The sequence below is a fragment of the Eleutherodactylus coqui genome, chromosome 3 (genome assembly GCF_035609145.1).
Source record: "Eleutherodactylus coqui strain aEleCoq1 chromosome 3, aEleCoq1.hap1, whole genome shotgun sequence".
NCBI classification, from domain to species: domain Eukaryota; kingdom Metazoa; phylum Chordata; class Amphibia; order Anura; family Eleutherodactylidae; genus Eleutherodactylus; species Eleutherodactylus coqui.
This window is the reverse complement of record NC_089839.1, coordinates 253,426,098-253,663,151: the sequence shown is the minus strand read 5'-3', so window position 1 is coordinate 253,663,151 and position 237,054 is coordinate 253,426,098. Positions and strand designations below refer to the sequence as shown.

The following is a 237,054-nucleotide window of genomic DNA, read 5'->3' as shown; positions in this document are numbered from 1 at the left end:
TTCAGGAATTAATTCAATTTAGAGGAGAAAAAATAAAATTTAATATTTTTGCAAATATGTCATTTTAAAGACATATTTTTTTCCTATAGAGCCCATGAAAATGAGGATTTACACACCAAAATGGATATCCCCGTTTCTCCCGTGTTCAGAAACATACCCATTGTGGCCCTAATCTTATGTCTGGATGCACAACGGGACCCAAAATGAAAGGAGTAGTCGGTGTCTTTCAGAACATAAATTTTGCTTGAAGGCGTTTTAGGCCCCATAGCACTTTTGTAGAGCTCTTGAGCGGCCAAAACCAAAGAGAGCCCCCACCAGTGACCCCATTTTGAAAACTAGACCCCTTAACGAATTTATCTAGGGGTGTACTGCCCATTTTGACCCCACAGTTTTTGAAAGAATTGAAGCAAAGCAAAAGGAAAAAATTGTGATTTTCGTTTTTTTGTCAATTCTGTCATTTTAAAAACAGCTTTTTTTGTACAGCACACACATAAATGAAGACTTGCACCCCAAAATAGATACCCCAGTTTGTCCCGTGTTCAGAAACATACCTATTGTGGCCCTAATCTTTTGTCTGGATGCACAACGGGGCCCAAAATGAAAGGAGTAATCGGTGGCTTTCAGAACAGAAATTTAGCATGAAGGTGATTTAGGCCCCATTGCCTACTTGTAGAGCCCTTGAGCGGCCAAAACGACAGAGAGCCCCCACAAATGACCCCATTTTGAAAACTAGACCCCCTAACGAATTTATCTAGGGGTGTACTGTGTATTTTTACACTACAATTTTTGAATAAATCTAAGCAAAGCAGTAGGAGAAAAATTACAATTTTCATTATTTCGGCAGTTGTATCAATTTAAAAACAGTTTTTTTTGTACAGCACACATAGGAATGAAGACTTTCACCCCAAAATGGATACCCCCGTTTGTCCCGTGTTCAGAACCATAACCCTTGTAACCCTAATCTACTTAAAGGACACATGGCTAGGCCTATAATGGATGGAGCACCCGTTGGATTTCAGGGTACAACGGTATAAATTCCAGGCCCCATTGCCCACTTATAGAGCCATTGAGCGTCCAAAACGATAAAACCTCCCCACAAATGACCCCATTTTAAAAACTAGACCCCTTAATGAATTCATCTAGGGGTGTATTACGTATTTTGACCCCACAGTATTTGAATAAATCTAAGCAAAGCAGAAGGAAAAAATTACGATTTTCATTTTTTTGGCAATTTTGTCAATTTAAAAACAGTTTTTTTTGTACAGCACACATAGGAATGAAGACGTTCACCCCAAAATGGATACCCCCGTTTGTGCCGTGTTCAGAAACATACCCATTGTGGCCCTAATCTACTTACAGGAAACATGGCAAGGCCTATAATGGAGGGAACACCCGTTGGATTTCAGGGCACAACTGAATACATTCCAGGCCCCATTGCCCACTTGTACGGAATAAAAATTGACACCTTAAAAAAATTTCCCCCCCACGCCCCACACACACTCCGCACCCTTTTCGGCATTCCCCAAATCTTAGATAAAAGTAATAATGTGAACTGTGTAATATTTCCAAAGACAAGGGTAATTACGGAGGCTGGTTGGGATGGGTACATGGGGCTATTAAACCGTGTATCCCCCCTCCTCTCATGCTTTTTGGGGGTATTTCTTGCCCTCAGTAGCGGGTATGGGGTGTAAAAAGTGGCGTTCCGTGAGTCTCCGTAAGCTTAATGAGATGCGGCGGTCTCACACAGAAGACGCTAAACAAGCTGCTCCTGGAACTGCAGGAAGGCGAGCGTTCCCGGGGCTTCTTGTAAAATACGTATCACAGGTAGCGGTCTGAATAACACCGGGGTCACGCAGCCATAGGTGGAATCTGCTTGCGGAGGTCCACAGCGGATCCCATCTGTGAGCCCGGCTGTGACCCTGCGTACGGCCGCGTAATGTACTGCGCATAACTGCGTACTTACACGGGCGGTCATATGCAGTATATATATATTTTTTTGTTTGTATTTTCCGCACCGTCGCTTAGCGATGACGCGGGTACCCGCCGCCCGTATACAACGTAGTTGCGTATGGGCTGCGGGTATATCCGCGACCATGGAGCACAATGGGCTCTATGCTGCGGATATCCGCGGTAAAATAGAACCTGCTGCGTTCTCTTTTCTGTGAGTGGATTATACAATTCCGACCCACTAATGTGAGCGGAATTGGGTAATCCAATGCGATTGAGCTGCGCATTAGCGCGGATCAGACGCATGCGGAATCCGTAATTCCTATCCGGTCATGTGAGACCAGGCTAAGGTAGATCGCTAACTTTTTAACACGTGACCGGGGACCGCTCAACGAGGCCACCCGTCACTGCTCCAGGCTCTCGGTGACCGTTGGTCGCTGGGAGCAAGGAGATTTTAAATTTCCTGGGCTCCCCGACTCCTGCGCATGTGTCCGATGTTTTGCAGGCGGTCGCATGCGCAGAATCCGGGAACGTTCACGGAAGAAGATTGTGTCGGGGCGCAAATACGGAGGCCTCCGGCAAAAAGTTTCATCTCCTCTCACCGATCGCATCAGTGAGGGGAGATGAACCTTCACCTTTTTTTTACTTTTACGTGACCGCCATTATCCATTGGATAACGGAGAACACGTGATCAGGAACTGCTCACCGTGGCCCCCCGTGAAATCTCCAGGCTCTCGGCTAAGTTTTGTAGCCAGGAGCAGGGAGATTTTAAATTACCACGGCTTTTGCGCATGCGCCTGCCATATTGGCGACGGGCGCGTGCGCAGAAGCTGGGATAAGGTCCGCGGATAAATCCGCGGGCCTTAGGTACGTCATTTCATCCTCCCTCACGGATATGATCCGTGGGGGGAGATGAAACGCAAGTTTTTTAAACTTTTTTAATTTAACTTTTTGCACTTTTTTTTTTAACTTTTTACCCCTTTTTTATTTTTATTTTTTAACTTTTTGCACTTTTTTTTTTACTTTACATGATCACTGTCATCCATTGGATGACAGTGATCATGTCCCCAGTGACATCCCTCTGCTCTTGGCTACACATGGCAGCCAAGAGCAGAGGGATTTTGAATTTCCCGGGGCTTGAGCCCCTCTGTGCACGCGCCCGATGTCAATCATCGGGCGCGCATGCGCAGACCGGGATTTCGGGTCCCGGGACATCGGGACATCGCAGAGGACCGGGGGTGAGTATTTTCACCTCCCCTCATGGATCCGATCCATGAGGGGAGGTGAAACCTTACTTTTTTTTAACTTTTTCAACTTTTTCGCGATCGCCGCTATCTAATCGATAGCGGCGATCGCGGGCCCGGGGACCGCTCACAGCGGTCCCCGGTAACACCTCCTGGCTCCCGGCTACCTTCAGGAGCCGGGAGCCAGGAGATTTTAAATTTGCCGGGGGCTCCTGGGCTTCTGCGCATGCGCGTGACGTCATCGCCTGGCGCGCATGCGCAGAAGGCCGCCGGCGGGTCCGGGAGGACGACATCTCCGTGGGACACCGCCGACAAGCCGGGTAAGTAATTTCAGCTGCCCTGGTGGAGCCGATCCAGCAGGGCAGCTGAAGAACTAACTTTTTTGACAGTTTTCTTTACTTTTTTGCGATCGGCGCTAGCCATTGGCTAGCGCCGATCGCAATGCCGGGGGGGACTGCCCGCATCCTGGGATGACAGCTCCATGCTGTCGGCTACCTGCGGGCACCGACAGCATGGAGCTGTCACGTCCTCAGGCAAGTGGGCATCAATCCAAAGAGGATGCATAAAACTACGTCCTCTAGGATTAAGGCCCACTTTCTGAGGACGTAGTTTCCCGATGGGGCAGTCGTTAAGGGGTTAAACCTTTAGCAAAAGAAGACGCAAATTATAAACACATAAGTATTCTGTGAAATACACTTATCATTCTCTATTTAAAGACATAAACCTGAATTAACCCCCCACATCCCCCCGTTTGAACATAGGGTCCACCATCATGCTAGGTACTACAACAGATTCCTTAGAGTCATGTGGTGGTCCCAAAGTCCATCTGGGTTGAATATTAGCAAAAGACTTTTCACTACAACGTGTGGTACAAGACATGATTAACTTTAAAGCAATATATATATATATGACGAACAAAATCATCACTACTTAAAGCATACTTTGTAATATTCCCGTGAACCACCCTCCTAAACCAGAGAACCAATTGGCAGGGTTCAAAGAACTAAATGTGTTACCCCACCAGCTATCCCTGGTTTCTGAGTTTTCAGTTGTCCATGCAAACAGTTCTTTCGATGGAACAGGAACAGCCAAGAAAGGAAAACTAGTGGCACCAGGTGTGTGTGTACAAGTCCAACAGTCTTTCACCTGTGAGGTGTTCAGTCCATCTACCAGTATTTGGTGGTGTCTAACAAGGTGGTTCTGGGCATTGTCCTTTTGCACCCTCTCACAAGGGCGAAGCATGGAGTGAGGAGTCCAAAAAGTCCATCAATAAACAAAATGTCCTTAGTTTTCCTTCTCATGGGGGGGGCAAAGTAGGGCGTGAAAAGTCTCATTAGTCTCAAGACAAGCAACAGTTCCTTCAACTTTACTGAAGTAGGTGTGATCAGCAGGACTCGATAGGGCCCCTTGAATCAGGGCCCTAGGGATTTCCAGACACGCCTCTTTATGACCACCCAGTCTCCAGGTTGTAGGGAGTGAGATCCCTCTAGGTTGTCTGGGTCTGGAATGGGAGAAAAAGACTAGATTCTGGGTTACCATTAGTTGGTCACACAGGTGCTTTACATATCCGGCTACTATGTCATAGCCCTGCTGTAGGGCCTGTGGATGATACAGCCCTAATCTTGGCATAAAGCCAAACAACACTTCTTTTAACTTAAGTGTACCATTTAGTCTTTTAATTTTGCCTAAACTCTGCAGGTGTGAAGTGTGTACCTTTGTTTGAGTCAATCACTTCCGGTGCCCCATATCTGCAGGTTACCTCATTCATCAGCTCCTGTGCGATTACCTGCTTATTTACTTTGGTAACAGGGTAGGTCTCCGACCTGAAAAGACATCAACAACAACAAGCACGTATTCATACTTCCCAACTAGTGGGAGCTGAGTGTAGTCAATTTGCAATCCCTGAAATGGGTAGAGTGGTCTAGGCAAGTGTTATGTGGCAAATTTACTTCTGCCCTGTTGCTTACGGCAAAGATCATGCAAAACTGGACAAATGATGATGCAGCAGCTACAGAGAACCCAGGAGCCACCCGTCCTCATTCAAGCGTCGACATCATTGCTGCTTTGAGAGGTGCGTCTTTCCGTGCATCAGCTGGGCCATCATGGGGCACAGGGACCGTGGTGGGCAAGTGCTGTTGACTGTTCGCCATACACCGTCCCATTTCTGCTGCTCCCATATTTAGTCCATTTGTCTTTTTCTTTCTTGCTGGCTTGTAACTGTAAAGTCTTTAGCATATCAAAGTCCAAAGTTTTTATCAAAGTCCAAGTTCATATCAAAGTCCAAGGTTCATATCAAAGTCCAAGGTTTAGTCAAAGTCCAAAGTTATTGTTAAATTCTTCTTTTCTTCTTTTCTTCCATGGCTTGAGGGCCGCTGCTTTTGCTGTGTGGTCTGTGATGGCATTGCCTCTTGTTTCTCTGGTGTAGGAATTGGTGTGAGCTTTCCACTTTGTCAGGTAGAAGTAAGTAGGGCCTCCGTGAGACTCTGCACCGCTGCACCATTCTTAATTGGCTGTCCTGCTGAGGTAACAAGCTGTCTGGCCTTCCATGTTAGGCCGTAATCATGAGCTATGCCAAATGCATACCGGGAGTCAGTGTAAATGTTTGCCGTCTTACCTTCTACCACTCTACACGCCTCAGTGAGGGCCTTCAGTACCGCTTCTTGTCCTGAAACATGCGGAGGCAGAGCTTCTGCTTTTTAGGACATCTTGTTGTGTGACCACTGCATATCCAGTGTGGAGTCGTCAATCACCCCTGGTACCATCTATAAAAAACAACTCAAAATATGCATTATTAACAAGGGCTTTCAGTTAACATAAAGAAAAGACAGTGTCTGCAATTGCATCTTCCTGGACATGTGCCAGGGGGTACTGACAGGCCAAGGGGGCTAAGAGCTTGTTCCTCTGCGTGCGTAAGAGTGAGGACAGGGAGAGGTGTCGCTTGGTCTGCTGCCATCCGACAGACATTTGTCACATAATTATCCACAGATTCTGCATGAACTTGCTTTATGTCCCAAAGGAACACAAACTATAAAAGAATTCCCTTTCTCTGATAACTGCCATATTTACACGTGCCTCAATCCATTTATCTAACATACTTTACCCAACCTTTGCTTATCTCTGAATCTTTTTGAAACTTGTTGGTCTAAGATTCCCAAAATTCTAAAACACCTGCTTTTCTCAACAATTCGCTACATTCTCTCCCCACGGCTATCTTGCTTTGTCTGACCTTTGCTATTTCTCTAGCTGTTCCCATATAGGCATACTCCTTGCCTTGAACGTTTCTCATATTTCACGTGAATTTTGAGACAGGATTTGTAGCCCCAGTGTCTATAAGGAAGGGCACTTCCTCACCTCATATGGAAGCAGGCTCAAAGGTCTGAGTGCCTCTGTCCTTTGTTTCCACGGTAGGGATACTGGGGCGGGATCGCCGGGACTTATGAAAGCAATCCCTGGCCAGGTGGCCTACCTTGCCGCAATTATAACACTTGCGTGTTTCTCTGTTGGGTCTGTCCTGGAGCTGCACCTTCCCCTCCTGGTTGCTATAGTATTTAACCGCCACTGCAGGGCGCTTCTCATCCATAGCAAACCCTACTGCCTTTTTATATAAGTCCCTGGGCTCGGCTTGTCGCCAGTCGGGGGTACATGCTTTTATTTTATCTGCCAATGATGGGCCAATGCCTTGCATGAACGCGTCCCTAGCCTTCGATTCCAGCCTACCAAAGTAACAGTCAATGGTTTCATTCTTTTCCCGCCTACACATAGTTAAAGCCATTTGTCTTCGTAAAGGATTTTGTTGTCCGCACCTGGGACAATCCCAGTAAGGTTTCCCTTTTTGGGACTTCTTTGGTGGGACTGTGGCGGTACAACTCTGATAGTCAGGAGGAATGTCGGAGCTGTCCGCGGTTGGTAGGACCGGGTACATCCTAGCCGGGTTTGGCACCGGGGGTGAGTACACAAGTATGCCGTCATCCCTCATTGCGCAATCCCATGGTTCTACATTTACCTTTTTGCTATATCTTATTATGGTTTCTATCCCTCTTCCTAGACCGGCATCTCTGATCTCCTGCATGTGTTTTTCCTCGTACTGTTGCCAGAACTCATAGTTAAAGGTTCCCACCGTTTTACCTGTCTGTTTATATATTTCATAGGCTTGCCTACAGATGTCCTTCCCTTCCCCCAATCTTATTATCTCAATGGGTGTCAGGAAAGTCTGAGACCCCATTCTAGCTATGGACTTACTTCTCGATTTACCACTATTGTCCCTACTGCCGAGTCCGCAACTGGCAGGATACTATAGACTTTTAAGTCCCTTCTGCCTACGTCCGCAACGGGGCAGGATATTTGAGGGCCCTCCTGCCAAGTATTGGCAGGATATTTCTTCTTCTGCAAGTCCGCAACTGTCAGAAATACTTTTGGACTTTTCAGTCCCTTCTGCCACGTCCGCAACGGGCAGGCTATTTATTATCTTCTGCGAGTCCGCAACTGTCAGAAATACTTTTGGACTTTTCAGTCCCTTCTGCCACGTCTGCAACGGGCAGGATATTCGCAATCTATATTACGAATATATTACTACTATACTTACAGGGATAGAGGAAGGACCATGGTTTGCCTTGCTGGGCGGCTTTTAGTAATCTTATTACAAATTACAGCTAACATTATGAGTCCGGCAAAAAGCAATACTTTCTACAGCACACAGCAGACAGCATGGCAATATACACAAGGGTTCTTCCGTCTAGCACGGTTACTAAGAACACCGTAAATAACAGGCAGAAGTGTCCTATAAACATGCAGCAACTACCCGTCTGTCGACAAGTGACTTGAAGTCCGGGGAACCCAGATCTTAGAGTGGTAAGTCAAGGGCTTACCTTACACCGGTGTTTTGTAGATCTGGGGTCCCGTGGCCTCTAGTCCGGCTGGTCGGCAGGCAGGGTCGTCAGGTATCGGCTGCAGGTAAGGAGTTTACTTCTGCCCCAGGTTGGAGCGCCAAGTATTGTAAGGGGGGTCACAAGGGGACCCATCAGCTGATGCTGTCTGCTTCCCAATCAATTGAACATGCGAGTATACTCGAAGGGGATCAATGGACACCACACCGTATGTGCTAACCAAAGAAATGCCTGTTTAATGTACAATGTATTCAATCTTTATACAGTTCTTACGGAGCAAGTGGCTTTATGCCAGATACAATTAAAATTAATAAGCACATATATTGATTTAAAAACATCTCGGCCTCTTATCAGTATGTCCTCCTCAGGTGGGTGTTATCGGGAGGCACATTCTTGTGAGCTTCAGCTAAAATTGCTTACAGATGAGAACAGGACAGGAAGCTAGTGTTTATTCAATTAATATTTCCAGGTGGGTCATTATAATTGGGATCTAACATCTTTCTCAAGTGAAAGTTGAAATTAATACAGATATATATATATATATATATATATATATATATATATATATATATATATATGTATTAAAGCAGAGAAGCGGAAGAGACAAAATGGAGTCTCTGTAGTCTACTTTTAAAGCGTCAGCCCTTACACGTATAAGCTTAAACCTTTAGCAGAAGAAGACGCAAATTATAAACACATAAGTATTCTGTGAAATACACTTATCATTCTCTATTTAAAGACATAAACCTGAATTAACCCCCCACACCTATATTACCAAACCTGGCCATTGCAATGTGGACTGAGCTGTCTTTTTCCAGCTCTGTCCACACTGACAATGGGCGCCATGAACAGTTGAAGGGAACCAGTCATGGGCATCATGAACCCAGGACAGGTAGGTACAATGTACCTATGTATGTCTTATTGTCAAATGCTCGGCATTTCAGAAAAAGTTTCATTTCAAATGGAGCTCTGAGTCATGGGGCAGGGCCACGTTGGTCTATCCCTGCCCATGTCATCTAGCGTGACAGCTCTCTCTCTATTTGAGTACAGTGTCACTGTAGATTTTGTGATTGGGGAGAAGCCAATGTGGCACCACCCATAGGACTCAGAGCCCACTTTGGAATTAATCCTTATAGCATCTTTATTCTGAATCAATGGAGCGTTCCAGAATACATTGTACATGGGTGCGCTATACATACCTATACCAGGTTCATGCTACCCATGGTTTCCATAGATTGAACCTGGTGACAGGTTCACTTTAAGTCCCAGAAAACCATTTTAATCAAATCCAACACTATGTTATTATTAATTGTGATAATTGCTTTTTTTGTACTCTTTTTGCTGGGTTCACAAAGGGTGGATTTGCTGCCGGGTTTCTGCACAGTTTGCACATGTAAATTCTGCAAACGAAATCCGTAACAAAGTTAAAATGTGTATCAATGCGGATATAAACGTATTTTCCACACTGAATTTCTGCAACAGAAATGAGCATTTATATCCACAACTGCATTTATACATTTACTGCATTTTACTACGGTGGATTTTGTACTGGGCAATAAAATAGTACAAAACAGTGAAAAACATAGCACTTCCTCTTGTGATATAATATATCTTTGCCCACTGTGTCTTTTCATGTGGTGCAGAGTGTTAAGGCACCAGAAATGCAGCCCTAAGCTCTCACTCACGACCTGAAGGTTGTGATTTCAATCCCCACGTGGTTCAGCTAGCCGCCTCAAGGTTGACCATCCTTCTGAGGTTGGTAAAACGATTACCTAGCTTGGTGGTGGGGGGTAATAACTAAATTATCTGGAAGCGCTGCAGAATAAGTTGGTGCTATACAAGTAACAAGATTCATTTATCTACAGCAGCCACTTACTTTGAACAAAGAAAACTTCTGCTGTATTTAGGCCAAATGGATACAATTGCGCAGCCAGTGCGTCTTAGAAGACATTATTTTAGAAGAAAATTGGAACTTATTGTATTGTTGGAACGTGAAAGACAGAATCAAGTTTCCGCACAAAATTAGCACACTTGGTTGTTTAGTGCAGGAAACGTTGATTTTTTTTCATTGTTTTCCCTTTTTATCTCATTTTTAACATGGCCTTCTGTATTATAGGTGCTGTGTTATTCACAGCAACCATAGATAACGTTGAAAGCCTTTTTGTAGTAGGCAGCAAACTTACAGCAATGTGCTGGTTCTTGTAAAAGCCCAAAAATACAGATACTGACGTACAAGAATCATCATGTTGAGTATGTAAAAACTGATGAGAGGGGATTGTTACCTAAAGCTAATTTCACACGGGCGAGTGCGATATCAGACAGTGAAACTCGGCCCGATACTGCGCTTAGGAACGTGCGATTCCCCTGTGGATGTGAGGCGTTTTTGTGTCAAAAATGCCTTGCATCACTTCAGGGAAGAAGCTTTTAGCCGTAGCGGAGTATGGCAGAGTGTTTACCATTGTTTTAATGGGAAATCTCGCATCGCACTCGTGTGTACCTCGCATGCCGTGCGATGCTCTGCTGCCAGCTCCATTGAAAACAGTGGGCAAGGCGAAGTAACACCCAAAGATAGGACATGCCGCGATTTTTTTCCTGCACCATGATGAGTGAAAAAAAAAAATCTTGCGCCAGTTTCTCACCCGTGTGAAAGCAACCTAACTTGTTGCATGCAATGTATGCATACGTTTGCTAGCAGATTCAGTATGTTCAATTCTCATATAGAGAACAGTAGAATATAGCGTAGACTATATAGGGTGCATCCGTTGCTGCAGGAAAGATGCAGAAAGGGTCACTTTGCAAGTCTTTACAAAGATTTGAGAAACTAATGTCCCTTTTACACGGGACGACAGTCTGCTAAAGGACTGCAGGAGCACTGATGTGACACCTAGGTTGTTAGCACTCGAGCAGAGCATTTAGACAGTCAGACTTCACGCTGGATCACTAAGTTTTCCTTGGCTTCTCACTCAGCGCTTCTTCTATGTGAAGCACTGAGCGGGGAGTATTTACAAGAAATGAGAACGCAATGATAGATTTTATGTTGACTGGAAGTCAGCGATAACAACTTAGGAAAAAATAGTGAGCGGATTTTTTTTTTTGCATTTATACCGCAAGAGTATCACTCAAATTTGTTCGTTTGACTGAATTTTGAGCGAATCATCCTGTGTAAATGGCCCATAAGTCCTTTTTTTTCTTTTGCATTGGAAATAGTTTTATTAATGTATGTTTACATTCTTCAGGCATCCAGAAAAATTCATTTCCTTTTGCCTTTCCATGAAGGCCTTTGATCACCTACTTGAATTGCTGCGTCTGTATATTACTTTTCAAGATACCATAATGAGGAGGGCCATATTTGCAGAAAAAAGTCTGCTTATCACCCTGCGGTCAGAATTAAAATGAGAAATTGTACATTATTCTTTTTCTTTTGTTCAGATTTGCACTGTTTTTATTATCTTTGTTAGCGGCATGGTCTACCTTGAACGGACTGTCATTTGCATTTTCTGTTTAATATGGAAGCAGGATTGATGTACAGAAATTGGAATGGTGCACATAGATGTTTTGAAAGTCTACTTTTCGGGCCAATATTGTTTTTCCTGTATTGCGTATCAGTAATTGTTGTGCGGCAGATGCTCCAATTAATGGACATAGAGATTATGCATATTGTAGAAGTATTTAGGGAACAGTTGCAAGCAGTATATTTTAGTTGTGCTTTTTCGAACTGCTCTCCAAAAAATTTTGTCTGAAGTAAATCACAAGCCCCCCTCCCCATGTGCCCCTTTGTAGTAGGGATCTTTGCTCACGTTTATGAACTGAATGCAATGTGCTTTCATTTCGACAAATGCACTAACAGTTCCTTTTAATTTTTCCCAGATTTCCTACCACAGGCGAGAGCTATGCATCACTACATCTCCAATTTTGAGTTAGTAAATCCACCATCTCTGAAAGTGTGAGATGTAAATGAAGCATCATGTGGCAGAAGTTGTAGCCCATCGTGATGCCTTCACCCACTAAGGAGACATGGCTACATGTAGCAGCGGGCTTCCAAGAAGTAGCCAAATTCCCCAATTGCCTGGTATGGGTCGATAGCAAACATGTAAGGGTGATTCAGCTACCACATTCAGGATCATACTTCTTCAAATACAAAAAAATTTCCTGATGGACTGATTCACATAACAAATTTGTTTGCATCGATGTTGGCGCTTATGGCAGCATTGGGAACTCTCAGGTGCTGAAAACTTCTGCAATTGGGATGCAAATTCTTCAAGAACATGTTATGATCCCAAGCCCCAGACCTCTTCCAGGAACCACACATCTAGTCTCCTTCATGATGGTATTGTATGAGGCTTTCCCTCTGATGCCCAACCTGCTATGCCCATACCTGCAAAAGGACTCAATGCCCGTAAGAGGATTTTTAATTTTAGGCTGAGGCGGGCATATCGATTGGTTGAGTGTGCCTTTGGAATCATGGTTAATAAGTGGAGGGTCTTGACCACGGCCATCCAGCCCTCCACAATTGATGTCATTGTCAAGGCATGTTGTGTGCTTCTTAACTACCTTTGGGAATATAATCATGAGGTAGATATAGACATACTACATCCTGCCTTTGACACAGCCATCAACTGGGGTCCTAGCCATCCCACCTCTTCGGGTGCCCATTTGAGAGAGCTGTTCCCTGATTATTTCATGAGTTCTGAAGGTGGCGTTCCTTAGTAGTACTCCTATGTCGGTGGTATGTGGCTTTGACTGCAGATTTGATCCTCCTCTTCTGCTTGCCATTCTTCAGTGGAGAATTCTCTAATCACTGCCTGTCATGAAGCCAATGAAGAGCTTATCTTCACAAGAACTGTATTTACTGTATTATTAATGCACAGAAAAAAAATAACAGTGTTTTGCCAAAGATCGTTTGTATTCATTTTACACATATTTTTCTTATTCTTGCTGTAAAAAAAAACATGGCCACTGCACATTACCAGATATGCGACAGCCATAACAACTTTCACACCATTTTACTGATGTTATCGATATTATGGTAAACACTCGTGTTCACTCCAACTAGAACTAACATTTTTAAACTATGCGTGGCCATACAAAACATTGAGTGTTGCATCTACTGCTTCAAGACATGTTGGGTTTTTAAACTGAGCTGGTGCGCCATGTTCCATCAGTTGGTCGCGCCATTATATGTCCTTCCTGTTGTAATTTTAATATGCCTTATATGCTGGTTTCTTTTTTTTCTGACTCTTCTCTATATCTTTTAAGAATTTTCTGAATCTAACTTGAGCAGATCACCATTTGTTCTTCAGGTCCTTTACTTTAAAAGGAAAGGGGAAGGGGGTAAATGAAAGGGACTTATTATTTGTATAGCGCCAACTTATTCCGCAGCGCTTTCAGGCAATTTATTTATTACCCCCCAGCAAGCGGGGTACTCAGTTTACCAACCTCAATAGCATGGAAGGCTGAGTCAACCTTGAGCCGGCTACCTGAACCAGGCATGGATTGAATGTGCAACCTTCAGGTTGTGAGAGAGGACTTAGGACTGCATTGTGCTGCCTTAACGCTCTGTGCCACATGAGGGAAAAAAAGATTAGTTATGTTGCACCACCACAAGGTGTGATACACATTTTCATTATGTTACATTAAAATACTTACAACTATCAGTATGTTCTGCTGCAGTCGCGTCATCCCAGTCTGGATAAAGAGCAATGCATACAGCTAACCATGAATCGGCTTTTTTGTCATGATCACTGTATCTCTCTGCAGCTAGATCCCACAGAATCGGTTTGTGTTCCACCTATTAGTGCAGCCAAAAAAATAACTAATAGAGATGAGCGAGCACCAAAATGCTCGGGTGCTCGTTACTCGGGACGAACTTTTCGCGATGCTCGAGGGTTCGTTTCGAATAACGAACCCCATTGAAGTCAATGGGCGACCCGAGCATTTTTGTATTTCGCCGATGCTCGCTAAGGTTTTCATGTGTGAAAATCTGGGCAATTCAAGAAAGTGATGGGAACGACACAGCAACGGATAGGGCAGGCGAGGGGCTACATGTTGGGCTGCATCTCAAGTTCACAGGTCCCACTATTAAGCCACAATAGCGGCAAGAGTGGGTGCCCCCCCCTCCGAACAACTTTTACTTCTGAAAAGCCCTCATTAGCATGGCATACCTTAGCTAAGCACCACACTACCTCCAACAAAGCACAATCACTGCCTGCATGACACTCCGCTGCCTCTTCTCCTGTGTTACATGCTGCCCAAACCCCCCCCCCACGACCCAGTGTCCACAGCGCACACCAAACTGTCCCTGCCCAGCCTTCAGCTGCCCTCATGCCACGCCACCCTCATGTCTATTTATAAGTGCGTCTGCCACAGGAAAAGCAGGCACACACTGCAGAGGGTTGGCATGGCTAGGCAGCGACCCCCCCATAAAAGGGGCGGGCCGATAGTCCACAATGCTGTACAGAAGCAATGAGAAATCCAATCCTGTGCCACCTCCATCTGGAGCTGCACACGTGGGCATAGCAATGGGGAACCTATGTGCCACACACTATTCATTCTGTCAAGGTGTCTGCACGCCCCAGTCAGACCGCGGTTTTTTATAAATAGTCACAGGCAGGTACAACTCCGCAATGGGAATTCCGTGTGTACCTACAGCATGGGTGGCTCCCTGGAACCCACCGGCGGTACATAAAAATATCCCATTGCATTGCCCAACACAGCTGAGGTAGTAATGTCGTGCTTAATGCAGGTGGGCTTCGGCCCACACTGCATTCCCCAGTCAGACTGGGGTTCTTTAGAAGTGGAAACAGATGCATTTACAACTCCCTGTGGACCCACAGCATGGGTGGGTGCCAGGAAGCCACCGGCGGTACATAAAAATATCCCATTACATTGCCCAACACAGCTGAGGTAGTAATGTCGTGCTTAATGCAGGTGGGCTTCGGCCCACACTGCATGCCCCAGTCAGACTGGGGTTCTTTAGAAGTGGACACATGTAGGTTAAACTCCGTGTGCACCTACAGCATGGGTGGGTGCCAGGAAGCCACCGGCGGTACATAAAAATATCCCATTGCATTGCCCAACACAGCTGAGGTAGTAATGTCGTGCTTAATGCAGGTGGGCTTCGGCCCACACTGCATGCCCCAGTCAGACTGGGGTTCTTTAGAAGTGGACACATGTAGGTTAAACTCCGTGTGCACCTACAGCATGGGTGGGTGCCAGGAAGCCACCGGCGGTACATAAATATATCCCATTGCAGTGCCCTACTCAGCAGAGCTAACGTCAGATACAATACAGGTGGGCTTTGGCCCACACTGCATGCCCCAGTCAGACTGGTAATATGTACCTTAACAGTAACCTCGTTGGTGGTAATGTGGTGGTGACTGCGGACCTAGTAGCGCGGTTTTATGTAGCTGGTTTTCGGAATGTGGCCATGATTAAGTGGGCCGTGGCGGGGTGATGGTGGTGGTGCTCTCTTGTAGTGTCGTTAAAGGTGAAATTCTTGGACTGCCACCAGACGGACCAATGCAAAGGTATTTGCCAAGAATGTTTTCATTGTTGGAGGAGGAGGGGGATGTTTTGGAGGCACTATGTGTCCTCTCCACGTGTCCGTGGTTATATGCACCTTAACAGTAACAGCATTGGTGGGAAATGGCCTCGCCGCCATCATGTCTTTGTGAAGCCTCTGTTTCCACACCCCAGTGACATACCATTAGCTGCGGTATAGGCACAGCCCAGATTTATTAACATTTCAGCGGTAGTATTAGGGACAGGCCCCACTAACATATCACTAGCAGCAGTATAGGGGGAGCGCAGTCTTAGTTCCATTTCAGTAATAGTAGCACTCAAGACAGGCCCCAGTAACAATTCCGAAGCAGCAGTATAGGAGGAGCGCAGTCTTAGTTCCATTTCAGTAATAGTAGCACTCAAGACATGCCCCAGTAACAATTCCCATTGCAGCAGTTTAGGATGATAACAGTCTCTTTCACATTTCAGTAGCTGCAGTATAGACAAGGCCCCAGTTACATTTATGTAGCAAAAGTGTAGGCCAACCCCACACACCTTTCTCTACGATGAGTGCAGGCGAAGAACATAGAAATTCCTATGATTACACTGTAGGTGAGGGCCCCAAAAAATTGGTGTAGCAACAGTACTAATGTACCTCAGAAAAAATTGGCCATGCCCAACCAAGATGGCAGGTGAAACCCATTAATCGCTTTGGTTAATGTGGCTTAAGTGGTAACTAGGCCTGGAGGCAGCCCAGTTCAACGAAAAATTGGTTCAAGTTTAAGTTTCATCGCTTGTAAGAGCATTGAAACGTATAAAAATTGTTTGGAAAAATTATATCAATCGGCGTGATTACGTGAGGTTTCAGGAGGAGGAGGAGGAATATTATACACAGATTGATGAAGCAGAAATGTCACCGTTTTGGATGGTGATAGAGAACGATGCTTCCATCCGCGGGTGCAGCCTACGTATTGCTTAGGTATCGCTGCTGTCCGCTGGTGGAGAAGAGAAGTCTGGGGAAATCCACGCTTTGTTCATCTTGATGAGTGTAAGCCTGTCGGCACTGTCGGTGGACAGGCGTGTACGCTTATCTGTGATGATTCCCCCAGCCGCACTAAACACCCTCTCTGACAAGACGCTAGCCGCAGGACAAGCAAGCACCTCCAGGGCATACAGCGCGAGTTCAGGCCACGTGTCCAGCTTCGACACCCAGTAGTTGTAGGGGGCAGAGGCGTCACGGAGGACGGTCGTGCGATCGGCTATGTACTCCCTCACCATCCTTTTACAGTGCTCCCGCCGACTCAGCCTTGACTGGGGAGCGGTGACACAGTCTTGGTGGGGAGCCATAAAGCTGTCCAGGGCCTTAAAGAGTGTTGCACTGCCTGTGCTGAACATGCTGCTCGATCTCCGCACCTCCCCTGCTACCTGGCCCTCGGAACTGCGCCTTCTGCCACTAGCGCTGTCGGAGGGGAATTTTACCATCAGCTTGTCCGCCAGGGTCCTGTGGTATAGCAACACTCTCGAACCCCTTTCCTCTTCGGGAATGAGAGTCGAAAGGTTCTCCTTATACTGTGGGTCGAGCAGTGTGTACACCCAGTAATCCGTAGTGGCCAGAATGCGTGCAACACGAGGGTCACGAGAAAGGCATCCTAACATGAAGTCAGCCATGTGTGCCAGGGTACCTGTACGCAACACATGGCTGTCTTCACTAGGAAGATCACTTTCAGGATCCTCCTCCTCCTCCGCCTCCTCCTCCTCAGGCCATACACGCTGAAAGGATGACAGGCAAGCAGCATGGGTACCGTCAGCAGTGGGCCAAGCTGTCTCTTCCCCCTCCTCCTCATCCTCCTCATGCTCCTCCTCCTCCTCCTCAACGCGCTGAGATATAGACAGGAGGGTGCTCTGACTATCCAGCGACATACTGTCTTCCCCCGCCTCCGTTTCCGAGCGCAAAGCATTTGCCTTTATGCTTTGCAGGGAAATTCTCAAGAGGCATAGCAGAGGAATGGTGACGCTAATGATTGCAGCATCGCCGCTCACCACCTGGGTAGACTCCTCAAACTTTCCAAGGACCTGGCAGATGTCTGCCAAGCAGGCCCACTCTTCTGAAAATAATTGAGGAGGCTGACTCCCACTGCGCCGCCCATGTTGGAGTTGGTATTCCACTATAGCTCTACGCTGCTCATAGAGCCTGGCCAACATGTGGAGCGTAGAGTTCCACCGTGTGGGCACGTCGCACAGCAGTCGGTGCACTGGCAGATTAAACCGATGTTGCAGTGTCCGCAGGGTGGCAGCGTCCGTGTGGGACTTGCGGAAATGTGCGCAGAGCCGGCGCACCTTTACGAGCTGGTCTGACAAGCGTGGGTAGCTTTTCAGAAAGCGCTGAACCACCAAATTAAAGACGTGGGCCAGGCATGGCACGTGCGTGAGGCTGCCAAGCTGCAGAGCCGCCACCAGGTTACGCCCGTTGTCATACACGACCATGCCCGGTTGGAGGCTCAGCGGCGCAAGCCAACGGTCGGTCTGCTCTGTCAGACCCCGCAGCAGTTCGTGGGCCGTGTGCCTCTTCTCTCCTAAGCTGAGTAGTTTCAGCACGGCCTGCTGACGCTTGCCCACCGCTGTGCTGCCACGCCGCGCGACACCGACTGCTGGCGACGTCCTGCTGCTGCTGACACATCTAGATTGCGAGACAGAGGTTGAGGAGGAGGAGGGTGCTTTAGTGGAGGAAGCATACACCGCCGAACATACCACCACCGAGCTGGGGCCCGCAATTCTGGGGGTGGGTAGGACGTGAGCGGTCCCAGGCTCTGACTCTGTCCCAGCCTCCACTAAATTCACCCAATGTGCCATCAGGGAGATGTAGTGGCCCTGCCCGCCTGTGCTTGTCCACGTGTCCGTTGTTAAGTGGACCTTGCCACTAACCGCATTGGTGAGGGCGCGTACAATGTTTGCGGGAGACGTGGTCGTGCAGGGCTGGGACGGCACATCGGGAAAAGTAGTGGCGACTGGGAACTGAGTAGCGCGGGGCCGCCGCCGCAATCATACTTTTGAAGGACTCTGTTTCCACAACCCTATACGGCAGCATCTCAAGGCTGATAAATTTCGCTATGTGGACGGTTAACGCTTGAGCGTGCGGGTGCGTGGTGGCGTACTTGCGCTTCCGCTCAAAGACTTGCGCTAGCGACGGCTGGACGGTGCGGTGCGAGACACTGCTGGATGGGGCCGAGGACACCGGAGGTGAGGGTGTGGGTGCAGGCCAGGAGACGGTAGTGCATGTGTCCTGAGAGGGGGGTTGGATCTCAGTGGCAGGTTGGGGCACAAGGGGAGAGGCAGCGGTGCAAACCGGAGGCGGTGAACGGCCTTCGTCCCACCTTGTGGGGTGCTTGGCCATCATATGTCTGCGCATGCTGGTGGTGGTGAGGCTGTTGGTGGTGGCTCCCCGGCTGATCTTGGCGCAACACAGGTTGCACACCACTGTTCGTCGGTCGTCAGGCGTCTCAGTGAAAAACTGCCAGACCTTAGAGCACCTCGGCCTCTGCAGGGTGGCATGGCGCGAGGGTGCGCTTTGGGAAACACTTGGTGGATTATTCGGTCTGGCCCTGCCTCTACCCCTGGACACCGCACTGCCTCTTGCAACCTGCCCTGCTGCCCTTGCCTGCCCCCCTGAAGACCTGTCCTGAGTAGGCGTTGCACACCAGGTGGGGTCAGTCACCTCATCGTCCTGCTGCTCTTCCTCCGAATCCTCTGTGCGCTCCTCCCTCGGACTTACTGCCCTTACTACTACCTCACTGCAAGACAACTGTGTCTCATCGTCATCGTCCTCCTCACCCACTGAAAGGTCTTGAGACAGTTGCCGGAAGTCCCCAGCCTCATCCCCCAGACCCCGGGAACTTTCCAATGGTTGGGCATCAGTAACGATAAACTCCTCTGGTGGGAGAGGAACCACTGCTGCCCAATCTGAGCAGGGGCCCGAGAACAGTTCCTGGGAGTGTTCCCGCTCCTGAGCAGGTGTCATTGTAGTGGAGTGAGGAGGCTGGGAGGAAGGAGGAGCAGCAGCCAGAGGATTCGGATTTGCAGCACTGGACGGCGCAGAACTGTGGGTGGATGATAGCTTGCTCGAAGCACTTTCTGCCATCCACGACAGGACCTGCTCACACTGCTCATTTTCTAATAAAGGTCTCCCGCGTGGACCCATTAATTGGGCGATGAATGTGGGGACGCCAGAAACGTGCCTCTCTCCTAATCGCGCAGCAGTCGGCTGCGATACACCTGGATCAGGAGCTCGGCCTGTGCCCACACCCTTACTTGGGCCTACGCATCCTCGGCCACGTCCACGTCCTCTAGGCCTACCCCTACCCCTCAGCATGCTGTATTACCAGTGATTTCCCAGGCAGGAAATAAATTGGCGCAAGCCTGCAGGACAAATAGAATTTTTCCCTTTTTTTTTTAAAGGGAAGGCCGGCCCACTGACTATATTCAATCAGATAAGAAATCTGTTCCACAGAAATGCAGTTATATGAAGTGCAGCAGAGCGGTGATTTTCCCCAGGCAGGCAGGAAATAAATTGGCGCAAGACTGCTGTTAAACGTAGCTGGCTGCGTATGATTTTTTTACTATCTCCACCCACCACACACGTAAACAGAACGCTGAGGACTGACAGAGGCAGGCCACATAGAATTTTTCCCTTTTTTTTTAAAGGGAAGGCCGGCCCACTGACTATATTTAATCAGATAAGAAATCTGTTCCACAGAAATGCAGTTATATGAAGTGCAGCAGAGCGGTGATTTTTCCCAGGCAGGCAGGAAATAAATTGGCGCAAGACTGCTGTTAAACGTAGCTGGCTGCGTATGATTTTTTTACTATCTCCACCCACCACACACATACACAGAACGCTGAGGACTGACAGAGGCAGGCCACATAGAATTTTTCCCTTTTTTTTTAAAGAAAAGGCCCACTGACTATATTCAATCAGATAAGAAATCAGTTCCACAGAAATGCAGTTATATAAAGTGCAGCAGAGCGGTGATTTTTCCCAGGAAGGCAGGAAATAAATTGGCGCAAGACTGCTGTTAAACGTAGCTGGCTGCGTATGATTTTTTTACTATCTCCACCCACCACACACGTACACAGAACCCTGAGGACTGATAGAGGCAGGCCACATAGAATTTTTCCCTTTTTTTTTAAAGAAAAGGCCCACTGACTATATTCAATCAGATAAGAAATCTGTTCCACAGAAATGCAGTTATATGAAGTGCAGCAGAGCGGTGATTTTTCCCAGGAAGGCAGGAAATAAATTGGCGCAAGACTGCTGTTAAACGTAGCTGGCTGCGTATGATTTTTTTACTATCTCCACCCACCACACACGTACACAGAACGCTGAGGACTGACAGAGGCAGGCCACATAGAATTTTTCCCTTTTTTTTTTAAAGAAAAGGCCCACTGACTATATTCAATCAGATAAGAAATCTGTTCCACAGAAATGCAGTTATATGAAGTGCAGCAGAGCGGTGATTTTTCCCAGGAAGGCAGGAAATAAATTGGCGCAACACTGCTGTTAAACGTAGCTGGCTGCGTATGATTTTTTTACTATCTCCACCCACCACACACGTACACAGAACGCTGAGGACTGACAGAGGCAGGCCACATAGAATTTTTCCCTTTTTTTTAAAAGAAAAGGCCCACTGACTATATTCAATCAGATAAGAAATCTGTTCCACAGAAATGCAGTTACATGAAGTGCAGCAGAGCGGTGATTTTTCCCAGGAAGGCAGGAAATAAATTGGCGCAACACTGCTGTTAAACGTAGCTGGCTGCGTATGATTTTTTTACTATCTCCACCCACCACACACGTACACAGAACGCTGAGGACTGACAGAGGCAGGCCAAATAGAATTTTTCACTTTTTTTTTAAAGAAAAGGCCCACTGACTATATTCAATCAATAATATATGTCTTCTGGCCCTGCCTACACAATTCTCTCCCTGTAGTATTACTGCAGGGCGCAATGCTCTGCACAGCCGATTTTGAAAAAAAAAAAAATGCAACACTGCTAACAGCAGCCTGCACAGTACTGCACACGGTTAAATGTGGCCCTAAGAAGGACCGTTGGGGTTCTTGAAGCCTACACTCACTCCTAACACTCTCCCTGCCTAACCACCACTTCTGTCCCTGGACTATTACTGCAGGGCGCAATGCTCTGCAGACAGCCGATTTTGAAAAAAAAAAATTGTGCAACACTGCTAACAGCACCCTCCACACTACTGCACACGGATAGATGTGGCCCTGAGAAGGACCGTTGGGGTTCTTGAAGCCTACACTCACTCCTAACACTCTCCCTACAGCAGCACCAGCAGCAGCACTTTCCCTCAGCTAACTCACAAGGCATCTGAGGCGAGCCGCGGGAGGGGCCGACTTTTATGTTCGGGTGACATCTGATCTCCCCAGCCACTCACAGCAGGGGGGTGGTATAGGGCTTGAACGTCACAGGGGGAAGTTGTAATGCCTTCCCTGTCTTTCAATTGGCCAGAAAAGCGCGCTAACGTCTCACAGAGGAAAGTGAAAGTAACCCGAACACCGCGTGGTGCTCGTTAAGAGTAACGAGCATCCCGAACACCCTAATATTCGCCCGAGCATCAAGCTCGGACGTCGGACGAGTACGTTCGCTCATCACTAATAACTAACTTAAAAGAAAAAAAAAATAAATATGGAGACTGTCACAGAACATTAACCCTTTCCAGTCCACTGTCTGACCTGTGAAGACATTATGGTTTAAGGCTTTACAGCTCCGATGTTGGAAGACATCCGTCGGAGTTCTCTTACTGTGTATTGCCAGCCTCTCTGCTGTTGGAGCCTATCCAATGTGTCACCTCATGCAGTACTGGCTTTAGCCAGCAGATAGCACCATTGTGTAACGGCAGAAAAAGAGTAAGCCCCCTAGGAAAACCAGGATACAAATTAGATTGGAAAGGGTTAATCCCCATACGCTGATACCAGGCCATGTCAAGAAAATTACTGGTGTGTATCCAAAATAATAGTGACCAAGGTTTACTTTGCAAGATGTAACTAGAGAAAATAAAGGGCATGATATCTAGCCAACATAGGTAGAACCCCCAGCGGTCGTGCACCTCTCAGGGCTCAGTTTTCAGTAACTGCACAATGTGCCAGTGAAGAGCAGCTGAAACAAACTTCGCAACACATGCGCCAGAACATGGTCCATCAAAGTCGCACAACACATCCATAACATTAGCATATATTGCAGCAGAAATTGTACACTGTGGTGAAATCTTAACTACAGCCAGGCAACATATTCACACTTTGCTAATTCCGAATGCGAGCATAAGATGCTTACTTAAAAGCATTATGTAGAAAATGGCTTCCGGGATACACAAAGGTCGGAGTGAAAGCATTACTTCACCCCTATGTAGCAGCCAGCACTCGTTACTGGAAGCGCAACTCTCACTTAAAGCAATGGGAGCTGAGCTTGTAATTGTAGGAGCAACTGCCATTGATTTCAATGAGAGATGCACTTGGAATTATGAAAGGTGGCCACTACACAGAGGTCGGAGCAGTTCTTCCACTCCAACCCAGGATAACCCCTTTAATTAACCATCACAAGCATTTAACAACTGCTGTGCACATAGCCTGGAAGCATATACTGGTAGTGCACACAAAATACTTTACCACTATTGAAATTCACCCAAAAAAGAAAACCACATCTACAGCACAGTGTAGCGTATATCACACCAGCAGCATTTATAGCCCAGTAAGGGTGGGACAAACCTATGATGCAACAGCCGCCAGGACGTGGATCCAGTCCCAAAACTTCAGCAGTAGAAATAAGATGGCAGCATCAGATGGTGCATAGAAAATCAAAAGTATTTATTTTCCCATAGCAGAAAAATATTGCAGCGATGTTTCGATCAGCGATCTGGTCTTTATCAACCAGATCGCTGGTCGAAACGTCGCTGCAATATTTTTCTGCTATGGGAAAATAAATACTTGTGATTTTCTATGCACCATTTGATGCTGCCATCTTATTTCTACTTCTACAGCACAGTGTGTTACCTTCTGTGCCCCCAAATATCAAGCAACGGCGAGAACTGTGCGCACACGATGCAAACCCATGAAAATGGCGCCAACCGTCTGTTTCTGGGACTCTCTGTCTTCAAAATGGCCGCATTTCCTTTTCTTGTTTTTCAATAAACTTTATTCTCTTTTCAAGATTAAAATTCTGCTGCAATCCCACTGTTTTTCCTGCATGCAAACACCAACATGTGGATTCAGCTGTAGATTTCGCACTTTCTATTGAGCTCTATGGGCCTAAATAAGCTGTGGAAAGGATACTAAAATTGACATGGTGGAGATCATAAATCCGCACCGTTAGAAAATTTTTGCAAACATTCCGTGCGGATATTTGTGCTACGTGGGAACCACGTTTCAAAAATCACATTCACTTAGCTGATACTCTAAACGGTGCCGAGTTTCTGTGGACAGATCCGTGGGAAAAGTATGTAGCAAATCTGCCCCCTGTGAACCCAGCCTTTTACATACATATTTAAATTATCCACAAGTTTGTGTATATTTATTACCACTACATAAATTAAGGGTTTTGATTACCTATTGTATAAGAAGACCTATTGATCTGCAAAATGGTAAACTCCTTAAAACAATTGATGGGCTCTAGGAGAGAAAAATCAGTTAACTTTTTTCATTTTAGAACAGAACCTCCCATGACCCGGGTATTGTAGAGTTGTGTCTCCCATAACCTATACTATTATGTACACCTACAAACCTCCCACAACTATCCCACCGATAGCTACCCTTCATTTCTCTTAAGACACTGACAAATAAAAAATGTTGGGGATAATTTGGCCACAGTAGCCATGTTATTTACATAACATTAAACAAAATAATGTACTTTGTAAAAAAAACATTACATAAAATCTGGCGCCTAAAATAAAATAAAATACTCACCTAATATAGTCATACATATTACTTTTACCACCAGCCACTATAGATGGCTAATTTTATCAATGCTACCAGATCGGAGGGACTCCACCCTACCAGACCCAACCACTATTACTCAGTAAAAAAAATGGGAAGGGGGAGGCCATACTCCACCTGATTCCCCTCCAACCAATTTAGAACCAACTCCAAGGATCTCCACCAGCTGCCGTTAACTACATCCCAGTTAGGAATAAGAAATTTGGGGGCTGGAAGATGGGACTGCCACTGATCTACTGCATAAAATTGTGATCCCAAACCCTATATAGCAGTTTTATGCCCTAAACTGCACCCTTGTAAACTCTCCCCATAATCCTTAAGCCTATAGTTGCCTATCCTTCCTACAAGTTCCCCGTCATGTGTGGCCTCCACCCAGGCCATGGGCTTGGTTACAGACCTTACTTTTTTATATTAATATTGTAGAATGAATTGGTGAAAGCAGATACAAGAAAAAAAACTTATTGTAGTCCATTCCAGAGTCAAAAACTGCAACTTGGAACAATGAACAACCTGTACTTTACACTTTTCCCCTTACATGTGGACAAATACAATAAATTGGAGGCTCTGAAACAGTTTGTGCCAACAGAATACCATAATTACTATGTCAATGTGCTACAATCAGGCAATGTTCCAGATGATAATGAAGGGAAAGATAAAAACGTTTTCTTTTTATGACATAACTTTTAGACACGTTTCCAGCTATAGAAATGTTCAAAATTCCATTTTACTGTACTCTTCAGGCTCAACAAGAAGTGAGACTTTTAAATTAAAATGATCAATTTGCGGCAAAAGTGGACTTTGATCAGTCTTTCCCCAAGTCCTTCAGTTTATCTAAGATTACACTGCTTCAACAAAGTTTGACCTAAACTAACCACAAATCCCTGAGAATATTCCCCCTAGTATTGGGGAGCACCAGTCCTGGTCACATTTTTTCTTTTAAATGAATTACTATTATTTATTTATGAAAACATTCATGGGAAAGGTGTTTCTTATGTCACCGGTTATTCATAAAGCTGAAGAAAATCTATACTAGTGACATAAAAGCAAGAGATCACAGTACAACAACATATTTCCTGTGCTCTCTTGTATACCGTCCAGGGAGATCGATGCCAGTGGGCTCCCTTATCAAATTGTTCAAGAATAGGGGATAATCGGTCACACATTGTTAGGGCACTTCTCATCCTGCCTTCTTGCCACAGGTGCTAATTAGAGATGAGCGAACGTACTCGTTTAGGACAATTACTCGATCGAGCATCGCTTTTTTCGAATAACTGCCTACTCGGGCGAAAAGATTCGGGGGGCGCCGGGGGTGAGCGGGGGGCTGCGGGGGGAAGTGCTTGTCCTAAACGAGCACGTTCGCTCATCTCTAGTGCTAATCTGAAAAAAAGTTTTGAACATTTCTCTGAAGTACATCTACAGCGCTATTCTTCGCCGCACTTGCATCATGCAGCCTGACAGCTCTCTCCCCTTTTGTGTATACATTAAAGGGGAGAGAGCTTTCAGGCTGCATGATGCAGGCTGGAAGAAGCTGATATGGGACTCCATGACTCAGAACTCAGCTTGCGTCAAATTTCATGAACCTGATGACAGAATCCCTTTAAGCCATAAATTATCCTTACCTTAAAATGAAGCTTCACCACATCCACCATAATCAAATGTAACCTCCTATTAAAACCTTAGCCATTGGTATCACTCCCATTAGAAATTGAGTGAACGAAACAACCCTTGCTTCGCCTCCATTAAAACCTTATCAGCCCTCCTGAGACCTGTCAACCTCGTCAACAAACAATACAATAATGTACTAAATAGCTCAAAGTAAGCAGATGATAATCTAATAGGTGCCTTTGCACAGGGCAATTAGCGCCTGAATTATCGCTGAAACAGCAAATTTGGGTGATAGTTGCCCAGTGTACATGAGGCCGCCCACAGGGCACTGAGCAACAAATTGCTCACTTTAGCAGAACTCAAAATCAATCAACTGTTGGGCCGTGTAAACAGGAGTTGCTTAGTCTTTGAGCGACTGCCTGTTTGCAGTGAATGGAAGTAGCTGAAATGATCTCCAGCCTGTTTTGCCTTCATTCACAGAACGACTATCTCTCCTGTGGAGCCAAGTTTTTGAAACAGCTGAAACCCATCACAAACAGCTATGGTCGGCATTTGCTCGATCATGGTTGATTGACAATTTATATGTACCAGGTGAAGAACTGGAGTGCCCAAGACTTTGCTAACCACAGTGTCCTGCGCAAAGTTCAACTGTGACAGCTGTCTTTGATAAGTAGGCAAATAAATCATAACAGATAAGGAGGGACAAGGGCTCAAATCAAAGGTAGAAAAGATAATAATAGCAGTCGATTAAGAATGATACTAGTAAACTATACCAGCAGTAGCTTGCACTCTTATTGGCACTGACATATCATCACTCCTGGATGTAAAGACCTTTGAACAGAGTATTGCAAAACTAAAGTGGCTGGCAGTACTCACAGACTGCCTTGTCGTTAACTGCTGGAGTGTGAAGACTATATGGCAAAATATAGACCAGAGGAAATGTTTTAGGTGAAGGTATTGTGATGTAGGATTCAGGATATGATGCAGCAGATGGAGTAACCAAAATGTACAATGTTTATTTAAGAACACAGATAAAAAATAAATGTAAAGAATGGAATAATGAGGGTTAAATAATTGAACTAGTACCTTCGATTCACAATGTGCTATACAAATATGTATCTATACCTTCTGTGCAACACCATCATCATTCCATTACTAGCAACACAGTCTCTTAGAAATACAACATACGAAACCCCCTTGCAATGTCTCTATTATCTCAGGCTCACGCACTTCCATCTGCAATAATAATGGAGGCTTGAGAAACAGTGATTTGTTAAAACAAACCATTTTACCCAGTGTAGTGAAGGATTTCCCTCAGCCGTAGTTGAAGGGATTTCTCCAGCTGCTGCTGAAGAGATTTCTCCAGCCGCTGCTAAAGGGGTTTCCCCATCGCTATTGAAGGGATTTACCCAGCTGCCGCTAAAGGGATTTACCCAGCCGCCGCTGAAGGGATTTCCCTGCCTCAGCTGTCACAGCCATTGCAGAGGATCGAGGAGTTCTCCCATTGCTTTCAATGGGGCCGGTGCTGCTGCTGCCAGCCCCATTGAAAGCAATGGGCGATATCGCAAAAAGATGGAACATGCCTCAATTTTTTTCTCGCTATATCGCATGAGTGAAAACATCGCAAGTGTCAAGGAAGCCATTAAAAATCATTGGTTTCATAATTCTGCGTTTTCAGTCACTCTCGCATCGTGCGAAAATCGCAAAATTTTCTCGCCCGTGTGAAGCCAGCCTAAAGAGTCCATAACTGAAGTTCTTGTTTGGAGAGGATAAAAATCCAGATATTTTTGATTTATTAATGGTTGTAGAAAACACATCCACAGGGACAGTGGGCTTATTTTGTAAATTGATGAGAGCTAGAGTAGTTAGTGTTTTTTCAAAGGAATAGCTTGTTGTCCAGTACTATCCCAAGAATTAACTTGATCCAAAGTAATAGGAATAACTGAAGTAGTATTTTCTATAGTAGGAATATTAGAAAAATGTTTAATAGTCGTACAAATTTATTGACATCTTTGATCGGATGATACAGGTTCGTATTACAGGTGGAGGCAAACTTGAGACTCTTTGAGAGAATAGATAGCTATTAGAGATGAGCGAACGTACTCGGTAAGGGCGATTTCGCAATCGAGCACAGCGATTTTCGAGTACTTCACTACTCGGGTGAAAAGTAGGGGGGGAGGGCGCGGTGGAGCGGGGGGTAGCAGCGGGGAACAGGGGGGAGCCCTCTCCCCCCCACTCCCCTCTGCAACCCCCCGCTCACCCCCGGCGCACCCGAGTAGTGAAGTACTCGAAAATCGCAGTGCTCGATTGCGAAATCGCCCTTACCGAGTACGTTCGCTCATCTCTAATAGCTATACAGAATTCAAAATTGTTGCTAGTACATTGACCGCTGGTGAAACCTTGTTCACATGGGATGTTTGTGGTTGCATTTCTGCATGTAGTCGTTGTTTATTTCCAATGTTTTCTACCTGCTTCTTCTATCATAATTTTTTTATGGATTTTTAGCAGTACGCTCGGTGCTTGCAGAGGAAAAATGAGGAATCTGGTGAACTGTATAAGAGCTATTTCACACAAATGTATTTGCGCAGGTTAAAAAGTCGCACATAAATGCAACCAGGCAATACATTTGATTAGCTTCATTCAGGCGAACATTTTTTTTTCACGCAAAATATTTGTACGATAAAACATAGGACCATATTTTTTATACAGGGTCTGAAAAGATAGGTCTTGCCCAATCTTTCGCCATTTTATGCAGGAAGCTGCCATAGACTTCTATAGCAGCTCAAAAAAAGGGAGGGGGAAGAAGTTACCTTGCGTCCAATACTTGGAAAAGAAGACAACTCGCCCTAAGAGCTTATTCAGATGAGCGTATATGTATATAGGTTCGCCTGTATTAATACATTTTTAGCAAGCTTGAGTCCATTTTATTGCCATTCCGAGCATCTATTCTGAACATTCCTTGCCATTGTTTCAGGGTTTGAATGGCTTTAAAAAAAACGCCAATTACAATGGGGACTGGAGCTTGTTAAAAATTCATTCAAGCGAATATACGTTCCGTATAGATGAACATTTATATGCATACGTTCATCTGAATAAGCCCTAGAACGAGCTTTATGTTTATTTGAAGCCAAAAAAAAAATGAAAGAATCATCCGTATCTGAAAAATCAGATTGTACATCAGACAGAGCCGGATCTGAAGAAGGAAAACTCACATTTTGGTTGTGGGTATTAGACTTCTTTAAAATAGATTTTGGCATCCTGATAGGTGTTTTGCGCTGTAAGCACCAAGTATACATGGCTTTAGTCACACGTGTTGCTAGAAGTAATATCCTCTAGTTCAGAGAGGTTATCTTGTAAAGATTTGTGCAATGCCATATAACCTTTATGAGTTTGATATCATTGTAGTGAAAATTGGGTTTCCTGCATGAATAAATCAAGGTCTTTAAATACCTTGTGTTGAAACGAGATGATCAACTGCACCAAATCAAGTGAACATGTGAAAAGGATATCGTTCCACTCAACCAAAAAAGGTTCAGGATATTCAAATGTGGGAGTATTTTTGATTTTTAAAAAACAATACAAAAACATTAGTATATAAACATAAAATAAAATCTAAGGATAAAACCATATGAAATCAGTTTTTAACCATATAATGTAATAAGTCACTCTTGAAAGATGTTTTTTAAACCAATCTTCACCTCTTGCTGCACCCTTTCAATGCCAGTGGCTTTAAGGCCGGCTGCACATAGGCATATTTGCATTGCGGAATCTTTGAAAATTCCTGGAGAACAGGAGAAATCCCAGAAGATTGGAAAAGTGCAAATATTGTCCCTGTCTTCAAAAAAGGGAAGAAGGTGCATGCAGGAAACGACAAGCCTGTGAGCCTGACTTCTATTCTGGGAAAGATCTTTGAACAAATTATTAAACAGCATGTATGCAAGTACTTGGATAAAAATGGAGTAATTAACCAGAGCCAGCATGGGTTTATAACAAACAAGTCATGCCAGGCTAATCTAATTTCCTTCTATGACAGAATCACCGACTGGGTTGATCAGGGAAATGCGGTGGTAGAGTATATCTTGACTTTAGTAAAGCATTTGACAAAGAATCTCATACCATACTTATTGGAAAAATGACCAAAGATGGGATTGACAAGGCAACTGTTAGGTGGATTCACAACTGGCTGAGTGATTGTACTCAAAGAGCGGTCATATATAGCTGCACATCCAACTGGAAGAATATATCAAGTGGGGTACCACAAGGCTCTGTCCTAGGACCAGTGTTGTTCAACATTTTTATAAATGATCTGGAGGAGAGAATCGAGGGGAAACTGATCAAATTTGCAGACGACACAAAGCTAGGAGGGATAGCTAACACTAGGGAAAAGAGGGAGAGTATTCAAAAAGATCTAGGAAAAGCTTGAACACTGGGCGGTGACTAACAGAATGGTATTTAACAAGGAGAAATGCAAAGTCCTACATCTGGGCAAGAAAAATGAGGAAAGCACAGACAGAATGGGAGGAATTGGGCTAAGCAGCAGCACATGTGAAAAAGACTTGGGTATACTAATAGATCACAGAATAAACATGAGTTAACAATGTGATGCAGCAGCCAAAAAGGCAAACACAATTCTGGGATGTATTAAGAGAAGCATAGAGTCTAGCTCACGTAAGGTAATTATCCCCCTCTACTCTTCCTTAGTCAGACCTCATCTGGAATACTGTGTTCAGTTCTGGGCCCCCACTTTAAAAAAGACATAGACAGACTGGAGCAAGTTCAGAGAAGAGTTACCAAGATGGTAAGCGGTCTGCAAATCATGTCCTATGATGAACTGTTAAAGCATCTGGAAATGTTTAGCTTGCAAAAACGAAGGCAGAGGAGAGTTGATAGCTGCCTACAAATATCTGAAGGGCTGTCACAGTGCAGAGGGATCAGCCCTATTCTCATTTGCACAAGGAAAGACTAGAAGCAATGGGATGAAACTGAAAGGGAGGAGACAGATTAGACATTAGAAAAAACTTTCTGACAGTGAGGGTGATGAATGAGTGGAACAGGTTACCACGGGAGGTGGTGAGTTCTCCTTCAATGGAAGTGTTCAAACAAAGGCTGGACAAATATTTCTGTGGGATGATATAGTGAATCCTGCACTGAGCAGGAGGTTTGACCCTGGAGGTCCCTTCCAACTCTACCATTATATGAAATATAATTTCTATTAGTGAAGCATTTCTTATGATAAGCTGTCATCACATAATATCATTGTATTAGTAAAGAATAAGTCCTTGTATTTTATATCAGTAATCCTTATATTGATAAATCCTTTGTCCTTGTATTATCCCAGATGCAGAGGCATTATTCCCAGATTACAAATGTATCTTTCCAAGGTTCAAGTTTTACTATATAAGATGTATTCAATAAATATTATCAGAAGAGAGGCCTGAGACACCAAACCATTTCACGTGTTTCCTTCTCCGATGTTTCGTAATAGTAATTAGGCATACCTGACTGATAAGGCTACGATAACCGTAAAGTATTACCTAAATTAATTGATTACTTTAACAACACATCAGTATTTGTCATCAGTATTTTGTAAGCTAATATCAGGAGTGGAAGGTACAGGGATAAAGTACAATGGAGAGATTTGCATTTCTTCTGTATTTTGGACCTGCTGCTGGTTTTGACTTACTGATGTGTGTATAAGCCCTCACTCCGGATTGTAGCAATATACCTGACGTTGGTCCAATGGTTTTAAAGTCAGTGGTACTTTCCATAATTTCCCAAGTGCTACAAAATTCCACAATCTACAAAAAATTTAATACTGAGATTTTTAAACAAAAAGTATAAATACATATTATTAGAAGAAATCTGTCCGAGAGCAGCTTATAGTAGTGACAGGCACCCTGATTTTTGTAGTGGTATCGTTTTCATAAAGTCACAGTTTATAAGGTGCAGTACAAGCTGAGCACCATGTGAGGCCAGGAGTTCTCATATTCATGAGTGGTGGACACCTCCTACAACTGCTAGACAGCTTTCTTTCTAATTCTGTGCATTGGAAGAAAGCTGTCCATCAGCTATGGGTACGGGTGAGGGCCACATCAGCCTTATGGGTGCCTTCAAAGGGCCGATTGTAATTGTAAGACACTATAGTAATAGTGACCCCCATAGTGGCCACAGTAGTAATAGTGACCACAGTAATAATACGGTCCCCATAGTGGCCCCAGTAGAAAGTGACCCCAGTAATGATAGGGACCTCAATAGTGGCCCCAGTAGTGATAGGGACCTCCATAGTGGCCCCAGCAGTGATAGGGACCTCCATAGTGGCCCCAGCAGTGATAGTAACCCCATAGCAGTTACAGTAGTAACAGTGATCCCTAGAGTGACCCCAGTCATAATAGTGGCCCTAGTAGTAAGTGACTCCAGTAATAAGAGTGACCCCCATAGTGGGCCAAGTAATAACAATGACCCCCATAGTGGCGCTAGTAATAACAATGACCCCCATAGTGGCCCCAGTAGTGATAGTGAACCCCATAGTGAGTTACCCAGTAGTAAGTTACCCCAATAATGATAGTGACTCCAATAATAAGAGTGGCCCCCATAGTAGCTCCAGTAGTAAGGGACCCTCATAGTGACCCCAGTAATAATAGTGACCCCCATAGTGGCCTAAGTAATTACAATGACCCCCCTTAGTGGACTCAGTAGGGATAGTGACCCCCATAGTGGCCTTAGTGGTAACAGTGACCCCCATAGTGAGCCCAGTAATAATAGTGATCCCAGTAGTAAGCGACTCCAGTAACACTGGTCAACAAATTTTTACAAAAGTCATATTACTGAAATAAATGCAAAATTAGCTCTATTTTTATTTTTTTTAAATCTGCAATAATTGTTTACATCACGAAATGCATGCCAATAATAATAGGCTTACGGTTAATACCTGTAAAAACATCAAGTCATAGACTGCGTCTGGGATTTCTTTGCCTGTCTCTTGTACAGTTGTTCGGGAGCATCTCTGTGGAGTGTCCAGCAGTAGTCAGCCAGCATGGTAGTGGACCATTTTCCCTGGGATCTTTGTTCCATTGTTGCGATATATTGATGAGAATGTTCACCATGTTCATCACTAACCATACCACAGTTGTCTGGAAAGAAATCCAGATCAGAATGAAGGAAGTGGATCTTTAAAGACATATTGCAGCCAAGTTTCTGATACTACATCATCATGTCTTGTACTAGTTCCTTGTAGTTTTCTGCCCTAACATTCCCGAGAAAGTTTGTAGACACTAGGCGAAAAGCATTCCATGCTTGCGTCGCATCACCCTATATATGAAATATCTTTAAGTATTTGAAATATCTATATAAATATTGATATGAATATCTATATGAAATATCTTCAAAACGAGAAGGAAGAAAACATTTTCATGGTCATATTCATGTTCAGCACACCAAGATACTACAGATTAGGACCTTTTAAAGTAAGTAACAATTTCAGTGTTGACCAGTGTAATCAGAGTGGCTCCAATAATAAGAATCACTGCCATAGTGGCCCCAGTAGTGATGAGGTCCCCCATGGTGGTCTCAGTAGTGATAGTGACCCCCCCATAGTGGCCCCAGTAGTAACAGTTACTGCCACAGTAGTACCAGTAGTAATTGTGGCCCCAGTAGTAACAGTGACCGCCATAGTGACCCCAGTAGTAATAGTAACCCCCAAAACAGCCTCAGTAGTAATTGGCCCCTGGCCAGCCAGCATTTCTACAGGCATTCTGCTCACTTAGCTGTTGCTGAGCCTGTAACCGCTGGCTACTCCCCTGAGCATCCACGCGGCGTACTGGACGGCACACACAAACACAGCAGGGAAGAACTCAGCGGTCACAGACTCTTCATGTAGTACTTCATGGGCATGTATTTGGAGAACAGCGGGTGGTCTGTTCTCTAAATCCTTTGTTCTCCAGCAGGGCAGTGGCTGTTATCAGCTGTTATCAGCGCTGCCCATGGAGAACTCAGCATGCAGTCTGTCTTATCGTCCTGGGAGCAGGAAGAGTTCATGTGGACCTGAAGTCAGCGATGGATGAAAAGTGCACAGTAAGTGCCCGATGGGCACACATTTACACACAACGCTTATCGCTTAAAATATGGCTTTTGAGTGATAATCATTGTTTATAAAAGGGCCTTTAGGGCCCATTTCAAATCTGCATTAGGGCATATCTACTTCTCAGTTCTGTTTTTGGAACAGAGAAACTGAAGTAAAATAAACTGATCCATTTTTCCCCATGTTTCAAAAGCTTTAAAAAAAATAAATACGGAAGCAAATGGAAAGCTTTCAGTTTATTTCCATTCTGTTTGGTTTCTTGGTTTGGGATATTTTGGTCCTAAGGACGTGCATACTTTTTGTGGATTTTCATCTCCCCTTTTAAAAAGCCATACCTTTTTTATTTTTCAATCAACATGGCCATATTAAGGGCTCATGCCCACAGCTGTCGCGAAATTCCTATGTTAAATGATCACTTCCCGCAGCATAAATCCGCGGGGAAATAGAACATGCTGCGATTTGTTTCCCGCAGCAGAAATACATGGTAAAATTCTGCGTGTCGGCATTGGCAGGTTAGGTTCAATAGAACCTAATTGCTGCGGATTTACGCCACGGGAACCGCTGTAAAAATCCAGTCGTGGACATTAGCTCTAAGGGCGCCCACCCACTGGCGTTTTTTTTTCCCTGCGAAATTCGCAGCATTTTTTTTTCTGCAGGGGTCTATGGGACTTGTAATGTTAAAATCGCGATCGCGCAAAATCGCGATCGCGATTTTAACATTACAAGTCCCATAGACCCCAGGAGAAAAAAAATGCTGCGAATTTCGCAGGGGAAAAAAAACGCCAGTGGGTGGGCGCCCTAAGGCTTGTTTTTTGTGTGGTGAGCTGTAGTTTTTATCCTTTCCATTTTTTGAGTATTATATTTGCTTGGAGGGCAGGGAGAAAGAGCACCACGATTCTTTCATTGTCTTTTTTTACAGTGTTAATCATGAACCATACTGTATCTGACATGATAACTTTTTTCTGCAGGTACAATTCTTATTTTTTTAGAAATTTTTCTTTCTTTATCTCTGCATTCAAAGTCCCAAAACGTTTTTATTTTTCCATGGAGTTCTGTGGGGTCTTGCTTTTTGCATGATAAGGGCGAGCACCCACTGGCGTTTTTTTACCTGCGTTTTGCGTTTTGCGTTTTTCCTGCACAGCCATAGAGATAACATGTGTTCCTGTCCACTGGCGTTTTTTTTGCGTTGCGTTTGCGTTTTTAACATAGGAACTGTCAGTTGCATATGTGTCCTTATTTTTCTCCTAATGCACCCATGAAAGTCAATGGAAATTAATGGAAAAGCCGCGAAAACGCCGCGAAAACGCCGCGAAAAACGCGCGGAAAAATCGCGGGAAACGCAAACGCCAGTGGGTGGGCGCCCTAAGATGTAGTTTTTATTGATACCATTTTGGTGTGCATACTATTTATTTTGATCAATGTTATTGCATTGTTTTGGGAGGCAAAATTAATGAAAAAAGCATTTTGTTTTTTTTTCTTTTTAAACAGCAGGATAAAAAGTGCGTTCAATTTATTGTATGGGTCATTACGGATACTACGATGCCAAAAATGGGTTTTTAAATTTTCTTTTAATCAAAAAGGGGCAAAGTGCGCAAAAAAGGTTTTCTTTTACTCTTTTCTACATGGTTTCTTTTTTACCATTTTTATATTATATATTTTTATAACATTTTTTATGTCCCTGTATCTGACTTGAACATCTGGAGCTATGATAATACATTGCAGTACAGAAGTACTGCAATGCATTAACGCTATTCATAGCAATCAAAGGCCATGGCAGACCTGGTTGCCATTGTCTGGCATCTGGTTGCCATGGCAACTCATCGTCTCTCCGCGATTACATGGTGGAGGGCCAATGATGTCACAAAGAGAGTGCCCTCCCTCTGTGAGCCCTTTTCATGCCGCGATCAACATTCAGCCACAGCCAACCAAAACATCTGACCTCGGTGAGTTCCATCAGTTTCTAAACTCTGTTTATCCGGAACTTCAGTTTACACTAACACATTCAGTTACTGATATGCAGTTCTTGGATGTACTTGTGGTGAAAAAAGGAACAACATTGCAAACAGATTTATACGTTAAGATCACAGATTGCAACAGTCTTTTGCTATACAACAGCAACCACCCGATACCAATGAAAAATTCCTTACCATGGAGCCAAATATTACGGGTGAGACGTTTCTTAGGAGGGAGTATCCAAAACAACTGGTGAGGGATGCTGCGACTAACATCAAATCCCTTACTCAGAATGAACTCTTGACCCCAAAGACAAAACAAAGGAATGCAGAAAGAATACCATTTCTGTCCACATACAGTGCTGTCAGCCGAAAGTTAGCTGATATGATTAGAAAGCATTGGCCATTGTTGAGTACAGGTTGTCCAAGGGTTCCTGAATTTGTCAATGCCCCCTTGATGGCATATAGGAGGGGTGACAGTATTGGGGATAGAATAATACACTCGTTCTACACCAACGATGGGGTTCAGATCTAGTCAACTTTGGCACCTGTCAAGAGAGGCAACTTCCCATGTTTAGGGTGAGACCACTTTTCTCACCCATTTTGAGGCAACAAATACTTCAATAAGGTCAGATATACTTGTGCTTCATCATTCATGATCTACCTTATCACATGTCCGTGTGGTTTAGGATATGCCGGAGAAACCACCATGGAGGTCCAGTCATGAATGGTGAAGCACAAGAGTACAATCAGGACCAAAAAGACGGAGTTGCCAGTCTCCAGACACTGTGTGGAATGCAAACATGCGATCAGTCAGTTCAAGTACAGCGTGATTGACGATGTTCCAATCTTGCCTAGGGCAGGCGATTGGTGCTTGAGAGTTGAAGTGGATCTATGAATTGGACACTATGTCCCCCAAAGGTTTAAACCTGGAATATGCTTATATGCCACATATTTGAGGATTGTTTTGGCATCTCTGTTGGATTAGGATATATGGTCATGTATATAAAAAAATTCTATGTATTTGTGATTTTATATTGATTTGTGATTATTTGTCATTTTAGGTATATATGTATACACCCATATAGGGCGTATATATATATATATATATATATATATATATGTATATGTATACACTCATCTCTCCTTCTCTCTCCAAACTATATAAGGAGAATATCATTATCAATTTCTTCTGTGCATTAAAGTGTTTGTCATAATGCAGAGCATTAAATATATTTGAGTTTTTCTGTGTGTATACATCCCTTTATGTGCTATATATTGCGATAAAAAACATATAATTGTGGGTAGTGGCCCCAAGGCATGCAATTGTTTATGCATGCGTTGTGGTGAAGCTAATGTCTTGATAGGCTACAAAAAAGATTGTTAGGCGACACGCTTCAATAATTAATTTCCTTTAGGTCACGGATCTTGGTCTGCTGGTAAATATATTATCTATGTACTGGTACAGGGATGAATTCTGCACTGATGAGAGGAAATTAATTAGAATACTCATTATATGGGTTGGATATATATGTCCTCTGTGATATAATGAGGGATGACTACACACTTCAGTGTATGATTGTAAATCTTTAGAGGCACGAAAGGTCGTATGGATTTGGCGCATGCGCAGTGGACTGATGCGGTCTGCCTTGAGACTTGGTGGGTGTTGACGCATGCGTAGATCCCTGGTGGGATGCTGGGAATCCGGATGACTGTTGATATCGCAGGATCTCCCTTCGGACCTCGCGCATGCACGATGTGTCCATGTTGACACATGCGCAGAATATCTGTGAGACACCGACGCAATGTAGAAGTAAAGGAGTAGATACGGATGATGGTGGAGCTCTGGTGGATGTAATTATGTCTATGTGTATGACTCTTTGATGCACTTTATTTGTTACACCTGCAATGGGGGTGGGCACTGTGTTTATTGGCTGCTATTGATCACTTGCTCTAATGTTTTATTATATAATAGTGTATGGCTGCAATATGTCTTGAGCTTGAAAAAGGCCTTGTGGTCGAAACGTCGCTACATTTTATTGTGATGATGTAATAAATTCCTTTTATATTTTGCACCTTGATATACTGCCAAAGCCTCTGCTTTGTTACCTGGACTTTCTGAGGGGAACAAAGGTTTGGATTCTCCTCCGTTTGGCAGCTGCATCTTATAGCCCGACCCAGAGTGGGTTCTCTACTGCTGCTGCTGGCACAACTTTCTTCTTCTGTCTACACATACACATACAGCACACACATAACACATACACACTCACAGACACACATATATGGTACTGGTACATTATGTCCCAACTGCAAGTAAGGGTGGAGACATGGGTTGGCGGGGTTGAGCTAGAGGGGACAGCCACAGATGCAGATTGACTGATGCAGACACACATGTACTGACCATCCCTACTGACAGCTCACACATCTCCCTGGCCTCCCCCTGCCATCTTGGTTCTTGGCCACACTGTCACTCTCCCTGCTGGCCTCCCATCTTCCCTGCCAGCTCCACTGTCACTCTTCCCGCCGGCCAACCATCTCTGTTTTTGGACCAGCTGTCATTCTCTTCGCCGGCCTCCCATCTCTGCTCCCGTCCTCTGACACCGCTGAAGCCGGCCCTGCTCTGACATGGATGGATGGAGGCACCACCGCTGAAGCCAACCCCACTGTCAGCTCACCTCTGCTCCCATGGTCTGCCACATGGATGGGTGGATGCACTCTGCTCAGCTCCGCTCCTGTCCCCCGCTGGGTGTCGCTCGCTGTTTTCAGCCACCGCCAAGGTAGCCAATCGCCACAATACATAAACACATATACATACACACGCACACAAATATACACTATGTGAGCAAGTGGGGTTCACTTGCCTGCAGATCCTCCACCTCTCATACCAGAATGGCCACCACACATAGATAAACCACTCAGGAGACTTGCTGTTCTTTAAACCTGGTGCCTGCCAGCATTTATTTCAGCATCACATCAACTCAAATGTATACAGCAAAACATAAAGTCCATTTCATTTGCACCCTACCTGGGTGTGAGTTTAGGGTTGTCCTTCCCTATCAAACTCAAGGCCTTACAATGTCCATAAGCACCCCACCTGGGTGTGAGAATCAAGGGTTGTTGTCCCTGTCTGACTCAAGGCCTTTGCCAGCCCACACTGGACCTCAGCCTGCAGCCCTTTCAGCACTGCTAAGCTGTCACTTCCTCCTGATTCTGGCAGGAACTGGCTGTTATAAATCCCATTTCCTGCCCCACTCAGGTACTAACCCTCTCTATTCCCTTTGCAGGTATCAGAATGCCTGTTTAGCACCCTCTGTAGGCCATTCTGATACTGCACTACAACAACACACACATACATATACATACACACATAATTTTAGTGCAATCCTTCTGAAAAAACACTTGGAGTGGAACGATACAGGACTGAGCTCTGGACATGCACAATGACGTACTTATTTGGGTGTTTCTAAGCTGATCATGGCAATAATAAATACATAGATAAATGTTTCTTATAACTCAATTAATATAGTATAGAACACCTTAGTCACGCATATCATAAAGCTTTATTTCAATATCTGTTTATCCCTCTAGAATAATTATGGTTTCTTCTAAAATATCATCCTGGGATATCTTGTGCAAAAGCAATTCTTCATCTTGACACTCAGAAGTAGATTGTGTTTCTTGTATTGTTTTATCTATTTCCTGCAACTCAATATTGTTTGTAAGGCTCAGTAATTTATACGAGTCGTGTTTCCTCCAAAAGTACAGGCCAGCACCTAATACAAGACATAGAGAAAGTACACAAGCACTAATGGCAATGACAGTTGTTGTATTAAACTTGGCAATAGCTGAAGAATAAGCAAAGTTTATATCTTTTTCTTGGAGCGCATGTCTGGTCACGTGAACCAGATTTGATATTTCTGATTGTTGTGACACTTGATCAGTTGAGCGGATTGCAATGTAAGTGATGACGCCCTTGTCACCAGTCATGTTGTTGAGTTTGAATGAGAAGGTTTCTCTGCTACCAGCAGTCTTTGGTTGTAGAGATGAAGCATTGATGAACACAGCTCCGGAAAATTGCTGTCGTAAATCTAATGGATTGCTGCTCATTCGGATCTCATAACTGGATGCTGAAAGGGAAGATAAACTTGGTAATATTATATAATATTGATGGCTTTATTGCATTTTTTTCACCTAATAAGTTAATTTAATGTAGAACTCCACCCTCAAAAATCACTTAAAAGTGTTAGCAGAATATTGAACATTTCAGGCCCTTATACTTTAACTTGCCTTTGATCTGTCATGGCAGAGATTGGGGTATTTGGTGGCGTCTTGGGTTTTAGCTCTCCATATACTGCCCATCAAAAATGTCACCATCCTCTATAGCCCAAGTAAGGTAAAGTCTTTGAAATCACTAGTTAGGTATTTTGCAGGACCTACACATTGATGGGTTACCCTTATGATAAGGCTATCAATGGGGATCTGACCTCCTGCACCACCACCAGTCCACATAGTGAAAGGGCTACGGCACTCATGTGAACAGTGCATCCCATTCATTGCTTGCACATATGCAGCAGCTCATCTGTAAATGTGGCTGTTCCTGATATGGCAGCTCATTTTGATCAAGTGAATGGGACGAGCTGCAGTACAAGGCAGTGCAGTCTAAACAAATGAGCAACTATGTTTATGGATAGGCCATCAATGTTTAAACCAATGTTCAAACCAACAATGGACATTTGTCACTAATTCACAAGAGAAGTGATAAATGTCTGTTGACTGGAGGCTCAAATGCCAGAATCCAAGCACCCCATTCCTCCTCACTGCACATCCACAGTGAGGAGGAGTTTCAATGGAGTGATGATACGTACGATCGCCGCTCCATTCAAACCGCTCACTGCTTTGATAAAGAACAGGAGGTTTGGGACTCTTACTCTAATGATCATTTGAGGTCTCAGAAATCAGACATTTATCTATTCTGTAGATCGGTGATAAATATACTTTGAGACAAGCCAATTAAGTGCCAAAAAAACCTGAACTCATCCCAAAGTTTAAATAGCTTGAAGTACTATCTGATGATGTTTCATTTGACCTCACCATCTATTATGAGATATAAGTGAAATAAAAAGTTGAAGAATTTTGGAAATACTCTGCTTCCCTCTCTTGAGCTTGTTCTTTTCCTTTATGTTTACATTTATGAAGGCTGTGCAACGACATTATCTCAGTTTTCTACTGCTAATTCACTAAAATTCTTGGCGGTGTAGCCTGCTTTCTCATTCTCAGATCATTTCTAAATCTTCAAAAATGTAAATAAATTAATGTTTATATATAAAATTTGAAAGCAAGATTGACATTTTAAGGAAAACCTACCAGATCCTTGGTCATAGTCGTCTCCTGGTGCTGTCCAGGATAACACTGCATGGTCATTTTCCAGTCTTGCTTCTAGGTCAACTATTTTACATGGAGGGAAAACATCCTTAATCACTGTGTTCTCCGAGACATTAGTGACTTTAAAACTCCCAAGAAAATGGATTCGGCTGAATGATTCATTGGAACTTAATACCCCACTACTGATTAGTGGTTTAGGAGGATTCATATTGATGGTACCTGCAATAGACAAAAATAATCAAATACAACCCATATGCGGAAAGGGTTACAAAACTGGTGCAAGGGAAAAGGGGAGTAACAGTGAGGAACAACCAACCACATTCAATTTTTCATTTTTTAGAGAACCTTTGGAAAATGAAACCAGGAGCCTAATTTGTTTTCATAGGGAACTGATCCTTTTTTGCGCCATCTTGGATTAATCTCCCCCATAGTTTTCTCTGTAACAGACAGAAAGATAGACAAAACAAGTCCTATAGTATTCTGCCCTTACCATTTTCTATGTAGCCAGGAACATACATAGCTCGGTTGTTCAATGCAGGCACTGATAAGGAAGCATTTGTCCATGTGGCAAGAATTTTTAGTGCATATCTGCCATTTGTAGGGAACCAAAACACATATTTGGAATATATGCCATCATTCTTGACAGTGTCAGCACCTAGATTGCATAAAAGTATAAAAGGTCTATATGAACAGAGCAATATTCTCTTCTATTCAGTTACACATTAAAGGAAGCCAGTCAGCACATTCTAAGCTCATAAGCCAATCACATTAGATAGCATGATGACAAATGTTCAAGTACCTCTTTTCTCTTGACCATCACAGAGATATCACCTTCTATGCGCAAAAGAATTAGCGTCCAAATTTTACGTGCGGAATGTAATTTCTTCACTTTCCGGTGTCATAGAAACGGGAAATTTGGCACGAACATTGATTATGTCATAAATAGGAAAAGCTAATGGGTCCCAACTCCATTATTCAATTCTATGCGCAAAAGAATTAGCGTCCAAATTTTACGTGCGGAATGTAATTTTCTCACTTTCCGGTGTCATAGAAATGGGAAATTTGGCACGAGCATTGATTATGTCATAAATAGGAAAAGCTAATGGGTCCCAACTCCATTATTCAATTCTATGCGCAAAAGAATTAGCGTCCAAATTTTACGTACATAATCTAAATCTCTCACTTCCCAATGTCATAGAAACATGAAATTTGGCACAAGCATTGATTGTGTCATAAATATGAAAAGTTAATGGGTCCCAACTCGATTATTCAATTCTAGGCGCAAAATAATTAGTGTCCAAATTTTATGTATGTAATCTAATTCTCTCACTTCCTGATGTCATTTTATATAAAGGAAGCGTCGCATGGTTACCTCCACGTGGTGTTTTCTGGGTAACGCAGAGAACTATGCCAAATGGTGAACATATCTTTTCCCTCAGTATCTCTAAATTAACCACGACTTCATAAGATTTTCCATGTGAACACCAGATAAACACCAGTACCAAATTAACTCGGGCGAAGCCGGGTATATCAGCTAGTATAATATAATTATGACATTTTAATTCAGATATTAAATGTTCATAGTACTCCTGTAACTACGTGTTTTTGCTTTTACAGCTCATTAGTGTTACATAATGGTGAATGGATGGCAGGTAGTGGAGGGGCAAGAAATGTCACTGTGCCTACTACATTGAGTTATATTAATTCGGAGACATAGCTTTGAGCTGCCAAGCCCTAGAGCAAATTCAATACCAGCCAACCCAACCCTCAAACCAACACTTGTAAGGCGTAATGCTATCGCTCTATGCAGCATATGTACACATCATTTATTTAGATTATAAGAGCTATCTAATTGCACTAGATGAACTTTCTATCTGAAGTTATTACATTGCTGTGATTTTATGACACATGATCACACTACTATCCACTTTTATAATATAAATATTCCATATTGTGACCTCCTGAGGTCTAAGTGAATTTCATATCTGCTATATATTGCTTCAGATACTTTAGAGGTTAAAACAGCAGTAAATATGAGGTTTTACCTGCACCACTATCATTTAGTGTTACAATGATAGGCTCTCCTGATTCTGGTTCAATGACCGCCGTCACTGTAGCTCCCAGTACTGCTCTATGACCTTGCTTAAGTTCTGCATAGACAGTCACCGGCTGTGGAGAAGTGATTCCTTCATCAATCCATTCCCCAGTGATGGTCACAGGATGTGTGGTATGTGAAGATGGTCTTGAGATCACTAAAATGCCAAGAACTTGGCTGTTGTTTAACGAATTTGTTATGGTATATGTCCAAAAGCCAACCTGAATAACCAAAAAAATAAGTGCATTGAAAAAGGCCATTATCAAAATTGTAGAGGAGTGACGAAAAAAAAAGACAGATGTAGCAATAGTTAACATGAGTGCCACATTGGCATAACCCGATTTATAGCATTATAGTACATTTCAAAAAAGGTTATCATAATGAATTAAAGGGAACCTGTTAGCAGTCTTTCACCTCTTAAATCCCCAACACCATTTAAACAATGATGTAATTGTGTATTTTCAAAGTTACTTTGTTGGACATCCTGTTAAGTATAGCTTTTTACGTTTCCAACACCGCATTTAAATTGCTGGCAGTCAGTCCCATGAGCAGGCCAGACCGTCTGTGGTGGGCCATATGGACTGTTTCTGGTAGGCTGCGTATCTCCCGAAACATTTCCCAATATAGTGCCAGTGACATTAGACATTCTTCATGTCATCATTGCCATTGTCAAAATCTTACACACCTGAGCTCTGGGACTGGCACTGGCACTTTGTACAGTTCTTCTGTCCCAGTTGTAACCAGATTCATTAAATCCAACTGCACATGTGTCGGGCCTGGAGCCCACGCGAGAGATTTGGACCGCGGCAGTGATGACATCCAGGATGTCTCACATTACTAGAACTGAGACTAGAGGAGGTATGCAGCCCACCATGGACAGTCCAGCCTGCCCACCGGATCAATCGGCGGTAATTTGTATGTGATGTTAAACTTAAAAGCCTTCATTTAGCAGCTATGCTTTATACAGGATATCCAACAAGGTATCTTTGAAAATACCCAGTACATCATTGTTTAAACAGTCTAAGGGTTTAAGAGGTGAAAAACTGGTGACAGGTGCCCTTTAAATGTCAAATAATTTTTTTTCTACACCTTTAGTTGAATTCTTAGAACCTGTTTTTTTCACTTTCTCTTACATGATTTTACCTGCGAAGTTCCAGGAACTTTTAGATAAGATACTTGAGATATTATATCATGGTCAAAGTTTTCATTGGTATAACTGTATCCTAATGGGTCTTGAATAGTAACATTAGGAGGATCATCCGCCTGCCAGGTAATAATGAACACTGTATCATTCCCCACAGTCTTGTCCATAATGACAGAACCAGACAACCGACCGTCTACCTGAATCCGTGTCTGGACACTTGTTATCTACAACCAGAGAAACACAATTATTAATAGAGTTTAAAAAACAAAACACATAATAGAGCAGGTATGATACTTCTGTGGAATCTCACCTTTATGAATGTATCCGTCGTGTCACTGCTTATGGGAAATATTTCTGTAAAAGCTCCAATCAAATTGTCGGAATCATTGTTGGTTGAGGTGAAGAACATTTTTCCTCCTACCATTTAACAAATAGAGAAATTAGTGTTAGAATCCATTCTTCAGGTACATATTACACTTTAAGCCATTGTCCCCTCCCATCCTGTGTGCACTCCCTTTGCTAATAAAAACAGTGATCATGTCAACGGGTTCGGCTGCATAGATTTGCAGCCATAACCCTGATGACACCAAAATGTCTCTCTTTTCCGTCTACTTCCTCCAGTTCTCCCTTAAAAGTTCTTCTTAGGTCCTGTTCATATCAGTGTTGGAGGTTCTGTTTGGAATCTCTGTTGCTGAATTCTTTAAAATACAGGATAAACTAACTCTGCATCTAACACTGTTTCATCCAGTGAAATTCAGTAAAATGCCGGCCAGCCGGCTAGTGACTAAATAAACCATGGGGTCAATAGGGTCTATGCAGTTCCGCCATATGATGAACCCATTCAGCCAGTGAGCTCTGTCATCCTGCAAGAAAACAGGACCCTTTATTGCTGATGTGAACAAGACCTTACTTTCAGTTCCCAGAGCTGTTAATGTGTCAGGTGGGCCATCCCCAGTATTGACAGTCAATCAAGTCTGACATCATTGGTGTGAACCGCCCACCTGGCATGTTAACATTGAAACTAAGAAGAGACCATAAGGGGGAATAGGAGGGAGTAGATGGAAAAGAGAGGCATTGTTAGAGCTAGCGAAGTCTCAACTACAAAGCTATGCAGCCAGCCCCATGACATGAAGACCTTACAGGTCCTTTCTAAGCATTATCCTTTAATTGCTACAAAAACAATTAAAAATCGGTATAAAAAATGAAATACATAAAAGATCAATGGGTTGTGCCAGCTGCTCAACTCCTTCCCTTATTAAAGTATATGGACATAATAGATAGGACCCTCTCTACTAACTAGAATGACGCCTTGCAGCAAAGAGCAGCTTTTCCTCTGAAGGACAGAAGGGTATCAGATATTACATGCTATTTAATACTATTTAAACGGTGTATCCCTTTTAGAGCATATGGACATCATACAAGCAACCCTTCTACTGGGCTACCCACATCATCCTCTGCCTATAACATCTGATCTCTAGGAGGTAACAGCAGTTGATTGCCAGAGCTGATCCATTCTGAAAGTGGGTTGTCCAGTTGGAATAAATTACTGTTATGCTTTTATTTCATTGTCTTATTAATATTAGAATTCTACTCCAAGAAGGGTTCTTCCAACGGTAGATTAGATAGTTCTCCTAGAGCCATTGCATCTTACTGCCTTGCCTGTCTTGGAGCAGATCTGTAGCTTGACCTGCCAGTCTTACAGCTTCTAGTTTTGTTCTGTATACAAGATCTATGTTTTATGAATTATGTACTGAATTATATATTTATTATTGACTCCTACGCCATCTTAATATTATGGGGATTATCTCTCCGCTCATTTATAGTTTAGCACTGGAGGCGGTATTTGAAGGCTTCAGTCTAACCAGCAGCATGTATAATCATATATATCTACAAACACACCTGTACTTGTTGCTAATGATTCCAGTTCAGGGTCAGCGTTAGATCCTATAGCAATGGTATGAACAACTGAGCCACTCTCTGAAACCTTTGATAAACATGTTTGCAGATTCGAGTCCCTTCCACTGACCGCCAGGATAATTTCAGAGCCTTCTGTAATTCCGTCAAGACCTTTGATCACCTGTAAAAATGTCAGCGTATTGGTTAAGGTCCCTCGCTCTTATTTATATATTGAATGTATATTTGTGCTATTTTGCTTCTCATTTCTAGACATGTTTATTGTATACTTGTTATGTTCGTGCAGGGTGCAAGTACAGCATCCTTTACGGGCGTCACCAACACGTCTGACCAAGGCGTAATCAATGTCCACAATGGACTAATATAAGTATATTTAATATGGGGAACAGAAAAAAGGGCAAATAACAGTAACAGAGATACGGAAATGGGAACACTATCCCTAACCAACTTTGGTGTGGCAGACCCTGTCTAGAAACCCAATGGCAGAGGTCCTGGGACATGTGCCCTCTGTGCTCATCCTCATAAGCCATTTCCGGGTACTGGAATTTCCGTCTACACTCTAGAAACATATCGATATGTTACTGGGCCCTACAGTGTGTTCAAGGTCGTCATTGCATCGGCTGAGGCACTTCTGTGTTGCCACTGTCATGCTGTGACCCTTCTGCATCCGGCATGCCTCGACAACTACCATTTTGAGGACACTATCACTTTATCTAGACCAGATTTCTAGTTCCCTCATATAGTGTTATACTGCTGGTCTTCTTTGAGAGAACAACCCCTCTAAAAGAGCTTTTTTCAATGCCTTTTTGGGTGGTTGCCACAAAGACGTTTCACATGGAAGTGACAACGCGTTCTAAACATAATTGATAGAATGTCTGCTTTTTTCATAAGCAGACATATTATTTATTTTAGATATTTACCTGCAAGCCAGCCGAGATGCCTTCACAGATAGACATACCCCCTCCAAATCTTTCTGGAAGGCTTGAGGCAAGAGTCCATCGTACCTCATCGCTAACAATGTGACGTAAGGGACTTTTCACTTCTGTTGTTTCATTGAATGTGACAATGCCAACATGGGAGCCAAGCTCAACCAATTGATGAAGAAATATGGCTGCTGCTTGTCGTAGTCGGTGGAATTGTTGGCCCTACTTATAGAATGGTAAAGCATTTTAGCAGGATTAGTAAAAATACAAATCAGAGTCTAAACACACAAATTAAGTTATTCATTTATGTCTATCAGGCAGTACAGGCTGCCATAAAAAGGCATCATTGAGTTTTCCCAGAGCACGTATCAACATATATTAAAAGGAATAATTCATTAGTACAGCACCAAGTCTCAGTGGAATTATCAAGCCTCAGAACGGTGAGCCCTTTTTAATCCGATTTTTGGACTAGGAATATAATACAAAGCCAAAATTTTGGTCCAGGAGGAAAAAATAACAATGTGCAGACAGCTGTTTTGTGTTTTAATAGGAAGCTAGTAATTACTGTAGACCCAAGGCTCCCAAAGTATAACCCTTTCCAATCCACTGTCTGATGTCTTCCTACATTCTAAATTGAAGCTTGTACAGCTCCAATGTCAGAAGACGTCCAACAGGGTATTCTTACTGTCTATTGCCAGCCACACTGCTGTCGGAGCCTCTCTGGCGTACACACACTGGCTTTAGCCAGCAGATGGCACCGTTGTATAACAGCAAAAAGAGAAAGCATTTTAGGGAACCCTGAATCCAAAATTGGATTAGAAAGGGTTAACCCACACTCACTGTTCTTTGCAGACTACTGAGAGGACTAGTCCTGTTCGTTGTCTGGTTTGTGGGTGAACAGTATATAAAATGACATCTTTGAATGCAGCATCCTTTGGCTATGTAATAACTATGTAGTCATTACTTTAGGTTGCAGGGCTCATCGAAGCTGACATTCCCTTTAACAGAACAATGCTTCCTTTAAAGGGGTTTTCCAGGACTCTAATATTCATGACTTATCCTTTAGATAAGTCTTCAGTATCTGATCAGTGAGCGCCTGAAACTCAGGGCCCCACTGATCAACTGTTTGTAGAGGCCATGGCACATGGGTGAGCCCCAGAGCCTCTTCACAGCATGCCATGAACAACGCCGTACATTTCATAGTAGCGGTACCTGGCATAGCTGCTCAGTCTCATTCACTTGTATGGGACTGAGCTGTTCTCAGGCCACATAACGAATGAACATGACATCACTGGCCTGATAAGAGGCTACAGTGCTCACCCAAGTGTCAGCGTCACTTCGAACAGCTGATCAGCAGCGGTCCCAAGCAACGGACCCATGTTCATCAGATATTGATGTCCTATCCCAAGGACATGGCATCAATATTGGAGTCCAAAAAAAACATTAAAAAAAGTAACTAATGCTCTTTTTTTCCCACATGACATAAAAGGGTAGTAATTACCATGGCCATGTTATCAGAGACATCCAGAACCAGACAAATCACTCTCACTCTGGACTGTAGCAATATGAAAGAGGGAGGTGGTGGAAGTTCGGTGCCTGACATTGGTCCTGTGGTTTTAAAGTCAGTTGAATTTTCAATAACATCCCAAGTGCTACGATAGCTGCATATCTTGTTCTGCATATTTGGCGCTTCCTTGTCATGGTCACGTTCAGAACAAAATTCCACAATCTACAAGAAAATATAACAGATTATTTAAGCCAAAAGGATACATACATATTATTGAAGGAATGTGTCAGCAGAAAATTACTTTTTGTATTAATTTCAATTTTGTGTTAAACAAATTTTTTAGGAATGTTCAATGAGTTTTACATTTCATAGAATCGTAGAATGGTAAGGACCTCCAGGGCCATCAGGTCCAATCCGCTGCTCAGTGCAGGATTTACTAAATCATCCCAGACAGATATTTGTTTGAAGACTTCCATTGAAGGAGAACTCACCACCTCCCGTGATAACCTGTTCCACTCATTGATCACCCTCACTGTCAGAAAGTTTTTTCTAATATCTAGACTGTCTCCTCCCTTTCAGTTTCATCTCATTGCTTCAAGTCTTTCCTTGTGCAAATGAGAATAGGGCTGATTCCTCTGCACTGTGACAGCCCTTCATAGCTGCAGCAGGGGATTCGCTGACTCCTGTCCACTTGTTTTCACCCCACTTGCAGCCAGTTGGGGCTCATCTACAATATGGAGCCACTTTGTAATTTTTTTCCAGGGCCACTTTGATTTCCCGATCCACCCCTGAATACAGGTGTGAAAGAAAAATTTAGTTTGGTTCATAGATCTTGGTTCATCCTGATGAGGCCTTTAAGGCCTTCAGAAAGAACATGATGCCCTGGTCATGAACCATGTGCAGACTTCAAAAGTCCTGTACTTTCCCAACCTGTAAAAACATAATCTTTTGCCAAATTATCTTAGAAATGGTATGAGGATGCTGCTAGAATTGCTGGGTGTGTAGGGGTTATCCTGTAATTGTGCTTTTTATGCGATATCTGCAAATTCCAATGTTTTTACGCTAAATATGATATTTGGAGCCTGAGAAATCATATTTCAGCCAACAATGCATATAATCTTATATCTTGCATACATGTCATTTGTGTAATCCTTCCCATATCTATATGTTAGTTACAGCTTTCCTTTCAATAAAAGTATGGTGTTGGGTGGCTGGACTTCCAGAACCTCATTACCATTAACAGAATTCAGATCTCTTCACTGAGTTTTTGGTTAACGGCTACGTCACTTGTGACTATTATATCAATTTTACCTGATTTAGGTGTACTTCTTTAAAAATTCTTTAACACAGGCAAGATTACAATGAAAAGTAACACCTATATGTAGATAACACATTTACAATAGGTGATGAGCGGTGACTATCTACTCCCCTCCCTTCAACCACTGCACAGGTCACAGTACATGTCTAGAACAGTCTCCCATACAAGTCAATAGGTCTCCTCCTTTCCATCATGTTAATGGCCCATGAAGCTGCTGTAAAGCATATCTCTAAATGCTGTTGTACTGTAGCGTAGGACAGATTGCTACCCCCATAGTCATGAACAGACAGCAAAATAAAAAATTCTACACTCATAAAATGAAAAAAGATTAGAAAATTTGAATATGTTTCATCTGGTTTTAATTAATTAAAAAAATGGTGATATAGTTACTTAAAAGAGAATCTGAGGGCAGCTAAAGTGTATGTTCACGTGTAGCGGAAATGCTCTGAATTTGCCGCAATGGAAAATAATGCAGCAAAATTCATAGCATTCCTGCAAAGCAACAGAGACAAAATCTACATCATCAATGATGATTTTGACCTGAAATTAGCTGTGTATTCACAACTATTGTGCTCCCCCTCACCTTGCAAATCTTCGTGTTGTCATCACAGCCCTTTACCCGGGGGCCTCTAGCCTGCGCAGTGCCGCTGGTCAGGTGATGCGGAAATGGCCTCACCTTACCATCTGTGCTGGCCTCACTAGAGGTCGCTGGGTGTTGAATGAAGGGGTACACTGACAGCACGGAGATTCACAAGGTGAGAGGGGGGCGCACTATAGCTGCTGATATGCAGTTGATTTTGAGTCACAGTCCACACTGCAGATTTTGACTGCGTTTCTTTTGTGGAGATGTTGCTGTAAGACATTTTTGGAAACAGTATTGTGGAGATTTAGAAACAGTGTGGTTTTGTCATTTTTGGTGTTACCAACAAGCCAACAGGGCATATTGAGAAATATATATGATTTATACAGTATAAACTGAAGAATTGGGTAACACACTAATCATTGTTAAAGGGATATTCCCAAGATATCACTGATGGCTCAGTGGGCCAATTCCAAAAAAGTTAGGACACTTTGTAAAATATAAATAAAAATAATTTGGAAATCTCACATAACCATATTTCACTCACGATAGAACATAGAACGCATAGTTGTTATAGTGTCATTTTAAAAAAATTAACTCATTTAGAAATTAGTGGCAGCAACACATCCCAAAAAAGTTGGGACAGTGCTAACCTGATCTAAAAAACATGTAACACAGGCCCTCCCAACACGTTTCGCCGCACAGACTTTATCAAGGGAGCTTAGGTAGGCTGTAGTTCCCTTGATAAAGCCTGTGTATGATCCTACACAGTGGTAGATATTTGTGTGAGACTTTTGTGAGAAGTGTTGCTGCCATCAATTTCTAGATGAGTTAATTTTTTTTAATGAAATTGAAAAATATCTCATTTTCACCTTCTGATATGTGTTCTATGCTCTACTGTAAGTAAAATAACATTAGATGAGATTTCAAAATTTTTGCATTCTTTTTTTCTTTACATTAATATATATTTTACCCAGTGTCCCTATTTTTTTAGAATTGGGGTGGTAATAAAAGTTTTCCAATGCAATCAGTTTTCTAAATTGAATTGTTTCCTAATGCTCACCCCTGAAAATAATGCCAGGCAAGTGGTTGTTGATCTCTTGTTGCTACTGGACACAACCTCCACTAGTTTTGTTCCGGATGGTCAAGTATGCGCTGTTAGGCTCCCGTATTCTTATATTGCAAGTGCCGGCTCTCCCTTTCCCCAACCTCCCTACACATGCGCAGTGAGGACATTTGTGTCACTCATCTCTCACTGTACCAAAATGATTCCTAGCAAGCATCTGAACCACCAGCTTCAGATAAGGTATAGTTCTTATAAGTTCATAGTCAGAAGTAGTTTTTGACTTCAACCCTTTCCTTTTCTGATAAGAATTAGAAGAATTGCACTTATCACACAGAGCTTTGTCTTTGTGGAAAACATTATATTTTTAAAGCAAAGCATCATACATTGTAGTGACTTACTGAAGATAAGGATTGCATGTACATTATGGATGTTTTCGCTTCTTGAGCTCTGTTAACTAAGAACATACAGCCTTCTTCCAAATTCCCAGTTTGAGGATCAATAATACATTGTCCATCAGAACAGGAGCGTTTCTTACAAATATACATGCCCGCCATCTCCGAGGGGCATCTAGAACAAAATACAACAGAAAACTGAAAATGACAAATCAAGTTTCGTGAGATGTTCACGTGAAAAAACACAAGTCACATGACAATGGTTATTGAAGCGATTGCGCAAAAGAGAGTCTGTGTGTTGTCTCAGCCTTGGGTTGTGGTCCAGTATGGTGCTGTTCACGTAAAAAAGGTGGGCTCCAAAAATCAGATTGCAAAGTATCTATTATTATCGAAAACCACACTTAATTTAATAAAGTGTTCCTATTATTTATCACCTCCCCTACATTTATTACCTGTCAGAGTCACTCGGTTTTTATCAGAACTAAAAAAACAAGTGACTGTAAACATTGACTCCTGTTTACTGTGAATAGAGACGAGCGGGCCGGACAATACCCGTCCGCTCTGGGTCAATTCACTTGAACGACTATCGCTCCTTTGTAAAGCCCAGGAGAGATAGTTAGGCAGGTCTGTGGGATGGTTATCGGGCACTTATGCACCCCACAGTTGTAATGGACCTTTTACACGCGCTGAGTATCTAATGATTCTCGTTTTCCCGACGGAACGAGCTTGTGACATCATTACCAGCTTGTTTATGTGCGGGCAGCCCGTTTAGACTGCATGATTCTTGTTGAGAACTGTGCAGTCCTCGGGCACTTATTTTTCAGTGTTTCACATTCCTATGGGAAACACTGAAAAATAAGTGCCAGAGGACAGCACAGCCGCAGCTCCATTGAAGGCAATGTACAGACCTTCATACACACGTGTTTTTGCACATACATGGGTGCGCACATATGTACGCACAAAAACATGCTCGTGTGAAGCCACCCTAAGGCCTCATGTCCATGGGGAAAATCAGGCCCGCTACAGATTCTCCATGGAGAATCCGTAGCGGGTCCCTCCTGCCCCGCGGACATGAGGCATAAAAATAAGAATTAACTCACCTCACACCCGCTCCGGATCTTCCCTTCGCCGCGGCTTCATCTTCTCTCCGTCGCGGCCGGATCTTCTTTCTTCGGCCCGGCGGATGCGCAGGATGACGTCGGTTGCGTGCCCCGCGCATGCGCCGGCCCGAAGAAAAAAGATCCGGCCGCGACAGAGAGAAGATGAAGCCGCGGCGAAGGGAAGATCCGGAGCAGGTGAGTAAATTCCGATTTTGGTCTCCGGCGGATCCGGACGGCTTCCATAGGCTTCAATAGAAGCCTGCGGGAGCCGTCCCCGCAGGAGACCCGCACGAAAATGGAGCATGGTCCAGATTTTTTTATGCTCCATTTTTTTTTAAATCACTTTTATTGACCATCCGTGGGTATTTATCTACCCGCGGGTGGTCAATGCATCCCTATGGGGTGCGGATCCGCGCGGGAGAAGAGTTAAAATCCGCTGCGGATATTAATTCTTCTTTTGCCCGTGGACATGAGGCCTAAGGCATAGAATTTAATTAGAAATATGATAGGTGCAGTCATTTTTTAATATCAGTAACCATTTTCAAGTCATAGATGACAAATTCAATAAAAGAGTTCAAGAGGGGCCTGGATGTCTTTCTTGAGTGATACAATATATTATATGTTATAATCATTAATAACCTCAGAAGGGTCGGTGATCCGGAGATTATTCCGATTGGCAAAAAATTAGCTTCTACCTCAGGGTGCCTTCACACTTGCGATCGCGATATCGCTGCGTTTTTTTAACACGAATGTCAATAGGACTTTCTAATGTTTAAAAAAACGCAACTCACAAAAATCGCAAGTTTGTGCTTTGCGATTTTTGTGCGATACGTTTTCTACATTAGAAAGTCCTATTGACATTCGCGTTACAAAAAAACGAAGCGATATCGTGATCACAAGTGTGCAGGTACCCTCATTGGGGGGTTTTTTTGCCTTCCCATGGGTCAACATTGGGAGAAAATAGGCTGAAGTGGATGGACAAATGTCTTTTTTCGGTCCTCCATACTATGTTACTATGTTAAGATGTTATGACGAATATTAATACAGTTGTTTTGTTGAATTATGTGGTATGGAAAACCATAGTCGCATGTCTTTTCAGGTACCAGAAGATGCTGTTAAAAATCCAAGACAGAATTGAGATCATCCTGATGGTTAGCAGCAAAAGTTCACATTAGGTAGCTGAGACTCTCAACCAAGAACACCCAGGAAGACAGCCTATGTGTGCACAAAGTGTCAGGAAACTGATTCAGCAGTTCAGGAAAACAGGTAGCATCCAGGACAAACCGAGAAATTGACTTACACCATGTTCCAATGCCAATTTCCTGAAGCTTTTCTGTGGATTTTTTTCGTGAAAACAGCTAGCACAACTGTTGACACCTGGGACTGAAAACAGTGCTCAGATGACCAGTGGTGTTCCTGGGTGTTGTTGATTGAAAGCCTTGGCCACCTCACGTGAACCTCTGATACCCACCATCAAGATGATCTCAATTCTGTTTTGGATTGCTAATGGTATCTTCTGGTACCTGAAAAGACATGCAATTAATGTTTTCCATACCATATTGTATACACACACCCCTGTACAAATAAAAATATCTATATGGCACCTTTGGGCAAAGGGCACGGTCTGATAAAGGCGTCAATCTGATGCTGGAACACATAACAAACAAAGTTTATTATTCTCCACCCATCAACATTCCTATCAGCAGCACCATAGTTATCCTGGTTTTTTCAGTTTCAAAATCCAGAAAGATAATAGAAAATAATCATCCATTATTCCCCCAGCAGAGGAAGCAGCTGTGTTACACAATTTGACAATGCTCTGCCTGGCTACGCACAACTCACTCAAGGGATTCTTTGTACTCAGGAGCTCATCCTTGTTTTGGTGATCAGTGACTATGGAGTATTTGTTTTATTCATAACAGACTTGGGGCTTTCATATACCGGTAGGTATAGGGCACACAACTGAAAAGGCAACAATACATGGGTGGCAAACATTGGGAAACGGCATGCTATGAAGAGGAGAAGCTGTCAGCACAGAACAGCTTCTTCTTACACAGTGCCAGGGACAGATGAGAAGAGACAGAAGAGTAATATAAAAGCACTGGGGGGGAGTTACACTTTAAGTGTATTTAATTATACTGTAATATATTTTCACATACAGCCTAAGGGTGCATTCCCACGAACATATATCGGCTCGGTTTTCACGCCGAGCCGATATACGTTGTCCTCGTGTGCAGGGGAGGGAGGATGGAAGAGCCAGGAGCAGGAACTGAGCTCCCGCCCCCTCTCTGCCTCCTCTCCGCCCTCTGCACTATTTGCAATGGGGAGAGGCAGGGCGGGGCTAATTCTCGAAACTTAGCCCCGCCCCCACCCCCCTCTTCCCATTGCAAATAGTGCAGAGGGGCGGAGAGGAGGCAGGAGCTCAGTTCCTGCTCCTGGCTCTTCCATCCTCCCCCCCCCCTGCACACGAGGACAACGTATATCGGCTCGGCGTGAAAACCGAGCTGATATACGTTCGTGGGAATGCACCCTTATGTTGGGTGTCATATGTCTAGCCCAATTTTAATTACTTAACACTTGTTATCTTAATAATTACTTATGATGAGCAAAATCATTCAAAATGTACTTTATCCGCATAATAAAAAAAAAAAACCTCAACAACTTACCGTGTTGCTTTAATTTTATCGTCAACTGAAACAAAGAAGGGCTTCTCATAATTATATTCATCAAATACACCCCACTGAAAATGAGCCCATTCATGGAGAAATACCTTCCCTGAAGAAAGTGAAAAATTGAACCTTCATAAGTGTAAAGTGCAAAAATAAAAAATACAACACAATGTATGCTATATACCAGAACAATGTATGCATTTATACAAAAGACACTTGCAGTTCCTTTCACAGCAGAATATATCCCAACATAATAAAACACTACATGGTAATTTTTGTAGTAAAGTTCTTTTACCTTTTGGTCCATAAACTGGAAGGAGTTCATCATCCAATAAAAATTCTGGTGTAAAATGTATGTAACCTCCTCTGCTTCCACATCCCTTATAATGTAAGGTGTACGGATCATTTCCATAATTTAAGTTGGGGCTGCTGATAATCACACTTGCCTTAAAGGTAATGTTGTATAAATAATTATTAGTAACTCCTAGAAAAAAAACTTATTCTCTATTGAATTGGGAATAGGTTATAGCCTAAAGCATTAATTAACTTATTGATTTATTATTGCTTTCTAATGGCATTAAATAGCGCTGCCGTAATCAGAATGTGAGATCTTGTCATAACTTGTCAGATCTTGCTTTCTGAGACTGTCAGATGCAGATGCCAGTATTCTGCAATCTGAAAGTTCCTGCCCAACTCTCTGCGATTCACAAAATGGTATGGGGCTTTTTTTAATAGGTCCCAGGTAATTAAAGTTTTATTTGGGGGTGTGGCTATTCAATTTCAAGATGAAAAGTGAGAGCAAACTCTGTGATAGGTTCACATTAAAATTAAAACTTGATTTAAACAATAGGTAATTTTCCGTTGACATATTCTTTTTAACCCCTTAAGGGGGTTGTCTCGTGAAAGCAAGTGGGGTTATACACTTCTGTATGGCCATATTAATGCACTTTGTAATATACATCGTGCATTAAATATGAGCCATACAGAAGTTATACACTTACCTCCTCCGGTGCTGGCGTCCCCGTCTCCATGGCGCCGACTAACGCTGTCTTCTCCTTCCATTAGACGCGCTCGCGCTGTGCGGTCTTCTGCTCTGTTGAATGTGGCCACTCCGGCTTGCTCGCGCCGCCGAGGTCTTCTGCGCATGCGCAGACCAGCTCTCCGTGTATAACCCCACTTGCTTTCACGGGATAACCCCTTTAAGGACCAGGCTGTTTTGTACCTTAAGGACCAGGCACTTTTTAGGGATTTTACCCATGTAGCGGTTTTACTGCCCTATTTTGTTTCCTTTAGCTACCAAAATTATTTTTACTGCGTTTTTTCCGTGACATATAGGGCGATTTTGTAAATATCTTTTGCACTGATTTTTTTTCCCGTTTTTTAGTTTTCATGGGGGTAAAATGCTAAAAAAAGGATCTTTTTAAACATTTATAGTTATTTTTTTTTATTTAGTATATTTATGCTAAAATAAAGTATGCAAATGGGTTCTTCTATTTGTTTCGGACGTTTTGATATATAGTATGTATGGTTTTGGTTTACAGGGCGCATACGGCGACGTTTTTTGTTGGCGTCGGCTTTGTGTTATTCTCTTTCTTATGTATGTATTGTTGTTTTATTCTGTCATTTTGTTTTACTGATGTATGGAATTATGTTTTTTACTATCTCTGTCACCCATGATGTCATCTAAGACCTCTGGGGGACATTTTTTTTTTTTTATTTGACACTTTCCCACTGTAGCTGAAGCATCCATAGGAGCCCCAGTTACAGGGAAAACAGACCCTGCAGTGACATTAGTCACTGGCAGAGCAGGCCAGGGTCTAGTATGACCCTCCAGCTCTTCTGTAGCAGGCAACCTCGGCGGTCACATGACCCCCCGAGCTCCCGGAGTGAAAGTTACATTGTACTTTCACTTTCAGTACACAGTGCTCATTGAACACTGTGTACTCGGGGAAGCAGAAGGCAGAAAGGGTTAAAAACTCTTCCTGCCTTCTTCTCCGGGTTATCAGCTGTCACTAACAGCTGACAACCCATTCCTGCTCTGATTGATTGCAGAAGCAGGAGGCTTAAAGCGCAGCCGTAATTTTACTATTGGCGGTGCTTTAAGCCAGGACCAGGCGCCGTAAATTTACCATGCCTGGTCCTTAATGGGTTAAATAAAAAAAGATGACAGTGACACTTATACTTTACTTAACCGCCAGGGTTGTACCCTATAACTACTCTAGATCACTGCAGATTATACCAACACACTCTTATTTTTAGGAGGGCTCACTCTTTGTCCTATTGTGTATCAGAGAAACAAGGTTGGCAGTTGTTTATGGACAGCAGCCTGCTGGCTGCAGCCAATCATAGGCCTCCAGTGTGCACTGTGATTGGGTGTAGCTGCCTGTGACGTTCCGTATATAAACTGACTGTAGCTTGTAAACTGACCTGGCAGGAAGACTAGGAGATGCGGTGTTAGTACTGTGGCGTTCAGTCGAGTTCTTTTATTATTTTGACTGATCGCCTACTATTTTTAAGAGAAACTCTGGCTCTTGTAAAACGGGTCAGTATGTGAATATGCTAGTATGTGACATGGCTGCAACAAGGAAACACTGTAAGGGATGGCGTGCCCATATACAGACTTGAGCTGCAGTGGCAATCAATTCTTGATCAGAATTTTTACGCCCCCTTTCTTAGCAGGCATGGGCAACCTAGATGTTATAGTCTATAGGCAGTCTGGAAGTGACAAAATACAAGAAAAGAGAAAGAAATAAACAGGCAGCAAAATACCTTTTGATGTACTTCATATCGAGGTCTCTGAAAATTGAATGATTTCCATGTATTTGGTATTAGAATCTTTACCTCTCTGTAAAAGAATCTTCTCTTAGTGGCATTGAACAGGTAAAATGATGCTTCAGAAACCATATCCTGAAAACAGAAGCAAATCGTGTAGAATTGGGGACAACTACTATGAACAGCAATTTGTTTTAGGTACAGAATTAGGTGCGTAATTGACTTCATAATATATCTAATGGTCAAAACCTCATTTTTCTGTTAGAGAGCTCCAAATTCCCTCGTTTCCCTTCATAAAGCTTTAGAGTTAAATGATGATATTGTGACAAGTTGCAATTGGCACAGGTGGGAAATTCTTAGAGATTTAGTCTTTAGCTCGCATAGAGACTTTGTAGCATAAATTTCCAATTTTAGCAAAATATAGTTGCAATCCACATGAATACTGTGAGATGCATATAACTGAGTGCACGCTCACCCAATAGTTAAAATTGGAAAGTTGCACTATAAAAACTCTCCATGTAGCCTCAGCTTTAGGGCTCTTTCACACGAGCATATATCGTTTTCACGGTTGGCCATGATATGCTATGATTTGAGGTGTAAAAACTCATGAACGGGCGCACAAATCTAACGTTTGTGCGCCCGTTCAGACAGTATGGGCACCGGCACATATATGCTGAGGCCGCCATGCCATTGCCCCTTCCATCCCCATCGCCAGCTCACCTCCTCTCTCCTCCCCTCCACCCCCATCCCTCCCCCTCCCATTGCAATCAGCTGGTGGGGAGGAGAGAAGAGGGAGGCAGTTTAGCAGTCACGCTGCTAAACTCCCTCCCACCTCCCTTCTCCGGCCGCTGTCTTGGCTCCCATTGCAGCCCATGTAGCAGCTGACGTATTCCAGCCCAAAAGATATTTCCAGGACTAACTTATGGGCCCGGCGCTATATTGACCGGTCAGGTGCTTTTACGTCACATGAATAAGTCCATGTGATCTGATACATTTGAATCCAATCTAATGTAAATCTATGTATCTATTTACTTGGGATTATTATTCATGGCCACTTTATAAAAATGCAGCATGCACTACTTTTATCAGATATAGGTTAAAAAAAATACGCCCATCCTAGCCTATGGAAAGTGATTAAAGGATGGATGCATCAGCATGTCATCAGTGTTTCATCATTATTGGATCTGTATTTGCCTCCGTATTTACATTCATTGGTAATGAGATACTGATGCCAAACGGTTGTAATGTCATCTGTAACATGCCATAATACGGATGTGTTACAATACCCTCTTGTGAAAAGAACTGTTCCTGAATAGTATACAGTAAGGCCTCTCTGACACCTGTGTAAATTGCTGTGCTAGCTATGACATACATACTCGCTGCGTGCTGACAATGCGTATTTCTTGCGCTGTGTGTGAAAGGCACAGTTATAGTCTAAGCAAGATTGGTACTGTGCATTATGTGTGCAAAAACAGTGCACATAATACACAATCACCATACGCTTGTGTGACAGAGACCTAAGCGCCTAAACTACTCTCGTGGTGGCCGCCATCCCACCTACAGAGTAGCTTTCACAATCAGCTCTAGGCTCCGTCCGCACAGCAGGTTACGTCAGAGAGGAGTCCTGCCTTTCAATCCCACAGACCCCTCCTCTTTGACAGTGTGAACACAGTGCTTTGCTGACAGAGGCAGCATGATCCGTGCTCTCAATCTCCTCCGTGATCATACTTTGCGGATGACAAGGAAGCAGCAAGACCCTGCCTGCAATTCTCCTGTGCCGCTGCCAAGATCCTGCCTGCAATCCTCCTGTGCCGCTGCCGTGATCCTGCCTTTCTCCAAAGGCTATATATATCTCCATGGTATGTATGTCTATATGTATGTATGTATATGTTAGTAAGTATGCCTGTGTACCTATGTGGATTGTATGTATGTTTGTAAAAGCTGGTCTATGTGTAAAAGAATGCCTATGAGTTGGTACGGCTGAGTTCACACTGTATTGCAATGTGCACCTAGCTATTCCGTCCCGTGGTTCTATCTGCTCATTGAAAACTGCTTTCAGACTGAATCCTGGAGGAAACCAAATTACTAAGAGACCATTGTGGTCTCCATTTGACTAATGAAATGCCAGCATACTGCTTCGGTCTAAACGCTATTTCCAATGATTTCGGTAGAATCCCGGTACAGAAAAGCTGCAATGCATTGTGAACCCGGCCTAAGATGGGCAGCGTTGGATTAAAAGCTTTCAGTCTTTATTAAACGATCCAGACAGACATGGAGGAACAAAGGACATGTGCCATCTTACATGTTTCAGGCAAGCATGTTGAGACATCAAAGTACATGTGAGTAATACATATATCACAATAGACAGCCAATAGGGTGCTTGAAACAAGAAAACATGACACCAGAGGCAAGATACAATTACAAGAAAACAGAATAAAACTAACTAATAGCGCAATAAAAAGTGAAGTCGGCGGTTCATACCAGCTGACGTGTCGTGGCAGGGTGGGTTCATGTGGATTACAGCTGTACACGGTTATTCCCCATCATTTATTTGATTTGGCATTGCAGTGGTTCTTGGAAATACATAGCTCATACTCCCCTGAGCTCAGATATTACCTGGGTATATTTGCTCAAATATACTATTTTCTCATTTGACTCCAGGTTCTACTTGCAGTATGGGTACCAAATTCTCTCCTTCGATTGCCATTATTTCTTTGGCGTGGTGGGAGCGACACTAACTATTCAATGAGGATTGCCCATTTCAGCAAGATCTGATCTATTATGTCCATTACATTGATGACCTGCTGTTCATATGGTCCGGCGGCCATACCAACCCATGTCAGTTATCTCAATAATGACCCATTTAACCCTTTCCAATCCACTGTCAGACGTCTAAAGACATTCTGATTGAAGGCTATACAGCTCTGATGTCGGAAGATGTCCGACAGGGTACTCTTACTGTAGATTACTGGCCGCTCTGTTGTTGGGGGCCACTCCAGCATGTCTCATACCGCAGTACTGTAATCTTCAATTCCCATTTTCGTATGATCCAATTCACATTTAATTTCTGGATTTGAAGCTGTCAGGCAATGCGATGCGGTCTTTGGTCACGACATCCACTTACTGCAAGCCCACTGCTGGGATCACCACATTATATGCTTCATTGTGCCATCCTATTTGTGTGTTTAAAAGTGTCCCAGTGGAGAATTGCTGCGTGCTAAGCGAAATTGTTCCTATGGTTTGGCCTACCAAATGGAGGAACAAAAAGCTGTGGAGAGATTGCAGCATCGCAATTACCCAACATGGATGTTGTCTGGGGCCCAAAAAAATTCTTCTGAAAAAAATTTGTTGTGACTTGTTGAGTTAAACCATGCCCATGTCGTAATGGGAGGGGCATGTTGATTTTTTCACCCCTATATAGTGTAGAATATCCCTCCATCTGTCAGATTGTTCAGAAATATTTGCCTTTATTGCGTGCTGACAGAGATTTTGACAGAATTCTTGATTCAGTCTGTAAATTTGTTCTTAGAAAAGTCGCACCTTGTGACATTTATTATCACCAAGTATGATGAATTGAATCGCTGTTCTGGCTTCGCTATTCAGGCTGTGTGAAATGTGGACATAACAGATGTATTTGTTGCTCCGTTGTTCACACTACAAAAAACTGTGTGTCACGAAAAGAACTTTCAGCATGGCTCAATATATAAACTGTAATCCTGCTTCTGTGGTTTATCTCATCATATGTCTGCCCTGCCTAGTGCAGTATGTTGGATATACTGTCTGCAGGTTAAAAACTCGGATAAGAAGATGTACACTATATGGACAGAAGTATTTGGACACTGCTGTTTTCTTCAGAAAAAAGTGCTTTTTTTATTCTATTTAGTAACATATCAGCCCTCCTTTTGCTGTATTACCATGGCAAAACGTTGAGGCATACTTCCCACAAGTTCACTGTAAGTTGGGCAGGAATAGCTCGCCATTCCTAATGCAAGGCTGTGAGAAGAGATCGTTGTGAAGATGGGCGTGGGTGGCAATGTCGTACCCATCGCTCCAGTTCATCCCACAAGCGCTTCATCGGATGAACAAATAGTTATTACAAAATGAACAGCTTTTTATTTTACCCATGCCCTTCTCAGCATACCGTTCGGTAAACTCAGTATTTGCCTATTTGCTGATTTTCTGCAGTGTCCAAATACTTTTGTCCATATAGTGTACTAGCTGATATACCCGGCTTTGCCCGAGCTAATTTGGTACTGGTGTTTATCTGGTGTTCACACGGAAAATCTTATGAAGTCGTGGTTACTTTAGAGATACCGGAAAAACATATGTTCACCATTTGCATAGTTCTCTGCGTTACCCAGGAAACACCACGGGGAGGTAACTATGCGACGTTTCCTTTATATAAAATGACATCAGGAAGTGAGAGAATTAGATTCCATACGTAAAATTTGGATGCTAATTCTTTTGCGCTTAGAATTGAACAATCGAGGCGGGACCCATTAACTTTTCCTATTTATGACATAATCAATGCCAGTTCCAAATTTCATGTTTCTATGACACCAAGAAGTGAGAGAATTAGATTCTGTACGTAAAATTTGGACACTAGTTCTTTTGCGCTAGAATTGAATAATCGAGTTGGGACCCATTCATTTTTCCTATTTATGACATATTCAATGCTTATGGCAAATTTCATGTTTCTATGACATTGGGAAGTAAGAGATTTAGATTATGTGCGTAAAATTTGGACGCTAGTTCTTTTGCGCTAGAATTAAATAATCGAGTTGGGACCCATTAAATGTTCCTATTTATGACATAATCAATGCTCCTGCCAAATTTCACGTTTCTATGACACCGGAAAGTGAGAAAATTACATTCCGTACGTAAAATTTGGCGCTAATTCCTTTGCGCTTAGAATTGAATAATCGAGTTGGGATCCACTAGATTTTCCTATTTTTGACATAATCAATCCTCCCGCCAAATTTCACATTTCTATGACACCGGAAAGTGAGAAAATTACATTCCGTACGTAAAATTTGGACGCTAATTCTTTTGCGCATAGAATTGAATAATGAAGTTTGGACCTATTAGCTTTTCCTATTTATGACATAATCAATGCTCGTGCCAAATTTCACGTTTCTATGACACCGGAAAGTGAGAAAATTACTTTCTGTACAAAAAATTTGGACGCTAATTCTTTTGCGCATAGAATTGAATAATCGAGTTGGGATCCATTAGCTTTTCCTATTTATGACATAATCAATGCTCTTGCCAAATTTTACGTTTCTATGACACCAGAAAGTGAGAAAAACACATTCCGTACGTAAAATTTGGACGCTAATTCTTTTGTGCATAGAATTGAATAATCTAGTTGGGACCCATTAGCTTTTCCTATTTATGACATAATCAATGCTCGTGCCAAATTACACGTTTTTATAATATCCAAAAAAGTGAGAAAATTACATACCATATGTAAAAATTTGGACGCTAATTCTTTGCACATAGAATTGAATAATCGAGTTGGGACCCATTAGCTTTACCTATTTATGACATAATCAATGCTCGTGCCAAATTTCATGTTTCTATGACACCGGAAAGTGAGAAAATTACATTCTGCAGGCAAAATTTGGACGCTAATTCTTTTGCTCATAGAATTGAATAATCGAGTTGGGACCCATTAGCTTTTCCTATTTATGACTTAATCAATGCTCCTGCCAAATTTCGAGTTTCTACAACACCGGGAAGTGAATTAGATTCCGTACGTAAAATTTGGATGCTAATTCTTTTGCGCATAGAATTGAATAATCAAGTTGCGACCCATTAACTTTTCCTATTTATGAGATATTCAATGCCCGTGCCAAATTTTAAGTTTGTATGATATTGGGAAGTGAGAGATTTAGATTATGTACGTAAAATTTCGACGCCAATTCTTTTGCGCTAGAATTGAATAATCGAGTTGGGACCCAATTACTTTTCCTATTTTGGAGATAAGCTATGCTCGCGCCAAAATTCATGTGTCTACGACATCGGGAAGTTGGAGAACATTTGGCGAGTCAGTCAGTCAGTGAGTCAGTGAGGGCTTTCATCTTTATATATATATAGACTAGCTGATATACCCGAGTTAATTTGGTACTGGTGTTTATCTGGTGGTCACACGGAAATCTTATGAAGTCATGGTTACTTTAGAGATACCGGAAAAACATATGTTCACCATTTTGCATAGTTCTCTGCGTTACCCAGGAAACACCACGGGAGGTAACCATGCGACGTTTCCTTTATATAAAATGACATCAGGAAGTGAAAGAATTAGATTCCATACGTAAAATGTGGACGCTAATTCTTTTGCGCTTAGAATTGAACAATCGAGGTGGGACCCATTAGCTTTTCCTATTTATGACATATTCAATGCTCGTGCCAAATTTCACGTTTCTATGACACCGGAAAGTGAAAAAATTACATTCCGTACGTAAAATTTGGACGCTAATTCTTTTGAATTGAATAATCGAGTTGGGACGCATTAGCTTTTCCTATTTATGACATAATCAATGCTCGTGCCAAATTTCACGTTTCTATGACACCGGAAAGTGAGAAAATTACATTCCGTACGTAAAATTTGGACGCTAATTCTTTTGCGCATAGGATTGAATAATCGAGTTGGGACCCATTAACTTTTCCTATTTATGACATAATCAATACTCGTGCCAAATTTCACGTTTCTATGACACTGGAAAGTGAGAAAAATACATTCTGTACGTAAAATTTGGACGCTAATTCTTTTGCGCATAGGATTGAATAATCGAGTTGGGACCCATTAGCTTTTCCTATTTATGACATATTCAATGCCCGTGCCAAATTTTAAGTTTCTATGTGAGAAAATTACATTCCGTACGTAAAATTTGGATGCTAATTCCTTTGTGCATAGAATTGAATAATCGAGTTGGGACCCATTAGCTTTTCCTATTTATGACATAATCAATGCTCGTGCCAAATTTCACGTTTCTATGACACGGGAAAGTGAGAAAATTACATTCCGTAGGTAAAATTTGGACGCTAATTCTTTTGCGCACAGAATTGAATAATCGAGTTGGGACCCATTAGCTTTTCCTATTTATGACATAATCAATGCTCGTGCCAAATTTCGAGTTTCTATGACATTGGGAAGTGAGAGATTTAGATTTTGTACGTAAAATTTCGACGCCAATTCTTTTGCGCTAGAATTGAATAATCGAGTTGGGACCCAATTACTTTTTCTATTTTGGAGATAATCTATGCTCGTGCCAAAATTCATGTTTCTACGACATCGGGAAGTTGGAGAACTTTTGGCGAGTCAGTCAGTGAGTGAGTGAGTCAGTCAGTGAGTCAGGGAGGGCTTTCATCTTTATATATATAAATATCTGATATTGAACATGCTGGAAGGAAAAATGTATCGGCTTTTTCATCCCATTTCTTTGTGGTCCAAAGAGGAAATTTTTCCTCTCGACAAGTCTTAAGTATTGAAAGGGTTAACCGCCCATTATGGGGTGGAGATCATCATCGCAAACTTCTTGATAGAGAGGCAGTTTGGATGCATATTTTGCAAACCTATGAACTGCATAGAATGAACCGCCGACTGGACTTATTATTGCACTATTAGCTAGTTATTTTTATTCTGTTTCCTTGTAATTGTATATTACCTCTGGTGTCATGTGTTCTTGTTTCAAGCACCCCATTGGCTGTCTATTGAGATATGTGTTACTCATGCCTTGATGTCTATAATTAAGGGGAACATTCTTTCCTGAAGCATGTAAGACGGCACATGTTCTTTGTTCCTCCATGTCTGTCTGGATAGTTCAATAAAGACTGAAAGCTTTTAACCCAATGCTTGACTTTCTCCATTTTCCTGTGCATCAAGTATGGTTTCCAGCCAGTCCTTGCATGGGAGCATCTGCAGAGGAGCTGGTTTCTGCTTTGCATTTCAGCCTACGAAGTGCAGCTGTGCCACTTTGTGTGCATGTTCTGTTCTGTTCACATCACATTTTTTTTGTCTCAGCCCAGGGGTCCCATCAGGGTGTCTGTTTAAAATCCCCAAAATGGCACCCCGGACGGAATCTATCTCAGCGATTATAGAAAACAGCTGAAGCGGAGAACAACGAACTTTTGTTTCAGCAGGTTTCCATTCATTTGTGACATTATGTACCGCAAAGAAAAGCGTGGTGGATTGTGCTTTTTATTCTGTGATAGAATGCCTGGAGGCCCTTTTACATGCAATGATAATATTTCGAACAAATTAAAGATTTAAAAATTTAGCGATCTATTTGCATTAAGTGATATTCGCCATTATTGGATATTAAGACTTTATCATCTTCATTTGCATGTAAAAGAACATGCACAAATTGTTTGCAGAGCCCAGTGTGTGTTTATACACATGCCAAGCTGTTTAAACAGCTGCCAGCACATTCCATTGTTCTCCTTGCAGCTAGTGTAAATGGGGAGAATATCCTGCAGTTCCTTTGGAAGATGAGCGAAATACATACAAATGGAATGTATTTACTCAGTCTTTTAGCGGCCGAACGATGAATTTTATGTGAAGTAAAATCCATTGTTCAAACGATAACTGCACAATGCCCGCGTTTACATGTAACAAGTATCGCTCATTTTGGACGAATTTTGAGCAATGATGGTTGCATCCAAAAGGGCCTTAATTTCTGTCCAGGAATACCGCCTTGGGGGTTTTATACAGACGGGACCCCTGGACTGAGACAAAAACATGATGTGAACAAGGCCTAAGGGGTATTGCTGTGTGTGGGTGTGCATGAAAATAAAAGTGTAAATGTATATAATGTATTGAGATGTTTGGAGCACATTTACTAAATGTATATTTATGATGAGGTTTGCACAGTGATTTTTATTATATACATATAGTACAAAAAAAGACACCTGTATGTTATCTGTTCGATGTTTTTGATGGAATTTTTTTAGTTTTTCCTTTTTAGTGAATGTATTAGACTAGGGCTACTTAGTCACTTTCATTTGTCATGTTCCGCAACCAAAAATCGCTGTATAGATCTGTGACCTCACACTGTCACTGAAATGATGGCTTCACTGCACATCTCGCAAGTTGTCTCGACCTACAGGTCGCAAAAAAATCCATTGAGGTACGCCTTTTTTTTTTTGTAACCTGTGTATCAAGATAACTTGCTAGTCGCACCATTACACTGTTGACCTCAATGAAAGTGGGAGGTAACAAGGCTATACTGCTATCCTTGGTTGCTCGACCAATGTGGTGATTAAAATTTGTTAAGTAGCCCCAGCCTTATTCTTATCGAGAGAAACAGAAGCTCATTTGTAGGACCGTATCTGTAGTAATCTTGGTTCTGGTATCGTCTCTATATATAAAGCATCAAATTATTTTAGAACTTTAGGCTTGTTTTAGACGAGCGTATTGTAACACGGATTCATATTAAGCATGTGTTAAAGATAACACAACTGTATGTCATCAGTATTTCAGCACCATTGGCCTCCATATATTTTATCTTCTACTGGAGAAATACCGATCCAGTAGAAAATAAAAGCAACATGGGGGTACAAAGAAAAAAAAAAAGTTATGCTGGATTTTTAAGAAGCGGAAGTGAAAAATGCGACCATGTGAGTAGATGCATAGGTTTATACTAGCTCTGCCAAATACTGATGAAATATTGAGCTATAATACGCTCATCTCAAAGCAGCCTTAGACTTGTTGAGGGGTGTGAGGGGCGATAACTTTTTGCATACCAGCCCCAGGCCCTTGGTAGCCTTAATCCGCCTGGGATGTAAATGGAGTTCTTTTTTTTTTTTTTTTTTGCTGCAAGCACATGCATTTAGAGGAGTGAGACAGTCACATATCTGCTGCATGTGAATATATGTTTCTGGCGGTATATTACACATTTAGTCAGCAGCGAATCTTAAGCCTAAAATTAGAAGAATATATCATTTGAGTTTAAACAATGTACCTCTTAGTATACTTTTAGATTTTAGGCATTCAACAACTAATACCCACATGCATTACAATATTCTACATGACTGTCTCATAACACATCGTGAGTCACAAACCTTCTATAACAGCAAATCAGAATTTTGTTTTAGAAAAAAATAATTGTTTGAAAATGACTAACAAGTTTGTTTTGTTTATTGCCAATTAAAAGGTACCTTTCGTCCACCTTCCCACGGACTTCTGCCGCAGGAGAACACTAAAGCAACCACAATTTTCCACGATGGACCTATCATTATCATAGGTTCATCAATGAAAATCGCAGCATGCCACGCTTTTTAATACGGAAGCAGAAAATCGCGGCGGATTGCCGCTTGTGTACATTGGGCTGCGCTTTCCATAGTTATCCTATGGAAAGTGTTGCATGCGTTACCCGCGGGCGGAATGTCGCCATGGACAGGAGGCCTTATGTTGAGCAACTATCGTTCGGATAGTCGCTCAGAGAAGTTGTTAGACTATACAGAATGAACGACAGTTGTTTGTTTGCTTTTACACAGCGGTAATTGTTCATCAGCTGTTTGTTGAGATTTCATTCATAGTGGGGACCTCGATGCAAATTCAGGTACCTATACACAGGGCAACTGTTGGCCAAATAATCAGTGCCAGCATGGCCACTAACAGTGTGCAGAGAAGAGTCCGCTTATTTCTCCGAGCGCCAACTCCCCGGCTGACAGCGAGGGAACAGGGAGCTGGGTAAATATAAAAAGAACCCCCACAGATATTGCAGCCTATAAGCCCATAAACATAGTTTATGGTGCTCATAGGACATAGGGGAAAAATCCTGTACTGTCTTATGTATGAGTGATGTATGGCCTAAAGGGGTGGTATATGGCTTCCACTTTTTGATACCAATCCCTCAGACCATATACTAAAAATAATAGTTTATACATCTTTCCTGGAGTATTTCATATGGTCCAATGTATTATATTGATAATATAGTCAAGGGGGTATTTCATGTGAAAGATTGCTGCGAATACCAACCAGTTTTGCAGGTAAAATGAAAATTTTTTTTTTTTTAAAGTACGAAGGTAAGTCTTGCCACTCATCTCCAGGGGCCCATGCTCAACCAGCCACCCTCACCCCAGTTACACCACTGCTATTGCAATGTCAGCATTTACAACCACAGACTTAACTTTAACCTACTGAGCCCAAATGAAAGTTTGTAATAGGGCCCCCAACTATAATGCTTCATTTATAGTACTGTAACTACCCCAAATGATCAAACTATCCCATACCTTCAAAACTGACCTGAAAACTAATTCCTTCAGAAAAGCCTACCACCTACACTAACCCTGCTGCTACTACAATGTGAGCAGTATCTACCCTTACCTACTATCTCTTTCCCTTTCATGGTAGATTATAAGACCCCATCAGCAGGGCCCTCTCTCTCCGTCCGTCATTCATTTAGTCATGTTTATTATTGTTTTATTTCATACCTACAGCACCCTGGAATAAATGGCACTTTAAAAATAAATAATACTGACTTAATAGTTGTAATGGAGAAGGGGGGGGGGGGGGACATTTGATCGGTATTGTAGGACCAAAGCATCATTACTAAAGATGAGCGAGCGTACTCGGAAAAGCACTACTCACTCGAGTAATTTGCTTTATCCGAGTATCGCTGTGCTCGGGTCTGAAGATTCGGGTGCCGCTGCGGCTGACAGGTGAGTCGCAGCGGGGAGCAGGGGAGAGTGGGCGGGAGAGAGGGAGAGAAAGATCTTACCTCCGTTCCTCCCCGCTCTCCCCTGCAGCTCCCCGCTCCGTGCCGGCACCCGAATCTTCAGGGACGAGCACAGCGATACTCGGATAAAGCAAATTACTCGTGCGAGTAGTGCTTTTCCGAGTACGCTCGCTCATCTCTAATCATTACCATTCAGGCACCCAAAGCAAAATTGTAGTTTGCAGTAGGTTTACTGAGCTTTATCTCATCTAATGTGAGAAATAGCCAGATTGAACATGCAAATAAGTAGCTATTTTAACAGATGATTTTAGGAGTAGGAATGAGGATCAAGTTCTCACCTAACCAAAATTTTTAGCAAAGTTTGACCCGAATTCCACAGGTTTGGTTTGCTGATTTCTACTTTGAATCAAATTTTATATTATAATGGCTTTTTAGGAACTGGGACCACCACAATTAGTAGAAGCTGTGATCTACGGTTTCTCCTAGCTATGTTTACAGGAGCTCCAGTCAATGAAACTTTACAGTACATGCTGTTAAAACCTAATGGTGCTACATGAAGACAACAGTAATTTCAGAACTGGTACTTGGCACCATATTATGGCCCTTATGTCCTAACAACTCAGCTCATACATCTCTCCACGCATCAATGACATGCCAGAAGATGAATGAAGGAGGAGATTCACTTTGGCCCACCTTTTGAGTAATTTCTCCCACCCTGGGCCAAATCCTAACACTGGATTATTAATAGGTGAACCAACGCTCAAAAGTTTAACTCCAAACTCTGCAAATCCTAAGTGACAAGTTTTAGAAGTCGTATTTGTGTTCAATGCATACAAAAGGTTGGCAGAGTACGTGCAGTGACTGTAAAATGTTAGCTTCTTCCCCTCCTTACCTTAATTGTTGTGAGAATATGAGCATTTTCTGGCACTTGTGGGTCAATGGCAATAATCACATTCTCGTAGCCATGGTCTCGCAGCTGCACACGTGATAGTGTGTGTAAACTGAAGGACATTAAAACCAAACTCAAGAGAGAGATGGCTGCCGACATGATCCCTGGAAATCTTCATACTGTTCTGCTTTGAAGGTTTCTTTCGGCATCAGGGTTGTGTAACTCAGGGCGTGCCAGTGGAAGAGACCGGTTTGGGGCTTTTTTATTCTCTGGGAGGTACATTATTATTTTTTTTCTCCTTAAGTCTGTCTCATCATGTGCTAGACTGGAGGTTTTCCATACATTAAGAAATCAAAGTGACAAGGCAAGTCTGTTAACTTTTCAGAACAAGAAAATAGACAGAGCTGGAAATGTTCATGTATTGTTGACACTGCTGAGTCCATTTAATTAGTAGACAAGACAGGATTTATTACTACAGCCAGAAATGAATAAGAGCTTGCATGTGAATGAACCTAAGTAATGAGCCATAAGTTAGATCTCAGAGTCAGAAAGATTAATCCTTTCCAATCCAATTTGTATCCTGGTTTTCCTAGGGGGCTTACTCTTTTTCTGCTGTTTTACAATGGCGCTATCTGCTGGCTAAAGCCAGTATTACATGAGGTGACACGTTGGATAGGCTTCAACAGCAGAGAGGCTGGCAATATACAGTAAGAGAACCCCGACGGATGCCTTCCAACATCGGAGCTATACAGCCTTAAATCATAATGTCTTCAGAGCTCAGACAGTGGATTGGAAAGGGTTAATGGATTGGAAATGTGCCACCATATTAAGCCAATAAAGTCTTTTATACAAGGCAAGCTGCGTTGTTGGTATTGGGGATGTAGAGTACAAACGGCAATTACATTTTTTTAAGAGGCAGAAATCAACAATAGCACCACCCTTGTCTATGAAGTGTGTGTTGGTATTGCAGCTCAATGCTATTCAAGTCAATGGGACTGGGCTGCAACACTATACTTTCCCCGAAAGTAAGACCTACCCTAGTTTTTAGGGAGGCTTGAAATATAAGCCCTCCCCTGTAAATAAGCCCTAAATTACATGAAAAAAAACATCAATACTCACCCGGCCCGCGGCAGCTCAGTCCCTCGCAATGGTCTCTGCACTCTGGCAAGCTGCCGTGTCCTCTGCAATGAGATATCCTCTTCTTTCTGCTTATGGGGCTTTAAAAACCCCAACTCCAGCAAAGCAAGCGCTGTGATTGGATCAAGCACCAGGGTATTCAAAGCCCTGTCACCAGAAAGAAGAGGATATCTCAGTGCGGAGGACACTGCAGACTGCCACATCACCACCGGAGACCAGCTGCGCGAGGCACTGGGACGCTACAGACCAGGTAAGTATAAGCTCCCCCCACCCTGAAAATAAGACACTGTACCTCTTTTGGGGCAAAAATTAATATAAGACAGTGTCTTATTTTCGGGAAAACATGGTAGCACTGTTTCTGTGCTGTCCTAGTACACTCATAAGACAAGGCCTTCAACATTGTTAGCTCCACTCCTCCTACACCATTGGATTGAGAAAGGACTACTTGCCGAAAGGTTGCCTCTTTGTGAAATTACTGAAGCCAAAATAATCAATCATACCATCTTCAAATGTGTGCTGCCCTGCTTCTTACATCATTGTTAGGTGAACGCCAGTTGGCTCCACTGGGGCAACACACCCAAACACATTACCATCTAAGATCTACATGGGAGTTATGGATTCATTTTTGTAGTCAATTTCCCAGTCTATGTGATGCTGTTACATGGATCTACCACAGAAACTATGTTGAATGGCAGACAGGCACTCCTATCACAGTTACCGAGGATGATTATACAGCTCCTGCCACATGAGTGTAATAGAGGAGATCACAGCTCATCCTCCGGGTGCATTCACACGAACGTATATCGGCTCGGTTTTCACGCCGAGCCGATATACGTTGTCCTCATGTACAGGGGGGGGAGGTTGGAAGAGCCCAGCAGCAGGAACTGAGCTCCCGCCCCCTCTCTGCCTCCTCTCCGCCCCTCTGCACTATTTGCAATGAGAGGAGGCGGAACGGGGGCGGGGCTAAGTTCCGTTGAATTAGCCCCGCCCCCGTTCCGCCTCTTCCCATTGCAAATAGTGCAGAGGGGCGGAGAGGAGGCGGGAGCTCAGTTCCTGCTGCTGGGCTCTTCCAACCTCCCCCCCCTGTACATGAGGACAACGTATATCGGCTCGGCGTGAAAACCGAGCCGATATACGTTCATGTGAACGCACCCTCCTGCCTATACTTATGGGCTGTAGCTTATATGAGTTAATAATAATTAAACTGTCCAGCCGCTGCAAACAAAGTGGTGTAGTCTTGACAATTGCTGGTCTGACACATAGGGGGATCGATTGAAAGCAGAAGTAAAAAATAAATAAATAAAAAATTAAAAAAAATTAATATCATCATGAAGATGGTGCCTGATAAGAGGGTGCAGTACAAGGAAGGGACTAGAATACACAGAGACGTGCAGAGTGTGACTGACAGGTGAAGAGTGTGTGGGGAAGGAAAAATGTATTTTCACTAGGAGTGGCCCTTTAAAAAGGGCAGTGGATCGGTTTGATATGCTTCGTCTTCCAAGGTCTGTCGGTCATAATAACTGTAGAGCATAAACCTGTAAAAGATAGTGAAGGTCAGCTCCATTATAGAACCAAATTAAAGTGGTGTTTGAAGGAAAAAATATAAAAATCTGACGTCTCTTTTTTTATTAATTGACACAGCAAAAAGACGCGTTTCAAGGTATAGGAACACCTTCCTCAGGTATGCGGGGAGCGGGCACACGTGACATCACCCTTTTATACCGCGCAAGATACAATGCTCATTTCAATCCGTGCTTCTCAGCAGAGACAGAAACACATCCATCTTGGCAGAGCGGTGCTACTCCACGCTATAATTGAGGAAGGGGTTTCTGTACACCAAAACGTGTCCTTTTGATGTGTCAATTATGTAATAAAAAGTGAAGTTGGATTTATATATGTTGCCTCCAAAGTCCTACTTGTAATCGGGAGATTGTACCATGACCAAAGTGTTTAATTGTTTTTAATTACCATCATGACCAGCTCCTACAGGTGTGGCACATTTCTGGATTGGCAGCACTCCTGAAAACATCTTAGACCTTTCCATCAGTTGTTATGGAGCTTCATATCAAACTTTATGGTAAGCTCCACCTCCTTTTTTTCCTCTTTGCAGCTCCAGTATAAGGAGGGTTGTTGCTGTTGTTCACAACCCTCAGTGACCCTAAAGTTGAGCTCCCACCATGTTTTTCGGTTTTGCACGGTTTCTTTCAGTTGTGTGATATCCATGCCAGTATCAGCCATCTTGTAAGGAATAAAAAGGTTGTATTTTTGGACAATCATGGCAGATGAGGAAAATAAGAACTGATTAACAATCGTCCACCCCTATAAAGGCGATCCTCTACCATCCACATTAGGATTACATTAGTGGTTTGCATCATTCTGATGGCACCTATCATCCCTACTATTTTAATTCATCTTCAATTTAATAGTTTGCACACGTGCAAGTGATGAGAGCAAAAGTTCAGTATAAGGAAAAATTCTCAACCTGTTTGCATGCTCTTAGGGCACATGCACACAGCAGAGACATATTCCACATGCAGAATTCGGCCCTAGCAGCATTACCATCTGCACATACCTGCCTTCTTGAATCTTCATCTGCACTGTGGACATGCACAGTAGTTTTCTTTTATTTATTTTTTAACTCCTGCTTTAGCCGTCTCATCGACTAACGATGATGCTAAATCCGTGACCTTTCCGGAATGTCAATTGCGGAAGGGTCACGGATCAGACGGCTTCCATTGACTTCAATGTAAGTAATCCGTGCAAAAATGGAGCATGCTGCAATTTTTCATCTGTGAGCGGAAACTGCCATTGGTTTCCACTCGTGTGCATGAAGTCACTTTTGCACAGCATGTTACAGGCGGCATTTGCTGCAGAAACTGGAGGTGGATGCCCGCTCTGGATTCCGCAATTCAAATCGACCCGTGTGCATTCACCCTTAAAGAGACCCCCAGGATTTGGCAAAAAATTCTGTTCCAGGACCAAAGGGTGGATGGGTCTCCTACCTCTATTTTACCTCCTTTTCCTGGGTCTTCATTCCGCTGGTTCAGTGTGGCCACTACCATCTTTAGACTATGAAGGCATTTATAGTGCATTGGTAGCATTAAGGCTACCAATGTACTGTATCTACTCCGATTGACCAGCACTGCTCACATGATCAGGTCTATTCGATTAGACGTCTATTAGTTAAAAAATGGTGGCAGTCATGCTGGCTGCCCAAAAATGAAGCACCGAACCAACGAAACAGAGGATGCCAGGAAGAGAAGCAAATAAAAGCAAGATACACCTCTACCCTCTGGTCCCGGGCAGAATTTTGTCTCTACACCAGAGGGTCTCTTTAATACACATTTTAAGTCCTTTTCTGCATGATGCCCCTGCCATTACTGCAACAAGCTACTACAATGTAGAAGCTGTATGGTATTTTTCACCCTATCAAGACGCATGTGAGCTGTACGCCAACTTCTCTTAATGCTCAACAACATAAACACATGCTAAACAAAACCAAAACCAAGAAAGCAGAGATGACTAACATGTTATTTATACAACACTTTTTTTTAATAAAAGGTGCAAATTAGCTGTAGTCTTCACTTCTTGTGCGTATGCTCTTCAGATTTTGCCATTCCGCTCCGGCTTTATTTCTCAAATGGAGACTGGGTTGCAGGTTAATAACATGAGACGTAAGATGTAACATGAGATGTAAGAATGTTGTGAATTATCTTACTGGAAAATTCAATAAAAACTTGTTTAAAAAAAAAAAAAGATAGTGAAGGTCAGCTCCATTATAGAACCAAATTAAAGTGGCGTTTGAAGGAAAAATATAAAAATCTGACTTCTCTTTTTTTATTAATTGACACAGCAAAAAGACGCGTTTCAAGGTACAGGAGCACCTTCCTCAGGTATGCGGGGAGCGGGCACACGTGACATCACCCTTTTATACCACGCAAGATACAATGCTCATTTCAATGCGTGCTTCTCAGCAGAGACAGAAACACATCCATCTTGGCAGAGCGGTGCTACTCCACGCTATAAGTGAGGAAGGGGTTTCTGTACACCAAAACGTGTCCTTTTGATGTGTCAATTATGTAATAAAAAGTGAAGTTGGATTTATATATGTTGCCTCCAAAGTCCTACTTGTAATCGGGAGATTGTACCATGACCAAAGTGTTTAATTGTTTTTAATTACCATCATGACCAGCTCCTACAGGTGTGGCACATTTCTGGATTGGCAGCACTCCTGAAAACATCTTAGACCTTTCCATCAGTTGTTATGGAGCTTCATATCAAACTTATATGAAATAATTAGATAAAAGGTAGTGTATGGATTATTTATCCATCCATAGGCTCTCTGCCAGAACAGATAACAGAATTATAAACATCAATGAGTAAGGGTATTCCACGTATTTTACTATCGAACCTGACAGCGCAATGCTCACGGTGCAGAATTCCGCACCGTGAAATAACACAGTCAATGGAAGCCGTCGATCATGCTATCTTCCGCTTCGTCACATGACGTGGCCGGCGCATCATGCGGGACGTCGGATCCGGAGACAAGTATGGGGTCTCTGGGGGAAATGGGTTGTTGGATATATCTTAACATTTAGAAACTGCAATGAAGCCTTTCATGCCAGCGATTGCTGTACAGTATATGGGTGCTTGAGGGCAGAGGGTTGCTGTACATATGTGGGCACTTGAGGGGAGGGGTTTAGTAGTTCAAATTAACGAAGAAGGAAATAAACAACCCTACCAGGGATAATGTAGCATTTTCACTCACATACAAAGCAATATAAAAGCAGTTTAATAAAATCTGGCCACTGGATAACAATTTATGTTGCACTTCCTAACATGATGCAGTAGACCGAAATGTATATCCACAGGATTGTGACCGAAATCATCACCAAGAGACAGCTGCACATACAGATGTAGTATACATACAATGCATGAGACATGTAGGCTCAGCGATAAAATACTTCTCAGATTTATAGAATTCTTTAAATTGTCAGATACCAACGCACTATTAGTAAGTGCACCAAGGGTTTTAAAAAGTTGCATTACTAGATTAGTAACTACACAAATGTTCAAATACTTTCACTTAAGAGTAGTTTAGAAAACCTAATTTCATATAGTCTTCTATTAACGATCAGCATCTCTTGGCCAGAGTGGAGAACAGTTACAAAGAGTCTCTCCTGCATTACATGGACTCTCCCTTTATTTGAATGGGCACTGTGTAGTGGGTATTCCCCCAATACAGTTTATCCCGCAGAAAAATTTGAAAAATTGAGAAATAAAAGGCATAAAATGTATTTACTCAAATTTTTCATGTAGTATTGTGTAACATCAAATTACACTGGGCTTGGGTTTTCTAATACTGATTAACTATAAATATTACAATAACACAAGAAGGTCGGGTGGTGTGGATAAAGGGGATAATGAATACTTTTTGTAGGCACTGTATACACGGATGACTTAATGGATGAAAAAAAAAGTTTTAGTGTCTTCATAGAGCTTTTCACTTCTAAACTGATGTCTTATCCTCGGATAGGTCATCAATACTACAACCCCTAATTTAAAAAAAAGTTGGGATGCTGTGTAAAATGTAAATTAATGTAAAGAAAAAAAAGAATGCAATGATTTTGAAATGTCATCTAACCAGATTTTATTCACAATAGAACACATATCAGAAGGTGAAAGGGAGACATTTTTCCATTTCAGTTAAAACAAATTAACTCATTTAGAAATTGAAGGCAGCAACACATCCCCAAAAAGTTGGGTCAGGGTTAACAAAAGGCTAAAAAAAAGTAAGTTGTAGTAATGAAAAACAGTAGAAGAGTCAATTTTCTACTTAGTCATAGGACTGTGTATAAAAAAAAAAAGCACGTTAGAGAGGCAGAGTCTCTCAGAAGCCAAGATGGTCAGAGGTTCACCAATATGTGAAAAACTGCATTAAAAATTGTGGAACAATTTCAGAAAAGGTTTCCTCAAATGCAAAAATTATGAAGACTTTGAATATCCCAACAAATACAGAACAAAAGATCAAAAAAGTCTGAGAATCTGACGATATTAATGTGCACAAGGCTGACGGTCAATATTTAATGCTTAAGATCTATGGACCCCGAGTTGTCACTGCATTAAAAACAGGCATGATTCTGTAATGCAAATCACTGCATGGGCTCAGGAGTACCTCCAGAAATCATTGTCTGTGAACGGATTCCAGAGGTAAGGAATCATCCAGCTTGTTATCAGCGCACAGTTCAAAGGCCTGCATCTATGATGGTATGTGGTTGCATTAGTACCTATTGCATGGGCAGCTTACACATCTTAAAAAGCATTATTAATGCTGAGCAGCATGTAAAGTTTTTAGAACATATACAACACGTCTCTTTCAGGAAATGCCTTACATATATTTCAGCAAGACAATGTTAGCCCCTTAATGACGGCCCCCCGTCCCTATTTTCATTTTTTCCTTCCCCCTTTGAAAAGTCGTAACTCTTATTTATCCAGCGACGTACCGCAGCTGTATAAGGGCTTGTTTTTTGTGGGTCAAGTTGTATTTTTCAATGACACCCTTTATTGCATCATATAATGTACTGAAAAACTTTTTAAAAATTCTATGTAGAGTAAAATGAAAAAAAAAAAAAAAAAAAAAGCGGCATTCCGCCATCTTTCGGTGCGTCTTGTTTCTATTGCACACAAACTGCAACAAGAATGACATACCTTTATTCTATGGGTCAGTACGATTACTACGATACCAAACTTATGTAGTTTTCTTTTTTGCTGTTCTATTATTTCTTTCAGAGACATTTTAATTTTTAAAAATTATTTTCTGCCATCTTCTGCACGCAATAACTTTATTTTTCCGCCTACACAGTTGTGCGAGGGCTCATTTTTTTGTGGGACGTCCTGTAGTTTGTGTTGATACCATTTTGGAATACATATGACTTTTTGATTGCTTTTTATTGCATTTTACCTTGGAAACAGGGCGACCAAAAAAGTACATTTTTGCGGTGTAAATAATGCGTTACTTTGATAGATCGGACTTTTACAGATGCAGCAATACCAAATAGGCATATTTGCATTATTTAGCTTCTTTTATTGTAAATATGGCAAAAGGATTTTTTTTTTTAACTTATTACTTTTTAACAATTCGTAAAAACTTTATTGTTCTGATTTCTACTCTTTCTTCCAGTCCCCCTAGGGGTCAACAACTTGCGATACTTTGATCACTTCTGCAGTATGATGCAATGCCATAGCATTACATCATACTGCGATCTGACAGGCAGTCTATCAAGGCACCCCACATGGATGGCTTGATAGGCATTCTGCCAAGACAGTCCTGGGGCCTTTCAGAAGGCTCCCGGCTGCCATGACACTCGAATGGCTCCCTGCAATTTCATTGTGGGACCCACGAACGTTGTTCGGGAGATTTAAATGCCGCTGTCAGGCATTAAAAAAAAAAAAAAAGATGATCTATTGCAGGAGAAATAATGCAATACTTTAGTTGCTGGGATACAGTAATACTCTTTAGATTTTTCTTCATGTGGAAAAATGGGGAAAAAAATTCAAACAATATTCATAATTTTTAATGCATCTTAGTTTTTAGCCCCACCAGAGGAATTTAATATGGTAATTACTTGCTCTCACACAATATAGTGTAATACTTCTGTATTGCAGTGTATGTTACCTGTCATTGTTAGTCACTAGCCGGCATAAATAAGCTTGAATGCAAGACATGCCTGTGAGCCTCCATGGTACTTGTGCATCTTGTCTCCACCAGAAGAATGGGTGGAGACATGAGTTGGGAGAGTACAGTTATAGGGAGGGGCAGGTGATTGCCACAACTGAGGACTGGTTGAGGCACGCTCCCAGGCCTGCTCCCATTTGCACTCCTAGGGCCGCTGTAACTATTGTTCCCTGGCGGAATCCCATTTCAGCTTCTTGGGCTGCCATCTCCGCTCCAGACCACGTTGTCAGTGTTTCCAACTCTCTCCCATCATCCCCCCTCCGGCCTCCTTCCACGCATGCCGCTGTTTTCCCTTCTTGCCTTCCGACTTCACTGCTGAAACTGTCCCCGACGTGCTCCACCACTGGATTTTCTGATGCAGTCCTCTGACGAATGCTGAAGCTGGCTCTGCTATCACATGATGGATGTAGGTAAGCGCTTCATTAGCTATGCTCCCATCCCGCCTGTGCCAGTGCGTAGCTGGCTGCCCAGCTCCCCCAGTGCCGATGCGGAAGTTCCTGCTACTGGGCTGCAATCGGCTCTGCGCTGTGGAACCATTGGCTGCAGGAGGACTAGCTGCTGTGGACATCTCCACCAGCCATGGGAACCCCAAAGTACAAAACAAACACTGCAGGAAAGCTCCGGCCCCTTGTCAGCCAATCCGAGGCTTTGGGGGAAGGGGAGGGGGGGGGGGGGGGGGGGGGGGAGTTAAAAAGGAATTACCTGTCACTCTGCAGGTCTCCATCCATATTTCTGCTGGATACCAGATGAACCAGTACCAACCTCCACTAGGGAAAGGGCTGCCTTGACAATCCATCAGCATCAGGTGATGGAGTCACAGCGGCGTGATGGGGCAACCAAAAGAAGCCTGCCTTCGACTACTTAGATACCACAGTCAGCATTAACCGTGGCATCAGTTTGGCTAAGTGTCTGGGATCACAGCTAGCTGTGATCTGAGCTGTTGAGGACAGGTGTTAGCTGTTTAACAGACAGCCCCCACCATATACCAAAAGAGTCAGACTCCCGAGCCTGCTCCATAGAACCCCTCGTGACAGATGACATACATGTACACCATTGGTCATTCAGGGGTTAAAGGAGTTGTCCAAGATCAGAACCCATCCCCAAATAGAACCGCAGGTCATACCTATTTGCTTGAATTGGAATGAGCTACAACACCAAACAGTCCATGGACATATGTGGAGAGGTTTCTGGAACACAATACAAACCCAATTTTCTATTCCTGTACATCCCCTTTAAGGCTTGTCCCCTGACCTCTGGTACAGCGGCTGAATCGGGTCACAGGAAATTGTAAGGACAATTTGGGCATTAAGGTAATCCTGCACTTAAACTATGAGCGGTTATGTAATGCTACATCTCTCAGACAGAGAATCGTATAGTCAGATGCAGTTAGAGGAGTTGGCTTCCCTCTTACAAGGGGTTACACTTGCAGAAACGTTCACTGCACTAGTTGTGCTATCTACCTACCCAACCAATAAAACATGTATTCCATCTTTGTGCACGACTGAACCTATGCTTTGAAAAAAGCATAGTAACAACGATAACTGAATTATCCATATTGTAACATTTTAACCAATTCTGTGCAAAAAAAAAAAAAATCAGGAAAAGTTGCCTGTAAAGTTTGCTCCTTTCATATTACAACCCACTACAAACATGGCAGCCGGAGTCTGGTTGGCGGCGATGAGAGACACCTTCACTTTGTACTTATGATTTATGTGACTTAGTATTATAGGAGACTCCTGGCTGCTAATGAGACGGCAGCAGGTCTTTTACAGGGCTGTACTACACAAAACTATGTCAAATATTAATCAACTGCATCACACAAGGAATGCAAATTTACTTCAGTCATTGGTAGACCAATTCAAGCGGTACTCCACTATTCCCATGTCTGACCTCAGGACAGAAATGAACTAGCAGTTTCTACTGGATATTTCCTATTCGTGTAGGTCAGATTCTATGTATCCGATAACCCTTTACTGCAAATAGTATCACTATATTAAATGTACAACTGCGTGGGAAATATTAAAGATCTACTGGAGCAATGAGGCGGACAACTGCTCTAGTAAAGGTCCAATTGTCCACGGACGGATATCGCTGCGGAATTCACAGCCAAACACCCAACGCGAATTCCGCAGCAATATCCGTCCATAGCATGTCATGTTAAAAGAGTCTTCCACGCTCACGAGCAGAAAGCAACTGCAATTTTCCGCTCACGGTGAAGAATTCGCAGCATGCTCTATTTTGTGTGGAAAATCAATTGGACGGCTTCCATTTCAGTCAATGGAAGCCATCCGATCCGCGCAGATTGCAAAATGTCAATTTTGAAGTCGTCACGGATCAGAGTCAGAGTCATCATGCCCTGCACTGCGCTCGCACCCCCGACCAAGACACTCGCCGCAGATCCGGATAGGTGAGAATAGAGTCTCCGGCTGGCACGGATGGAGATTTCGCACAGGATTTCTGCCATTGCACGCTGCCAGAGGATTGCATGCGTGTACGTAATCCCATGCAAACAGCCGCGCGGTAACAAAATCGCGGCATGTCCTATTTCTGTGCTGACGCACCGGCTCTGCTCTGAAGCCACCCCTAGGCCTTGTTCACACAATATAAAATCGGAGGTGGATTTCAATGGATACTAAGGTTTTATTTTGCATTTTTACAAATAAAACAATGTTGATACAGGTTTCTGACACAGATGTTTATTTGAAGATGCTGTGGATCCACATGCCGATTAGCCCCATTTAACTGAGTAAATCTGTTCGTGGATTTTGCAACTCGGAATCCACAGCAACAATGACAAATCAATTCTTTTTTCCTCTTAAAACGCAGTCTTCAAATCTGTAAGTGGAGAAATAAGAGCTACAGCGGGGACTCCATGTATATCAATGGGAGGCTAAAAGAATTCAGCAGAGAATCCACGCAAGAAATACACAGTGTGACGGGGCTGAATGTCTAGAATAGGCCAACCCCCCCCCCCCCCCCCCCCCTTCCCGAACCTCTATAGACTAGATCTGGTATTACAGCTCATCCCAACACCGCCCAGGGACAAGAGTCGGAAGCTAAAACCAGATTTTTCAGCCTGATAAAGAGGCCCAAGCGGCCTTAATAGCTTGCTGTGTCTTCTTTTTGTTACCTACTAAAAGCGGTCATACATACTAGATTTTGTTTCCCTCAGGGCTCCTTCACACAAGCATATGCGCATTCTTCAGCACAACGTATTTGCACTATGAACGAGATTTGCGCAAGTGTCTGCACATTGCATTGTACTTTGCCTGTTCATATGCACACACAACACCCCTCTCCCCCTCCCCCACCTGATTTAAAAGGCTATTTAGCCCAATGAGGTGTTCTTTTCACAATGGTTTTGCGCTGCATTTCGAGCATCCCCTTATGTATCGTGTGTGCATTTGGGCACCCCTCATAAACTTCTATGGGGCCTTTGGTGGGCAAATGCGTGCAAAATGAAGCATATTCTACTTTTTGCTTGTAAAAAAAGGAAATGTGAATGAACACATTGAAAACAATTAGTTTTATTCTCTGCATATTGCATGCGCAAATATGCCGTATGAAGGAGTCCTTACTGTGAGCAACACTTTTTTTTTTTTTTTTTTATTACGCTGGGCCCTTTAAATCATGTTGCCATTTGCATTACAGGACCACTGGCTGTGTCCCAGCGTTTCTACAATGAATGTATTCTATCCATATCTACATTCTCTTACTTAAATTTACTGAAATTTAAGGCAGAAGTGACAACATACCGACGAGGATGTATTCCAACTGGAATCTTACGGATAATCTCAATAACTCACTAAATTCATACCAATTCAGACCTTCTACCCTCAGAAAATGAAGGTACGGACTACGCATCTCAGAGCCAGGAGACATTGTACAGGTGATAAATTATATTTACAGAATGCATCAACTAAAAACATTCATACAAATGTACAGAACTTTGTTAGCCCCCTTAAACCTGTTGTAGGCACATAAGACGAGATCGGATTAGGGATGTTAGATAACAAGTAGTCAATCGTCACCCCTGCCTTAATACATGAGGACCTGTACTGCGATTTGGCCAAAATCAGAGTCAGTATGTGGCCGACTAATGCGAGATTAAACTGCCAAATCAATATGTCCATGAATGGGGGTCAATAAGGAGGCCTCTAAGACTGGTAACGTTATGTGAAGCCGATATCTGGAGGCTCTCCTATATAGCAATCCTCATTTGCTCATTATTTTGTTAGTAGCTGTCGGCAAAAAAAAGACCTTCAAAGTAATTAAGAGTAAACACACAACAGTAAATGAACATTTTTTGGCAAAGCCATCCAGATGTGAATGTAGCAGACTTCATAGAACCTCAGCCTGGAAATAGGCGTTTGATGTCAGCACTTTAGAACGCATTACCGTATGTGGCATCTGCAGGAACAGAACTGGTTGCAAATTGGTAGACTCTATGAATTATGTAACACTTTTTTTTTTTTTTTTTTATACATTGCTTTTTGACCCACAGCATTTTCATTTTATACACAAACTATACAATTTTTGCTACATCTTCACAAGGCAATGCTACTTGAGAGTAGCCTAGTCATGGCCTGGACCAGTATACATGGTAGCAATCAGTGCAGCAGTTTTTAGAGGCACAAGGAAACTGGGAGAGACACTAGTGCACGTGGCTGTACAATGCATGTACTGCAGCATCTTACTAGGTGTAGAAAAGGCTCATATATCTCAGAGAAGGGTCTACTAGGAATATCCAATGGGAGGGTGAAGATCTTCACTTAATTAGCAGTCACTTCTGTGTCTTGCTGTTCATACAGCTCTTATTTTTGAAGAGCTGTAAAATTTCGAATTGTCCATTTATGGAGAAGGAACGTCCTCGGACATGCCAAAACCGTATTTCTGATACCAGCAGACTAGAACTTAGGTTCTTGTATCACCACCAGCCAAGTCGGGCCCCGATAACATGCAGGTAAACATTCCTCACCTTCATATTCCACCAAGAGTAATATTCCATGATATGCCAACTTCAAAGCTTCCCAAAGAGTATAAGTCATTGATCACCTACTAAAACCGAAACTGTAAAAGAAAGCTGCTGTTGAGGGATGTCATGATGGAACAAACTCAAGTCTTCCATGGGGGGGGGGGGAACTATAGATTCCTTCAGGAGCCAATGTAAAAATTAGGAAGACTCAAAACCTTGCAAATCTTGTGGGATACAGCTACAGGAACAAAAGTAATTCATTAGTGCGGGATATTACTGTTATTTTAAATAACATGTTCCTTGGCGTCTTTAATGGTGGAAATACTAACCACAAGGGGCTTAGATTTCGGTATCATGAGTCTCCGGCAGTGTTCATGAACCAAGGCTTTGTCAGATTCAATGTCGAATTGCAAACACTACCAAATGTGGGATTCACAGTGTGTCATTTTGATAACACCAACTCCTCCTCCTAACCGCCGGTAATTCATGCCTCCATACAGTCTGTAAAAGAGAAACAAGCCATTCATTAGTTTCCAAAGTTCACGGACCATAAACTTATTAACAGTAACAGTATTACATGGCAACATTCAAATTAATGACCCCCCTCGATGTTCATATGCTTTATTGGGACAACCCCGCTATACAAGTTTGTATCTGTAATCCTTTCTCCATATATATTTTGCCAAAAACCAAAACAGATACCAGTAGAAGAAACAGAAAAGTATTCACTTTCAAAAAATGTTTAGCTTTTTACCTCTTCTGGGGTTTTTTTTGGAGCAAATCCAGCCCTGTATATATGCCCTAAACTGGAGCAATCGATGCCAGTCAGCTGCTGCAAAAGCAAATAAAGTCTTGGGGCGCAATAAAAAAAGGTATAGGGGCGAAGGACGGGAACGTTATTCTTCCACTATATGAGCGGGTGCTGATAAGTCTTCGGCTTTACCCAGAAAAAAACGAGATAGGAAGATGAAACTTTACATTTACTCCACATACTCTCCACTGATGTCAACACACTTCTTACAATCAGTATTCCAAGTTCTGTAAGCCTTGCAAAAAGAAGAATTTCGGTTGTGCCTCAAACCAGTCATCCGCAGCAGCCATGGCATCAGAAATGGTGTGAAATGTGGTACCCCTGAGGTGTTTCTTCAGGTTTGGAAACAGATGATAGTCTGAGGGAGCTAGATCTGGTGAATAAGGTGGGTGGTCAACCAGCTGGAAAGCCTAGCTCCACCAGTTTTGCTGTGGTCGCTTGTGCAGTGTGAGCAGAGGCGTTGTCTTGGAGGAACAAGATTCCTTTGGACAGCTTGCTGCGCCTTTTGGCCTTCAGAGCTGCCTTTAATTGGTCCAAAAGTTCAAAGTAATACCTTGCATTGATGGTGGAACTATTTTGAAGGTCGTCCACTAGCAGCATGCTCTCCTTATCCCAGAACACAGACTCCATCACCTTAGTGGCTGAACTTCTTTGGGCAAGGAGAACCACTGTGCCTCCACTCTTTTGACTGCTCCTTAGTTTCAGGGTCATACAAATAAATCCACGTCTCATCCATAGTGACCAGTCGATCCAGGAAGTTCTTATCAGTCTGGAAACGCTGACAAATGGACCGGGAAGTTTTCACTCGCATGCTTTTCTGATCTGTTGTCAAACATTTGGGGACCCACTTTGCAGATCGCTTCTTCATGCTCAAATGTTCATGGATAATGACACAAACACGTTCACCAGAAATCCCCATGATGTCTGCTATTCCTTTAGGTGAAATTCGCTGATTCTCCAGTAGGAGGTTGTGCACAGCATCGACGATCTTCAGAACAACAACCTCTCTCGGTCGTCCAGGACGTTCCTCATCATTGGTGCTGAAGTGGCCCGTTTTAAATTTGGCAACCCAGTTCTTAACTGTAGACTATGAAGGGCATTGATCCCCCAATGTCTGCGACATATCGCCATGAATATCCTTCGCGGACTTTCCTTGCAGAAACAAGAATTTTATCACTCCTCTGCTCTCTTTTGCTATGAATATCGCCTTAGACTCCCCCATTTTGTTTTCCCGCGTGCCTAGATCACTGTTGCCATAAGCTACAAACACAAAATTTTGAAAACGTATATTAAACACATAAGACTTTCATGTGATGTAACATTCGTTACCATAGAAGCAAAAAAAAAAAAAGAACACAAAGCCAAAGAATTAATAGCAGCCCCTCGTATAAGGCACTTGTCAAGCCTCACATGGAATATTGTGTACAGCTCTGGTCACCAGTGCTCAGGAAAAATGTTGCAGTGCTTGAGGGGGTTCAAAGAAGAGTGACTAAGTTAATAAACGGAATGAGGGGACTGGAATACCCAGAGAGGCTATCAAAGTTGGGATTATTCACCCTGGAAAAAAGACGGCTGAGGGGCGACCAAATAACTATGTATAAATACATGAGGGGACAATACAAGGATCTCTCCATTGATCTGTTCATATCCAGGACTGCGACGGTAACAAGAGGGCATCTGCTACCTCTAGAAGAAAGAAGATTTCCTCATCACCAACATAGAAGGGGGTTCTTTACTGTAAGAGCAGCGAGACTGAGGAACTCTCTGCCTGAGGACGTGGTGATGGCAAAATCTGTAAAGGAGTTTAAGAGGGGACTGGATGTCTTTTTAGAACACTATGATATTACAGAATATAGACATTAGGTGACCAGCGGGGTTGATGATCTCAAATGTTGATCCAGGGATTACTGTGACTGCCATTATGGAGTCAGGAAACAATTGCCTTCCTCTGGACTAACAAGGAAGGGGTTGAAACAGGCTGAACTAGATGGACATTGTCTTCATTCAGCCCAATATACTATGTTACTATGTTTAATGCTAGGGTAATCTAGGAGCACTACTGCAACAGTGAAAGCAACAATAAGTAATCTGCTAGTATGGTGTGTGATATATGCATTTCTGTGGTGGGGAGAAATGGAGCAGAACAAATAAGCTAATGAGACTCCTGCACTCGGCAGGCAGAAACTAAATCATTTTACATTATTATTATAGCCATCATTATTATTCGTAGTCTTCCTACATACACGCTAATTAAAATATTGCAGTTTCCTTATTGCCCACTAGATGTCAACCCAACAAAAAGCAATGACCTATACTTTTGTTCAAAATGTTATTACTTCATTACACTAGCAAGCAGAGTTAAGGCCCATTTACACAGAACGAGGTGTCGGGCAAGTGATTCCCGACACTCATCCCTGTGTCTCCGCCCTCCTGCATGGGAGCTAGCACAGCTGGCTGGTTCACGGAGCAGCAAAGCAGGGGGGCGGGGCAGTGCAGGGGATTTCTCTCTTCCCACTCCCCCGCCCCCTTCCATTCACATTACACAGCTGCGGTTCACTACTGAACGTCCGCTGTTTAAACTGCACGATGAGCTTCACTGCTGATTTTTTATACAACATAAAAAGATCAGCGATGAAGCTCATCTTGCAGTTTAAACAGCAGCTGTTCAGTAGTGAACGGCCGCTGTGTTATGTGAATGGAGAGGGGCGGGGGAGCAAGAGGAGAGAAATCTCCTGCACTGCCCCGCCCCCCTGCTGGCCGCTCCGTGAACCAGCCAGCTCCGCTATATCCCATGCAGGAGCGCGGAGACACAGGGACGAGTGTTTGGTATCATTTGCCCGACACTTGTCCTGTGTAAATGGGCCTTTAGGCGGTAATAGAACCTATTATTTTTAATGGGTCTATTTACATGCGCCATTTTTCTCTCGCAGCTAGGATGCAAGATAGAGAAATTAAAGCATGGCCTATTTTTCATCGATTCTGAAAACTCACCCATTATTAAAAAGCTGCACTTGAGTGTCATGCGAGTGTGATTTTTAAATTTTCCTATTGAAATAATTCACGTAATTCTCGCAAACTGCATTAGACTCGCAGGAAAAAAGGGAAATCGCATGTTTATGAGCACGTTATCAATCTGTGTTTCTCAGACAGACATCGCGCTTGACCGTGAAAATACGGCCTTAAGGGGATTTTCTGGGCAAAAACAGTTGATGTTCTATCCCTCAGGATAGGTCATCAATAGTTAATCACCTGGGATCCGCAGCGATCACCCAGTCTGCTGTCAGTGCAGCGGGCCACACATCATCATCGGGATCAGGAACAGAAGTGCCCTAGCTGGTTTCACTCTCAGTGAAATCAATGGGAGCTGAAGCCGGCTATTACACTTTCGCTTCCGACATCACGGTCAAATGTGGAAGTATAATAAGATTTCCATGAGAGTGAAGCCAGCTAAGGCACTTCTCCCGATCTGCTGCCCTGACAATGGGTCAGGCGATCAGCTGCGAGTCCCCAGTGATTAAGTACGGATGACTTATTCTCAGAGTAGTCAATCCCAGCACAGCCTTTGCCATAAGATGAAACCCACAGTTGGGTACACTTAAAAAAGTAACGTTTAATACATTTGATTAAATATCAATATAGTAGAAAGCTCATCGTCTCAATATGGTGTGAATGAGTGAAATACATTAGACAAACCTGGCCTAAGAAATTATTCTGCCTTGCTGATTATGCACAAATATCAGGGTCATGACTGCAATGCTTGCTGCAAATGGTGCGGTTTTTAGCGCAGAGCCTCATTTAGTTCATCCTGCAAAGCTTATGTCAGACTCCGTTTATCTGGCAGCGTTTATCACACATGCTGGCAGTTCATGCAGGGATCTAATCACTTGCCATAGCTTTAGCACATAGTGTACTGGCAGCGCGCACCATTTGCAGCAAGCGATACAGTCGTTACCTTGATATTTGTGCATAATTAGCAAGGCAGGATATGGTTTCTCCGACCAGTTGGGTCTATTGTATTTCACTCATTCACAATATATTGAGACTCTGATCTTTAATTCATTTCTACTATATTTTATTAAAGATCAATAAAAAAGTTACTTTTTAAGAGGACCCAACTGTGGGTTTAAGCTAATTACAAAGGCTGTGGTGGGAATGGTTACAATTTAACCCTACTGGGCCCTTGAGCCCCAACATTTTTATTCACATGTAGGTCATCAATAAAGTTTGACCGGTTGCCTTTTAAAGGGATTTTTTGGGCAAAAAGTTTGTCGACCAAACCACAGTCAGCTTGACATCGGGCTCCTAATTACGGAGCAACATGTTTAGTTTAGTAATGAGCCGAGTACAGGGATACAAGTCCGCTGCAAAACTTTTCCCAACGGTGTCTGGCTTGATTGACAGGTCTCTGCCTATTAATGTATAAGGAGAGACCTGTCAATCTAGCTGAGCAGGTTGGGAAAAGCCACACAGCGGTCTCATCTCCCAACACTAGGCTCATTAGCAAAACTGCATTTATCCCGAAACGCCACAGTGTTTCACAGACATGGGGGATTAAAAGTTTATACAGTCATATGAACTAATAGACGTCCGAATTACTTAACCCGGATATTAAAACAAAGATTGTGAAAAGTACCTCCATGTATTAGCATCTGGATCAAATACTTCTATTGTCTTCAAGTACGTTGTTCCATCAAAACCTCCTACAGCCATCAACTGTCCGTTCACCACTGCAAGGCCAACCTACGGTACATACACATGGGCAGTTTGAGAATACGGTTGGTATTCCTGGTTTATGTTGCTGCATATTTAGGTTTTGACTCCTAACTAGAAATAAGCGAGCACGCTCATTTAGGGCTGATGCTCGAGTGAGCATCGGTCTTCTCCAGTAACTGATTACTCGTCCCAGCAACTGCGGGGGGGCAGCGGGGAGGAGTAGGGGGAAGAGTGAGAGAAACCTCTCTCTCCCCCGCCACTGCTCGGACGAGTAATCAGTTACTCGAGAAGACAGATGCTCGCTCGAGCATCAGCCTTAAACGAGTGTGCTCGCTCATCTCTACTCCTAACCTTGACAACGAGCACCATAATGTGCTGCGCTAATAAGGGTCTGAGATGTTGTTAGGGATGAACTGGGCAAAAGAGATACTTTTAACAAAAGGTGTATGACCTGACAAAAGTTATGCATATGAAGCACAGCCAAAAGTTATTGGGAGAGTACAGTATGTGCTGACATATATGTGGTCACACGTGTCACTTTACAGAGGTCTCCCTACTGACTACTACTGAAGGGCTGGTACCATGTTTAAAATATTATTTGCATGCTCTATCAAACAAAATACATTTTAATTTTAAAAAGTCTGCAAGCTTTGTGTAGATGTTGCCTATACATAACTAGTTATAGCGCCCCCTGGGGGTGTGCTGATTCCTTCTCAGAAAGTCTACCTAATGTGTCCAGTTCTGGCAAGAAACCTTCTCTAGCGCAGTGATTCTTATTTGTTGGCCTACACAATAGGAGAAGTTACTTTGCTGCCCATGTACAAAAAGAATCTGAGCCGCGGGACTCGGCCTATGTGACCACCGGAGTAGGACACTAGCAAGAAGTTCTGGGAGCAAATCAAAAGGACAACAGGAGGCACCATAACAACTATGAACAATAACAGCAATATTTAGACACAGCAGAAATTATTTTTAAGGATTCCAATTGAAAGGAAACCATGAAATCAAAGACAAAAGGATTATATTTATGCTAGCGCTGCATGGCGACTTTGCTAGCGTGACCAAATATTGATGTGTAGCACCGCAACATCACACTGCCATTGAACTCAATGGAGTTGCAGTGCAAGTTGCCGTGACCAAAATGTTGCAAAAAAATTTAAGTTTGGATTTTTCGTAGTTGCTGTACCCCGCAGCTCGCATTGCGACTCCAGAGATCAAAGGCAGTGCGATATTACAGTGATCTTTGGTCACGTGACCTCCACTGTGATGTCCTAGCCTTATGTGGGGGACAAGCCCTTTAAAAAGGCCGTGTGCAGATAATCCCACACTACGCAGGTGATTTTCGTCATACTCCTAAAGGAAAAAAGGTTAGACACATAAAAAAATAAAGCAGATTTGTGACAAATAAAAAAACTCTCTAGAACACTCAGATTTGGGTGAAGAAATATAGGATCACTGATATCCGTATCTACGGTCTAAGATTCCAAGAATATTGGAGATTTAGGCAGAACCAGTCACATTACTCTAGACTAGAGATGAGCGAACGTGTTCGGCTCCGCCCCTTTTCACCCGAACACCGAACTTTGCGAGCAATTCCGTGCTCGGGCGAAAAAAGTTCGGGGGTCGCCGTGGCAGCGCGGGGGGGGGGGGGTGCGGCGGGGAGTGGGGGGGGAGAGGGAGAGAGAGAGGGTTCCCCCCTGTTCCCGCTGCTGCCGCCCGCACCGCCGCGCCTCTCCCCGCCCCCCGGCGCCCCCCGAAGCTTTACGCGCGGACACTGAAGTCCTCGGCAAAGCCGGTGTCCGGGTGCGGAAGTGTTCGTTAAGAACACGTTCGCTCATCTCTACTCTAGACTATTTTGAACATACATTATATCACTATATATGGGCAGTGCAGGGTTTGAGAGGGGTCATGCACAACAATAGGGATGCAACCAACAAGAGACATGATATGCGCTGCCCCTCAACAGACCTTACACTAGATAGGTTGTGTGTCTAGTATATTACAATGAAAACTGTATGAAATATCACCTATTAATATGTGAACCATTTTTACAGCAAGTGTCTACATACCCCACTCCGGCGGGAGGTCATGGCGACGACTGGTGACCACTGATTGGTCCTGGGATTGTACCGTTCCGCGCTGCTCAGTTCCGTGGTATCATCTCTTCCACCTACTGCATAGATCATATCCTGGTACACAGCACAGCCCAGATGTTTTCGGCGGGTACCCATCGGTGCTATTGTGTGCCAGCGGTTTTCCTGAGGATTGTACCGCTCAACTGAAATGGCAGAACACAAAACCATGATGAAAACTTTTCTGTGTGCTATATGCGGTATATATTTTCTCAGATTTGTGAGAAGCAAACTTTTTGCGCATTAGATAACAGTTATTTTTGGTGCACCCATTTCAGATAAGAACTACCTGCTTGCAATAATCTTTGGTGTCCGGTTTATAACCGAGAACAGGTACATCATCCCATATCATGGCAGTAATGTTGTAACTCTCTATAGACTCTCTGCTCTTGTGTAGGATACTATATTCACCGTTAGGGCTCCATCTATCCAGAGTGTCTTAAAGGGTTAGATTGCAGATTTACAGCTATAAAGGAGCTTGTAAGCTTTATATGGAATGGTTGGACCGTGCACATTGGAAATCCCTTTAAAGCAGATCTGCCATGAGAATATACTGTCCCGTTTACAGGTAAGGTATAATGGTAGGTCTGTTGGGGACTTCCCCACCTCTTCATCAATGACTGACGGCCACCAAAGTGCAGAGAGAAAAACATTCTTGTGAACACTGACATGAGCGATAGGAATAGTTGTATAGCAGTCACAGTAAAGTAATCTCATGACACAAATTCGATGTAGCACGGAAATTTGCATTATAGGAACTTGGTGAAAAGAAATAAGACGCAAATAACAAAGCAGAATTGCAAATGTAGCCGTGGAATATGGCAGAGGCTCTAGGTTCTGGACAGTGAAATAAATTAATAAGCAGATTGTAATGAATCCCAAAAAGTGGATCAAATAGATCCATGATGGAATCTGTAAAAATGGGAGCCACTAAATAAGAGTAACCAGAGCCTAAAGCAACTACCGATTCAGTTACTCAACTCTCTACGCACGTTTGGACATAAGAATGTTGTTCCATAAGTCAGTCCTCGTAAACTGTGCAACATATATTAAGACGCACAAGGCCCAATACATTTGCCGTACCTGGAGGCAGCTCTGTGCACAATACTGAGATCTATGCCAGCTAGGAGTTGGGGTAGGTTTCAGCTATAATTTATACCAATTTCTGGAGTAAATTATAGCAAATTTGACAGCCGTGCGGCCACATCGTCTAATGCTAGGCCGCCTATTTTTTGCATTGGAGGCGAGTCGATCTTTTCTTTGCATACGCGCATATGCTCCACGATTTACTCACCGGTATTGAGAGGAGACGTTCCATCTGAACCCCCAACAGCATACAGAAAACCACCGAGGACAGCAACTGCCACGCCAAGTCTTCGTGTACTCATGGAGGCAACTCGTGTCCATTTATTTTCTTTTGGGTCATACCTATATGACAGAGAGCATAAAGGATACATTTTTATCATATAAATTAGCCAACAATATCATATACTTTATGATTCAACTCTTCTCTGTTTTCAAGATCACCGCTTAATGTCAATGAATGACAACATACAGGATTTACATTCAGAGGCCAAAACCCAGTTTTCATCTAGTCTAATCTATTAGTCCAACACGGCAGATGCATTTGTGCTGCTGTGTGCCAGTAAGACATATATATGCTTTATATAGTGTCCATGAAGCAGTAGACTACAGGTGAACTTCATCTCAACATGGTCATGCAAATGGACATATGAAATTATTATACGAGTATAATATAGAACTTTCTTCTGTGCCTGAAAGAGTCTGATATATTAGCAAATCCAATTACGTGAGCAGCGCTTTTTTTTTAAGATCTATTTGGCCCGTTTTAAAGTACTTGCAAAGTTTTCTTTCAAATATCCTATTCAAAATTATCAATATTTTTATAATCCTTGCTTCAGGAAGGAGAATTCAGTGGTGAAGAAAAATCACGTATTTTATACCCATTTCTAGTTGAAGGCTAGGGACAGCTTTGGGGACATTTTTTTAAAAAAACATAAATGCATGTATTTTTAGGCTAAAAATCATTTATATAATAAGGTTTTATTTTAAAAAAAAAGTTGCACCATTTGCAACTTCTATGTATCACAGTATACAGCAAGCTAGCAGACCCATCCGTGAGCTCATGTGACGACAATCACCAGCCCTTCTTCCTCTCCTGAGCGAATGTCTAAGCCGATTTATGATCAAAGTTGAACTCTGACACACATATGTGCCTAGACACAGAGAGAAAGATAGTTGCCAAAATGATGTCATGCTATATTGTTTGATCATGCAAATGTGATTTACTCAGGGACCACGCCTTGCTGGGCTTTTACATACAGTGCCTATTGATAAGTTCTCGACTGTTTAACCCCTTAAGAAGGTAACCCTTTTTTTCTTCCATTTTTTGTCTTCCCTTCCTACTTCTAAAAAACAACTTTTATTCATCCATTAATGTAGATGTCTCAGGACTTGTTTTTTTACAGGTCGAGTTGTATTTTTCAATGGTACTATTTAATGTACCAAATAATGTGCTGAAAACCGTTTTACAAAAACTCAAAGTGCAGTGAAATTGAAAAAAAAAAAAAAAGAAAGATGAATCTGCCACCCTTAGGTTTTCTCCTACGGCGTATACACTGGAACAAAAATGACACGATAAATTTTATCGGTCAGTGCAAATACTAGGATTCCAAATTTATGTGTCTTTTTTTTGCTGTACTACTTTTTTTTTCCAGAGATTTTTTTTTTATTATTTTCTACCACCATCGTCTGACAGCCATAACTTAATTTTTTTCCATCGCCATAGTTGTGCGGTACGTCCTGCAGTTTCTATTGGTACTATTTTGGAGTACATACAACTTATTTTTTTTCTTGGAGACGGAGTGACCAAAGAAGAAAAAATAAATGAATAAATCGCAATTCTGGCGTTGTTTATTTTATTTTATTTTTTTTCAACGTTCACCATGCGGGGTAAATAATGTGTTACTTTGATAAATTGGAATTTTATGGACGCAACAATATCAAATGTTTTCTTTAGGTTTTTTTTATTGTAGATTTTATTTTACATTTTTATTAACTTAGAATGAAATGAATTTTTACATTAGGGGCAGACATATTGTTTGCTAAAAAAACCTATGCTAATTTATTTTTTAACAATCAAAATGTTGAAAAACACTGGAGTGAATTTCTGATATAAATTACTTCAGTTTCCGGCATAAATTGTATGTACTTTTTTTTTTATGAAAGTACATAAATATAAAGGAAAACTTTTTATAATCTCTGCCACGCCACCTCCCTACAAGGTAAGGCACTTTTACTCAAAAGTGAGGTGAGCAGGCAGAAATGATAAAAAGTTACACTACACAAAAAGGTATGGAAGAGAGTCTGTCAGTGTACAAAATGAATGACAGTTATGCTTTTTTTTTTAATATTAAATGTTTGTAGTTGTTCTATAACCGCTTGTGTTTGATTGTTTCTATTCCTTAAAATCCCTTGGGGAATAAAAAAAAACAAGAAAACAGAAAAAAAACATTGCATCCCATAATAAGAAGTTCTGAATATTTTTTTTGAATGCTTATGTAAGAGCAATTTATTAAGTAGATCAATTTAAAGCCTCAGTGTAGCCCTATATCGGCACTTGTCCAACTGCTGGGACTTTCACCAATCCCAAGATTGGGGTTCTACAAGAGTGGAAAGGAGGTCACACTTCTACGCCGCTGCTCCACTGATTTCAATGGAAGTGTGAGAAATTGCTAAGTACAAGCTCTCGGCAATCTCCAGCACTCCCATTGAAGTGAATGAAGCCATGATGGCATGCGTGAAGTCCGCTCTATTCATACAGGGAGGTAAGGGTCCCAGTCGTCACACCCCCATCAGTTATAAAGTCATCCCCTATCCTGTTGATAAAGGTTAACTTTTTCAAATTAACACAACCTCTTTAAAATATATTAATTTAACGGGTAGAAGAGTGCAAAAAAATTCTTAGAAAAATACCTTTCTACAATGTTGAGACAGGAGACACCGTCCTGACCACCTACAGCATAAAGATACCCGCCCAGAACAGCAACGCCAACACTTGTCCTGCAAGTGCTGGTTGGAGCCACATCACTGCTCCACTGGTTTGTCTTTGGGTCATATCTAGGAATAAAAGGGGACTTGTTAGTTGTATAGCGTCAACTTATTCCACAGGGCTTTCAGGTAATTTTTTTTTTTTTTTTTTTTTAATTTATTACCCCCCTCCAAGCTGGGTACTCATTTTACCAACCTCGGAAGGATGGAAGGCTGAGTCAACCTTGAGCCGGCTACCTGGACTGTGCAGGGATTGAACTCACAACCTTCAGGTTATGAGCGAGAGCTTAACACTCTGCGCCATACGAGGCCCAATAAAAAGGCAATAATATATTTTTTTTGTGAAAAAAATTATATATATTCTCTGTCCTTTTAAATATATTTATAAAACAGATGTAAAATGTACCTTTCAACACTGTTGAGGTATGAAGATCCATCATGGCCACCTACAGCATACAGAAGATCATCTAAAACACTAACTCCAACCCCACAGCGCCTTTTGCTCATAGAGGCCACCATTCTCCACTCGTTGGTCTGCGGGTCATACCGTTCTACACTAGAAATGGCATCTCCGCTGCACCATCCTCCCACTGTAACAAAAAAAAGTTATGATTTACGTGAAAGTGGTTCAGGGGTTCTCCATGACTAACACTGCTGACCACCAATATTTAATTGGTGGGTCTCTAACCAATCATGGTTTACGTAGGTACAGCTGCTTATCTCTGGACAACTTACGTTGGGTACTACAGCTAATCTCATTCCGTCCCATTCAAGTGAATCAGACGAGCTATAGTACCAGACACAGGTCTTTGTTTATCCAGGCACAGTGATTCATCTATATCAGTGTTTTCCAAACTCCAGTCCTCACGGACCCCAACAGGTCATGTTTCCAGGATATCCTTTAGTAACACCACCTGTGGAAATGTCTGAGGCACTGACAATAATTATATCACCTGTGCAACTGAGAAAATCCTGAAAACCTGACCTGTTGGTGGTTCCTGAGGACTAGAGTTGGGAAACCTTGATCTATACAATAAGGGGGCACGGCCCTCTTAGATTCACTGTGGCCCCTGCATAGTGCTCAGCAATGGGGGTCCACATGATTGGATTCACTGTGGCCCATGCATAGTGCTCAGCAATGGGGGTCCATGCGATTAGATTCACTGTGGCACCTGCATACTGCTCAGCGATGGGGGTCCACACGATTGGATTCACTGTGGCCCATGCATAGTGCTCAGCAATAAGGGTGCATGCGATTAGATTCACTGTGGCCCCTGCATAGTGCTCAGCAATGGGGGTCCACATGATTGGATTCACTGTGGCCCATGCATAGTGCTCAGCAATAAGGGTGCATGCAATTAGATTCACTGTGGCCCCTGCATAGTGCTCAGCAATGGGGGTCCACATGATTGGATTCACTTTGGCCCAGCATAGTGCTCAGCAATGGGTGTCCATGCGATTAGATTCACTGTGGCCCCTGCATAGTGCTCAGCAATGGGGGTCCACACGATTAGATTCACTGTGGCCCCTGCATAGTGCTCAGCAATGGGGGTCCACACGATTGGATTCACTGTGGCCCATGCATAGTGCTCAGCAATAGGGGTCCATGCGATTGGAAACACAATGATCAAACACTCATGGCCTATCCCTGCTAATGAATCTGTTACAGAGAAGCACCATACAAATGGCATGTCAGTAATGATAAATTTTCCCCATTATGCCACGTTTTTACCATTATTTCATCTGAAAATCATACCCCCATTGCCATGGACAAAATATGGTTTCCACTTAGTTGCAATCTTAAAACTCCCCATTTATAAAGCCATAATATATTTAAAGGAAGAGCTTCCTGATGTACCTGCAAACAGCACCTCCCCACAGCGAATGGGCTTTCGAGGTCTTGTTCTTGGACCTTGCATTAGTGGACGCTCCTGAGGAAGCAGAAGATAGTTCTTGGCTTCATCCACCAAGTCCCTACAAAGAAAAATAACATAAGTGAAATGATAGCTTTCCTTTTTATTCTTCCTTTATTACCACTACCATTTTATATTAGGCTCAATGGACTCATTTTCACGCTGCACAGGGGCTCCCGTTGTTGGTGCCGCCCATGCATCAGTCATAACTGATAGGACATGTGGAATAACTGCATTTACGCTCTGTACACAAATGTTATCTTTCCAACAGGACTACATGATAGCCGACTATTGCTGCTCTTGTCCTATATCTGCCAGGTAGGAGACGTTGTTCTTCCTTCTGGTGGAAAGCCATTTGCACGCTTTTTCTTCAGCGAACATTGCTCTTATAGAGGTTGTCCAGAGAAACATACCTGCATCCACTTTGGGCCAAGTGGTGTCAGCACCTCAGATTCCAGCCCGTTTCGACAAAAGGTATTGTGGTATTGCTCTTACTCCCTACAGATGGCACTTCACAGTCAGACGTGTAGAACATGGGGTCATGCAGGCATGGGTTGAATCATGCTCAGTTCAATAAAGAAACACCCAAGAGGAGGACAAAACATATTTTTGCATACAGAGTGTAACATACCTGCATTCTTCATCACTTTTAATCAGTGGATCAGACCCCACGGTTCCCACTAAGAATTTTGGACTCAACAAAGGCAACCTGACATGCTGTAAAACCTAGCAAAAGGAAGGAAAAAAACACCTTAAAAATTACAGAGAATTAAAGTGAGGCATCAAATGCTTAAAAACTACATGCACCTTGGTAACCACTTTCTACTACTTCGGTGCTACCAAAACTTTGCAAGTCTTAAATGGGTTGTCCTACTTCTAAGATTGATGACCTACCATCAGCATAGGTTATCAGTAACGGATCATGGAGGTCCTGAACGGCTGACCCCTGCCGATCAGTTATTAATGACCAATCATGAGGATAAGTCATCCATCGTAGAAGTGGGACAACCCCTTTAATGAAAAATATCCTTCTATTTGGCATCTCCAGGGCATTACTGCTGACTTGTCTCCCTTTGAGCAGGAGGCTATTATTGGAGATCAGTTCCACTTAACCACCATGGTCCTTGTATGCAGGGAGATTTCCAGCCCCGTTGAGTGTCAATCCACAACACAACAAGATTTTTTACACAAGCCAATTAAAGATGGATAGGGACGATCTATCCTTAATCCGATCATTAGGGAGCCCTGCGGTTTGCATGATGTTGGCGGCACATCCTTTGTTTACAAGTGGAGATGTGCTGCTGAAATTATCAATTTTTGAGCCTCAAAAAAGATGCGATCACCCGACAAATTATCATTTACCCGATTGTCAGTCAGTGCTTCTTTGTTTAGGCAGTAATTGGGACGAAGGTTTGACCAATTGGCCCAGTGTATAAAGCCTTAAAGGGGTATTCCGGGCACAAGCTAACATCTCAAAATCTAATGTACATCACCGCAATAAGTCAGCCTGTAATAGGTTCACTGGAGCAGATCTGGCTCCATTCTTTATTTGCTATATATGTCACATGACCCTCCGCCTGAAAAATATCTCTCGTCACTGATATCTTGTCCACCTTTACTACTTCCGCCCCTGTCCATAGCCTCCAACTTCCTGTGAGCAGTGCATGATGGGAGGACAGGAAGCACTGCGCTGTATTGCTCATGTACATGGGTGAAGCTTCTCTGACATTATGTTCTATTTACGTGTGAGTGACATACATGACTAGAATATGCAGATGTACTGTCTCCCCACATCTTTAAGAGGTTAAAGAGCCACTCTGGCAAAACCATTCTTTTACATCCCTGTCCTCCTTACCTGATCGCTTGTCACACTCTGTGGTCTCCTCTGTGTATCCAATCACTTCCCTGCAGTGCACCGCCCCCCCCCCTTCCCCCTCCCCCGTCTGCCACAATCTGGAGGCGGAAGGTTTTTTTTTTAACTTTCACTTGCAACCAATACCATGATGCCCACCTTAATGCAATTCTCCGGAGGCGCCACTAACTGCGTTCATTATTGTGATTGTTCTATGAGCATACATTAACATGCCCCGGTCATGGTGTAATATGTCTGGTGCATGCATACATACACAAGGAAACCCCTCCTAACGTACCTGTGGCAGCTGCGGCCTCCGCTCCTGAATACTGTATTTAACCCAGGCCATAACTGCGTTGAACACCTGCTCTTCGCTGCGCACGTTGAGCTCATCACTGGATATGATGTCGATCAGCTGATTGGCTGGAAGAAGCATAAACTCCTCACTTTCCATGACCTGTAATGGAGGTAGAACGTGAGCTTAATGTCTGTAATGCAGCAAATATAGTAACATAATTGATACTTGATAGGTGGCGGATCGTCCAATTATCTGTAATACTGGACAGTGATAGAAAATGAGAAAAAAAAAATGCTTCTAAGTACCACACCTTCACAAAGAAGAAAGCCTGAAACAATATGCCAAAAGAATAGATGCTACTATGTTTACTAGCATTGGGTTTGGACACTGCAGTCGTGATGTGGATGAACCCCAAAACCAACATCTGCCTCTTTACAGTTGCGCAACTTGTTAAATTAAGGCTATATTTTGTTAGGGACCTTCTCAGGGATCTTTATTTTAGGGTTTTAACATAATTCTTCAGTCCGCATCGCTTATTCTTCTGCTTCTGGTATGGAAAATATCACATAGATTGTAGTTCTGGGCTGGAAACAAGTGCTTGATTAGAAGACGCCTCATTAAAGTAACTTTACTGTATATAGTGCCAAGTTTCCACTCATAAAGGAAGTGAATCAAGTATTACTGGCATCCTTTATAGAGATGTGCCCTTCTTCATATCAAGCTATACAGTAAGTGTGCAGCAACGGTGATTGGAGCCACAATCTGCACATGACATTACAAGGTTTTCTATTGATCTATGGCATCCGTGTGATGTGATGAAGGTGAAGATCCCACAGCGGACTCCACTAAAACATCAGCAGAAATCACAAAGTCCATTAAAGTGATGGCAATTATGGAAGTAAGTTTTTTAATATTGTTTATTTTTTATTCATTTGAAACAAACAAACAAACAAAAAAGGTAGAGAAGAGAATTGAATGCAGAATTTGTTAAGACGGCGGCACACATCACACTCCGCAGCAGCTGCTTGGACACGGCGGCAGCGCGACTAAAATAAGGCCGTGTCCTTAGCAGAATCCTCTGTCCGTCTTTCCGCAGGACTCTTATAGAGAAGATCAAGTATTACAGGCCATCCGCCCATCTAGACTCTACAATACTGTCCAAGCACAGGGCGATGCGGCTGAGACTTGGTCAGTGCCGGTAACAACTAAGAGGCTAACCCATGTTATAGGAGTATTTATTGCTCATTAGCCCTGCATGTTATCCATCTGGCGAGTCCACAAAGTTGCGCTTCTATCACAATTCTGCGGGTCTTACTGTCATATTGCAAAACAGCAATATCAAAAAAAATACAGCAAAAATAAGCTAAGAAATGACCTTGTTTTAATACTTCCCAGAAGCAATACAAATGTATACATACATCATTATATATATATTTCCCTTTCCAATCCACTGTCTGACGTCTGAAGACATTATGATTTAAGGCTGTACAGCTCCGATGTTGGAAGACGCCCGTCGGGGTTCTCTTACTGTATATTGCCAGCCTCTCTGCTGTGAGAGCCTATCCAACGTGCCACCTCATGCAGTACTGGCTTTAGCCAGCATATAGCGCTGTTGTATAACAGCAGAAAAAGAGTAAGCCCCACTAGCAAAACCAGTATACAAATTGGATTAGAAAGGGTTGAAAGGGGTTGTCTGGAACGTTGGATTTTTTCTATTGATGGTCCATCCTCAGCACAGGCTATCAAGATCGGCGGTGGCCCGCCCCTAGGGATCCCCACTTCTGCTGTCACGACAAACAGCGCAGGAAGCAGATTGCGCTGGCCGGAGAGCCGCGGCCCAGTTGGTATTAGAGGTTCAGCTTCCATTGAATGCCATGACAGCTGTGCCTGCAGCACCAAGTCATACAATCCCAAGTGCAAATGACTATTTTTCAAACTATAAAACAAGCCCAAGAGTGCCAGACCCCCCTGACTGCTTAGAGGGGTTATCCCACAAAGAACATTTATTACCAATCCAAGATAGGTGAAACATGTATGATCGCTGGGGGATCCCTGCAAAATGCATGTATCACCACCGCCAACATCAATCTTGGGACCCTTGTTCTATCTAGTAAGTGGTGGGGATGCCAGTGACATTTATCATGGATTAACCCCTTTATCCTTTTACAGGCAAACATTTTTTTTTTTTTTTTTTTGTTTACAAAAAGCGGTAGAATGTAGGCCACCAAAAAAAAGTTGAACGTAATGATCCCATTTAGGACCATTGATATGTAAAAGGTTTTAATGATCTTGTAGAGTGCTCTCTTCCCCATCCAGCAGTAAATCTGGGCAGGAAGGGAAGCTAAATGTGATGTGCGCACTATGTTCAGCTTCTTGGCAGGACACATTGCTGGAGCTCAGAGGCAGCCAGCGTATCAGCAGACCATTGGGTATGGTACTGGTACCAGTGTTTCTGGTGGCGTAATGCGGCACTTACTAATATAGTGAAAGGGATTGGAGTTGGTCAAAATATTTCTGTGCAAATAGTAAGCTGTAAGCTGCACTAGCTTCACGGCAGCGTTGAACCCTCTGTGGGGAGATGTTTGCATGGCAGCAACGGTTCCAACGGTTGACGATTAGATGAAGACTGGACTGGTGTTGGCGGCATTAGCACTTGAGATGACAGGATGTCATGTTCAGGAGATGTTAAGATAGTGGTGAAGGACTATGCACTGTGAGATATGTATGCGGACATTTGTGAGGTGTCATTTATTAGAGTCTCCACACAGGTGTGCAGCTGTCTCACAACCAGGTACAAACTGCCAGACTGAGTAGTGGTGTATCCATAGCAACTGAGGCCGCGGGGGGTTGTGGGGGATGTAGTCCGCCTGCAAACCCTCATTCACTGCACAGGGATGTAAGACCTGTGATGACATCACAGTCATGTGATCAGGGGCAGAGCTCAGAGCCCGGTGACTGATCACATGACGGTGACATCATCACATATAACTCACAGTCATTCATCACTCACAGGCAGTCGGTCATTAGTATTTTGACTAGTAATTATTAGGAAATTATAGCACCAGTGTTTCTGGTGGCGCAATGTACCACACAGCTCTACTACATGTACGTGTGTGTCACACACACACACACACACACACACACACACACACACACACACAGCTGAGTCCTACACACTGATCACCCCCTGGTCATGTGACCACAGACTCCTCCCATGACATGACACTGACATCACAGGCTGCTGTCCGGCTCTGCAGGTTTTTAATTAAGTGAAGGACTTGTGATGACATCACTGTTATGTGATCACGGAAAGAGCTCAGAGCTCGGTGACTGATCCCATGACAGTGGCATCTTCACATGTAACTCACAGTCATTCGCTTACAGACAGGTGGTTGTTAGTAATCCATAGCAACTGAGGCCACGGGGTTTGTAGCTAATCAGGGTCTGCTGGGACACTGCAGCTCTGCACCCTGTGGTCATGTGATCGCTGGGTCACATAGTGGAAGTAATACTTCCCCTTTCACTCATTATATAGCACTCATTGAATACTGTGTAGCCTGGGAAGGCAGAAGCGGTTAAAAACAGCTTCTCTCTTCTCCTCTGGGTCCTTGGCTGTGTTTGACAGCAGAGGACCCGACCTGCTGCTGCTTGATTGCCAGAGCCAGGCTTTAATCCTTCGTCGTACTTCTGATATCAGCCAGGATTAAAGCCCAGGACCAAACGCCGCATATTTACAGCGCTTGGTCCTTTAGGGGTTACAAGGAGTTCAATTCATGCTACTTTCCTCAAAATTGGAGCTTAAAACAACTGTAATAGAAGATTTCAAACACCCAATATGTGCCCAGCTAGCTGACATGTACTACATACTTAGGATTGTGCACTGACAGCAAAGGACTGACTGTCCCTACAGTTCAACAGGCTGCTCACTTTAACCCCGTCAGCTCTTCATGAATATATAGCCAATAAGCATACTTGTAGAAATGTCATAAGTTATTTACGACCGCCCGAGTAGTCATTGCTCCACGACACACTTACAACTACAAAAACAGTACAAATCTTGTAAACTGGCATGACCTAACATTGCAATGCCATCCTGACAAGGCTGACATAACTAAATAAACGTCATGCCCATTTCCACATACTTGCTCTGCATGACGGAGGAACAGAATCTGAACTAATTTTCTCAACGGAGTGCAGACGTAGGCAGAAGCATAAGGCCCAATGTCCATGGGCGGATCTGATTTGCGGAATCCGTGCGGGTCACCCACGCAGAAGATCCACAAATCAAGCCGCCCATAGGGATACATGGGCATCCACAAGTGAAATAAAGCATGCGGATTTGATTTGGGGACCTTTTGATCTGAGGGGAAAAAAAAATGCAGCACGCTCCATTTCACTGCGGATCCCGCACAGACGTCTTACAATGAAGTCAATGGAAGCCGTCCAATCCACGGCCATCCGTAATTCAATTGCAAATGGGCCGTGGATTCCACAGGAAAACAGGAGTTTAAAAAAAGCAAACTTCACTGCACACATATGACGGCGAGCCAGCCGGCGCTTCCGCACACATCCGCAGTCAAGAAGAGAGAAGAAAGGCAAGTAGAATTCCCGCAGTGTCCTCTGCCATGGACAGGGTCAGATTCTGCTTCGGGCTTCCGCATGCGGAATCCGATCCGCTCGTGGACTTGAGGCCTAAGGCCTCTCACTAGCCAAGTCAGAAACCTACTACACACCGGTGAAGGCCAAACACTCTGAAATAGCTGTCTGTGTATGGATTCTGGCTTGGCTTTCAATACCCAGTCATTGTTATAAGGCTTGTATAAAGAGTCTAACATGCAGCAATGCTACCTTTTAATAGATGGTGCTGCAGAGGTATTGTTCCATCTCCGCTATATGCATATTACCCTGAGGAGCATGAATGGCCTTATAAGTCTCCTCACTCACTCACCTAGGTGCGCTCCCTAAGGACAAAGATAGCGTTGCAGACCAGCGTATTTTACGTACGCTGTCCGGCACTGCCTTCCTGGTTTCTTTTTCTTTTTTGTCTTTACACTTCCTTCTCATGTCTTCTAGCAACATGCGTAAAAACGCTGTACATACGCAGTTTAATTGTGTATGCACTGCGTTCTGAACAGACCCATAGTAAACAATAGGGCTTTACGCACGTAATACGCGGTAAAATAGAACATGCTGCGTTTTGGTTTTTTATGCAGGTACTATACACGAGTGTGAGTGGAACGATGAAAATCAATGTACTTTTATTGACATCATTCACCACATATTACGCCGGGCTTACAGGGTAATTTCATGGCGTATTACGTGTGCAATATATGCGGTGAATGGCGTCAATGAAAGTACATGGATTTTCATTGATCCACTCACGCTAGTGTATATTTTGTGAGTAAATTACATGCGTAAAAAAGAATCCAACATGTTCTATTTTACCACGTTTTACGAGTGTACAGCTCAATTGTTTTCTATGCATGCGCTTGGAATGCATCACGTATGTTTGTTTTTTATATGCTTGTTGCTAGGAAATCAGTAGTTTAAAAAAAAGTGCTGGACAGCGTGCGTAAAATCCGCTGTTCATGTGCAGGCGTACACGAGACTACACGGTGATGCGCAGTTCCCTACACTGGTAAAGCGTTTTACCGTACGCTCAACGGAGCCGGGCCTTATCCAGACAAGACTTCTAAATGTTCAGATCTTCTTTGATAAGAACACCTTTCTAGAAGACAACTTTTCAATGCAGTTTTGGATTGTCGTCCCAAAATACGTTTCATTGTAGTTCCTAAATGCCACATGAAGATGGATTCATAACACCTTTCAGAATGTGGCTTCTGGTGCCACCAGAGAATGGACGATTTTGCCAGGAGAAGGTGTGGCATTTCCCTTGCAGCGGCCATAGTATGTAATATCGCATAGCAAACAGTCAAGTTAACCCTTTCCAATCCACTGTCTGACGTCTGAAGACATTATGATTTAAGGCTGTACAGCTCCGATGTTGAAAGACGTCCGTTGGGGTTCTCTTACTGTATATTGTCAGCCTCTCTGCTGTCGGAGCCTATCCAACGTGTCACCTTATGCAGTACTGGCTTTATCCAGCATATAGGGCCGTTGTATAATGGCAGAAGAAGAGTAAGCCCCCTAGGAAAACCAGGATACAAATTGGATTGGAAAGGGTTAATGGCTGTCCTTGTGGTACAACAATGGCTTGAGACCAGCAGACCAGGTGTCCCAAGCAAGAAGATGAAACCAAGCACTAGTCCTATCTTGAACGCATAACTGAAGACCACCAGTGTGCTGCAAGAAACAATGCAATGACAAGTGCCAGGAGAGATAATACCCTTCCCAAACTACGTCACATGCCTTTCACTAGCCGAGCCAGAAACTACCGCACACTGATTATGGGCAAAAAATCTGAAACAGCTGTCTGCGTATGGTTATCCTGGCTTTTAGTCAATTCCCAATCATTGTTATAAAGACTTGCATAAAAAGGTTCTGGCAATGATTTGTAGGAATGTTGCCATCCAGTAGGTGGCGCTGCAGAGGTATTGTTTCATCCTCCTTATTTGCATATATTTCCCAGAGGAGCATGCATGGCCTTAAAAGTCTCCTCACACCTTTCGAGGTGCTCTCCTTAAGGAGAAACTATACCCTTCCCGACCAAAGTACCACACCAGCATGGAGGAAGACATGTGAAGGCAGCTTCAGCAGAAGACCACCATGTTTTATAATTTGCAATATGTAATATGCAATAAAAATGTAGCAAATTAGACTCTTATTAACCCTTTCCAATCCACTGTCTGACACCTTAAGACATTATGATTTAAGGCTGTACAGCTCCAATGTTGGAAGACGCTCGTCGGGGTTCTCTTACTGTATATTGCCAGCCTCTCTGCTGTCGGAGCCTATCCAACGTGTTACCTCATGCAGTACTGGCTCTAACCAGCATATAGCGCCGTTGTATAACGGTGGAAAAAGAGTAAGTCCCCTAGGAAAACCAGGATACAAATTGGATTGAAAAGGGTTAAAGGCAACAAACATTTGTAATACACGTTTCTGACATAGGACTCAAAGCACAGGTAAGTATCAAGCGTCTACTGACCATAAGCCCAAAAATCATGCTTAGTAGGTCCTCTAAGACTATGAATCAGTAATAAAAAAATAAATAAATACTACAGTCAATGACCTAAAAGAAAGCATGAGCAACTGCTCTCCTAAACACCCTTCAGCACCCCAATATATTTACCAGGAGCCAGAGGGTCCCCATAACTGCTTGCACCCTCTCAGGCTGCAGTGCATCCAGAAATGGCCTGTGAAGTGGAGCATGCCCATCACAATCCTGGTTTGATCTCTAAATAGATTTGCTAAAGAGGAAAGCAAACACAGACGTACGTTCTTCCTAGCAGAGCCCTGAAACACAATCTCATGGAATACCACGTGAGTCCAAAGATACTGACGGAAAACCCACCTGGGACCCCGGCGATAATACACCACCCGGGGAACCTATCGCCCAATTACCTCTAGTAGATATCCTCTATGCTGGTCTGATCCGCAGACAACGAACAAGGTCTATACAACTAGAATGTGCTTTATATTTAGAGAACAGAACGAAGGCTCTATAAACTCTTGTAAGACATTAGGAGCAATTAGAGCCGACAATCAATAAAGTAATGGGCAAATCGAAAACCCATCAGTCTGTTAGACCTGCCATTGCTGTGACAAAGTTTGACAGCTCATTAAATGGTTTCTGCACATTAACTTATCCACATGGTATGTTTGTATGTATTGGAGATCCCAGCTCAGCAAGCAGCCAACATTTTCTACATAGCTGACAAAAGTAACGGACGCCTCAATGCTGTGTCCCACATGTTCAAGACCTTGGAGGGATCGGCGGACCGAAAAGTTAGCCATACACCTTAGATGTCTGCCTGCCATTATTCCTCAACATCCCCTCCCCCATATATATATGCGCACTCGGCTGAGCATGCATGAGCTCCCAAAAGGGAAATAAAGCTGCTGTCAGATGCCTCTGGCAGCAGCTTATCCTGTGCGAACAAAGGATTGGGCATACTAAAATCCAGCATGCCCAATCATTCTGTCCACTTACATCCGGGCAGAACTGAGACACCCTCCTACACATTAGATGTTCATTACGGAGGGGTCTTGATTCTCCCCTAATTGCAAATATCAGGTGCAAGGATTGGCCATGGCGAATTTCAACATTCCTTATCCTTTGTTGCACAGAAGATAAGCCGATGACTGAGGAGTGTGGCAATGGCTTACTGCCCTCTCCATGGAGATTAATCAATAACTTCAAAAGGGTTGTTGATCCAGGGATTGGAGTCAGGAAGTTTTCTTTTTTTACCTTAAATGGGGAAAATTGGCTTTTACCTCATGGGTTTGGTTTTTTTTGCATTCCTATGGATCAACATTGGGAGGGGGGGGGGTGATAGGCTGAACTGGGCGGACATATGTCTTTTTTCATTATTACATACTATGTTACATTGAAAATTCCTGCATACTCACAAATGAGTCAAACACACATGTGCATGGGGAGTAAAGAATAGCTGAAAGCTAAATAATCGTTCAGCGGAGAGTCGGACAGTTGTATAAAGCATATGGGCACATAACGGGTACAGCCTAAGTAGCATTGCACTGCAGAAAAAAAAACTGCAGCAAGCGGTGAGTTTTTCTGTTGCGGAGTTTGTTGAAGAACGACTGCAGTTTTGCAGATTTCACTATTTACGTTAAAATCGACATAATGTGAATTTGGAATCTGCACCACGTGTTCATTTCTGTGAGCATTTCCTGCATTTTTAGCAGCTTCTGTATGTATGTTCTCATTCACTTTGCTGCTGCTGTAAATGCAGCAAATTTTCTAAATGGATAGCAGGGATCAGCGGTTATTGTGGGAAACAGTCAGCAATCCTATCATCCCTTAGAATTCATGGGTGTCTCAATCGTACATAGACACTAACGGAGAGATGCGCTCTTTGCAGAGGCTTCCTGCTTTTGCTATGTGGATAGTCCAGATCACTCCTTCTATAGTTTCCATACTAAGAGGCGTCATACAAAGTAGACAATCCTCTACAAGGTAAGATATTTTTCTTAATTTCCAACTACCCTTATCTCAGAGGAGAGAATTAGTGAAGCCCAACTAATATCCATGGTGTTAGAAGCCTAAATTCCTAGCGGTCTTCCTATACTATGGCGTTCCTAATTTCTGGCAAAGTCTACAATCACGGAGACCCTTGATAAAACGGTGAGAAAGAAAAGTTGGGTTGAAGAGCGTGGACACATATAGAAAGGTGATCCTACTATGAAGTTTAAGTAGAGTGTATTTGTAAAAGGTGGAGTCATTGAGCAGTCATTGTGTTACTACAGCGTATTTCAAGGACATTAAATACCCAACTGCAGACTAGAAAAGTAATCCAGGCGCGCTAAGAGGATAACCAGTAATGTAATTGAACAGCAACACTTTTATTGATACTAGGCAACGAGTTTCACCGCAGCACAAACGGCCAGATGAAGGTGCCGCTCCGGCATAGAAACGTGTTGCATGGTATCGATAGAAATGCGGATGTTTTATTACACTGCTGGTCTTCCTCTCAGCGCATCTGTATTACTTCTCTAGTATGGAATTCCTTGCACGGACTCCCTGCTGTTCCGTGAGTGCTGGCTGCTGCTGGAGCCTTAATTTAGTGGCACACCCATTAACCCTTTCTAATCCACTGTCTGACGTCTGAAGACATTATGATTTAAGGCTGTACATCTCCGATGTTGGAAGACGTCTGTCGGAGTTTTTTACTGTATAGTGCCAGCCTCTCTGCTGTCGGAGCCTATCCAGCGTGTCACCTGATGCAGTACTGGCTTTAGCCAGCATATAGCGCCATTGTGTAACGGCAGAAAAAGAGTAAGCCCCCTAGGAAAATCTGGATACAAACTGGATTGGAAAGGGTTAAATTAGTATTTTTGCTAAATTCTAATTTAATGTTTTCTGTGTTTGGGTCCCTCTGCACTATGAAGCACCTTTTCGTTTTAAGTTTTGCATTAAATACCTGTTAGGAAAAACATGATCCCACCTTAAAGGGGTTGGCCTCAGCCCCAGCGATCCTGCCCTGCAGCCCCACGATTCACTGAGTCTCTGCTAACAGAGGAAGTCAGGTGACTGCCGCTTGCCAGAGGCTGCAGCATCACCACTCGTTCTCCTGGCACCAGCGCCTGGGCGCCATGATACCAAGAGTTCCGAACGGTGATGCTGCAGCCTCTGATTGGCAGGCAATGGTCATCTGACTTCTGCTCTCAACAGAGACCGGGGAAATAGCAGGGTTCAGTGCTGAGGAGGGAAAGTAGCTGTTTGTTTTATTGTTTTTACGTTTTTTTGCTCCAATTTTAAAAGCTTAATTGTAACCGGCCAACCCCTTTAAGTACTTACTTTGTGTCACACACATTTTCCATGGTCTTACCTCCTGGAAGTTATGCTGGGTAAACTTGTCAGCGATTCTTAGCAACTCTCTGCACGAGTGAGTATCTGCGAAGGCCCGGATACCCAAGCAGTTGGATGGATCGAGCTGCCGCTTCAGGAACTCACAGCAGGCCTCCTGGATCTCTGCAAGCTGAAGTAGACAGGCGGCCGGTAGTAGCGTTTGCACATTGCCTTCTTCCACTGTGATTTGCGAAGTGTATGAGAAGTCAATAAGCAGCTCCATGGCTCGCTCATCGATGTCCCGAATCACTACTTCTGTCTGTCGACTTTCAGCTAGCTCTCCAGTAAACATGGCTCGAAAATACGGGCTGCAAGCAGAAAGGATGACCCGATGGGCATAGATCTTTTTGGCACCAACCACAAGAACTACGTCGCAGAGCTCCCTGTGCTTCCGCAAGAGGTTAATGACCTCTAAGGTCTGCCGTGGATGTTTGTCCGAGACATAAGGCATGCGGGCCGGTTGTGGGACCCCCTCCGGTAACTTGTTGGGATCTCCCAGGGTGCAACGGCTCGTCACATCCATTCCAGTCTCACCTGGGCGAGTACTGAGACACCTGAGAGCAAAAAGAAAAAAGATATTACATTTTTATGCGTTCAGACAGGACTCGGATTACCCACTTTCAAAAACAGAATACACAAAAGTAATAACGATTTAATTGCAGATATTTATCCACACTTTAGGCTAAAAATGTCATCGCAGCTCAATGAAGGCTCTCGGTTGTCCTCAAAATGGTAAATTACATGTTATTCTGTATGTTATGCCTGTTATTGCCACTGCTTGCGGTTATGTTGATTTGTTACTGTATATGAATAGGGATACGGCATCTACAGATGCCTGTTATTAACCCATTAAGGACCAAGCACTTTAATTTACAGCGCTTGGTCCGGAGCTTGTAAAAATACATCGGGGGTTTAAAGCCTCTTCTTCTGCAATCAATCAGAAGCATGTCGGGTTGTCAGTTGTTAGTCACAGCTTATAACCCGGAGGAGGAAGCAGGAGGGTTTTTTAACCCTTTCTGCCTCCTGCTTTCTTTAGTACACAGTGCTTATTGAGCACTATGTACTAGAAAGTGGAAGTATAACTTCCACTACAGGAGCCAGCAGTCACGTGATTCCCTGCTACAGCAGAGCTACAGGGTGGTATTAGACCCTGATCAGCTCTGCCAGTGACTGTCGTCACTACAGAGGATGTTTTAACCCTGTAAATAGGGCTCCTATGGATGTCCCACCTAAAGTGGGAAAGTGTCAAATTAAAAAAAAAACAAAACATTTGACTGTTCTCCAGAGGTCTTCTATGACGTCATGGGGAACATAGATTGTAAAAGAAAAATAATTACATAAATAAGTAAAACAAAATTACAGAATAAAATAAAAATATATGCATAAAAAAGAAAATAACCTAAAGCCAACTAAAACAGTCGCCGTATGCGCTCTGTAAACTGTTCCCATACTTTATTTTAGCGTTAATATACCAATTGAAGAAAAAAAAAAAAAAAAACGCTATAAATGTTTACCCCTTATTAGAAAAAAACAAAAAATGGTTTTTTTTAGCTTTTTACCCCTTATAAAAAAAAGGGGGGGGGGGATGGGGAAGCAGTGAAAAAGATCATCTCATGTCACGGGAAAAAAAAAACAAAAAAAACACAGCAAGAATAATTTTGGTAGCTGAAGTAAAAAATATAGGGCAGTTAAACGACCAAATGGGTAAAATCCCTAAAAAGGGTCTGGTCTTTAATGGGTTCAAATGGACCAGACACTGTGGGAAACTGCCACCATTGCTGTAAGGTCATGCACAAGAGTACAGAATCTATTCCTCATCCAATGTGCGTGAATGAGGTTTTTTTATTCCCCATTTAAATTCAATGGAGAAAAAAAAAAGTCATTGTGGGTCGGAGGACGAAGTCCAGAAGTTTAATCCGCATGAATATGGTTGCAAAGTCTCAGCAGAAATCCTTTCAGCCGTGAATGTAATAGCAATCTGGGGTAGAATTAGCTTTTCTAACATCTCCTAAACCACCTTGTCTTCTAAGACCAGAGATTCAGTTATGTGGTCTATAAACTACAGTCTAAGCCGTCCAAACTTGCCGATTTAAGCAAAACCAGGTAACTGGTTCCCCACTGTTCCCATGTACAGCAAGTAAACTCTCTGCCAAACCGAGCATTTATTTTATGTATAGCAGGGAGTCAGTAAAAAAGGTCTGTCAGTGTAACTAGTGTGTGTCCGACAGCTACTGAAGGTATGTTCACCTTTAACCCCTCGATGCTAAAAGAGTGTACATGTGTGCCCTCTGTTGTTGAGGTTTGAATCAAGAGCCGATCCTGCTCCATACATGGTGGGTACCGGTTGTCTTCACGCCCACCTGCAACAGCCGTGACCAGCTCTCCCGCTGATTGCGGCTGTTAAGCCTTTAACTACCACTGTCAATTCCAAGTGCAGCATTTAAATGTCCTGATTGGAGTTCTGGAGTCCTCAAAAGCCCCCATATGAGGGGATAGCGAGGTATTTGCAATGACAACTCAATGACCAGTGCCTTCTGAAGGTCCGCTGGGCTGCACATTACAACAGGCCTAAGGCCTGTACTAATAAGAATGCCAAGAGAGATACCATATACTGCAATAGTGATGCAATGCAGTATATGGTATAAGCGATCAAACGAGCGCAAGTTCAAGTCTCCTACGGGGACTAAAAAAAAAAAAAAAAAATGGTCTCCAAGAAAATGGTTTATAAAAAAAATAAATAAATAAAAAAGTCATATGCACTCCAAAATGGTATCAACATAAATCACAGGTTGTCCTTCGAAAACGAGAGCCCTCACACAATCCTGTCGAAGGAAAGATAAACGTTATGGCGGATAGATGATGGCAATAGAAAACGTAAATGCAGTATTGTCATAATCATACTGACCCATGGAATGAAGTTATGTCGATTTCTCCCACAGTGCATATGCTTTAAAAACAATACCACACCCAAGGGGGCGAAATTGCATTTTTTTCCCCCCATTTCACTCCACTTAGAAACTTAAAAAAATTTTCAGTACATTAAATTGTGCCATTAAAAATAAAACTTGTCCTGCATAAAAAATTCTAAGACAGCTACATCAATGGAAAAGTGTTAGAATTTTTTTTTTTTTTTTTAAGTGGGGAGAAGAAGGAAAGAAAAACGTCTGTGTCGTTAAGGAGTTGAATAAAATGAGCAGAAACTTCATAAATACAACGTTATCAAATTCATACATAACTTTCTAAAAGAGGACTATAGCATAATGTACAGATGAGGGCATGTAAGCCAATAGAGCCCCCCCACCACCACCACCACAGATCTGTGGCTCCCAATATCTGATCTGTTCCTCAAAACAGGAACCCAATTACAACCTGCAATATCTATAGCTATGTAACATCCAACACCGGTGACATGAGGAGCTTTGTGGCCAGCAACAATAGTAGCACTTGTAGTTTACACGCAGCATCTACAGTCCACAAGCTTCCAATTCCCCCCCCCCCCCCCCCCCTCGCACCCCTCTATTCTGTAGGCCCCATTACCATGCTATGAGGTCTGGCATCTCGGGGCTTTCTTTGGCCTCGGACTGACAAGAAGCTGCTGCTGGGGTTGACAAGACACTGAGGCAAGTGTCAGATGGACAACACTTGGGGTTCCTTCTCCAGCCCTCATATCACTAATCCAACAGCTGCAAGGTGAAACCAGAGCCCAGACCAGCGGGCAGAAGGCTTAGCAAATTATTTCAGCTCTTGGCATAGGAGAAAACATTAAAAGGCATTTATATATAGAACGGATGGGGAAGGGAGGAGACGCTGCAAGGCTGCAATCCATTTGTCAGACAGAAAATAGGTTATTGGAAATACAATAAATATGTTAAGTGTTTTACTAATCAGCAAACAGGAAAAGCACAAAATAACCTTTTCTGCATAGAAAACTGGATCCTGAGGATAGAGAAGATACTTAGGCCGCCTGCCTGTCGGCGGAATCCGACACTGACCGCGGTCAGCGACCCCGCGTACCTTCTCTTTCTGTATTGGGGAAGTACAGGTTTGTCCGTCATGCACAGTGCAGATTTTTTTTAATATTTGTTTTCCTGCTCCGTCGCTAGGCGATGATGCAATGTCAATCGCGGATGGGCCGCGGGTCGGACGGCTTCCACTGACTTCAATGGAAACCGTCCACACGGAGTCTGTACAAAAATACAACATGCTGCTATTTTAAATCAAATCGTTGAAATCCGAATCGCTATCCGGTCATGTGAGCAGACATGCGAATATGCTATTCTTTTTTTAGGGAGTGCGCAATACCGCGGATCTGCGCAGGTGACAAACACGGATTTAGCAATTGAAATCCGGTTGTGTGCCACCGGCCTAAAAGAATACAAAAAAGAAAAAAACGGATGCAGCTATGCATGAAATGGATTTAGGGCTCATTCACTTCGGAATATGGGGCCTACGTATTACACATGTATTTGTCATGCCCGTAGTAAGCAGTTTTAAAAGCACATTGAATTACATCGAGCCTTTCAGACAGGGTTTTCTTTTTCCACATGCGTTAAAAAAAAAAAAATCCACTTTATATAGGCTATGGGGGCTCAAAACATGCAGTACATGAATATGTATTTACAGTGTACTGTACATGTGGAACAATCTGCAGACAATATGCAGCCCCCCATACACCTGTGAGAGCGAGCCGTTCGTAATCGTCATGCCTGTGTCAGAGGCTTCCTTTGGAAACAGATCCAGTATAACATCCAGGATAAAATAGAGCAGCATGCTAGCCTATTCTATCTGGCAAAATGCTGGAAAACTGGGCGCAAGTTGGATGGACCCCACTATAGTCATTGGGGTCTATTCAGTTCCGCTCGCTTACGCCACTGGACGGACCCAGCTTTCAGTTTTCCTGCTCCCATGAAAAACAGTGGTGTGAACCCTAAGATGCAGCAATTTATTACAAACCGTGCCAATTTATCACAATGATGAATGCGTCATACTATATGTGGCCCAACCTGCTAGATACATCGCTCTTTACGCCACCTCATGGTGTAAGTAATATTATACACAGAGCAATACCTGGCAAGTCTTTAAAAAAAAAAAAAAGATAAATAATATACTCTAATAGATGGTGATAGTTCATGAACCATCTCATCCACTCCATCAGTCTTAGCACTTTTTAAATGTCTTAAAACACATAGTAACTAAAACCTCTGTTCTACATCTTTCCATCCTGTCCATGTGTGCCAAGAGTTGGGAAGAGACTTGTTCTTTGCATAGAAGGGGACTTGTTATTTTTATAGCACCAACTTGTTCCGCAGCGCTTTCAGGTAATTTGTTTATTACCCCCCTCCAGCAAGCTGGGTACTCATTTTACTGACCTCGGAAGGATGGAAGGCCGAGTAAACCTAGATCCAGCTACCTGAACCAAGCAGGGATTGAACTCGCAACCATCCGGTCGTGAGTGAGAGCTTAGGACTGCATTCTGCTGCCTTAACACTGTCAAGTTTAAAACCCAGCGCCGATATACCCAGGGGCCGAAAAGGAAACTGTTGCTCCAACCCCTGGGAAGTGGCCAGTGCTTGTAATTGCAGGCACAGCTCTCATTAAAACCAATAGGAGCTACGCCTGCAGTTAAAAGTGCTGGCCACTACACTGGGACTGGAGCAGCAGCTTCCACTTTGAGGCCTCGGTCACACGGGCGTTTTTTCCCGCGATTTGCAGATCGCGTGACGGATGCGCATCTGCAAATCGCGTGACCGGGGCCGAAAAAAAACAACAAAATCACCCGAAAAATCTGCTCCTAGCCGCGTTTCATTAGAAACGGGCCGGAGCAGTGCAGCGCTGTCCAGCGCATTGAATTCAATGGAGCCAGCAATACAAAAAAAGTAAAAAAAATATATATACTCACCTGGTCCCGGCAGATGGAGTTCAGCGCGGCCGGCCGGCAGTTCTCCTGAACTGCTCTGAGTAGTATTCAGCAGCCGGGGATTTAAAATTCCCGCCTGCTGAATGAGCTGCCTCTGATTGGTCACAGCCCTCACCAATCAGAGGCAGCTCTCACTCACCCATTCATGAATGGGTGAGTGAGTGCTGCCTCTGATTGGCTCAGCGCAGAGACCAATCAGGGGCAGCTCTCAGCTGTCATTCAGCTGAGAGCTGCCCCTGATTGGCTCAGTGCAGGGACCAATCAGAGGCAGCACTCCCTCACCCATTCATGAATGGGTGAGTGAGAGCTGCCTCTGATTGGTGAGGGCTTGGTGAGGGCTGTGACCAATTTGAGGCAGCTCATTCAGCAGATCGCACCAAAAATCGCCCGTCTGACCGAGGCCTGACCCATTGGAATTACGGCGCTAACATTGGTCGCCCAATCCACGGACGGCAGATCCCAGCAGATCAACTACTGATGACCTATCCTGAGAGCAAATCCCTTTAAAACAATAGAAACAGTAATATAAACAGAAATATATACAAATCACTGCACTTATTTCAAGTGTAATGTCTTATTTGGGTGGAACTGATGTTAGGGTTACGTACATACATACGTACATACAGGATACACTCGCAGGGGCCTGAATATATATGTAGTACACATGCTAAATTAGACCATGTTCATACCAAATATATCCATAGACTATTATCCCTAGTCTAGTCCTTCTGGCCGACGCCTGGGCACTATGTGGCGGTATACTTTTTCTTATTTATATGGAAAAGTGCAGTTGATTAAGTTTTTCAATACAGGAAAGGATGAAGAACAGAGATGGGCGTCTGCCGTCACTATAGATCCCGTGTATATGCTAACCCAAAATGCCCCCCTGGTGGAAGGCCTGCGCCCCCGCTACTCACCTACGCATTGGCTTTCTGTCCATGCACAGTGAAGAGAATTCTTCACACAAAACGTAAAAGCAGGAGCGGAGAAGACAGACGCATGAAGTCCGACAGTCCCTTCTGTGTCCTCGTAGCCAGGAGGCTCCTGCTTGCTAAACTACGTGGTTTCCAGTTTCCAGCGTTTCGGGTTGGCAGAGATAGAACTCCTTGCTGCATCTGCAAAAGACAATATGAAGTAGTAACAATACTAGGAAAATGCAGCGTTATGAATAGGAAATCAGCGCCGCCGCGGAGCGCTAACATCACATTTTCCATCACGCAGAATTAGGCAGTGAAATAGATGTTATTAAGGAGACCAGCGAACTCCGGTAATGAGAAATCCATAGGTTCTGGGGATCGCGCTGAATTATGCAATGTCACAAGCAATTTAAAAATCTGGATTAAGTCCCAGAACACAGAGGCGAAGCATCCATCAGCGCCGCGCTCTACATCGGCTTTCAATTATACTCCACATTCCTCTGCAAAGAGCGTCTCCGCTCACGATCAGGAAATAATAGCTTTCAAGAAAATTCATATTAAACGTGATAACGCATGAATGTGCCAGTCGTTCACCGCGTATTTACACAGCGCACTTATACCCAAGCCATACTGCAGCACTAGACGTCAGTGCAGCGATACAGGCACATCCAACTCTATGGTCGGCCTCTGACAGCCATAACTCCCTGCCCGCAGGAGACAGTCCTCAGGGCAGGGACACAAGAGTGGAATTTAATAGTGTATTACACATGCGTAATATGCGGTGGAGTCAATGAAAGCACATAGATTTTAATTGATCCATTCATACTTTATACATGGTGTATAGCACGTGCGTAAAATAGAATGCAGCATGATTTATTCTACCACGGATTACGCACGATAGAACTTTATGGGTGCGTAATAAACACTGTACACACAGTTATATTAGTATATGCCTCATTAATAGCAACATTACTAAGTGGCAGGGCGGGAAATTGGGAAAAAAAAATTCAGACTGCGCAAGACAGCGTGCGACAGATACGCCATCATGCGCAGTCCAAAATCGCTGCCATGCGCAACAAGTCACGTAGCGTTAAAATGCTGCATTACACATGCAGCGTTTAACCCCATGCTGGTAATAGCCCAGGCCGCTCTCACACATGCATTCAGAAAACGCCGCTCAAAATCACGGCCCTTTTTCTGCGATTTTGAGCGGCATTTTTGTACGCGTGTCACAGCGCTTTTGAAGCACCCCATAATTGTGATGGGTGAGGAGTTAGGTTAAAACACGCCAAAATAAGACAGCGTTTGAAAATTGCGGCGTTAGAAATCCCGCGTTCGAGCGCAGGCCCAATTGAAATCACAGACGGATGGCGCCGTTACGTATCCTGACAAACCTATAGGCTGAATGTTATCCGTTAATAGAGATCACGAGAAGCTGCCGGCGACGGGCGCCATACAGTCATCAACCAGCACCGACGTCCCTGGATGCCAGCGGTTGGAGACCCGTCCCGATCAGTCCTCGCCCATGTGAGTAGAGGTGAAGGCTTGGACCGTAGGCTCGCACGCATTTTTTTGCTGTTAACCCTTGCATGATAGGAGTGCTGACATTCAAACCTCCATTCCTATCTGGACGCTCTATGTTGGCATCCGTCACCCACAGGCTGCCATATGAAAAAATTAAAAAGTTTAACAAATACTTGGCAGGCGGGCATAGCATCATGTATTACGCTGTCCGCACCCCTTTTGTTGGTGGCATACCGATATATAGCTGCCAGACGGAGAGAACAAGGACACTCATTTGGCTTCCTTCTGACTAATGGAGCCCATGGACACATTTAGCGTGTACCCATGTGTGGAAAACATCATCTATGAAGGCAGGAATGTGGGGTAGACCCAGATGACCACAGCAGCCAATCACAGCAGCCTACGGACATGTCATCGCTGTGCGTGTAAACAAAGGCACGCGGGGATCAAACAAAAAAAGGCCAGTTTCAAACGACCGGATTTGAATTGCAGATTCCGCGATCAGCGTCTGCGCCGGCTTTCCGCAGTAAAACACGGGCATTGAAAGGCATGCATTTTCAAATTTTCCTCCACTGTTGTGATATGAATTGCGCATTCTGCGAGTGAAAGAAAAATCGCAGCACACCATTTTACCGTGGAATCCGTGCAAACAGCCTCGATTGATGTCAATGGAGGCGTCCGGCCCGCGGCCCAAACGCAATTAACATTAGGTATGGGCTGCGGATACCCGCGTCATTGTAAAGCGATGGCACGGGAAATACAAACAAAAAAAAAAATGTATGGCGTATGACGCCTCCGCAGCCATCTGCAATACAGGTAAGTGCCGTACGCAGGATCACCGGCCGGACTCCACTCAGGCCCCCCGCATGCCGGATCCAACCCGGATGGCATACAGTAGGTTTATAACATTCCCTGGAGTTTAAGGAAAAAAGCAGCACCGCGCCGACATCTCCTGTAGGCCGGGTTCACATCGCAACGGGCGTCCCATAGTCAGTATATCCCTTAGGCCGCCTTCACACGGCTGTACTTGCGTGCGCAATACGCTGCGAACAGAACCCATTGATTTCTGTATTTTGCGGGCGAAATTTTGGTCACGCAAACAAGAAAAAAAATAGAACATGTCTGCAGACTTGTGCACAGTCGTCCCCATAGAAGTCAATGGGTGTGTGCTAAACGTAGGAGGTGATTGATGGGCCCAGCTGTGACATTAGTGACCACTGAGGGTCCTTCCCAGAAACAATCCTAATCCCCAGCCCAGGATGTCACCAGCGGGCTATGGACGCCCTACAATGATGGCAATGGTTACAACGTATCCCGCGTCTCTCACCACAGTCAGTCATTCACCGGCCAGCTGCACGCAGACACGGCACTGCCAGACCTGGAGCTTCCCCACCGGAGCCTTCTGTCCTTCTCTGCCACCGAGCCGGAAGTGGTGCGCCGCCTCTTTCTTCCCCCTGCCGCGGCTGTGTCACCGGGAAGAACGTCTGTAGGGATCCACTCAGCGTAACCAAAGAGAGGCTTGACACGCACTTCCGGCGGCGCAGCAGTCTCCATGACAACGCGTCCACTGCCGTTTCCATGCATTGTGCTGCACTGTAGCTCAGGTGAGGCGGCGGGGGCGACAGGGGGACCTGAACTACCGCTTATGGGGCCCGTGGGGGATTACAACGCGGGCTTACATGGCATCAGCCACAGTCAACTTAGCTATTTCCATAAGTTAGACAGTCTTGCTGTAGAAATGGCAGAAGTGTTCGTGATGGCGGTCCCAGATGGTGCGACAGCCGACAAAAATGTATTTTTTATAAACTTTTAAATAGGTTGCGCCCCTTTTAAACCAAGCCACGCCCTCTGTATGCGTAATATGGGCGCCTTCACACCTGCAAGAAAAGTGCGCGTTTTTTGAGTGATGCGAGAATTATAAAACCCATCATTTTTAATGGTTTACTTCCCATTTGCGATGTTTTCACTCATGCGATGTAGTGTGGAATAAAAAAATGGCGTTATGTCCTTTCTGCGTTTTTTTTTTTTCCATCTCCCATGTTTTCCTATGGCGCCTCCTCTTTATTGCATCCGTGCGATGCGTCTTTAATGTTAGAAAGTCCTATTGTCTTTCTGGAGAGAAAACCGTGCGAGAAAATTGCAATGTTTTTGCAAGACGCCGTTGCCAGCAAAAAAAAGATCGCTGACGCTCAGACATCTTATGAGCAAACTTGTGATTTAGCCGCGATTTTCCCACGGCCATGTTGCGGTCGCCAAAGAGCCCTAAGGCTAGTTCCACACGGGCAATCCCAATTTTGCCACAGGAAAATTGCCGCAAAATCACACCTTTCTTCCTGCTAATTCTTTTTAATAATCTGCCCGCGATAAAATCGTGCGTTTTTTATTGTGAACGTCAATAGAACTTTCTAATGTTAAAATCACAAGTGCACTGCGATAAAAAGGAGCTCCATGGGGTAACATGGGAGATAAGAAAGAGCAAAACGCAGGAAGATAGGACAGACCGCCATTTCTTGTTCTCGCTACATACCCTGTTTCCTTGAAAATAAGACAGAGCATGACTTTCCAGAATTTTTGAGGATGCAAAATGATTTTTCAGGCTTTTTGAGGATGCTTGAAATATAAGCCCTACTTCAAAATTAAGCCCTGCTAACAGTTAATTAAAAAAAGTCAATTTAAACAGTGTTCAGGCAGCTATACATGTAAAAAAGTTAAACCTTCTTGAACAAAAATTAATATAAGATGGGCCTCATGTGGCGCAGAGTGTTAAGGCAGCAGTATGCAGTCCTAAGCTCACACTCACGGCCTGAAGGTTGCGGGTTCAATCCCCGTGTAGGTAGGTAGCCTTTCTTTCATCCCTCCAAGGTCGGTAAAATGAGTACCCAGCTTTGTGGGGGTAATAAATAAATGACCTGAAAGCGCTGTGGGATATGTTGGCGCTATACAAGTAACAAGTCCCTTCTCCTTCAGTGAAAACATGTGAAGGATTTATAAAAAATTTTTACTCGCCCGTGTGAAACCATCCCTATGGAGAGCAGATCTGGTTGGGACACGTAGTAGTGCAGTGTAGTGTACTAATAATTGACTGATCGCACCAAGTGCCCTCGAGGGTCTAGAAATAACAAATTCTTCCCTACAAATCTCTGTTATGACCCATCCCACCACTTTCCTTCCCCTGCACACACATAATGTATGGCTGCGTTCATAAGGACCTGCACTATAAAAATAATACCGATACATCAGTTATAGCGCAAAGTGAATAGTGTAACAAAAAAAAAAATGCCAGAATTGCTATTCATCTGCCTCCCACAAAAACCTGCAATAAGCAGTAATCAAAAAGGCACTTGTAGCCTAAAATGGTACCAATGAAAACTGTAACTCGTCCCGCAATAAACAAGACCTCATGCAGCTCCATTGGCAGAAAAATCGAAATGTTTTAGGCCGTTGGTTCCAAAAATGCATAACATAGAATTAAAAAAATACGTTTTCATTGTGCAAAAGCATTAAAAAAAGTTAAAAAAAATAAGCTAGACATTGCCATAATTGTGTTCATCCAGTGAAAAAAGTTAACATAAAAAACCAAACCATAAACACACCAATGCCAGAAGTGCTGCTGTTTGGTTATCTGCATGCCATCATCACTTAGGCCGCTCTCACACACAGCGCCAGCAAAACGACGCAATTTCAGTACTGTTTTCGGAAGTAGGTTACTGCTCCCGACAGCGGGTTTTAACGCACCCCATCATTTTGAAGGGTGATGAGGTGCGTGAATCGCAGCAAAATAGAGCAGACAGCGTGTGAAAATCACGCCGTTAGAAAATGCAGTGTTCGAGCGCAGGTCTGCGAGGCACCATTGAAAACAATGAGAGCCTTGTACCGCGATTACTGCGGCGTTCAAAACGGTATAAAGCGGATGTGTGAGAGAGGCCGTACATGTACGTAATCTTATATAGAAAACGCACAATCTGTTTGTTTGTGTCAGATACAAGTCCACAGTTCTGTCCGATTTGAGTGACATTTAGCATGAGCGTTCTTCAGCATCGGGCGACGAGTACTGGCGGAATTAAAAATCGAAAACTCACCGACTTCCCCTGTAATTTTTGTTGCCGATAGCAACCAATCACAGCTCAGCTTTTATTTCTTATACTGCTGAAGTAAAATGAAAGCTGCGCTGTGATTGGTTGTTATGGGCAACACAGATTTTCTTAGGGACAGCTTTTACAAGAGTGCGGGGCTCATTTTTGTGGCCCGCTTTTTTATATCCTAGGACTGCTATTCTTTTTGAAAGGCCAATTTTTAATAACCAATGCTTGCGCTTATAGCGCCATGCAACGCACAGGTATATCACCTAGTACACTATATGTATAGACTGGTGGCAGCAGCTCATCACAGCCGTTGGCCACAATGGGTGATTTTACACGTAACGAAATCTCTTACTTTCTAACCGTACTGTTCAGTCGCTGTGCCGGTGAATGAGACTGACCGAATGATTGGTGGTTAAACCAAACGATTAGCGGACAGGCCAACAATGATTTTCACACTTGCGTGAAATGAATGATAAGCGAACGAATCGTTCAGTCATTGGCCAACACAGAGATTATCATTCAGACATCGAACGATGCAGCCATTTCTTGAATGATAATATTGGGCAACACAATTTTTGTAACCGATAAGCAGATAGGCGGCTTATAGTAACTTTAGTGCGCTGAATTCAAGTATATCCGTTTTTTTCTGCCACATAAGGTTTTCCAGTTATGGGGAATAATGTAATCCAATTGCCATTGTTTTGTATTTTTTGGGAATATGCCTATACAATTAACCTTGCTTAATAAAAAGAATAACAAAAGTGATTGCACAACTATTTCACAATCACTGATACACATCAGGTGCTGCCTGAACACTGTAAGGGTAGGTGTATATAACATATAGGGTATGTTTCTATGTGGAGGAAACGCTGCCGATCATCCACCAGTTAGTTATAATTAATGAACTGTGTTTTTTACAGGTCATTGGTTAAGGCCCATTTAGACGGGACGAATGTCAGGCAGACGATGCCCAACACTCGTCCCCGCATACGCTCACTCCCATGGTATTGCACGGGAGCTAGTATCACTGGCTCGCTCACAGAGCAGCCAGCAGGGGGCAGGGAGGCTGCAGGAGATTTCTCTCCTCTCACTCCCCCGCCCCTCTCCATTGACTTAACATAGCGGCCTTAAACACTGAACAGCTGCTATTTATACTGAACGATCATCGATCAGCTCATCGTCCATTGTTTATGCTGCAGTGTAAATAGCAGCTGTTCAGTACTGAACGGGCTCTATGTTAAGTCAATGGAGAGGGGTGGGGGAGTGCGAGGAGAGAAATCTTCTCCAGCCGCCCCGCTGTGAGCCAGCAATACTAGTTCCTCATACAGCAGCTACGTCGATGGATAAATGAAAGAGTTACCATTTTTTCTAAAACGAAAAAAAATTTGGTCACTGCGGGGTTAAATACCTTGAAAATGAGACGTGCCGCTATTATTCAGTTTTACCAGTGTAATCAGCAGGTTTTAATTTTACAGAAACACATCAATTACTTTCAGTTATGAAAATTTAAAAAAACTTTGTTGCACAATGTAATTGTTCCATGTAACAGCAGCTTATCAAATCCTCTTCATGCAATTCTGCGAATACCGTTTAAAAAATCTTTCACACGAGCGAAAGTGAATGATAATTGTTCGGTTTAAACGTGAGTGAATGGCTGAACGAGAATCGTTCACTTTACGTTCCTTGTTCAGTTTTAGCAAGACTACGTCTAGGTTCACATGGGACGGATTTGCCGCAGAAAATGTGTGTGGAATTTCTGTATGACAGATCCGCCCGCGGCTCTAAACCCGGGATTAGCCAGCCATGTGGACGAGATTTTGCACACGGGGCAGCAAAGCCGCGCTGAGCCGGCGCTGTGGTGCAGAATTGACAGCCCCAGCATATCAATTCTTTTTTTTTTTCCATTGCGGCCTCTCTCCTCTCTATGGGGAGAGAAAGCGCAACGGATTGTCGGCGGCTGAACCCCTCTAAAACTGCGAGTTTTGAAGCAGCACTTATTACGTGGAAATCTCGTGGTTTTTCAGTGCGGCCAAAGCGCGGGATTTCCATCCTGTGGGAACCCAGCGTTGGCTTCCACACTTACTAGTGCGTTTAACTGCTCCCATAGGTGTTAAACGCTGAACGAAAAGTGAGCGATGGTCATCGATGATTTACCTGAACGAGTAAGCGATGACATCACTTGGAAGTTCAAGCGAGAATCGGCTCATTCGAAAGAGGCATAACACAGAGTCCTTTTCCCACGCTATGGGGACAGCATCTCCGCTCTGAGACGCCAGACCTTGTAAACGTCATATAAGATACAATTTAGCTAAGGGTCTGTCCTGTTACAGCTACGTCTGCCTGTTCACGGGCGTGGTGTCATTGCGAGATCTGTGGCGATAGAAAGTAGAAACTATAGAATGCGCAGCCTACTGCACACGAGCGGAAAATCATAGCAGGTTTCTCCTCGCGTGATTAAAATCGCAGTACGCGATTCTCTGTGGTTAGCCTATCATTAATATAGGCTCATCGCGGAGACCTTTTAGTGCTCCCCCCTCCTCCCCCACGGCAAAATATCGCTAGCGATATTCCATTGTGGCCATGGATTGACGGCCTACCTTTTTCTTGTAGTCTTTATCTCATGCTAAGGGATCCACTTAGCCATTACACAGATGTATGCATATAACCGACTGTAAGGCCTCATTCACACAACCGCTGTTTTAGCGCATTAGAGGTGCGTGAAAAGATCGCGTCTAGTAGAACCAATGGTTTCCTATAGAATGGTTCACAAGAAGGAATTTTAGACATGCTAAATACTCGCACCAATCAAGGATAGCACATGTGACTGCAAAGCTCGCATGTTTCTTCGGGGGATATTTCTTGACCTCAGCGGCAGGTATTGGGTGTAAAAAGTGGCGCTCTGTGAGGCTACGTAAGCTTGCTGAGGACCAGCGGTCTCACACAGAAGGCGCTCAACAAGCTGCTCCTGGAACTGCAGGGAGGCAAGCGTTCCCGGGGCTTCTTGTAAATTACGTATTACAGGTAGGGATCTGAATAACGCCGGGCTCACACGGTCGGATGGGGAATCCACTATCAGAGGCCTGCATTGGATCCTAGCTGTGAGCCCTGCTGTGGCACTGCTTACAGCCGCATAATATACTGCGCATAACTGCGTACATACGCAGGCGGTCATGCGCAGTACACCTTCTTTGTTTAAATTTCCCATGCCATCTCTTAGCGATGACGCGGGTACCCGCAGCCCGTACACAATGTAGATGCGTATTGGCTGCGGGTATATCCACAAACATAAAGCACAATGGGATGTATGTTGCGGATATCCACGGTAAAATAGAACATGCTGCGTTCTGTTTTCCGCGAGTGGATTATGTAATTCTGAGCCACTAATGTGAGAAGAACAGTGTAATGCAATGCATTTACCGTGAATTAAACGCATGCATAATCCACAATTTTTATCGAGTCGTATGTGACCCGCCTAAGGTAGATCGCTACCTTTATATCACGTGACCGGGGAGCGCTCAACGAGGTCACCAGTCACTACTCCAGGCTTTCGGTGATCTTTGGTACCTGGGAGCAAGAAGATTTTAAATTTCCCAGGCCCTCCCAGGCTCCTGTGCAAGTGTCCGGCATTTGGCCGACAGGCGCATGCGCAGAAGCTAGGGAAGGTTTGTGGATGAGCATCGCATTGGGGATCAAATGCGGAAGCCTCTGGTAAGAAGTTTCATCTGCTCTCACCGATTGCATCGGTAAGGGGAGATGAAACTTCAACTTTTTAAAAAACTTTTACGTGATCGCCATTATCCATTGGATAACAGCAATCACGTGACCAGGAAATGCATACTGCAGCCCACTGTGAAATCTCCAGGCTCTCGGGTACCTTTGGTAGCCAGGAGCAGGGAGATTTTAAATTTGCCGGGCAATCCCTGACTTTTGCGCATGCGTTTGCCATTTCGCTGATGGGGGCATGCGCCGAACCTGGAAAAGATCTACGGCTAAAGGTCCGATCAGGGGACAAATCCAGGGACGTTGGGTATGTAAATTCATCTCCCTTCATGGATACAATCCATAAGGGGAGATAAAACTTAAATTTTTTTAAACTTTACATGATCACCAATGGATAATGGCGATCACATAACCGTGAACCACATAGTTCCTGGTGACATCTGCGTAAGCCTGCAGCAGGTCCAGATCGACGTGGAACATCATGGAGGATGAAGGTAAGTATTTTCAGCTCCCCTCATGGATCCGATCCGTGAGGGTAGCTGAAACTTTAACTGTGTTTCACTTTTTTTCTCACTTTTATGCGATCGTCGTTATCCAGTGGTTCCGGGGACTGGTTACCGTGGTTCCCAGTGACATCTTCAGCCTCCTGACTACCTTCAGTTGCCGGGAGCCAGGAAATTTCAAATTCCCTGGGCCAATCCGATCTTTTGCGCAGTTGTCACCATTTTCCCTTTGGCGCGCATGCACAGAAAAAAGTGGCAGGTCCTTTCAGAACCAATTCGCCGTAGGACATCACGGAGGAGAGAGGTGAGTAGTTTCAGCTTCCCTCATGGGTCCGATCCGTGAAGGGAGCTGAAACTAACTTTTTTTTTACTGCTTATTTACTTTTATGCAATCGCCGTTATCCACTGGATAACACCAATCGGGTGACCGGAGTCGGATATCCCGGCCCACCATAATAGATCCAGATTGTCGGCTACCTCCTGCAGCCAACAGCAGGGAGCTGTCAAGTCCACGGCCCAGAGCGAGCGTGTTTTTATGGACCTGGGGATTAAAAACACTATGGGGTGGTCACTTATTTTTTTTTTCAAATTACAGTTTTGACATTTTTATATATGTATAAAGATTTTTTTATACTCTAAATTTTTATTTTTGTCCTACTAGAGGACTTAAATATCACAATCTTTTAATTATTGCACCCCACGCACACAGTTCATGTGTATAAAACTCTTCGCATCTCACAGACTTTTATTAGCTCTCAACTTTCAAATTATTATTGGATTCGTTGCTGTGGGATTGATTCCAAGGTAATCCACAGTCCCAGTGATGCATGCACGCAAAGCGGTATTTTCTCCTGTGGCCAACCCCCCTTATGTGGGTCGGCGGGAGGCATACCCTCGACTGCGTGTGATATCAATCCATCCTCTCATGCCGCTAGCTCTGTATCCTCATCCCCCAGTTCTTAGGGTCCTTTGGGTCGTCCTCTTCATCCCCAGCTGTTGGGGCCTTTTCCTGCACTGTTGCCCAGCTGAATTAGTACCTGAAAACTGGATATCTGTGCAACGCATCATAATTTGTTTATTTGTAAAACCGTTCTTGTTTCACGTTATTCCATGTATTATTTGGTCACACAAATGTCCGATAAAGATTTGTTGAACCTTAAAGATGCCTCACTTGCATACGTTTTACAGCACTGGCCTTAAGATCAACATACACATTAGGGCTTAGTCGCCCCAAACTGTCCATAATGCCAGGGTCAGACGACTCTCTAATTTTTATGGGGCAGCTCAACTTTTCACCGACGGAGGATGTCAGGGGAACGAAGGATCAGAAATGTTGAATTTCATTGTCTGATCTTTTGTTCCCTGTACAGTAAGCTACCAGAGAGCTATCTGGCTGCAGCTTACCTCCCTAACCACACAAATGTTCAGCCGAGACAACTGTTCATGTGTATGAAGCGGATGGAAACCACTATAGAACAAATTATTATTCTTCCAACAGTACCTGAAGGTGTATGGGCACCTCCAGATACAGACTGTCAGCACCAAGAGCCTTCCCCAAGTACTCATTGCCAGTCCTGTAATCAGTGCTTGAGGGAGCACTATTTCAGCTACCCCACAATTCCTTGATCTGCTAATCTCACGCCCCCCCCCCCCCCAGAAGATCTGCCTGTTTTCGTGTGTGATCTTAGTGTGTGACCCCTGACCATTACAGGATAATTATTGGGAATGTCTGCGAAATGAACAGTGAACTTTTTATTCTTCACTATTTAGGTGTCATTGTGACAGAAAAGAGGAGGATGGATATCTTACATCCTCTATCCCATGACAACCCCGTGCTTCAGTGTGTCCTTGAAGGTGATGTGCAAGGCCTACACGCCATCTTTGAAGATCCAGCTGATGAGCACCATGAGCAATGTAGTAAATTTCTCCTACAAGAAGATCTGCTAGGGAGGAACCCACTGTTCTTAGCCTGTATACTGGGACGTTCCGAAGTTGTGAAGGAATTGGCCAAGTATGGAGCCAACATTAATCAACAGACAGCTCGAGGTAAAAGTCTTTATATGTGCTGAGCATATATACTGTACACTGCATGTATGTATCCTTTATTTTGAACCTGCAATACAACAACACAAGTAGCCCTCTCTTTACTTCAAACAAGGGTTAGGGGGGGGGGGGGGGGTTCAAAGTGATCTCACATTTATAAAATAGTTCTGTTATGGACATGTACCAAATTATGGGTTCTCTAAGCCACAATCCATTTGATGCAGGCTACACTAGGGTGCAGTGTGTAAGGAATCCCCTATGGTTTTCACTGCTCACTGCTATAGCCCTTTGAAGTGGGGCCACGAATACTGAATTTACAGCTAGCCCTTTTCAGTCAGTGTGTACAGAGCACAGATAGATCTGAAAGGGAAACCAGCTGGCAGCAGAGAAGAACTGTGATTCTCCTGTATATTTCCTTGTCCCAGTGAATTAGTAAACACTTGCTTATGCGCTCGGACACTAGGTCAAGAATATCAGAATAAACTCACCCGGCAGATGGGAGGGAGATCAGCTGGTGGCCAAAAACTCTCTCCCCTCTGAAGTTCCAGGAACACTTTGTATACAAAATACACTGGGTCCATGTCCAGAGGATAAATCAAAGGTTCCACTTTATTATAAAAAGATGGGTCTCTAACAAAAGACCCGTGGTATAAAGTGCCAAAAGGCACACAGTCCTAAAAATACAGTGCAACACGTTTCGGCTAATAGCAATAGCCCTTATCATATACATGAGAGATAGGGATAAAAGACAACTATATATAAGGCACTTACATGGAGGTAAAAGACAGGGAAGGGATGACACAATTTTTTTTGTAATCAACCCCTGCACACCCCCTCTTGTTAATCGGAGAGCATATAGCTCTGTGTCACATATGGAGGTCTTTCTTCCCAGAAAATGAGTGAAATGATGAGAACTTGCTCATGTACTCAGTCCTCTATACCATTTAACCCCACAGGTTGCTGACTATGGCATCTAAACACTTGTACAGATAAAAAAAAAATGAAACTTTTTTTACTTACACAAGGCTTTAAATCTTTAAAAATAAAAAAACTAAAAAAAACTGTAATCACACATCCATAGCAGCCTGCACTATAAAATATTACATTCAGGCTGCCTGTCCACGGGCGTTTTAGCATTGCGTTCCCCATGGCGATAATACGTTGCTATGGAAACCGCAGCCCTCCTGTCCACGAGGGGAGAATCATAGTGATTGCCTTGATTGTCCGGGTGAGCCTATCTGACAGCAGAGATCCGTCTGTCGGCTCCTGCTCCTGGGTGGCGGTTTCCACGGCAGAGATCGGCCGCGGGATTCTGCAACGCCCGTGGACAGGCAGCCTTATCTAGTACAATAAATTCCGAGTGAGAAAAAAACACAAAATAGCTGTTTTCTGTTCATCTTACTCCCCCAAAACAAAAATAAAAAATAATTAAGTTGTATATACTTCAAAATAGTACCAATAAAAACTTCAAGTAGTCCCATAAAAACAAGGCCTCATACAGCTATGCTGACTGAAAAATAAAAATGCTCCTGTCCTGGAATGTAGAGCTGCACAAAAAGTTTTATATTGTGCAAAAGCAGTAAAACAGGATAAAACCTCTATAAATTTGGTGTTGTCATAAGCGTACGAACCCATAGAATGAAGGTAGCATAATATTTACACCATATGTGGGACGCCATAAGGATAAATTCCATAAAACAATGGTGAAATTGTAGCAAATGTACCTGAAATTACTTAGTATAAAAACTACAACTCGTCCTGCAAAATACAAGGTGACATACAGCGACATTGATGAAAAAATGAAAAACAAAGGTTATGACTGCTAGAACACAAAAGAAGATAGGATTTACCCGCTGAAATGATTCTGTCACTAAGAGTTTAAAAATGCAATTAGGCAGCAGAGTTCAAAAATATTGAAATTAGAAATTCAAAAAATTGATAATAAAAAAGTGACATTTTCGGGAAAGTTTTTCCAATTTTAATATGACTGCTAGGGGAATAAAACAAAAGGAAATATCTGCTTTACTCCAAGAGCGGCAGCACACTTGTCCATGGCTTATGTCTCCATTAAAGTGTCAGGGAAAATTTCTAAGTACAGCACCAATCAGGCCCACCCCCCTTGCCCCGCTGCCGGCGGTAAAGAAGAAAACACCACACAGAGGTCTGGTATAGTTCCTCACACGGGGACATGACTGCGCCCCGCCCTTTATTACAGATTACATGAGATCTTATACCCTTTGGTCTCATCACTAGAAATGAGTAATAGTCTCATTGGCTCAAATCCACCGCATAACCATATATGGGAAGTACGGATTTCCGGCCTGAGACAGTGAAAGTTCAGATGCATAGTTGAACAGTCGTTATCTTGCTACGGCGCCTCTGGAAAAACAGCCAAGTACACGCGGCCTTCGTGTCTGGTTATTCCTTGTGTTTAAAATACATTTTGTCTTCGCCTGGCAAGGTCTTTGGAATATCTGGTATAAGGCGAAGTATTAAGTTTTTCATAGAGTTAGTACATATGAGAATAAAGTTAGTATACATATAAAAAGAAAGGCACATAACTATATCTATATAAATTTATATATTCCAGTGTTTTCTTTTCTACCTACAAGGATATATATATTTCCTTCTCAAACCCCCCTAAAAACTTAATACGGAGATCAAGCACCAGGCCTTGCACTCTTCCTCGGTCGCCTCTCCCTTGCGTCAGGGTTTCCCCACTGCCCGTAAGGCCCTACTCCTAGGAGGGGGGATCCCTACCTCACCTCAGAAGGAGGCCATGGATTCCCTGGGCTTATTTCTGGGCATCCATACCCTCTATCTGTACTAGTTAACACCCCACAGGGTGTGCCCTCGCTCGAACCTAAGATCTTCTGCACTTTCCCTAGGCAAAAGGGAAGTCCACTGACAATTCATCTTAGGAGATCGGGGCGGCGCAGTACTAGTACATTTTCTCCATTCTTCTGGTAACGTACATGGTTGGCATTATCGGAACTGGCTCTTCATCCTTTTGAAACAAAGGGAAATTTTGGTGTCACATTATCCAGTCCCTTACTCATACTCTTTTTGATCAAAGGGATAATACACATACAGGAAATTACATACCCCACCTCTTTCTGCTAAAATCATATCCAGGGCCACTCTATTTTGGAACGCCATGGATGCAGTAGGCCCTAACTGGTCAGCTAACCCTTGTAAAGCATCCCTGGTGTAGTCTACAAACCTCTGCTGATTGTAATAGATATAATTCATCCAATCTACATTATTATTAACAGTGACAATAGCAAATAAGGACTCAAAACCTGCTTTAACCTGATCTCTAGAATTAAATTCATCTGGCACCCCCTTGGCACTCCTATTGCATCTATGTATACATGTGGATCAAAGTTACCACCTGGAGCGTCAATTTCTCTCTTAGCACGATGCAGTGTTGGATTCTCACCCTCAGTGTAGTCTTCATATTGCACATTTGATTGTATTAATTTGTTCTGAAACAGGGGGCTAGTGTACAGTAGTCAAAGGTGTGTGTTAGAGGAATTGTACCACATTATAGCATGTAAAGGATATGCAGGATCATGAGTTTTTTCAGTGCAAAGTGTGTATCCAAGTGGGCTTTCCTTCGAGCTTGACTGCAGTTGGGGTGGTAAGCAACATCTGGTAGGGACATTCAAACAGGGTTTCTCTCTCAAACTTTTTCACATAGACCCTGTCACCTGGTTTCAGATTGTGACACTCATCTGTAGGACCTGGGAGAAAAGCAGAGACTACAGAATGCATTATTGACAATTCCTTGGAGAGGCCTAGGACAAAATTAACAAGAGAATCATTCCCCAAATTCAGCTACTGTGGCATGTACCCTCCGGAGAAAAAGAAAAACTAATGGAAGACACTCAATTCAAAATTTGCCCATTTCCTCCATTGCCTTTTGTATCTACTTTCCCACTACTCCGCGGATGGTAGGGTGTGTGAAAAGCCTGGAATATACCCAAAACAGACATGATGTGTTGCATTATTTCACCTGTGAAGTGTGTACCTTTGTTTGACTCAATCACTTCCGGTGCCCCATATCTGCAGATTACCTAATTCATGAGCTTCTGTGCGGTTACCTGCTTATTTACTTTGGTAACAGAGTAGGTCTCTCCAACCTGAAAAGAAATCAACAACAACAAGCACATATTCATGCTTCCCAACAAGGGGGAGCTGAGTGTAGCCAATTTGCAATCCCTGAAATGGGTAGATTGGTCCCGGCAAGTGTTATGTGGCAAATTTACTTCTGCCCTGTTGCTTACGGCAAAGATCATGCAAAATTGGACAAATGATGCAGCAGCTACAGAAAACCAAGGAGCCACCCGTCCTTGTTCAAGCGTTGACATAATTGCTGCTTTGAGAGGTGCGTCTTTCCGTGCATCAGCTGGGCCATCATGGGGCACAGGGACCGTGGTAGGCAAGTTCTATTGACTGTTCACCATATGCCGTCCCTTTTTAGTCCATTTTTCCTTTTCTTCCTTGCTGGCTTGTAACTGTAAAGTCTTTAGCATATCAAAGTTCAAAGTTTTTATCAAGGTCCAAGTTTATGGTTAAAGTCCAAAGTTATTATCAAAGTCCAAGTTGTTAGTCAAAGTCCAAAGTTATTGTCAAATTCTTCTTTTCTTCTGTTCTTCCACGGCTTGAGGGCCGCTGCCTTTGCTGTGTGGTCTGTGATGGCGTTGCCTCTTGTTTCTCTGGTGTAGGAATTAGTGTGAGCTTTCCACTTTGTCAGGTAGAAGTAGGGTCTCCATGAGACCGCTGCATCATTCTTAATTGGTTGTCCTGCTGAGGTAAAAAACTGTCTGGCCTTCCATGTTGGGCCGTAATCATAAGCTATGCCAAATGCATACCGGGAGTCAGTGTAAATGTTTGCCGTCTTACCTTCCTCCACTCTACACGCCTCAGTGAGGGCCTTCTTCGTTCCGCTTCTTGTGCTGCGACATGCGGAGGCATTCTGCTTTTAGGACATCTTGTTGTGTAACCACTGCATATCCAGTGTGGAGTCGTCAATCACCCCTGGTACCATCTATAAAAAACAACTCAAAATATGCATTAACAAGGGCTTTCAGTAACTTTTTTTTTTTAACTTAAATTTTCTTGTTGCATCAATGCTAGACAATCAGGCTGGTATTCTATTTCAAATAGATCAGAATCTTGTTGCAAAAAATTTAAAAATTTAAAAATGGCTTGCAAAAAATTTAAAAATGGCTGATTTGCAATACCTACATCACCTATGCCTTCTCCCCCCCCCCCCCTTTGAACCAGGGTACTCAATTGTAAGAATAGTAGCCGGGTTCAAGTTAGTATAACATTGGAAAAAGATTTGATGGATGCAGATAAGGCCTGTAAGATGTTAGCACCAATAACAGAGACATGAGTTATATCAGGGCAGAATAATCTACAAACACCTATTAATATTTGAAATGTGATATCCTTTAAGCAAATTCATTATTAATCTGTTCCTGCCTGCAATGTCTTATCAAATTTGAGACAGGAGAAAAAACAAAACAAAAACTTTTACTAGCTGCTCAAGATCCTCACCCCCTCCCTTGTGGACAAGAGGGATGAAACATTACGTCCTTTACATCATCTAGCTCCACCCCCTCGATACTGGTCGCTTGCGTCTTTTTTCAAACCTTCATTTAAGCTTAACAGTCTAAGCATCCACATCACAACCAAGTAAAGTCTTATGCATGGGGGGGACTTTTATCCCCAGTCATTAACTCTCATCCATCCATGCGCTCAAGTCTGCTCCGTCACCCCCTATTGAAGGTGTACCAGTCCATACAGATGCACAGACAAAAAAAAAAAAAAAAGTTTGACAAACAAACATACATCAGTTGAAAAACATTGAGGTGAGTGCTATAACGTTATAAAGTACATGATTCTATTGAGATGAGATTGTGAATGAGCGCTATTTATGACAAATTATGTGAAAAAAAATTTGCTGAGTGACTGAGACATTCTATCTTTCTTATTTACTGAAGCTATTATATGCTGTATTAAACGCTAAAGTATTTTAGTTTCTGTGACCCTGAGTTTGGAGTGAAATCTGAAAGCCCCCACCTTTGTAAAACTAAGTGTTATCTCTCCGAATATGCATTCACTGACTGAGTTGTTTTAGTTTAACTATTGCCTGCATTTGAACTCGTAATTAACACATATGCTGGGACCTTCTGACAAATTTAACATGTTTTGCATTTTCAACCCCTGTATTCTTAAAAGCCCCCAGAGAATGTGAGTGGGGTAAACTTCCTTACACCTGTCCAAGACGTGTCCATTTGTGACCTCAGAACCCAGTAAGAATATACCTTAGAAATTGCTATATTTCCTGCCTACTAAGACAGTATAATTAATTAAATTCATTATAAGCTTTCATTCCATTTAAGCAAGCAAAGATATTTTCCAGGGTCATTATTTCATCCTCTCTGCTTTGTTATCGCTTGACCTTGAAAACTAAACACAAGTTGCAGCTTCACATAAACAAGCCTTCTCATCTAAAAGCAAGCTCAGTTAACTATTTGCACATACAGCATATACATATATACACACATATATATATATCTATATCTATTATCTATCTTGTATTATACACCTTTTCCTCTCTCTCTCTCTGCCAACAAATCACATGCATTGTAACTTTCTTCTCGACTTTGCTTGTTACTTCAGCACTTTCTCCCTACCTAACTGCCAATGTAACCTTTAATAGACACTCTCCCGACACCCTCTTGATCACTTACTGTACTTTCCAACATTTCACTTACGGATACTTTCTTAATACGTGTACATACTTAACTTTCTCTGACTGTCTCTCTGCTTCTCACTTCAGCACTTTCTAGCAAACCTTGGTCTTTCAAGGCGCCTCTTGGTCCTAGAGACCTCCTCCCAGACACCATACTGTAATCTACCGTGCGGGTCGATGTCACACATTTTCATAAGTTTTCTTACATTTTACACATTGGAATTCATCTCTCCTCCACCAATTGATCCGCACGGCGGCAGCCCTTGAGGGGCTCTGTCTTCTTTAATAAGATCTTACGCATATTAGAACAACAACAACAATAATAATAACACGCTCCATAGAGTGCATCCCTCTTAATTCCAAATTGTCAGCCCCTTATATACCGGCAAAACAACCGAGGGTCCCTTCTCCTATGGAACCAGCCTCACAGAATGCATCTCTCTGAAATCAAATCGTTAGCCCCATATATAAGGCAAAACAACCGAGAGTCCCTTCTCCTATGAAGCCTGTCTCACAAAATGCATCCCTCTTAAATCAAATCGTTAGCCTGGGATATATATATATGGCAAAACAACCGAGGGTCCCTTCTCTTATGAAACCTGTCCCACAAAATGCATCCCTCTTAAATGAAATCGTTAGCCTGGGATATATATATATATATGGCAAAACAACCGAGGGTCCCTTCTCTTATGAAACCTGTCCCACAAAATGCATCCCTCTTAATTTTCAAATTGTTAGCCCCTTATATACTGGAAAAACAACCGAGGGTCCCTTCTCTTGTGAGACTAAATGAAAAGAAAGAGAAAAAAAATTCTGCAGATACAACAAACAACCTTCACTATTGCTAAAACGCTATGGACTTCAAAGTACAAATAGACTACAGACTAGTTCCTGGGTGAGCGATTGGTGCGCATATCACGGTCAGTGGTCCGTGACGGCAAACCCAAAGCCCACGAGTTACCGTGTAGAACTCTTAACCCAACCCGTCTGGTCACAAAACACAGATAGTCCCTCCTGCTGCAAGACTCGCAGTGTAAAACACAACATAAATATATGCTGGTCTTACCTGGAGTTCTGTGAGTTGATCAGGCTCGGTTTGCAGCAGGACGGCTTCCCCGTGGCGTGGATCCGGGTGGACAGGGCTGCACGGCTCCGGTTTTGTCGCCCCAGTTGGTTGCGCCAATTGTCAGGGTAAAATTCTAAGTACAGCACCAATCAGGCCCACCCCTTGCCCCGCTGCCGGCGGTAAAGAAGAAAACACCACACAGAGGTCTGGTATAGTTCCTCACACGGGGACATGACTGCGCCGCGCCCTTTATTACAGATTACATGAGATCTTATACCCTTTGGTCTCATCACTAGAAATGAGTAATAGTCTCATTGGCTCAAATCCACCGCATAACCATATATGGGAAGTACGGATTTCCGGCCTGAGACAGTGAAAGTTCAGATGCATAGTTGAACAGTCGTTATCTTGCTACGGCGCCTCTGGAAAAACAGCCAAGTACACGCGGCCTTCGTGTCTGGTTATTCCTTGTGTTTAAAATACATTTTTTCTTCGCCTGGCAAGGTCTTTGGAATATCTGGTATAAGGCGAAGTATTAAGTTTTTCATAGAGTTAGTACATATGAGAATAAAGTTAGTATACATATAAAAAGAAAGGCACATAACTATATCTATATAAATGTATATATTCCAGTGTTTTCTTTTCTACCTACAAGGATATATATATTTCCTTCTCAAAAGGGGTTGGCCACCTTACATTACAAGACCGTGTAGGATATATATAAGCAATTTAGTCATCTGCACTGTACACGAATACTGTGGCGTTTTCTTAAGCCATACCTCCTCACTATCCAAGTGTCCTTGCAGAATAACACAGTTGCTATGGAGGGGCAACCCATCCACCAGTGCCTGCCACATCCCGCACTCTGTACTTGCCTTAGTCTTTATCCTGGATACAGTAAAATTGGCATCGGTGCAGTTTGTGGGACATGGAAGGCATTTAAGGTGCCTCTTCACCGGCAACCCTTCATAGGACCATGCAGCTGCACCGTTCTGCAAGGACATCTGAATGGTGAAGGGGCGAGACTTAAAGGGGTTGTCCCGCGATAGCAAGCGGTGTTATGCACTTCTGTATGGCCATATTAATGCACTTTGTAATATACATCGTGCATTAAATATTGGCCATACAGAAGTTATACACTTACCCCCTCCGGTGCTGGCGTCCCCATCTCCATGGCACCAACCAAAGCTGCCTTCTCCCTGGATTAGACGCGCTTGCGCTTTCTGTCTGGCTCCGGCGAGCTCGCGTTGCACAGGGCTTCTGCTTTCGCGGGACAACCCCTTTAAGAAAACACAGAAGTATTCATGTACAATAGTAAGTGGTTAGTAAGGTGACCAAACCCCTTTTAAAGTTAATGATGTTGACTTGCAATACCACATACATCCTGTGGACAAGCGTGGTGCTGTTTTTGGAAAAAAATGTTTTTTTCCTCATCCTGAAAAAGCTCATTTAAAAGAATTTTAGTAGCTTTTGAAAAAATGACATAGCAAGTAACAGAGTACAATAAAGAAATAAAGCCATCCTGACACATCTAGTCCAGCACCGTTGCTCCAGTCCCAGAAGTGACTGCAGATGTCACTTGCTTCTTATTGCACATTTTTCGTTAAGGCATTGATTGGTAAGGGGTCACATGAGCGATGAATGGCATGTGCGGCACGGCAATTGTGGATTAGGGGAATTTTACTGGTTATGAATTATCTATAGAAACAGGGATCCCAGAGCAGGAGGGCAGAGGGAACACCCTTATTATCTGTGGCCCATATGTTTGCGGCACACTTACCTGATGCAGTGGCACTCACTAACTTATAGGTATTAAATAACCTCTTAGAGGTGTGCGGTGTAAGACACGGATGTTCAAGATGTGACGTTGTTGAGCATATTGGGGGGGTATTTATTAAGACCAATGTAGAATACTGTATGATTCCTGCAGATGCACCAATGTATGAAGAGGTTCATATATCAGGTGACTCTCAGGTGTCTGTGCTGCTAAAAAGAAATCTAATCCAGCTAGGAGCTTGAGTAGATTTCGGATATAATTTACACCAGTTTTTCATAAATTATATATAAATGTGTTAGACTGATGCGGCCATACCCCTTCGTGATAGGTTGGGCACCCTTTCCTTAAAGGCAGTGACAATTTTAAAAAGTCACCCATTTTTTGCGCAAGTGATGCTTGTGCCAGACACTGACCATTCTATGCCAATTTTCAATTAGTAAATCCCCTCTTAGGCCTCATGTCCACGGGCAAAATAGGATTTAGAATCCACAGCGGATCACCCGCATGCGGATCCGCATCCCATAGGAATGCATTGACCACCCGCGGGTAGATAAATACCCGCGGATGGTCAATAAAAGTGAATTTAAAAAAAATGGAGCATGAAACAATCCGGACCATGCTCCATTTTCGTGTGGGTCTCCCACGGGGACGGCTCCCGCAGGCTTCTATGGAAGCCTATGGAAGCCGTCCGCATCCGCGGGAGACCAAAATCAGAATATACTCACCTGCTCCGGATCTTCCCTTCTTCGCGGCTTCATCTTCTCTCCGTCGCGGCCGGATATTTCTTCTTCAGCCCGGCGCATGCGCGCGGCACGCAACCGACGTGCCATGCACATCCGCCGGCCCGAAGAAAGAAGATCCGTTCGCGACGGAGAGAAGATGAAGTCGCGACGAAGGGAAGATCCGGAGCGTGCGAGAGGTGAGTTAATTCTTCTTTTCAGCGCTCATGTCCGCGGGGCAGGAGGGACCCGCTACGGATTCTCCGTGGACATGAGGCCTTGGAGTATATAAAAGTGTATGTTCCCTTGTGATCAACCATTTAACTGCCAGTGCATTTAACATACATTAGACAGGATCATACACCTACAAGTACTAAATTAAGTGAATTCTATCCACACTGGCTACAGCAGAAAGTGAGCAATTGTGTGGTCAGAGACTATTAGAAGATAGGCTGTATCCTTGTTCTGTATTATATCCTTGTTATTGTATTTATATGTAGAGTTCGAACTACTGGAAGACAGGAGGGCAAAAAAATAGCTTTGTCAGCTTCTAGACGGTCTAGTACTAATATAAGTAGTTAAACTGGGAATATAGTATGTTTTCAAATTCTAGTGCTGCCCTCTAGTGGCTGCACGGCAAACATCCTGATCAAAAGTGATCACTACTAAATGCAATCTAAAAACATTTCCATTAGAAGATAGCAGCATGTGTACAATAATTGTATGCTATAACATGTCTGTCTTTAGGGTTGTAATGATCGTATGTGCTTGGGTGGTTCATCAGAAATATTTCATGTAAGTGCAGCTTACAAGGGTTGTCCACAACTGCCACAAAAGTACTGCTGTCTGTCAGCCGGTGCAAACCTGTCCTAGGATGGGAGAATGAAAGTGCAGACTGGAGGGTAGAAGCAAAGGCGGGACCATAGACAGGGGTGGAGCCTAACGTGCAGTGCTCAGAACAATATACCGTTAGACTCCACCCCCACCTGTTCCCCTCTTCTTGAGTAGCCGCCTCCCACACGCATAAAGTGATTCAGCCGGGCAGCTACGATCCACTCCGTCCTCCTTTTGTCTAAGCCAGTGTTTCCCAACTCCAGTCCTCAAGGCTGCCCAACAGGTCATATTACAGGATCTCCTTGGTATTGTACAGGTGATGTGATTATTGTTAGTGCCTCAAATATTGCCGCAGGTGTTCTTACTATAGGATATCCTAAATATGACCTGTTGGGCCTTAACCCCTTCCAGCCACAGGGCGTAACTGTATGTCCTGGCAGAGGGGTACTTAGCACAGCAGGGTGTACAGTTACGCCCTGTGGATAAATACTATAAGAGATCTCACTCTATCTGTCACCGATAGCCGGCCTTCCCCTGGAACAGTAGGGGTGCATCGGAGCAGCGACCCCCGCTGTTATCCCCTTCCCTGCTGCAATGTATGTAGATTGCGGCATGTAAAGGGTTCACAGAGGTGAGGTCATCGGACTCTCGCAATATAATGATGAAGAGCCCGACGGGTTGCCATGGCAATAGGATGCCAGCTACAGGCGTCCTGCATTGCCACTGCCTATGATCGCTTCGCCTTATCATAGCGATCATAGGTGTGATTGTACAAGTCTCCTACAGGGACATAAAACGTGTAAAAAAAACAAAACTTTTTTGTGCTTTTTCCCATAGTAGAATAATAAATGTTTTTTGTTTTTTTTTTATATTAAAATCCCACATATTTGATATCGTCGTATCCGTAATGACATGTATAATAAATTGAACATGCTTTTTATTCAGCACAGCAAAAAGCGTAAAAAAAACCTTAAAAACTGAGTCAAAATGCTTATTTTTTTTATTTTCCCTCACAAAAAAACGCACTAAAAGTGATTAAAAAAGCCATATGTACTCCAAAATATTACCAATAAAAACTACAGGTCGTCTCGCAAAAAAACAAGCTCTCACAAAGCTCCGTGCATGAAAAAATACAAAAGTTATAGGACTTTGAATGCAGCAAAAATATAAATTTCCAAAGAAGGGTTTTTATTGCATAAAAGTGGAAAAACCTAAAAAATATAAGAATTTTGGTATTGTTGTAATTGTGCCGACACGCAGAAAAAATGGATTGTGTTATTTATGCTGCATAATTAACGCTGTAAAAAAAACCCACAAAAAACAATGGCAGATTTGATGTGTTTTCTCTCCCTGCTATCATAAAAAAATTAATAAAAGTTTTACAATATCGTCTATGTACCCAAAAATGGAACCAAAACAAACTACAGTTTGCGACGTAAAAAACAAGTCCTTATACGGCCGTGTCAACAGAAAAATAAAAAAAAGTTAGGGCTGTTAAAAAATAGAGATGAAAATCCGCCAAAAATCGTTGCGTCCTTAAGCCCAAAATAGGCCGTGTGCTTAAGGGGTTAAGGACTGGAGTTGGGAAATGCTGGTCTAAACACATGGAGATCAACGAGACAGACGCAGCCAGCTACACATCACTCATCTAGTGTGCTGCTCCTTTTCTCCCTCCCCTGAGCAGTCAGGTAGACCAGGCATGTGAGCCCTTGCTGCTACGAATCTCACAGTGAGATGTCTTAGAGTACATTATAGGGCACATAGAGTGGATGGTTTGTTGTCAGACCGCCCCTTTAAAGGGATTTTCTAATATTACAATAAAAATTTGCAGGGTTTTAGATAAGAAACTAAAATAAAGAAAACTTACTCCCTTCCTAAATGTCCTGCACCGCCAGCCCTGCTGCACCAATCCGATGCCCCAATCCGATGCCCGACTGCTGAGGACAGTGATTGGCTGTTGCAATCACATAGCGGCATTGCTGTAGAAGCTTCCAGACCTGCAATGGTGAGGACCGGAGCATTGGTGCTGGAGATGCAGGTCATTTAAGTGGTTAGTAAGCTTTCTTTATTTTAGTCACCTATTTGCCGATTGTTAATGTTGGGAGCCAACTCCTTTTAAAGGGGATTCATAATAGAAACCCTACTCCATGTGCCTTGCAATGTATGTTGAGTCCACATTCAGTGAGAGATCCATGGCAGTAGCTCTTCTCATGCCTGGTCTATCTGACTTTGCCAGTTGTAGCACCTCTCTCTTCCTGCTCCCAAGGCCTATTCACATAGTTCCCTTTAAAGGGAACCTGTCATCACCTATTAACACCATAAGCTAAGTTATGGTTCATATAGTTTAGGTGACGTGGGGTTGAGGGAACTTCTTTTCATATTCACCTGGTCCTCCATTTTTACAGCGTTTCCTGGAAAAGTCAGTGTGCACACAGCAAGCTTGATTATTTTTTAGAAGGCTTTGCGTGCACACTCATCTCATCCATCTCTATGGGAGCACACACATACATAGTATGTGAGGCTGAAAGGAGACAATGTCCATCTAGTTCAGCCTGTTTCCATCCCCCTTGTTGATCCAGAGGAAGGCATAAAAAAACCCAATGAGGTAAAAGCTAATTAAGCCCATTTGGGGGGAAAAATTCCTTCCCGACTACATAGTGGCAGTCAGAATAATCCCTGGATCAACGTTTGAAAGTTCCTACCTGACTCCAAGCACGGATCGACAACCCCGTTGGTTATTTAATGTCTATACCCTGTAATATCATAGCACACAGCCTTCTGAAAAGAGTTAAAGGGGTTGTCCCGCGAAAGCAAGTGGGGTTATAAACTTCTGTATGGCCATATTAATGCACTTTGTAATGTAGATTGTGCATTAATTATGAGCCATACAGAAGTTATTCACTTACCTGTTCCGTTGCTAGCGTCCTCGTCTCCATGGCTCCGTCTAATTTCAGCGTCTAATCGCCCGATTAGACGCGCTTGCGCAGTCCGGTCTTCTCCCTGGTGAATGGGGCCGATCGTGCCGGAGAGCTGGTCCTCGTAGCTCCGCCCCGTCACGTGTGCCGATTCCAGCCAATCAGGAGGCTGGAATCGGCAATGGACCGCACAGAGCCCACGGTGCACCATGGGAGAAGACCCGCGGTGCATCGTGGGTAAAGATCCCGGCGGCCATCTTGCTAAGGTAAGGAAGAAGTCGCCGCAGCGCGGGGATTCGGGTAAGTACTAAACATTTTTTTTTTTAACACATGCATTGGGTTTGTCTCGCGCCGAACGGGGGGCCTATTGAAAAAAAAAAACCCGTTTCGGCGCGGGACAACCCCTTTAAGCTTGCTGTGTGCAGGCTGACATTGCTGTGGGACACCGCTGGATGGGGAAACGGCTGAATATGAAAAGAGGTTCCGCGGACTCCATGTCACCTAAACTATAAGCACCATCCCTTAGTTTATTGCGATTATAGTTGATGACAGGTTCCCTTTGGGGTTAAAGGGAGCCTGCCATGTCCCCACAGCCCCGTAAACTAAGTTCTGGTGCTGTTTAGGAACATGACAGGGAGTCGGGGGAGGTATTTTTTCTTTTATACTCGCCCACTCCCTGGTTCCTGCGCTGAAGATCGCTCACGGCACTAAAAATCCGACTTTTTACAGTATGTGCGGTCCTGCACAGATGTGGCGGGTTCCCTTTAAAGCATTGCAAGCGTCATACAGAGCGCATAGGCGCTGGCACAGACAAATAAGGAAAGGCAAATGTTGCTGCAGCCCAGGTTAGGACCTAAATATTTCCTGGGGGACCAGCCTAGAAGACTCATGCCTCCCCGCACCTCTGCTCAGCCGTCCTGCCTGTGGCAACCGGTAGCACAACAGGGTAGGAAACCAAATGTGTTGTACTTTAGGAACTGGGTGGTAGACGTCAGCACCCATCGCTGAACCAGCGACATTTGTGTAGTCACCAGACGGGCTTTGGATTTGTGTTATACCCCTGCACAGTTTGATGTGAATTGTTGTGCCAGGCAATAAAAGCTGGTGCGTCCACTTTACACTGGAAATTGTTTGTGCTGGAATATATTTATGTGTGTGTAAAACCATCTTTACCCAGAAGATGGCGACCTTGTGGAGCTATCATCCTTCAAGTTGTCCCAATATTATAAAGCAGATCTCAAGGCATTATTGTATCATGTTATAGTCACATTGCTTCTAGTCAGTCACAATTTGCAAAGCAGACTCTGTTTCAATATTTCAGTAGGACAAGAATATTTAACCCCTCAACGCTACAGGATGTAAGTTTACGTCTTGGCTGGGGGGCACTTGACGCAATGTGTATGCCAGTGGGAGACGGCTGTGACTGGGCATTAACCTGTTACATGCGCAATTAATTTACATTCCTGCATTTAAAGGATTCTTAGAGGGAGTACACTAGCTCTGTGACTTCATCGACACTCCGCGATATAATCGCGGAGGGCCAATGGGTTGCCATACACTGGTGTCCAGGCTTGCCATGGCCTATGATCGCTATTGTGAGCGATAAGGCATTGCAATATAGAAGTACTGCAATGCATTAGCATAGTGATTAGAGCTTTTATGGGTCAAGTCCCCTACACATAACAAAAGTGTAAAAAAACATGTAAAAAAAAAAAGCAAAAAGAAAACCTTTTTGTGCACTTTTTCATTTGTCTAAAAAAAACTCACATATTTGGTATCATCATATCCATAACAACCTGTACAATAAATTGAAAACACTACTTGTTCTGCACAGCCAAAAAACGTAACAAAAACCCCCAAAAAACTGAAAAACGGGCAAAATAAACCAAAGAGCGCAATAAAAGTGATCAAAAAAGTCGGCTGTACCCCAATATAGTACCGATAAAAAACTGCAGCTTGTCACACAAAATAATCTCTCAACGAGCTCTGTCCATGAAGTATGGGACTTTGAATACAGCAGTGTTAAAAAAAACGAAAAATAACTTTGGTATCGTATTATTCGTACCAGCCCGCAGAATAATGTTATTGTGTCATTTATGCTGCATGATTAACACTGTAAAAAAGAACACAATGGCAGAATTAATGTGTTTTCTGTACCTGCCCTCCAAAAAAAAAAAAAGTTTTGCAATATATATATATGTACCCAAAAATGGTATGAATAAAAACTACAGTCCGCTATGCAAAAAAACAAGCCCTCATATGGGCACATTAACGTTAAAATAAAAAAGTTATGGCTTTTTGAAAAGTGGAAATGAAAATTCCCTAAAAATCCTTGTACCCTTAAGGCCGCTCTCACACGTGCCTTCACAAAATTTACTGAGATTTTTTGCAGCATTTTCGAACACATTCTACAGTGTTTGGAAACGTTTTTTAACGTACCCTATTATTGTGATGGGTGATGAGGTGTATTAAAGGCTAAAATGCAGGAAAACAGAGCAGACAGCGTCTCTAACTACGAAAATCTCGTAGTTAGAGACGCTAGTTAGCGAGGCCCCATTAAAATCAATGGCAACGTTTCACAGCTGTAAAAAGCCGGCTGTGTGAGAGCAGTCTAAGGGGTTAAACAAAGATCTTTTGTGTACATGTTGGGTTTCTATGCAAAATCAACAACTGTCACTTCTATCACTATAAATGTTATTTTCCAGCCTCAGTCTATTCATGCAGTCCCCATTGTCCCTGTATTAGATCATTGATCTATGTGATTAGATGCTGGATGACATCATCTGACTTCCCTTAGTTACAGCCAAATGGTAAAAATGTGCTCATGAATTTCCTCTTCTCCGAGGGACAGGAAGTTACAGCGGCAGCCATATTAGCGGTATAAGAACTTATCTACCGGTCTCCTAGCCTGGATGCAGGAATACACAAACACTCCCTCATTGTTTAATATCTGGAAGCCACTTCTAGAGTATTGTGAGGTTACCCACATGGCAGCCAAAATGCACCCTGGAGGCTTCACTTGAATGGGGCTCAGCTGCCCAACTACACACAGCCCATAGACATGGAGGGGATTTCTGTTGGGAGACACGACTTCAAACAGCGGTATACATTATAAATCAGTCTTCATAAGCTCTCCTTTTAATTTACCTTTATGGCTGTGTAAAAGAGAAACAGGGGCTTCAAGGTATCCAAAAAGTTATGAAATTGATCAGCGTAGTTCCAAATCTATCCCTTCATTCATGTCTGGCTCTTGGATACTCTGTAGGCCAGTCCTCTCCATGCTTCTCTACGGCTGCTTTCAATTGCTTGATGTCCATTACCTTGTCCTTCTTGATGGTGTCCCGCCAACATGTCTTTTGTCTTCCCCGGTTCCCTTTACCACTGACCATTCCAGAAAGCATCTCTTTTTCCAGCGAATTCACCGCCATCACGTGTCCAATGTAAGGCCTCATGTCCACGGGCGATCAGATTCCACATGCGGATTCCCGCAGTGGGAGACCTGCAGAAACCATCTGTGGGAGATCGCGGATGTAATGGCTTTTCCGCGCAGATGTACGTGGATGCACGGCGGATCATCCGCACGGGAAAAATTCCTCAACCCCACCTCCCAGCCTTTTCCCCTCCTCCCTAATTGATTTTAACCTTTAAATCCGCAGTTTATCTGCAATTGTATTTGCGGATGCACTGTGTATCGTCCACACTCATTGACTTCTATTGAGCCCGTCCTCACAGACTCCACACTGAAAGGGAGCATGCGTGATTTCTTTTCCGCACCAAATGCTCCGCAAATCAAATCCGATAGCCGTGCAAGACACTCAAGGTCCCATTGAAATCAATGCTATTTTTTTTTTGCGTGAAAGTAATGCATGCACAAAATACACTCATGTGAAAGAACTCATTGATGTCAATGGCTTCTATTCACTGCATACTGCGTATATAGGATTTCACATCAGATCCACGTCAGAAAAATCCTACGTGAATCTACTTAAATGCCCATGTGAACGCAGCCTTATGAGGACTTTGAGGCACATTTTAATGAGCATACAGAAAGGTGTTTTACTTCCCAGCATCTAATTGGTCTCTTTTTATGAAGTACAGCGGTTGTTTAGTCTTTGAACTGGTTTATTTCTTTTTGCCCTTTAATTGTGTTTGGAAGAAAAAAAGTATTATATTATATATAGCATCATAAAAACTTATACAGTGGGCTGGAGAAAAGTAGGCAAAAGAGCACAGAGGCAAGAAACCATAATAGCTGCAGTCTACATACATAGATTCCTCGTCTATCACAGGGGTTACGTTCCACAGACCCCCGCGATACGTGAAAATCCGCAAAGTAGCGGCGTTATATTTACACTAATGAATCTGTCAGGTGAACTGCCAAACAATTGCAAAAGTGAACAAACAGACCGATGCTACGATCAGTGAGCCAATCAGCGCCCGATACAGAACACATCCCATCAGCCAATGGTGTGCCGTGTACAATCTCACGTTGGCAAGCGCTAGTGTTATACTGTGTTTCCTATATGTACCTCAAAATTCAGCAATATAGCGAAAAACTAAGCAAAAACAGAATTATATATGGTCTATCTAAAATCCATGATGCACTGAAGCCGCAATCATTGAACCGCGATATAGCGAGGGATCACTGTACAGCCAAAAAAACAGAGCTGTGTCGGCTAGAAAGTGCAGCTCCGCATCTTCCAGCTCTTTTGTCTAAATTCCCCAGTCTGGACTCAGCTGGCAGACGTATAATGAGGACCACTGCTTTAAAGGGGTTTTCCTGGGACTGCAAAATTGATGGCCTATGTCTGACTTTTTCACTATTTTAGTTGTTGGAAGCACATGCATTGTTTGTCACGCGTGTGAAAAGCGTATGTACATAAATTCAAAGCATTTTTATTGCAGAAAACACAATGTAATCAAATAGAAAATCGCATGTTTACGAGTGCAATATCAGTCTGAGTTACTCGGACCAACGCCACACTTGTATATCCGAGATTTATTATGCAAATGTGATGTGTTTTGTGAGCAAAACTAATTGCTGTGAAAAACAGATGTGAAGAAAACCACACTGCACTCGAATGAAACCCACATTATCATGCAAGTTTGATTTTTTTTTTTTCTCCCCCATAGGGGGGGAAATATTCTACCACAAAAAACACCCAAAAGTAGGGCATGCTGCAATTTTTCTGTCTTGCAGCATCGCTGAAAGAGAAAAATTCCCACATGTAAACAGACCCATTTAAAATAATGGGTTCTTTTCACATCAGGTGTGAAAATCACCCCTGTAAATATACCCTTAAAGGGGTTCTGTCATTAAAAAAAAAAAAAATCAATACTTACCTTTTCCTCCCTCATCAGTCTTTTTACTCCATCTTCTCCCACCGATCTTCTCCTGGCTCCTGCAGTCCCTCGAGTCGCTCAGCCAATAAGAGGCAGATCTTCCTGGAGGCGAGGTTTTTCAAAATCCTGACCAAAAAGCTATGCGGGAGAACTTCAGTCAAGTCCTGGGGAGCTTCAGGAGATGTGCGCCAGAGCCAGACTGCGCCTCTAAGGTGATGAGGGTTTTTTTTGTGTGTTTTTAGGTAGCTAGGGCTTATTTTCGAGGTAGGGCTTATATTTCAAGCCACATGCGAAAATCCTCGCACATGGTGCTACAAAGTTGCGCGACACAGATATACGTGATTTCGTACAGAACACAGATACGGTATCACTGTTATTTTCGCACGGCGATATTGCGTTGCCCATGTGGAAGCGGCCTTATACTTATACATTAAGGTTCTGCACACCGCCACTCCCGGGGTCTTCTGTGAATTGAATGCTACCCAATGATAAAAGTTATCCTGGAGGCTTACTGCTGCAGTAAGTAGCTGTAGTAAGCTACTTATATAATAAGTTTCTATAGAATCGATAAGTTTTTAGCAGCTTACTTACAAAGTGAATTGCTAAAAATCTTATCTGTGGCCCAAAGAGGTGTGCTTATTTTCATTTTGGCTGCAAACTACTGCCAAGTTGTGCACTCCTGGCTTTGTGGGTTGGCCAGCTCTAGGAAGAGTCCTCGTTTTTCCATACTTCTTCCAATGGAGGCCATTGTGTTCTTAGAAATTTTAAGTGCAGCAGACTTTTTCTGTAGCCTTCTCCATGTTTGTGCCTGCACACAATCCTGTCTTTGAGCTCTATAGCCAGTTATTTCCTCCTCATGGCTTGGTTTTGGCTCTGATATGCATTGTGAGCTTTGAGACCTTTTATAGACAGGGGTGTATTTTTAAATTATGTTCAATCATCTGAATTAACCACAAGTGACTCCAATCAAGGTGTAGAAACACATCAAAGATGATGAAGAGAAATAGGAGGCTCCCAGAGCTGAATTTCAAGTGTCATATCAAAGGGTCTGAATAATTATGTCAATGCAAAATGTTAGTTTTTCATTTAAAAAAAAATTAAAAATTTTCTAACATTCTGTTTTCACTTTATCATTTTGGAGTTTTGCATAATGATGGAGAAAACCTTGATTTTTTTTTCTTATTTGCACAAAACTACAACATAACAAATGTGAAAACATTTAAAGGTTCTGAACACTTTACAGACCCACTGCATATACGACTTTTTTGTTATTCTTTTATTGCTGTTGTGGGGGAAACAAAATTAACAGAAAATGGTTATTTTGGCATTTTCTTTTTTTTATAACATTTACTGTGCTGGATAAATGATGGAATATTTTGTAGTACATGATATTATGGATGTGGTGATATTGATTATGTATAGTTTTTTGTTTTTATTTTTTCAATATTAAAAGCCTTGTGTAAGGGGGGGAAATTTTTCTGTAGAAACATTTAGATGCTGTGGTCAGCAATGACAAGAATAAATGGTGTAGAGGAGTGATTAGATTAGCAACGCCTCATCTTTTCACCCCTACTCCTTTTCTGGGGGGAAAAAGACGCCATGTATGACAATAAGAGAGCAAATATGCTCTCTGATTGATGGGAGGGTGATAACATGAAGAAAAGCACATGTCAACACTCCCCTGGGACAGGGGGAGAAACAGTAAAATCTTTGATCTTCTCTGCTGCCTGCTCGTCCCCCTCCCCTCTCTCTGCTCTATACACACACTGAAAAGTGACAGCTCTAAATTCAGTATTACTGACCTTACTTCAAATGGGTTTAGCTCTGGTTCTATTGGACAAGCTTGTTAAAGACAAGAATATGGGCTTTAAAATGACACCAAAAGCATGTCGGTAGCACTAAAAGAATCAAATTGAAGTTGAACTTCCTCTGTTCGTTCAAAAATGTAACATCCTTTTCCTGCAGAACGAACAGAGCTCCTTCCAAACTGTTGGGGGGATTAAAGCGGCTCAGTGCTGTAGCTCATAGGGGATTATCCGCACAGAATCCCATTCTATCTATGATGTACATATGCACTGATTGGAAAAATAGGCATGTGTACATCATAGATAGACAGTTGTTAACTACTGCTCTTAGGCTGAATTACAAAAATGCATTCAAACCTATGGCCCTCTACTGTATACAGAGGGGGTTTTTATCTCATAAATCCATACAGAATCCATGAAGAAAGTCATGGCACATTGTCGCACACTGTATTACAGAAATATTCTCCCGTAGAAGCATGGCTTGCTATGCACATGAGGCCTTTAGATGTTGTGCTCACTTTGGCATTTAGACCTTTAAGACGCAATCAGGTTTTATTTGACTTTGACTTCTGACCAGCATTATATGCAGAGTCTGTATAACTTTTACATCCAGCAATTAAAACACGTGGACGTGTGTTCTGCACGTAGCAGGAATTGATATAGACAGTACGGTTTTAGAGAGGGGTTTGCATGTCTTTATAAGCCAAACCCCGCAGTATATGGGTTGTTTCACATGCAGGATTTTTTTATTTTAAAATTACAATTTTTTAGCCAAAGACAGAAGAGGATCCAGCAGGAAGGAGAAGTATAAGTCCTTCCAGTGGCATAGCTTTTGTGGTCGCAGATGCAATCGGGCTCCTATGCCAAGGGGGCCCAAGGGCCTCCCCCTAACCACACCACAATGGCAGCCATAGCTAACGTTCCTGGACACCCTCACAGCTCCCAAAACTCTGTGATCACTAAATAATGAAACCAAGAGAAAAAATAGGTGCATTCAGGGAAAGTCTTATCCAGTATTCATGGAATAGAAGGCTGCAGATAAAACTTGGTAGGGGAAGAAAGTGTGACTCCACACCTTCACCCCCTAAAAATCCAGGTGAACTTGTAACAAAATCCCAGGTGTGCCATATTGTCGCAATGCTGGTTTATTCACAACACCATAACATACAAGAAAACAGCTGGACATAGAGTATACAATAGCCAAGGAGGTAAGGGCAACACAGTTCTGGGTGATATGTAACATTACCCCCTTTATCAAGCCCAATAACTTCATAGTGCTGCCTGACTCCTACCCCATCTTCTGGCACAGAATGCGAGAATTACTACAATGAGAGGCACAGGACATGAGCATTGGTACAGTGAGGGCCACAGAGCACAGGCTTTATTGGATGTAGAGCACAGAGCACAGGCCCTATTAGTATGTAAATTCTTTTGAGAATATGAGGGCACAAATAGGGCCCTTTTAGAATTTGTTGGCACAGAGAGGTTCCTATGGGTTTCTGAGGGTACAAAGTGAGCACTTTTACTGTTTGGAGGCACTAATTGTCAGCCCAAAAGGAAGCACTAGTACTATAGCATACATTATTACTATGGGGGGGGGGGGCACTAAGAGAAGCATTGGAGATGGCTGCAGTATGGGCAAAGTTTGCAGTGATGAATCATGGCTGGAAGAAATGTTCATGGTGATCTGAGCCTGGATAAAGAAGAAAAGGGAAAAGTGAACTATTGCAGTCAGAGATAATGTCAACTTGTGATCACTGGAGGTAGCTGAACTATAATCACTATCACTGTGTAGTACCAGTATCTGTCTAATATAGGGTGACTGCATTATATATAGGTATATTACAGATTAGCCTCTGTTATAGAAGTTGTCTTATAGACATGCTATATATAAATTTTATTTTTTAGAAAGGGAGCAACACAACAAGTCTTGTCCTTGGGTTTAAGACTCCAGCAATGCCTATGACTGCTAGAGCTGTATCAATGGGCTACTTAAGAGACCCAGTGATGCAGCAGAAAGTTTTGGACAAACCACAACTGACAGCCACGAAGAAGAGTTGCGTGGAGGAAGATGGCTGGGGGGGTCCCATGCTAAACTTTTTCACCAGGGCCCATGAGTTTTTAGCTATGCCCGAGTCCTTCTTTCATAGTTCCTATTCTTTTGGAATTCAATCCATATCTTTCTTTGACTCCAAAAACTACAAGAAAAACTGTATTTTTTTCCCCAAAAATCAGTGTGTGTGAAACCATTGAGTCCCTTTAACCCTCAATAACTAAAGTCTGGCTAAACTCAGATTGTTTCTTTACTGTTACAGGATATTCACCATTACATTGTGCTGCAGCTTGGGGTCAGGTGGATGTATTAAAGGCACTTATCGAGTTAGGAAGTGACATCTTGCTTCTCAATTTCCATGGTGAAAAGGCATGTGAAATAGCGGCCAGATACAACAAGACAGAATGTGTAGATTTACTGAAATGGGCTGGTAAGTGATGTTCTATTCGTGTAGCTTCTAAGTACAGCACATGATAAAGACTCCTACACCTAACATAATGAACTATTATATTATTCTTGACTAGCAGAACTATCTGTATTCTTGCTGTTATACTCTTTGTAAAAAAACAAACAAACACCTAGAAAAAGTAGTAATTTTGCTGGAACCACTTTAGGGCCTCAGGTGGTAAGACCGCTCATCTAACCACACCACAACTCTAATCATTTGCATATCTACCTGAGATGGAACTGCAGGCCGCATTTTGCTGCAAAACAACAACTCCTTTTAGGGCCTATGCCCACGAGCGTCGAGAGATACGCCCGTGGATTTACGCCGCGGGAGTACTGCGATTGACAACAAAAAATGCCTGCTGGTGACCGTGGAATTCCGCGCTGATTTCCGCGGTCTTCATTAATGCTATAATAGGGCTCATGCCCACGGATGGAGTGGGCGGATTTATGCCATGGGAGTCCCGCGAGAATAAACAAAAAAAGTCCCCGCTGGCGATTGTGGAAAAATTCACTTTTTACCGCGTTTTTCTGCAGTCTCCATTAATACTATATTAATAGAGACCTTCCGCCGCGGAAAAACGCAGTAAAATAGAACATGCCGCAATTTTTTTTTGCCCGCGGCGTTAATCTGCAGCAGAAACCCGCATGTTAGAACTGAGCTATTAGGCTCAATAGAACCTAATAGCTGTGTTATTCCGCTGTGGATTTACGCCGCGGGAACGTGGCATAAATCCGTCCATGGGCATTAGCCCTTAATAAAGACCTCACGCAGCGTAAATTCATGGCAAATAGAACATGCCGCGATTTATTTCCTGCTACGGAATTCCACATGGGAGCATTGGCAGGCAGAAAGCTATTTAGCAGAAATCCGTTCGTGGGCATTCACCCTTAGTAGAGATGAGCGAACGTACTCGTTAATGGCGATTTCTCAATCGAGCATCGCTATTTTCAGCGTGGTGGAGCGGGGGTAGCAGTGGGGAACAGGGGGGAGCTCTCTCTCTCCCCCCTCCCCTCTGCAACCCCCCGCTCACCCCTGGCGTCCCCCGAATCTTTTCACCCGAGTAGTCAGGTACCCGAAAATAGCGATGCTCGATTGCGAAATTGCCCTTAACGAGTAAGTTCGCTCATCTCTAACCCTTAGGCTTAATTATTTTAATGACAAAGAGTGTATATAAAAAAATATATATATATATTTATACCAAGGTCTTTTGGTTGTTTATTACAAATAGATTGTGAGTTCTCTGTGTAGAAAATGGCACAGTTTGAGCCAAATTACTGGGTGTCTAATTGGTTGCCTGATTCTCACCATCGGACTGCAAGAAAATAATGGGCTTTGTTGCAAGTAGAGATGAACGAGTGTACTCGTTAAGGGAAATTACTCGAGCGAGTATCGCCATTTTCAAGTACATGCCTGCTTGCCCAAAAAGATTCGTGGGGCGGTGGGGGAGAGCTGGGGGCAGGGGGTAACGGGCGGGAGATCTCTCTCTCTCTCACCCCTGCTCACTCCCGCAACTCACCGTTCACGCCCGCCAGCCCCCGAATCTTTTCGGACAAGCAGGCATGTACTTGAAAATGGCGATACTCGCTCGAGTAATTTCCCTTAACGAGTACGCTCGCTCATCTCCAGCTGCAAGGATCTGTAGTATATGGCTATCAGAGCCAGAGGTTCTGGAAATTCCAGTTTGGGATCAAAATGCAAGCTGAGGTTAGAGTTATAATTACAGGGTCTAAAGGTCCTCTTTAGCTGGCAGATTTTCTGACAGGAACGAGCCCCGATTGACTCTTTTGCAAGTCCATCTGGACTCATTCAGCTGCATTTACATTAAAGGGGTTGTCCCGCGCCGAAACGGGTTTTTTTTTTTTTTCAATAGCCCCCCCGTTCGGCGCGAGACAAACCCGATGCAGGGGTTTAAAGAAAAAACCGGATAGTACTTACCCGAATCCTCGCGCTCCGGTGACTTCTTACTTACCTTGCGAAGATGGCCGCCGGGATCTTCACCCTCGGTGGACCGCAGGGCTTCTGTGCGGTCCATTGCCGATTCCAGCCTCCTGATTGGCTGGAATCGGTACACGTGACGGGGCGGAGCTACAAGGAGCAGCTCTCCAGCACGAGCGGCCCCATTCAGAAGGGAGAAGACCGGACTGCGCAAGCGCGTCTAATCGGGCGATTAGACGCTGAAAATTAGACGGCACCATGGAGACAGGGACGCCAGCAACGGAACAGGTAAGTGAATAACTTCTGTATGGCTCATAATTAATGCACAATGTATATTACAAAGTGCATTAATATGGCCATACAGAAGTGTATACCCCCACTTGCTTTCGCGGGACAACCCCTTTAAGCTATGAGCTCTATTGTATGCACCTGAAAAACCGTTGATGCATCCAGTGGGTACATCCAGTTCCATTGTTGTCAGCGCCATATTGTAGGGTGATCTGCTGCCAATACTGGATGATTTTTATGCCTGCTTAAAAGATGCAATCACCCACAAAAATTAGTGTTTACTCGTTTGTCAGATGATCTGCGACACCTTCACAAGGGCAGATGATCAGGTGAAGAAACATTCAGACGAAGTTTCATTCCTTAAACTAAGAGAAGTGTCACAAGCGCGACCACAGACCAAAAAAAATAAATTACTAATTCCTGACAATATCCTTATGTGAAAGGATCTTAAAGGGTAAAGTCCAAATGTTAAAACTGATGAAATGGGAACATGATGAAAGCTACATTGCACTTCCTTGCAGTCTAATCCACAGCAGCAAAATAACAGCAAGGTCAAAGGGTGCAGAGCAATACACTTGCATCCCCTGGAGAAGAGGGAAAACAATTGGTGCTGGGACAGAAAAGTGTGGTAAACCATGTGTAATGGCAGAGGTTGTGCACACAGATTACATACAGTGATGTGTCATTTGCTACCAGGGTGTACACACTGCTTCCTCTTCGAGCTGCTTATACATTGGGTCAGACACTGTTCTGAATCACTGCTCTTTTTTTAGACTTTTTTTTACCCATTTGTAACTTTAATAGAACATGACTTGTATCGAAAAGCAGGAAGTCACAGTAATGACGATGATTAACAGGATGTGGTATTGTGAAGCATGGAAAGGAGCAAAGGTAAAGAGAATCTATGGTAGCATACACATTCATAGCTGGAAACTTGTCTGGGTCTGGAGAATGCATAGATGATGTTAAATACTCTTGTATTAAAAAAAAAAGTATTACAAAGCTAATACCTTTATTGGAAAAAATATATTGGCATGCTTTCAAGGCTACTAGGCCTCTTCTTCAGGGCTCTTTCATACGAGGGTATGTGTTTTTGGAAACCAATGCCTCATACGGTTGCGTATATTGATTGGGCGTGAAAACGCGGCCGATATACGCTAAAACCTTAGGCTGGTGTGTCTGGAAAAATAGAAATTATATAACAGAGCAGAGGAATAGTGTGATAACATTTTACCTGCAGAATAGGGATCCACCTCACAATCCAAAGCAAGGCAGCAACTGTGCGAATCCACTGTTTTAATTTTGGAACATTGGCAGATAAAAGGTTAATTTGCATTAAAAAAAAGGCCAAGATGAGAATTGAGACACTGAGAAGAAGTGCCCAGCAGTTAAATAATGATAAGCCAGAGTCAATAGACTAAAGTTTGGGTGTTAGGGTACTCTTACAGGGGCTGGTAGTCACCCAAGTAATGGCTCAAAGAAGTAATTACAGGCGACTGTCAACCCATGTAAGCACTGGACCCCACAGGGCGAGTGAACAAGAAGTGAACGCTTGTTGGGAGTCACTTGGTTTTTAGCAAACATAAAAACCAAGCAACTGTCGGCTCGTTTAAACAGGCAGTGATTCATCTGTGAAGGACTGCCTGTTTACTCTAAATGGAGGCAGGCGGGCGGAAGAGATCTCCACCTCCATTCAGTGAGAGATTATTGATCCTGTGCAAAAGCGCAGGAGCAGTAATTATTGGGACAGCTGCCAGGCATTTAATTGCCCCATTGACTTTTTACGTCCCAGCTAAGTGGGCTTTAATCCTCAGGGTTTAAAAACGTGCTCGCGCTGAGGATTAAAGCCCCGAGGGCTGTGGACAAGACCACTCGATGCTGTCAGCTACTGGAGGTAGCGGACAACCTGGAGCTGTCGGGGGTGAGGTGGGGACTGACCCTCGGTCACGTGATTGCCGCTATCCACCTGATAACAGCGATCGCATAAAAATGGTAATAAAGTTAAAGATTCAGCTCCATTCATGGATCGGATCCATGAAGGGAGCTGAAAGTACTCACCTCTGCGATGTCCCGTGACGTTCTGGTCCTTTCAGGACCTTACGTCGCCTCCTGCGCATGCGCGTCAGACATAAACATCGTTTCTGGCTACCATGTGCAGCAGAGAGATATCACCAGGGACTGTCTGCAGTTCCCGGTCACATGATCAACGTTATCCAATGGATCAGGGGTCCCCAACAGGTCATGTTTTCAGGATATCCTATAGCAGGAACACCTGTGGCAATGTCTGAGGCACTGACAATAATGACATCACCTATGCAATTCTGAGGAAATCCTGAAAGCATGACCTGTTGGCGGTCCCTGAGGACTGGAGTTGGGGAACACTGCAATGGATAACGGCGATCATTTACAGTAAAAACAAATTTTTAAAGTGTAAGTTTCATCTCCGCTCACAGATTATATTCCTGAGGGGAGATGAAATTACGTATCTAAGGCCCCTGGATTTATCCATGGACCTTACCCTGGCTTCTGCACACGTGCCCGTCGCCAAGATGGCGAATGCCTGCGCAAAAGCCGCGGATTGCCAGGGTAATTTAAAATCACCTTACTCCTGGCTACCAAACATAGCCCAGAGTCTGGAGATTTTATGGGGGGCCACGTTACGTCCCGGACCACGTGATTCCCTCTATCCAATGGATAACTGCGATCACGTAAAAGTAAAAAAAAGTTGAAATTTCACCTCCCATCACGGATTTGATCCATGAGGAGAGGTGAAATTACTTACCTAAGGCCTCTGGCGATGTCCCCCAATGGGATCTTTATATGCGGATGTTTCCCCAACTTTGGCGCATGCTCCCATTGCCAAAGTGGCGGACGTAAGCACAGAAGCTGGGAAGGACCCCGGGAAATTTAAAATCTCCTCGCTATTAAAGGTGGCCGAGAGCCTGGAGCAGTGACCGAGGGCCACAATGAGCAGTCCCCGGTCATGTGATCGCCATTATCCAACGGATAATGACGATCATGTGAAAGTTAAAAACAGTTGAAGTTTAATGCTCCTTTCGGTTTGCGCCCTGTTGTGCATACCGATATAAGATTAGGGCCACAATGGGTATGTTTCTGAACACAGGACAAACAGGAGGATCCATTTTGGGTTGAAACAATTGCCAATGAGCTGATCACTGATCGCTTAGTGTAAATAGCAGCCGTTCAGTACTGAACGGCCGCTGTGTTAACTTAATGGAGAGGGGTGAGGGAGAGTGAGGAGAGAAATCTCCTCCAACCGCCCCGCTGTGAGCCAGCGATACTAGCTCCGATGCAGCAGTACCAGCACTAGTATGTGCGGGGACGAGTGTGGCCATCGTTTGCCCGACACTCGTCCTGTCTAAATGGGCTTTTAGATTGAAGGGGAGGAGGTGATATCTAGAAAATCACAGATAAGGTGATTACAACCATGTGTCTGCAAAGTCTTTATCAGTTAAATCCCCATATTTTTCTGCTTCTGTCATTCTTGAAGAGTCCTCTAAGTATTAAGACGTTTAGATCTATAAAATGATGATCTGACCCGGACAATGGTTCTGTACGGGTGGATCCAGCTTCTTCATTATTGGATGTCTGTGCAGATTCATCCTGGACTGCAGTTTCTGGTGTGTTTCTCCAAAGTAGATTCCATCAGGGCACCGAGGGCATCGTACCATGTGCACCACATTAGAGGCAGCAGTAACTTTATAGTTCTGTTGTGTGTTGAGATTAAATAGACACAGTGGTATCAGAATCTAGAACCACAGAACACTGAACGAGCACTTTTTACTTTTATTACCCATCATTTAGATGATAAAAGTATGACAGATGGGTATGAAGGACAAGTGTCATAATTGCTCATCTGCTTCCAGTGATCGCGCTCAGTATGACTGTGCAAGCGGACTTGTGACCCCTCGTTCTCAGGGTGGAGATCTGACCCCTTAGAAACCCACAATCATACTTTTATGATTTTAGATATGAGCTGACAGCTCACAAAAGTAAAGAGTAAGGAGTTATCTTGGGACAAACCACAAGTCTCTAGAATGTACATTTCCTATAACATTGCATGCAGGCTATTTTTTACTGTAAGAACCAAATTCACCGGGGGAAAAGAAATCAACCTTGCTTTTTCAAAGGGCTTACTCCTAAACTGGATTGCGTATGACCGCCGAGACACACAGGCGGTCATGCAGAGTACAGGAGTTTTTTTTGTATTTCCTGCATCGCCGCTTGACGATGAAGATATGCAATATTAATGGTGTATGGGCTGCGGGTCACACGCCTCCATTGACATCAACGGAGGCCACCCGCACGGATTCCATGGCAGATGATATCCATGTACTTGTGAGCAATGACCAAGCCTGTTGTTCAGCGCTCTTCCTCTCTGTGTACACAGGCAGATTATCTATTATATGAGTTTAGGCTGGTTTACACGGGCCAATGATCACTCAAAGACCGCTCAAATGACAGTTTGAGTGACAGCTTTGAGCGATCATTTTGCATAAAAATTAATTGGTATTTAAGTAGCTACTCAGCTATTAAATACCAATTAGGTATGCAAATGAAGCCTTCGCTGAACGCAGCTAATAGTTCGAGATTATTATCTGCGCTCAGATCCTTTGTTCTCCACGGGGAAACAATGCTATCAGCACTCCCTGTGGAGAACGACTGATAAAAATGAGCAACAATTTTTATGTTGGACTGAATTTAACGATCAGACGATGGGCGCACATTAACATGCACCGATTATTGCTAAACCGATAAGGTTTTTTTTTTAGCGACAATCGGCTGGTGTAAATTGGCCTTAAAGGGGTTGTCCCGCGATAGCAAGTGGGGTTATACACTTCTGTATGGCCATATTATTACACTTTGTAATATACATCGTGCATTAAATATGAGCCATACAGAAGTTATTCACTTACCTGCTCCGTTGCTGGCGTCCCCGTTGCCATGGTGCCGTCTAACTTCAGCGTCTAGTCGCCCGATTAGACGCGCTTGCACAGATGGGTCTTTTCCCTTTGGCTCGGCTCTGCAGCAGTGGCGTTCTGGCTCCACCCCCTTCTACGCGTCATCGCGTAGCTCCGCCCATCACGTGTGCCGATTCCAGCCTCCTGATTGGCTGGAATCGGCACATGTGACGGGGGTGGAGCTACGTGATGACGCGTACAAGGGGGCGGAGCCAGAACGCCGCTGCTGCCAAGCCGAGCCGAAGGGAAAAGACCCATCTGCGCAAGCGCGTCTAATCGGGCGATTAGACGCTGAAGTTAGACGGCACCATGGCAACGGGGACGCCAGCAACGGAGCAGGTAAGTGAATAACTTCTGTATGGCTCATATTTAATGCACGATGTATATTACAAAGTGCATTAATATGGCCATACAGAAGTGTATAACCCCACTTGCTATCGCGGGACAACCCCTTTAAGGTAGATTGTTAACATTATTGTTCATCCCCATACAGCTGCTCACCTAAACAGCACAAACGCCCATTAAATGAGTGTTGGTTTGTGTGCCGACTCACCATTCATCTTTTTAAATGGCCCAGTTGTCCAATGAAGGAGCGTTCGTAGGAATGTTCAGGCGTGATTATCATTCCATGTGAAAGGACATGAAAAGGTCTGTTATTTGCAGCTCCACACATCAGGCACATAGAAGTTATAGTCAGAAGCAGGGGATAACTCTGGTAGACAGCTGTGGCTGGTATGGGGACATCTTTATAGCAAATACCCTGTTTTCCCGAAAATAACCTCTACCCAGATTTTTCGGGAAGGCTTAAAATATCAGCCCTACTCCAGAAATAAGCCCTGACTGCATTACATAAAATAATAAAAGAAGGAATACATTACCTAGCAGGCTCAGTCCAGGTCCCTCCCACTGCTCTCCGGAGGCAGGATTTATAATTTAGCCAATCAATGTCTCGGCTCAGATACTTCATAAATCCCTCCTCCACAATGCAATGGCTGTGATTGGCTGAGCAGTGGTCAAAGAACCAATCAATGCAGCCCTCGATGAACCAATCACAGCCATAGCATTGATTGGCTGAGCAGCGCTTAAAAACCAGTCCGAGCCATCACTTCCTGGAGGCAGGATTTATGAAACCTTTAACCAGGAAGTGATCTTCTGTGGCGGCCGAGGACTGCAAGAAGCGCGTCAGAGCCCCGGAGAGCAGTGGGAGGGACCTTGACTGAGCCTGCTAGGTAAGTATAATAAGATATTCCCCAAAAATAAGACCTGGCACATCTTTTGGTGCAAAAATTACCGTATATACCGGCGTATAAGGCGACGGGGCGTATAAGACGACCCCCCAACTGTCACCTTATACGCCGGTATACAGTGGAGAAAAAAAAAAAAATTCATTACTCACCTCCCACGGCGTTCTGTCGCGCTCCGGCAGGCTGTCGCTCGCTCCTCGTCCCCGGCGCAGCATAGCTTTCTGAATGCGGGGCTTGAAATCCCCGCTTCCAGAAAGCTAATACACACGCCGGCAGCCATGACATCATTGAATGGCTGTGATTGGCTAAAGCACACGTGGCTTCAGCCAATCACACTATTCAATGACATCATTGAATGGGTGTGATTGCTAACACGTGCGCCTTCAGCCAATCGCAGCCATTCAATGATGTCATTCAATAGTGTGATTGGCTGAAGCCATGTGTGCTTTAGCCAATCACAGCCATTCAATGCTGTCATGGCTGCCGGCGTGTGTATTAGCTTTCTGGAAGCGGGGATTTCAAGCCCCGCATTCAGAAAGCTATGCTGCGCCGGGGACGAGGAGCGAGCGACAGCCTGCCGGAGCGAGCGACATCCTGCCGGAGCGCGACAGAACGCCGTGGGAGGCGAGTAATAAATTTTTTTTTTTTACACTTTTTTTTTTTTTGTATTACCGGCGCATAAGACGACCCCCGACTGCAGAGCAGATTTTTCGGGGTTCAAAAGTCGTCTTATACGCCGGTATATACGGTAAGATAAGGCAGGGTCTTATTTTGGGGGGAAAACACGGTAACAAAAAAATAAAGTACCCTAGAATTAAGCCAGGCAATACAGGAACTAAGAAAAAAAAGTTCCCCTAGGGCAAAAAATGAACCTATAATCATGATCCCGTGAGAAAGTGCAGTACAAAACTATCTTTGTTTCAAATCACATAAAACACCAATTATTGTGTATTAGACAAAAGTCTCAGAATGTCCCTATATACACAGAGGACATTCAACACTAGGCTTGATGTGCGGATCTCCTGCAAATCAGATCTGCCCGTGGAGATTGGGCCTGAGAGTCAGTGCCCAACCTAAAGCTAAAAGATAAGATACAATAGCCCCCTACCCCCCAATATGTTTCGCCGTCACAGGCCTCTTCAGCAAAGAACTAGGGCAATACAGTGTTGAATGTCCTCTGTGTACTTATGGACATTTTGAGACCTCTGTCTAATACACATATGCCTGTGTGGCCCCGATTTATGGTACTTTTGAGTAGCGTCTGTCCTGTAGATTTTAAATAGAGATGAGCGAACGTACTCCGTAAGGCCGATTTCGCAATCGAGCACCGCGATTTTCGAGTACTTCACTACTCGGGGGTGCTGTGGGTGAGCGGGGGGTTGCAGAGGGGAGTGGGGGGGAGAGGGAGAGAGAGAGAGAGCGCGCTACCCCCCGCCCCACCCCCCGGCGACCCCCGAATCTTTTCACCCGAGTAGTGAAGTACTCGAAAATCGCGGTGCTGGATTGCGAAATCGGCCTTACCGAGTACGTTCGCTCATCTCTAATTTTAAACAATTATTGGTGATTTGAAATATAGTTTTTTACTGCGCTTTCTCATGGGATCATAAGCGTAGGCTAATTTGTTGCCCTGGGACAACTTTTTCTGGCATCCTTATAGCAAGCACTCTCGATCAGCATAGAGTGTGGCACTGTAAGAAGAGGAATAGAAGCACAGGGTTGGCTAGACAGGTCCTGGTAGTGGGAGACTCAATTATTAGGAGAGGATACACAGGGTAATCTGCCACAAAGACCAAGATTGTCGAACAGTCTGTTGTCTTCTTGGCACTCAAGTCCGACACATCGTGGATCAGGTTGACAGATGACTGGGAGGAGCTGGTAAGGAGCCAGTGGTCATGGCACACATTCGAACCAATGACAAAATTAGAGACAGGTCGAAGGTCCTTAACCCATTTTGGACTAAGCACTGAATATACAGTGCTTGGTCCCGGGCTTGTATGTAAAATTACGGCAGGGATTAAAGCCTCCTGCTTCTGTAATAAATCAAAAGCAGGATGGATTTCAGATGTTAGTCACAGCTGATAACCTGGGAGGAGAAGGGAGGAGTTTTAGCCCATTCTGCCTTCTCCTTTCTTCAGTAAACATCACTTAATGAGCGATATGTACTAAAAGTGAAAGTAGAAGTGTTTCTTCCATCACACGAGGCTGGGATTCCCTGCTACAGCAGAGCTGCAGGGTCCTAGCAGATCCTGATCACCTCTCCCAGTGACTATTGTCACTACAGAGGATGTTTTTCCCTGTAACTGGGGCTTCTATGGATGCCCCAGCTACAGTGGGAAAGTATCAAATTAAAAAAAACTAAAACATGTGAATGTTTACCCCCCAGACGTCTTATGACGTCATGGGGGACATATGTATGTAATTATGTTTTTTACTAAGTAAAAAAAAAAAACAATAAAACACTATATACATAAGAAAATAACTCAAAGCAGATGCCAACCAAAACTGCCACCGTATGCGCCCCGGAATCCAAAACCATCCATATTATATATTGAAACGTCCAAAACAAAATGAGGAACTCGTTCCTATACTTTATTTTAGCATAAGTATACTAATTTTAAAAATATAACTAGAAATGTAAAAAAAAAATTCATTTTTTACCCTTAATAAAACTAAAAAAAACTGAAAAAAAGTCAGTGAAAAAGATATTAAAAATAGCCCTATATGTCGCAGAAAAAAAAAACCCCAAAAATAATTTTGGTAGCCAAAGGAAAAAAAAAATAGGGCACTGAGACTACCATATGGCTAAAAAGTGTCTGGTCTTTAAGGTACAAAACAGCTTTGCCCTTAAAGATTTCAGGGAACTAAGGACCTCCAAAAGTTGTATTTTCTGAAATACTACCTGTACCACATGCCATACAAGATAGGCAGCGGGAGATTAGGGAAGTAAACAGGTGCTTCAGGATTTGGTGTAGGGAGGAGGGGTTTGGGTTCCTGGAGAACTGGGCAGACTTTGCTATTGGGTATAGGTTCTACCAATGGGGAGGGTGCAGCTGTGCTAAGGGAGGAGATGGCTAGAAGGTTGAAAGTGTGTTTAAACTAGGGACTGGGAGGAGGGCAACCAGAGAGATAGAGGCGAAGATAGTGTAGACAGTGACCTGCATTAAGTAATGAAAATGGAAGTGGAGCGGTGGGAGGGGTTAGTACAGTAAGTCAGTAAGAACTAACAGAACATTTAATACGTATACACTTAAAATAAAAAATATTACCAAAACCTTCTAAACTGTATGGTGGCTAATGCTAGAAGTCTGACCAATAAGGTTAACGGGCTGGAAGTAATAATGTCTGAAAAAACTATGACACAGTAGGAATAACTGAGACCTGGTTTGATGAAAGCCGTGACTGGGCGGTGAACTTATAGGGTTACAATTAGAGATGAGTGAGCATACTCGCTAAAGGCAAACTACTCGAGCGAGTAGTGCCTTATGCGAGTACCTGCCCGCTCATCTCTAAAGATTCAGATGCCGGGTGGGGAGCGGTGAGGGAGAGGAGAGTGAGAGAGAGACACCCGAATCTTTAGAGACGAGTGGGCAGGTACTCGCATAAGGCACTACTCACTCGAGTAGTTTGCCTTAGCGAGTACGCTTGCTCATCTCTAGTTACAATCTGTTCAAAGGGGATTGTAAAAAAGAAAAAAAAAACAAAGGGGTAGGGGTTTGTCTTTATGTAAGATCCAGTTTAAAGCCCACACTACGGAAAGATATAGGGGAGGGAGATAAACATGTCTGTTGGGTAGAAATACATGGAAGAAAAAAATATCTTCAATACTTACGGCAGCTTCATACGGGCATCAAAATTGCATGCCATTTGTGCGTTGAGACAAATATGAACCCCATTCTTTTGAATGGGGTCATACACATGAGCGATGTTTTCTCACATGGCACTGCGATATTAGGTGCACGAGATGCAATGTCTTCCATTGAAAACAATGACAGCTGCGGCAGAGGCTAGATTCTTCCCCGAACTGATGTGAGGCTCTTTTGAAATGAAACCGCCTCGCATCCAAGCGGAATTCACATGGTGGGGAGCGCGATATGGGGGCGGGATTCATAGCTCTATATCATACTCGTCAGTGTGAAGTTAGCTTAACTGTAAGCGGTAATGTTAGAGTAGTATTGAGGCATATGAGGATGGTACATACTGTTAAGGGAATCTGTGTCTTACCATCAGGAATGTTGGGGCTGAAAAAAAAACAAAAAAACTGCTTTTTCCCACCTTGTTCAATCTTTTCTAAAACAGAATACCATAGAAACTAAAATTATATACAGGGCAATGAAAGACATAAAACTGATACAATTGTGGGCTTGGAGTAGATTTGCTTAGATATCCATTGTAGGCGAAGATTATTAAAAAGATTGTAACTGGAGTGTTTACTGTATGGTTCTTCGATAGGTCATATCCAACAGCAACCCATAAAGGATGGTTGCAAACTGCGGAAAATTGAGGAACGTGTGGAAACATCTTGAAACATTACAGAATATCTTATGAAATTTAGTCATAACAGTTCCTTATCATTCAAGCATTACCCTTCTATTGCTTCCTGCACACATCATCTAGTTATCGCATGAGGATGTTGCATCATGTTCTACGTGTGATGTCAAACATCTGAAATACTTGGCATTTGCATTTCTTGTGACCATATTCTATGATTAACTGCCAATCACAATGACTTAGGAGCTCTATAAGACCGTATGCAAACATTATGTAAATTACAATTCTGGCAAGAGATTTGAGCCAAAACCAGGAAAGTGGAAGCTCCTTCGTTGGTGTGCAGGGGCCTAAGCCTGCATCCCCTTACTCCATCAGAGAGTTATAGGGAACAATGGCTTGTGTGGGCCTTATAGAGTGTATCCGGGACTTCAATATCAGACCGTGGTGGTGGTGGACCTAATTACTGACACTGATGCTAATCAACTCTTTGAAGGGCCTGCACCATTCAGGCCAGTGCCGATGCCTCTTTGGCCTGTGATGTCCTGTTTTGGTCACATGGGGTTTGTTGCTCAGTTCCATTCAGATTAATGATACTGAACTGCAATGCAAAGCACTGCTGCTACAGAATATATGGTGTTGTGCCAGATACAATAAAGATGGCACTGCACTCACCCAAGTGATTGGAGAGGTGGCTGTATACATGTATCTCTCTCCATTCATTTGTAGGGGAATTACCAAAATAGTCAAGCATGCACTTATGCCTGGCCACCTCTGTTTAATCCCTCTCTGGATGCAATGGTAGCCTCACTCAGTTTTGTAGATAGGTGCAGGTCCCAGAGGTGGGACCTGCACCTATGAGACCTTTATGGCATATCCTGTGGATAGGCCATGTCTATGATGGGAATACCCCCTAAAGTACATACCCCTTATCCATGAACAAGTTTAGTTTCACAAAACCAAGCATAGCCGCACCCATAGTTGCACTTCCTAACTCAAACGTTCTGAGACTTATACAAGTTTCCATCTTATATACTTAGAGACAAGGATGGAATCTGAAAAACATTTGCTGAACCAGCAGAAAACAATTCACCCCAGTCCATTTTATTACAAAACCGTGGCCATACAAGTATTACTTGTTTATCAGAATGAGAACCGCCACTTGATGGCAGCCATTGTCTCCAGCTCAGATATGTATATCAAATGTGGGATATCCACTCCTTTTTATGTCTATCTGCTCCAAAGTGAGTCCATCTCAGTAAGATAACCTCAAATGTCCTCATACTGTTAGACTTAGTGATAATGGAGAATGGATTATGCTCCTATACCTGAATGTATAATTTCACAGAACCTCTTGCAATGTGTTCCCGCTGTGCACATGACTTTGGTGACAGCAAGTACTAGTGTACCAATCAGATGGAAGCCACATCATTGTAATACGTTGCACTGAGTGTTGCAACAAGGAAATCTGTGGTGTCAGTTTGAATGGTAACCTAGACTTCCTCTGTTCTTTCAGATCAACCAGTGACATACATAAAGTGTAAACCACTGCACCACTGTTCATTCGCCAACGAGCCCCAGAACATTTTGCTGAGTTTTGATTTTTTCCCCTGGTTCATCGGAAAAATTATATTTAAAAAAAGTATCAGTAAGAATTCAGTATTAGAGATTTGTTTTTTTTTTGTGATTTTGGTTACTTTGAGTACTTCCTTAAAAGGGAATCTGTCATTCATTATCTTATGTTGCAGAGAGGATTGCAAAAATATGATGACCGTCACTGTGATGTCTGCTGTGTACCTATGTAGTAATTGGGGAAAAACCATGCACTTTATTAGGAAATAGTCCTCAATATTCATTAGCTACAGCTAGTCACAGACAGCTGCCAATCAGGGCCTGGAGAGCGGGGTGGGTGTGGCTTGCTGCATCTCATGAATATCAAGGACTACTTCCTGTAGTGCTCTGTGTGGCTGCCATTAATAAAATGCAGTTTATCCCCAACTACTGCACAGGTACACAGCAGACATCACTAATTAGCATAACAGTTACTGTATTATGTAACAGATTCTCCTCAATTTCATATTTTGTTTTACAGAAGCTAAATTGGCCCTAAAATCATACATCAGCTTTATCCAGCAGACCATTTCAAACCCTGAAAAAGTTCATGGAAAACTTCATAAAGACGACAAGGTTTGTCACCATGTGTGTAGTATTCTGTTATCCAAGTACATGAGCATAGTAAAAACCTTACTAGAATTTAACCCCTCCATGACTACTGATAGAGCACAGGAACTTGCATTCAGTGTCATAATTTTACTTTTTTGTTGATTTAGCTATATTGTAATTTGTAGGTAAAGTTGTATTGTTTAGAAATACTGGCTTGGGGAACATATGCTGTATTAACTTTGAGGGCAATTGGGGGGAGTCAGTGTACTTCTGGCATTGCCAAACACAGTATAGTCTGTTTTACTAGTTTGGCACAATGGTGCATTGCATGGGAGAGTTTAGGTCACTGCAAGCGGGGAAATGTTATTTTTCTATTAAAATGTAGCCACTTTTTTGCCAGACAAGTCTTTTTGTAATAACCCTTCGGGGGTGCAAAGTAGTAACTAAAGTTTGGATAACTGGCAAAACCTGGGAATTTACAACGATTTTACAAAAACATGCGTTTAAGCTAGACTTATGAAAAGGTGTAGGATATGCACCAAAAGGGCATCTGGAGAGGGGTTGTCCTAAGACAACCATTACTACATATTTAGAGTGAAAGACAAGTATTTTGAGCCCACTTTCTTAAATCATATCACACTTTCATTGTAAAGCATGTACTATAGGATACTGTGGCATGTTATGTATCGCTTTTAGTAAATAGATACATCCTTTTCCTTTAGAAGCAAGCGATGAATGCTTGTAAATCCAAAAATGAATGGTTGCAGAATACCAAGAATCCAACAACTCAAGACTTTGTGGATCAGAAGCAACAACTTGAGAACGCTGTGCAGCCCATCTTCACAAAGCTCAATACACCATGTAAGTTTATAGAGTAGTCGCCTCCAACTCACGGCTCTCCAGACGTTGCAGGAAGTTGGAACATGGTAGGAGGTGTTTTGGAACACTTGGAGAACACCCTTTAACCTGGTTCATACCAGCATTAGGCCTTCAGGTTTCCTGCTCTAGTGTGGAGACTATCTTCCACTACACCTGTCCATTATAGGAAGGGACCAGCATTGATACCGTTCGACCCCATTGACTATATGTGGCTTTGGTTATGTCCCGACCCTTGCCCAGATAGAACAGAGCCGCATGCTGCACGGTTTAATCTGAGATTTTAGAATGGATCTGGACTAGAGGCTACTATAAGACCAGCTGCTTCTGGCAGCAGTTCATCTCACCATTACATTAACCATGTATCTTCAGACAACCTAGTCATCTTGTGTCGATACCCAGAATAACCAAGTGAGTGCCCTTAATTGACATGACTTTTTTCCCATAGGAGCAGAAACTGGAAAGTGCAGTTAGAACACCGATCTTCAGTTTATTCTGCATCATCTTCCATCTGTAAATATGGTTTTTACATAATGCTGAATCGTAATCTAATATATACGGCTCCTCCATTCACAGTAAATAAGATTTTTATTGTAAATTGAAAATAAAATTAAGCTTGTATCAAAGTCCTAGTTCATATATTTAGAGATGAAGTGTATAATTGCCTCAAGTTAGAAACAAAACCGTACCAAAGACCCAGACCCAATTCTGACAGCATCAAGTTTTACATGCTGATTTAGAAGTTGCTGTCTGAGATTTTTTTATTAAGAAACCAAGTCCCTCAAGTGTAAAGCATGAGATCAGACTCTTCTCTCCCCACTTGTCCAAAAGGCGGGGTTTCCCTGTTAACGGTTTACAGGCTGCAGTCCGCCTGCAACGTTCTGTAAACCTAGCGAAAAGGCAGAGCTCAGCGATTTTTACAGTTTGCCTTTGTAAAGTACCCTTCATTGGCAAATCAGCTACTGGTGGAAACTCCTGAAGCCATTTCCCAGTCATTCAGATATGATATAGCCATAAAATAAGTGCACGTTATAAAGGAGGTTCATAAGTTATATTTTAATATTCAATCAATTTTTATTGAAAAGAAGAGAGGCATGACAATGCAGAGTTACAGAGTTATACATTCCGTAGAAATTATATACTTATATTGCAGAGGGCTATGGTCCAAGTTCCACGGGGCACGTGTGTCCGATGCCGACCTCTTTATAAAAACAAACATTTCAACTGCCTAATAATCTGACAACCATGGGTGGGGGGGAGGGGGGGGAAGGGGGGGGGTAGGCAAGTTAGAGGGAAGGGGGGAAGTGGAGATGGGGGAAGGGAAGAGGGAGTGGGGAGGGAGTTCCATATTATTATCATCTGGTAACTTCCCATCTAGTTCCATCATGTGTAATTTTTGTGCCCATCCGGGCCCAAGCTCCCTCGGCTGCTTATATGCTTCCAAGTTTGATGGATGTCTTTCTACCGGGGAGCTCCGGTCCTCAATTATTTGAGTTTATGTGTTCAGGTTTAGTGTGATTTGTTGTGGATGAAAATGTCTAATCCAGGGATCCCATGTCTCTATGAAGCTGGGGATTCTATTCTCTCTTATTGCGTGGATTTTTTTCATGCACATGTGCTCTGACATTAGCTGGATTATATCCGACAGGGAGGGTACGGATTGCGATTTCCAGTTCCTCACTATCAAGAGCTTGAGTATCATTAAACTGTGGAGAATCATTTTCCGAGGTATAGATTCTGTGTCCAATAAAAATAAGGTTCTATCTGGTGACAGAGGGATCTCTATCTTTGTGATAGTTTTGATGAGGCGTAGAAGGTCTTTCCACACCCCATTGATTTTCGGGCAGCTCCAAAACACGTGCATTAGGGTGCCTCTCTGTCCGCACCGTCTCCAGCATAGATCCGAATAGCTTGGAAAAAAATCTACTAGACGAACTGGAGAACGATACCAACGGGTGGTTAATTTATAGTGTGTTTCTATCAGTGAGGCACATAAAGATGCTTTATTTGCCCATATAAATGATTTATTCCATTGTTCTGCTGTATATGTTCTTCCCATTTCTTTTTCCCAATTTAAGATATTTGCTCTTTTCTTTTGGTAGGGTTGGGAGTTCGATTCTCCGCAAAAGAGTTCGTAAATGTCCCTTAGGGGGATTCTTTGGGGGGAGGGGTTGAGGAGTAGGTTGGATAAAATTTTTGGAAGAGAGGTTGTTCCACCTGCTAGGGTGGACCAGCTACTTTTAATTTGGGAGTATAGGAGGAAATCACTTCCTGGTAGGCCAAATTCTTCCTGAAGTAGATGGAAAGGTTTTATTTTTCCCCCGTCTGCTAAGTCCAATATCAGTTTAATACCTTTTATCCTCCATTGTTTGGTGCTTATATTATTTAGAACTAGTTCTAGACAACTGATCGGGAGGGATATTTGCACTCTAGGGTGGAAGTCTTTTGTGATTCGAAGAAGGTGTTTCCACGCTGCCAGCGTGTTGGTTATTATTGGGTTTTTAATTGGAATAATTTTCCAGTTCAAGCTTGTGGTTAGCAGTAGGTCTTTTAATGTACCCTTGCCAATGCTATTTTGCTCTATAGAAAGCCAGCTAATCCCTGGTAGGGAAGTGCCCCAGGGTCTAGATTGTTGGATAGTGTTCGCTTCGTAATAGGCCTCGATATTGGGAACACCCAGGCCTCCTTTCCTTTTGGGGGTGTATAGTATGGAAGCGGCCACTCTCGATCTTTTGTCGTTCCATATAAAGGACATCAGCTGTTTCTGTAGCTCTTTTATTAATTTGGGATTGCACTTTAGTGGAATAGTCCTAAAGAGATATAAAATTTTTGGGAGTATCATCATTTTATAAATCACTATTTTCCCCATCCAGGTTAGTTCTGTTTTACTGAAATTGGACAATTCCTGACGGGTCGTCTGGATAAGTTGTGTTATATTGGTATCCATGATTTTTTCTAAGGGAAGGTTAATTGTGGTCCCCAAGTATTGGATACCTCCGGGGTCCCACTCGAACGGGAACTCCGCTTTTATTGTCTTTTGCAGGTTTGAGTGAATGTTAATTGGGAGGATTTTCGATTTTGTTGGGTTAACTTTGTAGTAAGAAATAGCTCCAAACTGCTTTAGGAGGTTGTATGCTTCTCTGAGGGAACTCAGTGGCGAAGACAGGATCAGCACGATGTCGTCAGCAAACAAACCTATTTTCTGGTCTCTGCTCGCCAAAGGAATCCCTCTTATCTTGTCGTTTAATCTGATTGCTTCTGCTAGCGGTTCGATAGTTAGAATAAACAGTGTGGGCGAAAGGGGGCAGCCTTGTCTAGTTCCATTGGTTATCATAAATGGATCCGACAACACTCCATTAGCTAGAACTCTTGCTGACGGGTTTTTGTAGAGTGCCTGGATGGCTGACAATATATTACCCCTGAGTCCAAACCTTTCCAAAGTTGAGAAGGTGTAGCCCCAGTGCAGTCTGTCGAATGCCTTCTCCGCATCCAAAGTTAGGAGCAGAGAAGGCACACGAGAATTCTCCACCTCACCCACTATATCCATCAGTCTGCGGGTAGCATCCGATGCCTGCCTACCTCCCACAAAGCCTGCCTGATCGCTGTGTATAAGGTGAGGTATAAACTCCAATAGTCTCAAGGATATAATTTTTGCGTAAAATTTAGTATCATTATTTAAAAGTGATAGGTCTATAATTGGCTGTTTTCGATGGATCTTTACCTGGCTTGGGGATGGTTACTACCGTGGCTTGTAACATTTCAGGTGGGAGGAAGCCTGTTTGCATCGCTTTGTTGTATATATTTACCATATGTGGAACTAGTATTTCTTTATATATCTTGAAGTATTCGCACGAATAGCCATCAGGGCCTGGGGCTTTATCTTTTTTGGACTTGTTTATTACTTGAAAGACCTCTTGGGGTGAGATACTGGAATTTAGTGTCTTAAGTTGTTCCTCATTTAAGGTGGGGAGTTGCAGGTTTGAGAGAAATGAGTCTATGGAGTTTTTTGAGGGGGGGGGGATGGGTATTCGGGCTTTGGCTGAGGTTGTATAGATCCTCGTAAAATTTCCTAAACTCCTCTGCGATATCCTTGGGGTTAAATAATTTATTTTTTGACGTGTGATCCGTTACAAAGGGTATTTTAGTTTTAATTTTTTTGCTTGACCTTGCTGGCCATCCACTTGGTATTCTTATTCATATCTGTATAGTAGGTGGTCTTCATGTGTTTAATATTTTTTTCGTGTTCATCAATTAGTAAGTTGCGTACTCTGAGTCTGGCTTCTCTTATCTGGTTGCTAGACGGACGGGGGTTGTTGATCTGGGTATGGCTCTCTAATTTTTTTAGGTTCTCTATGGCGTTGTTGAGGAGGGAGTTTTTTTCTTTTTTATATATTGATCCCTGTTGGATCATAGTTCCCCTTATGACAGCCTTGTGTGCATTCCAAATCGAAAAACTACACATTTCTGGGCTGTCGTTAAGTAGGAAGTATTCCTCCATCACTTTAATTTTTTTCTGAAATTTTGGTAACTTCATTAAAAACGTGTTGTTTCTCCAAGTGTTTGCGGTATTTACTGGGGAACCCAATTTTAGTTTCAACGAGATCGGAGCGTGGTCCGACCAAGTTGTAACTCCTATTTTGGCCTCTTTGGTTTTGTTTAGAGTGTGGTAGTCCACCAAGAACATATCTATTCTTGATGATGAGCTGTGTCTGAAAGAATAGAATGTAAATTCCCTAGAGTTAACATTCAACACCCTGAACACATCATATAAATCATTACTTTGGATCCAAGACAAGAGACCCGTGCCTCTGTTTCTCTCTGGGTGACTTGAGTCGAGGGACTGGTCAGAGACTGCGTTAAAATCGCCGCAGAGCATCAAGGATCCCTTCTGCACCCTCTTCATCTTCCTCGCCACCCTGTTCAAGAATCTGATTTGATGTGAGTTTGGAGCGTAGATGTTGACCAGGGTGACGAGGAAACCATCTATTTCGCATATCAACATCAGATACCTTCCCTCGAGGTCCTTAACTTCCTCGAGTAGCTTGAAGTTCAACGAGTCCCTGATAGCGATCATGACGCCAGCCCTCTTCTTGGGAGCATTAGCGAGAAAGCATCTGGAGAACACCGGATGGGACATCTCTGGATGATTCAGTTCCTTTAGGTGTGTCTCTTGTACACAAAGGATGTCTGCATGAGATGCAGTGGCTTCCTTCCATAAACACGCTCTTTTGAAAGGTGAGTTAAGACCTCTAGCGTTCAAAGAAATTAGTTTCAAATCCATCTTAGTGTCCGGGTGTTTGTTGCTGTGGAGACCTGTTGAGCCTTATAGACTTTCTTGGAGGTACTTAGAGCTTCCTCAGAACCCAATCTTGCGCCAGGGGAACCGGAGATCTGCACGTAGAACAAGTTGTGATGGAGGGGTGTGTGGGGATTTTGCTGGTGTAGAGGGTTGGGGGGTAAACTAGTTTTATAACAGTAAAGCAACACAATTGTTGCCATTATCGACTGTAGGTACATTCAACAAAGAAAAAGGACCTTTCCTTCAACGAGTTAGGAAGGTCTTGTTTCGGGGGTTAAAAGTTCAGCCTGTGCCCAAGCGGAATCTTGCTAGTGGTGCCCAGGGTTAACTGTAAGAGGGACAGTTTAACGAAATTTCAGCGGTGCGTGGTTTTGTCTTTATTTGGTCTGTTTTGCTTGTAAGACCAATCTCTAGTAATTTGAGATGGGTAATGATCCTTAGGTTCGGGGAGGTTCCATTTCCTCAGAATCTGAAGACCATCTTCGTAGGTTAGAATTGTGGTGATTTTGCCATCTTTGTTGATGTATAATTTGGTGGGGAAACCCCATCTATAGGTTATGTCGTTATCTCTCAGGACTTTGGTGATTGACGTAAATTTTTTTCGCGCAAGCATTGTAGTTTGGGAAAAATCGGCAAAGATTTTTATGTTGCTGTAAGGGGCCGGTAGGTCTTTTATATTTCTTGTTACTTTCATTAGGTTTTCTTTTGTTTGATAGAAGTGCACTCTCGCTATTACATCCCTTGGTACGGTTTCGGGGATGTTTCTTGGCTTCAGGAGCCTGTGAATTCTATCTAGGATTCGATCTTCCTTCTTTGAGTTAGGAAGAAGCATTTTAATTAGGTCTTGTACGTACTCATCAAGTTTTTCTGGTTTCACTAGTTCGGTGATGCCTCTAAGCTTTATGTTATTGCGGCGGTTCCGATCTTCAAGATCGGCCATTTTGTTTTTTAATAACGCCACTTCCTCTTCAAGCTTATAGTGGGCGTCTATAAGCTCGTTATGTGATGGTTATTTCGCCGGTTTTGTTTTCCAGGTGGTCTATTCTTCCTTCTATTTCATTTAAATTTTTGTTTATCTTGGTGTTAATGTCTGCAAGATCTCCCTTAATTGAGCTTTTTAGGGCCAACACCAAATCCCTTATGAAGCATTGTGAGGCCACCTGGTCTGTGCAGTCAATGCTTAACAAAGGGTCCACAGTTTCCTCCTCTTCTTGTTCTTCTACTGAACTATTGTAGGAAGGTTTGTGTGTGGGATCCTTCCTGGGACGTCTCTTATCAGGACTTTTGCTGGGTGAGCTTATAGCTCTTTTTTCTTTATTATATGGGGTTGTTTCAGAGGGAGAAGATGGCGCTTGTGCTTGTGCTCCCCCCTCCTCCTCCCCCTCTCTGTCACTATGCAGCTCCAGGACCTCTTTCCCTCCCGCAGTCTCAGTGCTAGCTTTGGCAGCTTTCCCTTTATGAGAGGGGCTACATGGAGGAGCTGTGTGCGGGGATGTAAGCAGTGTGTCAGTTCTGCTTACCGCTGGCACTTGCGATCCCTCAGATTGTGGAGCGTCTCCCTCGCCGGCGCCGCTGGGGTCCGGCTCCACCATCTTTCCCTCCTCTGTGCCGCGCGCCGGGTAGAAGTCCGTGAGCCGTTTCGGACCGCTTTTCCCGGCTCTCCTGCGTGACGCCATCGGCGGTGTAAGTTCTCCCGCTGTGTGGGATGTTTTAATTGCCCTGGGCAGGCTTTTTGTCGCTGTAAAGCTTGGTGTGGAAGCGGAGCGATTTAAGGCACGTCTTCCATCGGCTCCGTTAGGCCACGCCCCCCATAAGTTATATTTTGAGCATATAGAATACTTCATATTATATGTTCAACTAGTAAGGACATCAAGTACAATAATACTTCATAAGAGAATTTATTCAACAATACTGCAGTCACCTGAATAATGAATGTCATCAGAACTGCATACAGAACAAATGCATAGTTTTTTGGGAAAAACACAAAAACCCCAAATAGACTGCAATTATATGGTAGTGAGAAAGGCACGGTGTTGGCACACTGCTTAATATATTTAGGGTCTTTGTAAGAAAAAAAAAAAATGAGGGGTGTCAAGTGCAAACATGAAGAGTTAAGTGCTGAATAGATCTGAATATCTGTTATCAGAAGTGCCCAAAATATCCTATAAACCCCCTAACCCATCATAATGGGAAGCACAGAGTTTAGGATGCACAATGCAATTTGTAAGGCGCCATTTACACAGGATAATTATCGTTCAAATACGTTCATACAGATGAATTGAGCGTTAATAGTTTAGTGTAAACGCAACAATAAAAAAATCGTTTACTATTCATTCACTAGTAATCACTGACTTTCAGTCAGCATAAAAAAATATCACTGGATCATGGGCTTGTTGCGTGTAAACGCTCCCCGTTCAGCGCTCCACAATAAGTGAAGCGCTGAGTGAGAAGCCCGCCTAAACACTCTGCGCAAACGCTAACAACCTTAGAGGCGATGTCAGCACTCACGCAGTCGTTTAGACGGCTCTAGTCCTGTCTAAATGGGCCATTAGCCACTAATGAAGACTCTGTGCTCAGAGATCTAGTCTGTATTCATGTACTTAACATTCCTTTAGCCGCTTATTAAGAGGACAGTCAGACAAGGCCAATTAGATTTTCTGTAACATAGGAAAGGTCTTCGCAGCAGAAGGAATCTACTTTGGTTGCGCTGTGTATCTCAGGTATTTCTTTCCTGACGGTAGTTCTTTGGTGAAAACGCCACAGGGGAACATCTTACTGGCTTCTGCCTCAGGAACATTTGGAGGAACCATAACTCTGTCGCCAGGCTAATAAAAAGTAGAAAGAAAATCTGATTAAGTGGACTAGTTCCTGCTGTAAACCATGGATTACATTGTATATTCATTGTGACTAGTAACTCCAGTTCAGCGAGAATCTGAACTTTTACTGTTTTGTGTTAGTGCATGCGCCGACTGGACAACAAACGACAAGTCTTTCACTTCTCAATTGCCATTCAGTTTCTGCATGCCGAAAACAGAATGACGTATCGTCCCGTGTAAAGAGTTATTCACTTATGAACTGCCTTACTGTGAATCGAGGTGGTTGGGCGCGTTCTCCGGCCCACTCTGCCTTTATACAGGAACGAACAATGCAGACTGAATGGAGGCGCAGGAAGGATTACTGCTGGGACGGCCTATCAGTCGTCTGTTTCCCAACAGATCGTCCCGTGTAAAAGCACCCCAAGGCTTCTGTGCCAATGTTTGGAAGTGCTCTTGAAACTCTTTCTTGACCAAGTGGCTGCAGCGGTTGTCCCAGTGAGAAATTAAAGTTGTAAAGTAGGGTTTTTTCCCCCCCTTGTTTTTAAGTATTGGAGTGCTCCCAACCATGATCCACAATCCATACATCACTGAAAAGAAGATGGTTCAAGGTTTATGACATACCAGCAAGTTCCATTTTTTGCCACACCACAGGAATGTTTGTCGTTTATAGGAAGATGGCGACACCACAGGAGAAATAGTTGTGTGCTTGACTCAACAGCAAATTCACGTTGCATTTGAACAATGGATTCACTTGAGTCCAGAAACAGGAGACTCACGCCACAAGCAAATTTACAAATGACAGAAAATTTGTTGAACTTTGTTACATAATTAATACACACACACCTCATGAAAATGGAGCGCATTTGTGGCACTTTTGAACAGATGTGGCAGAAAATGGAACTTCCTGGTGTGTCAAACTTAGAACCTGCCTCTTTTCAGTGATGTATGGATTGTGTATGGTTTGTAATTACATCCACAAATCTGCTTTTTGAATAACCCTGTATTTTGGGCTGACAATCATTTTTGTAATAGAGTTTAACACTTTTGCAGAGTTTGACTTCTACAGATCACAGTATATAGCAAGCTGTAGAAAGCCTTTCACCAGCAGATCTGTCAAGAAGCTCATCTAACAAAAGCAGTTTTGGTCATGCCAGCTTATTAGATTGTTGAGAGGAGCTCACTGAGAGATCTGCTCAGTGAAAGACTTTCTGCAGCAAGATGTACCTTTACACAGGCCGATAGTGGTCTGAATAATTGCTCAGATGAGTGATTTCAGGAAACTATTGACCAGTGTACACACGGCAGCAGACGGCACTACGTGAGAAGTTGCTCAGTTGCCGTAAGTAGTTTCTTTTCAGCTCAGTGAAAACGAACAAATGCCGAATAGCTTCTCGCTAAATGTGAACAAGAGTTGTTCTATGTTTGAGCAATTACCTGTTCACAATGAATGGAGATGAGCAGCCGGAATGATCCCTGGCCCACTCCACCTTCATTCACTTGAATGACTACTGCTGCTGTGTAAAAGCACCGGGGCGATTAACGCTGATTAGCTGTAGGGCGCATATTGAACCCGCCCGACAGTCCTCCAGCATAAAGAAGCCTTTACTTTACACAAGCTGCAGAAGTCAAACTCTGAAAGGTTTTTAAGTAAACCCTATTGTGAAAAGGATTTTCTGCTTACAATACATATATTTAAGTTTGGGAAAAAGGAAGTCATTAATATCCAGCATTACTAGCAATATTACCTTCCAGTCGACAGGAGTTGCAACATTGTTGTACGCAGTTAGCTGAAGGGAGTCTACAACCCTCAAGATCTCATCAAAGTTTCTACCGGTGGTTGCTGGATACAAGAGTGACAGCTTCATTTTCTTATCTGGGCCAATGATGAACACCTAACAGAGAAAGGCCTCGGTCAGTCATATAGATTACAGTCAAAATTACAGAACCTATTTATTACTGAGGAAGTGAAAGTGAATTGTTCTGTTCTTCGTAACCACTGGTAATGTTCGGCCATCCATGAGTTGTATAGATCCTCAGTAAATCCCTAGGATACTCACACATCGGGCTGTTACTGGCATGCCATCATTGTCCTTCTCATCAGGATCCAGCATACCCAGTTTTATAGCAAGGTCCCTTTTCGGATCTGCAATAATTGGGAAGGGTAGCGTCTCTGTGGGCTCCTCACAATTGTAAGAATTGATGTCCTGCAAGATTCGAGACAGAACACGAAAGATTACCAAAGCAGGAAAAAAAAAATGTTTATTAAACATCGGGCTTCTTCCACATTACGTTTTACCGTCCAGTGCCTCAAGCTTTGTGCCTATGCAGAAGGCGACAAAGACTGAACCATAGGGCTCCATATATGAGAGGAGTCCTACTTTGTGTCAGTTTCATGTGGTTTCCATCACTGTCAATCTAAAGCTAGATAGAAAAGCACCATCCTCAATGCTTTTCTATTCATCTAAGGCAGATAGGGACAAAAACCATAATAGAGACCACGCTGTCAGATTCAAAAGTTGGTGCATGGACTGTGGACTCAAAGCTCCAGACTGTGCACTCACTTCCATAGAGATCAATGAGACTTTCAGGGCTGAAAGCACGGGCACTATATCAACTAAGCTCCTACCCGGGCTCCTGCCCTATGAGCATCATAGAAGTTCATGGAACTTCTAGCCGGTGGAATATAGCTGAATATCATGTGGTTGTTAGCTGCAGACCGCCATTTCCTGAAGTCCCCTTCTTAAAAGCAACAGTTGCCCCTTACAATAGCTTTTCACAGCAGCGCTACATATAAATAGCCCCTATGGCAGTGGTGGTAGCCCTCCACATTATACGGCCCTGACTATCCTAAGGACAGCCACACTACACTTTTACGGCAGAGAAACTCAGACCGATATCACTATTAAATCTGCGATTTTTATGCAAGACCCATGTACATAGAAATGTGATCTTTAATTCACCCACAGCAAGTTTTATGCAATATCACAGAAAAATAAACCATGCTGCAGTTTCTCCATCTCAAGGCATCACTGCGAAAGGAAAAAAAACAAAACAAAAAAAAAACAAAAAACACCCCTTAAACAAAACTCACTCCCGGATCAGAGGAGACATTCTTATTAACCCATTAAGGACCAAGAGTTCTAGATATACAGCTCCTGGTCCTTGACTTTAATCCTGCCCCATAGCAAAAATACAGCACAGGAGTAAAGCCTCTGCTCCTTCAAACAAGCATGACTAGGTTGGGTTCTCAGATGTTAGTAACAAAGAAGCCAGGTGCCAACGCCACCCAACAGTTCCCAGCCTCCTATTCCTCCGCCCTGCCAACCACTGCAGATGCTACAATCGCCAGATCACAGCCACAGCCTGTTCAGCATTTACCTTGCTCCAACCGAGATGATCTGGCACAGCATCAATGGACAAAGCAATCATGCGGACATTTCGTTTTTTGAATTCTGGTGCCAACTTTGCAGCCCGCCCCAGCTCCGTAGTACACACAGGCGTATAGTCCCTCGGATGTGAGAAGAGAACACCCCATCTGAAGCAAATAAAAGATTATTAACTTGGGTCAACTCAACCCAAAGACAACCTATGAGAGCCAAGAATACAATAGGAAAAGACATGTAACAAGCCATAAACAGTACAAGAGAAGTAGTAGTTGAAAAGTTGATATGGTCATAGAGTTAGTCAGTGGCTAGATTGACTAAACCCAAGGTGACGACAACCCCTCATCTTCTACCAAGGGGTCATGAATGTGTGCCATCTTGTCAGCATTTTACCCCAAATCAAGTTTAATAACTAGCTATAACAGTTGTTGAAAAGCCATTGTGCAGAGTTAAGCTAGACACATTCGTAGAATCATAGCTACTCTGGTGGCTTTAAAAAGGACCAGTCACGTCCTCATGGGGTCGGCTGCCTAGCTTTGCAGCTGCAGACCAGCTGACTCCAGCAAGGTCTTTTTCCACTACTCCTTCCCATTCCCCTTTCTGTTCGCAGAGCTGTGAAGTGTCAGGTGGGTGGTCCCCATAGCTCCCTGTCAATGGGTGATGTCAGACTTGATAGTGATCAGATACAACTGCCAACCTGGCATTCCAGTGTTTTGCAATGCTTGGGTGGCACTAAACAATCTCAAACATTTCATGCCTTAAGGGGTTCTGTCATTTTTTTTTTATTTTTTTTAATTCTATAACTTACCTATTCCTTCCCTGTCAGTCTACTTACCAGATCTTCACCTCACCTATCTTCTCCTGTCTCCTGCAGTCCCGTGGGGATGGGGGGGGGGGGGGGGGGGGAAGGTGTCACTTCACCTCCAGCTCGCCGATGCCTTTGCTTCCTATGAGGTTACATACATTCACAGGCAGTCTCCTTCCTGCCCGGCAATGTACACTACGTCAGTTTACAGCCTAGGAGGGAGTGCCGAGCTTTTGCAGAGACTGCTCATGCCCGCTGTACCTCTGCAATTGATCGGCATTGCTTACTAGCCAGTGGACGCTATGTCACTGTAACCTGACCTTCATTGACCTCCAGAAAAGGTGTGAGGAATGCAGGCTTCATAACAAGGTGACCAGGGGCACTGGAGAAGAACAGCGAGGAGAAGATGCCTAAAGAAGACCGCCTGTGGAGGAATAGGAAAGTATAGATTTTTTTTTTGTTTTAATGACAAAACCCCATTAATGACCATTGCGGGAAGATTTTATTTTTTAGTGGGAGAAATGTACATTGGATGTGTGTGTATATATTGGATGAGAATGGGACATGCAATGATTTTTCAAACTTGGACTGTAGGTCTGAGTGGGAAAAAAAAGCTTGTGTGAGTGAGCCTATTCAAATGAATGGGTTCTGTCCCTCTCTGACATGGACGGACCTCATACAGAAGTCTTGCCAGTGTGACTACAGCCTAATGTGTTGTAGGGGTTTTCCCCTTCAGAACAGAAATTTTTCCATCATTTTTATTTTACAGGGTTTGCCATACAGTATAAACATCCAAGTCAGTCCACTTTGTGATAGACTAGAATTGTATGTTTTACTACTTTTCCACAACACAAAAAGATTCAAACACCTGTAACACTATACAGGATAAGTGTGATCCCTTAATAAAGCAGGTCAATACAGACATAGCAATGCTAACTGGGTATTAGTGTATCTTGACTCCACCAGGAAGTCCTAGTGCAGTCAAGATTGACAGGGGGGGGGGGGGGGGGAATTGATGCCCCCTGTACCAGATTGGCTGCACAGCTCAGGTCCTGGCAGCCCACTAAGATAATGCTGCAGGTGAAATTCCTTGAAAAGGACGTTGGGCTGCAGCTATGGGTCTTCGGGGTCGGCAGTGCAGGCGAGGATTGCGGCAGCTGAAACCCCCTTTCTCCGGCAGCGCAGCAGAAGGTGGCACCTCGCTCTGTGTTGAAGCGCAGAGCGGGATTGCAGGGGAGGATTGTCCCAGCACAATACCTCTTCCCCAGTGTCGACCTTAAGCCGCCATCCTGCTCTAACAGTGCACAACATGGTCGGCATAAGCGAGGACACAGAGTGCCGTGAAGCGGGACTCCCACATTTCGGTAAAATTGCGTTACACAGCAGGGAGCATAGAGTAGCGGCCCTCCCGTTACAGAAACATGGCTTTCACACAGAGGTGCAGGGCGTCGCAATATAGTCGCTTACATGCGTGTGTCTGTCCGTCCCCCCCCAACCCCCCATCCCCCCCATCTCCCGCACACTGCCTGAGGAGAGCAGGGAGGCTACAGCGCCATCCGACTGACAGCGACAGGCTGCAGCCACAAAGGCCCCCCAGGAGGAGGACACCTTGGAGGCTACAGCGCCGTGGCAATGTCAGAACATTTGGCCCCCGGGGACAGGCATTTCGCCGCGGAGGACTGCTCACTCACATAGCAGCCCTTTAGCACCTTCCAGGACCTTCTGCTCTTGGCCCTATCAGGAGCTAGGGGTGTGACAGGGGCGTTTTCCCTGTTAAACCCCTAGCTCCTGGTGGCGTCAAGATACACTAATACCTGCCAACTTAATTTTTTTCTCCGTTCGAAAACCTTTCATTTTATTTTTTTTTGTAAGTTACATTTTGTAGAATTTTTTCCCCCCACTTTAGACCCACAAGTGATCTTGAAGAAGTGATCTGATTTCAATGGGTCAGGAACGCTATCTTTTCTCCTTAGGGAGAGCTCATATAAGTCTCCTCACTCACCTTCTAAGGCCATTCATGCTCCTCTGGGTAATATGCAAATAATGGAGATTGAATAATACCTCTGCAGCGCCACCTATTGGCAGGCAGCATTCCTGCAAGTCAATGTTAGACTCTTTATACACACCGTGCAACAATTTCCAGTCATTGTTACATGGCTTGTATAAAGAGTCTGACATTGACTTGCAGGAATGCCACCTTTCAATAGGTGGCGGTGCAGAGGTATTGTTCCATCTCCCTTCTGATTTCTGCCATAATATGTGTTGCGTTCACCTTTGTTAGGTCTCTGGCTGCAATGACAGCCCGTCAGAGCCCTGTGATAGTGTCAGTCATATCTACGGCACCAGTTCTGTTTAGGGGAAAACAGAGTTAGATTTCATTTCTGACAGCAAACAGAGGGCTTACTGTGGATCAGTAAACAATCCAACGCTTGTGGACTCTGGCACAGAAAGTTTGTAGGATTAGATGACAAATGTCGGTATGTAGGTCAGCGCACGCTGGGGCCAGTTAGGGAGTTTGCTAGGCTTTCAAGTGAAAAATCTGCAAGTGCAAAACTTAACTAGCAATTACTAAAACATTAACGCTCCAAATCTAGACGTGAATGGAAAATGAACAGGAGATACAGATGCTTTGCGTTTGTCACTGCAGAATTTTCTACATTATGGTGTTAAATCATCAGGGGTTTTCTAAGACCAAACTATTGATGACGTAGCCTCTGCTTAGGTCATCAGTTTCAGACTTCCAGTCCCCCTACTGAAGATCTGTGGCCCTCTGGTGAGCATGGCAGCCTCTCCACTGTATATCAGATATTGCCATAGACTACTGCAGCTCCCCCTGATAGTGCAGCTCAGTCCCATTCACTTGGGTGGGACTGAGCTGCAGATTGGTCATGTGACTGACAAACGTGATATCACAGGTTAGAGGCAGAAGCACTTGCCCAAGTACCGTGGCCTCTTCAGGGACCTTTCAGACGTGCAGAATATTTCTGCAAAACGCCACTTAAGACAGAAAATTCTGCACCAAAATTCATATTTAACATGTGGCGTATATAGCAACAGATTAAGGTGCGCATGTGTAGAAGGTTCCCCAAACAGGTGAAGTGTGGGGATGCCAGGAGTCAGACCTGCAACAATATGCTATGGATTACCTGCCCTTAGGATTGGTCATCAAGATATTTGTGGTAGAAAACCCCTTTAATCTGTGTGTCCTGCTGCAGACAGGGGGAGGCTCCTGCTGCAGTCAACACCCAGATGCAGACTGAGGAGTAAAGGCCCTTTTACATGGGACAATTATTGTTAAGAGTTGAAATTCCGCTTCGTCAAATGCTTGCAGAGACTGAACAACTGAGTAAGAGTTCACTTCTGAATGACTTGCTTGCAGTGAATGGAGGCATGTGGGGGGAGAACGCTCCCGGGTCGCTCCACCTCAATGCTGACCGCGCTCTGAGTGATACCTGCTCCTGTGTAACAGCATGGGAACAAGCATCACTGGGATGCGCTGTCAGGCATCGTTTGCCCAACACTCATCCAGTGTAAGTGGGCCTTAAAGGGGTTCGGTCATAAAAAAAAAAAAATTATATACTCCTATTCCTCTCCGTCAGTCTACTTACCAGATCTTCACCTCACTGATCTTCTGTCTCCTGCAGCTCCGGTGGGGTCACCTCACCTCCAGCTGGCCGATTCCTCTACCTGTGAATGTATGTGACGTCACAGGAAGCAGTCTCCTTCGTACCCGGCAAAGCAAGCTACGTCATTAATTCAGCCTGGCAAGGAATGCTGAGCTATTGCAGTGACTGTGCATGCCCGCTGTCTCTGCAGCAGATCGGCATTCCTTCCTAGCCAGTGAACACCATGTCACAGGAACGTGACCTTCACTGACCTGCCGGATGAAGAATGCGAGGAATGCAGGCTTCATAACAGAGGAGAAGCCAGACAGCATGCAGTGAGGTGACCCAGGGGACTGGAGAAGATCAGTGAGCAGAAGATGCCCTAAGGAGACAGTCTGTGCAGGAACAGGAGAGTATAGAATTTTTTTTTTTTTTTATGACAAAACTCCTTTAAGGGGACCAGATTAATTAAAGATTACTCATAATTGCGAAAGGGAGGCAAACTACGAGATTAAGGGAGGAAGTGTTGGATTTTCCTTATTTTTATTTAAGCATTTTCTATGTTTAGTGCTTAAAGTTACAAATATATTTCTTGCTCATCTCCCCATCTCCAAGAGAAAAAAAAAAGACTCACTTTTACAGTAGTTGAAAATCAGGCAGCTCCAAGACCTGGCTGACTAGAATTAGGGGGGTTTCACATCTGCGTCAAAATCTATCGCAGATCCGGCTTAAAATATGCCCGGCTCTGTTGGGTTCCATTCAGAGATGAAGCAGTCAGCTGCAGGGATTCCCCTTTCCTGCTCCCTGAATACAGCAGTAAAGTGGAATCCCCAACGCAGATGTCAAACCACCCCAAGGGTGTCTTTACACTTCCAATATTGCCGCGTTTTTTACATGGAAATTCCTATTGACATTTGCGCTTAAAAAAAAATCTGCAATCTCGCGATTGCAAGTGTGAAGGCACCCTAATGCAGACATTTTCCCAGCTCAGGTTACAGTACAAGTATTCTACCAAGTGCAAAGAGAAACCTCACATACAGTACTTGACAGAAGTAGTCTCTCTTGTGTGACATGTTATATGGCAGCTGGGAAGTAGTCTGCCGTCACAAATCCCTCCGTCATACAGGTGGTCATTAATAGTTAGCTTCCTCCTCATGCATGAAGTTCATTGAGCCCTGACCCAAACTTTACCCCAATACATGGAGCAAGAATAACTGAGGTAAGCAGGAACAAAGGAGAAGCTGAGCACGACTGATGCACGGCGGCCATGGAGTCAGGTTGACAGTCCGCTGTTGTGCCGACTCATCTGTTCTGTAGCTCAGTTAACAAAACCAGTAACACAAAGGGCTCTATATGACTAGAAAAGCATGTCTGCATTCCTTGGAAGCCGTGCCGCCACCTGTCAATGAGTGCTCTGGAATACGACAGCTGCAATGCCACATAAAACCTGTGGAAAAGGGTGGTGCTGTTTTTTTGTAAGAAAGCATTTTTTTTCCTCTAATTTTCTATAACTACACTCACTGTTAAAAAAAATAAAAATCCATCACCTAGGAATTATCAGAATAGAATGAAACTTTCTATACATTTGTAGCAGCTCCAGCTTGTATACAAGATGTGATATGGGCAGCCATGGAGGCTCTAGCACCCTGTTGTACTACCTCTATCTAGGATACAAGATGTAATACGGGTGGGCATGGAGGCTCTAGTACCCTGTTGTACCCCCTCTAGCTTGGCTACAGGATGTGATACGAGCGGGCATGGAGGCTCTAGTACCCTGTTGTACCCCCTCTAGCTTGGATACAAGATGTGATACAGGGGGCATGGAGGCTCTAGTACCCTGTTGTACCGCCTCTAGCTTGGATATAAGATGTGATACGGGCAGGCATGGAGGCTCTCGTAACCTGTTGTACTGCCTCTATCTAGGCTACTAGATGTGATACAGGTGGGCATGGAGGCTCTAGTACCCTGTTGTACTGCCTCTAGCTTGGCTACAAAATGTGGTACGACGAGGCATATCGCTCCACAGCCTCACGATCGTGCGAATTCATAGGATGCTGAACTTTGTATTCCAGATGGTTCCATACATGTTCTATTGGTGATAAATCCAGTGACCAGGCAGACAGGGTAGTGTGACAATGTTGTCGGGGCATTCCTGTTACCCCCTTGTGTGCGGCCGAGCATTATCCTGCCGCCTCTTGGAAGCTGTCATGAGAGGAACACATGTGGCTGCAGGATGTCCTTAAAGGAGATGTCCCGAGGCAGCAAGTGGGGTTATACACTTCTGTATGGCCATAATAATGCACTTTGTAATATACATTGTGCATTAATTATGAGCCATACAGAAGTTATAAAAAGTTTTTTACTTACCTGCTCCGTTGCTAGCGTCCTCGTCTCCATGGTGCCGACTAATTTTTGGCCTCCGATGGCCAAATTAGCCGCGCTTGCGCAGTCCGGGTCTTCTGCTGTTCTCTATGGGGCTCCGTGTAGCTCCGTGTAGCTCCGCCCCGTCACGTGCCGATTCCAGCCAATCAGGAGGCTGGAATCGGCAGTGGACCGCACAGAAGAGCTGCGGTCCACGAAGATAGAGGATCCCGGCGGCCATCTTCAGCGGTAAGTATTGAAGTCACCGGACCGCCGGGATTCAGGTAAGCGCTGTGCGGGTGGTTTTTTTAACCCCTGCATCGGGGTTGTCTCGCGCCGAACGGGGGGGGGGTTTAAAAAAAAAAAAACCCGTTTCGGCGCGGGACAACCCCTTTAACATATCACTGAGCCGTCATTGTCCCTCCTACCACCACTAGGGGTGACAGACTGTCAAATGCAAGGACCCCCAGACCATCACACCAGGAGTGGGGGCAGCGTGCAGTCCTACAGCAACAGCAGAATTGAGACACTCACCCCGAGGTCTCCAGACTCGAACATCGCCAGAGCCCAAACTAAAACTGGATTAGCTTCTAGTTCATGACACCCCTGCAAACAGAGGTGATGGTGGGTGGGTGTCAAAGGCAGTGGCAATACCAAATATGTATTTTTCTTTTAGGATTTAGATTTTTTTATTATAGATATGGCAAAAGGGGGCGATTTAAACTTTTATAACTTAATTGTCAAAAAACAACAAAAAAAACACCTTATTAATCTTATTTTAACTTTAAGCCCTACTGGGAGACTACAACTAGCGATGCTTTGATCGCTCCTGCAGTATGACATAATGCTATAGCATTACATCATACTGAGATTTGACAGGCAGCCTATCAAACCACCCCATGGGGACGGCTTGATAGGCAGTTCGCTAAGGCAGCCCTGGGGCCTTTCAGAAGGCCCTGGCTGCCATAACACCTGTACGGCTCCCTGCGATCTCACACACGGGCCCTTATGGGACCCCCGAACATCGTTTGGGGGATGTAAATGCTGCTGTCAGAATTGACAGCAGCACTTAAAGGCTTAATAGCGGTCATCGGCCGCGCGGACGATGACAGCTATTGCCCGCTGGTGTCAGCTGTAATAAACAGCTGACAACCGCGCTGAAGAGGTCACGTTTTATTCGCTCTTCATATATACCCTGACGCTGCAGGACGTAAATGTATATCCTGGAGCGGGAAGGGGTTAATGCCCCCCTCAAAATTCTTAACTGGGCAAACTTTCTATGATTGCATCCTAGAGGAGTCTAGTGGAAAAAGGGGTCACTACACACAAGTGAGAGACTTTTTATAGGCCAAGGGTAGAACCAATTTCAAGGCCTCAGGTGGCAACACCAATCCTCTAATCACACCACAACTCATCATTTACAAATTGTCTGAGATGTACCTGCATGCCGAATTTTGCAGCAAGACTGCAATTCCTAGGTACAGAACGCAGCCAATTAACTATTGATGACCTATTCTCAGAACTGCCTGGAAAATCTCTTGAGTGTTCCTGTACTTTAAATATCTTATGAACACAAAGGTGCATGGTAGGGTGTGCCCATCTTCACACACCCTAAGGAGCGTGCAAGGAGTTTAATCATGGATGGAGGGTTAGGGGTTGTTTTACAGTGAGGCGTACATAATGAGGTAAATACTTCCATGTTAATGCCGGGTGGCTCACACATGGAAGGAGTTACAGCTAATGTACACCTCACTGTGAAACAACCCCTAACCCTCCATCCATGACTAAACTGCTTACTTGCTCCTTGGACCTTGCACCAGCCAGGCAATCAGGAGCTTCTCAGCCAATCAGTAAGTGGAGGTGTCACCTGGCTGTCAAGCAGCCTAATGCTGGTGTACACCCCCACTTCTGGTGGAGTCAAGGTACAACAGTACCGATACTAATTCTCCGAGAATTGCCATCATTCTAACACTAATTTTATGTTTTTTTAAAGGGAATCTGTCAGCTCAAACATTCTGTCCCAACTGCAGGCAACAGATTCTAGAGCAGGAAGACCTCAGCAGGTTGTTATATAGTAGAAAAGAAGTTATAAGTGATAAACTGCTGAAGAAACCAACCAACTTCTGCATCACGAGGGGATCAACCCGTCACCCCAGTGGCCTAGCCAATCAAACCCTGCCCAGCAGGGGCCAAGAAAGGGAAAATCTGCAGCATTTCTGCTGTGTGAACATATCCTTATGGTACTGGCATTAGCCATTAACGTCTTAGTGAAGGAATTTTTGCTTCCCCCCCCCCCCCACACATTTTTGTTTTTTCCTTCCCCCTTTTAAAAAAAACAAATCGTAACTCCTTCATTTATCCACCGACGTAGCTGTATGAGGGCTTGTTTTTTGCGGGACGAGTTGTATTTTTCAATGGTGCCATTTAATGTACCATATAATGTACTGAAAAAGCTTTAAGTGGAGAAAAAGGGTGGGGGAAAAAAAAAACATTCCGCCATCTTTCGGTGCATCTTGTTTTTTTGGTGCACAAACTGAAACAAAAGTGACGTGATAACTTTATTCTATGGGTCAGTACTAATATTTAATTTTACATTTTCTGTCTTCATCTTTCACCCACAAATAACTATTTTTCCGTCGTCATAGTTGTGCGAGGGCTCATTTTGTTCGGTACGTCATGTAGTTTCTGTTGGTACCATTTTTTGAATACATATGACATTGCTTTTTACTAGATTTTCTTCACAGGGTGACAAGAAAAAAAAAAAAAAACGCATTTCGGTCATCGTTCGGGGTAAATGCATTACTTTGAAAGCTTGGACTTTTACGGACGCAGCGATACCAAATATGTATTTGTTTTATTATTTAGTTTTTTTAATTGTAAATAAGGTCAAAGGGTTTTTTTTTGTTTTTTTTAACCTTTATAACTTTTTTTAAATTAATAAGACTTTATGGTTCTTATCTTTTACATTTTTTTTTAGTCCCCTTGGGGGACCACAACATGCAATGCTTTGATCGCCCCTGCAGTATAATGTAATGCCATAGTATAATATCACACTATGATCTGACAGGCAGTCTATCAAGCCACCCCTTTCAGAAGACCCCCCAGCTGCGATGACACCCGCACTGCTCTCTGGATCGCATTGCAGAGGGGCCGTATGGGACCCCCGAACATCGATTGGGAAATTTAACTGCCGCTGTCAGATTTGCCAGTGGCATTTAAAGGGTTAACACCCCTGATCTACCGCGGGGCTGTTGCCCGCTGGTGTCAGCTGTAATAAACAGCTGACACCTGCGATGTATGGATGGAGATAGCAACGCAATCTCTTTCCATACACGCCTGCAGACAAAAACACGATTGGGTGGTCACTAAGGGGTTAAAGGGACAATTTGAAACAAATGTCGCTTGGACCTCAAAGGGTCACAAAATGCAGTGCATTCGATAGGCTTTTCACACAAGCAAAAGAATAAAAAACGCATGTAATTGCAATAGATAAAATAAGGGGTGGGGGGGGGTGTTACATCGCAGTCACATACAAGTCACATGACATGCGAGTGCGACTAGATGGTTTTCACGCTCCCATAAGAAATAATGGGCAATACTCACACACTGACCACCACAAGGCAGACATTTATTATATCTCAGACGAGCGCTCCGAGAGAAAGATCACAGATAGAAACTCTTCACGTACAACTTCTGTCCGTACCGCAATCAGAGCGCAAACAGGAAAAACCATGTTTATACCCTGAAGGTACGGAGAGGGCTGCGGGGTCTACAAACCAGGAACGAACGGCCCTTTAACACTGAACAATTGGCAAAAAAAAAAAAAAAACATTAAATGAGCTGAACTGCACGATAATGGTTCAGTGTAAATTTAGCCAAGGATCAAATAATAAATTACACGCTTTTCGGTATAAAAAAATAAATAAAAAAATCATTGGTTCATTGACTAATTGCATAACACAGTATACTAGCAGAACTACAAGTCCCAGCAGCTGCTGCGGAATAGACAGGCTGAGCCTCCACTACAACTATAGTCTCCTTCCACCTGACCTTCAGCCACCATGGGGTTAAGCAACAGCTCGTCACAGACACTTACTGATCTCCAAGGAACTCATGGAACCTAATCTTGCCGATGGTCGTATCGGCCTCGAAGTCCGGAAAGATATCGCCGAGCAGCAGGCCGGGCATGGTGGAGTGCGGGCACAGCGAGCAGCGCCGATTAAATGGCGAACGGAAGGGGCGCGCGTGAGAGGGGCGTGTATTTATGTAAATCAGACGCCGCAGGTAGGCGTGTGGGCGTGGCTGTAGAGGGCGGTGACTAGGTAAATACTAGAATGTAGGGAGTGTGATGACAGAGCCGTCACATGACCGGACTGGAAGGGGGAGGGACTTCTCACTGTACAGCTCCAAGGAGGGAGGGGCAGACGATGTTACAGCTCTGGTGGAAGAGTTTGTTGATTGGGTGACAGATGGGGGCGGAGTCAGCATATATAACGAACTAAACTTTACTGAACTCCTGCTAACTTCTTACTGCATCAGATACTTAACCCCTTAAAGTCGCGGCCGTTTCTTTTCATTTTTGTTTTTTCCTCCCCACTTTCACAAAGTCCTAACTCTTTAATTCCAGACAACATAGCGGTCTGAGGGCTTGTTTATTGGGGGACTATATAATGTACTGAAAAACGTTACTAACGTTACTAGCGTTTTTCTTGCACGTTTTTTTCATGTGATTTTGCTGCGTTTTTTTAATGTTAAAAACGCATTGCGGTTTTCTTGCGCTGCAATGAGTTTTTAACATTAGGAAGTCCCATTGAGCTTGTTTTTACAGAGTACTGACTGCAGCAGACATAACATAACTATATTGTATGGGTCAGTGTGATTGGGACAATACGGAATTTAGTTGTTCTTTTTAAGTACTACTTCTAGGGTGTCTTCACACTTGCGATCGCGATATCGCTCCTTTATTTTTTTTGCGCAAATGTCAATAGGACTTTCTAATGTTAAAAATGCATCACACAAAAATCGCAAGTTTGTGCTTTGCGACTTTTGTGCGATGCATTTTTAACATTGGAAAGTGCTATTGACATTTGCGCTTAAAAAACGCAGCGATATCGCGATCGCAAGTGAGAAGGCACCCTTAGAAAATATAATATCTTTTGAAAAAATGTATATAGTTTCTGCCGCCATCTTCGGACCTCTATTGCGTCTTCATTTGTTACTTGATATGTTTGTGTGAGGGCTCGTTTTTTGCAGGAAAACCTGCAGGTTTTATAGGTTCTATTTAGGAGTACATGTGACTTTTTGATCACTTTTTCTAAACTTTTTTTTCTTGAAGACAGGGTGATCAAAAAAGCACAATTCAGGCATTGTGGGGTTTTTTTTCACCGTGCGGAATAAATAATGCGTAATTTTGATAGATCAGACCTTTACGGATGCAGCAATACCAAATATGTTTTGGGATTTTTTTCTTATGACTACAGGAAAAGGGCAGGGTGGGGGACGTTTAGTGTCCTCTCTTTTTGGGCTTATTGAGATGTCCCTATATCGGCCGAGTTATCACGCCCGACCAATATATGCTGTCCCCTTCTGCAGGGGTGGAAGGCGGGACGGGAGCAGTGCACTGAACTCCCCCATCCCACCCCCTCTCATTGCTAATAGTGACAAGGGGCTGAGAGGGATCGGGAGCTCACTGCACTTCTCCTGCCCCGCCTTCTCCCCCTGCAGAGAGGGACTGCATATATCGGCCTGGTGGGTTTTTCGTGTCCTGTCGATATACGGCTGCCTGAATAAGGCCTTATTCTAATAATAATAAAACTTATTTTTCACTATTTTTTTCAATTTTTTCTTTTTTTAGTCCCCATAGGGAACCTGAACTTGCAATTGTTTGAACACTGATACAGTATAATGCATAGTACTGCATTATATCACATTCTGACAGGCATTCTATCAAGCCATGCAAGCTTCGGAAAGCCGCAAGATGCCATGGCATGGCAATCTCATCGTGGAGGGGTATTCTTTGGGACCCCTGAAATGTGATCTGGCCACTTTAAAGGGTTAACAGCCAATCCCCCTCCATACAAACCCTGAACCTCCATGACGTAAATGTACATCCTGGAGCAGTAAGGGGTTAGCCACCCATGTACTAAAAGTAGGACTCTCCGTCAGCTGTGAGCAGCTGCTGTGTGCTCTGTCTGCGTATAGAGGTTATCAGGGCGAGAGGTGAAGAAGTGGCCAATAAGTGGAAAAAAGCTTTTTCTTTCCCCAATACAGTATGATATAAAGTTTCTTATATTCATTTCTAAAAAAAAAAAAAAAAAAGGTTTAAAGGGGTTGTCCCGTGAAAGCAAATGGGGTTAAGCACTTCTGTATGGCCATATTAATGCACTTTGTAATATACATCGTGCATTAAATATGAGCCATACAGAAGTTATTCACTTACCCACTCCGTTGCTGGCGTCCCCGTCTCCATGGCTCCGTCTAATTTCAGCGTCTAATCGCCCGATTAGACGCGCTTGTGCAGAAGGGTCTTCTCCCTTCTGGTCAGTCCGGGCATGAGCGGCGTTCTGGCTCCACCCCCTTCTACGTATCATCGCGTAGCTCCGCCCCATCACGTGTGCCGATTCCAGCCAATCAGGAGGCTGGAATCGGCAATGGACCGCACAGAGCCCACGGTGCATCGTGGGTGAAGATCCCGGCGGCCATCTTGGAGGAAAAGAAGGAAGAATTTGCAGAGAGGGGATTCGGGTAAGTAAAAATTTTTTTTTAAATTTAAACACATGCCTTGGGTTTGTCCTGCGCTGAACGGGGGGCCTATGCAAAAAAAACAAAAAACCCGTTTCGGCACGGGACAACCCCTTTAAGTTTAGGTACTTTTTAAGTTAATTAAACCCTATTCTTGTAACATGAAATACCAAAGTACTGCAGCATCAAAGAACAGTCCAACAGTTCAAGTAAAATCAGGGATGCAACAAAGATCGTAACCTTAAAGGGGTATTCCCATCTCAGGAATCTTATTTGTGTTCGAAATCACAAAACAGTTCATTCTCCACCTGCTTTATTAAAAAAAATAGCAGAGCAGGCCTGGCGTTGGCACACTTCTCTCATCTAGAAGGATCTCAGGAGCACATGTGCAGCTCAGCTATCAATGTGCTCTGCTATTTCTTCCCATAGAAGAGGTGGACTATTTCCCTGACAACAACCAGAGGAATCAATATCTGGAGAACGGAGCATTTTGGAAACAAACATCTTATGGGCGAGTGCCTTGTTTTGTGATTTCATTGAACACATTGAAATAGGATACCTGAGATGGGAATACCCCTTTAGGGTGCACTCACACGACCGTAGATCGGCTGGGTTTTCACGCCCAGCCGATATACGGCGTCTCTCTCTGCAGGGGGAGGAGGCTGGAAGAGCCGGGAGTAGTGCTCTGAGCTCCCGCCCCCTCTCCACCCCCCTGCACTATTTTCAATGAGGAGAGGCGGGACAGGGGCGGAGCTAATTCCAAAAACTTAGCCCCGCCCCCATTCCACCTACTCTCATTGCAAATAGTGCAGAGGGGCAGAGAGGGGGCGCGAGCTCAGAGCACTGCTCCCGCCTCTTCCAGCCTCCTCCCCCTGCAGAGAGAGACGCCGTATATCGGCTGGGCGTGAAAACCCAGCCGATATACGGTCGTGTGAATGCACCCTTAAGGGTATGTTCATAGGGGAGTAAATGCTTTGAAAATCCTCAGCATTTGTAACACAAGCCATGTGGATGCGATTTTATCAAATCACATCTACATAGTGCTAAAAAAAAATCAGCACGGATTCCTCCCCCTGCAGATATGGACAGCGTATATCGTCCGGGCGCCCTGCAGATATGGACAGCGTATATCGGCCGGGCGTGAAAACCCGACCGATATATGCACGTCGGAATAAGCCCTTAGGCCGGCTTCACACGGGTATAAGCATCTTTGCAAGCACCTGAGCGCTGAGTTTTTGCGGAGTGAACAATGGCTTTTTGTGCACGCATCGGCATATTTTACTGTACTTTTTGCACCCACAAGGCAAGTTCATTTGTGCGCTTCAAAAAAACTCCACTGATTCAAATGGCTAATTAGTTCCAGATGTGTTCTTTTTCCTGCATCTCCTTGCGCATTTGCGTACCCCCTATTGTCTTCTATGGTGACCTTTGATGCGTAAATAGGCTGAAAAACAGAACATGTTCCATTTTTTCTCGCAGCCAAAATGTCCGTGCAAAGTGCGAAAATGTGAATTAATCCATGGAAATCAATGGGTTCTAGTCTCTGCTCATTGCGCATGCAAATACGCCCGTGTGGAGCCACAGCCTTAGGTGCAGATTATGTTACAATGGAGAATCCTTAGCAAATCCGCCCCATCTAAATATACTCCAAACTGGTTTTCCACCTCAAAATGATTGGATGACCTGTCCTCAAGATAGGTCATCAGTAGCTTCTCAATGGGGGTCCACCACCCGGGACTGCTGACGATCAGCTGATCGCTGGGGTCGGTGTGCTTGTGAAGGGGGTTGATATGTTCTGGAAGCACACATCTCTGTATACTTTGCAGTGGTCCACACTGGTATTGTTGGCATAGTTAACATTTAAGTAAATGAATTCAACATGCCCGGTCCTTCCTTCCACCACCGCTGTCTGCCTGAGAAGAGTGAGGAGGCCTTCCATTCACACAAAGTAGTTGGCTGGTCCTGACAACGTTTCTCAAATGTGAATGGGGAGGCCCTTCGTCTCTGAACTCTAGTTCGGCATAAGGCCCTGTCACATCATGTAGGGTGAGACCAGTCAAAGAAGGTATGCATATTGGAACAATACCTCTGCAGCGCCACCTAATGGAAGGCAGGATTTCTGCAAGTCAGTGTTAAACTCTTTAGACGAGCCTTATAACAATGACTGGGAAGTGAAAACCAAAAGCCAGAATCCATACACAGACAGCTGTTTCGGGGCTTTTGCCCCTCATCAGTATGTAGCAGGATCGGGCTTGGCTAGTGAGAGGCCTATGATGTGGGTCAGGTAGGGTATCATCTCTCCTTAAGGAGAGCACCTAAAAGGTATGTGAGGAGACTTATAAGGCTATGCATGCTCCTCTGGGAAATATGCAAATAAGGAAGATGGAACATGCAGAGAGATTTTCTGCAAATTATCATAACAACTCTATAGTACGTATAAGCCTGGAAAACCCCTTTAAGGCTTGAAAAAGGCAGTCTTCCATTGCTAACACTCTGCATTTATTATGGCTGGATTATTTTCCATAAAGCATCAGTATCCTCATTAGATGTCCTCTCCGTGATGCCGTGAACGTTTCCACATATTTGGGGTTTTAAGAAATATATACTATACTACGTATGCAGCACTTTGCAGAAAATCTGTTTGTTTGTGTCGTATACAAATCCACAGTTCTGTCCGATTTGAGTGAAATTCAGCCCGAGCGTTCTTCAGCACCGGGCAACGAATACTGGCGGAATTAAAAATCCAAACGTCACCGACTTCCCCTGTAATTTTTGTTGCCTATAGTAACCAATAACAGCTCCGCTTTCATTTCTTATACTGCTGAGGTAAAATGAAAGCTGCGCTGTGATTGGTTGCTATTTCTTATGCTGCTGAGGTAAAATGCAAGCTGCGCTGTGGTTGGTTACTATACTACTGCTGAGGTAAAATGAAAGCTGCACTGTAATTGGTTGCTAGTTCTTATATTGCTGAGGTAAAATGAAAGCTGCGCTGTGATTGGTTGCCATTTCTTACACAGCTGAGGTAAAATGAAAGCTGTGATTGGTTGCCATTTCTTGCACAGCTGAGGTAAAATGAAAGCTGCGCTGTGATTGGTTGCCATTTTTTACACAGCTGAGGTAAAATGAAAGCTGCGCTGTGATTGGTTGCCATTTCTTACACAGCTGAGGTAAAATGAAAGCTGCGCTGTGATTGGTTGCAATTTTATACACAGCTGAGGTAAAATGAAAGCTGCACTGTGATTGGTTTCCATTTCTTACACAGCTGAGGTAAAATGAAAGCTGCACTGTGATTGGTTGCCATTTCGTACACAGCTGAGGTAAAATGAAAGCTGCGCTGTGATTGGTTGCCATTTCTTACACAGCTGAGGTAAAATGAAAGCTGCGCTGTGATTGGTTGCAATTTTATACACAGCTGAGGTAAAATGAAAGCTGCGCTGTGATTGGTTGCCATTTCTTACACAGCTGAGGTAAAATGAAAGCTGCGCTGTGATTGGTTGCAATTTTATACACAGCTGAGGTAAAATGAATACTGCGCTGTGATTGGCTGCTATTTCTTTCATTCCTTACACAGCTGAGGTAAACGTATGTAGCAACTTATGACATTAATAAACATTTCAGCTAAAAGAAATATTACTGAAGATGACGGTGCGTCAGGTTGATGTGCCAATTGCGCAGCGCCTCATAGTCAAATTATTGACAAACAAATGATTTGGGGTCGCTGCAAAATGGCGCAGTTATTATGTAGAAGAAGGAAATAACTGTGAAAGCCCATTTTTCAATAACCAATTCCTGCTCTTATGCAACGAGTATACCCCCTAGTCTACAATATATTTAAGGACAGCACACAAGACATCCCAGTTCTATCAGTTTATTAGACATTTAGTAGAATTCCACCTTTCCATATGGTTCCGCTACGACATACGTGACACACGTGGGCTCCGCACGCCGCCACATTACACGGTATATCAGGGACAGCTCTGGCGGGTTATCATTGTTTTGGTTTACCATACTTAATGTAACTTTTCCCTGAAGGCAGCTCCACCTTTCTTATGTCCGTAACATATTGGTCAACCCCCGCTGGTGTGGGATCAGGAACCAGATACTCGTCTCCAGGCTGGCAAGAAAAGTAGACATGAATAAGGAAGGTGGGAAGAAGTCGCTTGGATTAAGAATGACAAAGTATTAGTCTGATTCACATCTTAGATAATCAATAGAAAATATATTGGCTGTAAATACATCTCTGGCCGGGCTCACACAAGTGTCTGGTCACAGCGTGTTACGCACGTGGGTTTTGCATGTTGTAGCATTTTGGCATGTTGCCGCTCACACAAATTGCAGCATATTCTATCTTGGCGCGTATCATGCACGCATAAACGCCAAGATAGTGCATAGCTATTGGTGTCATTGCATACTTGCGTCTCCTGGAGGCGGCGCACAGCGAAATATGCTTGTGTGAGCCTAGCCTCTCTCTGAGGCTACATTCACACAAGCTTCAATGTCGTGCGAGTTTTGTGCGTTGCGAGTAGAGATAAGTGAACGTACTCATTTCGAGTAATTACTCGATCGAGTACCGCCATTTTCGAGTACTTCAGTACTCAAGTGCAAAGTACTCGGGGTCGCCGGGGGGCGCCGTGGGTGAGTGGGGGGTAGCAGCGGGGAACAGGGGGGAGCCCTCTCTCTCTCCCTCTCCGCCCCCCACTCCCCGCTGCAGCCCCCCACTCACCCACGGCGCCCCCCGAATTTTTTCGCCCGAGTACGGAAGTACTCGAAAATCGCGGTGCTCGGGCGAAAAAGGGGCGTGGCCGAGCACGTTCGCTCATCTCTAGTTGCGAGGCTGTTGGGACTGCTGCTGATCAGCTGATCGCTGGGGTCGGTGTGCTTGTGAAGGGGGTTGATGTGTTCTGGAAGCACACATCTCTGTATACTTTGCAGCGGTCCACACTGGTATTGTTGGCATAGTTAACATTTAAGTAAATGAATTCAACATGCCCGGTCCTTCCTTCCACCACCGCTGTCTGCCTGAGAAGAGTGAGGAGGCCTTCCATTCACACAAAGTAGTTGGCTGGTCCTGACAACGTTTCTCAAATGTGAATGAGGAGGCCCTTCGTCTCCGAACTCTAGTTTGGCATAAGGCCCTGTCACATCATGTAGGGTGAGACCAGTCAAAGAAGGTATGCATATTGGAACAATACCTCTGCAGCGCCACCTAATGGAAGGCAGGATTTCTGCAAGTCACGGGGGGCGCCGTGGGTGAGTGGGGGGCTGCAGCGGGGAGTGGGGGGGAGAGGGAGAGAGAGAGGGCTCCCCCCTGTTTGTTGACCAGTGTTATTGTCCAAATTTGAACGATCTCGCGATTTTATCTGAATGATAATTGTTCCGTGTAAAAGCACCGACATATACACTAGTACAGAGAGTTTAGTTTTTCATAAAAGTATGTAGTGCTCAGACTTTACTGTATTTTACAGCCTTGTTATCCCAGAAAGATAAGAAAAAAGTAATTTACCTGCCAGTTTACAGGACATGAGCATCCAGTCCTTTCCCTAGCCAGAAGAGAATCTAGAACTCTAAGAATTTCAGAAAAGCTTCTTCCTGATGTCGCTGAATAAACCATATAGGCTTGGATTTTCTTGTCTTTGTCACATATCATAACCTAAATAATAATGAAAGCAAATATTAGTATGTTAAAAAAAAAAAATATATATATATATATATATATACACACACACACACATCTACAGCAAGATCCTAGTGCAATCAGGAATTCATTTTGCATTGCAACTTGTCCAGAATCAGACATTTACACTATGGCTCCATTTGGGAGCTTTCACACGAGTGAAAGTTTTGCGTATTGCGCACCTTAATCCGCTGCTGTGAACTGTGCACCACAATCCACAAGTCTCATTGCGGATTATGATGTGGAATTGCTGGCAGATTAAACCATTTTTATTCTGCATCAAAATCCACATGGAGCCTTGCAGAATGTTCCCGTTGTTTGCGGTGCAGAATGCGGTAAAAATTCTACCTGTGTGTGGAAGGTCCCTTTTGGTGTCATTATTTGAACAAAACCCATTGCAGAAAAAAATCACTTAATATCACAATAAGCAGCCTGTATGTTTATGGAGGAGATTACCATGGGATCCTTTTCAAAGATCTAGGCCCCCAGGTCTCAGTTTTTGCAATATTTTCATTCTATTAATTTTTTTCATTTCATTCATTCTAGTATTTTTTTCATTCTATCATTGACAAATACACACATTTTAGGGTGCTTATTTCATTTGGGGTACATATAACTTATTTTTTTATTTTATTTGTAAGTCTCAATTCTGGCATTATTCTTTTCTGTATTTTGCCCATTGTGTATTTTAATTTTATTCTATGAGTGGAATGAGGGCTTGTTTTATGCAGTTATGTGGTTGAGTGGTGCCATTTTGCGGTACATATGACTTCTCAGTTAACGTTCAATAAGAAAAGGGAGCAGACAATTCTGACATAACATTTTTATGTTCTCCATCATATGCGGTAAATAACATTTAAACTTTTCTATAAGTAGTAACTATTCTATAAGTAGTAATGATTGTGGCAATACCATTTTAGATTTACTATTTTTGCATTAGAATTGTATTTTTATTTAGTTAATTTATCATTATTTAGTTAGTTTAAGTTCCACTATTGGACATTTTTATTCTCTATTTAATTTTTAAAGTGCCATTAAAGGGGTTCTCCCACCAAAAGAAGTTATCCTCCATCAACTAGCTGATCAGTGGGGGATTGACCACTTAGACTTTCTACTTGGACTGTTGCCAATCATGAAAACGGGGGTCCCAAAATGAATGTTACAATGCTCATTCATGTGCACCACCACTTTATTCATTTCACTGGGACTGTCAGAGATAGCATGGATCAAGCTCTCAGCTATATCCAGCAGTCCCGTTGAACTTAAGAGAGCTACAGTCCTCATGCTCGACCACCACTAATTCAGGTCTTGGGGACTCCCGCTCTAGTGATCAGTGGCTGGACCCTCACAAATCAGCTGATTATCCCCTATCCTGTGAATAGGGAATGTTATTTTAGTGGGACAACCAATTTAATTCTATATTTTATGGGTTTCAGTTGCCTACATAAGAAAAAAGAAGACCTATGAACATAATAAATGAGTGACAGTCTAGTACAGAGGGAGCAGCTTGCTTCTGAGAGCTTAAAGAGAACCTGTCACCTGCCTAAAACACCATAAACTAACATATAGTGCTGTTATGGCAGGTGACAGGGAGCTGTATTTTGTATACTCACCTGCTTCATGGTTCTCGCATTGCCCACTGCTGAATTCTGTGGCACCACCCGAAAATCCGACCCTTTTTACAGTGCCATATGCATGCTCTCCTACACAAGTCTATGGGAGAGCGGGCACAAGACTCTGAAAAGTGTTGAATCTTTGGCCGGGGCACGGACTTCAGCAGCGGGAAACAGGAAGCAGATGAGTGTACAAAATACAGCACCCGACTCCCTGTCACCTGCCCTAACTTAGTGACTCTAAAGAGGTAACAGGTTCTCTTTAAAATCTACAAGGGAAGTAAGAAGGAGACAATAGGTGCAAGTAGAAGCTGCTCATATGGTAGTGTAGTAGCAGTGGGATTACGGTAGGCTAACGGTCTTTCTGAAAAAAAAGTTTCAGGTTGCATTGAAGTTTTCCAGGTAGGGGAGATTCTGATCGCTTAAGGTAGTGAGTTTCAGAGTTTGGGGGTTGCACAGGAGAAGTCTTAGAGATTGTTCAGTGAGGGGGAAATCAAGAAGAGTCCAAAGAATCAACTCCCGTTAGGAGCAGAGATTATGTGTGAGGGAGTATTAGAAAATTAGGTCAGCGATGTATGGAAGGGACAGCTTTGTATGTCATTGCTAATATTTTGAACTGAATTTTCTGTGTACTGAGTAGTCTGTGAAGAAACTGGCACGTGGGAGAAACAAAGGAGTAATGGGAGGAGAGGTGGATTGGCTAGGCCCCAGCATTGAGGGTGGATTGGAGGGGTGAAAGAGGTTGAGCTACAGAGGAAAATGTTGCAGTGGTATAGGTGGGAGATGGCGGGTGAGACCGTAACTATTTGGTTGGCAAGATATGAAGAGAGCCAAGTCTGTCATGCCAAGGGATGGGACAGTTTGTAACAGAAGTGGTCAATTGAATTAAAGTCTAAGTCTAGAAGTAGGAGCACAAAGTAATGTGAGGCTTCGGTTAGTAAGCCTTGGCAATTAGCAAGTCAATTGTTAGCAAATCATTCGTGGCTTTGGTTAAGGTAGTTTCAGTAGTGTTGTTGGGTCAGAAAGCAGATCGTAGGTAGACATACTGTTCAAGGAGTTTTGAGAGAAATGGGAGTAATGACATGAGGCTATAACCGGACATGCTCTATAATATATTGCAATACTACTACTATGCATAATACCTATTATGGCACTCAGCTGCCATGACAATCCATTGGCACGCCTGTCAAAATCCTTAGATACCACAGTTGCTACTGACTGCAGTGTTTGAGGTGGTAAACGAGGAGGTATAGAGTCAACTACAATCCAAGGCGCTACTGTGAGGAAAAGCCAGCATGAGCCAAGGATGGTGTGGAAACAGATTCTTTGCTAACACTATCAGTAAGACATAATAATATGGGACGGACCACCAAAACTAACAATCTGAAAGACTATGTAATTTTTTTTCTGTTTGTATTGTTCACTGTTACACTGTATTTTTAAACGTTTTATGTAGCAGGTCATATAGACGGAGGGTCGTGACACTCGGTAACACCACTAAGTTATATTGATATAGATAACCATGGGAATTGACAATCTTCTTGTCTGTCAGCTACAGGGTGAGGTACAGATGTCAGCATAGGTCCAGGAGGAGGCTATGCATGGTGACTAAGAATGGTGATGCCAATGCGCTGCACCACCACACTGTTAGAAGGAGCATTTAGGACAAGATAAAATGGAGAGGTTTGCTGCCAATAGGGAGAGTGCAGATGGTCCACAAGCAGTGCCTATTGGAACTGTGGTATGTCCTATAAAACATTTAGGCCTGAGGCCTGTTCGTCAGGGAGGTTGGGGTGAACTATAAAGCATTGTAAGCTTGATTATCAGGAGAAGCATTAGTGACTGGAAGCTGGACCAGCTGGCCAATTGTATAGTTGGTGGGCTAGAGGCCAGGAAGTGTGATGCAGGGCCTGAGGAGAAGCTGTGCAGAGGGTCATCTTGTGTGCTTGGATGTGTAATGTCCAGAAAGCTTACTCTTATAGTCTTCAACCTAGGTTAGCCCTGGCCGCTTAACTCATCAAGGATACTAACGTTATCAAACTCTTCATTTCTAGAATATTTATGATGTGTATGCGGTGCAGAGTATTATATAGTAAGCAGTAAGAAAGACATAATCTGATAAAACTGGTATAAAGGTTAAAGCGGGCCTATTTTTGCAGTAAGTAGTTTATTCATACAGGTATCACAGTTCACATAATAAATATATGGTAGTCCGTAATAAAGTCATGTTAGTTTATAACATGGAACACTATCTTTTCTCCTTGGGGAGAGCACCTAGAAGGTGAGTGAGGAGACTTATAAGGCTATTCATGCTCCTCTGAGTAATTTGCAAATTTCAATTCCCAGTCATTGTTACAAGGCTTGTATGAAGAGTCTAACATTGATTAGCAGGAATGCTGCCTTCCAATAGATGGCGCTGCAGAGGTTATTGTTCCATCTCCCTTATTTGCATATTACACAGAAGAGCATGAATGGCCTTATAAGTCTAACTTACCTTCTAAGTGCTCTCCCTAAGGAGAAAAGACAGTGTTCCTGACCCACATCACAGGCCTCTCGCTAGCCAAGCCAGAAACTTACTGCACACTGATGAGAGGCAAACACCCTGAAAAACAGCTGTCTGTGTATGGATTCTGGCTTGGCTTTCAATCCCTAGTCATTGTTACAAGGCTTGTATAAAGAATCTAACATTGACTTGCAGGAATGCTGCCTATCAATAGGTGGTGCTGCAGAGGTATTCTTTCATCTGCCCTACTGCACAGTTGCTAACTAGTATTATTGCTGTTGTTCTTGAGACCACCTTTATGTACAAATTGCCTGACTGTATTCTAGATTGATACTACCATTAGATGCTTTTTCATACAAACCACAAGGAAGTAATTTGTTACACTACTCATTTCTGCCTGTCATACCATTATCTATTTCATATATTACAGATGAGCCTCTGGAGGGAAGAAGTTCAACTTCTTCCCTGAGAAAGCCCTGGATGATTCTCAAGGTGAGCTAACACAATTGACCACTTGATAGTCTGAGGCCAGCAAAGTTTGACTGTGGAAGAGAGTGACTTGCAGAGCGCTACGGTTGAAACAACATAGCCTGAATGTGTTGTCAGCCTAGGTGCGGTTAGCCCGGCCAGAGTCTGCTAAGGCTGCAGAAGAGACGGCAGCATGAAAGGAGGCAGGGAGGGGTGAGCTTTGCTGAGTTTATACCTGAGGATACCTTCATGAACTTGAAAAAGACCCTTGCATGGGTCGAAACGTTGTTTTACTGGATGCAATGAAGAGGCATCTTAGGATGCATTTTTAGAAGTATCCACTCCTGGCGCTGCTCATTTAAGTGAGGATCTGTAGTGAAGGCCTGAGGTGTGGCCTGGTCAGTTCAGCCATGAGGAGAACTGGTTTGAATTGAAGCATTCGTGGAAGGGATATTACCTGAGATTAGGTCCTGGGTTAGTGTGTATTTCAACTATTACACAGTATGCAGTAAATTCTAGTGCAGGCCTGTGAGAATTAAACCAATTCTGTGGTGGGGCTCCTGTGGAGCTATCATGGCCTGAGTTACAGAGTGACATAGTCATTAAGAGTTTGTATTCTTTTTAGCCTCTGTTGAAGAATATTAAGCCTCAGCGCCACCTCATGTGTATTGTAACCATTAAGATTTTGTGCCTCATCTGAGTGTTCTAACTATTAAACTTTCTGTGCCACCCCTTGTGAAGAAAAGTAACATTGAATTGTTTGAATTAAACTTGATCTGGGATTGTCTTTTTGTATAGCAAAATGACTTAAGAATCCCATGGTCCAAATCACCCTCTACCGTGAATATGTTACCCAGCAAGTCAGATGTGCCAAGCTTTCTAATGACAGCACAGTGGAAGTCAAGTATCCTTATAGTTCTACCATGCCTTTAGCTTACCATGGTGACTTCAATTTTGTTGCAACAAGACAGTCACAAGAGTTAATGTGAGACCCAGAGGGTCAATATCTCCTAATTTTACATGTATCCTAGGCCCCATTGTTACAGCCATGTTTTGTCCATATTGTATGGGCATAACTTGCACACAGCCATGTGGATACAGGCTTAGACGGAGGTTCAACGCTAACTTTATTTCATGACAATTGTGCCTTCTTTCACAGTGTTTGTACAAAAAAAAAGATAAAATAGGTCAAGTACTTCCCAATAGAAATCTATAGGTGCACGTTAAACCATGGCTGCAACATACAATAGAAGCATAAACCAAAAATGGCAACAGCACTCAAAATACATTTGCTATCAGAAATATACATTCCTATAATAAATACACTAACCACATTAAGTAATGCAAGGTTCTTGGTATATAATTTGATCAAATCATGGTGGCCCATCTAGCAACGTCCAGATGACCAAGCTATCAGATGGGTCCTAACACTAGTCTTGTTGCAACAAAATTGAGGTCAACACGGTGGGCTATTTTATTATAGGAATGTATTTTGAGTGCTGTTGCCACTTTTTGGTTTCTTCTTTCACAGTGTTGTCACCTTGAATGTATATGCTATTCCCACATGACTAAAGCAAAATAAGTATCTTTCTACTTACACCCCACCTACAGAATTATAAACCTTAGAGCTATTTCAGACGACCGTATATCGGCTCGCTTTTCACGCCGAGCCGATATACGGTGTCCTTGTCTGCAGGGGGGGGGGGGATGGAAGAGCCAGGAGCAGAAATTGAGCTCCCACCCCCTCTCCGCCCTTCTCCACTATTTGCAATAGGAGGGGGTGAGATGGGGCGGAGCTCCACCCCCGCCCCTCCCATTGCAAATAGTGGCAAGGGACGGGAGCTCAGTTCCTGCTCCTGGCTCTTCCACCCCCCCCCCTGCAGACAAGGACACCGTATATCGGCTCGGCGTGAAAACCGAGCCGATATACGATCGTCTAAATAAGCCCTTAGTTATTTATTACTTATATAATATAGTACTTACATGACGAGCAGTTAATGCCAATCCTGTCTTAGTCTTGTCGTCTGGCTTGATGAATCCAAGTTTTAGTGCAGCATCCCGGCCTTGATCACATATTAGAGGAAATGGAAGATCCTCTCTACCACCACCATCTAGGCTACAAATGTCCTATATGGAAAAATACTTTCTGTAATTTCAGATCGTAAAAGCATGAAATGCACCCATCTCATAAACAAGTAATGGTGGCGTTAATGTATCAGTAGAATGTACTAAATGTCTAGCAATAGTTCACAACAGAACAAATGTTGGAACACTGCTGGAGCTTTAACCCCTTAAGTGGCAGGTTTATTATTTGCAGGTTCATTATTAGTGGAGATTTTCCAGGCGTGCCATTAAAGGGGTTAAACCTACACGTCATCCAGCTCCAAGAGGATCTCTGTTCCATGCAGAAAACCTAAACTGCAGTCTACAGTAGATAATACATCATGCAGAAGGCAACATTTAAGATGCTCACCAGGCCTGGGGAAATAAAGATGGCTTCACTGCTCTCTGACTACCTGATGCACACTGTGCACTAGTTCACATCGTTAGTCTAAGACACTACACCTGCTTGATGAAACCAGTGCTGACCAGTCAGAGCGGCATGTAGTGTCCTAGACTAATGAAACAATGCCTCTACAGTGCTACCTATAGGATTTAACAGCTGCGATCAAAAGGCGTATGGGTGATCATTAAGGGGTTAAAACTAGAGATAAGCGAACGTACTCATTTCGAGTAATTACTCGATCGAGTACCGCTATTTTCGAGTACTTCAGTACTCGGGTAAAAAGTTTCGGGGGGCGCCGGGGGGCGGGGGGAGGCGTGGCGGCACGGGGGGTAGCAGCGGGTGACAGGGGGGAGCCCTCTCTCTCTCCTTCTCCCCCCCACTCCCCGTTGCAACCCCCCACTCACCCACGGCGCCCCCCGAATCTTTTCGCCCGAGTACGGAAGTACTCGAAATTCGCGGTGCTCGGGCGAAAAAGGGGCGTGGCTGAGTATGCTCGCTCATCTCTAGTTAAAACATTTTTAACATTTTTTAAGATTTGCTTTTGTGTTGCCGTATGCCAAGAGCCATAACATTTTTCTTTTTCTACCAAGAGATGTCAATTAGGGCTTGTGTTTTTGTGGAATGAGCTCTATTCTTAATATATCTCATTTTGCAAACATATAATAGTTTGATCACGCTTTATTCCATTATGTTCCAATATGTTAAGTTAATAATGTGGGTCAATAGAATTATGTCATCATTAATGCTATGTGAGGTTTTTTTTTCCGTGCGATGCGTTTTACTTTATAATGCTACCATTTGATGATCTGTATGGCTTTTTAATCGCCTTCTATTCCATTTTTTGTGAGGAAAGCTATGCAAATGTAGCTATTTTTGCTATATTTTTTTTACGGCATGCACCATGTGGGTTAAATAATATTTTAACTTTTTTACATCAAAACAATGATACTAAATTTGTGGTAATTTTTTTTGTGTTTTGCTTTTACATACAAAAGGTGGAAAAATGGGGTTTTGACATTTTAATTTTTTGTTTTTACATTTTTTGCTTTTTAAAACGTTTTTTAACTTTCTTTTGGTCATAATAGGAGACTAGAAAATCATTACCTTTGATTGTTCTTATAATACACTGCTATACTTCAGTATACCAGTGTATTATATTGGTTTATGAAGCTCATCCAGAGGCTGAGTCTCAGAAGCCACCAAAGATAGCTGACTAAGGGCGCATTCAGACGACCGTATATCGGCTGGGTTTTCACGCCAAGCCGATATACGGCGTCCCTCTCAGCAGGGGGAGGAAGCTGGAAGAGCCGGGAGCAGTGCACTGAGCTCCTGCCTCCTCTCCAACCCCTCTCCGCCCCTTGCCACTATTTGCAATGGGAAGTCTGGGGCAGGGGCGGAGCTGCACCAGAGAACTTAGCTCCACCCCATCCCGCCCCCTCCCATTGCAGATAGTGGCGAGGTGTGGAGAGGGGGTGGAGAGGAGGCGGGAGCTCAGTGCACTGCTCCCGACTCTTTTACCTTCCTACCCCTGCAGAGAGGGACACCATATATCGGCTGGGCATGAAAACCCAGCCGATATACGATCGTCTGAATGCGCCCTTAGAGTCTATCTTTAACCCTTTGCAATCCAATTTTGGATTCAGGGTTTCCTAGGGGGTTTTCTCTTTCTGTCTTTATACAATGGCACCATTCTGCTGGCTAGAGCCAGTACTGTGGTATTGGACATGTTAGAGAGGCCCCCGACAACAAAGCGGCCAGTAATATGCAGAAAAAATACCCTGCCGGACGTCTTCCGACATCAGAAACTTCACAGCCTTCAATCAGAATGTCTTTAGACGTCAGACAGGGGATTGGAAAGGGTTAAAGCATTTAGGTGCCGTAGCAGCCCATTGAGACCCCATAAACACATAGCGGGGTTCCTATGAGTGACCATTGACTGTGTAAAACGTTAAACGTCAGGGATCGGCGATTTCTTTGGTCTCCGCTGTTAGAGCCAGTGCTAGGCTGTCATTCGGCAGCTGGAGATCCATGCCATACTTTTGATGCAGCGCTGTAAAAACATTCATACATCAGAATAAAGCCCCTTAACAACCACTCTAAAAAGCCATATGGGCAGTCGTTAAGGGGTTAAAGCTGGAGACTATAGTAATATAAGTTCAGTTTAGTAAAACTCACCTTAATCCATCCTTTGCTATCCTCCTTGCTTCCAAAGGACATTGCAAGGAGTTTAACATTTCTTTTAGCAAACTCTGGATTCTGCTTGATCATTTCAGCAATCTCTGTGGTACATACAGGCGTGTAGACACCAGGATGAGAGCAAATGATAAACCAGCTGGGAATATAAGATATGTTTATTATTTTATCAATTAAATGTAATTAACACTGCATGAAATCAATGTGCTTATTAGCTCTCTATAAACTAAATACTGTACAGCAGCAGCACTTTTCTACTGTTCTGAAAATGTCTAATATGTTTATAGCGGTTGGAGCTCAGTTTTCTTCTGATACAGAGCTCCAAATCCCCCTCACAGACATAGTTAACTAATAAAATCCTGCAGCCACAACTAGAAACAGGGGTTTAGGAGCTTCTAGCACACTGAATGTATAAACTGTTAAGCTCCCTCTAGTGGTGGTTGTAGTCACTCAGAATTTTATTATTTAAAGAGAACGTAAAAGTGTTTATGTAGTATTACAGTAGTTATCATGAGTGATGCTAATTTAACCCCTTCCTGCCATTACATCCTAGAGTGTCGAGGTATGTATAAAGAGAGGTCTCGGGGCGACCTCTTTTCATACAGCGCGGGCGTCAGCTGTTTAGTACAGCTGACACCTGCGGGCAATAGCTGCAATCGGCCGTGCGGTCGATCGCGACTATTAACCCTTTAAATTGACAGCGGCATTTAAATCCCTTACGCCCCCCCCCCGCGTGGTGAGATCGGGGGAGCCGTGCAGGTGTCATGGTAGCCGAGGGTCTTCTGAAAGGCCCCAGGGCTGCCTTAGAAGACTGACTATCAAGCCATCCCAGTGGGGCGGCTTGATAGGCTGCCTGTCAAATTGCAATATGACATTATGCTGTAGCATTACGTCATACTGCAGGAGCGATCAAAGCATCGCATGTTGTAGACCCCAGGGGGGCTTAAAAATAAAGTAAAAAAAAATCAATAAAGTTTTTTTAATTGTAAAAAAAAAAAAAGTTATAAGTTTAAATCACCCCCCTTTTGCCATATCTGTAATTAAAAAATCTAAATTATAAAATAAAAAAACATATTTGGTATCACAACATCCATAAAAGTCCGACCTATCAAATTAGCTCATTATTTACCTCTCAGGCCTTAGTCAGGCGGGCATTTTTTCGCGCGATTTGCGGATCGCATGACGGATGCGCATCCGCAAATCGCGTGACCGGTGCCCGAAAATCGCCCGAAAATCTGCCCCTAGCCGCGTTTCATTAGAAACGGGCCGGAGCTGTCCAGCGCATTGCATTCAATGGAGCCGGCAATACAGCCGGCTACATTGAAAGCAATGCGCTGCGGGCGAGTGTGGGATGAATTGTCGGGAAGGGCTTAAATATATAAGCCCTTCCCTGCAATTCATCCAGAAAAGTGTTAAAATAAAAAAAATATATATACTCACCTGCTCCCGGCAGCCAGAGTTCCACGCGGCCGGCCTGCAGTGGGTGTGAAGGGGGTGTGAGTGAGACCAGCCTCTGATTGGCTCAGCGTTGTATTGCCGGCTCCATTGAATTCAATGGGCAAACATCGTTCTTCTCTGCCACAGCTGTTACAGCTGTGGCAGAGAAGAATGATTTGTATTCTATATGTTCTCAATGGGGTCGGCGCTGCTGCCGCCGGCCCCATTGAGCGCATATAGAGAAGAGAACAGGTATCGCAGATCGCAGATAGGTGCGATCTGCGATTTCTGTTCTATAATTTATCGGACGAGCGCATAAAAAGCGCTCATGTGTCCGATACCATTGCAAAGCAATGGCTTTAAAAAATCGCCGGACGCATGCGCAAATCGCGCGAAAAAACGCCCGTCTGACTAAGGCCTCACAGTGAACGTCGTCTGAAAAAAAGAGTAAAGAATACCGGAAGTTCACTGTTTCAGTCACCCTGTCTCCCAGAAAAAATGCATTAAAAAGTGATCAAAAAGTCGTATGTATTCCGAATTAGTACTAACGGAAACTACAGGACATCCTGCAAAAAATGAGCCATCGCTCTACTACGTCGACAGAAAAATAAAAATGTTATTGCGCGCACAAGATGACCGCAGAAAATAATTGAAAAAAATGTAATGACTTTGAAAAAAAAGAGTAGTACAGTAAAAAAAAAAACTATACAAGTTTGGTATCGTAGTAATTGTACTGACCCATAGAATAAAGTTATCATGTCATTTTTGTTGCAGTGTGTGCACCGTAAAAACAAGATGCACTGAAAGCGTGGCGGAATTTCGTTTTTTTTTTTATTTTACTCCACTTAGAATTTTTAAAAAGTTTTTCAGTACATTATATGGTACTTTAAATAGCACCATTGAAAACTACAACTCGTCCCGCAAAAAGCAAGCCTTCATGCAGCGACATCGATGGATAAATAAAGGAGTTATGACTTTTTTAAAGGGGAGGGGAAAAACGAAAAATGGAAAAAAAAGGGGGGCCACGTCATTAACGGGTTAAACATCACTTCTATTCAGAACTGTTGAATTTCACAATAACCAGTGAGATCTTGGGGCTCTAACACTCTGTTGTTGGGAAGTATGGGAAGAGGCCAGGAGCTTTACAGGAAGCTCTACACTCCAGTGTAAAGATATATTATGAAATTAATCGGCACAGAATTTTGAACCCTTTAGAATACAAGAACAAAACTGGCGACTTGGGGTGGACATCCACTTTAACCCCTTCCTGACTACATAAGGTTTATACACGTCAGGCATTTGTGAAGGGTGTATGGACTGATTCCAAAATGGAATCAGGGGGTGTCAATGGGCTAGCATGGCAGCCTGGAGCTTAGGTACGGAATGCCAGAATTTTGGGGTGTTTTAATCCCACCTCCAAAAAAATGTAAATAAAAAAGGATCAAAAAGATGTATGTTCCTAAAACAGTACTAATGAAAACTACAGCTCAGGGCTTATTCACACATGCATATATCGGCCGGCCGTGAAAACGGCTGGCCGATATAAGCTACCGTGCGATGGGGGGGGGGGGGGGGACAGCCCTTCCCTGCCTCTCGCTGGTTCTCTGCAAGGGGAGGAGGTGGGACGGAAGTTAGTGTGCTGAGCTTCCACCCCTCTCTGTCCCTTGCTGCTGTTTGCAATGGAATGGGCTTAGCTCCACCCCCATCCCATCTCTCCCATTGCAAACAGCAATGCTGCTAAACTCCCTTCCACCTCCCTTCTCCTGCAGCTGTCATTGGCTCCCATAGGAGTCAATGCAGCTGCCGCCACCGTAAGAGCGCCCGGCTGGGCGCTTCTACACTGTGAAGATATGCCCCCGTGCACTGATGCATTGTAAACGAATGCATCAGTGAGGCAGCGTATATTGGCCGGGGCATGAAAACCTGGCCAATATACGCCTGCTTGAATAAGCCCTCACCCTGCAAAAAATTAGCCCAATTGACAAAAAATAAAAAAGTTCCAGGTCTCAGAATATGGCGATGGAAAGTAATTTATCTTTAAGAAAAAAATTGTATTTACTTTTTAAAAATAGGACAAGATTAAAAAACTATATAAATTCCGTGCCATTATAATCGTACTGACCCATAGAGCAAAATTCATGTCATTTTTATTGCACTGTGAGCGCTATAAAAACGAACACCCTCCCCGCAAAAAATAACACAACTCCATTTTTAAAAATTTCTCCAGACATTACATTTTTTCATACATCATATGGTACATTAAATAGTACCCTTTAAAAAAGTCAATCTGAAGAACAGGGGTCCCATGTCCCTAATCATCCTCACTATGGGGTTACTGCGCTCCTCACAGTGCGGAGGAGACTGAATGGAGTGCTGGTTGCGAAAGTGCACTAGTGACCATTCACTTTCTATGGGACTGTCAATATAGCTGAGCAGGCGCCGCTCGCCTATTTCCGTCTGTCTCATTGAAATGAATGGAGCGCTGACTGTGCATTTATGCTCAGCCAGCACTTCATTCAGTCTCCCCCCCCGCTGCGAAGGTGATGTTACTGCAGGGGAAAAAGCAACCCCTGCAGTGACAGGAGAGCGGGACATGGGACCCCTGTTCTGCAGATCAGCGGGGGTCTCAGCGGTGAGACCCTTACTGATCAGCAAGTTATCTCCTGTGCTGTAGATAGGAGATAACTCCTATAGGGAGTAAAATAAGGGAATAAAATAAAATCTTGGTACAAGCCCTTTAAGGACATGTCTACTTACCAATCTGTAGTATACTCATAAAGCTTCAGAGGTTCATTTTGTGTTTCAGCTGTGAAGTCTGGACACGTGTCGCCCAGCATTAGACCCATGGTAGCTGATCAGTGGATCTCAACGGCAGTAGGCTGTGTGCTAGGAGCTGGGTTGATAGATAGTCTAACCAGTGTTTTGCGGCTTATTATAAATGATACATTAAAGAGGAGGAGCTAGCCATGAAGGCGTGGATACAATTATATTATTTGATTAAAATCTCACAACACGCTATAACGCTGCAGGTCATTCTGCAATCATTATTAAACATCAAGCTACACCCAGGAATAAGCCACTTACTGGTTCCATCCCAGTTAATTTGGCTTCACACTATTTCATTAAGCACAAACAATAATCAGCCTCTGCAAGCTTAACTTTCTCACAATGTTTTCCAGATAATATATGTCATTGTAATAAAACTAAAGGGCTTCTGATATTAAAGCACATTTCCAGAGATTTGGAAAAAAATGTCAATGGTATACAATAAAACTGCAATATTTATTTGTTGCAATCCCATGTCTTCTGCTATTTACCGTATTTTTTTTCCCTCCAAAGTGGGGGGAAAACATCAGTGCATCCTATAGAGCGAACATGCTGAAAATTGGACCCGATCGGCAGCTGAAAAGGATTGAAAATCCTTCTCATAACTACCAGCCGTTCACATACAACCCGGCACCGCAGGAGATCAGAGCGGCCAGTACAACAGCTGATTGCTGGGAGCAGCAGGAGAGCAAAGCGGCCTACAACAGCTAATTCCTGGGGGTGGGAGAGCAGCAGGAGAGCAGAGCGGCCCGTACAACAGCTGATTGCTGGGGGTGGGCGAGCAGCAGGAGAGCAGAGCGGCCCGTACAACAGCTGATTGCTGGGGGCGGGTGAGCAGCAGGAGAGCAGAGTGGCCCTTACAACCGCTGATTGCTGCAGGTGACAGCTGCAGGTGTGCGCAGACCGGACGGCTTCCATTGACTTCAATGGAAGCTGTCCCTGTGGGATCCGCAGGAAAATAGAACATGCTGCGATTTCTTCCCGTGCGTGCGATCTGCACGCTGGGGGAAAAAAAATCACACCCGCATGCTTTTTGCGGCTCTGCGGGTTGCGGGTTCTGCAAATCAAATCCGCCCGTGTGTATGAGGCCTTATACAGGTGGTCATACAAAACAAGTTTGATGATTAAACAGCCGCTGAATGAATAATCCTCTGGTGAACAATCATTTCACAGACACAGCAATAGACTTTTTAGTTCATATTGGCTTTCACGGGTCCTCAAACTGGCCATACACGTTTTCATCTATGAACGATTTTTTTTTTCAAATTATGTTCTCAGAAAGGTCCTACCAGCCGATGGATGAAAGATCTTTCTGAGAATGTTATTTAAATAAAAGATCATTCATGGATGAAAAATTTTTCATCTAAACAAAAGATCTTGCATCCAACTATTGGAAAAAAATGTAAATGTGGCTGATTTCCATTGTTAGTTGTTTAAATTCACCTGGCAACTGATCATTTTAGTTAAAAATCGTTTATTTTTATCCATGTTAGTCTGATGTGTATTGGGATGGACTGGGGTTTCTCCCTATCCTCTGGAAGGGACCAGGCCAGTGCATTGGTCTGGGTCTTTTTGAGCTCACCTAGTTTGAGATGATAGGAGTCATGGTGCTCTTCTCCTTATAGGTGGGAATAGATGATATCAGACTTTTGTGTCTAGGTAATTGTTTTTAATTTTTTTTAAATTTCCCCTTCTGTGATGTATTTATATTAATGTAGGGACCCACTACAACGCAAGGAACCGTGAAGTGGTTAGTGGGCTCATGTATCTTGGCCAGCATCCAACCAATGCTTTGCATTTATTATCTATCATTCACATACAGCGTGGCTTTATGACTCCAGGGGGAGCCCAGGGTGGCAGTACCAATGTGGTTCACTGATGGAAGTGTAGGGCAACCTGCCGAATTATCATGGTGTCATTAATAGGTTGCTGGTCTGCATGGTGAGCTGCTGGTCTGCATGGTGATAGATGTTTGGGAGTATACACCAAGCAGCCACCCCCCTCTATATCAAGAGGCAGTGTGAGTGGCTGTCTCATCGGTGTCCTGCACAGTTGTAATTCACTCCTCCATTTGGTAGTCAGCTACCTGCATGGTGAGAGGATGCATCTATGTGCACTCCTTACTCAGTAAGTAGTGGCCATTTTCTGTGATTGTTTGTGTCTAGGTTCAGGCCACGCTAAGGCCAGGCTCGATTGAGACCTGAACACACGATAATAAGCTTGCGACATAGCTGCACATTGTAGTCTCCTTGGATAGCTTTTATACAAATGTTTGCTTGCTATAACTTTACTAGTAGCAGCGCTACTTATTAATATAATATAGTGAATGGAATTGCAGTTGGTCACAGGTCTTAAAAAAGCAGAGCCGGACAGCAGTCGTGTGCTTACAGGACCTGTGATAATGTCACCGTCATGTGATTAGGGAGTGTGAGCTCATAGCTCTGTCAGGCTTTGCATGTTTTAAAACCTGTGATAATGTCACCGTCATGTGATCAGGGGCAGAACTCAGAGCCCCAGTGACTGATCACATGATAGTGACATCATCACATGTAACTCCCATAGTCACACAGTCACTCACAGATAGGTGGTTTTTAGTATTTTGATTAACAGAGTGCAACAACTCAACAAACAAAAAGGCCAAGTTCGGGCTGCAAACCATGAGGTAATCCCTGAACCAGGCAGATAAAGACCAACTCTAACCAAAGTCCTTTCTTCATGTTGAAAAAAATAAACCATTTCAAATAGACACGCAACTCTGTATCCCAGATGCTGGGTATGTTTGGCAAGAGGAATAGAGAATCAACAAACACTTTTGTAAATGATTCACCTGTATCACAGAATATAAAGTAGTAAGGATTACCAATTCTAGACATTCTTCTCAGTGACTATACATTTATAAAGTAGAGGCAGGGAAATCGGGGAGAAAAGCAGACTCGACTTTTCAGTGCAGCTGGTAGTGATCATGCCTGTAGAACTTTACTAAAGCAGTTCATCTCAAATCCTGCCAGAAGAGGTCTGTAATTCCCTACTTAGGGAAGCTGCTCCACAAACAATGGCACAGATCACACAACTTTGCTGTTCTGTCCTTTCTGAAAACCAGTCCGAGATGGCGTAAAGAGCCCGCTGCTTCTTGAGGACCTCCAACACTTCTTAAAGAAAGAGAACATTCTAACCAGCATATAACTAGCATATCAAAAATGTACAAAACCAAAGTATAAGAAGCATGAACCCCTCTTACATGTGCATGGGTACCATAGCACCAAAAATATTTACAGAATATGTGATAAATGTTTAATTTCTGGGGCTTGACCACTAGTACCCTTGGGCTCTGGAGTGAAGCAGCTGTGCATGTGTATGACCACTTCTCCATTCACTCCTATGGGACTCCACGTTATAGCCAAATGATTGCTTGGCTTTCTCCATTAACAATGACAAAAGCAGTGGTCTCACATGTGCACTGCCACTCCATTCACTTGAGAGTGCACTATTCTAGTGATCCCTGGTGGTTTCATAAGACCCACAATTATCATACATTTATCATACATCCTATAGATAGATGAAAAATGTTTTTTGTGGGATAACCCCTCTAAAACGCACTGGAATTAGAACTTTGGCCATTGTGCCCAGGGCGCGTCGCTCGGGAGAACCACTCTGCTTACTGTCTGTAGATGCCGAGAAAGCATTTGATAGGGTGGATTGGAGGTTCCTCAAGGCGATTCTGGCAACAGTCAGCATAGGCCCACGATATTTGAGTAAGATTCTGGCCCTCTATCGTGGCCCTACTGCCAGAGTGTGAGTTAAAGGACAGTTGTCCCAACCAATACAGATCAATAATGGCACTAGGCAATATTGTCCCCGGTCTCCCTTCCTCTATATATTAGTGATGGAGACATTAGCAAATGCACTGAGAGCCGATTGCAGAATCCAGGGGGTTAAGATGGGCAGAGCGGTACATAAGGTTACTCAGTACGTAGACGATCTGCTGATATATGCCACCAACCCTAGAGTAGCACTCCCATGTGTTCTGAAGGAATTTGAGGAGTTTGGCAAGCTATCTCACGTCAAAGTTAACCTTAATAAATCTGAGATACTTAATGTAGCATTACTTGGGGAGGAAAAAAGAATCCTTACAATTAGCGTTCCCCTTTGCCTGGAGGGAGGACAGGATCAAGTACCTGGGGGCGGTGATAACAGCGGACCTTGATAATCTCTTTGAGGAAAACTACAGTCTGTTGATCACAGCCCTAGAGAAGGACCTAAATAGATGGAAGACTCTCCGACTATCTTTGTTTGGGAGGATAAATACGATTAAAATGAACTCCCTTTCTTGGTTCTTGTACGTCTTTCAAATGGTCCCTATAAAATTAACAGGAGCATTCCTGTCGCAGATTCGGCATCTGGTAATGAGATTTATATGGGGTAATCATAGGCCCAGACGGAACTGGAGGACCCTTTCTGGCCCGAAGGAAGGTGGAGGGATGGGGGTCCCGAATTTTTCATTGTATCATAGGGCATCCTTGACCAAGTGTGTTTTAGATCTGCTTCATGTTAAGCATGTAAAAGATGGGTAGAAGCAGAACAAGACTCTGGGTCATTTGGAGGGCAGGGATATGTCTGGATTCCAGGCAGGAATATACATAGAGACTTGGGATTAGCTCCCTACATAGATAATTTACTCAGCGCATGGATTGGTCCTGCCATTAAATCAAGACTAATTTTATCGCCTGGCCCAGTCACTCCCACTCCCCTAGAAGGTAACCCAGATGCACCGGCCTTCTTTAAGGGCACTTCTTTGATGGCTAGGATGATAGATAGGATAATGGATGCTGTTCCTAGGATATGGACTATAATAACAGGTTAACCCCTTCCCGCCCCATGGCGTAAGGGTAGGTCATGGCAGGGTGGTACTTCCCGCAAAAAGACGTACCCTTACGTCATAGGGATAGCGCGAGATCATAGCATAGAGATCATAGTTGACACACCCTTTAGCACTGAATACATGCTATGATCCGATAGTGAAATTGCCTCGGAGGTTTACTCAGACTGTACAGACTTTCCCTGTACCCTTACCCCCCTCCCACTCCTTCTTTCTGGGGTCTTTCCCACCTCTTCATAATCTCATTCTATTTCTTTATAAGGTTTAGATACCTTTATTTTTATTTCTAGCCCCCAGATAATGGGATATTCTGCGACAAATGCAAGTGGGACTATGTTATGTTTTGTTTTGCTATGTTTTATCAGAAAATCTGCAAAGGTTGTTGATTAATCCCGAAATATACAGAAGTGAGGCACTGTAGCTTTGTCTTAACCCTTTCCAATCCACTGTCTGACCTCTAAAGACATTATGATTTAAGGCTGTACAGCTCCGATGTTGGAAAACATCTGTCAGGGTTCTCTTACTGTATACTGCCAGCCTCTCTGCTGTCGGAGCCTATCCAACGTGTCACCTCATGCAGTACTGGCTTTAGCCAGCAGATAGTGCTGTTGTATAATGGCAGAAAAAGAGTAAGCCCCCTAGGAAAACCAAACACAAATTGGATTGGAAAGGGTTAATTATATTCTTATTTCTCCTGTAAATGTATTGTTATATCTGATGCAGCTAATAAAATACTTTTGAGCCATAAAACGCACGGTAACTGAGAAATTTATTGTTGCCTTGCCTATTGAATGCCAGATCGGAGGACCCAAACAGTCACGGATAGGGAAAGAGGAGACTATCGCTCTAACCGTTGTGTCTAATTTGTCACGGCAGAGTCCGATCGCTCTAACGAGATTGCAAGTGTGGAGTTGCCAAACTACAGGTGGATTTGTAACCAACTTTCATGGGGTCCTGCCCCATGCAGACACCACATGAAAGATACGAGATTTGGGATATCCGGCTCAAGGTTCTGATTCGTGCAGAGTCACTGAAGCAAACAGGAACAGCCTTACCCCGAGGCATATCTCTGAAGTCTGATACATGGGAGAAGAAACCGCTCTGCTTTAAGGTCTCCTGAGACCATACCTTCACCGGCCTCCTTTCAACATCACTGAGGGGTGTATTGAATATTTGCATAGCCCACTTTGATGGAAACCTAATTTAATTTTCAGCCATATTTCTGCAGGAGATCTTCTGATCGGTAATATATGCCTGGCATATTTCCGGTCATGATTTTATCTATTCAGCGATATCAAACATGACACGCAAATTATGACCAGGTATGCAGATACGCCATTTTGGGGCCCTGCACCCCAATATGTTTAGCTGTGTTTTGTTTAGCTGGCCTGACTGATTCTGCAAATATAATTCATATCGGGCTAGCATCTTCGCACAACCAATAATCTTTATTAAAATATTTTTCCTAATCTGAATTTTGGCTCTGGAGTGTCTCCAAGAAGCCATTCGAGATGAATGATTTTCCTTAGGCTTCATTAACAAGTACATGGTCACACAATCTGGTTTACTCATGCTAATTCTACAGCACAGATACAGGTGGAAGAAGAAAGAAAGGGGGGTAATTTACTCACATCAATGCTCTTGTCAAGGAAAAGGTGAGACAATGGCCTTTCTAAATCCGAATATCAACTGGCAGGAATAACTAAATGGGTGGAAGGGTATCCGAAGAATTACACGAGCAATCTAGCTATACACAAAATGGATGACACTATAGCCAGGCCTGAATGGGCTAATATAAATTGGAAGCTGAGATAGGCCTATGGCCCGAAGCACGCAAAATGACTGACAGCCCAGTAGTCTCTATATCACACAAACCATGACATAAAAATCAGGAACATATAGAATCTGTTCTGTTACAACACAGTTATTTTAACCTGGAGTTCAGTAATGTTATTTTTTTACCTCTGCGGACAATTTACTAATGTGATGAGCCAGGTTACAGAGTTAGGCTTGGTTCACATTTGCATCTGAGGCTCAGTTGGAAGCTTCCATTGCAAATCAAGCATGAAATCCTGGATGAAACAGCGCAGCATGCTAAGTAGCTATTTGTTGAGGAAAATTTCTCCCTGCATGCCAGAATCTGAATGGACCCGATTGTAGTAAATGGAGTCCGTTCGACACCGTCCAGGTCCGATTCTCCTGCTGTTTAGCTCTGAGGACAAAATTGTTAATTTGTGAAAGGTTATGAAACCATCGCCCTACGTGAACATCTGCCCAAGCAACAAGGTTCCATTGGTCAGGGGCTTGAGCCACTCAGCTGCCCAAACCACCCAGAGCAGGGCAAGGGGTGAAGTAAACAAAAATTTGGCAGGAAAGGTCTCAGGGCAGCTCTGTGCTAATGATTACAATCCAATGCATTTCGTATGGTGTTTCCATATTTTCGTCCACCCCCTGTATAATATCAGGCTAACAATTTGAGGAATGAGGGCCCTGCTCACAAGAGCTTACAATCTTGGAGGAAATAGGGGTGAGACAAGAGATACAAATGCTTGTTCTGTATAATGGTCCAGTTATCTTTTAAATAAATAGGATAATATGCTTAGAGCTGTATGAGCGGGTCACCAGCCAATATCTTAATATATATAAATAAGAAGGGCATTAGAGTTTATGGCATGTGGGAGATACTGTGATCTGGTTCTGAGTGTAAAATGTCAATAGAGAGTGTAAGCTGTAAATGTCAATAGAGAGTGTAAACTGTCAATAGAGAAAAGTTAGATTAGGGATGTGATAAGTCCCCCTAAAGAGATGTCCCTTAAAACTGTGGGTGTTTGTGATCAACCTGATTGTCTGGAGTAGTGCATTTGACAGAACTAGTGCAGCTTGAGAGAAATCTTGGAAATGGTAGTGGGAGGTCTGGACTACAGCAGAACTTAGATCACAGGTAAGATGGTAGAGGTAGATAAAGGAAATGATATAGGGCAATGTAGCACGTTGTTTTTTTGTTTTTTTTTGGATGAGAGTGATACATTTAAATTATATTCTATAGTTGATGGGCAAGCAGTGTAGTTACTGGCACAGGGTGGAGGCATCAGTGTAATGGTTGGACAAGAAGATGACCCTGGCTGCTGAACTCAGGGTGAATTGGATAGGGAGAATTTAATGTGGGGAAGAACGATCAGTAGTGAGTCAAAGTGCTAACAACCACTTGTCCATGAGTGCGTGAGTGCTTCACATACTTCGCCCCGATCACATAATGGTGATGTCATCGCAGGTCCTAAAGCATATATAAAACACACAGCCTGACAGCAGCCTTGTGCTCACTGAACCTATAATGATGTGACCGTCATGCGATTAGTCATGTGGTCTCTGAGCTGCAGTCCTGATCACATGACTGTGATGTCATTGCAGATCCTAAACCAGCACAGCTTGATCATGTGATGGTGATGTCATCACAGGTCCTTCATCCCTGTGCATTGAAAGAGGCATTATGGGGACTACATCCCCTACAAACCCCCGTCGCCTCAGTTGCTATGGATACACCACTACTCAGTGTGGCAGTTTGTAGCTGGTTGTGAGACAGCTGGACACCTGTGTGGAGACTCCAATAAATTACATCTCACAAATGTACACATACATAGCTCAAGGTGCATATTGACCAACAACATTGAAGCACAGTCCTTCCCTACTATCTTCACATCTCCTGAATGTGATATCATGTCATCTCAAGTGCTAATGCCGCCAACATCAGTCCAGCCTTCATCTAATTGTCAACTGTTGTTCAGAGTTGAAACAAACCGGTGCTGTAGTGCAAACATCACCACAGAGGGTTCAACGCCATCGTGAAGCTAATGCAGTCTGCATGACACAGCAACAAGCCACAATTTCATCTGAGCCACCAGCTGAAGTTTGTAAATCTCGTGCAGCAGATATGCGAAAGCTACAAGCAAACATGTCTCCTCATCAAGCAACTAAAGTTCGTAAATCACTGTTTGCAATGTTCTGGGAAATTGTAAATAATACCAAAAGCTACTATTTGCACAGAAACATTTGTAACAACTCCAATTCCCTGCAGTGTACATTAGTAAGTGGCCACCAGAAGCACTGGTTGTATCCCTTCTGAATGTTCACAGGTTTAAATGTTGCAATATTGGTATTGCTATTTTGTACATTTAGGCTGCCTGTCCACAGCTGAGTTGTCATTGCGTTATCTATGGAGATAATCCGTCCGCGGGTAACGCACTGAGCGCTTTCCATAGGAGAACTATGGAAAGTGCAGTCTGACGTCCATGAGTGGAGAATCATTTCGACTCTCTGCTAGCAGGATTCAAATTGCAGCATGCTGTGATTTTCTGTGGCAAACCTATCTTTTAGATAGGCTCACCATGGAGACCCGTCAGTTCTCCCGCCTGCTCCCCCGATATTCCACCTTGGCCATGGGCAGGCAGCCTTACTGATGTTTTCTTATTCATAGGCATTTGCACTGTTCAGCAAAATTGCAAAAAAATGACAATAGCTTAGTATTTGAACAGAAATATTTTGATCAACTCTAATCCCTTTCAATATATATCACATTAGTAGGTGGCGCATCGTGTTCCCAGAAACACTGGTATTATAAATAATACTAATAATAACTTAGTTACAGTAATGTAGACCAGAATGGATCAGGGAAACAATAATATTTTTTGCTCTTTCAATATTATGGAAAGGATAAATTCTTACAATGATTTTTGCAGTTAAGGTCACATAAGCATGCAAGTGTCTGAATATAGTGAAAAAAGGAAAGCGTGGAGTCAAATATGACCCCAAGACAGCAGACGTGCTGCCTATAGGAGTTATAGCACAATACAGTGAAATATCAGCTTTAGGTAGGTTAGTTCCGTTTTTGAAAGGTTTAGGCTGAGGATAGAGGACATGATGTTAGAGATGGCAAACAGACAATTACTAGTGTTTTGCAATAGTGAATGGGTGATGTCTTGGGAAGAGGTATATAATTAGGTGTCATCAACATAGAGAACGCCAAGATCTGGGAGAGTCAGAGGAGATTGCTGACAACCAAAGAAATATTCGGCTGAATTAAAACTGTAAAAAACAAGACACAAAAGGTGCATTATCTCATAGAGAGGAGCGATTATTGTCTAAGGCTACACCAACTTAGAGTTGTAGTGCTAGGAACACAATATCCAATGGGTATATAAAGATGACAGAGTTGTTGCTTGGGGTTTGTCCTGGATCCCATTGTCTATTTATGTGTCAGCATAATAAAAATGGCAAAATATGGACCTACTGCAGGTGCTGCTCATTCCATGAAAAATGATACATACTTATGATGATAGTGCAACACCCCATAGGGGTACCCCGGACACTCGACAAACGTAAGGAGCTGGGAGGGTTAAGTGTTGGCTTGTCATGGCGGTACTTACCAGGCTCTCTTCCTGGAGGGATGACACGTAGCCAAGGCCAGAGCAGGATTGCAGGCCACCTTCGACACCCCTAGGATAGGGAATACCAATAAACAGGATGCTGGGGGTAGTAGTTATCACGCGTAATGGTACCGTTCCTACACACCAGTATGCTACATGGTGGAGAATAAACACAGACACTTGTGTATCATACCTAGGATCACCAGGAACGGTTAACGGCCCTGTATAAACTTTACTTGTTATAACTTTGGCAAAACGATTATTTACAGAGATGCAGGTACAATTCTTCAAAGCGCAAGTAAAACAGAGCTCAGAGATCAGGGAGGATACACAGGATGAAAGTGGCCCTACACTCTGTGTTATCTGTCAAGTACTGCTCCTGGACTGGGAGTACTCCGGAGGAGGAAATGGGTAGGAGTCACTCTGCAGACACTCTGGCAGTAATTATTTATTCAAAGAATAGCACCCTGCACAGCAGGCGTGTGGGTGTGACTCAGTAGCGTACCTCTATACAGTGATCCTGATTCTGGACGGCCACATAGGAAAACTTGTGATTTGAATTGGTACCTGTACAATGGGTCTCTTTATACAGAATTACTCAGGAATGCTCTCTCTTACAGTTTTGGGGCTCACTCCACTAACATCCAGACTCCAATTGCTACGGAATATCTCTCTTTCTCCTCCATCTTCACCTACATGGAAGCTGAAGGTGCTTCCATGTGGCTCTGTTTTAGGCAGTAGGCCGTTAGAGCTCTCAGAAGATGGAACTCCTTTCCTGCTCTCAATCACTCCTATTTATACTTGCACTTATACCACATGACATGACAGACTGATACATTTACATGCAGGCAATGATTTTATTAGGGTTAACCGCCGCAGCTGTGCAACACACACACTGGAAATGACAAGACAAGCCTTGCACAGTACATCTATATAAGAGAAACATGTATGACATTTATGGAGGGGACCAGGATGATGTGCTTGGCCACTACAGTTTTACCCCTACTTAAGAATAAGCCAGCCCTAGCGCCTCTGTGTACACATCTGGAGTCAGGCCATCTTAAATGTATTATTACCATCCCCTTTAAGAACAACACTGTGCAGTCACAAAGTGTGCAAGGCGAAACATGTAAACACAACTCCTATCCCTGGTCACTGATATGTTAGGATGTACCCACTTCTAGTGTACTGTGACTAAAAGTAGTGTCATTTCTATGTGTGACATTTTAGTTATGACAGCGTGTAAAGGTCTATGACTTGCAAGTACATTAGAGAAAAATCTACTAGGCTGGACAGAATCCAAAGACACTACTATTGTTATGGAGCCTCCTTCATAACTTTGCTCCAAAGGCTAGTACTGTAAGATCAGTGTAATGACCATCACTGTTTCTTACTAGAGGGAAACACACTGTTACCATACACAAAAATATGAAATGGTGACTGTCAGTCAGTAGCTTAAGTCAATACCGCTGTCCGTGATTTGAAAAGGGGTGAGTGAAAGGCCCTGCCCCCGGGACAGGCTGGAATAAGCTACTAACACTGAGACTGGACTTAGGGGTACACAAAAGACCTCCAGCCATACACAGATATCAATCATACCATGCACACAGTCTCAAGCATATGATGACTTTACTAAATTAGCATAAATTAGCATTAATTGATTACATTTAACTAGACATTAATTATGCATGGAAATACTAAATGACTTTAAGGAGGAAAAATACTTTAGAGAGCAGGAGGAAGTGAAACTTTAATCTTAAATACGCCTTTACTTTTCTTCCTCCAGCACATACTTAAACATTATGAACGTTGCATAAACTGATATAAACTTTTCAAGATGAAAAACAATTTGCAAGAAAGCATTACTTTGCAGTCCTTGTAGTAAAGTATAACAGGGAATAACAAGAATAAAATAGTGTCTTTTACGTAAAGCATCTTTAAAAAAAAAAAATTGGTCTTTCTAGTCCACTGTAAGTTCACGGAAGGAATCGCCGGCAGCAGCGTGACTTTCTTAACTGGTTTAGGCAGTCTCCGGAGCCTAGCTGGCTGAATGGTCTCCTGGGAAATCAATTTCCTTTTAGGCGGCTGCACTGGAGTAATGCACTCCATTTCTTCTAGGAGCTCTGGCTTGTTGCTCAAATAAAACCGAGGCTCGGGTGGTGGGTAGCCTGCCAGCACCCCACAGACCACTTGCCTACTCCAGCTGCTTGTTGGAGACATCTCAGATTCTGCCCTGCCAAAAATGTTCCGAGCCCACAAGTCAGCAGCGGCAGTCAACTCTTCCTACTTTGGGCTCCAACAAGTCCATTTAGCAGGGGTAGTCCCCCCCACACTCCTTTGCACAAGGCCAGGGTGTAGTCCTTTTGGTGCCAAGCAGCTTTGGTGGGAGCGAGCAACAGAGAAGAGCATTGTGAAATAGGCACCATCTTGGGTGGCCCCATTAAAACTTAAGTGGCAGTCCATTAAACTTATATGGCGCGACAGTTCAGATCCTGTTCCGAGTGACAACAGAAAAAGGGGGTTCTGCAGCACCCCATATGGGTACCCTGGACACTTGACAGATGTGAGGAGCTGGGAGGGTTAAGTGTTGGCTTGTCATGGCGGCACTTACCAGGCCCTCTTCCAAGAGGGATGACACGTAGCCAAGGCCAGATCAGGATTGCAGGCCACCTTCGACATCCCTAGGATAGGGAATGCCATAAACGGGATGATGCGGGTAGTAGTTATCACGCATGATGCCACCATTTCCACACACCGGTATGCTACACGGCGGAGAATAAACACATACACTTGTGTATCGTACCTCAGGTCCGCAGGGATGGTTAGGGCCCGGTATAAACTTTACCTGTTATAACTTTGGCAAAACAATTATTCACAGAAATGTAGGTACAATTCTTCAAAGTGCAAGTAGAACAGAGCTCAGAGATCAGAGAGGATACACAGGATAAAAACGGCCCTACAGTCTGTGTTATCTGTCAGGTACCGCACCTGGACTGGGAGTACTCCAGAGGAGGAAAGGGGTAGGGGGTCACTCCACAGACACTCTGGCAGTAATTATTTACTCAAAAGAATACGGTGATTCTGATTCTGGATGGTCGCATAGGAAAACTTGTGATGTGAATTGGTACCTGTACGATTAGTCTCTTTATACAGAATTACTAATTTTGAGTTAGTTTTGGGACTAACTCCACTCACATCCAGACTCTATTTGCTATGAAATATCTCTTCTTTTCCTCCATCTTTACCTACAAGGAAGCTGAAGGTGCTTCCATGTGGCTCTGTATTAGGTATTAGGCCATTAGAACTTTCTGAGGATGGGACTCCTTTCCTGCTCTCAATCACTCCTATTGTTACTCTCACTTATACCCCATGACATGACAGACTGATACATTTGCATGCAGGCAATGATTTTATTAGGGTTAACCTTTCAAGCGCCGTAGCTGTGCAACACACACACGCTGGAAATGACAAGACAAGCCTTGCACAGTGCATCTACATAGTACAAACATGTATGACATTTATGGAAGGGACCAGAATGATGTGCTGGGCCACTACAATAGCTTATGTTGATCAGACTTTTATTTTCAGTTTACACTTACATGATTTGAAGCCTCAGACAATTATTCATGTTTTTTTTTTGTCACGTTCTGGCTCAATGATAAGCCAGATTACAAAAGGGAAATTGGAATGACAGTTGCTGTTTCTATGGGTTACGGTAATGACCAGACTAGATATAAAATGTAAAGTTAACAAAAAAGTTTACTAAAGAAGTCCAAGTTACAAGCCATGTCAGAATAAGCAGGCCCAATAAGGTTGCCACTTTTTTAATCAAAGAATACCAGCCAAGATTAACAAGAGGTGTGTAGCTTATCACAATGCGTTATTGTACCTCAACTAACAACTGTTTCCATTTTTATATTGTAGTATTATGCCTAAGACACATTCTACTACATGCCAATCATCAGTGCCTCCTGCATTGTGTTGATAGCTGGTGATTGCCCCTTAATGAGGCACCAGCTACAGAAAGCCCTATAATGGGGTACTACCTGCTGGCACCTTCAGAAAAGTGCACGGGTAGTTCAGGGGCTGCTGGTAACCTACTATAATCAGGGTGTACATAGAACTGAAGAGACCCTATAGCAAAACTCTAAATTGGACCCTCCCGGCACCCTGACTGTCTCTTGCCGCCTCCAAATATTTATATTGTAGCAGTGCGCTACAGAGGATGGCCTGTAGGGGGCAACAGGCAGTCAGTCTGGTGCTTGAGGAAAGGGAAAACGCCCATAGGTGTGGTCAGGAAGTTAGATAAAAGAGTACATTCCTGCTACACCCAGGGAGATGTTGGCTGAGAGAGCCAGAGAAACAGCTCAGTGGAGCTGGAGGGGGCTGCTAACCCCAGGGTCCAGTGCAGACCCGGAAAGGCACGACGTTGACAGGGACGACAACCCTAACCTCAAACACCCAGGTGGGGTGCTTATATGGACTTTATTTTATGAAGGAATGCATATTGGGACTCTGTTTCTGTTATTTGTTATGCTGTGAATAAATGCTGGCAGGCGCTAGTCTTAAAGAGAAACCACGTTTCATGAAGCGTTTCTACACGTGTGCTGGCCATTCCGGTCTAGAAGTCAGCGATCCCGCAGGCAAGAGTACCCCCCTTGCCACTATATATATATATATATATATATATATATATATATATATATATATATATATATAGTGACAACACAGGAGTTAAATATCACGCCAAACGGTCACTTTTACTTCTTTACTTTCATTTATTCACATAAGCTTTATCCGCAAGATAAATGACTGGGTCTCCAGAGAAAGTAATCAACGTTTGAAACAACAAAGTCTCTTTTCAAAGTCCCTTCACAGTCCGCAGGAGGAGCAAATAAATCCTCAACTGAGGATACAAGAACCAGTCCGTTCGGTTTGCAGAGACCTGTGGATGTCCAGAGCGCAGCTGGTCCTTAAGTCCTTAGTGCCTTCAAACCCTTCGTCCGAGGGCAGACGTACCCCAGGGGTCCTGCTGGAGCCACGTAGTGCCTCGTCCACAGCGCCTCTCTGCTCACAAGAAACGTCACGTTTCCACTGGGCCTGGACCTCCCAGACACACACACCTCTCCCAGGTGAGGAGGTTAGGGGCGTCACCCTGTCAACCTTTGGCCTTCTCAGCCACACACACCCCCACAGCAGCAGTAACACCCCTTTTTATCACACTGACGACACCTGTGAGTGTTTTTGCTCTTGCCTCAGGCACCAGACTGATTGTCTGTTGCCCCCTACAGGCCATCTTCTGTAGCGGACCCCTACCATATATATATATATATATATGTATATATATATATATATATATATATATATATATATATATATATATATATATATATATATATATATATATATATACACAGCATAAAGCTGTCTTTATGTCTTTCAGCCATGACTCATCTCTGTGTAATCTACCTATCCTACTGCTACCCGAAATTAAACTCTCAGTAACCCCCCATAGTAATAGTATCACGGCTATGGCCTCACAAATCAATAGTGCTTGCACTGCGGACCACTAAGTAACAAGGCACTCTCTGTAGTCCCATTTAGTAATAGCGCCCTATGGCTCCACTTCCTAATATTGCTACCATTGTGGCTCTGCTTGGTAATAGTGGTCCCTATGTGGTCCCGCTGCTCCTCTGTGGCTTCACTTCCCCACTTCCCGATAGTGTCCCCACTGTGGCCCCTCTTACTAAGGCTGTCCCCCTCACATAACATTGTCTGTCACCGGACGCCATTGTTATGTTGTATAGAGAGCGATATCTCCTACCTCCAGTCTACTGTATTCAGTACAGTGTTATAGAGTGCAGGAAACAGGAGGGAAGAGACAGGGTATTAGCGCTTGGCGTCCTTTGGCAGTGCCATGTGAGCAAGACTGTTTTGTTGAAGCGTGTATAATGGTGAAATGAGGGAACAGCTTGTGCAGTTTTAGTTAGCGGAGGTTTAGGAGGGTTGCCACCCAGTCCTGGCAGATTAATATTGTATTCACAGTTGATATTGCTGTTAAAGAATCATTACTGGCAATGGATCTTGATGTAATCGCCAGCCGGAGGCTAAGGAGCAATCATCATACAAAGGTATAGCATAACTGGAATAGCCGTAGTGATTATGGCCAGAACAACCAAGCCTAGAATAGACATACAATTAACAGCAGGAACATTGACATGCATTGTTTCTTCTCTTAGAATCTGGGTCAGAAAAATTTTAGTTCACAATCTGCCTTCTAGAAAGGCTCTGGACACAGGACCATGGACACTAGGGGACAGAACCAGGAGGTACCAGGAGGAGCATCCAGGACCAGACCAGGGATTGAACCAAGTGCTCCTCAGAGCAGCATCCAGGAACTAGCTGGGTCACAATATAGGAACATGGATACAAACAAAGTCTAGGACTCATTGCAGGCTCATGTTTTGGGGTACAGAGCAGGAAGCAGAGTGCAAAGTCCAAGCAGAGACCACTTGCTGGTGCACACAGCGAAACATATCCTCAATGACTGGCCCTGAGGTCAGTATGTGGATGGTTCAAATACCCTGCCCATTACTCTGAGCACGGTTAACTGCTTGCAGTACTGTAAGGGTAAGGACACACAGTCCGGTACCATATGAGGTTGAAACCCCACCCACTAGTGATGGCCAATTGCTGCAGAATTTTACAGCAAAATGGTTTGGTGATTGACCATTGCGAGTTTTTGTGCCTTGCCGCATCTGGTCAACCACATTGTGTGCTTTAACCGCTACAGGTTCCCTAACAAGCACTCACTTATTTAAATATGGAAAATGCTTTGCGTCATGCTGACGGTAAACAACTCTTCAGCACAATAGTTCTAATTAAAGCCTGCAGGGCTCAAACCCATTAAGGATATGAATTGTGGTTGTAGAAAGCATCAGAACCTTTCCTTGGTCCCTAACAGGGAATACTCGGATGGTCCAAAGTGTCATGGTTCTTAGAGCCGGAGGGCATTTGGTAAGCACTATCAACTGATATAGATAGGGTTGCAATTCTTATCACCAAAAAATATCATCCAAGGTGAGATGGAGTGTGGTTTGGTAGCATGACTTAACACAACATGTGATTTTTGCCTCCATTGTTCCATTTGGAAATGGATGAATAAACTGACAACTGCCTGTCACCATTCTTATATTGTGGCGCTATGCTCTAAGGCCGCTTGTACTAAGTTGCCAATCCTCAGTGCCTCCTGTATTGTCTCATCAACTGGTGATAGCCTAATAATGAGGACCAGCCTGAGACATCCTCCATATTAGGGCACAGGCCACTGACACTTTTATAAAAGTGAACTGCTGGTTTGAGGGCTAGTCATGACCTACTATATTTAGGGGTGTACAGTTGTTCTGCATAGAACTCATGGGGCCCTATAGCAAAATTCAGAATTAAGCCCACTCAGGACCTCTATATAAAGCAGTCACCATGTAATAGGCATCAGTCCTACACTGTGTAGCCCGTTTCCGATGAGCTCTTTACAGATGCATTTTTGGGCTTATAATTTAGATGAGGGTCCCATCTCGATTTAGGTCTGCTGACCCAAATGCTCAGCATAATAGTCAAAACTGCACCTGTAATACGCTTGTCTGAAATCAGACTAGTAGTTATTATGGTAACGTTACCTCCAGTGACCACTGGTGATATTGTCCCTGACTAGCGACTTCTCTTTTCTTATTTCTTCTCTTTCTGTGCCAAGCGTGCCATAAAAAGTTCTTCCAGCCATAAAGCATCTCTGCATACTCTTTGTATCCTGCTGTATCCCTATGTCCCTCTCAGTACCACCATCATAGTAATATACCATCAGTTGTTTGTGCCACAGAGGAAACCAACTACTGATGCTGTCTCCTCTATAGCACAATCAACTGATGTTGTCCCCTCCAACCTCTGTGGCCCCCCAACAATTGAGGCCGTTCCTTTTGTGCCCCCAACAACTGATGCTGCTCTCTGTTGTTTCCAACAACTAACGCTGCCCCCTTTATGTACTGTGGAACCTCCAGCATCCCTACAAGCCAGTTGAATCATTCAACTCACACATCATAGATGCTGCAGATGCCATATGGAGCCAATCAGCTGACTCCTCCAATAGATATATATGCGCTTTGCAAGTAGACCTATTAGGCCACTTTCACACAGACCTTTGTTTCAAGTGTTTTAGCAGCATTTGAAATGCCCGCTAAAACACTGTATTGAGCCTCCTTTGATTTCAATGGGGCTTCTCAGGTGAGTGTTTTAGCTATCTGTTTTTTGTTTTTTTTTAAAGGAACTTTTATTTAGCCAGCATAATTCGCAAACAAACATAGGCAGCTGGCACCGCAGGTGCCCATCTCCATGGTACATCACATTGCATAAGTACAGAAACAGAGAAACCATCATTATCATTATCTATGTATTTACATACATTCCTCCTGGCAGATATTTGGCTAAAAATTTTATTTTGCCTTTATCAGCTGGTGCTAATCAAAAGACATAGAAAAAACAAGGGTCTTGAAGCCCAAAAGCCAATTACAACAGGAAAAAAAGAACAGAAAAAAAAAGATAAAGAACAAGAACACCCAAGCGGTACTGTTGTATGTTGTCTCCACCTGAACTAGGGGGTGGAGACATGGGTTGTCCTGGCTCACTGACAGGGAAGGGGCTGGTGACGCCCCCAGCAGAGGATTTGCTGGTGATATAGCCGGACTCCAATCATTGCCGTTCGCAGCTACTGTCATTTACCGCACCGCTCCAGCGTGGTTGGCGTTCCTGTTGCTGTGCGTCCCTCCTTCTGCAGCACCGCTGAAGATGCTGCCTCTGTCACCATCCTCCTGTGTCACACTCTGCGCCGGAGCTCATGTGACTGACTCCTCCGCTGGCTCTTGTGGCATTGCCGTTGCAGTGCGGTAAGGCTCCCTGCCGTTGTGTTCCAATGCTCCTGCTGCTCTGCTTCAAACAGCGCCGCTCTCAAGGTCCCCCGCTATCACCCTCTGGAAGCGGAATCAGTTCTTTGGGAGCGCTGTGGACGGGCAGCAGCTTTATGTCGCCGTCGGCCTCCACAGGCTGCTGGCCGCTGCCACTGTGTTACCGGATGGCCAGCAGTGCAGCGTGGACACTGACAGCCTTGTGGTGAGTGACAGAAGGCGGTACAGGAACACAGCGGGGAGCACACACAAACCACAGCAGTTTGCAGTGAATTGATCAGTTCAGCAGGCTTGTTGAGGTGCTGTCCTACCAGGAGTTCCATACAGCTGCCTAATTCTTTTTTTACTGGCCATTAATTTAACTATTAAAAAATAGTTACTGGCGCTGGCCTTTAGGCAGAATTACCAGCAGGGCCAGTGGTTTACTGGATAGGGAAGAGAAAATACTGACTTCATAGCACATGTAGCTCAGCTCCTACCTCTCTCCTCCTCCTGGCTCTGGCGCTTCCTGTACTGAGACTGGACTGGAGGCGGGGAGTGGTGGTAGCTGAGCTACGTTAGACAGAGAAATGCGCTGTGAGTGCTGCATCTGTTGTGTGAGTAGCAAAGACAGTAAAGCGGTCAGCAGGAATGAGCAGGGGCTGGGCGGCCATGGCTCTAGTGTGATGCAGTGGGCCTTGGGCCCCCCCAAGCTTAGGGGACAGGTTGCAGTTGTGACCCCTATAGCTATGCAACGGCATAGACCCTTTGGAGCATCCTAGTGTCTATAGTAACTATCATTGGTAAGCCAACAGAGGCATACTAGGGATGCTTGTTAGAATCATAGTTAAAATATGAATGAACACTGAAGTAAAAGTGAAGTTGGCGCAGCATCAATAGGGTTACGATAATGCTGGGATTCTATAAAAATGAATCCCTTGTGGACGCTGGTTGGACATAGTTAGTTATAACCTAATAATAATGCTTCAGAGGTTGGGGAGTAAGCTTATGTAAGTAGACCATAGACTGTAGAATATGAATCTAAAACTTTACATGTTCATTAAACTGTAAGTAATAAGGCATTCTCAAGAGCATTAAAAATGAGGATAGGTTTCACAATAAAATATATCTAATGTTCACTATGTTCCAATTGTAAATGCTGTGATTATGTTGAAACCATAATATAATCTGGTGGGAAGCAGAATATATAAATAAAGATGAGCTATACAATTAAACTTATTGTAAAAGCAGATTATTGCTACTGTTTTTTCATTAAGGCTGGGTTACCATGGGACAGAAATCTCACGGTTCGGCCGCACCGAAAAGCCGCAAGATTTCCGCCTGAGAGCCGCAGCCTCGAAACCTGCGGCATTTCGCTGCGGGTTTTGGAGTGGTTCGGACGCCGGCATTCCATTGTGGCTTTCTCTCCCCATAGAGAGGAGTGAGGCTGCAATGGAAAATAAAAGAATTAAGATGCTGTGGCTGTCAATTCCGCGCCGCATCGCCGGTTCCGCCCGGCTTTGCCGCGACGGATTGCCTGCCCCGTTGCAAAATCTCGTCCACATGGCTGGCTAATCCCGGGATTAGGAGCTGTGGGCAGATTTGCTGCACAGAAATTCCGCACGAAACCCGCCTTAAGCCTCTAGGAATGAGGGTGTCAGTTTTGTAAATTTTGTATACTTCTCTTTTGCAGAGGCTCTCAAATTTATTGGCATAATTGATTTGGATAAAATGTATAGGCCCAATGATGTAACAGCCAGTCACCTTTAAAGAGAATCTGTCCCCATCTTCTTAATGTCCTCTCTGAGGGCAAAATAAGGCATGCTGCTTACAGCCATGTCTCTTGCATGTATATATGCAGTAGCTTGCGAGAAATTACATTTCACAAGTAGCAGCTACACATAGAAGACTACAGGACATAGTCCTCAATATTCATGGGCGCTTGTTATCCCAACCCACTTGTGGGACTAGTCATGCCCATCCTACCCTCCAGATTGACAGACGCTTCCATACTTCTGTACATAGGGCAGGGCATGGCTATCTCCACAGGTGGGTGTGGCTAACTGAAGCTCATGAATATCGAGAACTAGTCCTCTATGCGTGACTATTGCTAATAAAATGCAAATTTTTCTGAAATTACTTCACAGATACACACAGCAGGCATGTCTGCATGAAGGTAGTTCATTGCAAGCAGAAAAGTGACTTTGACAAAAAGGCTAAAGATACCCCGTTAAACGTTCATGATCAAATCCGGCTAAAGAAACTTCCGCAAACCAGAAAATTGGACTCTATATGGGAGCTACAGCCTTACACCATGTTGTCCAAACCCTATGCTGATAAAGCAGTTTATTATATTGGACAGAAGAATCAGAAGCCGAAACTTGTCAATCGGGACAGACTTAAACTTTGTTCTTTGCAACCCCTAGCTTTACAAGACTCTGACAGTGAACTCAGTGTTGCCATTCCAGAGCTTAACCTTACTTCAGATACAGACAACCCAGTCCCTTCCATCTTTGATCCTGATGATCAGACGACCTGGTATATGATACCCGGCTTCAGGGTTCTACTTCATCAGCCTTCCCCTTTCGCTTCCAGCATGCCAAAGCCCATCCACAGAGTTCCAGAAAATTGCTCAAGTTTCAGCGATTCCGGAGAAGAAGAATACAGCCTTAGACATTCACAAAGAGCTATTTAGGAACAACTACCTGCCCGCTACAGAGACTAAATATCATATTACAATGTTTAAATTATTGTGACTACCTGTTCCTAAAGTTTGCACTTCAAGAAACTGCTTGGCGATAACGTTTCTAAAGTTTATACCCCAAGAGACTGTTTGGAGAACCTTTTCAGTTAAATTGTTGAATATCCTTTTTGTTTGCCCGTCGCCTTAAATAATTTTCTCTTTCAGGTTACTTCACTATCAGCATTAATGGACACTCAGTAATGTCAGTTTGATTCATGACTTGACTAATTTTCCCTACTTTCTAGGTTGTATAGTGGTCAGTTTGTTTAATATGTGTATTGCATTTTATGTTGAAAATGTAATTGCATAATGTAGACTTTGGGGAGAAGCAGCATGTATAGACCCCATAGCAATTTGAGGCCTACGGCTCCGCCTTAGCTCAATCTATTGTCCTGGGAAAAATGACCAAATTCATTTGTTAATATCAAGCTGCCAGATCAAGCTGTCAACCCGAACTGACCTTTGGGCTCATAGAGGAAATGCCGAGCACAGCTGTTGTTTTAGTAAGGGGGAATCTGTAGTGACACTACAGAATAAAAGTACTTAACTGCAGGTCAGGAGCAACTGTCCTAGCTACAGTTTAAGTAGCAGAGGGTAGTGATGCAGGATTTTGTTTAATAAGAAGATGGAGTCAGAATAGGGAACTAAATAGTTAACTTAACTTAGTAAT

The 237,054-nt window shown here is 43.5% G+C and overlaps 5 protein-coding genes across 6 annotated transcripts; 1 reads left to right on the top strand and 4 right to left on the bottom strand.

Annotated features, from left to right (window-relative positions):
* Positions 1 to 39,138: 39,138 nt before the first annotated feature.
* LOC136621662 (calcium-activated chloride channel regulator 1-like) lies at positions 39,139 to 71,830 on the bottom strand. The gene is made up of 14 exons (XM_066597312.1): positions 71,649 to 71,830; positions 59,070 to 59,207; positions 56,596 to 56,746; positions 56,298 to 56,406; positions 52,538 to 52,706; positions 49,170 to 49,397; positions 47,666 to 47,890; positions 46,731 to 46,908; positions 45,142 to 45,248; positions 44,831 to 45,055; positions 43,638 to 43,908; positions 42,083 to 42,247; positions 41,575 to 41,811; positions 39,139 to 40,337 (listed from the first exon to the last, which is right to left on the bottom strand). The coding sequence occupies exons 1-14, from the start codon at positions 71,802 to 71,804 to the stop codon at positions 39,787 to 39,789; spliced, it is 2,910 nt and encodes a 969-aa protein (XP_066453409.1). The 5' UTR covers positions 71,805 to 71,830; the 3' UTR covers positions 39,139 to 39,786.
* An 11,657-nt stretch (positions 71,831 to 83,487) lies between these two features.
* KLHL20 (kelch like family member 20) lies at positions 83,488 to 121,606 on the bottom strand. 2 transcript variants are annotated; one of them, XM_066597309.1, is made up of 12 exons: positions 121,460 to 121,606; positions 118,609 to 118,806; positions 111,755 to 112,328; positions 101,283 to 101,441; positions 99,764 to 99,858; positions 99,078 to 99,193; positions 97,626 to 97,809; positions 97,145 to 97,288; positions 94,443 to 94,576; positions 93,086 to 93,294; positions 90,937 to 91,043; positions 83,488 to 85,993 (listed from the first exon to the last, which is right to left on the bottom strand). In XM_066597309.1, the coding sequence occupies exons 2-12, from the start codon at positions 118,629 to 118,631 to the stop codon at positions 85,909 to 85,911; spliced, it is 1,830 nt and encodes a 609-aa protein (XP_066453406.1). In that variant the 5' UTR covers positions 118,632 to 118,806; positions 121,460 to 121,606; the 3' UTR covers positions 83,488 to 85,908. The 2 variants fall into 2 exon arrangements, with proteins under 2 accessions (XP_066453406.1, XP_066453407.1); XM_066597310.1 differs by lacking the exons at positions 118,609 to 118,806; positions 121,460 to 121,606 and adding an exon at positions 115,312 to 115,390.
* A 5-nt stretch (positions 121,607 to 121,611) lies between these two features.
* ANKRD45 (ankyrin repeat domain 45) lies at positions 121,612 to 170,789 on the top strand. The gene is made up of 6 exons (XM_066597311.1): positions 121,612 to 121,736; positions 130,208 to 130,483; positions 154,024 to 154,191; positions 169,239 to 169,333; positions 170,032 to 170,170; positions 170,634 to 170,789. Coding segments are annotated over exons 1-6 (732 nt in total). The 5' UTR covers positions 121,612 to 121,684; the 3' UTR covers positions 170,636 to 170,789.
* Positions 170,790 to 177,366: 6,577 nt separating this feature from the next.
* On the bottom strand, positions 177,367 to 192,709 carry LOC136621659 (peroxiredoxin-6-like). The gene is made up of 5 exons (XM_066597308.1): positions 192,551 to 192,709; positions 181,679 to 181,835; positions 180,358 to 180,504; positions 180,046 to 180,192; positions 177,367 to 178,309 (listed from the first exon to the last, which is right to left on the bottom strand). Exons 1-5 carry the CDS (start codon positions 192,640 to 192,642, stop codon positions 178,178 to 178,180), a joined length of 675 nt encoding a protein of 224 aa, XP_066453405.1. The 5' UTR covers positions 192,643 to 192,709; the 3' UTR covers positions 177,367 to 178,177.
* A 6,340-nt stretch (positions 192,710 to 199,049) lies between these two features.
* PRDX6 (peroxiredoxin 6) lies at positions 199,050 to 214,506 on the bottom strand. The gene is made up of 5 exons (XM_066597307.1): positions 214,347 to 214,506; positions 210,135 to 210,291; positions 207,437 to 207,580; positions 200,699 to 200,845; positions 199,050 to 199,309 (listed from the first exon to the last, which is right to left on the bottom strand). Exons 1-5 carry the CDS (start codon positions 214,433 to 214,435, stop codon positions 199,184 to 199,186), a joined length of 663 nt encoding a protein of 220 aa, XP_066453404.1. The 5' UTR covers positions 214,436 to 214,506; the 3' UTR covers positions 199,050 to 199,183.
* Positions 214,507 to 237,054: the final 22,548 nt, after the last annotated feature.

Coding starts and splice junctions, on each gene's coding strand:
- LOC136621662 (XM_066597312.1), bottom strand. CDS start 71,804: ATGTCGGCAGCCATCTCTCTCTTGAGTTTGGTTTTAATGTCCTTCAGT. Junction 56,407..56,595: donor TCCAGTTTATGGACCAAAAG/GTAAAAGAACTT, acceptor CACTTTCTTCAG/GGAAGGTATTTCTCCATGAA. Junction 40,338..41,574: donor CGACTATGACCAAGGATCTG/GTAGGTTTTCCT, acceptor CTTCCCTTTCAG/CATCCAGTTATGAGATCCGA.
- KLHL20 (XM_066597309.1), bottom strand. CDS start 118,631: ATGGACAGAAAGCCAATGCGTAG. Junction 94,577..97,144: donor TGTCTCAACATTGTAGAAAG/GTATTTTTCTAA, acceptor TCTGTCATATAG/GTATGACCCAAAAGAAAATA. Junction 91,044..93,085: donor TGACCTCCCGCCGGAGTGGG/GTATGTAGACAC, acceptor TATGTACCGTAG/GTTGGCCTTGCAGTGGTGAA.
- ANKRD45 (XM_066597311.1), top strand. CDS start 121,685: ATGACAACGCGTCCACTGCCGTTTCCATGCATTGTGCTGCACTGTAGC. Junction 121,737..130,207: donor TGTGCTGCACTGTAGCTCAG/GTGAGGCGGCGG, acceptor TTCACTATTTAG/GTGTCATTGTGACAGAAAAG. Junction 130,484..154,023: donor TAATCAACAGACAGCTCGAG/GTAAAAGTCTTT, acceptor TTACTGTTACAG/GATATTCACCATTACATTGT.
- LOC136621659 (XM_066597308.1), bottom strand. CDS start 192,642: ATGCCCGGCCTGCTGCTCGGCGATATCTTTCCGGACTTCGAGGCCGAT. Junction 181,836..192,550: donor CATGAGTTCCTTGGAGATCA/GTAAGTGTCTGT, acceptor TATTTGCTTCAG/ATGGGGTGTTCTCTTCTCAC. Junction 180,505..181,678: donor ATCATCTCGGTTGGAGCAAG/GTAAATGCTGAA, acceptor CGAATCTTGCAG/GACATCAATTCTTACAATTG.
- PRDX6 (XM_066597307.1), bottom strand. CDS start 214,435: ATGGGTCTAATGCTGGGCGACACGTGTCCAGACTTCACAGCTGAAACA. Junction 200,846..207,436: donor TGGCATTAACTGCTCGTCAT/GTAAGTACTATA, acceptor ATTATTATTTAG/GTTATGATATGTGACAAAGA. Junction 199,310..200,698: donor CATGTCCTGTAAACTGGCAG/GTAAATTACTTT, acceptor TTTTCTTGCCAG/CCTGGAGACGAGTATCTGGT.